This window comes from Urocitellus parryii, chromosome 4, assembly GCF_045843805.1.
Source record: "Urocitellus parryii isolate mUroPar1 chromosome 4, mUroPar1.hap1, whole genome shotgun sequence".
Taxonomy (NCBI): domain Eukaryota; kingdom Metazoa; phylum Chordata; class Mammalia; order Rodentia; family Sciuridae; genus Urocitellus; species Urocitellus parryii.
The window spans coordinates 13394914-13683271 of record NC_135534.1 but is presented as its reverse complement, the minus strand read 5'-3'; the positions used below and the strand labels follow the sequence as shown (position 1 = coordinate 13683271).

At 39.4% G+C, this 288358-nt stretch overlaps 13 protein-coding genes and 9 non-coding genes across 23 annotated transcripts in view; 12 read left to right on the top strand and 10 right to left on the bottom strand.

The window, feature by feature from the left end:
* Or5a2 (olfactory receptor family 5 subfamily A member 2) overlaps window positions 1-46 on the bottom strand; it is a 960-nt gene extending 914 nt beyond the window's left edge. The window contains exon 1 of the mRNA XM_026411644.2: window positions 1-46. This exon is cut by the window's left edge and continues 914 nt beyond it. Within this exon, the coding sequence (XP_026267429.1) occupies window positions 1-46 (46 nt within the window).
* Window positions 47-17422: 17376 nt separating this feature from the next.
* Window positions 17423-18370, top strand: Or5a1 (olfactory receptor family 5 subfamily A member 1). The gene has a single exon (XM_026411649.2). The coding sequence runs from the start codon at window positions 17423-17425 to the stop codon at window positions 18368-18370; it is 948 nt and encodes a 315-aa protein (XP_026267434.2).
* Window positions 18371-29827: 11457 nt separating this feature from the next.
* Or4d6 (olfactory receptor family 4 subfamily D member 6) lies at window positions 29828-30772 on the top strand. The gene has a single exon (XM_026411640.2). The coding sequence runs from the start codon at window positions 29828-29830 to the stop codon at window positions 30770-30772; it is 945 nt and encodes a 314-aa protein (XP_026267425.1).
* Window positions 30773-36641: 5869 nt separating this feature from the next.
* Window positions 36642-37589, top strand: LOC113198778 (olfactory receptor 4D11-like). Its single transcript, XM_026411626.2, has one exon. It carries the CDS (start codon window positions 36642-36644, stop codon window positions 37587-37589), a length of 948 nt encoding a protein of 315 aa, XP_026267411.2.
* An 8227-nt stretch (window positions 37590-45816) lies between these two features.
* Window positions 45817-46752, top strand: LOC144254427 (olfactory receptor 4D10). The gene has a single exon (XM_077797585.1). It carries the CDS (start codon window positions 45817-45819, stop codon window positions 46750-46752), a length of 936 nt encoding a protein of 311 aa, XP_077653711.1.
* A 23146-nt stretch (window positions 46753-69898) lies between these two features.
* On the top strand, window positions 69899-70834 carry LOC144254428 (olfactory receptor 4D10-like). Its single transcript, XM_077797586.1, has one exon. The coding sequence runs from the start codon at window positions 69899-69901 to the stop codon at window positions 70832-70834; it is 936 nt and encodes a 311-aa protein (XP_077653712.1).
* A 7269-nt stretch (window positions 70835-78103) lies between these two features.
* On the top strand, window positions 78104-79039 carry LOC113198779 (olfactory receptor 4D11). The gene has a single exon (XM_026411627.2). It carries the CDS (start codon window positions 78104-78106, stop codon window positions 79037-79039), a length of 936 nt encoding a protein of 311 aa, XP_026267412.2.
* An 8189-nt stretch (window positions 79040-87228) lies between these two features.
* LOC144254178 (olfactory receptor 4D9) lies at window positions 87229-88164 on the top strand. The gene has a single exon (XM_077797202.1). It carries the CDS (start codon window positions 87229-87231, stop codon window positions 88162-88164), a length of 936 nt encoding a protein of 311 aa, XP_077653328.1.
* Window positions 88165-99582: 11418 nt separating this feature from the next.
* On the top strand, window positions 99583-100518 carry LOC113198780 (olfactory receptor 4D9-like). Its single transcript, XM_026411628.2, has one exon. The coding sequence runs from the start codon at window positions 99583-99585 to the stop codon at window positions 100516-100518; it is 936 nt and encodes a 311-aa protein (XP_026267413.2).
* A 12189-nt stretch (window positions 100519-112707) lies between these two features.
* On the bottom strand, window positions 112708-112780 carry Trnav-uac (transfer RNA valine (anticodon UAC)). Its single transcript has one exon. It is a non-coding gene; the product is annotated as a tRNA-Val (tRNA).
* Window positions 112781-113079: 299 nt separating this feature from the next.
* Trnav-uac (transfer RNA valine (anticodon UAC)) lies at window positions 113080-113152 on the bottom strand. Its single transcript has one exon. It is a non-coding gene; the product is annotated as a tRNA-Val (tRNA).
* A 260-nt stretch (window positions 113153-113412) lies between these two features.
* On the top strand, window positions 113413-113498 carry Trnar-ucu (transfer RNA arginine (anticodon UCU)). The gene is given in 2 exon segments: window positions 113413-113449; window positions 113463-113498. It is a non-coding gene; the product is annotated as a tRNA-Arg (tRNA).
* A 418-nt stretch (window positions 113499-113916) lies between these two features.
* On the top strand, window positions 113917-113999 carry Trnal-uaa (transfer RNA leucine (anticodon UAA)). Its single transcript has one exon. It is a non-coding gene; the product is annotated as a tRNA-Leu (tRNA).
* A 3483-nt stretch (window positions 114000-117482) lies between these two features.
* On the top strand, window positions 117483-117555 carry Trnak-uuu (transfer RNA lysine (anticodon UUU)). Its single transcript has one exon. It is a non-coding gene; the product is annotated as a tRNA-Lys (tRNA).
* A 935-nt stretch (window positions 117556-118490) lies between these two features.
* On the bottom strand, window positions 118491-118563 carry Trnaf-gaa (transfer RNA phenylalanine (anticodon GAA)). Its single transcript has one exon. It is a non-coding gene; the product is annotated as a tRNA-Phe (tRNA).
* A 104-nt stretch (window positions 118564-118667) lies between these two features.
* On the bottom strand, window positions 118668-118740 carry Trnaf-gaa (transfer RNA phenylalanine (anticodon GAA)). The gene has a single exon. It is a non-coding gene; the product is annotated as a tRNA-Phe (tRNA).
* A 2084-nt stretch (window positions 118741-120824) lies between these two features.
* On the bottom strand, window positions 120825-120897 carry Trnak-uuu (transfer RNA lysine (anticodon UUU)). Its single transcript has one exon. It is a non-coding gene; the product is annotated as a tRNA-Lys (tRNA).
* A 5584-nt stretch (window positions 120898-126481) lies between these two features.
* On the bottom strand, window positions 126482-126554 carry Trnaf-gaa (transfer RNA phenylalanine (anticodon GAA)). Its single transcript has one exon. It is a non-coding gene; the product is annotated as a tRNA-Phe (tRNA).
* A 6758-nt stretch (window positions 126555-133312) lies between these two features.
* On the bottom strand, window positions 133313-166973 carry Osbp (oxysterol binding protein). Its single transcript, XM_026411634.2, has 14 exons — window positions 164215-166973; window positions 159378-159586; window positions 156300-156550; window positions 151402-151600; window positions 151049-151151; window positions 150654-150708; window positions 150328-150459; window positions 146369-146614; window positions 145988-146108; window positions 139658-139761; window positions 137686-137781; window positions 136674-136855; window positions 135685-135905; window positions 133313-135607 (listed from the first exon to the last, which is right to left on the bottom strand). Exons 1-14 carry the CDS (start codon window positions 164574-164576, stop codon window positions 135465-135467), a joined length of 2424 nt encoding a protein of 807 aa, XP_026267419.1. The 5' UTR covers window positions 164577-166973; the 3' UTR covers window positions 133313-135464.
* A 15982-nt stretch (window positions 166974-182955) lies between these two features.
* On the bottom strand, window positions 182956-210483 carry Patl1 (PAT1 homolog 1, processing body mRNA decay factor). Of its 2 annotated transcripts, none has more exons than XM_026411635.2 (19): window positions 210308-210483; window positions 208422-208533; window positions 201903-202120; window positions 201541-201621; window positions 200571-200765; window positions 199537-199638; window positions 199002-199091; window positions 198564-198781; window positions 197279-197368; window positions 195621-195801; window positions 194897-195020; window positions 194357-194454; window positions 193643-193702; window positions 192502-192650; window positions 190975-191146; window positions 187464-187619; window positions 185173-185264; window positions 184936-185085; window positions 182956-184624 (listed from the first exon to the last, which is right to left on the bottom strand). In XM_026411635.2, exons 1-19 carry the CDS (start codon window positions 210320-210322, stop codon window positions 184603-184605), a joined length of 2325 nt encoding a protein of 774 aa, XP_026267420.1. In that variant the 5' UTR covers window positions 210323-210483; the 3' UTR covers window positions 182956-184602. The 2 variants fall into 2 exon arrangements, with proteins under 2 accessions (XP_026267420.1, XP_026267421.1); XM_026411636.2 differs by having other exon boundaries at window positions 190987-191146; window positions 210308-210481.
* Window positions 210484-240648: 30165 nt separating this feature from the next.
* Window positions 240649-241587, top strand: LOC113198781 (olfactory receptor 10V1-like). The gene has a single exon (XM_026411629.1). It carries the CDS (start codon window positions 240649-240651, stop codon window positions 241585-241587), a length of 939 nt encoding a protein of 312 aa, XP_026267414.1.
* Window positions 241588-264303: 22716 nt separating this feature from the next.
* On the bottom strand, window positions 264304-265236 carry LOC113198806 (olfactory receptor 10V1). Its single transcript, XM_026411650.2, has one exon. The coding sequence runs from the start codon at window positions 265234-265236 to the stop codon at window positions 264304-264306; it is 933 nt and encodes a 310-aa protein (XP_026267435.2).
* Window positions 265237-288358: the final 23122 nt, after the last annotated feature.

The window sequence follows — 288358 nt, the reverse complement described above, 5'->3', positions numbered from 1 at the left end:
GAAGGATGAATTTTGTCACAACTGTGTTGTTTCTTTGTACCACCATAGGTGTCCTGCAGGAAGAAAAGAAGAAACCCTGTGTCAGATAAACTGTGTTCATGATTATAAGAACAGAAATGTCCTAGAAGATTGTACAGTCAATACCCAGTTTCAATTCCCACCAACTTCCAAGAAAAATCTTTCCAGAGCAAGCCAGAGTTAAATAATACCTTGGTGTTATTTTAAATTTTTATTTTATATGCCTTCTTGGGAAAAAAAAAGATTCTGGTGAATGGAGTAGAAACTGGCCAGGATCAGAAAGATGATTTTGTTTTCAGCTCCATTCCTACGTAGGTGAGGACTGCGGAAAGCCTCTCATCCCTTAAGAGCCTCACTTCTCAAGATGGCAGGGTTGAGTCAGAGGAGTTTCAAGGTCCTTTTAGAACTGGATTTCCTTGGGGCTCTCTTAGACTTTCTGACTTAAAAATGTAAACCAAATTAAGATTAAAAAATTTTATGCTTTATACATCTTCAATATCAGAACTCCAATGGCCTATAATCTTTAACATATTCCATTTGGGGAAAGGAAATCCAATCATCCAAATTATTCTTCTAGATTGCAAAATGAAAAGAAAAGGAAAATTATGTGTGTCTGTGTGTCTATGGTAAGGACTAGACAAATGTATGATAAAATTCACATAAAATTCATAGAAAGATAAAAACTTGGACTGGCCCAGTTGGCTTCCATCATGGAGTTAGAGATGGGGAGCCATCCCAGAGCTGATTCAAATGGGCTGACGATGGTGGTCAAGAACTTATATTTCCTTAACCAGAAAAGCTGGGGGAAGAGAGGGTTTGTTAGATAGTTAAGGACAATGATCAGCCGAAGACTAAGTTTGATGTTAGAAGGCCACATCAGATTATCACTTTGAAAACGTGAGGTGAACCCATTGCATTTGACAATTGAGAAAGACAAGGCGAGGCCTGATGTGAGATCAAAATGAGGAAATATAAATGGGTGTAAAAAGGCAGAAACACCCTGGGAGGACTCATTGGTGAAATGGAATTTGCTGATATTTCATTTGTATGGAATTTGGCCATCCGTGCTTGGTTGAGTGTAACTGTTTGATTGGGTTTCTCCATCACTCAACATATTAAAAACTGCTTCTCACTTTGTATTTTCTAAAACTTTTAAAGCTCTCTATAAATCACCGATTGAATGTCAAAGCTGAAAAAAGCCAAGACTGTTCTTCACCATGACATCTATCTATTGTGACCATCAAAAAAAAAAAAGAAAGAAAATGAGTTTAGTGTTTCTTATCTTAATGAAATCTTCTCTCAAGAATATAAGCCACTCAAAAACAGGCAGAAAGTTTTGTCTGTTCTGTTTATGGATCTATTTACCTGAACAGTGTCTTGGATGTACGGATCCAATAAATATTTATTGAATGAATTAATTCTTTTCATTGCTTCTTCTCAGAGTTTAGCAGAGTGGCTATGGATTATTATATTTAGTCTATTATAATAATAAAATATATAATACCAAAATAATAATATAATAATCATAATTAAATACGAACACTTATTTAGTACTTATGGTGTATCAGACACTGTTCTGACTCAATTTACACAAACCCATTTACCTCTCCACACAGCTTCAGGAAGTGGCAACTACTCTTCCCCTTTTACAAAATAAGAGGTGGAATAGACTGAGAATTTATAGTTGTCATTTGTTGGATGAATGAGGTAGGAGAAAATAAACTGGACTTACAGGATTATTTTAGGCAGAAGTGTCCTGAGATCTTGTGCTACAAGAGAAAAAAAAAATATTGGTTGCTTTGCAACCTTCACATCTTTTGAAAACTTCAGTTAATCTACATTTCTTTCTGATCTGTGCCTGCTTTCTGGTTCTGCCGATGTTTTATATACTGGCCTCTGTTTAAACACCTGCTTGTAGAATCCAGGATCCTTGTTACCAAGCCTTCCTAATGGCCTATGGGAGTTCATTATTTTAATGGGCAGAGGTCACCACACTCTTTCTCCAAGAGGCTACCCTCTGTCACTCACTCCAGGGTCCAATGCAAAAATCCCAGCAATCGTTAGAAGGCTAATTGTTCTCTAGAGCGATGGTGAAAGGGGCCAACCACCTCTCACCAGAACCTTCTTTCCAGTCCTCTGTCTTATTCTCTTTTGAGTTTTCACTGATTTTGGATTCAGGAAGATTCCCTTTCATGTAAGTGGGCAACCTTCTACTTTATGATCCCTTTTGTTGGAAGTTTTAAAAAAAAAACACACACAAACACACTGTACTAAAACAGTGGTTAATGACACCGATTTTTAACTGAGAAAGTTGCTATCTTATCAATATAAACGTGTGAAAGTTGCTATCTTATCAATATAAACGTGTGAAGTTGCTTCATCTTTCATATCAACTTCTTCATTTCAAAAACTGGTAGAATAATAATGCCCACCCCAGGAGGGTTGTTGTGACAATTAAATAAGATGTGGATAAGAATAACAAAATATATTTCATCCTTGTACCATTACGTCAGAATGGATTCTACTGTGGTGGGTAACTAAAAAGAACCAATAAAATTTTTTACAAATAAAACTTTTTTTTTTTTTTTTAAAGAAAGGCTTAACTCAGTGCCTGATGGAAAGAATGTAAACGTGTCATTAACTTCATCTGTTGGGTCTGGCCAAGAAGCATCTTTCTTGCAGTTCACGTTTTGTGGTGACTCATTGGCCATGTGATGACAATGATGCACTTTCTCCTGAAGGTTTGGGTGCTGCTCCGGACACTGTCACAACCTGCACCTGTCACTGTGGGAAAGTGAATCAGCTCCTCTGGGCCGAGCAGATTGCGCTCTTTCTCCAAGGACCTGTGAAGCTCTGAAAGTCTGATATTTTAAAACATCAGTTTTGTGTTTTGATAAGTATTTTCTTCAGGAATAACATTTGCCCCCCCCAAAAAAATAATTTATTGTTTCATGCAAATCAAATTAGCCATCCTTCGTCTGAAAGGATAAGAATAAATGACAAAAATACTCTCTACAAAGGAATACCATTCCTGAGACCTTTGATATACAAGATAATTCTGCTAACTTATGGAAAGAAATTGAGTAACTGAGATCATTAAAATAAAAAGAGGTCAATGACTTCCCAAATCAACTGTGAACATGAACATGCAACTTTGCCAAAATAAACTTTCTTATCCAGGATTAGAGATAAATTGCCCCAGGAGATCCCAAGGCTGAGAGGGTGAAGCCAACAATGAAAAGTTAATTAAGATCTGAGAAATTTAAAAGTGAACCCCATAATTTTTATTTGGACATTTTCTTAGGATTAGAAAAAGCTAATAAGAAAGAATAGTAATAGGTTTAATCTGTCATGGCAAAACAGATAAAAGTTGAAGACTCTAAGACGATAAAGCAATCTGTAAATATAACAATGTTCGCATTAGACATGTAAATGAAGAGTGGAAATGTGCAATGTATTTGTCAACCCATCCTATAAGAAATTTGAGAATGAGGAAGAAAGTCACCTTGTTAAATCTCCCTGAACAAAACTATAAACTCAGCATACTTTTATTTTTTTTAAAAAAAAATCCAATTTGATTAAAATAGCAGAAGTTTCAGCAAACATCAAAAAGTATCAAAGCAAATCTATTGCAAAACATCATGTATACTTAACATTATTCAGTGTGTCCTGAAAATGATTCAGATGGTGTCTTGGTAAATTTGGGGCGGCAACTTGACTGGGTTAAGAGATGCCCACATAAGTGGTAAAGCATTATTTCTGGGTTCATCTGTGAGGGTGTTCTGGAAAAGAGTCACATTGCAGTCATTAAACAAAATGAGGGGCATCTGCTCTCACCAATGTGAGTGGATATCATTCAACCAGCTGAGGATGAACCAAAAAAAAAGCAGAGGAAAGGTGAATTCTCTCTATATATCTCCTCTGGAGCTGAGACACCCTTGAACATCAGAACTCCAGGTTCTCCAGCCTGCAGACTCAGCAGTTTGCATTAGCAGCCCAACCCCAACCCTGGTTCTCAGGCTTTTGCCTCAGACTTAAGAGGTAACCATCAGTTTCCCTGGTTGTGGAGCTTCCAGGCTTGAAATAAACCACACTACTGCCTCCAGGTTCTCCAGTTTCCAGACAACCTGATGTGGGACTGTCTAACATCCCATAATCAAAAGTCAAATCCCCTAATAAATCCCATCATCTATCTATCTATCCATTCGTCCACACACAGCCAAGTTGTTCTTTCCAGAGAACTCTGACTAATCCTTGTGTTAATTTAATGTTATGTAGTTTTATCATAGGAAAATCAGCACCAAGACAAACAGCAAATGAAGGCAAATACACTCCCCATAGAATTATAAATGTTTAGAAGTTTAAAAAAAAAAACAGTGCTTCAAGATTGAGCTCAAAATTTATCTTGCTAAGATTCCATGTACTTTAGAATATGTTCTCTGGCAGATTCTCCCAAAAGATGATTTGCTTTTATGTTCATTTAACATTTTAGAGTAGTTGTTTTAATGGGTTTATTTGAATTGCTTTGAAGCAAAGATCAGAGAAAACTCCAGAGATGCTTAGCAGTAAAATGCTATCTTTGTTCTCAAATTGGAATTTGAAAAGTAATCTCAGTTTGTATTTCTTCTACTAGCAACTAGTAAAAACTTCAGATCAACGTAGATACAGAGTCTTTTACCAGGCAGCCCTATTAAGTCCAAGATAAAAGTACATTTACAAGTTTTAGAAATCTTTTAAATATATATGCAAAGAGGAAAACATTCACATCCTAGAAATCAGAGGATGTGAATTCTCTTCTCCTTTATACTGTAACTAATTGGGCTATTGATTTCTCTGGGCTTCTTTTTGACTCTGAAGAGGTAAAGCAGATGACCTCTAAAAATCCCAAACAGTATGATTATATCTAAGATAACTATATTAGCAAACTATTATCTGCACAAAGCCCTGCTGGTTTAGATCCCTGTGGAATGCTGCTGCCACCTATTGGAAGTGTTCCTAAATTGTAGTCAGTTTTAATTAAAACTTAAGATCCCAGCATCTCAAATAGGGATCAAACCATCTCCAAACCCATAATGTGCTCACTGTACTCCAAGAACTGTTCGGATGCTCCTTGAGCACTTGAACTCAATATGATCGTGCAATTAAATTTCAAGGAAGATACCAAACCAGGGAGATGGGCAACTTATTGAACATAATGAAAACGGTGCATTGCAATAATAAGAAAATATGTTTAGATAAAGGTGATGGTAATATATAATTGCTGTTCCAAGCTAATATATATGTTTTTATTAAATACCAGCTAACTCTATATTTTAATTAAAATGCCATCTAACTTGAATGAGGTTTTAAAAAGACTTTGAGGTTTAGTGAATCTTACTATTTTTATAACACTTTTGCTATACTTGTCATTTTTTATTATTCAAATACCTAATTATCTCATGAGAACTAGTTGTTTATGAATAATGTAAATGTTATGCTCCTGAAAAGCACTTAAAATATTAGATTCTTTTGGAATTGCCAGCTAAGACTTAAACTGAAAAGGAATCATTAGGGCATTTTAGGTGTTGATTCCTAAATCAAATGAAAACACCCTTAATCATTGCTATAGTAAACATTGCAATAAGGATTTAAGATAATTTTAGTGCAAAATTTTTCCTACAGATTGAGTCATTTGGAGACACATGTAAATCAACACACATATAAATCAATTCTTGAGTATGAATTTTCTGAGAAACCTTTGAACATTACTCCATCTACATGTCCCCAGATCTGAATTTCCCTTGGGAATGGTCAAAGGAAGCATTTCGAAAGAAACTCTTCTGGTTTCAAGATGATGGTCATGCTTCAAAGGAGAAGAGATTCTAGGAAGAGCCAGTTTTCTACCACTTCAATCACCTCCAGCCCAGCCCAGAGACACATCCCTGAGTCCTGATGCAAAGGGACTGGAAAAAGAATGGTAGAAAGAAGAGACTGAGGTGTGTTGGTTGATACTGAATTACTAATAGTGCTGATACTGGCCAATTGGACAGAACCAGGGGATGATGCTCTCAGATCAGATGCCTGTGTCTTCAATGCCAGCATCTCGGCCATGAAACTGAAGGTGTGTTAGTGATATGGTGGTTATCTGTGGAAATTCCAACCTGGTCCACACCAGGACAGAAGCAAAATGGTAGATAACTATACAAAGGCATGTGAGAGACCCCCAATGGTTCCTAGCACTAAAAGAAATTTAGAGGAATACAAGGTAATAAAAGAAATTCAAAGGAATCTGGAATTCAAATTTAAGATCCTGGGAAATGTCTTTTGTGACTACTATTATGGTCATGTTTTAGTCTTCCAGTTGTTGTGGGCAAGAACACTGATTAAGCATTGCATTATTAAATTCAATTCTGAGAAAAGAGGATATAGCCTAGATAAAATGTACAGAGGGTGGAAAATAGAGGACCAGAGACAACACTTTGAGAAATACTCGCTACATGTATGAGGGTGGAGAAAGGGAGAATCCATGAAGAATACAATTAATATATTTCATGCTCATTCTGTTTCCCTAACACACACACACACACACACACACACACACACACACACACAGAGTGAGAGAGAGAGAGAGAGGAATGTGAAGAAAAATGATACAACCACTCTGGAAAACCTTACCATATGACCCAGCAATCTCATTTCTAGATATTTACCCAAGAGAAATAAAAATCTGTATCTCAAGTAAACCTGTTTGAAAGTGTTTGTATAGTTTTGTTCATAATGGTCCCAAACTAAAAACCATCCATGTCCCTAAACTGCAGAATGATTAAACAAATTGTGTTATATTCATAAAATAGAATTTTATAAAACAATAAAAATGAGTGGACTCCTTCTTGCTAATGACACACAAGAACAGAATGAGAGAATTTCAAATGCGTGCTACTAAGTAAAAAAAAAAAATCAGACTCAGATTACTTTTTCTGCTTTGCAATGTTAATTTTGTCCACCCATCTCTGACACTTGTCTTCAGAAAAATCAGAAAACCTTCTAAATAACAGCATCTGTTACTGTCCTCCCACCACAGTGCTTCTCAAAAATGTGGGCTGTCAATCATGCTGAGTGAAATAAGCCAGACTCAGAAAAATCAAGGGTCCGGTGTTTTCTCTCATATGGGAAGCTAGAGCAACACAAGGGAAAGAAAGTGGGGATGGGATTGGATATAATAGAGATACAAGGAAGATCAGTGGAGTAGAAGAAGGAGAACAAGAGTAAGACAGGAGGAAATGGGAACAAATTTAACAAAACCACATTATATGCATATATAAAGGAACCAAAGGGAATTTCATCTTTATGTATATGTAAAAGAAAGGAAGTATAGTAAGCAGAGGAGGAAGAATAGGGGGAAGAGGAAGGGAGGGGGAAAAAGGAAATGGAGATTGAAATTAAATTCCCTCGATGTATAATTTTCTCAAAACAAATCCTAGCCAGGCTTGGAGGCACATGCCTGTAATCCCAGTGGCTTGGGAGGCTGAGGCAGGAGGATCACCAGCCTCAGCAAAAGCGAGGTGCTAAGCAACTCAGGGAGAACCTGTCTCTAAATAAAATACAAAATAGGGCTGGGGATGTGGCTCAGTAGCCATGTCTCCCTGAGTTCAATCCCTGGTTCCCAAATAAATAAATCCAAACACTGTCTAATTATAATGATCAAATTAAAAAAATCTTGCTTCTCCTTTCTCTCACTTTCCCCTCAATATCCTAACAAAGGGGCTTTCCTCTTAGCCCTGTAGGTAGACATGGTTTGGAGGGTAAATAGTATGGAGACCATGCATAATAAACTCAAATTAATATGCTTATTTCCCTAAAACTTTGGATTCTTTCCACTGACTTATACTAGGAAATATCAGCCATACTGATCTATTCAGTAGTGGTTACTATGTAATCCAGTAAATACCATGCTACAGCCACTCCCAGATGATCTAAGACCTTAAATACAAAATACAGAGTATGTAAATATATTGTACCCAAACTAATGTTATAGAATGTCCTTCTTGCTAACACTTTTATAGCCTGTTGGACATGTTCTCCCAAGATACTCCCCAAATAATTTAGCAATATCTTTCAAGCTTGGGAGAAATAATTCTCTTCTCAAAGGTCAATCTTGTCCTCCTGGAACATGCTGATATTTGAACCTAATTATGGTTCAGTGACAACCAGGGCTGGTTTAGTGGATCTTGAGATCAATAGGTGATCGCTTTGTAAAGAAATCGCTTCATATGAATTTAAGAAATAATCATCAAAGAAGGAATGGTTCCTCTTCTCCAACAGGTCAGGAGAGACTCTTTCCATGGCTAGGAAGGATCAGAGTCACTTGAGGGTTTAAGGTGATCAGCTTCCTTTGGGTCTACCCAAACATCCTCATTCCAAATCTCAGGATCTTAATATTTTCAAATATGTCATAAATTTAATGTAATAGGCTCTGTGACTTGTACCATAAAAATTTGAGCTTGTTTTATATCTTACCAACTCTGAACCTACAAAAAATAAAATATTCATTTTGGAGATTCAATAGAGGCTCTATAGTTGTGTAATTGGGAAGTGACTGAGTTTAAATTCCCTAAATTTTCACTTTATTTCTTTAAGTGCTCCAGTAGAGTCAGAAATATCCAGCCATCTAATAGTTATGGTATCATCATTACTACTATAATGGTCAGATGTAGCAGTTGCTTGATTTTCTAAGGATTGTCTTTAATGGGAATTTCATTCTAAGCAACTTAATTATCGTGTAAGCACCATACAAGCAAAATTATTTTTTATTGGTTCTTTTTAGTCATACATGGCAATAGGATTCATTTTGACATAATTACAAAAGCATGGAATATAATTTATTCTGATTCAGTCCTCAGTACTTCCCCTTCTCCTACCCTCCACTCTCCTCTTTTTCCCCTCCTTCTACTCTACTGATATTTCTGCTATTTGCTGTAGTTGTTTTTTTAAATTTTTGTCTTGTGGATGTACATGATGGTGAGAGTCACTGTGGTATATTCACATATGTACATTGGAAAGTTAGGTCAGATTCATTTCAGTGTCTTTCCCTATCCAATCCCTCTTCCTTTCCCTTCATTCCCACATGCAAAGTTCTTACATGTCTCTAGTGAATTACACAATACCTAGCCAAGAATAGTCATAAATAAATAATTACAGAACACTCAATGAAATAGTAGCAAAGTGAATTCAATAGTATTTTGGAAGAATCACTCACCACGGTCAAGTGGAATTATTCCTGGAATGTAAGGATGGTTCAACATAAACAAATCCATAAATGTGAAACACTCATAATAATGGAATGAAGGTCAAAAACTATATGATCATTTTAATAAATGTAGAAAGACATTTGACAAAATTTAATGTTCTTTCATAATAAAACTCTCATGCAGTTACATACAGAAGGAATATAACGAAATACAATAAAGTGCACATAACACAAGCCCATAGCCATACTCAATGGTGAAAAGAAAACATTCCTGCTACAATTAAGAATGAAACAATGATGCCCGCTCCTACTTCTAGTCAACATAGTACTTTAAATCCCAGTCACAGCAATTAAGCAAGGAAAAGAAATAAGACATTCAAGGCAGAAAGGAAGAAGTTACACTGTCCCTGTTTGCAGATGATATGATCTTATATTTAGAAAATTATAATTACTCCACCAAAAAAAAAAGCCATTAGAACTAACAAATTCAGGATTTTTAGGATACAAAATCAACACACAAAAAAATAGTACTATTTCTATACACTAAAAGTGAACTATCCAAACATGAAACTAGGAAAACAATCCCATTTATAGTTGAATACCAAAAAAAATTTAACAATAAGTTTAACAAAGTGAAAAATCTGTATACTGAAAACTATACAATGTTGATAAAATAAATTGAAGAAGATACAAATCAATGGAAATATGGATTAGAAGAATTAACATTGTAAAAATATCCATATTCCCCAAAGTTATAACCAGACTCAATACAATTCTTATAAAAATTCCAAAGGTATTTTTAATAGAAATAGAAAGAAAGCATTCTAAAAAACCACAAAATACCATAGATAGTCAATGCAATCTTGAATAAGAACAAAGTTGGAGGCATAATACAACCTGCTATAATATGAATGAAGTCACCCCCAAAATTATATGTTAAAAGGCTGGGCCCCACTATTGGAAAGGAAAATGTGTAAAATAGAACGTCAGGAGGTGGATCTAAAGAGAGGTCCTCAGGTTATTAGGAGATGATAAGTAGGGGAGATGAAAAATATGTTAACAGGTCTAATTTAAGTATTTTACTATGTGTATATGCATCAGAACATCACATTGTGTCCATAATATACACAGTTTGCCATTTGTGAATTAAAGAAAATAAATGAATGTGTTAATGAAAAAACCTAACTCCAATAGATAAATATATATGTACAGAGTGAAAGGATGAATGATTTCTCCTTTTCTATATTTTTATCTTTAATCCTATTCCTTCACTACCCTGATTGTCTCTTCCTCCATTTTTCTTTCCCTTAACTGGTCGTGGTATTAAGATTAATCAGCCACTATTTGTTGTGGCTATTTTTAAAAGACCTAAGTTCAGTATTCTCAGTTTAATAAATGAGTGAACCAAACCTTTTTCTTCTTCCTTTTCATCCCCAAGCATGTACATTAATGACTTGCCTTCTGTTGAATTATGAACTGATATTATTTTTTATTTGTATGTGGCCCTCTGTAGAAAAAAGTCTTATATCTTTACATTTCATCATGCCATATCAGAATAAGTTTTTTAAAACTTTTTTTTTAAGAAGGCCCCATGCTTAATATCTTTCTCCTGGAGGAAGATGGTAGGTTTCTTTTCTTGTCTTTTTTTTTAAGTGCACATTAACTACACAAAATAATGGGCTTCATAATGGGATATTTGTACATGAATGTCACATACTTGGATCATATCTACCCTCAATTGTCCTCCCTTACCTTACTCTCTCCCTCTCCCTCTCCCTGAATCCCTTCCTCTTATCAAATCATCTCCCTTCAAGATAGTAGGTTTCTGTGAAAAGAAATTAGATTTATAAATTGAGAGATATGATTGACCATATCAACAAAATTATATGCAATTGAGTTCCAAAATAAATATGAGTGCTATATATTCATATGCAGATTTTGGCGTCAAACTGTGATTAACTAACATATCTGACAGAGGAAATGTTTAAGCAAAATAAAGAGAGGCTGCAGGGTTATTTTTTTTTTAGATGGACACAATACCTTTATTTTATTTATTTATATGTGGAGCTGAGGATTGAACCCAGTGCCTCATGCATGCTAGGCAAGCCCTCTACCACTGAATGACAACCCCAGCTCTGTAGGGTTATTTTTAACCATGCTGAGATAATAGAACCAAGAAATGGACTCAATCTCTTATTAGTTGTAAAAGTTTGAACAACTTATTTAGTTTCTCTGAATTTCGGTTTTCTTCTCTGCAAGGGGGGATTTTGAGAATTTCATGAGTTAACACACACAAAAAAAGCATGAAGTACAGTGCTTAGCACACAGTAGGAGCTCAGTAAACTCCCATCAACTAGGCATATTTCAGGTTAAGCAGGTTCTAGGCAAAAACAGAAGAGGATTAGTAAATATAGACTTATGTATGGGCAATCTTGCTTCTTCAGCAGAGTAAGTGTTCATCCTGTTTTTACATTCCACTGTGCTCCTGGGCTTGGTGATGTACTACCAGAAGATATCTTGATTAGCCTTAGGGGATTGGAGGACCTGGCCAAAGAGACCAAGTTTAATAAGCATTGTCTTTGGAGCATTTTATGAGTTTATGTTATAGACAGCCCCAGAGAGCAATTAACCACAAAGCTGTGAAGTTTGGGAAATGCATTTCTTCCTCTTTTGTAAAGATCCTCCAGGGCAAATGCAATAAAACATCTCCAAGGAGAGAGGGGAAAAATTCCTCTTCAACATTCACCAGCTACCCCCAGTTTTGAAACAACTTTTCCAAAACGAACCCCAAACAGAAGTATTTGTGGATACCAAAGATGACAGCCCCCCTCCTTTCTTTACATATCTTTGCCCTCTGTTACTCTATCCACAAACATGCCTTCTATGCACCACGAAGATGTTTTGATTCTTGACAAACCATCCCCAAGTTCCCTCTTCAAACTTACTCCCTCCTTGGGAATTGGAAGCAGCAGCTGAAGTCTGATTAAACTCTCCAAAGCAGGACAACTCAAGACAGGTGTCAGCTAAAAGCAAGCAGAACAGGAGAAAGAAGGTAAGTGTAGTCTTTCATCTTCTATTTTTATTCTTTATGCCCAGATTAATGTCACTTATAGAGCACCCCAGATCTACAAATCCAAGCAGTACTTTGGCTTATAATTTTTCTCCTGGTACCTCTCAATTCTCTCTGCTTTTCCTCACATTTAAACTAATCTGTTTGAGGGGGGTACTACTATTTTAGGAATAGACTTTATTTTTTAGAGCAGTTTTAGTTCCCAGCAAAGCTGAGTAGAAGGTAGACATTTCCCATATACCTCATTCATTTCCTCCCTATTATTATCCCTCCCTCTAAGCTTTGGCGATCACTGATATTTTTAATGTTTTCATAGTTTTGTGATAGTAGGAGCAAATGTGACTCCATTTTGTTTTATGACTTCATCCTGTAAAACAACCAAGTTAAGTAGAAGAGTCATGACTGGAGCAAGATGTTCTTTTCCTTTTGCTATAGAAACCTTTAAGAACACAAAACTACCTAATGGGGTATTGTTTCTGTAACTAGGGTAACTAGGGCTCTGTTTCTATAACTGGGGTGACTGGGCTAACTGTGATTGGTTAGGCTTCCCTCCACTTGACTGCACTCTCCCGCTTCTGTAACCTGGCTTGCTTGCATTGGCTAGACCCCCTGAACATCCCTTTTGCGGTTTTCAGGCTTATAAGGAGTGCCCTTGCAATTGTTCGGGGCTGATCAGGGGAACAGCTTTATGTTCTGGTCAGCTGCCACCGGTGTGCTTCAATAAAGGCTTGATGCGATTATATGCGAGTGGTCTGGAAGTCAGTTTATGAAACCCTGGGACAAAGCTTTAACTATAACAGTTTTGCAGTTTTCAGAATGTCATAAATTTGGAATTACATATCACGTCATATTTTCATATAGGTCTCTTTCACTTAGCAAGGTCCCTTCATATTTTTTCATAGTTAGATAGTTATTTTCTTTTTAAGTGTCACTTTTCAAAATGTCTAATCTATATGTTTTTGTTTTCAAGGGTTCCCAAAAATCATTTGTGTTCTTAAGGACAATTTGGAAAAATTGAATTTATGGACTATTCTTGCAAAGCCTTAAAAAACTCATGCTATTTTTATTTTTATTTTTCTCACATTTGAGCTTTCTTTGATTCAATGCAATATTGAAATTCAGAATAAGATAAAGAAATTCATTGTGTAATTAAATTCTCTTCTCTATCTCAGGTAATTCTGAAATAATTCTCAAATAATTCAGTTAATGGTGGAATCGTTTTCCTATTAATTAATATGTGCATATAAGCTGAACACCATTCTATATCATGTCTTTACAGGCAAGGTGACTAAGAGAGCAAAAAGAAACACATTTTCTTCAACTGGCAATTCGTTGATTAATCAATATTCAGTAGCATTTTTAAAAGTTCAGAAAATCATGAGTTGAATCACTAATTTTATTAATGCACAAGTTGTTCATTAGAAATTCTATGAAAAACAGGGCTGGGTTTGTAACTCAGGCAAAGCGCTTGCCTCGCATATGTGAGGCACTGGGTTCAAGATTCAACCCTCAGCACCACATAAAAACAAACAAATTATTGTGTTCATCTATAATGAAAAAAAAGAAATTTTGTGATAAACAAATTGGCATGCTAACATGAAACAAATTATGAAAACAATCTTTCCAAAACCAAGTTTACTCCAAACAGAAAAATGTTCTCGTCACAAGAATCTGAGAAAGATGGCAGAGTTAACATTTAAGAGTCTGATTCTACAATCACAGCTCAATTTTGATTCTGCTTTACTGCTTCTTTGATAGGCTTCTGAAATCTATTTGAGCTCTTGCCATTAGAAAGAGGATTAAGAGGCAATGAAATTTCAGAAGGAACTTCTATGCCCTTGAACACAGCCTTGATTATTAAGAAGTAGTCTGAAAATTAATTTGGAAGGGCTACAATCCAGACTGAGGTCATACAGGAGATTTTCTAAACACTGCAGAAATCCCTACTCTCTTAAATCCTCCTTCTCTTTTCTGTGGGATGCTTTGAATTTGACCATCTGAGTCTTAATTCCTGGATTAAAGCCTTGGCCCCTTTTGAACAGTCTCCCCACATTGAGAGACTCCTTCTGTTTCATCAGTCATGTGTACATTTAGATGAAAGAAAGCCCTGCAAGAGCAAGCCCTTGAGGGACCCAGGAACCTGCAGAGTAGAGGAGGATGCATGATGAGAGAAGGGTGGAGCCCAGATCAGGACAGACAGGGAAATCGCAGAACACTGCCAACTCCACAATTTGACCGAGGTTGGCCTTGTCATTAATCCATGTCATCCTCCGTTGCCCGCTTGATCTAAGTTTAAACCAGGCAAATTTGATTATAAAGCTCAACGCCTTCTTGCAGATATTGATGGAACTGACTCTAAATGAACTCTATCAGTCTCCATCAATCACTGAGTATCTTCTATGGGCAGGATGCTGTGCTAGAGGCTTAATTTCACTGTATTCTTAAATTTTCACATTATTTGCAAAAGATGCAGTTCTGGCATCTGGGAATCCAGTGAGGTCACTGTGTCTCTCAGACTCTGCCTCTTCCATTGTGTAAAATTGGTTGATTTGCCTAAATCATGGGATTTGTCTTAGTTCATTTAATGTTGCTAAAACAGAATACCTGAGATCCAAATCATGTGAAACAAAAATAGGTTTACAAAATTCAGTTCACAGTTCCCGAGGCTTTAAATCCAAGACTGGGCACCTACATCTGGCAAGGGCCTCATGCTACTTCATAATGTGGAGGGGAAAGTGCAATGTGCCAGCCTGCATGAAAGGGAAGGGACAAAGGAGAGAGGTACTTTATAACAACCCACTTTTGCCGGAAGCGATCCAGTCCTGTGAGAACTAACTCAGTCTCCCAAGAAAGATATGAGTCCTCTTAAAAGTCCCACCTACCAGTTTAGCTATTGGGAATTGTGCTGCTATAAACACTGATGTGGCTGTGTCTCTATAGTATGCTGTTTTTAAGTCCTTTGGGTATAGTTACATTATAAGCAGCACAATTCCCAATAGCTAAACTGTGGAACCAACCTAGATGCCCCTCAACAGATGAATGGATAAAGAAATGTGGCTTATATACATAATGGAATATTACTCAGCAATAAAAGAGAATAAAATCATAGCATTGGCAGATAAATGGATGGAGTTAGAGAAGATAATGCTATGTGAAGTTAGCCAATCCCAAAAAAACAAATGTCGGATTTTTTGTTGTTGTTGTTGTTGTTGTTGTTGTTTTTTAATATAAGGAGGCTGGTTCATAGTGGGGTAGGGAGCAGGAGCATGGGAGGAATAGGTGAATTCTAGAAAGGGCAGAGGGTTTTGAGGGGAAGGGAGGAGGCATGGGGTTATTAATGATGGTGGAATATGATGATCATTATTATCCAAAGTACATGTATAAAGACACGAATTGGTGTGAATATACTGTGTATACAACCAGAGATGTGAAAAATTGTGCTCTCTATGTGTAATAAGAATTGTAATGCATTCTGCTGTCATATATAAATTTAAAAAAAAATTTTTTTTTAAAAAGTCCCACCTACCAACAGTGCTGCATTGGCCACCAAATTGCAACAAATTTTGGTGAGGGGAAAAAACACATTCAATCCATGACAAAACTTTAGGGAGTTCAGACTCAAACCAAACTGAGCCTCCCTGAGGTTACTTGCAAGAGGGAAGAGAATTTCCTTTCTCTCTTAAGGCAAGTAATGCCTCCACATGAGCAGGATTCAGCAACATAAAGTTTTCCATTCCCTTCCATTCCCTTCAGCTAACTCTCTTCACGTGCCTGTAATCTAATCCCACTGACTTGAAAGCTGATGAGGCAGGAGGATTACCAGTTCAAGGCCAGCCAGGGCAACATGCTGAGGCCTTCAGGAACTTCGTGAGACCCTGGCTCAAAATAAAAAAACAAAAAGTCCTGGGAATGTAGCCCCATAGCCAATTACCCCTGGACTTAATTCCCACTACCAAAAAAAAAAAAAAAAAAAAAAAAAAATTCCTGGCACCCTTTAAAACAGATTAAATTGATCCACTAATTCCCTGAATCATTAAATTCCTCAAGCATACTCCAAACGCTCCTTACAATCCTGTGGAGTGCATCAGGGAATTCTCATTTCCATAAGATAAGCACACTTCCACCTCCAGCACGGGGAGGAAGTGTTTCCAAAATAAGGGTCAGTTCTCTAAATAATTATTTAAGGAGTAATTGCTGCCCAAAAAAACAATCACAGTCCCAATTTTATTAAACCAACATTTTATCTCAACACCCAAGAGCATTTTACACACTGTCCTAAATAATCTCACACTCTGTTTAGTAGTCACTGTTACTGCTCTTTTACGAGTGGGGAAATGGAAGCTCAGGAAAGCTGAATGAGCTGCTAACATCCCCGTGTTGACTGGTGGTAGACAGCTCCAGGTGTTCTGGGTGAGCTACTGTGTGCCAGGCATTCTACATATGTTGCCTTATTCAGTTCTTAAAACAAATCTGTGAGGCAGTTACTAACATCCAGTTTAAAGGGGGAAAAATGAAGCAAGAGATGTTAGGTATTGATCAGGGACTGTAACTCAGTGGTAGAGCACTTGCCTAACATGTATGAGGCCCTGGGTTCAATCCTCAGTACTGCAAATAAATAAGTGAACTTTTAAATAAATGGATGTGGGTATCTCGTTCAAAGGGACACAAGTAGTGAATGTCAAAGGAAGGAGTTGATTCTAGAGAGTCTGAACTCAAGTCTAAAATCACAGCAGCTACACAATAGTTAATGCCCAAATATTTAAATGACTGCAATTGCCTTCAGAGAAAGAGAATCTTTGTGTAAGTCCTGTGTAAGTCTGCAGTTCTCTGCCCTCTCTCTCACACATTTGTGCTTGTTTTTTTTTTTTTTTTGTTTGTATGTTAGTTTGTTTTCTTGTATATTAATTTTTAGTTGTAGGTGGTGGACACAATATCTTTATTTCATTTTTATGTGGTGCTGAGGATTGAACCCAGTGCCTCGCGCATGCTAGGCGAGCACTCTATCACTGAGCCACAAGCCCAGCCCAGTGCTTGTTTTTTGACACCACTTGTGATGTGGATTATCCCCGGCCCAGGTCCGCATCTTGCCCTTCTGGTCCATGGGAAGCATGTTGGTGACCCAGGCCTGGAACAGCTCATCTGTGACCATGTTCATCCTTCTGGGATTCACAGACCATCCAGAACTCCAAGACTTCCTCTACGTGACTTTCCTGAGCATCTATCTCGTGACCCTGGCCTGGAACCTGGCCCTCATCTTTCTGATCAGAGGCGACGCTCATCTGCACACACCCATGTACTTCTTCCTCAGCAACCTGTCCTTCATTGACATCTGCTACTCTTCCACCGTGGCTCCCAAGATGCTCACTGACTTCTTCCAGGAGCAAAAGACCATATCGTTCCTGGGTTGTGCCGCTCAGTTTTTCTTCTTCGTTGGCATGGGTCTAACCGAGTGCTTCCTTCTGACAGCTATGGCGTATGACCGGTATGCAGCCATCTCCAGCCCCCTTCTCTACACCACCCTCATGTCCCAGGGCCTCTGTGCACGCATGGTGGTCGGGGCATATATGGGCGGCTTCCTGAGCTCCCTGATCCAGGCCTGCTCCATATTTCGGCTCCACTTCTGTGGATCAAATGTCATCAACCACTTCTTCTGTGACCTCCCACCAATTCTGGCACTCTCTTGCTCCAACACCTTCCTCACTCAGGTGGTGAATTTCCTCGTGGTGGTGGCAGTTGGAGGAACGTCGTTTCTCGTCCTCTTGGTCTCCTACAGCTATATAGTGTCTGCTGTCGTGAAGATCCGCTCGGTGGAAGGCCGGTGGAAAGCCTTCAACACGTGTGCCTCGCACCTGATAGTGGTCACGCTGTTGTTCGGGACGGCCCTGTTCATGTACCTGCGACCCAGTTCCAGCTACTCCCTTGGCAGGGACAAGGTGGTGTCTGTGTTTTACTCCCTGGTGATCCCCATGCTGAACCCCCTCATTTACAGTCTGAGGAACAGAGAGATCAAGGACGCCCTGTGGAAGGTGATGGGGAGGAAGAAAGTATTCTCTTAGGTCCCGAATGGAAACATATTTCCCCCCACACTGGAGACTTTCAGTATCCGTGGTATCACCTCCACCTGGGCCTTAGCCAAGGGAGACATTCCTATGCTCTTATTTGACAACGGAGGCTCCCCCCACCAGATGCCTCTCATTGTTCTTTCTGGTCAGTGGCCTATAGATGCCACTATTTGTAGCCAAAGATAAAAATGAATTTCTTCAGAAAAAATAATAATAATAATAACAGAATAGACTAATGTTATAAAAATCACAACTAGGCTTTATCAGACACTTGATATATACCAAGCAGAAAAACCATTAATCAAATATCCATGGCAATGCTACAATACCCATTGCACTACTTTATGTCACAAAATGAGGAAGCAAGGTGTCAGCAGGAAAACTGACTTGCTCAACATCATTCAGGGGACACAACTCTGATCCAGTCCAGGGTCTTCCTGACTCCAGAGACCACGCTCTGCCCAAATGCTGCAGCACTCCACATTCAACAGATAGCAGCCCTACATGTGTACTAGGGTATAATTCTTGTTACTAGCATTTGGTAACACTTGAAAAGATCCACTCTGTCTAGCTGAGGCAAAACTCGATGTCTATTCCATTAAACGGAATCTCCCTGCTGGATTCCCTTAATGGCAACTGAATAGTCTGCTAAGCAGATGCTGAAGGACAGTACCCTTTGCTGTGATTTCTCTTTATCTCAGCTCGGCAAGGGCCTGACAAATTTGAGTCTGGTGATATCACACCAGTATTTGTCTCTTTTCAATCTTGGTCACCTAATTAACAGGTATCTCCTTGATTTTAACCCTACTGTTTCTTCAGGGGTTTGGCACTGAGAAAAGGCTCCATTTCCCAGTCAGTGTCTGTTTTGATGACCACACCCTCAACTCCCTCTTACTCTCTTCTGTCTGAACCCATGGCTCCAATATATCCCTGTTTCTTCACCCGAATGGATTAACACTTGCAGCCCCACATCGGACACTACTTATTCACCTTCATCTCAGGAAGGCCCATCTTGGCCCTCACCTCCAGAAGATTACTCCTTCATGGTGGATTTGCAACACAGCTCTCTCTCCTGGTAAATCCTCCTGTCGATCCTTTGTACCTCTACTGCTCCCAACACACTCACTTTTCCATGAGAGTACATCTAGTGGATATGCAGAGATGTTATTTGACCTTTTGTTCATATAAAAAAATCAATTATTTCTGGAAGAGCATAAACTATGCATGAAGAGAGAGACCTCTGTCTCAGGTGTTCTGGATTCTTCAGTATCCTAAATTCATTCCCATCCAAGACCATGAAAACTTAGAATGAGATCTATAGTCATCCTGTGGTATCCATGAGGAATTGTTCCAGGACCAAAAACACCCCAATACAGATGTTTAAGTCCATAACATAAAATGGCATAGTATATGACTCTAACTTATACTCACCTCTCATATACTTCAAATGACTCCTAGACTACTTATAATACCTAATATAATGTAAGTGCCATGTAAATAATTGTTATACTGTATTGTCTAGGGAATAATGACAAGAGAAAAGTCTGAACGTGTTCAGTAAAGATGCAATTCTTTCTGAATATTTCAATTCCATGATTGGTTAAGTGCAAAGATGTGGAACCAATGGATAGCAAGGGACAACTGTCTGTGTGTATGAGAGTGTGGGTGTGTGCACACAGAGAAGAGCATTAACATTTGAGTGCTTACTGTGTTTCAAGCACTATTCTAAATACTTTTATATACATTAACCCTTTGATTCCCCAAATACACAGCCAGTGAGTAAAATATGACTTCAGATTCAAACAATATGACTCCATGACAAAAGTCCTTCAACACTTTGTTACCTTGCCTTCTAATGAGCCCTTGGTTAGGTTGATGGTTAATGTTTTCTGGTGGCAGCCAAATATACCATCCAAGGAAAATACAATAGAAACTCACCTCCTGGTTCCTCCTCTCCAATTACAGTCCTTCCCCCCTCCGTCTGTCCATGGCCACCTTCCCTAGTGCAGGCCCATGTGCAGTGGCCATAGTTAGTGCTGGCTTGGAGTTTGGGACTTGTAGTTAGGACTAGAACTAAAGAACAACTGCTATCAGACTGGTATATGAGACGGCAAAGAATGAAGTCCATGATGAGTCTGTAGACTGAGATAATTGCTTACAGAAATTTAAGTGATTTTATCCCAAACTTACAGGTGTTTTAACATCAGAGGGGAAATTTAAGAAAGAATACAGGAAGGGGGCTGAGGATATAGCTCAGTTGGTAGAGTGCTTACCTCGCATGCATAAAGCCCTGGGTTCAATCCTCAGTACCACCCCCCCCCCAAAAAAAAAGAATATAAGAAAGGAAAATTCTCTGAGATTCACTGCAACTTGGTTTTGAATTATTTCATTGGTTTATTCAGGCATCATTAGGAAGTACTTTGGAGTCAGAGCAGCATAAGTTCACACCTAGTCCCTTTGTTCCCTAGTCATGCAGAATTAGGAGCTCATCATGTCTAACAGGGCTACAATCAGAGTGTTAATCATAATGCTCAAAAATTATTATCACCATGTCAGCACATAAACACTCAAAAAATGGCAGCTAATAAAAATGGAGGTGAAGGAAAAGGAAGCAGCAGAGTAGTAATAGTAGCAATTCAATCAACAGCTATCAAGCACCTGATACATATCAGACAGTGCAAGAAAGAAGGAGATGCAGACAAGAGAGTGTCTGACCTGCAACATTTCACAATCTTGGCAGGTAAGGGCTTCAGGTTAAATTTTCAGCACAGTTTTAAAATACGCCACCCAGTGTGTTCCAACCTCTGTTTCCTTCTTTGTGTGTAGATTTACTATGGGTTTTCTGTGGGTCCTATGGGTTTTCTTTCTGAAGTTTTCTTGCCTCCATCTATCAGCAATGGGCAAATGGTACAGGAGAGACCTTGGGGAAGTAGAACCCAGACTCAGATGTTTGGATCCTTAGAGAGTAATAGTTTATTTTTGGTAGCCTTAATCATTTAGCAGTCAAATCTTGAAAGCATCATGAGGAAGTCAGAGTAAAAAGGAAGTCTTTAAATTACAAGATCAAATCTTTGTGAAATCTTCTCTTCTTAGAACTAAATTGCCCATGTCCTTGCATATTTTTTCAGTTTTCTTTTGATTGACATATAATATGTATTCATATGTATGAGGCACATTGTGATGTTTTGATTTATGTATACATTGGGTAGTGAGAACTCAGGAAAATTAACATAGCTATCACCCTAAACTTTTATCCTTTCTTTGTGGTGAATGCATTCAAATTCCTCTCTTCTAATTATGTTGAGATCTTTGATGTATTATTGCTAATTTCATTCACCCTGCTGTGACACAGAGCACCAGACCTTGCTCCTCCTAGCTTCCCACTGATGGGCTCCCCCTTCCCTATTCCTTCCTTCTCCTCAGTCTCTTTGGAACCACTATTCCTCTCTCAAGTTCTGTGAAAGTGTTTTTAAATTACACTTACCTAGAATATGTCTTTGCATTTTTTAACATCTCTTCTCAGTGCACCTATTTATTAAAAGGTTGACTAGTGTCACATCATTCCTTAGACTTTGCTGTCATACCTTACACTCATACCTGCCAAACCCCCACATCACTTCCCTGCTCAGTCCCCAACCATTAGAAAAAGGGGGAAGAGGAGGAGGAGAAGGAGAAAGAGGAGGAGGAGGAGGAGGAAGAGGAGGAGGAGGAGGAGAAGGAGGAGGAGGAGGAAGAAGAGGAGGAGGAGGAGGAGGAGGAGGAACAATCACACACTCTGAAGTGAGTGCAAGAATTGGTCCTTGAACTGACACATGAATATCTGGCTCTTCTAAGGTATCGAAAGAATCTCTTTATTTTGGGGTGTGTTTTTTTGGGGGGGTACCAGTATTGAACCCAGGGGTGCTTAAACTCTGAACCACATCTCCAGCCCTTTTCTATGTTTCATTTTAAGACAGGGTCTCACTGAGTCACTTAGGGTCTTGCTAAATTGCTGAGGCTGGCTTTGAAATTGTGATCCTCCTGCCTCAGCCTACAAAACCACTGGTATTACAGGCATGTGCCACAGCACCTGGCCAAAGACCCTCTTTATAATAGTATCTTTCCATACTCACCAAACACTAGAAGGAACCAAGATGTCCTTCAATGGGTGAATGGCTAAACAGTGTTCCATATGTACAATTCAATGTTATTCAAGGAAAGAAGCTATCAAGTAAAAAAAAAAAAAAAAGGAAACTTAAGTGTATATTGCTAAATGAAAACAGCCAGTCTGCCCAAGGCTATCCACTGCACAGTTCTGGCTACATGACATCCTGGAAACTATGGAGATAACGGAAAGATCGGGGCTTGTGGGGGTTGGGATAGAGGGGGCAGAATTTGGCCCTTTTCTTCTTTCAGTCATGTGTCCCTATGTTCCTCCGGCTTGTCTTTTCTGCCTCTGCCTCACAGAACAGCACTCTCCCTCCTCCCGATGTCTTGGAAACACACATTTATAAATGATATTAGCACTGAGGTGACATGGATACCTTACATTCCTGGGATATATTCAGGTAGCAGCAGTAAGTGACTATGGAGGCAAAAATTAATAATGTAGGAAAGGCTTAAATAGGTGCAGTTTAAATAGATACCTTGTGTTTCTGTTCTTATTTTACTTCAGAGAAGCAGTGGAGGAGGAAGAGAGGAGCTTTAGAAAATGCAAGAAATCACCAGTGTGCCTGAGAGCTCTCCTCACTTGGACCATGCACATCCACCTGGGTTCACTGAGGTCCACTAGGGCCATCAGTGAGAGGTGATTCCTGCCCTCTGAGGATTTGGTCTAGTGGAGATGACAAACACATTAAAAAACATATATCATCTGAAATGAGATCTTTGGAATGTAAGGAAACTCAGAGTTATCTTCTTGTACTCTAACAAATTTTAGAATAGCTTGAGACAAGCAAAGAAAATCAAAATATCAGCTTAGTTTTTGATAATGTTCTATTGAAAGACACAAATTTGATTTGGCCCAATGGCTACCCTATAATTCTATATCCCAAATTAGTCAGGCTAACCCAGTAGGAGCAGCGCTGCATTGCTGGGCTTATTAGGTGGCTGAGAATAAACATTTGACATGCTTTTGGAAGAGAGGCAGATCCCAAATAAATGGAAGAAAGATCAGGGGACCCAGCTACCTTGCCTGATTTTTTTCCCCAAGCTCAGCCATCCTCTGAGCCTTGCCTGCCTTCCTAGAAGAGGCTGAGTGGAGGAGGGAGCACAGAACAGGGGTGCCACTTCAGCCTAAGCTCCTCCTCTGAGAGCAGAAGGGCATGGGATCACACATGGGTGCTGAGTCTGGGATTCCTCCAGCCTCCTCCACCAAGGTCTGCACTGACATCTCACCCATGACCCCACAGGCCTCCAGGCCAAGGGTCCAATCTAGTGGAACCCAGTTTGCCATAGTCTCAGTTCAGGCTTCTGAATAATGAAGATGGTCATATTCAAACCTGGATCTTTTCAGGATTATTATGAGCCCAAAAAACAGAATGGATTCTTTAAAATCTCCCAGAAAAAAAATTAAAAACCTATAAATGTTAGGGATTCTTATTATCAAATGACATTTCCCCAAGGAAGCATTCTCAGGTGCCCAGGACTGTGCTAAACCCCTGTGTTCTCCCCATTCTCATGACACCCCAGTTACGATTACACATGACATAATCCCTGTTTCTCCACCAGATGACAAACTCCACAAGGGAGACCATATTTGTTCATTCGATGCACAGAAAGCACTAAAGAAATGTTTTGATTGATGATGATAATTGATCCTTTTGAAGGAAATCAATTATGTGATCCAATTGTGACCATTGTCACATTTGTCCTATGGAATTGACTTAAATATTGTTGCTAAAATTGGCTGTAATGGGTATGAATGATATGAGGACTTTGCATAAAGTTCATTGTTGAGGTAGCCTAGGGGAGCAGCCCTTGGGGATTCCTAAGGCTTCCTGTACAGTTTCATCACATCCTCATTAGATGACTTATCATAATGGGTGTGTGTGTGTGTGTGTGTGTGTGAGAGAGAGAGAGAGAGAGAGAGAGAGAGAGAGAGAAGAGAGAGAGAGCACATGTACGTGTTGCTTAGTAACTTTTTAATAACTCCCATTGCATCTGCAAATTTTGCCATTGAAAATTGCATTTCCTACAAATATCCATCCTAATTCCCTGTGATGACACTATATTAGACTCCTAATTCCATGTCTGTGGGAACATTAAGCTGGGCCTGTGTTCAGTGAAGATGGAGGAACTGGCAAGCTCATCCTTCTAATGCACAGGTAGGTGAGGGCATCCTGAAGAAGGTCTGTAGGCAACTTCAGCACACATCAAAAATTATGATCTTGATCGTTGTTTGGCTTTCAGTTCCTGAAATGTAAAATAGCCATGGGCAATTCTTTAAATGTATCCAATTTCAACTAACAGCTTTAGGATGATTATGTTCTTCTGCCTCTTATGTAAAATATTGGGCTTCTTAAGACATGTTTAAATTAAAAGGTAATTGTTATATTAAAACTTATCCCATAAATATTTACTAAGTACCTATGATGTATAGGCAAATAACTGACATGGGACCTTTCTGAAACAGAAATTGAAAGTGTGTTGGTATCAAGGAGAGAAACACAAGTATATAACAATGATAACATTGTAATGGTATTAATAGCCTATATTTATATAATGCTTTGAAGTCTACAATGGTGCTCATATGCATTAAAGCATTTAGGTGCTTTACACAACACCAATGAATAGTAGATGTAGCACAAGGTTGAAAATGGGGTAAAGCAAAGCAAACCCTTGTTGGGATCTACTGCAAATCAGACACCGACACCCATTCATTCAACCACATGTGCAAAAAGAATTATTGAATAACTGATATATGCCGGGTAGGAGCTACAGATTCAATAGTGACAAAACAAGTTCTGCCTTCAGGGAACTTACGTCTGGAGGAAAGGACAGAAACAGAGACATTAGGATAGCAGGAGGAAGAAAAAAACTAGATTATCACAAGCAAATCCCACTGCAAAGAAAGTCCAATGTTCCTCATTTCATGCAAAAAGATTCTGAAGAGTATAATGGTTAAGTAGACCCAGGTCATAGAGTCAAGTTTCAAACACCTGAACCTGACTTCAAAGGTTGAACTGTTTTGATCAAACTGCCTCTAGTTTTGATAGTGCAATTATAGAAATGTCACCATTTGATCCTGACCTGTTATTAAGTATAATAGTCTAGAACTTTCTAAGGTAATTGACCAGCAGAGCAAGTAGAATAATATTAATTCAAAAGAGAAGCCAATAATAATTAGTTTTAACCAGTTCTCAAAGACCAAAGTTGGCTGGTCCCAGGTCTCTACAGGAGGCCTCAAGCCAATGACTCATGGCTCCATAGCATATGAAGAGAAAAACTGGTATAGTTTCCCTCCCATAACTCTTTCCTTAATAAGTCAATCATCTTAGAATAATTTTACAGAGGGCTGGGATTATAGCTAAGTGATAGAGCGTTTGCCTAGTATGTTCAAGGCCCCGGGTTCAATGATTATTCTATGTGACTCATGATACATTTTTGTTTTCAAGTATCTGTCAGTTTCTTATTGGTTTATGAGAGCCCTTTTATATCAAAAACATTAAGCTTGTTTTATATTGTGTTTTTTTAACAGATATTTTCCCAAGTTTTTCATTTATATTGAGTGCATTTTTGTTTTGTAGCACCAGGGTTCAAATATATTTAGTTGTTAACTTATTTACAATGGTTTTGAAACATAGGTTTCATATTTTTACTTAAATATAATGATTTTTAGTGTAATGCTCTTTTACTCCAAAAATTATGAAAACATTTACTGAAATTTTTTCCTAATATTTTCTTTGCTTTGATTGTTTATATTTATATTTTTTTCCTGAAAAATTATCATTAGTTGATAATATTTATTGAATACATAATATAATGAAAATGGATAATCACATGAAATAAAATGGGGAGCCATAATAAATAAATCATAATTTTCTTATTTTACTGGTTATCTATACAGTTATTCTACATTGAAAGCCCATCTGTAACTCACAATGTTTTATGTCCTAATAAGGTAGGACCACTTTTCTTAACCTTTATCAATCCATCATTACGGAAGAATCTATTATTAAGTGACAAAACCCTTAGTTTCCCTTTCCTGTGAGAAATTTAAAAGTGTGTCAATTCATTTCAGTTCATAATATCTATAAAAAGAAATCAAGTAAACTCTATTAGAATTAGGCCCCTTATAGTATCTTAATCATCAGTTAAAATTAGAAAACTGACATAACATTTGACTTTGTAAGTCCATTTCTAGGAATTTTTCTTAAAGAAATCATAGATGAGCCAGGCATGGTGTCACATGCCTATAATCCCAGTGGCTCAGGAGGCTGAAGCAGGAGGATTATGAGTTCAAAGCCAGCCTCAGCAACTTAGCAAGGTGCTAAACAACTTAGTGAGACCCTGTCTCAAAATAAAATATCAAAAGGGCTGGGAATGTGGCTCAGTGGTTAAGTGCCCTGGGTTCAATCCCTGGTACAAAAAAAGAAAGAAAGAAAATCATAAATGCACACAAAAATGCATTTATAAAATGTTTAGTGCAACATTATTTTAAAACACTAATTAGGGCTCAACCAGGCACACTAAAGGGGTTAATACTAGTTTTGTGGCCCCCCCCACCTGCATATTCAGAAAGTCTGACTCCTGACCTCCCAGGACTGCTATTCTCCTGCTGGTGCTCATTCCACTCTAGCCTTCCCCACCTGGATCCCATATACCTATGAAAACCTGTCTCACCACAGTAACCCTCGTATTACCATTGCATCCCACAAAGGATTGGGAGACTTTATAGCAACAAGGACAAACACACAATAATATAATGTCAATGAGACACTGTAAAGAGGCCACCCACAGGATAAAAAAAAAAGAGAGAGAGAGAGAGAGAGAGTAGGAAATGAAGCCGCACATGCTCTTGAGTGCATGGAAGGCAAAGCAGAGACATGTAGTTAGTCAGAATATCCTCATTTTCTAAGAAAATGAATGTTATTGGTGTCCCAGGAGAGTCCCTAGTACATGGGTCAACAATAAAATGAAAAAATAGATGAAATTTCTTATGGAGAAAATTGAATAGATCCTGCCCTCAAAATAATCATAAGATGGGCGCTCACCCTTATAGATACCCTTGATAAATATGTTCCAAATTTATTCTCTCTGCTATTTGCTAGGTGGCAGTAAAAGAATGAAAAAGAAAGAAAGAATTGGGGGCAGGGGGAGGAAGAAAGGAAGGGAGGAAGGAGAAGAGAAAGAGGAAAGGGAAGGAGAGAAGAGAGGAGAGAGGGAGGGAAGATAAGAAAAGAAGGAAAACTCCAAAGAACCAGCTTTACGTAATGCATTACTGGGTGCTGGCATATTAAAGTAGAAGTGCATCGCATATCTTAAATATATACCAAAAATTGTCACGTTTTAAAATGAAAAGAAAAAGAAAGACAAAAGCAGCAGTTCATTTTTTACAGGAATGAACTCGTGTTCACGGAAAGAACATCAGGGACCTTGAGAGCTCACAAGGTTTTTATTATTTAAGAGGTTTTCTGTATGCCCTGCCTTTCAAATTAGACCATAAAATAGAACTGAGACAAATAAATACCTATGCAGTTATTAATAAGTTATTTATGGACTGCTATGCTCTGCTTTATTTCAGGGAAAGTGCTTTTTTTTTTTTTTCCTTCAATCTGGTAGAATCTCTTCATTAGGATTCTGCCTCTTTCAGACATGATCCCATTGCTTCAAACGCAGTTGTCTGCTTTCTACTGTTGAAGTGGATTTGGGCCATCTCAGTTATTTGAATTTTAAAAAATTATCTGGAATATGAGTTCTTAGACATAAAGATATTCTTAGTGAAAATGATTTTATCCTCTGATGGCTGGTTTCTGATTTGAAAAGGCTATTTTTGACATGATATAGCAATAGGAGAAAATCCTTGGAATACAAGTCAGTGAATCTTGCTAAAAGTATTTATCTTTTACTGACTCAAATTTGGTTCTGGACAAATCAGTATCCTCCTCTATTCACCCCTAAACTAAAAGTGTGGGTTGTCATCTCCAAAGTCTTGTGAGGTTTTAATGATCAATTTTTCTATGACATTTCAACATGCCCTGAACAATCATTGTAGGTAACAAATCTACCAAAAGCCCTCGTGCTGCCATGAGATCCAGGTTTCCCAAAGTGTCAAACAGTAGTTCTGACAAGAGCCTGGTTCTTCTCTTCCTCTATGGCAGGGGATGAGAAATAAATAATGAGGCCACTCAGTAAATGGTTAAGCCTTATCTGTGTTCAGATTAAACCAACATAAGACCCAGACTTTGGAAGAGGGGTATGGTGGGAAAACTACTAGAGCTTAATGGAAAACTATTCACTGGACCACTTATTAAGTACACAAAAGTAGACTTTATTCAAAACTATTGCAAAAGCTATCACAACTATTGCAACAAGAGAGATGGAGCTCAACTCCAATTATAACAAGGACAAGGGGAGATTTGTAGCCAGTAAGCAAGGTGAGAGAGTCAGTGGATAGGAAGTCACTAAGAGGAGACACCAAGAGTAAGATGTTGTTTATTAAACTGGCTTAAATGGACTCTTGCTAACAGTAGCCAGGGACTGGGATACAAGGGATTTTCTATCCATGATGGAGGGTGAAGAATTTGGCTAGATACCAAGGGTGGGGAATTCTCACTCAACTGACTTAGCAGGACTCTAGCGGAAACTGGGCTTGGCAAGGAAAGACGTGGAAGGCCAAGGTTGAGTTCACTTTGAGAAGTTCATAGGAACCTAACCAAAATTTGGACAAGGAGGAAGTCTTTGCCAAAATATGATTTAGATTTGAGTCCTTGAGTTGAGTCCTTGAGTTGCCATCTACCATGTAGACGGTATGCATCTGCGGTTATGCAGGTGTGTGAGTAAGTCTTTAACTGCTCTAAGCCTCAGCTTCCCTACACACAAAGTAGGTGAAATCATGACCATTCTGAAGACCGCACAGAGCCTTCATGAGAAGCAGTCAAGATAAGATTGCTTTTGTAGGTGAACGCGCTTGGTAAAGTATAAAGCTTAGCACATATGAAAAGACCCTTGCAGGCCAGAAGATAAACCACAGGCAAATGACCATAGTCCGTTCATCTCTCTCTGGCCAGTGAACAGGTAAGAGTCTGACGATTCTGCCTGTAAACCCAGAGTATTTTTAACAGGAAAGAAGGACCACAAGGATAAAGAATTTCCCGAGCACAGAGAGAAGATAATCCTGAGTAGTCAGGATTATCCGAATGCTTGAGGGAGACTTATATGTGATAAATGATGTTGCCACTTGATGATGCCACATTCCAAACCCTAACTCATCCTTTCCCTAGGTAGACTCGGAAGAGGGTCACCCCCACCATGGACCAGACCAACCACACCCATGTGAAGGAGTTTGTTTTCCTGGAACTCACTGATTTCCGGGAGCTTGAGTTCTTTTTGTTTGTGGTTTTCCTTCTTGTGTATCTAACAACGGTGCTGGGAAATGCCCTCATCGTGGTCACCATCACCTCTGAGCCCCGCCTCCACACTCCCATGTATTTTCTCCTGAGGAATAAATCAGTCCTGGATATTGTCTTTTCCTCGATCACGGTCCCCAAGTTCCTGGTGGATCTTTTATCACAGAGGAAAACCATCTCATACAATGGCTGCATGACACAGATCTTTTTCTTCCACTTTGCTGGTGGGGCAGATATTTTCTTCCTCTCTGTGATGGCCTATGACAGATACCTTGCTATCGCCAAGCCCCTGCATTATGTGGCCATCATGAGGAGAGAGGTATGGGTGGCCTTGGTGGTGGCTTCCTGGGTGGGTGGTGGTTTGCATTCAATTGTCCAGATAATTCTGCTGCTTCCTCTCCCTTTCTGTGGACCCAACATCTTGGATGCCTTCTACTGCGACGTGCCCCAGGTGGTGAAGCTGGCCTGCACCGACACCTTTGTGTTGGAGCTTCTCATGATCTCCAACAATGGACTGGTGACCCTGCTGTGGTTCTTCCTGCTCCTGGGTTCCTACACCATCATTCTGGTGATGCTAAGATCCCACTCTGGGGAGGGACGGAACAAGGCCCTCTCCACCTGCACCTCCCACATCCTGGTGGTGACCCTGCACTTTGTGCCTTGTGTTTACATTTACTGCCGGCCCTTCACTACCCTGCCCATGGACACAGCCATATCCATCAACAACACGGTCATCACTCCCATGCTGAACCCCATGATCTACACCCTGAGGAACCAAGAGATGAAGTCAGCCATGAGGAGACTGCAGAGGAGGCTTGTGCCTTCAGTGAACAGTAAACTGGGGTGAGCAGGTGTGTGGAGGCTGGAAGTCCAAGACTGGTTTAGTTTCCTCCAACTGATAGCCCAAGAGTAAGAGAGAGCTGTCTCTTTTCTCATCATCATTCCACTGCATACTTTTATAGCCACTCAGCTCTAAGGAAGAGATGAGACTGAACTATGTGGGCCATGTGGTCCGTGGCCTGGGAAGAAGATTGAAATCAATAACCTGGATATTATATTTGTGTTATCTATTGCTCTTTTGCTGACACCAACCTCCCTTTTACCACCTATTATAAATAAATAGCTACTCATAAAATGTCCTGAAAATGAAATATGATCATTACGAGACGATAGTTGTGGAGGTTACCGTTCCCCTCACTAATCAAGCATCCAATGAATGTTCCCAATTACCTTTCCCTCTACTCCCAAATATGCATGCACACAGCATACAGACATGGCCATTACACACATGCTTCTTCTGATGACTCTGTTATTTCCAGTCAATTATTAAAATCACTTTTTGGTTTTATATTTTGAGTACAGAATCTTAAACATATTTTGTCAACTAGTGGAAAGAGAAGGAATGTTTTAAGCTGTGCCAGGTCAGATACATGCATGAACAAATGTATACATGAACTAATGGTTTCCTATTCTCAGGTCCGTTCTATTGATCTGCCTCCTGAAATTAATCTCAAAGTTACTTGTATAAAATATCTGCATAAAATATCTGCATATCTGCATAAAATCCCCAATGACAATTTCTTTTATGTTAACCTGCACCTCCTTTTCCCACCTCTGTCTCCACTTCACATTTTATCCCCAGAGCTTTTATAACTGGAGTAAAACTACAGGTTTTGTCAATGTATGCATAGACAATCCAAGACAAGTAGTTGTAAATTAAAAAAAAAAAACCTACCAAAAAATATACCTTCTGCCCTTGAGGCCTATTTTTGGTATCAGGAGAGAAAAGAAGCACTTTGTATACAGAGTCATTGATGAATAACCACTGGGCCTGTGTTGGAATCCACCTCTCTCCCAGTGGAAAGGATTGCAGTGGAGTGGGGATGTAGAGAGATGACGGATCGCCCTTCTCCTCTGTGCTTGCCTCAGATCCCACCCCTCAATCTCCAATAGTCATTCAAATGTAAGCCAAGAGAAGTAAGGAAACTCAGAAAATTGCAACACGTTGAACAGTTATTTTGACTGTTATAATATACTTATATTTGGCCAAGAAGGTCCTGGTAGGTGACACACATCTGTGATCCTCCCTGAATACTAGAAGACAGACACATTGAGCCAAGAAGACTCAATCGCATGAGAGTCCTTCTCAGTCTTTCTTAGTCTATGACCCCTTCAAGGAGCTGTATTCAATATGTTTTCTGAATTGTCCCAAAATTTAATACCAATGATATAGCATGCATCTTTTTATGTACTGAGGCCCTTTTAAAGACCACACGTCATTGAAAAAGCCAAGATATTTTTGCTTTCACCAAGAACCGATTGTCCCTTTGGGCATACTGTCCCCACTGAGGATTAATAATAATGTGACATTGCATGTTTCTTAAACCAATGTTTCCTTAAAATCCAGAGAATCACAAGGTAGATTTGTGTCTTCTGGGGCCTTGTAAAAATTTGGAAATGTGAGCGTGTGTGTGTGTGTGTGTGTGTGTCTGCACTTGCTTGCAGTAACCATTTGGAAACTGTTAACCACCTCCCTCTGGAACTGACACTCAGAAGAATGTCCGCTCCATTTCCACACTCACTTCCAAATCCCCTTTGCTAATTCTGACATTAGGCTTAGACCTGAGAGAATAGAGCACGTGGCAGGGACAGGTGGGAGCAGGCAGAAGAGTCATGACGATGTGGCTCCCTGAGTCTGCCTTCCCAAGGTGAAGAGGTGCCACTGAAGTCTGCTAGAACTACTCTTCAGAAGTACTTCACCCTCAGACACACAGGCACTGGTTGGACACTGAAGAATGTGGGTAAGGAGACTGGACACTCAGGGTCTGAGATATTATTAGATATTATAGTATCTAATATTATAGATATTATACATGAGTATCATGAGCATGAGAATGTGCCAGATGCCTTAAGACTCTGCAGAAAGAGTGGAAAACTTTAACACAGGCTATAGAGAAGTAGATGTCAAATATTGGGTCAGCACAGTAAAAGAGAAGGCAGATTTTGATAGGAAAATTGAGACAGTGTTACTTTATGTATGTATATGACTGCATGACCAATGTGATTCTACAACACGGACACGCAGAAAAATGAGAAATTATATCCCATCTGTGAAAAAAAACAAACTGAGTTACATAAAAAGAAAAGATTTTGTTCCAGTTTAGAATTTGTCTGCAGGGATCATGAAGCCTCTGTCTACAAAATACATGTTTCTTTAAAAAAAAAAAAAATCCAAGTTCCCTTAAAACCCACGGAGGTTTCAAAGGCCGCTCTATAGGCATACATACTATGCCCAGGGCTCACCGGGTCACCTCTCCCTTTCATCTAGAGATAGCTCTATTCTCAAACCCACAGACCCAGTCCTGAAGCCTTGGTTTCATTTGGTCAAATTTACACAAATTCATTCAAACAAAAATAAGCAAGTTGGTTCAAAGAGAACCAACGGTTCTTTTATAGAGCAGTATCTTACATTTTGCAAAAGTCTTCATAATGCTCTGTGTTCGGCAAGGAAGATGTTTTTCAGAAAGGAAAAGGAACCAATTTAATTGAAAGTCTACTACATGTCAGGTACTTCACAAACATTGTCATATTTCCTCCTTATGTCACCTGGTAAAGTAAGGATTGTGCTTCCCAACTTATGGAGGAAAGTGAAGGATTTGTTCCAGGTAACAAAGGAGCAAGAGTCAGAATTCCAGCCCAGCTGCGCCCTTTCAAAGCTCTTCACATTGTCCAACACTCCCTCACACTAAATGGCTCCCGAGTGTCACAACTGAGGTTCTGAGGTACAGAGAGGCAAAGCAGATACCTCAAGGCCAACGAGCTATTTTATAGCCTGCATCAGGAAAAAGGAATAAAAATTAAAATTCCCTGGCATCCCTGAGACCCAACCAAAAATAGAAGCAGAATAGATTCCTCATCTGTGCTTGTTCTGATCTTTCTCATCCAGACTCCCATGTCAACGTTGAAAATTCATGAGATGCATTTATTACCCAGGTTTATTCATTAATTTGAAAAGCATGTATTGAACCCTCACACGTGCCTCAGACTAGGCAAACCTTTGACAACATTAGGATAGTCAACACTTTGAACAGACTGGAGGAATCTGGAGTGTATTAGGGAAATGACACTGAATTAAACAGTGCTCAGCATATAAGAAGTCAGTCACAGTAAATTGTCACAGGTACCAGAAGAGAAGTGGGTTCGGGGAATAAAAAAGGAATATCCAGACGGGATCTAGTTAAGGGGTGTCACGAAAATTTTCACAGAGGAAAACACCATGAACTTGAATATGAACATGGGTGTTTGCCAAGGCAGATCAAATGAGAGTCTGGAAGTGGGCAGGAGACGGTGGACAGAGGGAGCCAGAGGAACGCAGATCCAAAGGAGTAGACTGCAAAAAAAAATTGCATAAAGTTTGAGCCATTAAAACCGAAAATCAAAAGAAACAGGTCAAAGATGGAGGAAACTCAGGAATGCTCTTATAAAAGAAGCTAACCTGGGTTCAGCAGGCAACAGCGAACCATTGAAAATTCTCAAATAAAGGAATAAAGTGATCCATTTATGGCATCAAGGTATTTCTGGAAACAACAGAGAGAATGGATTAAAGATGTAGACCCAGGAAAAGGAGACCATTTAGGGAACTCCCACTCTAGTGTAAAGAGAGAATATAAGGGTTTAACTGAGGATAAAGAAGAAGGAACAAATCAAGACAAGTGTCACGCTCGGGAGCGCTAATTTTGCACGGGATCCTGGTTCTTTGCAACGTGAGTAGCTCAGAGCAAGTCTCTTGTATGAACTGTGCCACCTGTCAGTATAGACGGTGGGGACGACTGTGCCTCACATCTGAATGAACCGGAGAACAAGACGAGTAGCCGTGTTTATCTACTTGGTTTCTCAAGGTTATCATTCTCCAAATCTTACTTTGACACAGTCCACGCACCATGCCTCCCAGCTGGACACTGACCTGGGAGCTTTCCATCTGCCATGGTGACAGACGACTCAGTCAGATGCTCAGGCTGAGCGTGGCATTTTTCTCTGAGTTAACGTATGTGATGCTGCCACCCTCCTAAGTCTCCTCAAGAAATTCTTGAAGTGACATGCATAGAAAATGCCCTGGGCTGAAAGTCAAAGACTGATGTCACCATTGGTTTGCTATCTTGTTCTCTATATGTCATTGAAGCCACAAGAGATCTCTCCAAACTGACTCAAATGGAGGAATAAAAGGGATTTATGATTCTCTCTGCTGCATCTGCCCCTTCCTCCCCACCCAAGAGTTCATAATCCGTGAATCTACATGCTTCGTGGGCAGTTTGGGTGGTGCACTGTTTGTTTCCATGTTGAGCTGGAGTGAATGGGCAGATCTGCACTGGGCCAGGAAAGGCAAGTCCAAGGCTGAACAGACACTGCTTACCATACATAGGAGGGGAGCGGAAGGAAGCCTATCTTGACCTGATCGCCTACCTCACTGGTATTCTTGCATTTCATGTCATTTCTCCATATCTGCATGCAACTTTCTTCATGAATAGAGCTGTCTGCCTCTTCTCTCTAACCATCCACCTCATTTTCTTTGTGTTGAACCATTTATCTAAACAACTGAGTAGCCATGAAATGAAATAAAAAGCAAAGAGAAGAGACGTCATTTGCACGACATATTATGTGAAGGTCATAGAAGGGCACTGGCATAAACTTCTACTGTGATTGAGAAAGAAAATTGAAGGAGTGGTGAAATCCATCATTAAAATGTATTTAAGGGCTGGGATTGTGGCTCAGTGGTAGAGTGTTTGCCTAGCATGTGTGAGGCACTGAGTTTAATTCTCAGCACTGCATATAAATAAAAATAAATAATGGCCCATCAACGACTACAATTTTTTAAAAAAATTAAATTTTTTAAGGGCTAGGAATATAGTTCAGTTGGTAGAGTGCTTGCCTAGCATGCAGAAGGCCCTGGGTTCAATCCCCAGCACCACAAAAAAAAAAGTTATTTTAAGACTTTTTTGTAAAAATTATTCTTTGATTTATGCATCTGAAATTGGCTGGCAGTGTGGGATAGTAGAAAGATCCTAGAATGAAGAGTCAGGAAGAAATTTGTCTTATTTTTTTCTCCTTCACTGAGTTTTCTCTATGACCTTAGAAAATTGACTTACTCTTACTGTGTTCAGTTCTGGTATTACGGAAGTGGGAATAATAGTGTCTTTCCTCAGATCACAGGGGGATGCTACTGTATTTCAGAATGCAGTTACTTTTTAAAACTACCATGTGCTTTTCAAAAGGATCCCCATCATGTTGTTAGTGGGTGTTACTTCATTCCAATGACTTTTAAGCCATAGAAAGAAAATAGAAAGTGCATCAAATCAGAACTGCTCTGATTCAAAGATTCAGGAAACCCAGAGCCCCTTCCACAAGGCCTTTCTTCAGGTTCCTTCCTTAGTAAATTCCAGAAGTTGGTTTTAGCAGAACCATGGGCACCCTCCCTCCTAGTACAGCAAGAAAACAAGTGATCTGCTCCAAAACCATGACGTGCACTAACCACGGAGCTAAGGGGAGGGGAAGCTAGTGATTTTCCCAGGTGATACAGCCAGTTCCTGGAGGACATGGGGCAATGACAAACCAGATACATATGCATGCTCTGTTTCGTTGTAAGAGATAAACCATGCTTGATTTCACCATCTCATTAATATTTCCTTCAAAGGTGTCCATGGAGGAACAAGCATCATTCAATGGCTCTGAAAAATCACACCAGGGTGACTGAATTTATTTTTCAAGGATTGACCCAGTCCCGAGAGCTGAGCTTGCTCTTATTTTTCTTTTTATCTGTGGTTTACACAACAACTGTGTTAGCAAATGTAGCCATCATGGTCACTGTGACCTGGGAGTCCCGCCTTCACACCCCCATGTACTTCCTGCTCCGCAATCTCTCTGTCTTGGACATCTGCTTCTCCTCCATCACGGCTCCTAAGGTCTTGGTGGACCTTCTGTCAAGGAGAAAGGCCATCTCCTTCAATGGGTGCATCACCCAGATGTTCTTCTTCCACCTCCTGGGTGGGGCAGACATTTTCTCCCTCTCTGTCATGGCGTTTGACCGCTACATGGCCATCTCCAAGCCCCTGCAGTACGTGACCATCATGAGTCGTGGGAGATGCACCGCCCTCATCGTGGCCTCCTGGGTGGGGGGCTTCGTCCACTCCATCGTGCAGATCTCCCTCTTGCTCCCGCTGCCCTTCTGTGGACCCAATGTTGTTGATGGCTTCTACTGTGACGTCCCCCAGGTCCTCAAACTCGCCTGCACTGAGACTTTTGTTCTGGAGCTCCTGATGATTTCCAACAATGGCCTGGTCACTACCTTGTGGTTTGTCCTTCTCCTTGTGTCCTACACAGTCATCCTGACCATGCTGAGGTCACACACTGGAGAGGGCAGGAGGAAAGCCATCTCCACTTGCACGGCCCACATCACTGTGGTGACCCTGCATTTTGTGCCCTGCATCTACGTCTACGCCCGACCCTTCACCGCCCTCCCCATGGACAGAGCTGTCTCCATCACCTTCACTGTCATCATCCCTGTCCTGAACCCCATGATCTACACCCTGAGGAACCAGGAGATGAAGTCAGCCATGAGGAGACTGAAGAAAAGACTCTTGCTCTCTGGTTGCAGACCAAGGTGGGTGTAACATCATTGAATTCTTTTCTTTCTTTTTTATATGAATTCTTTTCTTAAAATAGTAGCTGTTGAAGGTTGAGACTTAGCCACACACAGACAATTAACTGTAACAGAGTAGCGCACACACACAAAGGATCGGTGACTTGGAACACTGGTTTTAAAAAGGAATATCAGCAGAAAGTTTAACAGGAAGAATGCAGCCCTTGAAGACCAACTGACAACAAGCAGGTCATAATCCTGAAATATAAGAGGAGTTCCTGGTGTTCAGGCAATGGGATAAAGGTTAATGTTGTGATGATGTTCAGGCAGTGCGACAACTGTCTCAAGGCTCCAGCAAGGCTCCAGCAGCTAAATCTCAGTTCTTCACTAGTAATTCTGTGGCTACTTATTAAGCACCTAATATGTAAACAACACTGATGGAAAGCATTCTTCTCTATCACTTGTGCTTTGTCAGTAATTTTGGAGTCTCTTTTAAAATTAACTCACCTACGACATGTACTAGCACAACCCCCAGAACCATTTGGTTAAACAATCCTTACTCTTAAGGATTTCCTATGGTCTTTCTCTCTCTGTGAACTTGTCAGAATTGAGTCTGACCTGGGACTTATAAAGACTGATTTTATAAATCCCCAATATATAACTACAGAAATGGCAAGAATCTGGGGCTATCTACCCCACTGTTCATACCAGCTCTACCTTAGCCATAAATGAGTTTAACTCATTGAAGAAATAAAACCTATCACCCAATAATGTTTTTATTTTTCATATATGTACTTCTTTGTCATTTCCCTTCCTGTGGTGTATTAAAATGCCAAGTTGGTAGCCTATTTCTCCTTTCTATTTCCAGTCTCTAGAATGACTCTTGATCCATAAGAAGCTTTAAGTCAATGTTGACTCTATGGAAAGAAACAAAATGAATGCATGTAGAAGATGATACCAAAACTATAGTTAGTCTTTAGCTTTTACTATTTAAAACTAAATTGATTTGGGGATGTTCAGTGGATAGAGCATACCTGTCATACAGGAGGCCCTGGGTTTGATCCCCCACATCAATACTTAGACACTTCTTCATGGAACCCAACTGAAATAGAAATAACTGAATCAGAGTGTACTGTGATATTTTATTCAAGAATTCAACATCCTTGTGTGTTTCTTCACAAGGCCACCAAATCAACGGTTACATTCAAAATCTTTGTTGGGACTATGTACACAATAGAAGAGGAATATCCTAGAACAAATGAGTGTGCACACAGATGCTCATGCATCCAGAGTTCCAACCAGCCTGCACTCCAAGAATATACAGACAGCCTCAGTACACCTGAACTAAAGGGAGTCATGTACAGGAATGGAATAGGTCACCTCTTTCTTCCTTCTAAAGCATCAAATCTAGCAAGATCCAGATAAGACATCCATTGAAATGTAATTAAAAACCACTTCTAATAATGATAATATTACAGAATCATATTCCCTATATAATTTAGTGGGACCAGATAGGTTTTGGAAGTTAAATTTCTTAGATTTTAGAAAGACAGAACAGTGCATTATTATATATGACAATTATTTCTCCAATAAGGAGCAGCTGATACCCATACTCATTAATATTTCCAAAGGAAAATGTGTACATACTCTGACCAAGTGCAATGAACAAAACATTAATTCAGACCGAATATTGACCCAAATTAGTTCAGATCAAATCCAGCTCTACTACTTCATGACTTCCTAAAAATCTTTCAACACTCAGCATCTGAAGATATCAGAATGACTGGCAACACAGGCAGAGACTGGAAAAGAGGGCGTAGTATGTGGTAGGCGGAACAATCCCCTGTAAGGGTACTCACATCCCAATCCCCAGTCTCTTCAAATGTGTTATATTGCATAGCAAAGGGAAATTAATGTTGCTAGTGGATAAAAATTAGGATGGTTATCTGGTGAAGGCGATCCCCCACTCACTGTCTTGACAGGGTCACAGTGAGAAAAAGTGTTGGCAAAGCCACTCTTCCACTGTCTTGACAGGGTCACAGTGAGGATGAATGCTGGCAAAGCCACGCTGGTTGGTGGGTAACCGAAACCATGAGACCCTTTTTTATGTAATTGGGACTTTGCATTTTCATGCTTATGTTTCTCACAGGAGGCATGAGTATGTTAAATGCCAAACAAATTAAATTTCAGATGGCTAGAACATAACAGGTAGTTCATGCCTTGGAGGCTGTTCTACTACCCCTCAGCATATCAAGGACAAAGTAGAAGGCTGTTCTTCTATCTCAGTACATTGTGGACAAACCTGATAATGGACAACAATGATCCTTTGAAAGGTCGCAAGAATTTTAGGCACCACATTGATTATATCAACTAGAACCCAAGCCCATATTTCCGGCCTCTTAGAAAACCTAATCAGTATGCTTATTTTACAAAGTTCACCACATGTAGTCTCATTTTTTACACTTAGGAAAGTTAAAACATATAAAGATATATTTTTCTCTTTTTATAAACCCTTTCTTACTTTACATAGGGATATATGATGAGCATAGTTAATACTGGTGGAAAGTGGATTGATGTTTAGAACTTACTTTCTATTGAGAAAGATTTATAAAGATATGAGAACTAGTGCACCTTGACTGAGAAACAAAGAAACTCTTTGAGAAAGCAGCTCAACCAGTTTTATGAGAATAAATTTAGGAATTAATTAAAACAGCTTTATAAGACACAGTTTTAGAATAATGTTAGAAATATTATTTTATTTAGATTCTTAAGTTTAGAAATTCTTAAGTTTGTAATTGTATAGGTTTCTGATATGTTTTAAGAATAATTTATAAACTTTAGGATATTTTAAATATAAGATTTAAAGGGACTTTTTTAAATGGGAATTTTAGATTAGAAATAAAGTACAACTGTACTTTAGGTTAATGATTGGTTAAGAGACTTAGAGTCTGGTCACATAGTTTGGCATTAGTTAATAAGAAAATAACATATCTTGGGAAAAATAGTAAATCTTGGGAAAATCTGAAAAATGTAAATTAGTGACTTATTTTATTAATGATTCCGTACTTTTAATAATTATATAACTGAAGGACATATCCTGGAAAAATGTAAATTAATGTTACATTGTTTGTACCCCCAATCATGGTTAAGGAAATGTCATGTCTTGGCAAAGTTTTAAATTATATAATCAATGACGTATTCTGAATCTATAATGATGAGAAAAATTGTAATAAAAGATGAACCAGAGAAAGCTGCATTAACTCTCTCTCTGGAGATTGCTCGAACAGAACGACTCCTGTCTCATCTTTTTGCCGACGCCACTCATCCTTCAGGACTCCCTGGACCCCGCTGGAGCAGGACTCCGGCAGTTATCCTAATGTGAACCCAAGATCAAAAGTGTCCTTAAGAGTGGTCAAATTAGAAGAAGACAATGTCCGATGTCAGGGTATTACAATGTGACAAGTACTTGACTTGCCATTGCTGACATTGACGAGGGACGGGAATATGAGTAAATTTCTAGAAGCTAGAAAAAGAAAGGAGATGGATTCCACCAGGAAAAAATAAAATTAAAAAAAAGAGCAGCCTGCTGACACCTTGATTTTAGCCCAGTAATACCTGTGTCAGGTTTCTGCAAGACAATAAATCATTACTGTTGTCTTAAGCCTCTCATTTTGTGATGATTTTGTTACAGAGGCAATAGAAAACTAACACCAGGATTGTGCATCAGCTGAAGGAGGAAAGTCAGTAGGAAGTGAGTAGGGGAAGGAAGAGAGATAGAGATGAAAGCAGAAGGGGCCAGGGGTGGGCAGGCGGCTCTCTGCCAACCCAGGGAGGTGGCCTGCGAGCCTAGGAATGTGCACTATTCCCAGGCACAAATCTCAAGTAGCAGTGCCATGGGCTAGAGCAGCCACTCTCATGTTGTCACTATTTTATGGACTCCACATGGGAAGGAATAGAGCACTTGAACATGACGTGTCAATCATACGCTCTTCATTTGTAATTGATTTATTTGATACCAAGCAAACCACTCCCAGACATTATGAAAGAGATACAGAAACAGCATTTCCAGTATTCACACAGCAAATTACCTTCTTATTTAAATAGAAAATGCCATTCACTGTAAGATGAATTTGTCACTTTTACTAAGACATGATAAAGATGAAACATTTTCATGAGATATATTACATGTACTCATTGACTTTTAAACACATCTTAATTTCAGGAACATTAAAATATGAAGGAAAGAAATACTCCATCTTAGAACTTAAGATACAAGGTAATTGGCCACTGTGACACACACACACACACACACACACACACACACACACGCATACACACACAACACACACACTTTCCAAAAAGAGATAAATGAAAACAAACAAGTTTTACTTTGTCATCTCTGTGTTCTAGGAATGTAGACCCACCTAAGACAACCGTTAACTCACTAGTAAGAAGCAGACCACTCATAGACAAGTTCTGGTCATCTACAACTCACACTACATTATTTATATGCAGTTCATCAGTTGCCTGATATTAAAAGAAAGATTGAAACTCAGATTTTGCTTCATTTTAAAAGAAAAAAAAATGTGCTGTCTCTAGTCCCTTACTTTGGAGGACATGGAGACACCATCCTCATATCTGTCTTCTACCAAATATCTGTCTTCCTGGCTGGGCATGGTATGGCATGCCCGTATTACAGCAACTCATGAGGCTGAGGCAGGAGGGTGGCAGGTTCAAAGCCAGCCTCAGCAACTTAGCAAGGCCCTAAACAACTCAGCAAGACCTTGTCTCGAAATAAAAAATAAGGACTGGGATGTGGCTCAAGCGGTAATGTGCTCGCCTGGCATGTGCGGGGCACTGGGTTTGATCCTCAGCACCACATAAAAATAAAATAAAAGATGTTGTGTCCACTGAAAACTGAAAAATAAATATTAAAAAATTCTCTCTCTTGGGCTGGGGATGTGGCTCAAGCGGTAGCGCGCTCGCCTGGCATGCGTGCAGCCCGGATTCGATCCTCAGCACCACATACCAACAAAGATGTTGTGTCTGCCGAAAACTAAGAAATAAATATTCTCTCTCTCTCTCTCTCTCTCTCTCTCTCTCTCTCTCTCTCTCTCTCTCTCCTCTCTCTTTAAAAAATTCTCTCTTCTCTATCTTTAAAAAAATAAAATAAAAAATAAGAAGGGCTGGGGATGAGGCTCTGTTGTTAAGTGCCTTTGGGTTCAATCCCTGGTACAAAGAAATAATTTTTTAAAAAATGAAAAAAAAATACATGCATATACACATACATCTTCCCACTAGGATATCAGTGCCATGAGGGCAAGAATGTGAACATTTTACTGTCTCACATTTCTGGTACCTACAGATGTTTGCCTGGTATATGGCAGCCACTCAGTAACATTATTTAGTGAGTATTAGCTTTTTTTAATTATTCTGTATGTTTAAAATATATTAAAGATGACAAAGTTCATTCATCTTTATGGCTAAGTAAATCCCCACTGTGTATATATAAAGCAAATGCAATATATAAATATACAGTGCAGTTCTCCCCAGCTATAAAGAAAAATGAAATGATGTCATTTGCTGGCATTCTTGTTCTGATTTAATTTTACCCTTTAAATTCTAGCTTCATTTAAAAAAAAAAAAAGTCCAATATAGATTCAGAAATCTCTTCAGCAAAACTCACGGCTCAGTTCAAAGACCCCACTTACTTCCTTTGCATATTTAATCTGTCAGTGTTGACAACCTGAGATTCTTCTCATACAATACATACTTGTCCCGTCCATTGTAGGTTCTATTCCTTTCTTTATGTCTGCTGCTTTTCATTTAAAGTGGTAAATAATGGCTGAGATGGAAAGAGTAGAACTAAGGATCCACTGAATTCTGGATCTCCTGGACCAGACTCCATGACCCTAGAAATACCAATAACCAAAAATTCCTATTCCAGGTGCAACGATGTTACTTCACACTCTTGCTGTTCCATGGATAATCGAGTTAATATAAAAAAATCAAATGGTACTGTGTAAGCAATTTACCAACTGATCTTTACCTAGCTATGTATTTACTTAACTCTCCCCACAGTAAAGGATTCTGTATGACATCATGTGAGAAGCAGTCAACGTGCGTACATTTCTAATTGTCACCTACGACATGCTGTGCAAAGGGACATCCAGGTAAGGAGCCACGACTCCTCTGCTGGTATGAGAAAACAAAGGGCAATGAAAGGGCTTGAGGTCCAGTTCTCTTTTTCAAGCTTATGCACAAATATATCTAGTTCGACCACATCATCTTTTATACTTTTCAAAACGTACCAATGGACTTTGGAAAGATTTTAGGTACATGGACCTGCTTTGACAAATAACTGATGGAGCTGAAGATAAGGGCATTGATTTTCCTCTCTTGCCATTGATAACATGGACATAGACCAAAAGGACTTCTTCCAGTAAATGGATCGTTTGCAAACGTATTAGTGACAGCTTAATAACTCCCACAGAAACCCATCACCACCAGAGGAGCTAGCCACTTTGCTTTCCACTCCCTTGTCCAAAAATATCCCTCTCCCTAGCTCTCCTAATAGGCCTGGGAGTAAGGGACTAGTACCGGAGGCAGGGACACAGTGGAACAAATTGAAGCCAAAAACCAGGTTGGTTTCTATTGTCTCTAAACAATTTGGACACCAACAAAAATGTATCCTTCTGTGTATACGCACGCGCAGGCGCACACACGTACATGTTTTGGTAACATTTTAATAAGTCCCACTGAAACCACACCAACAAACTGCCATCAGCCATGTGACTTGAACTTTTTTTTCCAATATATTCCCTTTACCATTCTCATACTGAGCCTGAGGCTGAAGGGCTTGAACATGACCCGGGGACATAGTGCAAAAAAAACTTAAAGATGTGATTCTTGGAGTCTGTCCTTTATTTCCTGAAAAAAGGAGCAAGGACAAGAAGATGTTTCATCCCCCCATTGAACTTTACATTTGGAAACAAATTTTTCAAGAATTAATGCTACTGTTTGTTACACACTGTACCTAACAGCATACAACTTTTAGTTGGAGTTGGATTGAAGGAAATAGGACTTCTAGTTGAGGCGGAGGCATCCATACTGAAATCAAGAAGCTATTATTGATTAGGTATCACTAATTTGACTTGAATATATTCCAGGTATAGCAAATGCTGCAGAGCCAAGATGATCATCTCACTGACAAGCAAAACGGTGGGTGTCAAACATTGGGAAGAGGGAGGGTGTGTTTAGAAGGATGCAGAATACAGTCTGGGTGTGAGCAAAGTCATCACGCATTTGCCAAGAACCCTTGAGTTGCTTCTTGGTGACGCTACCTCAGACTAATTTAATGGAAGAAGGGTTTCTGCCAAGTGCTTTTCTTCAGATGGACTCTTTCAAATGTCCTTGCAATGTGAGATCTTAACCTACGTGGATTGAAGTGGGGAAATGTGGAAGAAGACAGCATTGCCTTCCATCCTCTTTCTTTTCTTCCATTTTCTTTTTTTTTTAATATTTATTTTTTAGTTCTCGGCGGACACAACATCTTTGTTGGTATGTGGTGCTGAGGGTCGAACCCGGGTCGCACGCATACCAGGCGAGCGTGCTACCACTTGAGCCACATCCCCAGCCCAATTTTCTTCCATTTTCTACATCCTTCCTTGAATCCAAAAGATATCCCTGCTATGTCATGAAAAACAGGAATAACACTATTTCTGACCTAGTGGGTGAAGGTAAGAATTAAAGACATCAACATTCTATGCCACATTGGCATACAAAGCACTCAGAAAATAGTAGCTTTTATTGCTAAAAATGATTTTATCATCTACCCTCTCTCCTTGGCTATCCAAATCTCCCTTTACTTCTCTAAAAAAAAAAAATATCTCCCTTTTTATCATGCATTGTCTTTTTATTAAAGCAGAATAAACACAGAAAAGTTTTATGATATTGGAAGCTGGTACCCAAAGCATCAATTTCAACCTTGGGGATTTCATGTTTTACATGTGCTATGTAAATGTCACTACTTAACTTGCTTTCCCAAAATAGTTCTATAGGAAAAGGAACGAATGGTACTGTGTGTGAAATGTGATTTGCTCAACAATCTGATTGCAATGTTTAAAATATGGAAAGCTTAACAAATTGCATGCACTGCAGCCATGCAGGGAAGCTTGAGAGGACAGCAAAATAAATAGCCCTTTCTTCATACGACACACCTTGGAACCAAAGAGCAAAAGGAGGATGACTCCATAGAGATGGAGAACTGCACCAGGGTAAAAGAATTTGTTTTCCTTGGCCTCTCCCAGAATCAAGACGTGAGCTTTGTCTTGTTCCTTTTCCTACTTCTGGTGTATCTGACGACTCTGCTGGGAAACCTTCTCATCATGGTCACTGTGACCTGGGAGTCACGCCTTCACACCCCCATGTATTTTTTGCTCCGTAATTTGTCAATTGCCGACATCTGCTTTTCCTCCATCACAGCTCCCAAGGTGCTGGTGGACCTTCTCTCTGACAAGAAGACCATCTCCTTCAATGGCTGCCTCACTCAGATGTTCTTCTTCCACCTTATTGGGGGGGTGGATGTATTTTCTCTGTCAGTGATGGCTCTAGATCGATATGTGGCCATCTCCAAGCCCCTGCACTACGTGACCATCATGAACAGAAGCCGATGCATAGGGTTAATAGTGGGCTCCTGGCTGGGGGGCTTCGTCCACTCCATTGTGCAGATCGCCCTCTTGCTCCCACTGCCCTTCTGTGGACCCAATGTCCTTGACACTTTCTACTGTGACGTCCCCCAGGTCCTCAAACTCGCCTGTACTGACATTTTTGTACTTGAACTGCTCATGATTTCCAATAATGGGATGCTCACCACACTGTGGTTTCTCTTGCTCCTGGTGTCCTATTTGGTCATATTATTATTAATAAGGTCCCAGGCAGGAGAGGGCAGGAGGAAAGCCATCTCCACCTGCACCTCCCACATCACCGTGGTGACCCTGCACTTTGTGCCCTGCATCTATGTCTATGCCCGGCCCTTCGCTGCCCTCCCCACAGATAAGGCCATCTCTGTCACCTTCACTGTCATCTCCCCTCTGCTGAACCCCTTGATCTACACTCTGAGGAACCATGAGATGAAGTCAGCCATGGGGAGACTCAGGAAAAGACTTGGACCTTCTGACAGAATGGACCAGTAGTTCCCTCCTGTCCCCACCTTTGAGAATGTTGAACATCAGGTAGACTCTCTTTGCTACCTGATTTCTAACTGATTTTTCTCTTTCTACTAAGATAAGCATGACTTTCAAAGATTCTGATCAGCATGCCCCCAAAGTAAACAGATGTGCTTTGTGTCCCAGAAGAAAGGAAACAACTAAGGTCTAGAAATACAATCTAAATGGTGGATTAGAGGAAGGATGCTCAGCACCAGACTCAAACAGCAGAAACCAGGCAATCAGTGAGGTGGCTCACTAAGGGAATTCACTGAGATCCAATACTGGATGGCAAAAGAAACCACAGAGACACAGAAAGTCAGAAACTTTTACTATAAAAGAAATGATGCATCAGAGATGCACCAGCTTGACTGGCACCTGGGGGAGCCTCAGCTGCTGAGGGGAGGGGACCACAGGCAGAGAGACAGAAAAGCTGATGGAATTTAAAGTATTGGCTTGGCGGGGAGGAACCTGTGGCATAGAGACACATGTTGATCTTAACGGACCTAGAGCTGGTGGGACAAGTGGTTCCGTGAAAATCAACTGAAGTCACTCAGCCCACAGCAGACGGTCTGACAGGAACTATTTATAACTGCAGCACCGGAACGAGCAAAGTCAGGAAATGGGGAACTCATAAAGGAAGTTGCAGGTGCACCCAGCAGTTGCCTATTTGTGATTCCCAGAGTGTGCCTGAACCAGAGTGACTGAAATAGGCACATGGAAAATTATGCCTGGAGAATACACATTCCAGATACCAAGGAAAGAGAGTTCCCTTTGCTGCTGACACCCCATCAGAACTATTGGGAAGATACCTATAGCAGCCACACAGGAAAGGTTGCACTCCAGGGTGGGTACTGGGCAATTCACATCCATGGAGGTAAATGTGAAGCCTCTGGAGAGTTAGTCCTTAGGCCCTAAAACTGGATTTTACTGGAGGTCTCTGGCTTTCAAAGATCCATTAGAAACCAGCATCTCTCCAGCAATGGAGGACATGGGTCAAATTCGAAACAGCCACCCACAGAGTTCCAAAGATCCGCTAAAGCTAAACCCCAGCTACTGGAACTTCCAGTTCAAACTCTGCACCACTCACACTGTGGGATTACACCATCTGTCAGCACCCGGTGCTGAAAGACAGGAGACTGAGAGCTACCACATCCAGCTTTGCCTCCTAGCCACAGTGGCTGGCAGCTGGGTGAGGAACACAAAGACATCAGACTTTACAAACACCAGCCCTTGAGCCAGGGTGACAGAGTCAAGAATGAACAGAAAGAATGAAAATCCATCCCTGCCAACAATTTTGACCACCAATGGAAAAAAGCATTTTATTTCCCATTAAGATGTTTTCTTTTTCTCTCTCTCATTTCTTTTCTTTTTTATTTTTTCTTTTCTGTATCTCCTCTTTTTTACCTGTCTTATTTTAATTTTTTAAATACTTTTTCAACGATTATTATATTTTGGTTTTTTTGGTTCTATGAGATTTTTTTGGGGGGAGTGCTAATGCTTACTGCACAAATAGGTTTATAAGATAGATAGATATGGGTATGCAAATATTCATATAAATTTACTTAATTTTAATTTATTATTTTCTGCACCTGTTTACTATTTAATCATGGTTTGACTTGGGTGAGGTATAATTATATGTGGGTTTGAGTTGTTTTGATCCTGTTTCTTTGTTTGTTTAAACCTTGGTTTTTGTCCTCTTCCTCACTCTCTCCCACCACAAATAGCCAAATTTTCCTGTTCCTTCCTCCTTTCTTTCATTTTCTATCTTCTACTTCATTTTTATTCCCCTTTTTTACAGCCGTCATCTGCTACCTATATCCTTCCTCTCTTCTCTTCCCTTTTTTAAATATTTCAAAATTTTGTGCCTTCCTACCCCATAGTTGAGAAATTGTAATCCCAATATCTAATAGAATTATATGGTACATGTGATACCTACATCATTCATATTGTGATGATTAACACGGTGGATGACATAGTAGACACCTGCTGTTCAATGCCTACTCTAGTAACAGTTTTTGATTGTTGATGCTGATGTTGACTGTTATTCCAGTTAACACTATAACAATTAGTGTTACAGATGTCAAAGCAGACACTAGACATTTATCTTAAGGCTGTGCGCTAGTGCTATTCCTGGCTCCCTGCATTCTCTAAGAGGTGCTGGAAACTGATTGGGACATTTCAGATATTTCACGATCAAAGAGTAAAATTCCTGCTGCCACGCAATACTCACAACTCAGTCAATAACAGCAGATCTTACCCCACACACACTCTAGCCTTAACTGAGCCTCAACAAATACTAATATATTGAATTTAATATTATGTTCAATGAACTATGCCGCAGTCTGGCTGGGCACAATTCAGGAGCCACTTGTCAGAAGAAACGAACTTTATTTTTAGAACCACACACGCCAAACAAAACAGCTCAGGAAAAACCTTCAGAGCCCAACTGCCACCACCGGCTTCCCACAAGCCTCTCAACCTCCCCCACTCCTCCTGCTCTTGAGGTTGATTGGCTGGGTCGCGTGGGTGGAGCCAAAAAAGTCCCCCAATGAGCAGCTCCGTGGTCTGAAAGGGTGGGGACCAGCCCAATGAGCATCACCGCAGAGGAGCCAATCAGTTGGCAGCTAGAAGTTGCTGGGGCCGCTGTGAGCCAATCATCAGCTGGCAGCTGGAAGTTTGCTGGCAGCTGGAAGTTTGCTGGGGCCCCTTTGGCTGTGGTTCTCAACAAACTAAAAGAAGATCTAAGGAATTAAGAGCAAATGCAGGAGATGAGCGTCCACTTCAATAAAGAAATAGAGATAATGAAAGGAAACCAATCAGAATTCCTGGAAATTAAAGACATAATAAATCAAATTAAAAATTCACTTGAAAGCATCACCAAAAGATTACATTGCATTAAAAAAAAATAGAAGTTCAGGACTTGAAGGCAGTGTATGTGAACCTGAATACTCAGTATGCAATAAAGAGGGGCGGGCTGGGTGGAAAGACCATGATCAGAATATACAAGAACTCTGGGACAGCAGCAAGAGAACAAACCTGAGAGTCACTGGGATAGAAAAGAACATGGAGATACAAGCGAATGGCATTAAGAATATCTTCCATCTGATAGTAACAGATAATTTTCTGCATAGTAAAAGTGAGATAGACATCCACATACAGGAGTCATACAGAACCTCAATCTAGACAAAATAAGAATATAATCTCTTCAAGACACATCACAATTAAAATGCCTAACAGAAAAGATGGAAAGAATATTAAAAGTTACAAGAGAGGGGCTGGGGCTGGGGCTCAGTGGTAGAGTGCTTGCCTCGCATGTGTGAAGCACTGGGTTCGATCCCCAGCACCACATAAAAATAAATAAATAAATGTGTCTATCTACAACTAAGAATATATTTTTTTAAAAAAAATTGTGAGAGAGAAACATCAGCTCACATTTAGAGGCAAACAAATAAGTCTCACTTCTCTGACTTCTTGACTCAGATCCTAAAATCAAAGAGGGCCTAGAATGAGATATTCCAAGCTCTAAAAGAAAACAGTTGCCAGCCAAGGTCATTATATCCAGCAAAGCTGTCTTTCAAAATCAATGAAGAGATAAAAAAAAAAATTTCCACGACAAGAATAAACTCAAAGAATTCATGACCACCCAGTTAGCACTACAAAGAATATTCAAAGATAAACTACACACAGAGGAACCCCAAAACAAACCCCAATTGTCCCAAACAGATGGAGATCAATATAAGGCCAACTAACTAAATGAAAATTAAGACAGAAATAAATACAGGAAAAAACAAGATGAGAAACTACAAATACATATCCATAACAAGACTGCATATAAATGGTCTAAAATACTACTAATGACATTCTTCTCAGAACTAAAAAAAAAAAAAAAAAAAAAAAAAAAAGTCTTAAAGTTCATTTCGGAAAAATAAAGGACGCAGAACAGCCAAAGGAATTTTAAGCCAAAAAAATAATGCTGGAGGCATCACAACATCTGACTTCAACTTGTACTACAGAGCTACAGTAACAGAAACTTTCTAATACTGACATAAAAACACATAGGCCAATGGTACAGAAGAGAAGACAGAGACAAACCTACTCATCTAAAGTCAGGTAACCCTTGCCAAAAACATACATTCAAAATGTAGCCTCTTTAACAAGTAATCCTGGGAAAACTGGTTATTTTTATGTAGAAGAACGAAAATAGACCCTTATTTCTCACCCTGCACTAAAATCAACTCAAAAAGGATCAAAGAATTAGGAATTAAGCCAGAAACTGTGCAACTCCTGGAAGAAAATGTAGGATCAACACTTCAGCTTTTAGACCCAAGCAATGACTTTCTCAATAGGACACATATAGCTCAGGAAGTAATGCCAAGAGTTCATAAACGGGATGGCATCAAATTAAAAAGCTTCTGCACACCAAAAAAAATTTAGGAATGCAAAGAGACAACCTACAGAAGGAAGAAAAGTTTTGCTATCCTCTTCTGACAGAGGATAATATCTAGAATATCTCTAAAACACTTTACACCAAAATATCAAGTAACCCAATTAATAAATGGGCCAATGAATTAAACACACATACCTCAAAAGAAGAAATGAAAATGGCCAATAAATACATGGAAAAATGTTCAAAATTATTGGCAATTAGGGAAATGCAAATCAAAACTACCCTGAGATTTCATCCCTATGAACAGTATAGTACTATTTGTAATTGGTGATATGGAGGAGGTGGGAGATAAGCAACTGCAAAAGGTAATATAAGTGAGTTCATTACTGGACATCTTCTGATATCAGTTTTACATGTTTTATGCATTTTGTTTTCTTGTGTATATAGTGGATATAATGGGCAAATTAGTCCCAATTTTTCAATATCTAGTCTCTAGATGTTAAAGAAATTGCCACTGCGTGAGCAAATAGTTAGTAAATTTGGCACATTTTGTACGTTTTATGTTAAAATTCGTAGGAAAGTTTGTCCTCTGTAAATGACTTTTGGATATGAAAACCATATCTAAGCAGTACATGCCTATACTTGTCCCCTTAACTGAAAATAAAGAGAAGAAAGTGAGAAGGGAAAAGTTCAAGGACAAAATGGTCAAGTTAGGAGACACCTCAGATTATAACCATTGCTATGTGTGCCATTTTATTTACCAGTGCTGTGTGTATAGTGGACAGATTCTTACTTATGTGGGATATCTAGTCTTTCTATATAGTTAGTAGTGCTTGATATATTTAAAAGTAGAAGTAGCAGGATAAAAATTTTTGTAAATAGCTTTTAAAAACTGATGGGAAATACTGTATTTGGAATTATTAAACCACCTCTGAACAGAATATTGTCTGTACTTGTTCATTGGGTCAAGAGAGGTGGGAGGAAAGAATTTGCAAAAGGCATTTGGTTAGAGTGTGCTAGAAATTTTCAGCTTACTTATTGCCCTGTAATATTTGTTTCATTAACTTTACTGTGCTGTATATATTGTGTATCTGCTGGACAAAGGAGTCATAATTTTATAATATCTGGTCTCTAGATATTAAAAAGGTGGCCAATGTATGACAAAAGTAAAGTTAATAAACTAACACATTTTGTACACTTTGTGTTAAAATTCATGAAAAGGCCGTCTTCTGAGAAGGACTTTTGGAAGTGAAATTGTAACATCATATCTGAGTGACATATGTTCTTACATCATAAGAGACATAGGAGAAAGATGTGAAAGAAATGAAGGATTCTAGCCCAGAATGATCCTACTTAAAAGAGACTTTCAGATATAACCATTGTGACATGTGTATAGTTGATTCAACACTAATATGTACATGATCTTTCTAGATGTTTAGATGTGCATACAATATATTAAAGTAGAGGTAGTAAATAAAACATTTTGGAGATATCTTTTTGTTAAAATTCATAATGGAATAACTATCTTTTGGAAGTAGAATGATCAAAACACTCTCAGAGAAGTGCATGTTACAGTTTGCTGGTTCAGGGAGGAAGAAGGAAAAAAAGGCTTTTTTCTGTTTTCTGTGAAACAAGAATGACCATTGTCCTTCATGTCTGTGGGTTTTGTTTTACTATGCTGTGTAAATAATGTATATAAAGACAAATCGAGTCCTAATTGACACCTGGTCTAATTAGGTGTTAAAGAAGTTGCCAGTGTATGATGAAAGTAAAGTTAGTAAACTAACACATGGAGTACACCGTGTGCTAAAATTCACAGGAAAGACTGTTCTTTTTTTTTCCTTTTTTTTATTGGTTGTTCAAAACATTACAAAGCTCTTGACATATCACATTTCATACATTTGATTCAAGTGGGTTATGAACTCCCATTTTTACCCCGTATACAGATTGCAGAATCACATCAGTTACACATCCACATTTTTACATATTGCCATACTAATGACTGTTGTATTCTGCTATCTTTCCTATCCTCTACTATCCCCCCTCCCCTCCCCTCTCATCTTCTATCTCTACCCCATCTACTGTAATTCATTTCTCTCCCTTGATTTTTTTCCCTTTCCCCTTACATCCTCTTATATGTAATTTTGTATAACAATGAGGGTCACCTTCCATTTCCATGCAATTTCCCTTCTCTCTCCCTTTCCTTCCCACCTCTTGTCCCTGTTTAATGTTAATCTTTTTCTCATGCTCTTCCTCCCTGCTCTGTTTTTAGTTGCTCTCCTTATATCAAAGAGGACATTTGGCATTTGTTTTTTAGGGATTGGCTAGCTTCACTTAGCATAATCTGCTCTAATGCCATCCATTTCCCTGCAAATTTCATGATTTTGTCATTTTTTAGTGCTGAGTAATACTCCATGGTGTATAAATGCCACATTTTTTTATCCATTCATCTATTGAAGGGCATCTAAGTTGGTTCCACAGTCTAGCTATTGTGAATTGTGCTGCTATGAACATTGATGTAGCAGTATCCCTATAGTACACTCTTTTAAGGACTTCAGGGAATAGTCCGAGGAGGGCAATAGATGGGTCAAATGGTGGTTCCATTCCCAGCTTTCCCAGGAAAATCCATACTGCTTTCCAAATTGGCCACACCAATTTGCAGTCCCACCAGCAATGTACAAGAGTACCCTTTTCTCCACATCCTCACCAGCACTTGTTGTTGTTTGACTTCATAGTGGCTGCCAATCTTACTGGAGTGAGATGGTATCTTAGGGTGGTTTTGACTTGCATTTCTCTGACTGCTAGAGATGGTGACCATTTTTTCATGTACTTGTTGATTGATTGTATGTCGTCCTCTGAGAAGTGTCTGTTCAGGTCTTTGGCCCATTTGTTGGTTGGGTTATTTGTTATTGTCTAATTTTTTGAGTTATTTGTATACTCTGGATATTAGGGCTCTATCTGAAGTGTGAGGAGTAAAAATTTGTTCCCAGGATGTAGGCTCCCTATTTACCTCTCTTATTGTTTCTCTTGCTGAGAAAAAACTTTTTAGTTTAAGTAAGTCCCACTTGTTGATTCTTGTTATTAACTCTTGTGCTATGGGTGTCCTATTAAGGAATTGGGAGCCCGACCCCACAATATGTAGATCGGAGCCAACTTTTTCTTCTATCAGACGCAGAGTCTCTGATTTGATATCAAGCTCCTTGATCCATTTTGAGTTAACTTTTGTGCATGGCGAGAGGAGGGGATTCAGTTTCATTTTGTTGCATATGGATTTCCAGTTTTCCCAACACCATTTGTTGAAGATGCTATCCTTCCTCCATTGCATGCTTTTAGCCCCTTTATCAAATATAAGATAGTTGTAACTTTGTGGATTAGTCTCTGTGTCCTCTATAATGTACCATTGGTCTACCTGCCTGTTTTGGTACCAGTACCATGCTGTTTTTGTTACTATTGCTCTGTAATATAGTTTGAAATCTGGTATCGCTATACCGCCTGATTCACACTTCCTGCTTAGAATTGCTTTTGCTATTCTGGGTCTTTTATTTTTCCATATGAATTTCATGATTGCTTTACCTATTTCTACAAGAAATGCCGTTGGGATTTTGATTGGCACTGCATTAAACCTATAGAGAACTTTTGGTAATATCGCCATTTTGATGATGTTAGTTCTGCCTATTCATGAACAGGGTATATTTTTCCATCTTCTAAGATCTTCTTCTACTTCTCTCTTTAGGGTTCTGTAGTTTTTATTGTATAAATCTTTCACCTCTTCTGTTAGGTTGATTCCCAAGTATTTTTTTTTGAGGATATTGTGAATGGAGTGTTTTTCCTCATTTCCATTTCAGAAGTTTTGTTGCTGATATACAGAAATGCCTTTGATTTATGCTTGTTGATTTTATATCCTGCCACTTTGCTGAACTCATTTATTAGTTCTAGTAGTTTTTTTGTAGACCCTTTTTGGTCTTCTAGGCATAGAATCATGTCATCTGCAAATAGTGATAATTTAAGTTCTTCTTTTCCTATTTTTATGCCTTTAATTTCTTTCGTCTGTCTAATTGCACTGGCCAGTGTTTCGAGGACTATATTGAATAGAAGTGGTGATAGAGGGCATCCCTGTCTTGTTCCAGATTTTAGAGGGAATGCCTTCAATTTTTCTCCATTCAGAATGATGCTAGCCTGAGGCTTAGCATAGATAGCTTTTACAATGTCGAGGTAAGTTCCTGTTATCCCTAGTTTTTCTAATGTTTTGAACATAAAGGGATGCTGTACTTTGTCGAATGCTTTTTCTGCATCTATTGAGATGATCATATGGTTCTTATCTTTAAGTCTATTGATGTGGTGAATAACATTTATTGATTTCCGTATTTTGAACCAACCTTGCATCCCAGGGATGAATCCTACTTGATCATGGTGCACAATTTTTTTGATGTGCTTTTGTATCTGATTCACCAGAATTTATTGAGGATTTTTGCATCTAGGTTCATCAGAGATATTGGTCTCTAGTTTTCTTTCTTTGAGGTGTCTTTGTCTGGTTTCGGAATCAGGGTGATGTTGGCCTCATAGAATGAATTTGGAAGAGCTCCCTCTTTTTCTATTTCCTGAAATAACTTGAAAAGTATTGGTATTAATTCTTCTTTAAAGGTTTTGTAAAACTCCACTGTGTACCCATCCGGTCCTGGGCTTTTCTTGGTTGGTAGTCTTTTGATTGCTTCTTCAATTTCATCCATTGATATTGGTCTGTTCAAATTGTGTGTTTCCTCCTGACTCAGTCTGGGCAAATCATATGACTTAAGAAATTTATCGATGTCTTCACTATCTTCTATTTTATTGGAATATAGGTTTTCAAAATAATTTCTAATTGTCTTCTGTATTTCTGTAGCATCTGTTGTGATATTGCCTTTTTCATCCTGTATGTTAGTAATTTGAGTTCCCTCTCTTCTTCTCTTCATTAGCATGGCTAAGGGTCTGTCAATCTTATTTATTTTTTTGAAGAAACAACTTTTAGTTTTGTTAATTTTTTCAATAGTTTCTTTTGTTTCAATTCCGTTGATTTCCACTCTGATTTTAATTATTTCTTGCCTTCTGCTACATTTGCTGTTGTTTTGCTCTTCCTTTTCTAGGGCTTTGAGATGAAGTGTGAGCTCATTTATTTGTTGGTTTTTCCTTTTTTTAAGGAATGACCTCCAGGCGATGAATTTCCCTCTTAAAACTGCTTTCATTGTGTCTCATAGATTCCGATATGTTGTGTCTGTATTTTCATTTATCTCTAAGAATTTTTTGATTTCCTCCTTTATGTCTTCTGTAACCCATTGATCATTCAGTAACATACTGTTCATTTTCCATGTAATGTAGGATTTTTTCCTTCCTTCTTTTATCATTGATTTCCAGTTTCATTTCATTATGATCAGATAAAATGCATGGTATTATCTCCACCTCTTTATATTTACTGAGGGTTGCCCTATGGCATAATATATGGTCTATTTTTGAGAAGGATCCATGTGCTGCTGAGAAAAAATTATATCCACTTGATGATGGTTGATATATTCTATATATGTCAGTTAAGTCTAGGTTATTGATTGTGATATTGAGTTCTATAGTTTCTTTATTCAACTTTTGTTTGGAGGATCTGTCCAATGGTGAGAGAGCTGTGTTGAAGTCACCCATAATTATTGTGTTGTGGTCTATTTGATTCTTGAACTTGAGGAGAATTTGTTTTATGAACGTCTCAGCACCATTATTTGGTGCATAAATATTGAATATTGTTATGTCTTGTTGGTGATTGGTTCCTTTTCACAGTATATAATGTCCTTCCTTATCCCTTTTGATTAACTTAGTCTTGAAGTCAATTTTATTTGATATGAGGATGGCCACCCCTGCTTGCTTACGAGGACCGTGTGTGTGGTATATTTTTTCCCAACCTTTCACCTTCAGCCTGTGTATGTCTTTTCCAATCAGATGTGTCTCCTGGAGGCAGCATATTGTTGGATTTGTTTTTTTAATCCATGTTACCAGCCTATGTCACTTTATTGGAGAGTTTAAGCCATTAACGTTTAGAGTTACTATTGATATATGGTTTGTACTGCCAGCCATGTTTGATTATTTTTCTTTTTTTTAAATTTAATTTGTTTCTCCATGATTAGCTTTCCCCCTGCCCTCTGTCTTTACTGAGGCACTTCCCACTGATGGTTTTGGTTATTGTTTTTCATTTTTTCCTCGTGTAGTGTTTTGCTCAAGACGCAGTGCTGGTTTTCTGGCTGCGAATTCTTTTAGCTTTTTTTTATCATGAAAGATTTTTATTTCGTTGTCGTACCTGAAGCTTAATTTTGCTGGATACAGAATTCTTGGTTGGCATCCATTGTCTTTCAGTGTTTGAAATACATTGTTCCAGGATCTTCTCTCTTTCAGCGTCTCTGATGAAAAATCCGTTGTTAACCTTATTGGTTTACCCCTGAATGTAATCTTCCTTCTTTCTCTTGTAGCTTTTAATATTTTCTCTTTGTTCTGTATATTGGATATCTTCATAACAATGTGTCTTGGCGTTGGTCTACTGTGATTTTGTATGCTCGGTGTCCTGTATGCATCTACAATTTGTATATCCATTTCCTTTTTTATTTCTGGAAAGTTTTCTGTAATTATTTCATTAACAGCAGGTTACTCATTCCCTTTGTTTGAATCTCTATACCTTCCTCTATCCCAATGACTCTTAAATTTGTTTTTTTTTTTTATGTTCCCATATCTCTTAGATGTTTTTCTCATGATTTTTTACCAGCCTTTCTGTGTTGGCTAGACTCTTTTCAAGATGATATATTTTGTCTTCATTATCTGACATTCTGGCTTCTACTTGCTCCACTCTGTTGGTGATACTCTCATTTGAGTTTTTAATTTGGTTTATAATTTCCTTCATTTCTAGAATTATTGTTTGATTTTTTTATAATCTCTATCTCCTGATAAAGATGCTTAACTTCTTCTTTTATCTGTTTATGTAATTCATTTTCAATGTGTTCTTTCACTGTTTGAATTTGCTGTCTCATATCCTCTTTAAGGTTCCATTCCATCTGTCTAAGGTATTCCTTGAGTTCTTTATATGACCATTTTTCTGATGACTCGAAGTCCTCCTGAATATTTAGGCTGTCCTGCATTGTTTGTACTGCTTTTCTTCCTTGCTTTTTCATGCTGCTCATGTTACTTCTTGTTCTGTTTGACTGCTGAGTTACTGTTTACTCCTATAAATTTATTTGATGCTTGGGAGGAAAGGTATTAGAAGGGAAGGGAAGAAGTTACTAAAGAGAATGAGAGTAAGCAGGTAGAATTCAAGGAAGGAGGAATAAGAAAATTGAAAAGAGATGAAAAGACAAAAGAAAAAATAGAAAATAAAAAAGAGAAAAAAAATTTTAAAAAATAATAATAGTAATAAAAAATGAAAATTAAAATTTTTTAAAAAAATAAAATAAAATAATTTTAAAAATTTTTTTTTAAAAATTAATAAATGCAGTCTTAGAGTTTGATTAACTTCTCTTCCAGTAGGTGGAGCTGTGCCCACTGGGCCAAGCTTCTCCTCTCAATAGGCGGGAACCAATCACTGTGCAGCAGCTCTTCCTCCCAGACTGGGCAGGTCTCCAATCCTGAGTGCCTAGGGCCTTCTCTTGTGTCTAGTCACTTCCCCCACTTTTCCTCAAGCCAAGCCCCGCTCACTGGTGATGCTCACCACAATACTGGCTACACGCCAGGTCTGCTGCTCCTGGGAGCCCTATTTCCATGAACACCTGGGCACACTCTCCCTGTTTGCCATTCCCTCAGACCCTAAGTTTGTAGAGCTTGGAGCTGAGGACCCCCAGCGAATTTGCTTGCCCTCAGGTAGCCACGGCCCCAGTAGCTGGTGCAAGAGACCTCAGTTGTCAGCACTGGTGGGAGCGGTAGCAGGGAGTTCCGCACCTCGAGTCCCGCACCACTCCTGATTCGCTCGGTCTGGCTATCACACTCACGGGAGAGCTGGGAGGGGCCCTTAAGGTTTCCCCGCTGTGTGGAGAGGGATGGCTAGGGGATTACACACCTGTCGCCGCTGGTTTCAATGAAGTTATCTCCTCCGCTGCGTTCTGGTGACGTCAGTTCTCTGCCATGGTGGTATCCCATGCAAATGGTGACAGTTCGTTCCCTTTGCCGGGTGACCACTGCAACGGGTGGGTCCTGACTGTCTCTCCCAAGCCCGTTTCAATCCTGTGGCCACTGCCTATGAAGACTCGGTTGGCATTTACCTCCATAAGTTCAGAAGGGGTGACCAGTTGTTTCAGCGGGATTGTTAGTACTGAGTCACAGCAGTTTGGCTGTGAGAAGCAGGCGAACGGGAGCTTGAATTCAGCCTATCCGGGCTCAGTGTGTGTTCTGAGAGGCCCAGACTGTTCGCCCCAGATCCCCGTCAGCTCAGCATTGCCTAGTGATCCTGTCCCCTCGGGGTCCGAGTCCATACTGTGACGCCTCCATGCCGGCCGCTTCACCACCAGACCCCGAATTATCCAACTTGTAAGTAACGTTTTGTCATAGTTGATAGAAAAGATGCATCTTGGACATGGAATTGCTATATTGCTGGGCAGGACTTGTTCATTAGGCTGGCAGCAGAGAGCCAGAAGGAAGCATACAAGGTAAGATGGGAGTAAGTGCTCAAGGATTTACACTCGAGCCATTGATGTGTGTGCATCTTATGCCTTACCATAAGAATATTTTAATTCACTGGGAACATGCATTCTTGCTAATATTTTAGTTGAAGAAATCTGGTAATGAAACAGGTTTGGTGTATTCTGTTGCTTTGTCTCATTTTAGATTGAAAATTAAGGGAATGCATTATTTTTGTTGTAACTCTGTCATTATGTCTATCTAAAGTCTTGTTGCCATTTCCGTCTTCAATGAAATTTTTGTCCTGAAGAAAGGATTACAATTCTCTGTAACAGATTGAGTTGGTGTGATGTATAATTGGTTATCAAAAACATGTAGCTTTGGGATTCTGAATTAGTGAATATTACTGATGTATGGAAAAGCAAGATATACACTACAACACAAAATGGGATGCTGTGTATGAATGTATATGCACAATCTGGAGGGACACAGCCAACTAAGCTGCTTGGGACTGGATGACTTTGTTCTTTGCTTGTTTTTTCTTTTTTCTGTAATGCACACATTAACTTTTAAAAAAAAAGCTATTTTAAAAAATAAGAATACAGGGCTGGGGATGTGGCTCAAGCGGTAGCGCGCTCGCCTGGCATGTGTGGGGCCTGGGTTCGATCCTCAGCACCACATACAAACAAAGATGTTGTGTACACTGAAAAATAAATATTGAAATTCTCTCTCTCTTTAAAAAAATAAGAATACAAGTAATAAATCTTGGAGAGAATGTGGAGGGAAAAAAAGAACACTTTTACACTGCTGGTGGGCTTTTAAATTAGTATCAAGATGGAAGATTCTCAAAAGACTAGGCGTGGAACCATCATATGACTCAGCTATATCACTCCTGATATTTTCTGAAAGAATTCAAGTCACGATACTACATTAAACCCATGTTAATGGCAGCACAACTCACAATACATAAACTATGGAACCAGCCTAGGTGTCCATCAACAGATGAATAAATAGAGAAAATGCAGTACGTATATACACAATTGAATTCTATTCAACCATAATGAAAAATAAAATTTCATTTGCAAGAAAATGGATAGAACAAGAGACCATAGTGTTAAGGAAAATAAGTCAAACTCAGAAGGTCACAAGTTGAATATTTTCTGTCATATACAGAAGCTGCAAAGGAAAAAGGAAAACAAATGTGGGTAATGGATCTCCTAAAAATCAAAGGGAGATCAGCAAAAGGATTTCCTCTAGGAGGAAAGTACTGGGGAGCAATATTGGCTAAATTATAATGCTATATTGTGTTCGTGTATGAATATGCAATGACAAATCCCATCATTATGTGCAACTATCATGCATCAATTTTTAAAAAGTGATCTCAACTTCCCAATGAAAACATGTAGATTACCAAAATGGGTCAATAAAATAAGATCTAACTATATGCTATTTTAAGACACTCATAGGCACAGACACTCACTGAAAGAAAAAGAATGAGGGAAAAAAATCCCATGAAAAATGAGGTCCAAAACCAAAAATAGTAGCTAATCTTATATCTAACAAAGCATATTTCAAGCAAAAAATAATCATAGGAGACAAAGAAGACCACTACATCCTGGTTAAGGGAACAATCTTTCAAGAAGTTGTAACAATAGTAAAAATATGTGCCCCAAATTCAGTGCATCTTATTACCCAAAAAAGAAAAAAACTTGACATTCAATCCTAGATAGATCCCAATACAATAATAAAGATTTCAGCACTCACATGAGTGATTTCAACACTCAATTTTCTCAATATACAGGACATAAAAATTAGGATATACAAAAAAGGGGATATAATCCCATTCATCAGATCATAATGGAATGAAGCTAGAAGTCAACAGCAAGAAAAATAATGGAAACCACACAAGTGTATGAAGATTGAACTATACTCTTAAAGGAAGAGTGGATCATAGGAGAAATCAAGAAATTCTTAGAAAAAAATGAGAACAGAGATACAATATATACCTCTGGAGCGTCCCAAGAGGAAGACTATAGCATTGAGTGGCTACATTAAAAAATAATAATAATAATAAAGAGATTCCGAAGAAATAAACTGATACTCCACCTCAAAGCCTCAGAAAAGGAGAACAAATGAACAAATGAACTTCAAGATCCAGAGAATACTGAAAATAATTAAGATCAGAGCTGAAATTAATGAAATTGAGAATAAAAAAATACATAGGATTAATCCAACCAAGAGTTGGTTCTGAAAGATAAATAACATTGATAAATGCTTAGCCACCTTAATCAAAAGAGAGAGAAGAATCAAATAAACAAAATTAGAGATGAAAAAGGAGATATCATCACAGATGAAATTCAGAGAATCATTAGAAATGGTTTTGAAAATTTACACTCCAATAAACTGAAAAATCTAGATTACAAATTTCTAGCACATATGAGCTGCCCAAATTGAAAGAAGAAGAAATATAAAGCCTAAACAGACCAATATTAAGTAATGAATTTAAAACAGAAATTAAAACCCATCTAACAAAGAAAAGCCAAGGACTAGATGGATTCTCAGCTGAATTCTACCAGACCTTTAAAGAAGAACTAATACCAGTCTTTCTCAAATTATTCCATGAAATTGAAAAGGAGAGAGCCCTCCCACATACATTCTATGAAGTAAATATAACCCTGATACCAAAACTAGACAAAGATACATCAAGGAAAGAAAACTATAAACTAATATCTCTGATGAACATATTTGCAAAAATCCTCAACAAAATATTAGCAAACCATTCAAAAACACATCAAGAAGATAATACACCATGTTCAAGTGGGTTTTGTCCCAGAAATGCAAGGTTGGTTCAACAAATCTATAAATGTAATTTGCCACATAGGGTTAAGGATAAGAATCATATGATCATCTCAATAGATGCAGAAAAGACCTTTGACAAAATCCAGCACACATTCTTTTGAAAAACACTGGTGAGACTGACCTCAACATTGTAAAGGCTATATATGACAAACCCAAAGCCAACATCATCCTGAAAAGAAAAAAAAATAAAAGCATTTCCTCCAAAATTAGGAATAAGACAAGGGTGTCCACTCTCACCAATTCTTTTCAATACATTTCTTGAAACTCTAACCAGAGTAATCAGGCAGGAGAAGGAAATTAAAGAAGTACAAAAGGAAAAGAAGTCAAATTATTCATTTGCTGATGATATGACCCTTATTAGAAAATGCAACCAAAAAAAGTCCACCAGAAGACTTCTATAGCTGATAAATGAATTTGTCAAAGTAGCAGGATCAATATTTACATTCATAAATCAATAGCTTTATACCAAAAGTGATTTTGCTGAGAAAGAAATTGGAAAAATTATCCCATACACATTAACCTCAAAAGAAGAAAATTCAGGAATTAACCAAGGAGGTAGATGATCTGTACAATGAAAATTACAGAACCCTGAAGAAATCAAGGAAGACCTTAGAAGATGGAAAGACCTCTCATGTTCTTGGATAGGCAGAATTTATACTTTCAAAATGACCATACTACCAAAAGCAATGTGCAGATTCAATGCAGTACCCATCAATATACCAATGCCATTCTTCACAACACTAGAAAAAGTGATTCTGAAATTCATCTGAAAGAATAAGAGACCCACAATAGTCAAAGCAATCCTAAGCAAGAAAAACAATGCTGGAGGCATCACAACACCAGAACTCAAATTATACTACAGAGCTACAGTAACAAAAACAATGTAGTATTGGCACCAAAATGGGCATGAAGACAATGGAATAGAATAGAAGACCCAGAGACAAACCCACCTACTTACAATCATCTGATACTTCACAAAATGTGTTAGAGAAAAGACAGACTCCTTAACAAATTGTGCTGGGGAAACTGGTTATCTATATGCAGAACAATAAAATTTGATCCCTATTTCTTATCTTGCACAAAAGTTAACTCAATGTGGATCAAAGACTTAAGAATCAGACCAGAAATTCTGAAGCTGCTAGAAGAAATTGTAAGCCCAATAATACAACATATTGGCACAGGCACAGTATCCTTAACAAAACTCCTAAAGCATAAGAAGTAGATAAATCAAGAATCAAGAAGTGTAATGGCATCAAATTAACAAGTTTCTGCACAACAAAGGAGACAACAGTGTAAAAAGAGAGAGCCTACAGAATGGCAAAAGAAAAATGCCAGTTGCTTCTCTGACAGAAATAATATCCAGAATATATGAAGAACTGAAAAACCTAGCAACAGAACCACAATATGACCCAGCTATTCCACTCCTTGGTATATATCCAAAATATTTAGAATCAGCATTCTATAGGGAAGCAGCCACATCAATGTTTATAGCAGCACAATTCACAATAGCTAAACTGTGGAACCAACCTAAATGCCTTTCAGTGGATGAATGGATAAAAAAAATGTGGCATATATACACAATGGAATTTTACTCAGCAATAAAAGAGAATAAAATCATGGCATTTGCAGATAAATGGGTGGTATTGGAGAAGATAATGCTAAGTGAAGTTAGCTAATCCCAAAAAAAAACAAATGCTGAATGTTTTCTCTGATATAAGAAGGCTTATCATAGTGGGGTAGGGAGGGGAAGCATGGGCAGAGGGGTGGGAGGGGAAGGGAAGGGGCAGGGGGTTAGCAAGGATGGTGGAACGTGATGTATATCATTATCCAAAGTACATGTATGAAGACACAAATTGGTATGAACATACTTTATATACAACCAGAGATATGAAAAATTGTGCTGTATATGTGTAATAAGAATTGTAATGCATTCCATGTATTTTTTAAAAATCAATTTAAAAATTTAAAAAAAAAACAACAAAGTACATTATGAAGACACAAATTGGTGTGAATATACTTTATATTCAACCAGAGATATGAAAAATTTGTGCTCTAAATGTGTAATATGAATTGCAATGCATTCCACTGTCATATATAAGTAAAAATAATAATTTAAAAAATAATTCACCTTTAATTATAAAAATAGTAAAAGAATTCAACTACATTGTCACAAATAAAATTAATATAAAAATAATATAAATATTAATGATGTAAATATTAGTCTACTAATAATAGCTCATATATGGTAGGTATTCAATAAACAATAAAGTTTATTATAAATAGTGAAAGAATTCAACCAGTTGGTCACATATGAGAGTAATAATATAAGTATTAATTCAACATAAGTATAATAATATAAATATCCATCTACTAATAATAGCTCATAATAGTATTTAATAAGCAATAAAGATTTTTAAATCTTCATGAAAATTATACATCCAACTTTCAGATAAGGATTATCTCAGGAAAGGAAGGAGATTCACAGCGGAGTTCTACTGTCATAAAAAAGAATGAAATTATGACATTTGCTGGTATTCTTGTTCTGGTTTGATTGTACTCTTTAAATTCCATTTTCACTTAAAAAAAAATAGTCCAGTATAGATTCAGAATTCTCTTCAGCAAAATTTATTGCACAGTTCAAAGACCTCCCTCAGTTCCTTTGCATATTTAATATGTCTGTGTTGGCAGCCTGAGATTCTTTTTACATAGTACATACTTGTCATGCATAATTCAAAAATATAATTTTCTTATACTTTTCAAAATGTAAAAACGAACTCTGGAAAGATTTTAGGCATATTGACCTTCTTTGACAAAGACCTGATTAAGCTGAGGATAAGGGAGTTGATTTTTTCTCTTGCCATTGATTACCGGGACACAGACCAAAGGGGCTTTTTCCATTAATGGAACACTTGCATATGTATTAGCAACAACTTAATAACTCCCACAGAAACTCCATCACCACCAGAGGAACTAGCCTCTTGGTTTCCACTCCCATGTCCAAAAATGTTCCTCTGCCTATCTCTCATAATAGGCCTGAGACTTTGGGACTAGTACCAGAGGCAGGGACACAGTGGAATAAATTATAGACAGAAGTCAGATTTTTTTCTATTGTCTCTAAACAATTTGGACACCAATCAAAATGTGGCCTTCTGTGCATTTGTGCGCACACACACACACACACACACACACACACACACACCAGTGCATGTTATGGTAACATTTTAATTAGTCCCATTGAAACCACACCACCAAAACTGCCATCAGCCACACGACGTCCACTTTCTTGTCCAATAATATTCTCTTTGCCGTTCTTGTACTGTGCCTGAGGCTGAGTGGTTTGAACATAACACAGGGATACAGAGGAATAAACTTAAAAGATGTGATTCCTTGAGTCTGTCCTATATTTCCTGAAGAAAAAAAAAAGAGCAAGAATATTAAGATACTTAATCCTCCATCAGATGTTAGAAACAAAATCTTCAAGAATTAGTGTTGGAGCTGAAGGTATAAAGCTTAGTGGTAGAGCACTTTCCTGGAATGCCCAAGACCCTGGATTCAATTCTCAGCACTGCCAAAAAAAAGAAGAAAAAAAGAATTAGTGTTTCCCTTTATTATGCACTGTACCCAACAGCATAAAGCTTTTAGTTTAAATTTTAGGATTGAAAGAAGTAGGTAAAGACATTAGACTTCTACTTAAGACTGAGTCATGCACATTGAAATCAAGATGCTGTTATTTATTATGTATCACTAATTTGACTTGAATATATTCCAGGTATAGCAAATGTTACAGAGCCAAGATGACCATCTCACTGACAAGCAAAACGGTGGGTGTCAAACATTGGGAAGAGGGAGGGTGTGTTAAGAAGGATGCAGAATACAGTCTGGGTGTGAGCAAATTCATCATGCCCTTGAGTTGCTTCTTGGTGACGCTTCCTCAGACTAACTTTAATGGATGAAGGGTTTCTGCCAAGTGCTTTTCTTCAGATGGACTTTTTCAAATGCCCTTGCAATGTGAGATCTTAACCTACATGGATTGAATTGGGGAAATAGGAAAGAGAACAGCATTGTCTTTTATCCTCTTTCTTTCTCTCCATATTTTATTCCTTCCTTGTATCAAAAATAGACGCCTGCTATATCATGAAAAACAGGAGTAACACTACTTCTGTCCTAATGGGTGAAGGTAATAATTAAAGACATCAACATTCTATGCCACATTGCATAAAAAGCACTCAGAACATAGTAGTTTTATTATTGCTAGAAATGATTTTATCATCTACCTTCTCTCCTTTACTATCCAAATCTCTCTACTTCTTTCACAACATCTCCCTTTCTTATCATGCATTGCTTTTAACTTGCACAAATGATCCACATTTATTAGACTGCAAACACTTTAGCAGTGTGACCCAATCTATCTACATCCATTTTTTACTTAATATTTTTATTTAATATTATCTAAAATATTACTTATGCATATTAAAGAAGTTTCATGTGATATTTCCACATATGCATAGAACCAGCTTGCACTGACCAAATTTGACCTCCCTTTGTTCACCACCACCCCCAATACACACACCTCCTTCCAGTCTCTATGAATCACTATTCTACTTTCAGGTCAACTTTTATAGCTTCCACATATGAGACAGAGCATGCACTACTTGCATATCTGTGTCTGGCTTATGTCCTTTAACATAATGTCATTCAGTTCCATCCATTTATCCATGTACATAGCAAGATTGCAATAAATGTCTGCTGGCTATGCATGAGGTAGAGCAAGTCATAATAATCATAAAACTTCCTTATAAAAAAGCAGGCATTGTTCTGGTGACACAATGCCTCTCAATGCTTGTAGGATCCCCCCATTCTCTAAGCATGATTCAAAGAGGGAAAGAAGCACAGTGACTGGTACAGTGAAGTACCTCTGGAAGGAGGTCCCTGTTCTTTTCTCTCCCCCACACTCAAGCAAGAGCCACAACTTTCCATGACTGCTTTCCAGAATATTCCCTGACAGTACAATACTAGATAAACACATTGAAAACTGAAGGTGAAAAAGTCCAAGGGCATTGCTACCACCCATCTGAAAAAGAAAAAAAATTTAATTTAAAAATTTTGTAATCTTGAGGATGAGATCAAAGAGTCAGTGGACTTAGATCAATCATTCATCAACCAAAAAATACCTAGGTATTGTGCCTAAGTGTATCTAGTACACTGAATGTGACAACACACTCCTTCATGAGGTAAGACAGATTTCTCTTAGTGATAAAAACCTGCTTTCATTCTACACTCCTACAGTGTGCCAACTGCACTGTGTTCCCCAATGCTGCCTGTACAGTCCTGTTATTTTTACCACTTATTGAACTTTCGCGAGTTCTTTTCCTCTGTGTGATATATCCCTGCTTCTGATTCTTGGAAATTCATGAAGCCTGAGTGAAACCTTTGTCTCCTCTGGAAAACTTCCAACGCAGGTCCGCCATGCTCCCACAGTACTGATCAGGCCAGCATTGTGTCCCATGAGTGTTACACACTTAAATGTATGTGCTCTCCAGCACACAGAAAATTTCCCCAAAGGTAGGACTTTGCCAAACTGTGTGTGTATTGCTAGTACCAGCCCAATCCCCACCATACTGGGAGGGTCACAGGATGTGTGTGGAAGGACAAAAGGACTCCTTGGCTAGATGCAGCCTCAGTGATAAATAAAGGCATTGTCAGGAATGCAGTTGAATCTAACTTTACAAAATCGGGTTCCACTTTTTTAATAGTCTTTTTTTTTATTGTAGATGAATACAATACCTTTATTTATTTATTTATTTTATGTGGTGCTGAGGATCGAACCCAGTTCCTTACGCATGCAAGTCAAGGGCTCTACCACTGAGCTACAGCCCCAGCCCTCGGGTTCCATTTTTCTAACATCAATTTCTGTTGCACCATGTTATCGAGGGTGCTGCAGATGCCTGGGAGGTTAGGTTGAACCTATGCTAGGTCCTGATTTATCTGGAAACTTTATGACCTTTTTAAACATACAGCTCATCTGGGACTGTTTTTCTCTCACCTTTACCCTAAAATTGAGGTGAGGAAATAATTCTAACGAATTGAATGCTTAAACAACTATTGCATGTTCTCAGTAACAAATGGAATGTAAGTTTGGGAACTAAACAGAATCACATTCGTTCAACAACTTACTAGTGTTGTCAGTTTGGGGAAATGAGTTCACCTTTTTTGAACATTGTGTCTTTGTCTGTAGGAATGAAATAAAAACCACTTCTTCATAAGAGAGAACTATTCACAAGACACTTTATGTCTTGAGATGGGAAGCTTGCAGAGGGCATCCTGACTGACTCCCCAGATGGTTTTTCTCAACCCCTTAGAGATGGATCTACTGACATCTACAAGACAGGGGAAGGAGGAGCAGAGCAGGGAGAGAAGTAGCTTCCCAATTTGCTTCCGCCTTTTGGCAGAGCCTAAAACTGAGCTCCTGCATCAGAACTTTCTTCAATTTTGTAGCCTGTCAAGTGAATCTCCCCCTCAGTTCAGATTCCTCTTGCTCTCTGTGGGCTCCAACTGAGAGTGTCCACGCAGTTCAGAATTGAGGGTCACGGCCCCCATCATTCAATGGTCAGATCCAGAGTGTGGACAAGATGCAACCCGGGCTGCAGTCTCCCAGTCCAGAGCTCTCTGCACAATGTCCCAAGCCTTCACTCAGTCTTAATGAATTTACAAAAGCATCTTTCAGATTTCCAAAATATCCACAGGTTCTGGTAATGTGGAGAAATAACAGATAATAATCACAAATTAGGATCGGTTGAAACAAAAATAAGAACGTGCAGGTGGTCCTTTTATATCTTGCCTTTAAGGAAGCCAGAAACTTTCACTACCTCCCTTCAAAGAAGCACAATGGACAAGAGTTGAAACAATTTTATTAAAGCAGAATAAGACTCAGAAACGTTTTTAGGATATTGGAGGTTAATACCAAAGCATCAATTTCAACTTTGGTGGCTTTATCTCCTCAAATGTGCTATGTAGATGTCACTCCTTAATGGACTTTTTTACCCAAAATAGTTCTATAGGAAAAGGAACGAATGGTACTGTGTGTAAAATGTGATTTGATCACAAAACTTGATTGCCACTTTTAAAATGTGGACACCTTAACAAATTGCAAACACTGCAGCCGTGCAGGGAAGCTTGTGGTTGCATACTAGGACCTTGGAAAGACAACAAAATAAATAGCCCTTTCTTCATACGACATACCTTGGAACCAAAGAGCAAAGGGAGGATGACTCCATAGAGATGGAGAACTGCACCAGGGTAAAAGAATTTGTTTTCCTTGGCCTCTCCCAGAATCAAGACGTGAGCTTTGTCTTGTTCCTTTTCCTACTTCTGGTGTACCTGACGACTCTGCTGGGAAACCTTCTCATCATGGTCACTGTGACCTGGGAGTCACGCCTTCACACCCCCATGTATTTTTTGCTCCGTAATTTGTCGATGGCCGACATCTGCTTTTCCTCCATCACAGCTCCCAAGGTGCTGGTGGACCTTCTCTCTGACAAGAAGACCATCTCCTTCAATGGCTGCCTCACTCAGATGTTCTTCTTCCACCTTATTGGGGGGGTGGATGTAATTTCTCTGTCAGTGATGGCTCTAGATCGATATGTGGCCATCTCCAAGCCCTTGCACTATGTGACCATCATGAACAGAAACAGTTGCATAGGGTTAATAGTGGGCTCCTGGCTGGGGGGCTTCGTCCACTCCATTGTGCAGATCGCCCTCTTGCTCCCACTGCCCTTCTGTGGGCCCAATGTCCTTGACACTTTCTACTGTGACGTCCCCCAGGTCCTCAAACTCGCCTGTACTGACATTTTTGTACTTGAACTGCTCATGATTTCCAACAATGGGATGCTCACCACACTGTGGTTTCTCTTGCTCCTGGTGTCCTATTTGGTCATATTATTATTAATAAGGTCCCAGGCAGGAGAGGGCAGGAGGAAAGCCATCTCCACCTGCACCTCCCACATCACCGTGGTGACCCTGCACTTTGTGCCCTGCATCTATGTCTATGCCCGGCCCTTCGCTGCCCTCCCAACAGATAAGGCCATCTCTGTCACCTACACTGTCATCTCCCCTCTGCTGAACCCCTTGATCTACACTCTGAGGAACCATGAGATGAAGTCAGCCATGGGGAGACTCAGGAAAAGACTTGGACCTTCTGACAGAATGGACCAGTAGTTCCCTCCTGTCCCCACCTTTGAGAATGTTGAACATCAGGTAGACTCTCTTTGCTACCTGATTTCTAACTGATTTTTCTCTTTCTACTAAGATAAGCATGACTTTCAAAGATTCTGATCAGCATGCCCCCAAAGTAAACAGATGTGCTTTGTGTCTCAGAAAAGAAAAATAAAATTTTTAGCAGAGAGATGTATGTTGCTTTTGCTACACAGCCTCAGGAGAAATAAAGGAATCAGAATTAAAATCACTCAAGTCTTCCCACCAGATCTCTGCACCGTCAGCCGGAAGGGAGCTCAGGCCTTGGGGTTCTGCAAGGTGGGAATCACGTCCTAATGGGGTCATCACATCCAAGTTAAGTTCCTCTGCTACTTCTGTAATATGAATAAGCTAATGATGCCCACCTAAAAAGACTTTTTAATCTCAAGTCCACACTCCACTGGTTGAGAGCAGGTGCCTTGGAGTTGGCACTGCCTGAGTTACAACAGGCCCTACCAGCACTTGTCAGAAGTACTGGAGCTCCCAGGGGCCAGAGGTGAAATAACCCATGCTTCAACGTACAAGACGTAGCGTTGGATTATTAACCAAAGCATAAAATAAATACCCATGAGTTCATGCTGATGTAAATAAATGACTGAATAAATAAATCAGTGGAGGGGCTGAAGTTGTAGCTCAGTGGTGAGCACTTGCCTTACATGAGTGAGGCACTGGGTTCGTTCCTCAGCACCACATTAAAAATAAATAAATAAATAAAATAAAGATATTGTGTCCATCTACAACTAAAAAAATATTTTTAAAAAAATCGATGGAGGGTAATGAACAAGTATCACACGGTGTAGAATTCCAAATAACTTATGTGGATTCTCCACTCTCAAAGAGATCCCTGGAATACTTGGAGAATTGTTCTGCCTGGCTTAGAGGTCAGCAGGTCTGGATGTATTTCCATATCCATGCCTGAGGACCCACTTGTATTTTTCAGTTGGGGCTCAGGAATTCTTGCTCCCATGGAATGGAGACTGCCCAGTTTTGGTTCTTTAGTGAAGGTGATTTGGGGAACCTTTTAAATAAGACTTCTGAGGGATGGGGTTGTGGCTCAGGGGTAGAGCGCTTACCTAGCATGTGTGAGGCACCGGGTTTGATCCTTAGCACCACATAAAAATAAATAAATACAATAAAGTCATGTGTCCATCTACAACTAAAGAAAAATATAAATAATAAAAAATAAAACTTCTGAAGGCAAAAAAAAAAAAGAGGTGTAGCCTAACCCCCAACTCCTTGCATGGGAGTCCTGAATGCTGGTGTCCTCCCAAAGAGCACAATATGGAAGCAGAACAAAAAATCTGGAGAAACCTGAAAAATATTACTTTGTCCAGGTATTCAACACTAACAGCATTGGTGACAAGTCATTTTAACAGCATGTGCCCTTTGCCATGCTGGAATGAAGGGGCACTTTAGCTCTGTACCTTTTCTCCCAAAAACCTATGACCTCTGTCTAACCAAGGGAAAATCACTAGACCAAGCAAAATCGAGGGACCTTCTCTAAAATACATAACTCCTTAATACTGTCAAGGCCATCAAAAACAAGGAAAATCTGAGAAATTTTTCATATAGAGGAGCTTAAGGAGACAGGGCAAAGAAATGCAATGTGTTATCCTAGATGGGATCCTTTAACAAAAAAAAATAGGATATTAAGTTCAAGAGTAAGGAAATCTAAATAAAACATAGACTTTATCTAGTAATAATGTATCAACATGTGGTTTTTTAGTTGTGGCAAAATTACTGTAATACTGTTCACAGGGTAACAGTGTGTCAGGTATATGGAAACTTAATAATAATATTCTTGCAGTTTTGCTGTAAATCTGTCCTGAAGTTAAAATTTTACTTTGTTAAATGTACCTAGCCACCTGGCATGGCGGCACATGCCTGTAATCCTAGCAGCTTGGGAGGCTGAGGCAGGAAGATCATGAGTTCAAAGCCAGACTCGCAAAAGCGAGGCACTAAGAAACTCAGTGAGACCCTGCCTCTAAATGAGTATTTAAAAGTGGGGGCTAGGGATGTGGCTCTGTGGTTGAGTGTCCCTGGGCTCAATCCCTGGTATTAAAAAAGAAATACCTAGCACATAAGAAAACTTAATAAATACTTCTCTTATTTTTCTATAAAGATGATGCTCAAAAGGAAAGTACCGGGAACTAAATTAGAACAAATTATATTCCATGCTTTTATAATTATGTCAAAATAAATTTTATTATCATGTATAACTAAAAATAACCAATTAAAAATTTAAAAAATGATTTTCCAAAACATTTTTTCCTCAATTCAAAATGTTTTTCTTCCCCTAAAGCCTTTGGGAATGAGAAGAGGGAGGTGGTGGAGACTGTCGGTTAATACTACGAAGTAATATCCTGCCAAAGTGCCATTTGGGGAAACTGAGAAATTTCTGCTTCCTGCACTTTGTTATTAACTTATTCAGGCTGGATGCAGGGTTTGTCATTTTGAAGGGACACCTTGACTGAATCATGCAGATGTAAAGTAAATCCCTGCAAATTGCAACTGGGGAGGTCTTGAATCCAAAGAGTAACTCAGAATTAGCAGTGTAAGCATTCTGTTTGTTGATCTTCACTGGGAAAGAGCTGGATATACTAAACTTAATTCTGTTGCAACTAGAGAGAAGGAGTTGGGTTTGGACTTTAGGTGACATTCGGGAGACTTCTGCCCGTAGAATCCCTTCTGCCTGGAGGCTGCCTAGGGCCAAAGGAGGAAGAAGCCAGCAGGCTGCCCTTTGCTTCAAAAGCATTCCAGATAGGCAGAGGGAGCAACTCTTGAAAATATTCAGTTTTGAAGGCCTTAGAATTGTGGAGAGTAGATATGATCAAACAACATAGCTAGTTTATCAATTTTCTCTATTTCGACATTTCTCACCATGTGGACATCTTGGTGTCTTATTTCATTTTGCTCAGTTTTTCTTAATGTAAACAGCTAGCAATAGTGCTCTTTCCTGGGCCTGCTTCATCCTCTTCCCCAGAGAGGGGAATCCTTGTAAGCCAAGTGCTGGGATATGGGGTGAAATGGGACTTCCCCCAATCTTCCTGCCCCTGAAAATCCAGTATTCTTTGTATGAATTTTCAGATCCCGAAATAGAACACGAACCAATGCCCTCCCAGTTATAAGTCTATGTCAATCTCATGGATTCAAGGGCAAGGAGTCTCTCAGATGATCAAGAACAGTGCAATTTGGGTTTTGTAAGAAATACACGTTGACACATTTTAAGGTGACCTCTCCCCCTGTTGAAGCCAGAGCCTGAGGGGATTCTCTCTTTAGGCTGCCTCTACAAAAGTGTAGAGTCTAGACAGAATGCGTGTCCCTAAGCGAATGTGCCTAAGTAACTTCTTAATTACTCCCACTGAAACAACCTCGCCATCACCAGAATTCTTGCACACTATATCCACCGAAATCCCTCTGACAATTCTCACATTTGTTCTGGGATTAAGAAATTGGTAAATATGACAGCGCACTGGGTACCAGTGTTGAAGAACCCATACTCTTCCCTGAGCCTGCCCTTTGTCACATTGATGCAAAAAAGAAGCCACTGAAATCAATGGCTTCCGGAAGAGTGTTGAACAGAACGTTCTGAAACCAAATGCTTCCCAAGTTTCATGTGAACTTTAGTTAAGATGTCGGAGCTCTTGAAAGAAGGCTGGAGATCATAGGTAAGAGACAGTGCCACAAGATTGTGTGTGCCTGTGGTGCCTGGTCACCCGATGAGCAAACAATAGTAAGAACTATTAAAATCCAGGGCTAGGGGCTGGGGTTGTAGCTCAGTTGGTGGAGTGGTTCGCCTAGCACGTGTGAGGCACTGGATTCGATCCTCAGCACCACATAAATACAAATAAATAAAATAAAGGTATTGGGTCTATCTACAACTGAAAACACATTTTTTAAAAAAAAGAAATCCAGGTGTAATCGTTAAGATTAATAAAGGTTAAGAATATTAAGAATGATAATCATTGTGAAATGAGATCAGAATGGAATTGGGGGAAAAGCAGCTTTTGTTCTCTGGGGTTTCTTGAATTGTACAGAAAAGAGATTGTTGTCATGCATTTCTTCCCTCTATCCGGATGAATCTCCTCAGACTAGGAAATCTACAGAGATAATTCTTATCCCAAATTTAACCTAGAGAGAAAAATGAAGTATTTCAAATTCTCAGGAAAGTAGAAAGACATACAATTAACACCTACATGCATGAAGTTCACATGAAACTCAAGAAATTAGCTTTCTCACCGAGCATCCTGTTCATGAGCAACTTCCAGTGGTCCCCCAAGTCCATCACTTTCTTTCCATCCCCAAATGCCCAAAATGTAAGTGTCACCTCCTCTGTGCAATTTTCTGAGCCTCGTGGTGAGAAATCCTTTTCTCACACTCAGCTTTTCAACTGTCCTGAGACAGCCCCTGTCACTCCCCTATAACTCTAGATGTTGATGATTTTCCCACTGTTTGGATTGTATTCCTTTCTCTCAAGTAACCTGGAACTCGACCATGCTCTATCAGCATTTGCTAGATAGTTAGATGGATTTTAAAAAGCAGAAGGATGGAGAAGCTGAAGGAGCTTGTCTTTGAATTACCAAAGGTAGTTTTTAAACGTAGAATCTATTCCTTGATTTTCTACCCTTCTGTGTAGACCACGTTTGCTGTACAACTGGAGTCTCAGTGGAAGACTGTTATAACCAAGGTGGTTCCCCTGAGCATCTCCAACAACTAGACTGAGTTGGTGCTTTCTGGTGACCATTTGCTCTCTTTAAGCTACTCTGGATTGATTTTTTTAGGGTGGTATGACTAAAACACTTTGTGTTTCAAAGGAATTTTCCCCCCAGACTGGATAACCCATTTAAGTAGTTCTAAGGACCCTTCTCTTCCAAAGGATGCTCTTTGGATTAAATTCTGCAGAAGCATTCAGATACCATTTGGCTCAATATGCCCCATCTACCCATGAGCCTCCACCATTAAAGTTACCCAGCACAGTTGTAGACATAAGGAATATCCAGCCTGCACATGGAAACCTTTACATACACAATTCACCAACTCCTCACAACCTCTCCGTGGAGTGGGTGCTATTATTATCTCCATTCCACAGAGGAAGCACAGATTCAGTGAGGGCACACACTTGCCCAGATCCCACATATGCAAAGCCGGGACTTGAACCCAGATGGCTCTTGCTACCCAGCCCTTGCACTGCACCACTTCATGATGCCAGATGGAAGCCACACCAGGCAAGTGGTCTTCTCACCTCATACATGGTCACCAACTTCTGCCCTGCTTTTATTGCCACTGAAAGAAAAAAACCTCCTACTTTCTGTAAAACAGTATAATCTGATGATGTTTGAGTCTCTGAGGAAGCAATGTGTGTATGTGAGTTGTTAACCCAGAGTTTTTTTTCATCCTTACACACATATAATCACGCTTATGAATTAGGCAGTATTCTAAGTACTAATGCTTTATGTAGATTAATTCGTTTAGTTTCCACAAAAATCATATGAAGAAGCTGCTGCTGCCTCCAAATGACCTGTGCATAGCAAGTGCCCAGATGGACTTTGGACAGACAGGCATGTGGTGCCAGAGTTCACCAAGCAGCCACCTCTAAACCACCTCTCGGCAGCTGGTTTTAAGTCTTCGTAATTAAATAGATCTTGGACAAAGTTGCATATTGAGGAAAGACATTTTGAATGGAAAGTAAACTGTGTCAAAAGAAATGTCTTCATTTGGACTAACAAAGACATATAAAAAATGGGAAGAAAGTGACTTTCACTCTTTTTGTTTGTTTCTGATTACGGGATGAAAAGGGAGATAAACTGGGAAGAAATTAAGAAATTAAGGACCATTTCAAGGGTTTATGAAAAAATGAGAAAAGAACCCCAAAGTAACACAATTCTATGGTAAGTACATGTTTAACATATTAAGAAACCACCAGACTGTTTTTAAAGGAGGTTTTACCATTTTACATCCTCACCAGTATTCTAGTTTCTCTAAAGTTGTAACTTTACCCACTCTGGATAGATCCATTTTAATATTAGTCGCTCTAATAGGTGAATACCATTTTCAATTTACAATGTGGTTTTAATTTATACTTCCCCAGTAATAAACCATGTTGAATATCTTTTAATGTACTAATTTTCTATGACTGTACCTTCTTGTTGAAGTATCTGTTCAAACCATTTAACCTTTTTAAAAATTGTACTTGCTCCCTGGCCCAATGCTGGGGATGGAACTCAGGGCCTCACACATGCTAGGCAAGCTCTCTACCACTGAGCCACTTCCCCAGCCTAATGCTTACTTCCTTATTAATGAATGTTAAAATCTACAGCTATTCCACCCATAGTTATTTGCCCAAGAAAAATGGAGCCATATGTCCACACAACAACCTATAATAAATGTTCATTTTTTTCCCTTTCTTAACCATAATGATAGTGCCGTAGCTATTAACCTAGGTCATTCTTTATCAAAGCATACACTTCAAATATGTGCAGTCTATTGTAAGTCAATGGTCGCTCAATAAAAGAATGAATCTTTAAGAAATTTGAACAATGAAAAGAAAGGAAGTTTCGATTAAAACTTTCATTTCAGTAGCTGAAGATTTTTCACTTTGCAGGAGTGTTGGTATTCAAAGGAAAGGTAGAACCAATGAGTCCCCCTTAAGGAAAATTGAGTAATAGAAGAAATTTTTATGTTTTTTAAAACTTTCTAATTTTTCATGGAATGAAACTTGCAATTAAAAGGGAGGAAATGCTTCTGCAGAATTTAATCCAAAGATCATTATTTTGCAGATAGGGGTTCTTAGAACTACTTAAATGGGTTATCCAGTCTGGTTGGGGGGGGGGCGGAATTCCTGTGAAACCCAAAGTGTTTTAATTATACCACATTAAAAAATTAATAATAACTCCACTTTCTAATTCCCATGCCACAAATAGTCCATTTATCAATATCTAGCATCCACCTTTGATTATCTTGGCTACTTAGAACTTATATACTTAGAACATGATCTCTTAAACATTTCCTACAATAAATGCCATTTACAGGAGAAAAAGTAATCAAATTCATGCTTGTGTAATAAGATGTCATGTCATTTGGAAACACCAGCAAATACCCTAAGACAGCAATTCATGCGGCAACAATAATTCCTGACCCTATAAACCTGCATTTAGACTAAGGGAGAATAAACACCTTCTGAAATAACACACTCAATTTTTTCCAAGATGTACAAAGAAGAGGAAACACAATTCAATGGAGTTAGGAAATGACACCACAATAAAAGAATTTATATTTCTGGGACTTACTCAGTCCCAAGACCTGAGTGTGGTCTTATTTATCATTCTGTGTTTTGTGTACCTGACGACTCTGCTGGGAAACCTCCTAATCCTGGTCACTGTGACCTGTGAGTCCCGCCTTCACACCCCCATGTACTTGCTGCTCCGCAACCTAGCCATCCTTGACATCTGCTTCTCCTCCATCACGGCTCCTAAGGTCTTGGTGGACCTTCTGTCAGAGAAGAAGACCATTTCCTACGTAGGCTGCATGACACAGATGTTCTTCTTCCACCTCCTGGGTGGGGCAGACATTTTCTCCCTCTCTGTCATGGCTTTTGACCGCTACATGGCCATCTCCAAGCCCCTGCACTACGTGACCATCATGAGTCGGGGGAGATGCACCGCCCTCATCGTGGCTTCCTGGGTGGGGGGCTTCATCCACTCCATCGTGCAGATCTCCCTCTTGCTCCCGCTGCCCTTCTGTGGACCCAGTGTTCTTGACACCTTCTACTGTGACGTCCCCCAGGTCCTGAAACTCGCCTGCACCAACACATTCACTCTAGAGCTCCTGATGATTTCCAACAATGGCCTGGTCACTACCCTGTGGTTTCTCTTCCTGCTTGTGTCCTACACAGTCATCCTGATGATGCTGAGGTCCCAGGCAGGGGAGGGCAGTAGGAAAGCCATCTCCACCTGCACCTCCCACATCACCGTGGTGACCCTGCACTTTGTGCCCTGCATCTATGTCTATGCCCGGCCCTTCGCTGCCCTCCCCACAGATAAGGCCATCTCTGTCATCTTCACTGTCATCTCCCCTCTGCTGAACCCCTTGATCTACACTCTGAGGAACAAAGAAATGAAGTCAGCCATGAGGAGACTGAAGAGAAGACTCCTGCCTTCTGAAAGGGAGTAGAAAAAGAATCCCCACGCTTTATCACCAAGGAGTCCTTTCCTGTGTTTCCCATGGATTTGTGTACCCAAACGCATGCCAACTAACCAACTGCCATCCTAGGTCGCCATTTATAGGTAACAACTTAAACTTCTGTTTCACATGAAGTAATTACCGTGATAGGATTGAGCTGATGTCTATATTTCCAATCAAAATCAAAGTAAAAATATGCCAATCAAAAGGACTGCATGATCTAGTTCAACTCCTTTTTCAGAAGATAAAGTAATAAAATCCCAGAAAGAAAAGGTGATTTGTTCAAGATTTTCAATCAAATTATTCTAGAAATTCAACAATTCACACTTGCCACCTCATTAGCTACTGCCCTGTTCTTTCATACCACACGAATGTCATTTCTTACACTATTGGATCTGTCTGTACTAAGCTGTAACCATGTTCTAGCAGGACTTTTGATCAGCACCTCATATGTGGGTGTGGATGGCCTATCACAGATTGAGAAATTGTCCTCTGCTGAGTTAAACTCCTCAGAACATAATGGTTGCCTTCCTAGATCTCCATCAAGAATGAAGCAGCTGGGGCTGGAGATGTGGCTCAAGCGGTAGCGTGCTCGCCTGGCATGCGTGCGGCCTGGGTTCTATCCTCAGCACCACATACCAACAAAGATGTTGTGTCCGCCTAGAACTAAAAAATAAATATTAAAATTCTCTCTCTCTCTCTCTCTCTCTCTCTCTCTCTCTCTCTCTCTCTTAAAAAAAAGAATGAAGTAGCTTGGGAAGATTTATCACAATGGCATAAAGAGATTTGTCTCAACACAGAAGAGATGTGTCAGATGCACATTCTTGTGATGAGATTCAACAAAGGCAGAAACCCCAAAGGTCCCACCCATGATGCAGTCCATCTCTTCTAACCAAGGACTGATTTGCAGCCTTATTAGGGTCCATCTCAGTTCAGCTTCACCATTCATATTTCCTCCCACTGGAGAAAAAGTAGAAATGTTAAAGAAGATAATACTCTGACCAGTCTATTTTTCAAACTGTTGGTATCTGAAAAATGTCCCTTTTTAGGCTAGTGTTATTTGCTACTGAAAGTGGCAAAGCCTGGCATCTGAAAGCTCCACCTTCAGACCTGGATGCAAATCTCTGTCTGCCTCCCATCAGCTGTGTGATCTTGAGCAAATAAAATATCCATCTCATGGAGTGGTTAAGTTAAAATGACGTAGTGTGTATAAAACATGAGCTATCTGGAAGATAGTAAAGGCTAAGTGAAAGGCAAATGTCACTGTTAATATCACACTACTGCTTTGCCTAACAAGGTTTCTGTCCCCTCTTGTCCTGTTAATCTTCTCCTGTCTGGCCCGAACTCATCACTTTTTAAAAAGTGGGGGAGTAGAAAACACAGGCATGTGCAATGAATTCAAAACGTCTATCATCTTAAAATTTCTTGCTTCCTGGGCTGGGGTTGTGGCTCAGTGGTAGAGCGCTTGCCTAGCGTGTGTGAGGCACTAGGTTCAATCCTCACACCACATAAAAATAAATAAATAAATAAAATACAGTTATTGTGTCTATCTAAAACTAAAAACATTTTTTTAAAAAATTCTTGTTTCCTCGCATTAAAGCATGACAATAAGTTTCCTTGTTATTTTATTAAGGCTCAGAGCCACCCTGAAGCTGACACAAGCTGAGAGATACAGCACAGGACAGTTTCAGATGAAAAGGAAACAATGGATCAAATATAAATCCAGAAGACTGGACCAGTAGGATGGACAAAAGTTAGCAAATCACAGCATGTGGAGGGCAACTTCATTTGTGTCCCTTGTTGGCCCTGGCCCCAGAAGCATTCACGATGCCTCCAAACAACCATCTCAAATATTTGCCACTTCCTGTCCCCTGATCCACTCTAATTTTTACCATATCAACTTACCTCCCCACACATAGAAAGTCTAAGAACAATTCACACTTGCCACCTCATTAGCTACTGCCCTGACCCCAGGAGCTCTGGTCTCAAGACTCTAGGTTTTTCTTTATGAAACTGCCTGTAAGAAATGCGCACCGAGAATCACTGAATAGCCCATTTCATGCAAATGTGTTCTTTCTTCCAATCTCTTGTGATTCACTCCAATCATGTTTTTGATCTCTATGATAGAATCTGATGACACCAAAGATGTATCAGGTCTGAGTCACTGTATCTCCAAAGTGTAATTCTAAGGGGGACACGTACTGTGGAACCCTTGTTGTGTCATTGTCCCTGATGACCTCCTCAAACCATGTCCAAACACACACATGAAGGGGAAGGCAATTGCATCTGATCACACAAGCATTTTTCTGGATAACATAAAATCACTAGTTGGGCTGCATCTTTCCCCATTTAAATCAGGGGGCTTTTAAATATTTACTTTTTAGTTATAGTTGGACACAATGTCTTTATTTTATTTATTTTATTTTTATGTGGTGCTGAGGATCGAACTCAGGGCCTCACACGTGCTAGGTGAGTACTCTACCGCTGAGCCACAACCCCTGTCCAGGGTTGTTTGTTTCTTTTTTTTTTTAACCAGCTCTATTAAGGTGTAATTGACAAATAAAAATCATATATATTTACAGTGTACAACATGGTGTTTGGATACATGCATGCATAATGAAATGAGGTATGTTTTGGTTATTCTTTAAGCTCTGCTGCTAAGCACCATAGAATACTCAAGTGAATCTATGCTCACATGACTTCTAACAATCCTTTGTACATATATATGTCCCTGAGTCAATTGTTTTAATGATAAATATCTCTGAATACTCATGAAAAAAATAACAAGTTATTTATGAAGTCAGGAACTGATGAATATCAAGAGTTATCACCATGCTCCCTCTCTAGATTGTGAATAAATTGTAGTTACTAGAGATGTAAATGAAAATAATTGCATAAGGGCAGTGTACATGTGGCTTTAAAACGAAACTTAGTCCATCCTCTGAGAGTTGCCCTAACAGTAACCACAGAGCTTTCATTTTTCCACGGCTACCCTTTTATTCAGGTTTTATTTCCCAACTGATTTCAGGCCTTTAAAGTGACTTTGGTAAAGGGGAAGACAGCACGGTCCTCAGTGTCATCTAATACAACACTTTCTTCCTGAGTCAAAGAAGAAATGCACTTTGTGCTTCCTCTAGGGGAAAGGATGTGCCCTGAGTGTGCATGTATTCATGTCCCTCTTGCATGGACGGGAGAGAAGGGACAGAGAGGAGGTGAGTGGGGGGGAGCAGGGGAGGGAGAGGAAGAGAAAGAGAAAGATGAGAGGGACAGAGAGTCCTTGGTGACATTCTAATGGCTCCCCCAGGAACTCCACCATGTTGGCCACTCAGCGTCCACATTCATCCCCAACTGTACTCCCTTTGCTAATTCCTATATCGGGCTGTGGCTAAGGGACTAATACAGTGTCCAAGGCACTGTAAAGCAGAAGAGAAGAGTGAGAACAGTGATTCCCTGAGGTTGCTTTTTCCCATCTGAAGGAAGAAGATAACAAAACCACTGGCCTTGGGGTAGGCTTTACATTAAACCCAGAATTCCCCTGGCACGCACTTCTAAGATGCAGTGCCAGCATTATAAGCCGATCGATTTCCCACTTGGAGATTAAGCCAACAGCTCGTGTTGGTGTGTTTGAAGTTCTGAAACTGAGAAATTATTAGTGTTGATTTTTTTCAGCAATGCTGCGTGTGTAGAATACTCCTGTCAAAACCAAGGCTTTTAAGGAAGCAAAGAAAAGCAGTTGTTTTTCAGTAGTGGGAAGAAGAAAAGTGTAGCTTGCAAAACAGCGAGAAGGTCAGTGGTCTTACTGGGCAGGATATTAAGGTTTAAAGTGTTTTGAGGGTCACTGAGAAAGTGCTCAGCTCTGTCAGGAGGGTGATTCTTTGGTAAAACAGAATTTAGGATGGTGGTTCCTGAGCTCAGTCTATGCAGTATGATCATCTGGGCTCCTTGCCTGGGAAAGGAAGTTTGGGGCTTTGAGAAGATGTTTTAATGACAAGTTTATCTGTGCCTTCACATGCCCACTGAATATGAATAATGATTTTAAAACTTTTAGGGATTTCATCAAGAGTAGGGGACTTTCAAACTTGAAAAATTAAAAGCCACAATTGTCTAGGGGCATGAGGCAGGCTTGCTCTGTGGAATCCTGGGGCCGAGGGGAAACAGTCTTCAGATTCTGTCCAAAATAAGCTTGTTTTCAAAGTATGGTCTCCTATGCAGTGATTTTTAAGAAATTCTCAAGATCTTTATTTTGACCTTGCAAGACACTTAAATTTGTATTTCTTAATCCATTGCCTTGCCCCTCTTTCTATTGTGCTTGTGTTTTAATGCAACATGCATAATCCTATACTTTCAAAGAATCCTCTGCAAAAAGACACCATTCAAAGGAACCCACCAAATCCATTATTTGCATGTGAGGTGATATTACTCAGACCTCATCTCTGTGCCTTTCCTTTGGAATATTATATATTTGCTGCAGGTTATTTATAAAGGTCTCTGCAAACTGCAAAGTTTGATTTTCCAGAGTCTGCTTTTATTCACGCACTTCAGCATATAAAGTCACTCTGACATCCTCTCAGGCTAAGTCACTGTCAGCCATTCCTCTCACACACCACCTGCCACCTTCTAACACCACCATCTTACACAAAATATTACTTTAATTTGATTTGCAAAGGATTTTCCTGAGCTGCTTTTTTTACAGCATTTTCTGGGAATGGTTGATCACTGGAAAGAAGGATACTTGCAGAAGAATATTAGTCTTTGAAATAAGACAAATATTGGCTTGAAATAAAATTCTGCCAACTGTGAGACCTTGATTAAGTTACTTTTTCTCTTTCTGTGCCTCAGTTCCCTCATCTATAATACCAGGATAATAATATCTATTTCATATAGATATTATAGATTTAGAATGACCCAAAAAAAATGATTCAATGGGCTCGGCACACAAGAATCACTCCATAAGTATTTGCTAAAAGCAAGCAAAAATTTTGCAAAGTTGAATTCCTTTATACTGCCTACAGGTCTATGATGTTTGAAAATTGCATGAACCTTCTAGAACTTAATCTCCAAATGACAGCATTTCTTATTGAGGATAATGGTATATTTTCTTTCTGTAAAAGTTTATAATATAAATATCTACACTTATAACTGCATACAAAAATAATTTTTTTAATTTTTATTTTCTAGCTGTTGGTAGACCTTTATTTTATTTTATTTTATGTAGTGCTGAGCATTGAACCCAGTGCCTCACACATGCTAGGCAAGTATGCTACTGCTGAGCCACAGCCCCCAAAAATAAATTTTTTAAGTCACATTTATAAATAGACGTATGAGTACAAAAACTCTGATTTTCTTTTTATACATGTCTTAGTCCAAGTCCCTGAGCAAAACAGAAAATTATTTCAAGAAAAGAGATGGAATTTTCTCCTTACCCCAAAGTATTGGGAACCACAGGGTCAATAGTAAGATGAACCCCTATAGATGGACCTGGCCTATGTAAGGAAAGACTCACTCACCTGGGGCATGGGTGACTCACCTCCTCCTTAGAAGCACACTGTGTATGAGGAAGGTCTTTTATTATTATGTAGCAGATAAATTATAATACTGAATGTTCAAGAGGACTCTAAGCTATGTCTTGTGAACTCATGAGTTTGGTACAAGCTCATGGAGTAAATTCTCCATGGTCACACCAGATAGGAGGTGGTAGTACCTAAAGGCATAAACGTTCCAAATGACTACATGTATGTGTCCAAAATGCATGTGAGGGCCATGATATTGCTCAGCAGAGTTTCTGGATAACATGGGGTTTACAAATTGCATAGACTCAAATAACAGAACTGTCTTTGTCTATATCACCATCATTTGTACAGCCCCACCTTGTTTTCTGCCAGGTCCACAAGCTGCAACATTCTTACTGTCTTAACTGTAAACTTCTTAAGGAAGGACCTATATTTGAGTCCCCTTTCCTTGAAAAAAAAAAACAGTTCAGTGTCATGGAAATGATGAATAGAGAAAGGGGGGAGAACAAGAGATAATAGGTAAAAGAAGAGCTGGAGAGAGGGAGAAGGCATGCAATACAGGAAGCTCTTGGACTTGCTGCTGTGCCTTCTGAGCAGATTTGAAAACGGAAAGAAAGATTCTAGAGTGAGCTGCTGTCCTTAATGAAAAGAGGTCTGGACACTCCAGATAAACCAAGTTTCCTCTTGGGTGTTTCCTCCACTTCCCAGCTGTGGTAAGTACAGTGTGGGCAATTCTTCCTTTAAAGACCCTGTAAAACTGAAATCTCCTAGGATGGTCATTTAGAACCATCATTCTTGCCACTGTTGTTGTTGACATTGACACTCATGATGGGGAGACTGAGAAAAATCTGAACCAATGCCAATGCAATGAGAAAAGGGGGCTCTGATTTGTGTCAGTGAAAAGGAAGGTGCTGCTTGGGGAAATAGAGTATTTTCAGGACCTTTTTCCACCTTATCAGTGCATGCCTATAATCCTAGCAGAGTGGAGTCAGGAAGATTGCAAGTTCAAAGCTAGCCTCAGCGACTTAGTGAGACCCGGTCTCAAAATAAAATAAAAAGGGCTGTGGATGTGGCTCGTTGGTAAACCACCCTAGATGATTAGAAGAGCAAGGGGGTGTCGCTCAGTGGTAGAACATTTGCTTAGCACATGTGAAGCCCTGGTTTCCATCTCCAATACCACAAAGAAAAAAATAGAGGAGCAAAATGTAAAGGAATAGAGGAATTAAAATCAGAATCATAAAAAGAACTACATGTGGACAGCAGGTCAACTACTGAGGGTTTGGGAGGACCTAAAGGAAGTGAATAGAAAATACAAGAATACAAGGGTGACTGTCAGACTGTAGCTGGTGAAGACTGTAACTGTGTGACTATGAAAACAGCTGTTATGAAATTGGGTGGCCCATTCCATTTTGCTGTACATGAAACTGATTCTTTAGACATGATACTAAAATGTTGTGAAGGAATGACCACATATTTACTACTTGTAACTTCATCCTGAAATATACTGACATACAGAAAAAAATGCCTGTGAGCGTAGAGAACAATGAATTTTTACACAAGCTGAATACACCTTTGGAACAAGCCCCAGAATCTCATCAGCACCACAGAAGCCTCCTCAGGCTCCCTTCAATTCTGCCCATGTGAGCAAAGTGAGAGTGTGTTCCCTCTGGAGTGTGGGTTATCCAGCACAACATGGTGTTTGTGAGACTCACTTATATTCTTACGTATAGCATGAATCACTCTAACTGCTGCATAGTCTGTTGTGACTGTGACACTATTTATATTTTCTACTGTTAGTGGGGTTTTTAGGTCCTTTCCCAGTTTGAGGGAGTTAGGAACAGTGGTACTCTGAAAACTCTAGGATCTGTCTCTTGGTAGACATGTGTACATATTCCTTAGGAGAAGAAATATCCTTAGGAGAGATTCAGAGGCAGAAATAGACCTTTAGGAAATGTGCATCTATATCTAATTACATATACAGTTTTATCAGAAAACACAAGCTGCAAAGTGGTTGTGCCAGTTTGACACACCCACCATCCATGAGCAAGACTTGCAACTGCTCCATCCCTCACCATCCCTTCCGGGTTTTTTCATCTTTCCCAATTTAGCCTTTCTAATGTGTATATAGCACTTGATTCCTGTCATTTTAATTTGCATTTCCATGCTAACAAGAAAAGTGGAATTGGAATTTAGATATCCTGTTTTGCAAAATGTTGATTCCTACCTTTTACTATTTTGGGTTGGGTCATCTGGGGGGTTTTTTGAACTGATTTGCAACTCTTTACATATTCTGAACATGACTGTTTTATTGTTTAATGTAAATGTCTTCTCTTTTTTTCAGGAAACCTTTTAACTGTCTTAATGATGGCTTCTGATCAGAAATTGTTAAAGTGGTCAAATTTATGCTTGCGTTTTATTATTTTAGGTGTCAGATTTTGTAGTAAAATCTTTGGTGACTTCAGTGATAGATCTGTCCGCTTAGAAAACTGAGTCAAAATCCTGGGTAATTGTTCAACAACTAATGACAACATTCTGAATAGTAGGCACAGTGCATAAGTAGAAAAAATATTCCCCCCAAATCTAAAAGATGACACTAGACTTCAGACCATATTTTAATAACTCTACTGTGATTTCTTCCAGAGATGAACTTGAAAAAGTATCTGTGATGCAATGGATTCAGGAAATGACACAAGAGTGAAAGAATTTATCTTTCTGGGAATTACTCAGTCCAGAGAGCTGAGCTGGGTCTTATTCTTCTTCTTGCTCCTGGTGTACATGACCACTCTGATGGGCAATCTCCTCATCATGGTTACAGTCACCTGGGAATCTCATCTTCACACCCCCATGTACTTCCTGCTCCGCAACCTCTCTGTTCTTGACATCTGCTTTTCCTCCATCACAGCTCCTAAGGCTCTGATAGATCTTCTGTCAGAGAGAAAGACCATCTCCTTCAGTGGCTGTATCACCCAGATGTTCTTCTTCCACCTTCTAGGGGGAGCCGATGTGTTCTCCCTCTCTGTCATGGCGTTTGACCGCTACATGGCCATCTCCAAGCCCCTGCACTACATGACCATCATGAGTCGGGGGAGATGCACGGCCCTCATCGTGGCCTCCTGGGTGGGGGGCTTCGTCCACTCCATCGTGCAGATCTCCCTCTTGCTCCCGCTCCCCTTCTGTGGACCCAACGTCCTTAACACTTTCTATTGCGACGTCCCCCAGGTCCTCAAACTCGCCTGTACTGACACCTCCACTCTGGAGCTCCTGATGATTTCTAACAATGGATTAGTCAGCTGGCTCGTATTCTTCTTTCTTCTCATATCTTACACGGTCATCCTGATGATGCTCAGGTCTCATGTTGGAGAGGGCAGGAGGAAAGCCATCTCCACCTGCACCTCCCACATCACCGTGGTGACCCTGCACTTTGTGCCCTGCGTCTATGTCTATGCCCGGCCCTTCACCGCCCTCCCCACAGACACGGCCATCTCTGTCACCTTCACTGTCATCTCCCCTCTGCTCAATCCTGTGATCTACACTCTAAGGAACCAGGAGATGAAGTCAGCCATGAGGAGACTAAAGAAACAACTAAGGCCTTCAGATAGGACTTAAGTCCAATGGGGATGAATGAGAGAGGAGCAAATGTAAAGACAGACATTAAATTTCACCTCCTCAGAAGGGAAGAAATCACTATCATGCCAAAAATCAAAGGACCAATTCTATTATTCATGCAAAAAAAAAAAGAAAGAATATAAGTGTCTTCTTTGTTGGTTGAACTTTGCTATATCAATTTTATTTCCATCTCTCAAAAACGTTCTAAACAATTTTCCATTGCTAGACATACTGCCCCGAGCATTAAAATCTAATAAATACATACATTTGTGTTCGGTGGGATCCATCTGCAGACCCCAAATCACTGTGCACAGCATGGATCCACTCCTGCTGGTTCCCCACACCCTCTATACTTTCTGCAATGATTCCCTTTTTCTATCTCCCTATAGATTTTAGCTCAAGCAAGATCTCTAAGAGTGAGCAGATTTTTAAGTGGCCAAAGACCTACACAATCAGAGTGTGTGTTCCCAAGGGTAGGACCCCCAGTAATGGTGGCAACCCAGCAAAAGTTGCCCGCGCTGCTCTTCATAGAGACACATGCAAAACAACTACATCAGACACAGTGAAGGAAGGCTGGTGAATTCAGGAGAGCACCATCAGATTCACTTCTCTTTCAACATAAAATCAGATAATTATTTACATTCATCTATAGTTTTCTTCAGGTAGAAGCATTTTTCTTAGAGAACCATTAAAATAATATTAAACTGATTCTAGCTTAATTTTATATATATATAGTGATTAATATGAGTTTAATATGCATATGTATATGATTTCAAATTTCCACAGTATTTTTTGTAAGCAAATAAATTGATCTTTGTATGCAAACTGGCTGGGTTTATGGGTGGTCCTACCATTCTAAACTTCTGAAGAATTTGGAGATTCAAGTTGCTTCAGCTCAGATTCTTTAGCATGGTCAGCAGCCCAGTAACCATATTTAAGCATCCATGATATTACAGTCACAAAACACTACCCTGGAGGGATCTACCGAGTATCATTGTTGTCACTGCATTACTTATCTTTCAAGTCTGAAAGAAAATGCTGTCAACACAGCTTCTATCCAGTAAAATAGACTATTATCTCAGTACTGGATTAATAATCTATTGCTGCATAGTGTATTACCCCCAAACTAAGTGGTTTTTTAAAATGCACATTTTTCAAAGTTTCTGTCCATCATGCATGGCTTAGCTGGGTTGTCTACTTCAGGATCTCTCACAAGACTGTCATTCAGGTGTCAGCTGAAAGTTGCAACCTTATCTTAAGCTTGGAAAAATTCTTTTCCCTATTCATGCATGTGATTATTGGCCATGTGATGACATAAGCTTTTGGACTGAGGATTTTGGTTCCTTAATGGCTGTTGGCTGGAGACCAACAGTGTCTTGCCATGTGAGTCTCTCCAGCATGGCTGCTTACTTCACCAGAGCAGGCAAGCAAGAGGAAAAAGAGAAAGTGTCAGCAAGGTCAAAGTCACAACCATCACTGTTGCTGTATTCTGTTCACTAGACATGATTCCCTAGGTCCAACGCACACACAAGGGGAGGGAATTGCACAGGGGTGTGAACACGGGGCAAGGACTGAAAAGTTCTAGAAGGAAAAGACGAAAAGATCATTCCAAAAATAATCATTGCAAATGTGAACGAAGTTTAAAAGTAATTTATTCAGGAAGAGCTACAGAAAACCAAAAAAAAAAAAATTAGGGGAGGGGGAAGAGGCATGTTAGTCAATTCAGAGACATTGAGTCTTGACAAGAATAATAGTGGCAGCTACAGAAAAGCTGTGTTTGGTGCTTGGTAATAATGACCAGGGGACTCTCCATAGATCTATGGTGAGAGATGAGGTTTCAAAAATGACATTGACAGTGAGCTGAGTCTTAGAGATTTTTGAGAGGCAAAAATGAACTTCTTCACTCCTAGGATCTGTGGAAACATAGGGTCTGGAATGGTAGTGCTCAATAAATACTTCATGACTAAATATTTGTTGGACTGAACGAAGCCAATACGTTCTCATTTTTTGTCTGCACGTTTCTCCTCTGCATGTGAGAAATGTGGTGGAAAGCAGAGAGAAAATGTGTTTCCCAGTCTTTATGATGCTTCTGATTATGTACTTTAATAGGTCAACAAGCAAACCATTTTCCTAGGGAAAAAACTGAGTAGGGAGTTCTATTCATTTTCCCTGAGCTCCTGCAGCTTAAAGAGACAGACTTGTCTGTCCCCTATGAGCCCAGCAAGCAAAGATAATCTGGGCTCTAATCACAGGATCTATAAGGATCTATCTCCTCCCTTCAAAGTATATTTTGCACACATCTTCCAGGGCACGTTTGACTTCTTAATAATTCCCAGCAGAGCTTCATCCCAATAGGAAACTCTGGCCATGAAACTTCATCAAACGCATCCAAAAATATTCCCCTTGGTGATTCTTCTATTGGGTATGAGACTGAGGGAGGGACTGGTACTCGTGGCCAGGGGCACTGAGGGGCAGTGTTTTAGAACCATGCAAAGATGATTCTTGGAGCCTGCAGGAGAGAAGATACTGAACCATCCAAGCCTCAGATGCATGTCTGCCTTAAAGGAGAACAGCCCTCCATAAGCATTGGCTCCAAAGGTCAGTTAACACAATCAGATGGCCAACTCTGCTTCTTGGTAGAAATTAGAGTTTGGGGATTTAAACAAGATCTTTATGTTAAGTTAGAGCTTTGGGGAGTGTGTCTGTATATCTGACAGTATGTCTATGCGGGCATGTCCTTGCCTCATCAATTTTGCAATATTATTATAGATTTAGAAATGTTTTGATGTTGATGATGCTCTTGATATGTAGAAGATGATGTCCATTGAAGCTAAAAACTGGAGGAATGCAGAGAATAATCATTTGTTTTTCAACATGAGGAAGGTGTTCTTTCTATGAAGGACACAGAAATGTCTACTTGATTAAAAGAGATGGAGCAGCATGTACTCTCAGAAGAGTGGAGTTGGGAATTTCCCTCAGGCTGGGGACTCTCTGAGGTCAGAAGCCTGCTTCATTGGGGTGGATCTTCTTCCTCCTATTGCTGAGAAGTCCTTGAGATTTTCAGTTTTTTCTCACCAAAACAAAAGGGAAAGAAAACTTACAAATAATACTTCTGTGTTTTATTTTCTTCTGTTCCAAAGAGACACATACACACACAGGAATTCTTTCTTTATAACCTGGGCCAAATAAATTCTCCCAGCTTCAATTGCCTCATCTGTGAAACAAAAGATTTTCCTCACAGCTTTATTGTCAGTATTAAATAAACTATAATAAGTAAAAGACCCAGCAGAGCACTTCAATTCATGTTTGCTGTCCCCCTTCTCCAACGGCACTTGGGTGGCCCTAAATATGATAATTTATACACCATTTGGTTCTTGAATATGCTCTGGCTTTGAGTTTCACAGTGGCCCTAGAATTGCTTTTTTTCTATTATCTATGTTGGTCCTTCTTATAATAGCTTATAAACCTAACCATGTGAAGTATAAGAGACATCAAAGGAGATCTAAATATAACCTAGATTATTTTTTATAAGTCCGTGGTGGTTTGGATACTCCACAGGATTGTTAAAATAAATAACTGTTATGTATTCAACACAAGATATATGTACATACACACACACATATTTATAATAAGGCAATATCCTTCCATATTAATTTTTCTTAAAGATCACCATCGATTACCAGCTTTGAGACTTTTTATAAACAACTAACTTTTTCCTATAGATAAATCCTACTATAGATACTTCTCTGCAACCTGCCTCTTTTGCATAATACATCATGAACAACTTTTCTACCACCATACATAAAATTACTGAAACTTTTCAAAAGCTTCACGAAATCTAGTTGAAGAGACTTAACAAAAATGCATTTAACTAATACTTTATGATTGGGCATCTCCAACTGTGGTTATTATACACGACAGTGAAACAAACAACCATAAACATCATTAGAATAAGTCATACTCCATGTACGTGTAAGATGTCAAAATACACTCTACTGTCATGTATATCTAAAAAGAACAAATTCAAAAATTAAAATTTAAAAAGAAAAACCTGTAAACATGTTTGCAGGCTTCATTCTGTTCTCCTTGTCAGACCATGGACACCAGAAGGTCAGAAGCATGGTACCTGGCAGTAAAATCAGTTCTTAGGGCAGGAGAGCAGTGAACCCCAAACCTCTTGGGATGTGTTCCCAAGAAGGATTTCAGCCTAATCAATTCTGTTCAGGGAACACTCTGCACCTAAAGTCCAGGAAGAGGCTAGGGAGAGATCAGATCTTTGGCTTCAAGGCTAGAGCCGCAGTTTTTACAAAGACCTGAAGTTAAACAGTGGTCCCTGTACAAACCTGCCTGACGTAAGACACGGTATTTCCTGGAGGTGAGTCCCTGGCTCACCTCTATAAAACTGATTCTTTCGTTTATTTTGCTGTTTATTACCTCTTCTGATACCAATATTTAAGCTATTTCTGCACAGAACAGAGAGATGAAACAATTTTTCCTCTGGTTAATCAAAATGGGTTTTTTAGGGATTGGGGATTTAATTCAGTGATAGAACACTTCCCTAGCATATGTGAGGACCCAGGGTTCAATGCTCAATACTAAACAAATAAGGCTAAAATAATAATAATTATTATTATTATTATTATTACTTACGTATAAAAAGGGTCCCTTTGGCTTCACAAGTTGTTAGTTATTATATCATTTATATTTTTGAAATACTGTTAAATTGGGGAAAAAAAATCACTATCCATTTTGCCTTGTGTATGAGCTCTAAGAAGTTATGGCATTGCATATTTTCTCGGTAAGAAGTGATAAGGAGTCTTAAATACTCCATGAACTGATAATATTATCAACCACTAGGCATCAATTCTTCCCTATTGTGAGTTTCATCTCACCTTCATCGATGAATGAAGTATTTCAATTCAACTCAGTCAAAAAGAAATAAGGACCATTATAGAAGATTGGACAAGGCCATTTGGGGGCCCAGGAAGACCATGAGCACAGGCATGGTCCAGTGGTCAGCAAAGTCCAGTTTGGAAAGAACACACTGTCCAAGGGAGCAGCAAGAGGGGGAAAAAGTACTTTGGAGCCAGGTAGAAAAGGGGCACTGGGGTCAAATGCCAGAAGTTGGCTGGAAAGACATTTGTACCCTTTTAAGCAAAGGCATTCAAGGCCTCTTGATGAATCATGAAGCATATGAATATTTACTAATCTACGAAACATTTGCTATTAAAACCCAGAGTGACTGCAACTCGTTTAAATACCTACAGTAGACCCAAAAAGTATATGTCCTAATTCAACCTCGCCAAAGCAGGATCTCCAAAATGCCTGTGACCTCTACAAAGACACCCAGAATAAGAAATATGATGGAAAGGAAGCTGGAGTAGACACGAGTCTTAGCTGATTTGTGGCTATAATATTTTACTTTTGAAAACTATAAAAACATGTGGCCATCTGAGCACGTTGCCAGGGCTCATCCCAGAACCTTGGCAGAGGCTCAGGCAGGTGAGGGGCCCTACAGCTAGCTCAAGCCCAGTTCGTATCAAGAGAAATCCACATTAATCCTCCAGCGTAACCAGAGCTACTCCACTGGCACCCTGAGGCCTGAGTCAAATTTTTCAACTTTTTAGAGTTCCATAATATAGATACCAAAGAATCATTACATAAACCACCCTCAAAACAGAAGTGTTTCATTTCTAGACCATCCTGACCTGTAACTATAGTAAGGCCAGGTGATCTCTGTAGCAAATGAACCACATTTCCATTCAAAATGTTACCTGTAGAGATGAGATGGAATTTTCCACTTGAACCTAGAATGGCAAGAAGAGAACCCTGAGCTTCAGGGAAACTAAACAGGCTGCGTCCTACTCATAGAAGCCACTGGAGGTAAGAGCCCTGAGCTGTCATCTAAGGTGCCAAAAGCCGAGAGTGTTTCAACTTGCTGGCTCTTTCTTTACACGTGGAAATTTCTAATTCTTTGGATGCTATCGATACCCACAACCGACCAGAGACCTTCTTCTTTCCACACTCTGTTAAGAATCTTCCTTACATATATTATTTTACTTTTCTGCTTCAGTAAACATAATAAGTAACAATAATAATAGTATTTATTGAGAACTTTCTGCTCATCAGACAACTAGCATATGTGTTTTGCATACATTCTCTTATTTTATCCCCCAACCTCTCTGGAGGAAAAGTGTGATTATGATGATATCCACAAAAGAATAAAACTAAGACGTGACTAAATAATTTGCCCAAAGTTACACAGACAATAAGGAGTGACTGGGATTGAGATTTGAGATCTGAGTCAAGGCTTTTGGATATTAAGTACTTGGCTATTTTTAGCAGCAGGTCTCCAATGACTTCCCATTTTCTCGGTCACACCGTTATGTAGTAAATCAGATGCATCATTTAGAAGATGGAGTTATAAAGGATACTCAGGCTGCTGCCTTGGGTAATTTCTCACTATTTCAGATCATTTGTCCTTGGGGAAGTCAGTTATTAAGAGACTGATGGAGAGACCTACACAGGGAAGAACAGAGACCTGTTACCAAGATTCACACCAATGAGCACAGAAGTGGATCTTTCAGTGAGTCATGCTTCAAGATGACTGTAGACTTAGCAGACATTCTGACTGCAATCTCCTGAGAGATCCTGAACCAACGGAGCTGTTCCACTTTCCTAATCTTCAGAAACTGTGAGAGAAAAAAAAAAATTGTTGTTTTAAACCACCAAGTTTGGAGTCATTTGTTGAAACGCAGCCATAGATAATTTATACAAGATTCCTACATTGTCTCAGGACAATTGTTCTAAATATCAATACAGACATATATATATATAATACTGAAGGTATTTATGTCTGAATTCAGCCTACAATAAACATAGCTAAAATGTGTGGAAGAACATCAGATATGCTTCTAGACTTCCTGCATGAGTCATCTCCTTTAATGGTCTCTTTATTAGCTCAATTGTTCAGATGACTATCCAAAGATTAAACATCTAGAGAGCAACAGGCCCAAGATCTAAAAGTGGCCATTCTGGGTTGCAAAAGCCAGTCTCTCTCCCACTACCCTAAACTGATCTTAGAAATTCTTGATCTCTGAAATTTTTCTTGCCAGTGCCAATCAGCTTAAAGTTAAATGTCAAGAAACACACCTGGCTAGCTGAGGTTTGTAGTTACTTGAGGTTTCACTATGATCAAGCAATGGACAGAATGAAACTGTGCCTTGTCGCCAGATAACTGAGGACAACATTAGGGAGAAGAATTGAACGTTAAGGCTCCAAGAGCTGGAATGTGCGGGTTCCTTAGGCCATATTAGAGTTACATGCTGTGCAGACAACCCCCCTCGCCCCCACACCTTCAAAAGGACTTGAGATCACCAATGCTCCCATTTCACTGATGAAAGACAGCATCTAGGTGCCTTTAAAGACTCCACTATTGCTGGATGCACTGTCACACACATGTAGACCCAGCTATTAGAGAGGCTGAGAGGGGAGGATCACAAGTTAGAGGCCAGCCTGGGCAACTGAGTCAGACCCTATCTCAAAATAAAAAATAAAAATGGCTGGGGATGTCACTCGAGGGTAGAACTTGTGCCTAACATGAACAAGGCCCTGAATTTTAAAAATATATAAATAAAAGAGCCAGGCACAGTGGCTTGGGAGGCTGAGACAGGAGGATCATGAGTTCAAAGCCATACTCAGCAATTTAGTGAGGCCCTAAGCAACTTAGTGAATCCTGTCTCTAAATTAAATAAATAGGGGGGGTGAGGATGTGTCTCAGAGGTTAAGCGTCCCTAGTTAGTTCAATCCCCTGTAATAAATAAATAAAAGTGTACTATTTCTCCATCAATGTCTGAGGTTGGCATCAAAGCTCAAGTCTCCCAAATTAGGGTCTCTCTACCTTTCATAGTTCAAATACAAACAATAAAAGAGCCCTTTATGCATTATCTGAAAAACTGCATGGGTTCTGATTTTCTTTTTTTTTATTATTATTATTTTTCAAAATATTTACTCTGAAGAAACTACATAGCCACTTTTTTAAAACATTTGCCAGCAATTAAATCCTCTGAGTTATTGCTGGATTAATTAACAGATGGAAGTAAGACTGCAGAATTAGCTTTGTGTGGCTTAAACGTCAAAGGAAAGAATTTAGGAGGAAAGTGAGCTCACCACAAGTTCTATTCTGGAAAGAAAATAGGAGGAAAAGTCCTGGAGGGCCCAGAGAGCTCCGTGGTGAAGAGCAGGACCAGGGCTGGCCTCTGTGTGGGCAGGGGAGGGTACAAAGGCATGTCCTTAGAACCGTGAAACAGACTTGACTCAGTGACTCAACGGAAGGGGAAGCAGCCGAGCCCTGTTGTCATTGTGAAGCAGCGATGTGGGCATTCGAAGGGACAAAAGAAGGCCAGGGAGAATAGCAGGTCAGAGTCAGGAGGTAAAAAAAATTACAGAGGCCTGGTGAGCGCAAATGCGATTAGGCAGGCAGGTCTGGGGCAGCGGTTCTCAAAGCCAGGATTAGGCCCTCCTGCAGAGGCCCTGCAGAGACAGAGGCAGAGGATCCGGCCTTCCTAACAAAAGACCAAGAAATGGCTCGCAGGTCCAGGAGAAAGAAATTTCTGAGGCTTTCAGAGACACTTATGCACAACTGCGAGCTCTTTTTAGTAAATGCTTTAAGAAAGGGAGGCCAGGGCCCACGGTCAGGCTTTTCAGGAGAAGACACAGTAAATTCTCCTGGCCGCGTTGGCCTTCTTGGGCAGGCATTTTAATGAGGATCTGGGGCCATCCCAGGGACACGGCCTTATGACCTTACACAGCTGGAAGCCATGTGTCACGATTGGGTCTTAAATGTGCCCCAGAGGCCCAAGGACTGCAGGCTTGGTCACCAGCCTGTGGCACAGTAGGGAGGTGGTGGAACACTTAGGAGGAGGAGCAGAGCAGAAGGAGGCAGGTCCTGGGGGCATGTCCTGGAGGGGGATGTGGGGACCCCAGCCCTTTCCTCTCTCTTTTTGCCCCCTGGCTGCCATGAGGTGAGCAGTGGCCTCTGCCCCATGCTACCACCTTGAGGTAATGTCCCCGTGCTGCCACAGGCACAAGGCCACAGGCCCAACCACCACAGACTAAAACCTCTGAAACCAGCCAGAATAAGTGTTTCCTCTTTTTGAGTTGTGTAGACCCAGGATTTTGTCACAGCAATGAAAGCTGACTAACATACCATGCTAGATTTTGGTCTAGTACAATTGCTTTGGTCTGACAGTTCTGCAGTTCTCAGGAGCATGAGGAAATGTTGTGGGGTGATGAAAGTATTCATTATCCTAATTATGGTGGTTTCTCCGAGATTAGAGAGATGATAGATAGATAGATAGATAGATAGATAGATAGATAGATAGATAATGTATGCACGTATATATAAATACACACACACACACATATATTATGTATCTTGATGTTAAAACCCATCAAATTCTATCCTTTAAATGTGTGAAGTTTATTGTAGGTAAATTACACCTCAGCAAAGCTGATTTTAAAAAGCAAAAAGAAAGCTACAACAGGCAATTTCACTTTGAGCAATTAACAAAACCACTATATCCAGATGTGTATCAACAACCCAAAGCGTTGTACTTATTTTAAACTTATTTCACACTCTTTGAAACAGGGTGCAAAGCAAGGGAAAGAGTTGAATTGGGATTTGGAGGAAGTAAAGTTTGGTAATAAAAGTTTAAAAAGTGTGTACCTTTGCATTATGTTTTAGACCTTTTTATCCTTTGGCACATCTGTTCTTTAAAAAAATAAAAATAATAGATTTTACTTCTTAGAGCAGTTTTAGGTTCACAGAAAAACTGAACAGTAAGTGCAGAGAGTTCCCATATACCCGCTCTCTTCACCACCACCAGTTTCCCTAATCATTAATAAAATCTTTCATTAGTGTAGTACATTAGTTAACAATTGATGAACCAATATTGGAGTGTTATTATTAACTAAAGTCCATAACTTACATTAGGGATCACTCTGTTGTACACTTCAACAGGTTTTGACAAATGTGTAATGTCATATATCCATGATTATAGTATCATCCAGGATAGTGGTAGCATCGATTACAGTATCATAGGCAGCTTATTAGAGCATCAAACAGGGCAGTTTCTCTACCCTAAAAACCTCCTATGCTCCACCTATTCACCCTTCCTATCCCAGCCCCTGGTGAGCACTTACCACTTTATTGTCCCTACAGTTTTGTGTTTTTCTGAGCATGTCACATACTTGGAATCATACAGCTTGTACCTTTTCAGATTGGCTCCTTTCACTGAGCAATAGCATTTAAGTTTCCTCCAGGCCCACCCAGGCCTTGAGAGCTTTTTTCTTTTTACCAGTGAATGATATTCCATGGTTTAGAACCACATATCTTTTAAATGCCAGATTTGACCATATCGGCGATTATTTCAAAGAATTGTATTTTGCAGGAAATCTATAATAGTGCATTTTAGTCAGTATGACTCAAATAATGTCATTTGGAAGATTAGATTTGATCAATGTAAATAAGAGGGAGAGAGTGGTCTGCGGTGAACTTGGGTTAAATAAATTTAAACTAGCATCTTTACTTCTCAGAGAATTCACTAAATTTTTTTCAAGAGGACTATAGACTCTATAAAATTTTCCAACCATGAAATTTGTTAAGTAGAATTTTATGAACATACCAATAGATGACTGTCAATCAACGGACATCATTAGAAATCCACTCTTTATTCCACTCTGAGAGAACTGAAGAAACACCAATGGTTTGGATGTGAAGTCCCCCAAAAGCTCACATGTGAGACAATGAAAGACAGTTTGGAAGAGAAATGGTTGGGTTATAGCTCTTAACCTAATCAGTAAATTAATCCCTGATGGGATCAACTGAGTGGTACCTGGACACAGGTGGGCGTGGCTGGGGAAAGTGGTTCATTAGGGGCATGGCTATGGGTATATACTTTGTACCTGGCTAGGGGAGAGTCTCTCTCTCTCTCTCTCTCTCTCTCTCTCTCTCTCTCTCTCTCTCTCTCTCTCTCCCTCTCTCCTTCCTAATCACCATGTGAGCTGCTTCCCTCTGCCACACTCTTCCACCAGGATGCCTCACCTTGAGCCCTGAGGGATAGAGCTTGTTATCTATGGATGGACAGCTCTGAAATTGTGAGCCCCTACATATTTTTCCTCTTCTACAGTTGTTCTGGCCCAGTCCTTTAGTCACAGTAGCAAAAAAAGCTGACTAAAACACCAATTATCTACCAAGGACAGCTTACCTTAGGCATCCTTGCCCACGTAGAAAATGGCCCTAAAAAAGTAACATCCCAAGCACACAGACTTGACTTCTCTCTGTTTTCAGTGATGTACCTTCTATAACAAGAGTATTTTCTCCCCAGGTGGTTGAAGAAGTAGAAGAAACATGATCCAATGGAGCAGGGAAATTACACCAGGGTGAAAGAATTTATTCTTCAAGGATTGACCCAATCCCGAGAGCTGAGCTTGCTCTTATTTATTTTCTTGTTTTGTGTGTACACAGCAACTGTGATGGGGAACCTCCTCATCATGGTCACTGTGACCTGGGAGTCCCGCCTTCACACCCCCATGTACTTCCTGCTCCGCAATCTCTCTGTCTTGGACATCTGCTTCTCCTCCATCACGGCTCCTAAGGTCTTGGTGGACCTTCTGTCAAGGAGAAAGGCCATCTCCTTCAATGGGTGCATCACCCAGATGTTCTTCTTCCACCTCCTGGGTGGGGCAGACATTTTCTCCCTCTCTGTCATGGCGTTTGACCGCTACATGGCCATCTCCAAGCCCCTGCACTACGTGACCATCATGAGTCAGGGGAGATGCACGGCCCTCATCGTGGCCTCCTGGGTGGGGGGCTTCGTCCACTCCATCGTGCAGATCTCCCTCTTGCTCCCGCTGCCCTTCTGTGGACCCAATGTTGTTGATGGCTTCTACTGTGATGTCCCCCAGGTCCTCAAACTCGCCTGCACTGACACGTTCGCTCTGGAGGTCTTAATGATTTCCAACAACGGCTTGATCTCCACCCTGTGGTTTGTCCTTCTCCTTGTGTCCTACACAGTCATCCTGACCATGCTGAGGTCACACACTGGAGAGGGCAAGAGGAAAGCCATCTCCACCTGCACCTCCCACATCACTGTGGTGACCCTGCATTTTGTGCCCTGCATCTACGTCTACGCCCGACCCTTCACCGCCCTCCCCATGGACAGAGCTGTCTCCATCACCTTCACTGTCGTCATCCCTGTCCTGAACCCCATGATCTACACCCTGAGGAACCAGGAGATGAAGTCAGCCATGAGGAGACTGAAGAAAAGACTTGGGCCTTCCGAAAAGCAATAGATGCTATGAATTCCAGATTGGAAAATAAGAACTGAAAAAAATATTTCCTTATGACACAATAGAAAGTTCCCTTCAATATACCATCTTGAGACCGAATCTTATCCTTGCTCTACAGCGGAGTCCTCTACTAAGTCTTCCCTGAGACAATCACCTCTGTAAGTTTTTCTCTGGGTGAGACTGATGGCAAATTAGAGCTTCACATCTATAAACTGTCAGCTCTTAAAGGAACTCAGATGCTTACACCATCCAAACACCTCGTCTTCCAGGTGAGGGAATAGAGTCTAAACAGAAATCATCTCTTGACTTTGGAGTTGTGGTAGCCTCGTGGGTTGCCTAGGAGATAATTAGTAAAATGACTTCCAGGGACAGAAGTAAAGTCTATAACACTCACCTACTTCTCCTTAGGTAGAAGTTGGTTTTCCATCACTAACCTTGGAGACTTTGGTTTCAATTTTTCTAAGGAAGCCTCTGAATTTCCTTTGTATAAGATGAGGGAAGTTTCATGTTCTATCAAAGATTTCCTAGTTAATGAATAGGAGAGGCAAGACTCTCAACTCTCAACTGAGTGTTCCTGCTGCCTCAGACAGGATTTGTCAGAATCTGAAACTACCTCGCCTATAAAAATGTCTCCTCTGTGGTAGTATCCTGAGAGGCACTTGTTGGTCCTTGCTTCACAAAAGAGGACATATTGTAAGACTTGGGATTCCTGTGAGAATTTCAATGTCATTTTAGAGTCATTCATTCCTGATCAGACCTCCAGGAAGAAAGGAATCCTACCCCACCTGCATCTCTAGAACATGCCTGGCTCGCACATGCCCAAGAAACAAAACCTTAAGAAGAAAATCTACTTTCCATCATTCAGGGACTGATCGGCTAAAGATGACCAATCTGCCCATTCTCCTCATTCTTTATAGGATTCTCTTTAGCACCACCTCTTTAATAGAAGGAAGAAATATCATTTGATCCTAGTCATTGTCCGAGGAACCTATTTGTTAGGTGGAAATTGGAAATGAATTAAAATTTGGACTGGATATGTTGATTGGCCTGCCACAACTCAGTTTAATCTGCCAGGTGTCTAGTATAATGGAAGGGAAGTAAAGAAAGGTTTGTATGGTGTGATCTAGGAGGAAACTCAGGCAAAGGGAACCTGCTCTCAAACAAAGCCCTTCCCAACCATCTGTGTCACTGCTTACTGTTTCTCTCTCATTCTGACCTCAAATTTCTGTTCTTGGGGTATTTCAAACATTAAACATGGTTCACAGAGAACGTGCCACAACTTTTAAAAAGTATATACAGCTCCAGGTCACAGCAACCTCAGCTTCCAATTATAGTGTTGGTGGTCACAGCAGGGCACGGGAGGGGACGTGTCTCTAAATCCACTCTCAGCAGGACCTCTCGGGGGATTGGTTCTGGTGATCTTATGGGACGATTCATTTTAGGTGGACTTATGGAAGGCCCAGGTATCCTTCCAGAGTAGAGGAGAAGTAGCACAGGAATGCTTCAGTGGAGGGACCCAAAGGGGATCAATCCAAGCCCAGGATGTCAAAAGTAGCCTGAGGGACCCAAGCACAGAAAAACAGATCACTTCAGCAAGGTGGCCTAGGCAAAGCCAGGCAGGCACTATCAACAAAATCCACATTTTCTTATATTTGATCCTGGACATGTGGATGATTTACTAAAGTTGAAAGACTTTTTTAATATTTTTTTTAATTTTTTATTTGTAGTTGGACACAATACCTTTATTTTACTTATTTATTTTTATGTGGTGCTGAGAATTGAACCCAGGGCCTTGCACGTGCTAGGGAAGCACTCTACCAATGAGCCACAACTTCAGCCCAAAGGATTTTTTTTTTTAATCTGTGTTTGCTGCTTTCCAGCGGCTGCCAATTCCTGTCTAGAGCTAAAATTGTTCACCCTATTTCTGACTCTGTCCTTGAATTTTGTATCCACTTGCCCATGAACAAAAACTCCAAGAACACATCAAACTTCTCTTTGAACCAGAGTACAGAATCACATTCTGCCATGCCCAGGATGTGCCTTTGTCTATCACAATAGTAGGTACTTTCTTTCTTATAAATCATTTTATTTTTAAAAATCATACTTTTCATAAAAATTAAGCTTCCTTCTTTATACTTTTTGCTAAGTTTATTCTACATTCAGACTTCACTTTCCAGAGGAAAAAAAAACAAATTGAGAAGTAACAAAAGATGTTTATGTCATGTAAGTACAAATATATATATTATATAAACACATACTATATATATAGTATGTGTGTATGTTTTCTGTCTATATACATGTGTTTACTTTCAGCATATATTTAATTTTTTCTCCACATATTTTATTGGTGCATTATAGATTTACCTGAATGATGGGACTTGTGGTTACATATTCACACATGCACACAGTGTAACAGTATAATTTGGCCAATATCCCTCCCCAGCACTTGCCCCCTTCCTCCTCTCCTCCCTCCCTGGTCCCTTTCCTCTATGATCTCCCTTTGATTTTCATGAGCTATCACACACACACACACACACACACAACTTTCTTTTCCTTTTTCCTCTTTGGCTTCCACATAAGAGAGAAAACATAGGGCCCTTGACCTACTGAGTTTGGCTTGTTTGGCTTAACCTAATGGTCCCAAGTTTCATCCATTTTCCTACAAATTCCGTAAGTTCCTTTTTTCATATATTTATTTTTAAATATTTAATTTAATATATTTAATTTTAAAACGTATACATACACACACTCTATATTGAGATTATCTCAGGATACCCACAGTTTCCTAAGACTACCAAAAATCCATTCCCCATAAAAACGTGCTCTTTCTCCTTCAAGGTCACAAGAACATGTTCCTTGAGAACGTAATTTAACTTACATACTCTAACACGGGACCGTGTAAAGTTCTGCTTAGTTGTTCCACATCTCCCACACTGAGAAGCTGAAATTCTGAAGAACCTCGTCCTCTTGAATGGGAGAGCGTGCTTTGTAATACTTTCTCTTACCGCTAGGAGGAGCCGTTCCTTTTCCAATGTTTCTCCCTTTTGGCCAGACATTTAAGAACCTTAACACATTTTTATTTTGGGAGCTAAAGCTTCAAAACGACTGTCACCTCCATTTTCTCGCCCTAAAATTTCAAAGCTGTTTCTTAAGAGTGGAAACTACTTAACACTCCAGATAGAGAGGAGCAGCTCTGTGGATATTTCCCTGAGGTACTTCTGCTGCAGTCCTCCTGGGCCTGGGAGATCACGGTAGGAAATTATTTGTAGGGCATCCTGTACTCTCTGGGCCAGTGGTTCCCATACTTCAGTGGGCATAAGAATCACCTAGTAATTTCATAAAAACGTAAAATTCAAGCCCCTATATCAAGGGCTTCAATAGTTCTCTTGTGGAAACTGGAATCTACATTTAATCCAACACACCCCTCCTGTTGAATTACAGGCATCCCCTGTGACTATGATGCATATGGTCTGTAAATCACACATTGAAAGACCCGGCCCTGGGTACGTGTTTTTCAGATCAAAGATCCTGAGACTCTAAAAAAGCATTATGTCATTTTAGTAGGTCTGAAAATGCATTTTTAAAATGAAAGAACAGTCTAGGGTAGAATAGAAAAATCACAGAATGAGTATTTCAAAACTGGGTATCTGACTCAGGGTTAATATCCAAAATATATGAGGAACTCTAACAATTTAATAGCAGAAAATGAAACAGAAAACAACAACCAAAAAATAAATAAAATAACCAGATTTTAAAATGGGCAAAGGATCTGAATAGTCATTTCTCAAAAGAAGACATTCAAATGAACAATTTTCAACATTGCTCATGTTCAGAGAAATACAAATTAAAACCACCGTGTGATATCACCTCATACTTGCTAGAAGAGCTATTATCAACAGGACAAAAGATGACAAGTGTGGGCCAGGATGAGGGGAAAAAGGAACCCTGTGTCTTATTGGTAGGAATGCAGACTAGGACAGGCATTGTGGAAAAGAAGTATGGAGATTCCTCAAAAACTTAGATACAGAACCAAGTAGTCCAGCAATCCCACTACCGGGTTTATATCCAAAAGAAATAAAATCAGTATATCACAGAGTTATCTGTGGCCCCATGCTTATTGCAGCATTACTCATAATAGCCAAGATAAGGAATCAACATAAATGTCCATCAGCAGATGACTAGATTAAGAAAATGTGGTATATAAATACAATGGAATACTATTTGGCCATCAAAACGGAGGAGATACTGTCATCTACATCAACATCGGTGAACACAGAAGCATCATGTTAAGTGAAATAATGCAGGCACAGGAAGACACATATGTGTGATCTCACTTATTGTGAAATCTAAAAACAAATCAAACCCATAGAAGCAGAGAATGGTGGTTGCCAAAAGCTGAAGAGTAGAGATGTCTAAGGATGCACAGTTTCAGCTAAACAGGAAGACTAATTTCAAAAGATCTATTGTGTATATGGTGATTATACATCATATGCTTGAAGATTTCTAACAATGCAGACTTGAAGTCTTCTCACCACAAAAATATTCTAGGTGAGTTAATGCAAATAGGTATCTGGCCATTCCACAATATAAACATAACATCATGCTACAAACATATAATTTTTATCTATTAAAATCTAATTAAATTTTTCATATACTTTTCAGTATGCAACTTTCCAAAAAGGAAGACACATCTGAAGATCAAAGGTCAAGACACGGGTTAGTAAAGCCATGAGTTACTGACAGCACCCACCCAGGAATGACCCCTGCAGCAACTGCAAGTGACTCCTTGGCTTCTCTCGTCTCCTCTCCTCCTCCTCTCCTCTCTATACTTCTTACTCTTTCTCTCTCTTCCCTTATTCCCCCTCTTTTTTTATGTCTCTGATGTTTATTATACTGTCTGTCCTACCTGTTGTCACCCTGACTCGCCATCAACCCTCAACATGAATAAGAAATTAAGAGCTGGGCTGGGTTGCAGCTCAGTGGTCTCAGTGGTAGAGTGCTTGCCTAGCGTGAGAGTTCAATCCTCAGCACCACACAAAAATAAAAAGATAAAAGTACTGTGTCCATTTTCAACTAAAACTATAAAAGAAAAAATGAGGTAGGAGCCATTTCCAAACTCCACACCAGTTGAAGTTGAAACTGGGCACCTGCTAAGCCACCTTATAACTCTGAGTGGTTAGTCTGCTTTAGATCTAATTTAAGCATAGATATTTTGGAGAATGATGCAAGGTTTCTGATGGTTTGAATACATTTCTTCTCTCCTTGCCCCTCAAAGTCATTGTTTTTAATCCCTAAAAATTACGAATTTTTTTTTCTTTTTTTGTACTGGGAATTTGAGCCAGGGGTGCTTAACAACCCTAACCCTAACCCTAACCCTAACCCTAATCTGTCCTTTTTTTTTTTTTTTTTTTTTTAATTCAGGATCTCGCTAAATTACTTAGGGCCTTGCTAAATTGCTGAGCCTGGCCTCAATTTTGCAATCTTCCTTCCTCAACTTCCTGAGTCGCTGGGATTACAGGGACATACCACTGAACCTGGTTAAAGAGTTTTTTCTTCACCTTTAAGAATAATGAAAAAGAGACCTCTTCTCATGAGGAGGCATCTCAAGGTCCAATAGTTCTGTGACCTAGCATGATATATTGCCCAGATTAAGTTCTGTAATCCCCCAAGAAATGCAAAGGCCTACAAAAAAATTATATGAACACAAAATTTTGTTCATATGAAACTGATATTAATCTCAGTCTGGAATCCATTTCTTTTTTTCTTTTTTCTTTTTGTCAATGGACCTTTATTTTATTTATTTATTGCGGCTCTGAGAATCAAACCCAGTGCCTCACATGTGCTAGGCAAGTGCTTTACCACTGATCTACCACCCCAGCCCCATTTCCCATTTCATTTCATCATTCATTCAATGAGTCCTTATTTGCTTACACACTTACTTATTATGTTTTTAGAATGGAAAGCCTATAATGTGCCATAAAATTTGTTTATCACAAGTTATTTACAGGACAGTCTACCCTTTTAATATGCAGAGTTCCATGAAATTTGACAAATATATAAATTAAGTAGCCACGATGGTAATCAAAATACAGAATGCTTCCACCACCCCCAGATTTCTCCCATGCCACTGTGGAGTGAAGACTTTTCCCCCACACCACCCTCTTCACCTGCAGACAAGATGCATTCTGTGGGACATTGGCCATTCTCCATGTCACTTGACTGGTTAAGAGATACCTGGACAGCTGGTAAAACATTATTTCTGGGTGGTTCTGTCTGGAGGAGGTTAGTCTTTGAATCTGTGGACCTAGTAAAGCAGATTGTTTTTACTAGTGAGGGTGGGCATCATCCAGTCTATCAGGGGCCCAAACAGAAAAAAAAAAAAATTAGAAGGAGGGTGAACTTGCTCTCTGCCTGAGCTGGGCGTCCCGTCAGCTCCTGCACCCAGACATCAATGCCACTGGGTTTGGGGCCTCGAGACTCAGAGCAGGACTAATAACCATTGGCTGTCTGGGTCCCAGGCTTGGGGATTTGGACTGCAACCAGACCACTATTGCAATAGATTGGGTCTCTTTGTTCCCCCGACCCCAAATTCCCATGTTGAAACATACTCCCCAGTGTGATGGTGTTTGGAAGTAGAGCCTTTGGGAAGTGACGAAGTCCCAAGGGCACAGTCCTCATAGACTGCATTAGTGCCCTCCTAAAAGAGGCCCCAGAGAGCCCCTCTGCCCTTCCACTCTCTCTGACAGGATGCAAGCCTTTGCCAGACGCTCAAACTGCCAGGGCCTCACGTCTGGATCTCCCGGCCACCAGAACCGTGAAACACGAATTCCTGTTGTGCATCTCACAAAGCCTGGGGTGGTTTTTGTGGTGGTGGTTGTTTGTGTGTTTGTGTAGCTGCCCGCCGATCTCTCACCATCAACCCCGTTCTGTATCCATCTGTGATCTATTGGTTCTGTTTCTCTGGAGAACCCAGGTCCAAGCACACATCATGTCGAATCCTATGTGGACTTTCCGGAGGGAACCCTTGATGTATCTTCTGTCCCTGGAGTTTCCCCCTTTCCAGAAAGTCACATGAATACCACCATAGAGCACATAACACTTGGGGATGATTTATTTCCCTTAGCATAATGCTGCTGAAATTAATTCACGTCCTTGCATATGTCAGAAATTCGGTTTTTTTTTTTTCTCACTGTGATATGGCTAGTGCCACCATTGGCTTATCTATTCAGTGAAGAACATAGTTTGTTTCCAGTTTTTGAGATTAATAGAGTCACTATAAACATTCACATATAGGTTTCTGTGTGCTTCATTTCTCTCCAGTAAATGCCTAGAAGTAGAACTACCTAGTCATCTAGTGAGTGCTTTTACCTTCGAAAGAAACTTCTAGCCCAAAGTGGTAGTGCATGCCTGTAATTTTGTCTCTTCCGGAGGCTGAGGCAGGAGGATGACAAGTTGGAGGCCAGCCTGGGAAACTTAGACCCTACCTCAAAGAAAATTTTTAAAAGGATTTGGGGTGTTGCTCAGTGTAAAGGCACCCCTGGGCTCAATCCCCAGAATCAAAAAAATGAATGAATGAATGAATGAATGAATGAATGAATGAATGAATGAATGAATGAAAAAAGAATGAAATTTCAAAATTCTTCCTAAGTGGCTGGATGATTCCACATTCCCACAAGCAACATAGGACACTCTCAGCTGCTTCTCACCCTTACCAGTACTGGGTATTGTCAGTTGTATGATTTTGTTTTGTGTTTAGTTTTTCTACGAGGTAGGTAGTGATATTTTATTGAGATTTAGTGTGCATTTTCCTCATAGCTAATAATATTGAGAATTTTTTATGTTTTTATTTACCACACCTATGGATTCTCTTTGGTGAAACATCTGTTCTTGGATCTGTGCCCATTTGTTTAGTTGGGTTGTTTGTTTTCTTATTATTGAATTATAAGAATTTTTGGTTTTTTTGTTTTTTGAGGTTCCCCTCACCAACACCCAGGGATTTAATTTAAGGCACTTTACCACTGAGTCACATCCCCAGCCCTTTTTATTTTTCATTTTGAGATAGGGTCTCACTGAGTTACCTAGGGGTCTCAGTAAATTGCTGAAGCTGGCCTCCAACTTCAGATCCTCCTGCCTCAGCCTCCTGAACTGCTGGGATTACAGGCATGCGTCACTGTGCCCAGTGAATTAAAAGAATTTTTAAACAAATTCTGAATACAAGAATTTTATCAGGTAAACCTTTTATAATTTTTTTTTTCTCCCAGTTAGTGACTTCTCTTTTCCTTTAACAATGTCTTCCCTGCACTGCCTTATGTAACTCTTCATCTGGCTGGTTGGTTGTATCCTTTAAAATGTCCTTTACAATAAACTGATATAGTTTTTAAAATAGTGTCTTTAGAGGAATACAACTTTTTTATGTTGATGAAATTAAATGTCTTCATTTTTTTTTGGTTTCTGGATCATACTGTATGTGTCTTATTTAAGAAATATGGCCTGACCAATAATCACAAAGTTTTCCCTCCTCTCTCTGCTTCTAGAAGAAATCCCCCATAGCTTCAGGTTTCACATCTTGCTCCGTGAAAAGCCCTGCCTTTTTTAAACTTTCAGTGGAGTGATTTCCAATGAGACCTTGCCGTGGAACGTGTGTGTGCTGTGTTTGAAGACCTTCAAAGACCATCTCCCAAAAAGAGGGAATAAAATTTCTTGGATGGATAAAAATTTTGATTACAAAAGATCTTGAATTAAATTTACTTTCATAAGATCAAAATTTTTAAATACCTCTGTCAAAAAAAGTTCTGTTTTTTTTTTTTTTCTTTCTCAGAAACACCTTCAATTCCCCAAGCATGTATGAGTCACGGCCTACTACAGACTGGGAACCCAGAAGGGTACTGAGGAAACCTGTCTCCTTGACCCAACTTCAACCAGACTTCTCTGAACCCCCTCCCAACTATGCACAGATCCCAGCCACCCCCCATCCTTGCCCTGCACAAAGCCCAGTTTCAGCAAGAATCATGCAAGCTCAGTTTATGAAGCATGCACACACCCTGGATATCTAATCATCCTGCTTCAGCAAGAATCCAGCTAAGTTGGCTCACCAAGAATTCCCTCAGCCTGAGGTCTCCTCTTAGCAATTTTCTATCCACCAGCACCCTCCTCTGACTTTTCTCTGTGGCTATCAATCCCCAGCGGGCCTTACTGTACTTGTAGTTGAGTCAACAATCTTGACACCTATTGCAACAGTCCTGAATGAAGTTTTCCTTACCATTTTATCTAGCGTCAGAATTTTTTTTTTTAACTTAACAATAGTTGGGGGTCGGGAAAGAAAAATAAAAAATAAAAAGCAAAATGTCTTGAGCTCATGGATCTCGACACCACAAAATTAAATAAGGGCCAGAAGAAAGGAGTCACCAGGTCCTCTGATGCTGGGGTTGAAGTCAAGAATGAAGAAGAGGAAGTTGGATCCAAACTGCCATGAATGGGGAGCCGCGGGTCTTTAATGATGAAAGAGGAGAAGACTCAAGGACTGGGCAGCAGGTATCCTAGTTCATTTTAGGCTGCTATAACAGAATGCTACAGACTAACTTACAAGGAACAGAAACGAATTCTGTGTACTCTACTTATGTCCAGCACATTTGGCTCCTGGTTCTGGAGGCTGGCAAGTTCAAGAACAAGGGGTGCCACCTGGTACAGGCTTTCCTACCGCATCCTAACAGGCCAAAGGGCATCACACAGTGAAACAGAGCAAGAGGTTGGACTTGCAGCTTCCAGTCCTTTCGTAATCAGCACCAATACAGTCACGAGGGGGGATCCCCCGTGAGCCAAACAGCTCCCATTGGCTCCCACCTCCCAAACTGCTGCACTGGGGAGCAAGTGTGCAATACCAGGACTTAGTGAACACACAGCAACACAGCATGGAACTGTGGCAAGAAAGAGGCGGGAGAGGAAGACCACGGCTCAGAGGGCTCCGGGGTAAAGGAAATAGGGGACGTGGGAGAGTTACACTTTAGAGGAGCCATTCTGATTGCTTTGTGAAGCTTTGACTGGAGTAGTGTTAGACCAAAGATGGGGACGCTGTTGGGAGGTCGGAGAAGAGATGACAGAGACCCACTGAGCAGCAGAGTGGGGGAGAGGGGGTTGCAGATGACACAATCTGCAGGACCTGGTGACTGACTGCATGGTAGGAGAGCAGAATGAGGGGGAGTCAGAGTACCTGCGTGGTGTCTGACTGGGGTGATGGTGTATGGTGTAAAAAACTTTTCCTCCTCTAAAATTGTCCATCAGGTCTTTTGTCACAGCAGTGAAAAAGCCCACTAAAACACCACCTAAACATCCTGTCTTGAAGCCTCAACCCCCAGTGCCTCAGGTTAGGACCTATTTACAGATGGGGTCTTCAGAAAGGTGAGAAAATTAAAATGTGGTCATTAGGGTATGGCCAGATCCAAGTAACTGGTTTCCTTGGAAAAAAAAAGGGGGGGGGGGGAGTTTGGGCACAGAGATACACATAAACCAAAGACAGTGCGAAGAGACAGAGAGAGAAGACAAGCCGAGGAGAGAGACCTTGCCAATTAAGATCACATATTCTAACCCGGGCATTGCCTAAAAATGTCCCTAAGGGAGTGATATTGTTCTACTCAAACTGTACCCCACCTACCTGTCAAAACAGAATTAATGACATTGACTCCCTGTCTACTGTGTGTAGATAATCTGACATAATCAGATGTACTATTTCACCATATCCTCTCAAGAATCGTGTGAGATATTATCCCCATTATACAAAGAAGGAAGCTCACCCAGCAGTTAAGCAGCTAGGCCAAGGCCATGCAGCACAGACTGGTTAGTACTGTGCCCAGGATACACCACCAGGAAGAGATGACTAGAAACTGAACCTCAGTTTAGTTCTGGAGTCTCCACGTTGAACCTCTGGACTATGCCCTTTGTGACAGGGGCACACAGGAAAGCACAAGGAATGGGTTTGATGAGTCCAGGAAGAACAAGAAACCATACCTACTTTAGCAGAGCTTCTGGAAAGTTCTAAGGGGGTTAAGCAACATGCAAAGGCAGGACCATTTTAATTTCTGGAATCAGTGTGATTTTACCAAGCAGACCCGGTTGACACCCGTGACCTTCAGTCCCCAAAAGTCTTCCTAAAATCCATTTGTAAAAGCCCATCTTCCCTCCCTTACCCAGTTATGGAAATTTCATATGGACTAAAGATTTAAACATCACAAAACTTTTAATTATATAATCATTGAGAGACAATATAAGCATAATTTTTGAGATACAATCTCAAAATAAGGTAGTACTTTCTAACCAAGAAATTGTAAAAGTTCCTCCCTCCCCCAAATAAGGGGATGATGAATTAGTCCATATAAAAAATAGGTAACTTCTGCATAGCATAGAGTATCATAATAAAAAGACAAATGGCAAGTCTGGGGAATACATCTGCAAAATTAGTCAGCCGCAGGGCACACGCTGTGGTGGGGGTGGCGAGGAGGCGGTGGCCCTTTGCAGGTCAGAGGAAGGGTGCGCATGCGCAGGGCCCTGTTCACTCCCCAGCGTTAAATATATATATTTTTATATATATAAAATGTCCTGAATCTGAAGAAAATACAAAGAACAACTAGAAACCAGCAAGAAAACATTAACGATATAACAGAAAACCTAACAAGAGGTAAGTAGTTTAAGAGGAGGGACATGCGAAGGATTTTGAATTTTTACCCTGAGCACGACATTAATTTTTCAAAAAGTATTTTTAATTTCAGTAAATAAAATAAAAGTCAGTGGACTAGAGGTTAATCAACAAAGCAGGAGGTGGACTTCGGAATGCTCAACTCCGTGGTGGGGTTAGCGGCTTTTAAAGGTAGTGCGGGAGGAGCTTAGACGATGGCAGGTACAGAGCAGCAAGGCGAAGCTGGGGACTCCGCAGGGTCAGCCCAAGAGTCCTGAGCTGCAGGCAGCTCCACCAAGGGCGCAGGCGCAGGCTGCTGTGAAGAGCCACTTGCACTTCCCAGGACATGCCACATGGGGGCAGCCTCCGCAGCCCATTCGACTGAAGGCTCAGGAAAGGGGGGACAGGGCTGCAGGGCTGGAAACGCCGCCAGGACTCTGGCTAGACCGTTCCTCTCCACCTTCCTCAAGCAAAATGTGGCTCGAAAGGCAACACATAACTCAAAAAGAGCACCTCTTAGCACGAGCTGGTTCCACTGGGGCTCGAACCCAGGACCTTCTGCGTGTAAAGCAGACGTGATAACCGCTACACTATGGAACCACGTGCAAGAAATGGGCACCAAGATTACTTAATTCAAGATAATAAACTTTAATAAAGTACAAAGAAACTGAAACTGGACGTTCAGGGACTGCGGATGGAGGAAAAACTCCAAAAGAAATACAAACGTTTCAAAGCTCAAAGGAAAAAGGCCGTTCATTTAATACTGACCACGCTGCGGACACCGTGGAAGCGGCCGCGTCTGCAGCTTCCGGAAACAAAACCAAAATCCAAGGCTTAAAAATGGTTAAGGTGAAGGGGGGCTGGGGGCCGGGGGCCGGGAAAAAAGAAAAACGCCCTCGTGGTTCCACTGGGGCTCGAACCCAGGACCTTCTGCGTGTAAAGCAGACGTGATAACCGCTACACTATGGAACCCCACAGTCAGCAGGCGTGCCGGGATATAATAACTGTGCACAAAGACAATGTAACTGAAATGAGATCAGGTTGGGCGCTTGGCAAACGTGCTCGGAAAGAAATTTTCCAAAGCTTTTCAGATTTTCTGGCGCGGATCCCAAGCAAGGCTTTCCTCGGCCACACGGCTGCTGCGTGGTTACTCTAGGGAAGGCAGCGCTCGGCTCGGAGCCGCCAGCCGCTCCTGCTCTGATGTATAAAGCGCGAGAGGAGATAAGCTGTCTGGCTCTGTGGCGCAATGGATAGCGCATTGGACTTCTAGATAGATGGAGGAATTCAAAGGTTGTGGGTTCGAGTCCCACCAGAGTCGCTTTTTTTAAATAAACGGGACAGCAAGTAGGAATGAAAAGATCAAAACTGAAACCACCAGAGGGGTCACGAACTGAAAGGACTCAAGAGATTTCAGTCCCTTAACATGTCCCCTTACCAAATAAAGCAAGAATCAAACAAAGGAAAAACCGTTGCTTAGGCGTGCTGGGGTTCCTGCCACCCGAAATGATCCCGCTACTTTTTCCAATCACTGTCACGAGGCTCCAATTCCTGGCCACCAAATGAAGAGGTTAAAGAGATACGAGCAAAAGTTACTGAGGAGTCCCCGCCATCACCATCACCATCACTCCGGGTTATTTTTTTTATTCCAAGAATTTTTTTAATTTTAGAACTTTAAAAAAAAAAAAAAGCCCAAAATTACCGAAGTAATCAAAAACCAAATGGAGGGGTCTTCAGGTACCAGAATGGCCGAGTGGTTAAGGCGTTGGACTTAAGATCCAATGGATTTATATCCGCGTGGGTTCGAACCCCACTTCTGGTAGAGACTGGTTGCATTTTCCAAATCTTTGAGTTTGTTTCCAAGTAGATCTTAAACACAAGTTCTCAAGGGAGGGAGAGATCAATGTGGCAACGTGAAAAAGATACTTAATTTTTGCCAGATGTAAATAAAACTTGAAGGACACCTTTGGAGCTGATGCTTTGCCAAGTGGAAAGAAAACTTCTGGTTGAAATTTATAATTTTTTGAGGTTAAAGGTACAGAACAAGGACATTGTGTTGTAAACACATTCACTGGTAGCAGGGGTTTTGTTGTTTTTTCTTTCTTTTCTTTTCTTTTTTTTTTTTTTTTTCTTTTAGACCCTGTAAGTTCCATGTACTGTTCTAAATGATCCCAGTGACTCGGGAGGCTGGAGGCAGGAGGACTGCAAATTGCAAGTTAGAGGCCAGCCTGGACAAGTTGACAAGGCCCTATCTCAAAATAAAAATAAATAAATTAATTAATTAAAAGGGCTGAGGATGCAGTTCAGTGGTAGAGCGCCCCTGGGTCCAGTTCCCCGGTGTCACCACAGAGAGAGAGAAAAAAAGATGAAGCAAGGTGGCACAGTGTAGTGGCACAGAGTTGTCCTTTACTTGACGTTAATATTCCACCCTCCCAACTAAATAAGAATTCCCAAGGATCAATTCTGTCCCTCCTCCTCCACTCTAAGCCTTCCCTGATCAATGGCCTTCATTCAACTAGCCCTTCATTCAAGGAGTCTTTGAGAATTTGCCTTGCAGGAGGCACTGAGCCAGGCATGGGGGAACATAGAAATATCCTAAAAGGAAAAAACACAGCCATGTGGGAAGGCTCAGAGCCCCCCGGTTCCCAGCCCATCTGGAAAGGATCAAGCAGGGACCTCTGGACAACCCTGGCACTCTAAGATAGGCCAGAATCCCCCAATCCAAAAGGTGTTAGAGTGTGGGATGTGGTAATCTTTCAAGTTGGGCATGGAGGGGGAAAGAGCACTTAGGAAGTACTGAATGAAATGCAGGCAGCTGCCGTTACTACTGGACGCTGAACAGGACTGTCCCACACTGTGGACACTGGATGAGAAGCAGTTTGAGGCCTATGTTTGACCTGAACAGGTCTTCACACTCTTGTTCATTAGGATCCATCCTCAGCAGCCACTGTGAACTTGGTGCCTTGAAAGAAGCCAAGCTTCAGAGGTAGAGAGAGGAACAGGACAAAGGCTCATAACTTACCTGGGGTTGTGAGGCTTGGCAAGAGGGCTGCTTGGGGGAGGGGGTCTAGTTTTAATGTTCTCCTTTGAACCTAGATTTGCTATCCCATATTTAGAGATTGGCATCTTTCTCTTGTGAAAACTGAATCTAACACGTGTGTGATTTTCCAATACCAACAATCCCCTCCAAAACTAGGAGGCATTGAGGAGGAAGTTTGTGTTTTTAATCTTTCTCTGTGGAATCCTTAGAAAACAGCTTAAAGATACACAATGGAATTTTACTCAGCAATAAAAGAGATAAAATCATGGCATTCGCAGATAAATGAATGACACCGGAGAAGATAATGCTAAATGAAGTTAGCCATCCCCCAAAAAAACAAATGCTGAATGTTGTCTCTGATATAAGGAGGCTGACTCATAATGGGGTAGGGAGGGGGAACATGGGATGAATAGATGAATTCTAGATAGAGAAGAGGGGAGGGAGGGAAAGGGAGGAGGCAGAGGATTAGCAAGAACGGTGGAATATGATGGACATCATTATCCAAAGTACATATATGAAGATATATATGTCAACCTACTTTATATTCAAACAGAGATATGAAAAATTTTGGTATATATGTGTAATAAGAATTGTAATGCAAAAACAACACAAGAACATGTATAAGGACATGAATTGATGTGAACATACTTTATACAAAGATATGAAAAATTATGCTCTATATGTGTAATAAGAATTGTAATACATTCCACTGTCGTGTATTTAAAAAAATAAAATCAATTTTTAAAAAAGAAAGAAAATCACACATACACACACATACCAAAAAAAAAAAAAAAAGCTCAAAGAAGTTTGGATCTGAGAAGCCAAGTAGGAGATCCCAAAAGCTTGTAATAATGTAACAGATTACAGACTTTTCACTTATTTTACTACAAAAATAACACGTTTGTTTTTAAAATTCAAATAATACAGATATATGTGATAAAAGAAACACTGAGAGATTCATTGTCATTCCCCAAAAAAAGACATCTTTATTAGATTTTTTATATATATTTATATGCATATATATGGCATATATAACTAAGTATAATTCATATGTGCACATATACTTTCATTTTTCACCAATAAGTATATACACATCATATGGCACATTGCATCCTTTTTATTGAGCATAACCTGAATATCATATCTTTCCATAACTGGCCATTTTTATTTTTTATTTGTTTGTTTATTATTTGGCACTGGGGATTGAACCCAAGGACACTTTTCCACTACATCCCAGTCTTTTACCACTGAGCTACAACCCCAGCCCTCCGCTGATCCCTTCATACATAATTTTCTCATTGCTTCCTGATATGGTGGGTTGCCTCTGAACTCCAAGAGCTAAAATGCGGGCGAGGCTCCAACCTTATATGATTCCAAATGCTCCCCTTCAGGCAACCTTTTCCAATGCCTTTCGGAATGATATGGCAAAGAAGTTATGAAGAAGCAGGATAAGTTTTTTTAAAAAATGACTAATGACATGCATTCAGGAAACAGCTGCCAAGATAACAGGTCTCCCTTTAAAAAGATTAAAAAGTAGCCCTTAATTTGCATGTTCAGCATCTTGCTCCATGGAAGCAGACTCCCAGCGAAGTAAATAATGTCATTGCCAATTTGCCATTCCCTCTGGTCAGAATTCTTTTTCCAAGTCTTCAGGGGCCGATCCCAGTCACCACCCATAGCTCGGTTTAGGCCTAACCCTAGAGAGCGTGGCTGGGTGGTGCTGGCCCGACCCTCCCAGGTGCACCCAGGCTGGCTCCAGCACCTCAGCGCTCGCCTGAGGACTCGGGTTTGCTCGTGATCCAGCCCCACCGAGGATCGACACAGAGGCTTGGCAGCGCCACGAGCTTGCTGAGGTCCTGGAGTGCAGTGGGCATTCAGTGGGGGTCTGTCGGATGGGAGCCCAACGATTGGACACCTAAGCATGCATCTTCATCCTTAGACGTTCCAGGGGTCCTCTCCTACCAAGACGGGGATTAGCAACCGGTCCAGAGGTTCTGAATCTGGGGAATTCGACATGGAAGTGCCCCATAGGGCGCCTGAGATTGGGGCTGGCGGCTGGTCAGACAGGAAGCTGTGCTGTTAAACTTTATATTCTCCATGGGATGAGAGAAGGGCAGGCAGCATTTGTCCAGACGCCAGCTCTTCTCGATTTTGTAGGAACACTTTGTCATTCGAAATACCCGGGATTTTAATCCAGGAGGGAAAGAATGCTGGCACGTGGCCTGTTTTACTGCGGATAGACTAAGGGAACATCCTTCTTGCAGAGCCCGGATAGCTCAGTCGGTAGAGCATCAGACTTTTAATCTGAGGGTCCAGGGTTCAAGTCCCTGTTCGGGCGTCCCTCGTTTTAAGCCTCAAAACACTTGAGTCTGTAGCTGAGCAAGCAGCAGAGAAGACACCACCTGAAAGGTGGTTTGCTGAAGTCGGAAGGGGAAGGCAAACCAGGCGAGCGAATGTTGCTGCCTGCGCCACACCTGTAATTTGCTGAAAAAGTGAAAGTGTCCCACTTGGACATTTTTCCCCCTTAAGTCTGATATGTACTACTTTTATATTCAAAAACATTTTTCCCCTTAAGTCTGATATGTACCACTTTTATATTCAAAACATCAATAAATACATAAGTAATACAGTTGCACAACCAATAAAAATAAATAAAAAGTTGCACACCTGTCAGAATCACAATAGTAATACTTTGGGCAGGAATTCTACAGCTTTGGGCACCGAGGAATGTGTTCCGGCACTTTTTTATTAAAAGCTCAGTGAGGAAACTGAGATTTGAAGAAATATTTCAGTTAATGCATCATTTACAAGTCCCCAACGAGGCACTGTCCTTCACCAGATTCATGGGCTCCTTACTTTGTGAGTCTTGCAGTGGAAATAAATGTTTTTAGGGTCATCTTTATATCTGTCACTGTTAAGAAAATTTGCATCCCTAGTAAGGTAAGTACACTGAGGACAAACAACCCAACACCTTCCACCTGTGTGGTAGACATGCCGGCCTCCACAAAATTATGCTTTGTACCATATATTGCTACAAGTAGTACATGGATCGACTATGGACCTGGAAACAGATCATCCTGAGATTTAAGAGGCTTAAACTCTTTGGGGTCCTCATAATGCTAAACTACATAAAATTAACTCATTCTGTACCCCTTGAAGGGACACACATAAAGCTCTGTGTGTACGCATAGGGTGTGGGCTTGCAGTGTAGGTGTACTTGTACAAATGGGGTTGAGGAAGAACACTTGTTGCACTTCATTCAACAAAAGGATCTGCCGAAACCCGGGATCGAACCAGGGACCTTTAGATCTTCAGTCTAACGCTCTCCCAACTGAGCTATTTCGGCAAGGAGGAGAGCAGGTGCTACCCTACTGGGCTTGCAGTGTAGGTGTACTTGTGCAAATGGGGATGAGGAAGAACACTTGTTGCACTTCATTCAACAAAAAGACCTGCCGAAACCCGGGATCGAACCAGGGACCTTTAGATCTTCAGTCTAACGCTCTCCCAACTGAGCTATTTCGGCAAGGACAAGAGTATGTGCTACGGTGCTGGAGGGAAATTTAAAAGACAAAGAAAAAAATGTTCATTTCCCTTCACCTCCAAATTTTTTAGCCCCTAATTTCATGTTCAAAAGTATATTTTTTTTAAAGTGTATTATTTTTAGCCATGAAATTTTGAGAACAGTGACATAGAATATGAATTCCTGTCATATGGGGACACTTTTGTGTTCTGCATCGTCCCAGATTACCTTTCATTGTCTTCCTAATTCTTTCTCTACCTCTAAAGAGAATAACAACAGTCACTGAAAACCCTCTCTGTGCCCAACACTTGATCTACTTGGTTGCATTCAGTCTCTACACACCACATGTGTCATAACGTTGATATGATAATACAATAAATCTTGAAATAAATAATTTGTCCCCAGCCATCCAGAACTGAACCAGATCCGTCTGACTGTTCTGAAGACTGAAAGGGCATGGTTAAGATTTTAGTTTTTAGTCTGTCATTTTTCACCAAAGGGAAAGGAGATGAACTGGAAGAGGAAAGACCAGAAAGAACACTCTCCACCACCTGCCCTGTCTTGCCCAGCCTGGACTGTCCTAATTGAGTCAAAAAGATTGGAGCAGAGACTCCACTTTTAAAAGCTGCCAAAAGTGGATTTGATCAGGTTCCAAGGGATTCCCTCAGGGAGAAGGAGGAAAATTGGGGTGTTTGCCACAGCTCCTCATCTGTTTTTCTCCCTGGAATGCTTTCTGACAGTCTCACCCAACCAGTCCACTCTTTCTTGGATCAGTGACCACTGGTTCCTTTAGCACATACCTATCGAGCAAGTTACATGAATATGGGTTTATAATCTTTGGCAATATTTCTTTGAAATGGCTCCTTACCTGTTCCAATATGTATCTTTTGATTCAGTTCTAAATTGAAAATTCTTTAGTAATAATAATAATTAGCATCTATTGACTGCCTGCTTTCAGGCAAAGCCCCTGTTAAGTACTGCACAGGGTTTCCTATCTCATTTAACTAACACAAAAACTTTATGTGATGGAAGCTATTTTATTATTATTATTACAAATTATTATTCCCGAGGAAGCTGAGTTTTAGAGAGGAGGAGATGGTAACTGTGGAATCTGTGTGGATCCTGAGTGAAGGGTGAAGACCCTGCCTCAAATTCAAGTTCCACCTTCACCTTGACCTTTCCCTCTAATCATCACTGGCTGGGGACCAAAGTCCATCACCTGCTAAGAGGGTAGCTGACTCTTTCAGGCCACCTTCCCATACTGTCAATGAAATTAAGCTGGGCTTCTTTCTGTGGCCTGGCTGAACCAAGGAAGTCTCAATCTCTGGCTAGTCAAGAGCCACACCTGGACTCTCAACTGCCCAGGGAAAATTAGTTCACCTGGGTGACCTTGTGCCTGAGCTTTTTATGTTAACAAGCCAACTTCCTAAAGGCTTGCTGTAGGTTAAATTTCCCCTTATTTGGGTGGGTGCTTTTTATAATTTTGTCCCATTCCAGCCTTTTATGCATTCTCTCCCAGCGTGCGCCCTCCTTCCCCCACTAACAGAAGCTGGTATGTCAACCTCAACTTCTGTCTGTACTCTGGGTCACACTTTGGGACCAGCCGGGGTGGGGGTGATTTGATCTAGTTTAGAGAGGGGAGCTGCTCTGTTTGAGGCTTCAGATGATCTCTTCCTTTTCAGAAAAAAAAAAAAAAAAAAAAAAAAAAACAACCTCTAAGGGACGGGTTGAAACGTGCAGGGTCGCTGCCATATTCGCAGGCACCTAGCAGGAGCAAAACCCAAGATAGCCAGCAAAGGAACGAAGCGAGGTCGCAGAGGAGCTTGTTTCCCATCCTGGAATGCAACAGCAGTAGCTGGGATTCAGCAGAAGGGAGTTAGGCTGCAGGATAAAGGTGTCTGCATTTGCCACGAGGATAGGGTAGAAGTCTCTGGATGCCTTCGCACAAGGACCTACAAGTATTCATCCTCCAAAATGCCTTTGCTTCTTTGCAAGAACTGTTTGGGGTCGTTGGAGTAGACACTGCAGGAATTCAGCATTCCTCTCTCTAAAGGTGCTAGGGTGTTTGGTTAAAAAAAAAGAATCTGCGCCCGAACAGGGACTTGAACCCTGGACCCTCAGATTAAAAGTCTGATGCTCTACCGACTGAGCTATCCGGGCCCACAGTACAGTTCCCACTTTATTGAATGAAAACTGTAATCATTTTTGCTGCACAGTAATAACCATATCAATGGCGAGTTTCTGGGTTCCTCGTTAGCGCATGATTGAATCTCATCCCCAAGCACGGATCCCACGGAAGCGAGGAGAGGACGAAGTGAGGAAATCTGAAAAGCACGTGGCTCATGTATGCCTTGGCAGCTGGATACAGACTCTTTTTAAAATAAAATAAAACACGCTCCTCATTTATTTGGAGGCACCTGCACCCTGGCACACGTCGTGCACCCCGAGTTCTGCAAAACTGCTCGGAAAGGGGATCCTCCTCCTAACCGTCCCCACCCCTGCGCGGTGCCCCGTCCTAAACCCAAAGCGCACAGGCTCAGAGACCACAGTTCGGAGGTTAAAGGCATCAAGACGCCACTTCCAATTCCTTGTCCCCCCGCCGACATGCCTACTTCAAAAGACAGAGACCTGGGAAGCGAACGGCAGCGGCTGCAGCCCCGGCGGCCTCCGGGAAGCCGACCCCACGCCGCCGGCCCCACGCCCCGGGTCCCGGCGGGCAGGTCTCTGCGCACGCGCAGCTCAGCGCGGTTCGCTGGCGGAATCCACCGCGGGCCCCCTGCTGCTCACCTGTAAGCCGCGCTGTTTTCTCAGCGCAGATCCTGTCACACCACCTTCAGTTCTCCGAGCCTCTCTGTTCTATCGCTAGTTGGAATCACCTCCCTTTCAACGTCTGTCCCCTCGTTGCCCCCAAGCACCTGTCGAGAAAGAAGAATAATTTTACTTTCTACCCTTTGGAATTCTCAGCTGAGACCCTTGTGACAAAAGACAGAATCACGAGAAAAGCAATGCGAAGGGTATTAACATGTGCATTTCACATCTACATGGGAGGAGAGCCAGGGAATGAGTGATTCTTAAAAGGATGCTCTAGAATTCCAGTTTATATAATAGCATCTTCAAAGAACGTTAAATTTTTGGAGAAGTGATAAGAAATATAGGACCCTACCTCTCCAGGGACAATAAATTACAGGAGATAGATAGATGGGAAAATATTGGTCGATAAAGGTAGTTAGCAAAGTCATACAGAGAGATTCTTCCAGTGCCATCTCCACACTGATAAGGGAAGACTACATTCAGTGAGTAACCTTTGTCCTTCTTGGTAGATCAGAGAATAGGGACATCTTTGTAAATTTATGTCCTGCTTTTAGACAGTTGAGGGAAAGATAGAGAACTTCTTGGGGTATCTGCTCCTTAAATGCCTTTAACTCAAAATAATTCTTATGCCAAAATGGCATATTTCGAGGTAGCAGGTTTCAGTTATCTTTTCCAGATTTGAGAACATTGTTTAAATGCCATCCTCTCTAGGAAGCTCCCTATGACATGAGCAGCTGGCAGAGTAGCATGTGGCAGGGAAAACCAAAAAGCCTTAGGACTATACCTTGAAAAGTGAGTAGGAGTTTGCACACCTGCAGGAAGGTGACCCAGTCAGAACTCCACAGTCTTCTCTGAGCTTCTTGCTCAGATCCCAAGAGGACTCACGGATTCTCCTTTCCTCTTCAGTAAGAAAGCTGGATAGGGTTACAGGCCCAACTCTTCCTAGGAGTGTGACTCCCACCTTTACATCCCGGAGGTAGCTCTCCTAGGCTCAGAGTAGTAGAAACAGGCTTCCACTCTCCATTTCCTGTGCATAATGAAACACTTTTAAATGTGCTGTCAGGATTCTCTAGAAAACCAATAGGAAACACACAGACAAGGAGAGAGTTGTTTTAAGACCTTAGTTCAAACACTGGGGGTTGGCAAGTTCAAATCCTTTAGGGCAGATTGAAAGAAAATTCACATAAGAGTTGACGTCGGGGGGTCTTGAATTCAAATTCAGCAGGTCGTAAGCTGGAGACTCCAGCAGGTTTTTTGTATCAAAATTTTGAGAAGTATGTCTTCATCAGAAAAAAAAAAATCCTTTTTTGCTCTTGAAGATGTCTGATGATTGGATGAGGTACAATCACATTAGGGAGGGTAATTGACTTTACAATGGAATATTACTCAGCAATAAAAGAGAATAAAATCACGCATTTGCAGGCAAAGCCTACCGTAAATGTTGATTGTTTACTTATTTAGCATAAAAGAGTAGGGTTTATTCAAGTGAGAAAAGACAAACTCCTATAGGTTGAGGGGGCTGGAATAGGGATTGCCACTTAAATGTACTAGTCTAGGTGTTTATATAGCTACTGGGTAGGGGCATTGATCATTATCTATGCTAATCAGGTATTGGAAAAGTACCAGTACTGTTGGTCAAAATCTATGCTAAACAGCTATTGAAAGACTGTTAGGCTATTGGTTAGAACTTGAGTCTATAGCCTTCACTCAGGTCTGTCCCAAGATCATACTTTTTTTTTTTTTTAATACTAGGAATTGGACTCAGAGCTTTACTACTGATCCACGTCCCCAACCCTTTTATTTTTTATTTTGAGACAGGGTCTTGCTAAATTGCTGAGGCTGGCCACAGACTTGCCATCCTCCTACCTCAGCCTCCGTAGCTACTGGGATTACAGGCTTGTGCTACCACCAGCTCCATGATCACATCTTTAAAATAAATACATTCGCAATAACATCTAGACTGGTCCTAGACCAAACAACTGGACATCCTGGCCTAACCAAACTGACCCACGTGATAACCCTTAGGCCTGAGCTAATCAACTGCATTTTAAAGCTCCAGTTTGAAACCTGCAATCTCACGAGGCAGGCCTGTGGAGCCCTCCAGTATGGCCCTCAGCACAAACAAATAACCTCTCCCCACCCTGACAAACTCAGTGAAGTCTCTGGCATGTTGTCCTTGCCCCAATAAAGGGGGAACAGCGAGAAAATCAGTTTGGGGACCACCAGACCAGATGTTTTAACATCAGATAAATGACATAACTGAGAGACCCGATGGCCACTGATAGAGATTGAAAGTGGTGTCAAAAGCCCCCCAAATTTGGTATAAATAATGGAGCAAATGAACAGACATTCAGCCAGCTAATGCCGGAGAGCACTCACTCTCACCCTGGAGAGCCTGATGAGGACCTGTACTGACATCCCAACTCTTCTCATCCTTTCCTGATCCTCTGCATTTTCCTCACCTCTCTCAAACTCTACAGCCACATCTTGACCCTGGTGAGAGCTGCAACTTCTCCCTATGACCCAGGAGAAGCCTGCCTTGGTTCCTGATCTGATCACTACGGTCTGAATGAATGTGCATCTGCTGGACTTAAAGCCTAAGGCTTGAGACTTTTGATCTGACACTAGAACTTTGCATGCAGAGAGAATGTCTATCATGAACCTGTCATGATTAAGTGTGTTTGCAGTGCTTAGAATTAATCTAGAATTGTTTGCTGTGACTTAATTAATCTAGAATTGTTTGCTGTGAATTAATTATGTCTATTGCAGTGCCTAACATCCAGGATTGTCATTTTCTTGATTAAGAACTTATAGAGAAGACTGGAGATACAGCTCAGTTGGTAGCGTGCTTGCCTCAAATGCACAAAACTCTGGGTTTAATCCATAGCACCACCACCAAAAATAAACAAATAAATAAATAAATAAAACATTGAGTGATTTGAGCGAATAAAGCATTGACAAAGGCAGAAGTACATAGACATTCTTTATTTCTCCCATTCAACTACATAATTGAGAAACAGACCCATCACTCGCTCTGACAGGCATCATGCAAAGTTTGAACTGCCCAATTTATTAGACCACCGTTTTTGTTTCCTTTCTTTTGGTCATTGTTGGATTTTCAAGGGTCTCTTACTAAAAACCCAGCCATTTAGAAGATGAAGCCTAGCTGACATCTTGGCAGATTAACAGAAAGGAAAGGCTGTAAATAGGCCTGCAGAGTGTTTGTCTCCATTTTGCGTTTTGCCAGTGAGTTCTTAGAATGTGAGAACTAGACCTTGAACCCTCCACAGGGTTCAGCCTGACTCCTACCTTTAAAAAAAAAAAAAAAGTGTGTGTGTTTCAATAACTAAACTGTGGAGCCAACCTAGATGCCCTTCAATAGATGAATGGATTTAAAAATATGGCATATGTACACAATGGAATATTACTCAGCAATAAAAGAGAACAAAATCATAGCATTTGCAGGTAAATGGATGGCGCCGGAGAAGATAATGCTAAGTGAAGTTAGCCAATTCCAATAAAACAAATGCCAAATGTTTTCTCTGATTTAAGGAGGCTGACTCATAGAGGGAAAGGGAGAGAGAGCATGGGAGGAATAGATGAATTCTAGATAGGGCAGAGGGGTTGAAGGAGAAGGGAGGGGGTATGGGGTTAGAAATGATAGTGGAATGTAATGATCATTATTATCCAAAGTACATGTATAAAGACACGAATTGGTTTGAATATACTTTGTATACAACCAAAGATATGAAAAATGGTGCTCTATATGTGTAATAAGAATTGTAATGCATTCCGCTGTCATATATTTAAAAAAAAAAAAAAAAGTGTGTGTGTTTGTTAGGGAACCACTCCACTCCCTTGAGAGGAGTGATTCCCTAACAAGGATTTTTGGTTTGGGGTTTTGAGGGTTTTTGTTGCTTTTGTTTTTCAAATTAGGATTCAGTCCTGAGCCTCTAGATTCTTTTGTCCTTTAACCCAATCCTAAAGGAATGTGAACAACTCTGGAGACCTGGGGGCAGGTGAAGTAGCTCTGGGGTCTTTCCTGGTAATTTCTGCCACTGGTTGATGGGTGCAAATGCATTTGTAAACTTTGAAATATGGAGAACCAGAAATAGCACGGGTCTGTTTTGAAATTCAGTTCCTCCTAAGTAGAGTGTCTGAGAATTTTTGCTGGGTCTTAAGATGGGTGCTACATAGAGGGCAGAGAGGCCAGAGGATATGATGTACACTGATGGCTTGTGATTCACCAAGTAAAAATACAGGGTGCCCACTGAAATCCGAACTTTACAGAAACAAGGAATATGCACTTTGTTATGTCCCATGCAATATTTGAGACAACGCTTACACTAAAGGATATGTGTTGTCTCTCTGCAATTCGGATTTGAGTGGGCGTCCTAGATTTTTGTCTGGTTAAACCAGAAGGGTGTTCCGATGCCCCATCCAAGAGCTGGCTTGGGGTCCTTGTTATTGTTACACTAGCTGAACAAAGTCCGGGCGCCTGGTGCTCTCCAAGATTTCTTTGGCCAACAAGATGCACGAGCTGCAGCGGTTCCCCAGTCGTGCAGGTCCCAGGACCCAGCCACCCACAGGGCGGTGCAGGCCAGCGGCACGCATCTGGCCGCGGAACCGCTGCCCTTTGAGAAAGGCTGCAGATGCAGGACGGTCTTGGAAAACAAGAAAGAACGAGGGCTGGAGTACTTAGAAGTGAGCTGCGGTCTGCGCGTAGGGACAGTCAGTCAAATCAGGGGTCACTAACTTGATAACTTGACCGGGAGCCTTTTACAAGGGATTAAGGGGAACAAGTAGGTGAGTCTTCAAGCGCAAGTGCGAATAGTCACAGACCACCCATTTCGATCCCTTTAAAGGGGGTGAGATTAATCCAGGTCAATGGCTGAGAAACTAGCTAGTGGTGACAATATGACAATTGCAAAACTGCCGAAACCCGGGATCGAACCAGGGACCTTTAGATCTTCAGTCTAACGCTCTCCCAACTGAGCTATTTCGGCTGCCTCTGGCTAGACCTTTTTTTTCTTTCTGTAATTATTATGAAATAATGCTCCTTTCTGGGTAACAAAAGTGGTCATTTTGCAAGTTTGGTTGGGAATGGACGTGTTACAAATGTTGGAGATGATAATGAAAGGACCTTGTTCACAAGCTAGAAATAAAAACTATTTTTCTCAAGTTTTTTTTTTTAATTTTCTCTAATGGCTCTGCAATTTGTTTTCTAATTTTAAAATAATTCATGATGAACCTCGCGACCCTGTCTCAAAATTTGAGAGATGTTGGTTAAGGATCTGGGGGTGTAGCTCAGTGGTAAAGCTCCGCTTGGGTTCAATTGCCAGTACTTAGGGCACAGAGTGAAAGGGGCGTGGTGGGTCGGGATCATGAACTTTTTTCATGGCAGTCTAGGGGCCTATTTCATGCTGTTTAATCCATGCAAAACATTGGATTATATGGATATAACACAAACTATTCAATCAGACTTTTCCCCCTAAGTTTCATTGTTTTCTCCCAGATATAATTATTTAAAATACTGCCTTGTGTGTGTATGGGGGGGTGTTACATATTTGTTCTGTGTGAAGGCAGATCTTGCAAGGACAAAAGATATATTTAATTTTTTTTTTTTTTTTTTACAGATATCATCAGTTTGGACTTCAGAAATGTTTAGAAGAGTGCAAGAAGGCCTAGCATTTGTAAGGCACTGGATTTGATTGATCCTCAGGGCAACACACACGTGCCACAGGAAGACCATGTGTAAAGGCTTCACAAGTAGATTTCTACTGTTATATATAGTCACTGTATTTGTTAAAAGGATTGGTTTGCTAAGCTTAGTATTAAAAATACACTTCCATTTTTGTAATCCCGTCTTGACTTTTCTTTTTTTAAAAGTTTTAAATACATATTGTTGAGAAACAGAATTGGACCAGACCTCTTTCAAGCTCTATGAAACAAGCTGTGGTTTAATAATATCCCTCATATGCTGATTCTGTTCCACCTCCGCCTCCTGTTTCAAAAGTTTGCATCTCTTGCATTCATTCACTTAAAATGTGTTTTAAATAAACTCCATAAGACTGTTAATTCAGTGCTTCATATTCACTTGTTTCATAACTGGGGAAAGAACACAGGCTTATTATAGCTTGAAATGAAACTGACCTTAGTTTAGAATTTATAAAAAAAAAAAAAAAAAAAAACCGACTTAAAGTGGAGGTTGATTCCAGATTGCCCTTCTCAAGACAGTAAGGAGAGAATGTTTCTGAGGTGAGAAGTATGGAGCCTAAACTAGATAGCATCAAAGTTTTTTCAGACTCTAGGAGTCTATCATTTGTTTAGCTTAAATGTTACCTTTTTGCTTTCACTCATAATTCTACTAGAAAAAAAATCCTAAAATGTCCCCCCCAAGACACCCTCCCAGCCAACCAAGTGCCCTGGTTAATCCCTGGGACTGTTAATATGGATTTCACCCCTGACATTATGTTAGATTTTATAGCAAGGCTGAACTCTAAAATATGTGATTATCTAGGTGCACCTGAACTAATCACATGAGCCTTTAAAAGCAGATTTATTTTTCCCCCAGATGGTCACAGAGGGACTCAAAAATTCAAAATGCAAGGGGGGATTCAATGCTGCCATGCTGGTTTGAAGATGGAGACTGAAAGGCAAGGAATATGGGCAGGCTCTGGTTGCTGAGAGCAAATGCCAGCTGACAGCCAGAAAGAAAACTGCCCTCAGTTCTACCTCTGCAAGAAACTGAAGTCTGCCAAGAGTGAGCTTGGAAGTACATTCCCCCCGAGTGCCTGCAGATGAGAACTCAACCTGGTTGACACTAATTTCAGCCTTGTGATACTCTGAGAACCCAGTCCGTATCACGTGGGACTTCTCACCCTCAGAATCGTGAGCTAATACACAGTCACTAAGTTCATCTTAATTAGGTATGCAGCAATAGAAAACTAATATAGCAGTATAGATGACCTAGGCTTGGTTTCCCAAGTGTACTTTTTTTTTTTTTTTTTGTACCAGGGGTTGATTCCAGGGACCCTTAACCACTGATCCACATCCTCAGCCCTTTTTATTTTTTGAGACAGGGTCTCACTAAATTGCTTAGGCCCTTCTAAATTTCTGAGGCTGGGTTTGAATTTGCAATCCTCCTGCCTCAGCTTCCCAAACCACTGGGATTACAGATGTGCACCACCACACCTGGCCCAAATAGTACATTTAAAACCTAATCTGATCACTTACTTGTCTATGATTTTGGGCAAGTCGGTTCCTTTGTGTTCATATTATAGATATAGTTGTGTTAATAACCGAATAGTTCAATTAGCATATGTGTATAATTATACTAACCCTAGCCCTAATTTACTCACAATCTTTGCAAATGAGGTCCAGGTATTATATTTACATTTTAACTTGGGCAAGTGACTTTTAATCTGCACTTTCTCCCAGTCTCTCAGTGCTCACAAATATGGCTACCACTTGTAATATCCAATATTTTTTGTTATTATTTGACATCTATACAGGCACCTCCAACAAAGCATATCCAAAAATGAACCTACATTCCCCTTTCAACTTATTTATCTTACTATCAACTTCCATCTAAGTTTCCTAAGTTAGAAAATTACAAATTCCCTTCTCCTTCTTCTACTTTCCATTCATAATCACACCCAAGTGTTATTTATTCCATCTCACTATTTCTGGATTCTACTTCTTTTTCTCTTCCTATCCTCTCCTCCTCTAAATTGTTTTTCCTACCTATAACTCATTCTCGACACTGGAACCCAATATCCTGCTTAAAAATTCTCCCTTACTGGGCTGGAGTATAGCTTAGGTGGTAGGGAACCTGTCTAGCATGTGAGATGGGCCCTGGGTTTAATTCCTAGCACTGCAGGAAAAGGACAAGAGGAAAAACTCTTCACTGTCTCTCTGGTTAAAACCAAAAACTTAGGTTATGTAAGTTCTTCAACAGCTGTCCTCACCTTCTCTAGTTTCATATCTTCTTGACTCTAAATTATAGCTGTTCTGGCTGTCGTGATGCTTTTTGTGACCTTACTCTTCAGTTTTAGTCATGCAAGATTTTCCACCTTGTCTTTCCCCAAGCCCGTTTAACCCACAACCCTTAGCTCACATTTTCTATTTTCAAAAGCTCTGACCCTTTGGGCTAGGGTTGTAGCTTAGTGGTTGAGCACTTGCCTCGCAGGAGTGAGGCATTGAGTTCGATGCCCAGCAACACATAAAATAAATTAAAAAACAAAGATTTAAAAAAACAAAAAAAAAAAGCTCTGGTCAGTCTCTCCTCTCCCTCCAGGCTAGTTGCCCCTCTGTAGGACTTTTTATACCACTTACCAAAAATAGATTGCAACTGCCTGTTAGGTTACCTAAGTCTCTTCTTGCCATTTATATCTCCAGTCTATGTTATAGAACAGGCTGGAGTAAATGTGGAATGAATGAGTGAATGAAAAAATGAAAAAAAAATTCTAGTCAGATCCCAGGACCAACTGGGTGACTTCAAAAATCACCTGGTCAACCTCTGTAAAGTTATTTGTAGATTCTTAGCTCTTTAGTTTCTTTTGCAAATCAAAACTACTCTAAGATGTCATCTCATTCCAGTCAGAATGGCTGCTATTATAAAGACAAACAACAATAAGTATTGGCGAGAATGTGGGGGGAAAGATACATTCGTACATTGCTGGTGGGACTGCAAATTGGTGCAGCCAATATGGAAAGCAGTATGGAGATTCCTTGGAAAACTGGGAATGGAACCACCATTTGACCCAGCTATCCCTCTTCTTGGTCTATACCTCAAAGACTTAAAAACAGCATACTACAGGAACACAGCCACATCAATGTTTACAGCAGCACAATTCACAATAGCTAAACTGTGGAGCCAACCTAGATGCCCTTCAGTGGATGAATGGATAAAAAAAAAGTGTGGCAGAAATACACAATGGAATTTTACTCAGCAATTAAAGAGAATAAAATCATGGCATTTGCAGGTAAATGCATGGTGTTGGAGAAGATAATGTTAAGTGAAGTTAGCCAATCCCAAAAAACCAAATGCAGAATGTTTTCTCTAATATAAAGAGGCTGACTCATAATGGGGGGGGAAGGGGGAGATGGGAGGAACAGATGAATTCTAGATAGAGCAGAGGGGTGGGAGGGAAAAGGAGGGGGCAGAGGGTTAGCAAGGATGGTGGAATGTGATAGACGTATCCAAAATACATGTATGAAGGCACGAATTGGTGTCAACATACTTTACATACAGCCAGAGATATGAAAAATTGTACTGTATATGTGTAATAAGAATTGTAATGCATTTTGCTGTCATTTATTTTTTTAAAAAAATCAATAAAAAAATAAAGATAACACATCTGGCTATCCTGCTTTCTTCCCCTGAAGTATCAATACCAAGCAAAGAAAGGGTACTTGCAAAGACAATTGGGAGGTGTAAAAGTCAACTTGAATTGCCAATTTGATTGGATTAAGAAATTACAATGATTAAAAGGATTATGGGTGTGTCAATGGGGTGTGTCTAAAAATGATTGGCATGTGGGATAGCCAACTGAAATGGAGACTCTCCCTAAGCATGGGCAGCACTGACCAATAGGATGATGGCTTGGATGGAATAAAAATCAGAAGAATAAAGCAGCAGCAGCAGCAACAGATGCAAGCTAGATTCTTCTTGAATGGGTTCTTGAATACTGCTGTGGTGGTCTGAGGATATGGAATTCTCACTTCTTTACTCTTCCAAAGCAGACTCTGATAGTGATTCTCCAGAAGGCTTAGGTCTCAGGCTAGTGGTAGCATGGTTGATCCCTCTTTTTCTTGGGCTTCAGCCTCTTGGACTGTGCTACTGGTTCTCCCAGCTCTCCAGCCTGCAGACAGCCATTGTGGATTACCCAGTTCCTGGTCGTGTAAGCCAACCTACTAAGCCCCTTTTTATGATTATACTTCCTGTTCATTCTGTTTCTCTGGAGAACCCTAATACAGGAAGAAAGCCTGAGAATTTAACTACAGTTCAATTTATGAGCTTTGTAAGGGAAAGCTGTGTAAAACTTGGAATTCTTCCCACTGGTTAGGGTAGAGTATGGGGCAAAAGCTTTATAAAATTTTTAAGCTTTTAGAAGCAAGTTCTATATTTTGATAACAATCTTAAGAATTTCACAAAATATATACATCTATAGCAAACACAGTCCAGAGAGTTTTCTACACCTTTTAGGACTGTACTGTAGGTTGTTTCTAAATTATGTTGCTGAATGTAGAGCATATCTTTGAAATATACAGATTTAACATTTTTTTGTAGGGTTTCACAAGTACCTGATCAGTGTAATAATTTATAATTTTCATGACTCATAATTTTGAATCGTAACAAAGAAAGGAAGACCCCCAGGGTCCACATCACAACACATAATCAAATTAAAGTTCTCAAGGAGGGATCATTAAATGTTTTGTTTGCCTCGTGTGGAAAATTATATCTTACAGTGGTATTCAAGTTTGCAGGATGTAGTTCTCACAAGGTTAAGCATCTACTATAGTGGTTTTTAGCTTATGAGAAAACTTTACTGAAATTTAACATCCAGTCCTGCAATAAAAGTTAGGCAAATTGGGAAGGCAGGTAGCCTTTCCAAGAACCAGGCAAGAAAAAATATTTCCTAACATAGCTAATTTTGTGGACAGGAGAGCATTGAAAAACCCAGGGTCCTGAAGGCTAAATTCCAAGGATGCTCTTTTCTTCAGATGGAGCCTTAAAAGAAACCGTACTATCCTCATTATAAGTTTCTGAAAAGAGACGTGCATTTCAGCATGATGTGATGTCTATAATCTGGGAAGAAAGCTCTTAATTCTCTCAAGAGCACAGGGTTGTAAGGTCACAAACCTGCACTAAGCACACCCTCCTTTGAATTCTAACACTGCAACTAACCAATCAGCTATATGGCCTTGAAGAAATTTTCTTAAATTAGTGCCTTTCTACATCTTAAAACTATTTGTGGCCAGGCATAGTGGCGCATGCCTATAATCCCAACAGTTTGGAAGGCTGAAGCAGGAGTATCATGAGTTCAAAACCAGCCTCAGCAATTCAGCAAGCAAGGCCCTAAGCAACTTGGCAAGACCATGTCTCAAAATAAAATATAGAAAGGGCTGGTGATATAGTTCAGTGGTTAAGTGCCTCTGGGTTCAATCCCTGCCCCGCCCCCCCCCCAAAAAAGACAAAAAACTGTAATCCTGGGAATATTCAGGTCCCCATATAGGCAGATGCTCAGTGAGCATAGGTCTCCTTTCAAGCTCGCTCTCTAGGCCCCTAGGTTACTTTGCCCATCTCCCCATCTGAACATGAACTTTGGAGAGAATGTGAACATCATCATTTTTCTGAGATCTTCAAATCAAAACTCACAAAGCAGAAGTTGAATCCCTATATGAAATGGCTAAGAATCTGAGAATCTAACTGGGGAAGATAAATTAAATTCATCAGGAAATTTTTTATTTTTTGAGGCAAAATAGGTCCAGAATAAAAAACACTAGCAATGAATCCCTTCACCAAGTCAGGATGCTCCTAAATACATCACATTGGAGGGCTATTAAAACTGCTTTTCTGCCCTCCAAAGTAGTGCTTAATAGTTGAATTTTTTTTTTTTTTTTTTAAAACAAAGACCAGGGCTCCAGGGTTCCCAGGTTCCCAAGCAGGACAAATCACCATCAACCAGTTCTCCCACTGTCCACCTCCAATTCCTGACTCATAGGAGCAGAAGCAAATCAGACAAACAATATGGCTTTTAAAAAAATTATTTAATTTAGTACTTTTTTTTGGAAAAAAAGCAATAAGGCAAAAAAACTGAAAATATATATAGTTTTGTTTCATTTTCATGTGACTTTATTCCACCTGAAGGACTCTAAGCTGCTTCCATTAGCAGGAATCTGGGGATCAATTCAGAAATGTAGTGCAGATGGTAAAGGAGGAAAAGGGGGATAAAGCAGGAATTTAGCTGGGGAATTCACACTCTATCCAAAGCCCCAGATGAAGTTCCTGCTTCCATGGGCCTCCTTGGAAGAAGCCCTGGCATAACCTCTGGCTTGTGCTGGGAAAAGCATTCTTAGAAAGGAGGACACTCCTCCAGCGGTCAGTCACTCCTCTCTCATGTCTATCACAGCAAGGAGGGATGGTGGGGAAGGATTAAAGTACTAATTAATTTACCCATAAAATCCAATTTCCCGGAGGGATGGCTTCCTCTGGAATGATATTTCCCCCCAGGACCCACACTGGCTGAGGCTCAGCAGTTAAGGAACAAAAACAAAAAACACTAACAAAAAGCATACAAGGAAGGCACCTCAATTTGTGATCCTCAACCAAGGGTGGGTTCCCCAGGGGAGATTACTGAACAAGACAACTGAAACAAATATAGAACATACAATAAGAAGGAAGCCAGGTCCCAACAGGCTCAGTTCTCTGATCCACCCCACTTGACAGTGCTTTTAGCCCACATCCCTAGGAAGAAAGTTCTTTTGGGATTTAGCCTATGTGCTGGACAGAGGCAGGAGTAAATAGGAAATTACCCTCCTGATTTTCTACCCATACTCTTCCTAACAAAAGACAGAAAAGAGGCAGGAAAGAGATTAGGATTTCATTTTCAAGAGTCGGGTAATTAGGAGAGCAGAGTTCAGACTGCAGTGGGCACCCCAAGATACAAACCATGGTGAGAGTCCCTGTTCTGTAACTGCTAGTCGTGATCCTTCCTGCTCAGGTTTCAAATCTGCCTCTAGAAGATGGAAGTAAAGGAGTGCTAATACACACCAGCTCATGTCCAAGAGAGTCCCAGGGAGACAAGTGATATTAAAAACCAAGATTCTTAATGGGAAGGAGGAAAGTCAAACAAAAAATTAGATTTTCTCTACATATATATAATATACAGATATTTAACACATTATTCCAGAGGTGGCTCCAGTCCATGGGGCTTGAGAGATGGTGAAAACTTTTGTTCCAGATTAACTTCTCTCAAATTCTGAAGTTTATCAGAAGGGGACAGGCAATGTTTTGCTCCAGACTGGGGCACAGGCCCAAATTGGTATTATGCCAGGAGAGAGAAGCTAGAAAGGCAATGAAGGATGGGGGCGAGGAGGAACCGGGAAGGTAAAAGTGGCTAGCAGTCTTTTTCCATCCTGCCTGTGTTCTCAGAAGTTCTCTGCCTGAGGAAGTCCGTAAAACCCCTTTGTGAGGATAATGCGACTCTTAACAACCACCACATGGCCTCCAGTTGCTGCCAAAGAAGATGGAGAACAGCAGACGGGTGTTTCACGTGAGTGAAGATAGAAACTTCCAAGAATGTAACTGAATATTCCAGCCCTACAGAACAATCACTCTTGCAGGTGTTCTAATACCTCAGTGATCTATGCACGATGCCCCATTAAACCAACGCTGTATGAACACCTTTCACAATGTTAGACCTAAGCTCCACTGCAATCACTCTCGATGTCTCTGCTGGTTAAGTCTTATATGTGTTTCTTTTTAAAGGAACTTTAAAATCAGTTCTTGCCTGAACAGCACCAAAATGCTCATGAATCACAATTTTACGCAGATCTTGGCTGAGCAGGATACTACAAGGGGAGGGTGAATGACATCACCTTAAATGGGGCAGAGGGAGGAAGAAGAGCCAAGAATACTTGACTTTGTAGAAGTGGAATAACACTAACTTTCAGCCACTAAACCTCTCCCTTACAAAGTATCTAGTACATCGATTTCAGCATCAATCAGCTAAGGCAACCAGCCAATCACCACCACTGGTGTCTGCTTCTGGTGATTGATTTGGAAAAAATGATTGGTTAAGACAGACAAACTTGAGGAAAGCACTTGGTAAGAGTCACAACTGCCAGCTTTCCTGCACATCCTCTGTCCTCTTCTCCATTTGATCCGCTTCCTTTGTGTTACTGGTGCTTCAAAAAATGTCTGGGCATGAGTTCCAGTCCTGCTTTTCTTTGCACTCCCAATATTCACCCCTATAAATATGGGTCAACTCCTTGGTCACAGGGTCCTTCTTCCGCTCAAACCACAGTGCCTTATAAGGATCATATGGCGTGCCTAAAAGAAAGAAAACCACAAATTGAGCTGACACTCTCTATGCATCAAGAAATGTAAGTAGAAGGCAAGTTTGTTACCATCTTCTGTGGCTTTCATAGCTTCTGCTTCTCTCTTTTTTCTGGAAAGTCTTTGTTTTTCCTCCAGGCGCTGCTTTTCAGCATTGGCTTCATCCCAGCGCCCATTTTCCATCAGTCTCTGGTCAGGCCGTAACCGGCTGTCTGTGGGTGCAGTGCCGCCTTCCCAGGCATTGAGAGTCAGAGCCAGCTCTGAAAAGTAGTACATATTTTCTGCATTCTTCCTAAGGGTAAAGAATGAGAGAAAGGAAGGGTAATGCCAGAGCCCAGGACTTAGTGAAGGAGCAGAAAGACTGATCCACAAATGGAAAAAATCTAGCACCATGTCAGGAACCCCTAATGAAGAGAGCCAAACTGGATCATTCCTGTCCTCACCCCCCACCCCCAGCATCACTCAATTCAATAGTCATCTGGGACTACACTGCTCTCAGTTAAAATGATCTACATTTGTTAGGAAGAATGAAATATTCTACTTAATGAAATTCCTCATTTCTATTCCTCTGTTTCCCTTTTAACCTCTTTCTGGGATAATCTTGGCTGTTACTATAGACTGAATGGATTAGATGGTGATAGGAGACAAATGGTCTCCACCTTGTTCCCAAGTCCTGTGCACTGTCTTAGGGATTTTTATATTGCTCCTGCATTTTAGGCTAAATTGTTAATAGGTAGTAAGCACCTTTCTCCTCTAGCTGCTCTTACATTGTCTGCTCTAAATTGTAGAAAATATCCTTCTGAATTGCATTCCAATGGATCTTTGGGAAGGCCAAACATTTTTTCACAGATGTGATTTGGTTAGTTAGAATTTTCTTGGGACAAGGCATGCTGTAACTCAAATCACATAGTGACAACTTTCTGATAATCTCTCCAAGGCTCCAACTTCCCTGGCTGAATCCCTCACATATTGAGTTGTGAAGGCAGGTAGAAATACCTTCAGTACTGCTTCACAGTCAAGGCTAAAGTAGTACTTGGGCAGCTTGCACACTGATACTCACGGTAAAGGATTCCTTTTCCACAGCATGACTCTGCTTTCCTCTGCTTCATGGACTCTCTGGCGAGCATCACCCCCATTTTCCCCAACAGCCGGCTGTATTTTGAAACAATCCATTTTCTCATCCCAAGTCCCCACAAGGGCAAAATGAACTTTTCCCGATGGATCTGTCACTTCCCCTGTCACCTGCAAGGGTGGAGAGCAGGGCTTTGGAGCAGAGTATTCACTGTGAGGTAGCTTACTTGACTAATCCAGAAACCAAAGTCAGTGGGAAATACTGGTTAAGTCCTGGTATGACAAACATGATGGAGTCATCCAGATTACTTTGTTATATTATTTTTTGAAATAACTGAGCCATGGCTTAGGGGTTTCATTATCACTGTTATAGAGGGATTTCTGATGCAATCATAAATAGAAAAAGTATCTGACTAGTGGTCAGAATTATATTTTGGAGAAAATAGAGACAATCACAAATAAATCCCCAGCTACTGTTCACTCTCTCACAAAAACTCACAGCACAATTTCTCTATGGTGTTAACACAAAATTCCCCCTAAAACTCTCACAAGGGTCAAACTGTCCACACTCTCTTCCTATAATTCTTTTATTAGTCCCTCCTTTGTGTTTCCATTCTGAGTCTCTCTTCGATCTTGACTTTTACTTCCTCACTGGTCTGAGAAGAAATTGGTTCATCAATGAAACATAGTCCCTTTTCCTGCTTTATCCTTTATCTCTAGTTATTTATTTATTTATTTATTCATTCATTCATTTTTGTAGTTGTAGATGGACAGTATGCCTTTATTTTATTTATTTTTATTTGGTGCTAAGGTTTGAACCCAGTGCCTCACACATTAGCTAGGCAAGTGCTTGGCCACTGAGCTACAGCCCCAGCCCTACTTTTTTTGAATCACCATTTTTAACACACACACATAGACACACACACACACATAGACACCACACCAGCTCCACAGGAGTAGGCTCTCTAAGTAAAAAAAAATTGAATTCCACTTTCCCTTACCTTTCTTGCTACATCCCGAGAGAAGTAGCTATAAGGAACAAATTTAAGATTACACTTGTCTCCCGTCTTGTGATTTATAATGTCAATTTCACCAGACTATAAAATGAAAAGAATCATGGATTAGTTAAATAATGACTGGATAACTTGAATATCTGCCAAACCCCTTATCTCATAATTCTTTATTCTTTCTTTTGTGATATTGGGTTAAGATTAAACCCAGGGCCTCAGACATGCTAGACAAGTTCTCCACCACTGAGCTATATCCCTAGCCATAATTAGTTCATCAGCTAATTATTTTTGCAGTGCCAGGGATCAAACCCAGGGCCTCATGTCTGCCAGGCAAGCACTCTACCATTAAGCCACAACTCCAGCTCTCTTTATTCTTCAGTCTTAATTCTAGCACTTCTTTGCTTAAAATTCAGTTCTAAGCCAAACTTGGTGATGCTATGGAATCCCTCTGTAGCCTTGGTAATTCCAGATTGGGATCAAGACCAAGTGATCATTTGTTTTGTTTTGTGTGTTACATGTTAGGTATCATAATTTGACCTTCTGCACACACACAGAAATTCATATAAAATTTATCTTTCCAAATCAATTCTTCCTTCACTTCCTTCACTTTGCAAGCTTTTCAGCTTAAAGCAAAGCGCTCTAGGGGCTGGGGATGTAGCTCAAGCGGTAGCGCGCTCGCCTGGCATACGTGCGGCCCAGGTTCGATCCTCAGCACCACATACCAACAAAGATGTTGTGTCCGCCGAGAACTAAAAAATAAATATTAAAAATTCTCTCTCCTCTCTCTTAAAAAAAAAAAAAAAGTGCTCTACTTAGTTTTAAGGTTTTATATATATGGCAGGCCTTTCTACACTTTATTTCATTTTTCTCTTCTTTCTATCTTTTAGAAAGAGTCATTTTAATTCCTATATGTACAATGAAGCCCCTGCACCTTGTTTTTTTTTTTTTTTTTTTTGCTACTAGGGATTGAACTAAGGGCATTTAAACATTGAGCCACATCCCCAGCCTATTTTATTACTTTTTATTTTTAGACAGGTGTTGCTAAGTCACTTAGAGCCTCACTAAGTTGCTGAGGCTGGCTTTGAACTTGTAATCTTCCTGCCTCAGACTCCCAAGTAATTGGGTTTACAAGTGTGCAGTACCACACTCAGAAAGTGAAGCCCTTCTTGACTGCTCAGAAGATAGTATTTCTTCTTTTCTGATTTACTACAACCACTGTTCTAAGAACAAACTAACAATTAATTAAATATTATCTTAGTACACCTCTTGTACTAGTGTTTTGTTTTGTTTTGTTTTTACAGTGCCGAGAAGCATTCTACCCCTGAGTACATCCCCTTCACCTTTTTATATCTTATTTTGAGACAGCTCCTCACTAATTTGCCAAGGTCAGCCATAAACTTACAATCCTCCCACCTTAGCCTCTTGAGTAGCTGGGATTGCAGGCATGTACCCCAGAACCCGACTTGTACTTGTGTTATTCTGTTGCATATTTTTCAATCTATACTTTGTCACATATCTTCAATGATGCAGTAACTCCTAGAGGAACATCTCATCTGACTTTGTAACCCCAGTACCTAGCATACTGCTTGGCAATAAATATTTCATAAAAGTGTTTATTATGTTTATTATTTTCTTGTATCCTTCATAGTCCCCAACATAGTTCTAGTCATCATTGATGAGTATTAAAACACATGTAATCTCAGTCGCTTGAAGGCTAAGGCAGGAGGATTCAATGTTTGAGGCTAGCCTCAGCAACTTAGCAAGGCCCTAAACAACTTAGCGAACCCCTATCTCAAAATAAAAAACAAAAAGGGCTGATGATGTGGTGCAGAGGTTAAGCACCCCTTGATTCAATCCCCAGTACCAGGAGAGAAAAAGAAACAACAATAACTAAACACTGCAGAGATAAACCTAAATAAGTGTTCTCCTATACTTCAGAAGTATTCTGGGTACCTTTGCTCACCTGATCTATCCATAACTTGCCCACAATAATGTTGTGCACTGTTGTAGTAACTTTTTTCCAAGTGTAGTGATGCCCAGTTGCATGGAAAATACAGTGGATGGTACCTACAGGAAAAGAAGTACATAAATTAAGCCAAATATTAGAAAAACAACACCATGTAGAAATAATAATGGATGGATGTCTTTCTATTGATATGGCTTACTTTAAAAAGAGAACAATTAATCAAAAAAGGACTTATAACCTTCTTAAATGTTGGAAGCATTGATTGAAATGAACTTTTTCACTTGATTTTTAAATATATGATAAAATGTAAGTGATGACAAACACTGACAACAAATACATCTTAGTTAGGGAGCTACATTTTGCAGTACCAACAGCAAAATTTACAGGAACAAGTCAAATATGCCATAATGTGACCCAAAAAAAAAAAAAAGAAAGAAAGAAAAAAAAAAAAAAAGAGATTCCACTGTGGGAAAATTGCATTGGTTGTAAGTATTGGGGGCCAGGCTCTGATTCAAGTCTAGCTGTGGACCTTAAATGAACCATTTATCTAAGGGCCTGAATATTAAAAGTGGAGGAGTAGATACAGCAGGACTTTGGAATTAGAACTGAATTCAGTCCTGGCTCTACTACTCATTAGATGTGTAATTCTATGTTATACAGTAAAGAATTTGTCTGATCATTATTCCTGGGAAGGAATCTTTCAACCCCTGTAACTTCTTAAAGGATGGGAGTGAACATGATAGTTTATGCTAATGAGGTGATTCATGCTGGCCCCCACACAGCTAATGCTAATGAGATAACTCTGATGAGGGCAAGCCAGGCCAGGAAGATCAACCAAGTGATTAGGGAGTTGGGGTCTTAAGTCATCTGTTATCAACCCAACTTCCTGACCTCCCCCTATAACCACTAATGAAAACAACATGTTAACTGTGGTTTAGGCAAGCCCTTTTTTTGTACTAAAGATTCAAGTAGCCTTGGTAGTTGGCCAGTGAGGATGACAATAGCATCATGAGAATGAAACAGCAGCAACCCTGCTGACAGCATAGCCACTCTGTGCTATATTCTCCTCATACATTATCTCATTTAGCCTCCACCATATTGGCTTTACTTATATATGTCCAAAATCTCTTGATCATTCCCTCACTCTATGATGCCCCTATTATCCTGATACCAAAGTCAGACAAAGATATCACAAGAAAAGAAAAACAATGTCCCTTATGAAAAATGATGCAAAATCCTCAACAAAATACTAGGAAACCAAATTTAGCAGCATATTAAAATGATTACATGCCATGACCAAGGGGAATTTATTCCTGGAACGCAAGGATGGCTCAACACATGAAAATCAGTCAATAATAGCATCACATTAACAGAATGAAAGGAAAAGAACCTAGATGGTAATCTCAATTGATGCAGAAAAAGCATTTGACAAATTTCCAACACTTTCTATGATTAAAAACATTCAAAAAACTAGGAATGAAACAAAAGTACCTCAATATAACAAAAGCTAAATATGAAACCCCCAGGAAAAATATCATATCCAATGGAAAAACACTGAAAGATTTTCCTTTGATTAGGAACAAAGCAAAGACACCTGCTTTTACCACTTCTACTCAACATACTAGTTGTTCTAGCCAAAGCACTTACGTAGGAAAAAGAAATAAAAGGCAAAGTGGAAAGGAAGAGGTAAATTATCTCCTTTAACAAATGATATGATCTCATATATAGAAATAGTTACTAAGATTCCACAAACGCACACAAAATAACTGTTTGAAATAGTGAATAATTTAGCAAAGAAAAAGGTTACACAGTAAACACATGCAAATCAATTGTATTTCTTTTTTGTTTAAATATATACACACACACACATATATATATTTTAGTTATATATTTATATATTATATATTTAATATATATATTTAATATATATTATATATTTATATATTATAAATATATATATTATATATTTATATAATATATATATTTAATATATATATTTAGTTTTATATATATATATATATATATATATTTTAGTTATAGATGGACACAATAACTTTATTTATTTATATTTATGTGGTGCTGAGGAACAAACCCAGGGCCTCACACATGCTAGGTGAGCACTCTTACCACAGAGCCACAACCCTGGCCCATCAATTGCATTTCTATATACTAATAATGAATAATATCAAAGACTCTTATGGACTCAATTATAATAGCATCAAAAAATAAAATACTTAGGAATTAATCAATGAAGTAAAAACTACAAAACATTGCTCAAAAAAATTAAAGACGACAAACAAATGGAAGCACATTCCATAATCATAGATTGGAAGACTTTATATTGTTAAGATGTCAATACTATTCAATGTAATCTACAGATTCAATACAATCCCTATAAACATATATAATATATATTATATATATACATTTTTATATATATATATATATATGTGTGTGTATATGTGTATATGTGTGTGTGTGTGTGTGTGTGTGTGTGTGTGTATGTGTGTCCCCATCCTGGGGATTGAATTCAGTGGCACTTTACTACTGGTTACAACCCCAAACATTTTTATTTTTTATTTTTGAGACAGGGTCTTTCTAAATTGCCATGACTGGTCTAGAACAGTATCCTGAGTCACTGGGACAGGAATGCACCACCATGCCTAGTTCTAAAAACATATCCTAAACTTCACATGGAATCTCAAGGGATCCTGAATAGCTAAACTAATCTTACAAAGAGGAAAAAAAAAAAAGAAAAAAAACCTGGAAAACTCATATTTCCTGTCTTTGAACTTATTGCAAAGCTACCATAATCAAAACTGTGTGGTACTGGCATAATGAGAGACAAATAAACCTGTGGAACAGAATTAAAGAAAGCCCAGAAACAAACCTTTGTGTATTCACTCAAATAATTTTTGACTAGGATATCAACATCATTGAAAGGGGGAAAGAATAACCTTTTTAACAAATAGACCTGGGAAAAATCTAGATATCCAATGTGCTAAAGAATGAAGTTGAACTTTTTCTTAATAATAAATAAATACTTTAAATATATAGATAAATAAATATATATTTTACACACACACACACACACACACACACACACACACACACTTGAAATGGATCAAAAGCCTACATGTAAGACCTCAAACTATAAAACTCAGAATAAAACAGAGGGCAAAAGCTTCATGGCATTGGATAGGCAATAATTTCTTGAATGACACAAAAGACACAAGCAACAATAAAACACACAGACAAAAATGAACTTGCTAAATTTTTTCAAACAATGTGTGCTGGGGCTGGGGTTGTGGCTCAGCGGTAGAGCACTCGCCTAGCACGTGCAAGACCCTGGGTTCAATCCTCAGCACCACATAAAAATAAATAAGTGAAATAAAGGTATTTTGTACAACTACAACTAAAAAATATAAATAAAAAATGTTGTGCATCAGAGGATATCAACTAAAGAGAAGCCACAGTATGGAAGAAAATATTTACAAATCATATTTCTGATACATCATTTGTATTCAGAATAGAGAGAACTTCTAAACCCCCCCCCCAAAAAAATTAACAACTCAATTAAAAAAATGGGCAAAGAAAACAATTTTTTAAAAAATGGGCAAAAGACTTAAATAGACATTTCTCCAAAACACACAAATGGTTAGTCAGCACATGAAAAGGTACTCAACATCTCTATTAAACCAAACCAAAATACAACCAGAGAAATGAAAAGTTGTGCTGCAATTGTGTACAATGAATCAAAATGCATTATGATGTCATATAAACCTAATTAAAATTTAAAAAAATGAACTGCAGTTTACATAAAGTTTAATATTTCTATATCTTTTACTATGAACATATGCAATATATAGGCATGCTGGAGATACTGTTTTATTACTTACTGTTTCTCTTTTAAATTTGTATCAAAAGCATTTACATATTTGCCAGGCTAACAAGAATAAAAACAACCTGAAATCTATAGAGCGAAGAAAAAGAAAAAAACTAAACCACAGTGAGATACCACCTTACACCCATTAGGATGACTAATATGAAATAAATAACTGGTGGCAAGGTTATGGAGTAATTGGCATGAGTGTACAATATTGATGGGAATTTAAAATGGTATTGTCACTATAAAAATAGAATTGACATTTGATCCAGCAATTCTACTTTTAAGAATGTAATCCAAAGATTGAAAGCAGGATCTCAAAGTGATATTTGTGTACCTATGTTCATAGCAACATTATTTATTTATTTATTTTTAATTCTTTTTTAAAAAATATTTTTTATTTTTTAGTTTTAGGTGGACACAATATCTTATTTTATTTTTACGTGGTTCTGAGAATCGAACCCAGTGCCTCACACATGCTAGGCGAGCGCACTACCACTTGAGCCACATCCCCAGCCCAGCAGCATTATTTATAATAGCCAAAATCCAAGTAAGTGTTCACCTACAGATTCAAGTATAAGAAAAATGTGATCTATATGTATAATTGAATATTAAGCTTTAAAAAGGAAAGAAATTCTGCCATTTGCTATACTACAGATGTACCCTGAAGATATTATGCGAATAAATAAGTCAGTCACAAAAAGACAAATACTATATAATTCCATTTATATGAGATACTTAGAATGGTCAAAATCATAGAAATGGAAAGTATAACAGTGTTTTCCAGGGTGTAGGGGGAGGAAGAATGGGTAGTTACTGTCTAATGGGTATACAGTCTTACTATTTAATGGGTATACAGTCTTAGTTTTACAAAATGAAGAGTCCTGGAGTTGGATGGTAGTGATGGATAGACAACATTAAGAATATATTTAATGACACCGAACTGTACAGTTAAAATGGTTAAGATACCAAATTTTATTTAATGTGTATTACCCTGCAAGAAAAAAAACTGAGGAGTGGTAGGGGTGGGAGGAGAAACTACAGAGACCACAAGGCAGTGGAATGAAATATTCAAAGCTGAAAAGGAATTAATTCTATGTCTAGTTAAATTATCCTACATAGACAGAAGAGAACTTAAGAAGTTCCCAGATCAACAAAACGTGCAGGAGTTCATAACTAGCAGATCTGTCTTACAAGAAATAATATAAGAAGTCCTTTACACTAAAATGAAAGGATACTAACTTAAATCTACATTAAGAAATGAAAGACCAGGGCTGGGGTTGTAGCTCAGTGGTACAGCATTTTCTTTGCATGGGTGAGGCACTGGATTGATCCTCAGCACCACATAAAAATAAATAAATAAAATAAAGATATTGTATCCATCTACAACTAAGAAAAAGAAATAAAAGACCAGTAAAGGTAACTACAGTTAAACTATATAAAAGATAGTATAAGGGTAGTTTTTACTTGCAACTGCTTTTTTCTTTCTCCTATGAGATTTAAAGGCATAAAGAAACATAAAACTATTATAAAACTACTCTGATAAGATTAAAATGTATAAAAAATATTATCTGTATGAAAATAAGAGCACAAAGTTAAGGAAAGGTAATGGATCTCTATAGGTGAAAAGATTTTGCATATCATTCTAATAGTGTATATATACTAGGATTCCTATTCCTAGGACTTTTTCTTTTTTTTTTTTTTTGATTGGGGGAGGGATGAGGGATGGGGGTACTAGGGATTGAACTCGGGGCACTCTACTACTGAGGTATATCTCTAACACTTTAAAAATTTTATTTCAAGACAAAGTCTCAGTAAGTTTGGCCCAGAACTTGTGATCCTCCTTTCTCAGCCTCCTGAGTAGCTGGGCTTACAACTGTGTGCCACCAGGCCTGACCTGAACTTTTGGATCTTGACACAAAATTAACTTGTAATTCAGTAAGATTTTTTTAAAAAATAAAGTTTCACCTTACTTGGAATTTAGTGATTACATAACTGATACCTAATTCATCAGGTAGAGAAAGAGAGGGAGTGGAAGGAGAGAAGGAAGGAGAGAGGCTAGCCAAGAAACCTAACCTTGTGATCATAAGCGTCCTGATTTTTAGAGAGAACTGGATTGCTAGAGTAATCAGGGAAACAACACAGTTAAGCGATAGAATTTTTTTTTAAAGTCATGCTAGAATTTATGTTTTAAAATTGTGCTAAAGATGCGTTCAATATGGTTAAGAAGAGAATTTATGTAGAGCTGGGTCCTTAAAGAGACTCTGGCCTTCTCACTTATTTGATAGCAAAGAGCAAAGAAGGTAAATAACCTGACTAAAGCTAGTTAGTGAAATTTGGTGTCTGAATCAGAGATTCTTCTGTCTGCTGATGACCTCCTTCATCATGCCAGAAAATCTTTTATTCCTAAAGCATTAATTCTTATAAAGATGGGGCCTTACCGAGGGGCATAATGGAGAGGTATTTGCCTCGAAACTTGCTGGTGATTTTGATTTCCTGACGCAGTGTCCAGCCATTTTTGGACTCCGCATGGTGTGCAGCAGCTGGGGGATGATGACTCACCTTGAAGAAATGAGGTTCAAATTAGCAAGGCAGAAAGAAGGAAAAGATATGGCCTAGTAATTGGTGATAAACACACAAAATTCATCCTTGATATTTTTATACCCATAATAGTAAGTTAATCCCAGGCCTTCAGTGTTTAATTCTGAAGGAAAAGAAGAGTAAGATGACAGGGACTGACATTTCTACAAACAGCACCCAGGAGGTCAAAGAATCATCCTTTTCTTCAGAAGGAAATGTGTCAAGGTGCTGAGGCTCCTGACCTGTTCACAGAGGGATCGGTACCCATTTTCCTCTAGTCGGTCCAGCTCAAAGGTCTCCCCAAGGAGTGGGTTGAATGGCTTGCTGGTACGGAAGACAGTAGTGGAGTAGGAGGACACGGTAAAAGCTGCAACATAACAGAGCTGTTCTAGAGAGTTCTCACATTTTGCAGCTCGGTCTAACAGCTCATGGTATTCCAGATCTTCAGTAAGGCGCTGAAGCATGGACAAGGGCTCATTAAAGTTCACCTGTAAGGAAAAGAACACATATAAAAACCTTGTCCAGACATTTTTAAGAGAGTTACATTTTTTTGCAGGGGATAAACTGATCCTGAGATGTTGAGGTGATAAGACAAATAATGAAAAGAAAAAAGACTTAACCCAAAGGCAACCCATTTTCCTTGGTATCTGCTCATGTCAGAGAGCGGCAGAAATCATCATTTTCATCCATTTCACTAACAGTAAGCTTTTGGAGATGGAAACCTTGCCTCTTCTGTCCATTACTACCTAACCAAAAGCCATCAGTACATGGACATAGGAGACCAATAACAAATTTAAGTTTTGAATGAATGAATTTTTTTAAATATTTTTTTTTTAGTTGTTGATAGACCTTTATTTATACGTGGTACTGAGAATCAAACCCAGTGCTTCACACATGCCAGGCAAGTGTGCTACTGCTGGGCCACAGCCTAGCCCCTGAATGAATGAATTTTAAAATATACTAAATTGTAGCACAAATATACCCAAAGAGGAAGTCAGGTATTTAAAGTTCTTGAGGGAGAAAAGAAAAGGTATTCAAATGCAGGCACTTCCAGACTATTGAAAAGATCGAATTACAAAAGTTAGCTTCTACCCTGGACTAGACGATTGCTAAGTCTCAGTTCAATTCTACATCAGGCCAGGACAGACTACTTCTGAGGCCAGACAGCTGTATTTTTAGATGTAAAGTGCTTATGATGGTGGCTGATAAAGATGACTGATGAAGACTTAATCCTCAGAAATCTTTCAGAAAAATTCCATAGTTTAATAACCATGCCAACAAAATCTCTCAGTGGCAAAATTTCAGGCAACATGAAGCAACATTTCCATATTTTGGGGGAAAAGAGTGTACTCCTCTGGTGACTACTAGACACATCCACTGTGCTTGGGACTAGAATCAGTACATCCTAAGTCTATCACTGCTTTCCATGCACACATGACCCTGCTTTCCAACAACTATTCCAGGAACCACAGTTGCTCTAAAAGTACTAAATTTTTTATAATGATCATTTTATCACTCTGAGGTCAAATAGGAAAACTAATGAATCTGAGAGTTTGAAATGAAAGTAAGAAGGGAATTGATTATATAGCCAGCAGGCAGCTAGAGAAGACAATCCTGAGATGAGCAACACCAGGAAGCCATAATGGAGGAACAGAAAAAAGCAGTGTTATTACTAAAGTCAGAGGCCAAGGGGAACTGGCAGTGGCTAAAACCTTGAGGGGGGCTGAGGAGACCTGTCCAGATGCTGCCAGAAAACTGCCTAAAAGGAGAGAAATACCCTCTTCCAAGCTCTCATCTCCTGGTATCTTGCCCTAGTAGAGTCCAGCCAGACTCCAGCAGACACAAGACACAGAAGCTTGAAAAACAGCCTCAGATGATCAGCTTTCCTGTGACCCATCATAGGGCAGGGGAAGGGTGAGAACTTGATTTGCAGGCCAACAGGTAAAGAACTGCACATTCCTAGTGGCAAAGTCAATAAGGAACTAAGGGTAAAGGTGAACAGAGAGGTCACCTAGACCTAGAACTGTTTTTAAGCAGAAATGCACTTCTCAGACCATGACAAACTGTCTTTCCAGCCCACCTGCCCACTACTTCTAGACACGTAATGTTCCAGGCAAGTGGGGTTTCTTTTCAGGTCCCCAAAACACCCATTATCTCAGTTTCTCCAATGGGCCTGCTTACTCAGGACCTTTTCTTTTCTAAGCCTTTTCTTTTTTCCCCAATGCTGGAAATCAAACAAGGGCTTCACTCTACCTCTGAGTTATATATCCTCGACTGTAGTTGATAAATATATTTTTAAATCATACAGACTTACAAATAAACTATTTGCTTTTCAAGATTTGTTGATTAATTAGTTCAACAATTTGTTGAATGATCTGTATATGCCAGGCTCTGGAAAAAGCATCAAGGATATAGAGTTCAATTAGACATAGTTTCTCTCCATAGGAACATAGTATATGAAGAGACAGAAATCATACACTGTTCTCTGCACCCAGAGAGGTAGAGAGAATACTTTCTGTATTTCTGTCTGTCAAGTTTTTGGCCCTCTGAACACCCAAGTCTTCATTTCCAGCCTTTTCTATAGCTAACTATGGTCATATAGCTAAGTCCTGGCCACAGAGATTTAAGAGATTAATGGATTATGCAATTTCCAGGAAACAACCCTTAAAAGGGTTGACTGGAATGTGATCCCGATGGTTCAAACTGGAGAGGCCACTATGAACCTAAGAACTAAGACTACAGACACAGAGAAACAGGAGAGAAAGCAGTCTGGTCCTGACACCATGGAGTATGATACTAGAACTGGACCATTTGCTTCTGGACTTTAACACAAGAATGAGTGAGGCCAATATTTGTTTAAGACAGGAGTTGCCAGCTTTTTCTGTAAAGAGCTAGATAGTAAATAGTTAGGTTTTCCGGGATATGTGGTCTCTTGTCACAACTACTCAATGCTGCTTTGCAGCATGAAAGCAGCCACAGATAAGACATAAATGAATATCTTTGCGTTCCAGTAAAACTTTATGGATAATTAGTCTCCTTTTTATTTTTTTTCCAACCATTTAAAAATATAAAAGCTATGTTTGACTTGTGGACAACATAGATAGCAGCCAGATTTGGCCCACAGACCCTAGCTTGTTGACCCTCTAATTTAAACCAATATATTTGGATTTACTGCTTTAAATTGATTATTCCCAGCTGTTATACTAGCACAATACCAGGCAAATAGAAGACACTTAGTAAATGATTGTTGAATGAATAAGTAAAAGAAACACGTGGCCCAGACACAAACGTGGAACCTGTTGGGGCACAGGAGAAAAGACAGATCTCATCCTGACTGGATGCACTGGAGGTTTACTGAAAGAGATGTCATTATACTGAATTCCAAAGGAAAGAGTTTTAGCCACAGCAAGAGAAAACTACCAAGGGTTGGTGGAAAATTCAAAGTTCAGGCAGAAAGATCAGTGTGTATAAATGATCTGAGGAATAAACAAGATACCTCTGAGTATCTGAGGCTAATCTGATGACTATACCATCACACATATATGATGACCTTGCCCCTGGGGAAGAAGTCCTGAGTCCAATAAAGAATCTGAACTATGTCCAGAGCAATAAAGATCCAGGATTTTAAATTGAAGAGTAACACAACCATGCTTGCAGTTTTAAAAAAAATCACTTTGGCAATAGTGGACAGACTGGAAAAATGAATGATCACTGACAGGGAGGTCATTAAAAACCCCATCTTCACCATGGCAATCAATAATTTTCACCTTCCTGGTTGGAATGGTTTTTGCTTCTATGCTCCCTAAACCTTTGTATATATAGTATTTCCCATTACACTATGATAAAAAATAATAATAATATCATTTTTAACCTGTTTTCATGTCTCTTTTAAATTATGTGGTTCTTAAAAACAGAAATAAGGCTGTATTTATTTTTGCATGCTCCCAAGCACAGAGCATAGGAATTTGCTCATAAAAGTTACTGAACGTGTGCATCTGGTCCTAGGTGATCTGGGAACATACAAGATTCAGAGCCAAAACTCAGCCAGCTAATTTAAAGGAACAGTTTATGACTATAAGGGTAACAAAGGCTATGCTCAAAACTGCCACACGTATGGGAGGGGAGGGCTGTCACATCAGCATTCTTTTGCCTAAGGCTGAGAGGACCTACTGGCAGCAGTTAGGATGTGCAAGGACCTCACCGGCATGGGGATCTTGGAGAGTTCTTTTCCAATGCAGTTCTTCATGATGCTCCATAAGTTGAGGCTATAGTTTGGCTTGTATGGTATTCTAGTTCTCTTTTCCTTCTTCGTCTCTTCCAGCTGATGCTTGTACTGAGAGCAAGAACAAAGCCATTCAATCACCCACAAAGAACAGAAAATCTGCTATTGCTAATCTTCCCTTCCCCCATACTTAAAATAAAAAAAAAAAATCAGGATTTTTCTTTCTTTCTTAGCACTTTACAAACAAATCCATGGGACTCATAGCCCAAATCCTTCACCTTTGATGCCCTCCACATAGGAGTTACCTGTTCATCAAGGCTAATGTCACTGCTGGCCCCACTGATGTTGCTGCCAGTGCGTCTGCATAGAGGGGAACACAGGAGATTTAGAACAAAGAGCACAACTAGAGTTTGGGCCTTAATGTTTTTTTGTTTTGTTTTGTTTTGTTTTTTTACAAAGCAGAATGTCAAGTATGCTGCACAAACTTATTGATGGCTAATCAAAAGGTGTAAATAGATATGACTGTAAATGCCTCTGGAGAACTCATCATGTAAAAAGCTGACAGTTTTCCACTTACTTAAGGAAAAGAACCCAGATTTTACTAAATGTCGACAACTATAACATTCCCACATTGAACAATGTTTCTAACCTCTTGATGATCAGGTATGTTCCTTTTCTTTAACAGTAAAGGATAACTTACTTGTGGCCCAAATTCTCAGGCATGGTAATGATCTCTGGTGCATCAAAAAATTCATTCTCATCATCTTCATCACTCATGTCTCCTTTCCCAGAGCAGCACTGATCTACGAGGAGAAAGGCCTTCTTTGTTTTCTCTGGTTATATTTATCAAATGCCTGGTACCACAGTTCTTCTCAGTACCAACCACAAACATAGCAATAAATGGTAAAGTAGTGGAAAAGCCAGAAGAAATGAACAGCTCCAAAGCCACTTCAGATAAGTCATTAATTGTGGAGAATTTGGAGCTCTTCTATCAACTGCAGAAAATCACCTGGCTCAAATCTGAATAGGCTATGCAAGAAAAAAGGGTCTTACCTTTACCAGATCCTGCGCTGCCAGGAGTGTTTGCAGGCAGCACTGTGGCTCCCCGGAAGGCCCTCTCCAGGTGGTTGTGCTGCTTTGCCAGCTGCTCAAGGGTTTCTTCCAGTCGGATACGCTGGTCTCTTTCATACTGCAGTGACTTCTGCCACTTTTTACTGTGGGTCTGGGCTAACATGAGGAAATCTCTGCAGGCCTGTGCGGAGAAAGAACTAGATTGTGTCACCTCAACTAGTCATGTTCCCCTCCGGCCTCTGTAGGCCCATTAAGAAACCTCATTCTGGGAACTTCAGCAGAAAAATGAGAAAGACTTTCCCTGTATTCCACAGTATCAGGGACAGCTAGCTCATGCTGCAATCAAGGTCAAACTCAGAAAAGAGTGAAAACGGTTGTCATAGTTCTCTTACATTTTCCTGGTCATTAGGTCTAAACAAATGCCAAGTGAGCAGTAAACCTAAACAAAGTATTTGTGGCAATATCACAAAGGGCAGGTATGTGAACTATACCAAAAGAGAACTATAGACTGAGCAAGAAGAGAAAATACACAGAATAACTACTTTCAGTAATTTTTTTTGGGGGGGGGGCCTTTCTTGGATTGAACCCAGTAGGGCTTAATTAGTGAGCCACATCCCTAGCACTTTTTATTTTTTGAGAGAGGGTCTTGCTAAGTTGCTAAGGCTGGCCTCAAACTTGCAAACCTCTTGCCTCGGCCTCCTGAGTTGCAGGAATTACAGGCATGTACCACCATTCCCAGCCCAGTTCAATAAATTATTGACTAAACTCAAGTAACCTAAAGCAGAGGAAGTTAGACACTGAGAACCAAAAATCTGCACTGAATTAGACTAAATACCAGGCAACATAATTTGCTTTTATTTTGGTCACTGAGAGAAACAACTGACATTAAAAATTATAGACCTACTTGAGGAATCAAAGAAGGATTCTAAAGAAAAAATAGAAATATGCTCATATCAGTCCCTCCACTGGCTGACCACTATGAGTGAAACCAGATACCAATTAGTGGTTATAAATACTAGGCATCCTTCACAGGACGGCCCCCACCTGCCTTGTCGCCTTCTCTCAGGTAGATATGCTACACTCCATAATACAGCCATGCTGAGCTGCTTATCATTTCTTGGACAGAGTTCTTTCAGGCCTGCCTGCCTAGCATATGCTACCCACCCTGCCTAAAATGCTCTTTCCTAGCCCCTCTCTAAGATAGGAGAAATCCTGATTTCTCAAAACCTGGGACAAATGTTAATTCTGTGACAGCTTCCCCCCTAGTCTCAAAGGTAGTCGGTCTCTTTTCTACATTTGCTTAGTGCTTTGCACATACTTCTATTTTACACATTCATGGCAGAATCGTGACTGATTTTCCCTCTCCAGATGGATCAGGAGAAACTTAAAGACACATTTTATAGCTTATTCATATACAGATCTTTAGCTCATAACTTAGTTGTTTTGTACATAGTGGGAGCCTGATAAAGTCTGCTTAATAAGTCAATGAAAGAATACAGATAAGTAAAGGAAGGAAGGAAGCAAAAGTAAGCTTAAGAGTCAGAGAAACTAAAAGTAAACAGAATGTCTACTCCCATGGTTTCAACTATTGCCTGCAGGTCAATGGTTACTAAGTCAGTGAAGCCAAATCCCACACTCACTGAGTTTTAGAGAAGAATCCAGATGTTTATTCAATGGCTCAAAGTAACCTCAGAATCAGTGGATCCCAAACTGAACTCACTGCACTCCTCTGCTGACTCTGTTTCTCCCTTTGATGTTCTCCATCCCAAGAACAATTCCAGGGCCCTCCCAGCTGTCCAAGCCAGGAACCTAAGGGGAACCTCTTTTAGTTTTGCTTCCTTCCCCATATCTAATTATCAAGTATTATTGATTATTCTTTAATATTTTGAATCCATACTTCTTTCTATTGTCTATACCAGAAGCAGTAAAGAGTATACTTCTGGAGTTGGGCTGTTGGGGCTCAAATCACTATTTGGCTGTGTAATTTGAGGCACACTTCTCTGCCCCTTATCTTCCTTATCTTAAACAAAGAATTAAAAATATTAAAATATTAACTACTTCAAAGAGTTGGTGCTTTACATGTAAAGCATTTAGATTTAGAACTACATGGGGCTCACAGTAAACACTCAAAAAGGTGCCAGCTATTAATTATGTCTACATCAAAATTCCTCTCATTCTCTTCTTACCCAATCTACCAAGCCCACTTAGCAGGATCTGAATCTCCTCTTACCTCCTCTCCCCTCTCACCTCCAGCTCCTTCCTTGCCAGCAGTTCCCAGACCGTGGAGAAGGAGGGCTCCACACATGCCATACCACTACCCCAATCAACTCTTCTTTGTTCCCTTTTAATAATACTGATCATGATTAAAATTTAGCAGAGACATATTTCAGTACTTTGCTGAGCATTTCACATTAATTACATAATAAAAGCCTTTCAACAACCCTGTGAAGGGTCTACTAGCATCAAAGCCATTTAAGGATAAAGAATTGAAGTCTCAGAGAATGAGGTTGCCCAGGGTTATACAGAAGGTAGAGGAGGTGGTTGAAACCCAGGCCAAGCTCTATTGCCCTTCTTCCCAGAAAGACAGTCACTGCTCCTTCAGAATTTAGCTGAGATGCTATCTTCTATAATCCTCTGGTCTGAGCTAAATGCCATAGCAGTCTAGACATGCTCATTCTATCATATCATGATCCACTCAAATCTCTGTCCTCTCACTAAAGAGTAATCTCTTTGAGGGTAGAGACCACATGTGTCCCAGGGATATCCCCTAGCACAGTGTATGGATCATAGCAGGTACTCATTTAGCAAATGGATATATTAACAGTGTCTTCTGTTAGATTCACTTTGGTGGTAAGAAAGGCAATATCCTAAGCTGTCAAGAAATTGAGTAAAATGTACTCTTCCTTCGATATAACTGTTCATTTAGAGCTGTCATGCATTAGCATATTAATTTTTAATATGCCTATTACACCTAAGACCTTGCTATTATATTAGCACCAGAAAGGTACAAAGAAAATAACATAGGGAGAAAATGTGCACCTCAAGCAATAATCAGTCATAAAAGGGGCACAGGTAATGAACTGAGGGAGAATAGACTAAGAAAACAGCTTACCTCTGATTTCTAAGGGATTGTTCCCTTTAACACAAACCTCTGGACACTTATAACTCGGTGACGACTTTCCCCAAGGGAAAAAAAAAAAAAAAAGAGTTTGTTTTCAAGAGAAAAATCCAAGCTAAATTTTCAGTTTCATGAAGGAGTGCTTTATTTAGAAAATTTTTCATATTAGAATAGAAAAAAAAAAAAGAAAAAGAAAAAACCCTAATACAAAATGGTGTAGTCACCTGACATTGATAAAAAGTAGCTTTCACTCTCTGGAGTGTCATGACCAGAAGAATAAACACACAGTCACTAGGAAGTCAACAGTTTGGAAAAAGAGCAAACTGGACATCAGAAGCACAAGCAACAGTTCTAGCTTGCTGAGTGGTCCTAGGAGAAGGGTAATCTTCCTGCAACCCCTAACTGAAAAAAAAAAAAAAAAAAGAATTTGGGTTCTTTGTACCTTATGTGAATCAAAACACTGAAGAGTGTTCAATACTTCAGAGCATTCAACACTTCAGAGCATGATGCTAAAGTAACTTGGTGGTTACTTTCCACCAACTAAATTTTCCCTTGTTCATAGGAAAAGGACTTTGATCTTTTAAGAGTCTTCAGTGAACTAAACTAGCTTTAAGCAAATGTCTTACTATCATCACCTAAATAAGAGAAAGTCTGGCACTAGTGAGGTAATTTCATCCCGTTTAATTAGGGTGAAAAAAAAAAAGCCAGCAAAAAACCCTTTCTCACAGAATAGTCTTCTCATGTATAAAATGTCTCCCAGTGTTTTTATGTGGAAGGGAACTAAAATAACCTGCCAGGTGAGAATCAGTGACCAGTAGAGGAAAAACAGCATTGTTGTAAGCCATGTATTCATTTCATAACTATCAATTCATCAGTAAGGCCACTGGTGTTCTGTTCACCTACAGCCTTGAACCCAAGCAGCTAAAATATCCCGTAAACTAACAGCTACCCAAAATAGGAGTCCTAAGGAAGGAAAAGGGCTACCCCTTCATTATAAAAGAAAGGTTGCAGATTTTTTTTTTTAAGAGAGAGAGAGAGACAGAGAGAGAGAGAGAGAGAGAGAGAGAAAGAGAATTTTTTAATATTTATTTTTCAGTACTTGGCGGACACAACATCTTTGTATGTGGTGCTGAGGATCGAACCCGGGCCGCATGCATGCCAGGCGAGCGTGCTACTGCTTGAGCCACATCCCCAGCCCCAAGGTTGCAGATTTTGTCCCATCAACAGAATTACCCCTGAAATCAAGGACTAACCAGTATTATAAGGTCCTCACTAGTATTTGATCCAGTCCCCGTTACTATCCTGTATGCCAGAATGCATTAGCCAAGTAGGGCTAGGACTCTAGTGTAAAGCTAAAGAAAATATTGTGGAAAGAACCCATGGAGATCTTTTAGATCCAACAGATGAAATTAGATAAAAATAAACATATAAATAAAACTACAATTCAGAGAGATTAAGGGACTGAACTAATATCACCATCAGATGTCCTGCTAGTTGCAAAAGCAAGACTGCAACTCTGGACTCCTAACTAATTCTCAGGCTGAAGCAATGTCCTGACCGCTTGAGCAGAGCATGAAAGTCACTCCATATGGTGCAACATGTTCTATTTCATGTAAGAAACAATGTAACTTAAAGCCCTTGAGCAGTGAAGCAGGGTCTAAGGCTTTGTGCTTTACTAATTACAATTTTCTGACAGTGGGGAAGCATAATGTTTCAAAGAGGAAAAGAATCAAAAAGCAACAGAGATACCATCTGCACTCACATTGATCATGGCATTGGATGTTATCCTAAAAAGTGTGGCTCGCTCGTTGACCTGTTTGATCTTTTCATTGCTCTCAGCAGGCAACTTTAGGGACTCTAGCTCACTGAGGGAACGCTGCAGGGCTGTGCCATGCTTGGCTATCAAGTCATTGCATGTGCTCAGGTCCTCTACTTTGCTGGAGAGGGTTCGGAGAGTGTTTTGCAGTTCAGTCTTGTCAGTTTGTGAGACAGACTCTTCATCTCCTGATTCATCTGTAGGGATGCAAAAGTAAGTTATATGACTCCAGAACCAAACCAAGAGTTGAAACCCTACCTACTTTGCCCACAACCAAACCAACACTCATCATGCTGTGTTTTCTCTCTGGAGGCTTGCCAATTAGCAGATGATTTCTCTACAGTGTAGTATACACTCAACTGGTGCCAGAAACACGTGAGGCTCTTTTTTTTTTTTTTTTTTTTTGGTACCAAGGATTGAACTCAGGGGCACTTGACTACTGAGCCACATCCCCAGCCCTTTTTTGTATTTTATTTAGAGACAGGGTCTCACTGAATTGCTTAATACCTTTCTTTTTGCTGAGGCTGGCTTTGAACTCATGATCCTCCTGCCTCAGCCTCCCAAGCCACTGGAATTACAGGTGTGCACCACCGTGCCAGATCTGAGGCACTTTTTAAAGGCGCAGAGTCTCTGGCCTTAGGCCCAGAAACTTTGATTCAGCTGGTGTGAAACATGGACCAGGAAGCTGCAATTCTAATAAGTTACCCAAATATTTCTGATATACATTGAAGTTGGAGAGCCACTGACACACAGGATGCCATAGAGAAGCTGAATAGCTCTTGGAATCAGGAATGTATTATTGAGTCTTTAAATTTTAGCTTGGAATACCAATCCAGTCCTAACCAATTATTATTAAAAATTCACCATTATCTGTTGGGTAAGAGGTGAAATGGGTTGAGAAAAAAAGTCATTCATTATGACAAAGTCTATGTCATTAAAAGTGTCATTAAGAATTTCATTAAGGGGGGCTGGGGATGTGGCTCAAGCGGTAGCGCGTTCGCCTGGCATGCGTGCCACCCGGGTTCGATCCTCAGCACCACATACAAACAAAGATGTTATGTCCGCCAAGAACTAAAAATAAATAAATAAATATTAAAAATTCTCTCTCTCTCTCTTAAAAAAAAAAAGAATTTCATTAAGGGACTAAGGGTGTGGATCAGTGGTAGAGCACTTGCCTACCATGTGGTGAGGCACTGGGTTTGATTCTCAGCACCATATATAAATAAATGAATAAAATACAGGCACAGTGGGGCATGCCTGTAATCCCAGCGGCTTGGGAAGCTGAGGGGGGAGGATGGCAAGTTCAAAGCCAGCCTCAGCAAAAACACGAAGCACTATGCAACTCAGTGAAACTCTGTCTCTGAATAAAACACAAATAGGCTGAGGATGTGGCTCAGTGGCCAAGTACCCCTGAGTTCAATCCCTGGTACCAAAAAAAAAAAAAAAAAAAGTTTTATTAATTCATCTTTTCTGAAGGAGAGCTCCGGAATCTCATGATGAACTCATTTGATACTAAAACTACTATAAAAGTAATGCAAAGTCTTCTCTGATAATAAGTCAAGGAAAGAAGCTCTGTTGTACCTCTCACTATCAGTTTTGTACTTAACACTTTTTAACTGCAAAATGCCTTTCTAGCAGTGTCACTTCCTTTGGGGGAACTACCATCATCACTAAAACTAAAAGAAATAAGACAAGACTTGCCTGTCAGACAGAGAAGCAAGACCAAGATCAAAATACAAAATAAATAAATAAATAAAATTAGAAAACAGTGAATTTTCCTTTCACTGCTTAATAGATATTAAATACAGTAGGGAAAATGACAGACAATAAGATAAATAACAGACAAAACTCTTAGTGAACAAGCTCATTATCAACATCTCAGCCAGATGCAGTGGCACATGCCTGTAATCCCAGCGGCTTGAAAGGCTGAGGCAGGAGGATTGTGAGTTAGAAGCCAGCCTCAGCAACTTAGCAAGGCCCTAAGCAACTCAGTTTTGAGATTCTGTCTCAAAATAAATAGAAAAAAGGAGGGGAGGGTGGCTGGGGATATGGTTCAGTGGTTAAGCACCCCTAGATTCAATTTCCAGTACTATCCCCCACCCCACCCCCAAAAAGCTATCAACATCTCATTGGCAAATTCTACCACTTTCCTTGAAGAAAAATAAAAAATACAACTAGGTTATTCCTTTTAGTTTAACGTTGCAAAATGAAGTCTTTTTCATAGAACATATATGGTTTTTCATCATCTATAAAAATTGTTTCAACTTAACAAGTAAGACTTTAGGAGAAAAAAGTAGGGATCGATCCAAATTACAAATTGTAATACTCCTAAGACTGACCTCATAATAAAGTTATTATGTCTCAAAAAGTCAAGGTGGTCAACTGGCATTCTTCTTAGGAGGCTGAGGCACAAAGATCACAAGTTGAAGGCCAGCTTTGGCAACATAATTAAGACTCTGTCTCAAAATAAAAAATAAAAATAAAGAACTGGGGGTATATAGTTCAGTGGTAAAGTGCCCCTGGGTTTAATCCCCAGGACCAAAAAGAAAAAAAAGTTTTAAATGTGTGGGTGGAGCCCTGGGGATGTAGCTCAGTAGTAGAGCATTTACCTAGATTATTCATGGCCTGGGATCAATTCCCAGTAGCCCCTGTGCCCTCCTCTCCCCCACACAGAATAAAAGCACAAGAATGATGTCTAGTTTTTCAATCTTAGCCAGATTAATTTTTGTTGTGAAGGACAGTTATGTGCATCGTAGGGAGTTTAGCAGTATCCCTAGCCTCTTCTCTCTAGGTGACAGTAGCATCTCCTTCAGTTGTGACAACTAAAAATATCTCCAGAAATTGCTTGGAGGAGACAGAATTGACCCCAATTGAGAACCACCACTCCTGGAGAAATACTGTATGATGAAAAGTAGCTAGGGACATTTAAGAGAGGTGATAATCAAAGGACAAAACACAATGAGGAACAAAAGATAATGGGGACATATGGAAAGCTTTCCAGGCAAGGTCTTCTTTGCTTCCTACCAGATTCTGCTAGCATCTTCACAGCCTTGGCTTTGGCCAGTTCTAGGGCTGTCACCCAGCGCTGTCGCTCCACTTCTGAGCTAGCCTTCAGATGGTAGGTCTGAGCGCCCCCATTGGAAATGATAAAGTTGCAGGAGTCCTCCACAGTGATGTTGGCTGTGGCGAGGTTAATGGTACCACGGCAGGTATGTCTCATTTCTGCCTTTGACCTGCAAAAGTGAGACAAAAACAAGCTCAGGAAAAAGGTAATGGGTGGATTATCCTTTAACACATTTCATTTCTTTACATAATTCTGAGTCCTTGAAAATATGGTAATCTTAGAAACCCCCTAAAATTCAAGAAACAATATATTGAGAATTTATTTCAGAGTCTTTAAGAATTGTTTCTTAAACAAATTTTATTCTTCCACTGTTCCTCTTGCTGTTAACCTTTTAAAATTAGACATTATTGAGGTATAACTATTTGCAATAGTAATTCAGTAGTCTCAAGTATACAACTGAGTGAGTTTTGACAAGTGTATACAACTGTATGACCACCACAATCAAAATGTAGAACACTTCCCTCACCTCAAAAAATTCTCTCCTGCCCTTCCACAGTCAGGAGTTACTTTCTACTTAGCAAGTTATAAAGGTTTATATTCCTTGCAACAAAATTTTGTATGACAATCTCATTCCCTAAGAATAGTTCTGTCTTCTATAAACTGAACCATCCCCCTCACTGTAAATCAGCCCAAATCAGAACTGTCACACCATGCTTAGAATTATACTGCAGAAGTGTAAAAAGGCATCTTTAAATGTTTCAATGATTAAATGCTGGCTATAACTCAAATGATATGAAATAAGAATAATTGCCCATTTGAGAGAGCAAAGAAAGAATTATTAAACAATCTTTTTGGAATATGTTCTTTTCTAAGGTCCACAGACTTCTATTGGTAGGAACTCCTAAGCCATCCTATTAATAGCTAGGAAAGATTCAGCAGATCTGCACTGAGGACTGGGTGTAAAAATTTTCCCAGTCTCTACTGACTGACAGTTCTATTAATAGGCTAACTTTTGAACTTTACAGCACTACTTGGTGACAACAAGCCACAAGGCACTTCACATAAAATAACAAGCTTCTCGCACAATTGTGTATACAGAGAAAACAGTGCTAATTTCTTCACCATGCCGGTTATGCCCAGGGACCTGCATGTTTAGACTGCATGCAGTTTTTTTCCCTGTCTAACCGGGAACATAAAGAGGTCAAAGTCCTTTGCCAAATGCCACAGTACAAAGCAGAATCATTTCCTCTTCAGTGAAGCCAAGTGGCCAAACACACCTGGCACATCCAGAATTCCTACATGCCAGAGGTGGCATACGCCCCATTCTCCAGAAACTAAGATTTGGAATGTTGGGAAAAGTGTGTTTACTATGCTTAGGAAGACAGATCTGCTGTCATTTGGTTTTTCACAAGAAACAATTTTTTTTTTTTCTCCTCCAATGCACAACTGAGCTGTATGGGATCGCCAGGGGGGTCTCAATGGACTGGGCCATTTTCCATCCTCTGCACCTGCCACACTGTAATGTGAATCCCTGTGTTTTCTATTCTTACCTCCCCACCCCCAAGCTTCAGTTACATTATGCATAATGCAGACTGAATTACAGACACACAGCTGACAGGCTGGCTCACCCTTGCTTTCTCTTCCAAGGGTGCCACTTGGACCTTCTATCACATTCCTCCTTATTGGCACTTTTCACTAACTACTTCCTAGGAATCTCTTTTTGCATGGGTCATCTTCACACACTAAAGAAGTTTCTCAAACAGCATAAAGTATACAACAACTTAAGAGATTGCAAGGAACCTGGAAATAAGGCAAGCTTGACCTCAAAGCTCTTGAAGTTTAGGTAGATACACCTATGGTTATAAACGACTAGTGAGAATCTAGAAAGATTCTTTTCTCTTGCAAGAAAAGTTTTTAAGGCTGGGGATGTAGCTCAAGTGGAGGCATGCTTGCCTGGCATGTGTGGGGCGCTGGATTCGATTCTCAACACCACATAAAAATAAAAAAATATTGTGTCCACCTAAAACTAAAAAATAAATATTGAAAAAAAAAGTTTTTAAGACACTAAAGTACTGGGTGGTATTTTCTGGCTAGAAACCTCTGCCTAAAAAGGTCAGCTGAAATAGTAATTTAATCTCTTAGAGATAGTCATGAAAATTAATAGTATAGCCTGTCATGATGCTTCTGGGAGAGCCTGGATTCTATATAAGGTTTTAAGTAATGGATCATCTATGTAACCAGGTATGGAAGGAAGCACAGGATAGGTAAAAAGTGATGGGTCTAGGAAGGACATAATTTCATTTAAAAGGGAAATAATATTTTGCAAAGAGGATACACAAGAAATTGCAGGTTTAAGAGGCATGAAAACAGGAGGAACGACAATTTGGCTAAAATAATCCAAAAGGGAGACAGGGACCAGAAGTACCCTGTTGTGAAGAATAAACAGCCAATAGTTGGAAAGAAGTACTTCACAGCAAGTTTGAGGGTACTGAAGAGATTTGATAATCTAGATCCTGTTGCTTGGTTGGTTTATGGGTGGGGAACATACTAGCTGTTAAGGACAGGCCAATCACATGTTTCTCAATAAGTGAATGAGTATGTCTTAAGAGAAGTTTTATTTGCAATTAGGCAGGTACCACTAGCTATCATAGGAGAAATGTTAAAAGTAGTTACAAATACTTAAACAGAGTGATCAACACTGATCAAGACTGGTACTGAACAAAGGATCCAGTGACCTAGAAAGCAGATAACATAACTTGGATGAAAAGGAAAGACCATATATTAAGGCCCTTACCTGATGTACAATTTTTAAAAATGGGCAAACAATATTAATAGTGTTTGATGAATCAAGTCAGGAACATTGAACATTAGAGTAACAGTCACAGTAACCAGAAAACATGAACTTGAGTAGGGGAAAAAACTGGGGCAGAGTAAAATTTTAGACTAAACTGATTATCCTAGATGAGAAGTTAGCAATGGTTATATTAAGATCAATTCTAAATACAATAATGTAGATGATATATACAACTTCACAATTAATGTTTAAGCAGTGAGGAGGAGTTAAACGAGACATCTTACAGATAAGAATGTGTTCTGGCTGGACATGGTGGCACATACCTATAATCCCAGAAAGTCAGGAGACTAAGGCAGGAGGACTGTGAGTTCAAAGCCAGCCTCAGCAACTTAGCGAGGCCCTAAGCAACTTAGTGTGACCCCATCTCTAACTAAAAAATAAAAAGGGCTGGGGATGTTGCTCAGTGGTTAAGCACCTGTGGGTTCAATCCTGATACCAAAAAAAAAAAAAAAAAAAAGATGTGTTCTCACTAACAACCTCCAGCTCCCACCTTTAATCTCTCTTTGAAATTCTCAAAAATAAATCGTATGGTTAAAAAAAAAAAGAAATTCTCTAAAAGCCAATGTAGTGGAGTGTGGAGTTGATGGAAAAGAGATTTGTTCAACCTAACTCTCCTGGTAGCAGAATGATTACAGTCAAGGAAAAGGAACAAAAAGTGAGTCACTCTTCAACAGCAGTGTTTTGGGTCCCAAACAGAATGGTCTTTAGAAAATGTTCACTGAGAAATGCCAGTTTATTGAACAAAGTCTCCTGTAAAATACACTTTTTGTATGAAGTATATACAGTAACCATAATCCATAAACTTACTTGCTTTAGATAAGTAATTTATCTCTGTATCTGACTGATTTGTGTAACACTAACCTGGGTTTTAGGTTATGTTGGTGCAAACAGAATTAGTTTCAAATCCTGACTCCTCCAAGACCTTGGGAAAATTGCCCATGCTGAATCTCAGTTTTCTCATCAGAAAGATGGGAATATCGTCTAACTCCCACAGGTTTTTTTGCTGGGAGTCAATCACATACTATACCTAAAACACCCAGCCACAATGTCCAGCCTTTGGGGAATATTTGTATCCTGTCCCCAAATCACCTATCAACACCTTTATACATAGTAATATGAGAAGCCCAATAGCATGTTATGACCATGTTCTGAGTCACTGAGGATAAGTATATATTAACTATTCCAAAATAAATAATGTTGAACAGAAATAACCATACCAAAGACATGTATTCTTATTTTAATAAAACATAATTCTAACTAACCAAAAAGATCACAGAAGTGTTGGATACAACATTTCCACGGGAGGGGGTGGGGCAAACGAAAATAAGAGCAAAGCAAGAGGGCACATCTCCAGTCTGGGCTGTCCAGAAGGTGAAAGTATGCATAAGTCTTGGAGAGATAAGAAAAGCAAGGGGCAGAATACACCTTGTGTATGGTGTCTTGGTGCCTGACTGTGGAGAGATTAAGGTCGGGTACATCAAGGGCTACGAATAACCTTGAATTTTAGAGACTGAGCATAAATAACTAAGACTTTGGGACTTTCACTGTTAAGTTCTTTGAGAGCAGTGCTTAGGCTTTGCTCTTCTATGTGTCCCTTAGCGCCTACAACAGTGCCTTGCTGGCACAATTAATAATCCCACCCATGTGGTGGTGGAAACACAATGGAAGAACAGATGCTCTCCAAACAATTGATGATTGCAAGGCCAGGGAAGCAGAGATATGGCACCAACGGTGGGTAACAGGGGACGGGTGCGGATACAAGTCCTGGGGCTTTCAATTTCGTGGAAGTGGACTCCTGTCACCGGCTGTCAATTTGCGCAAGTGACAGAAAAGGGCCTGGGGCGACCTTGGCTGCCGAGCCTGCTGGTGAGGGCGCCGGGCGCCAGGGCTGTGGGCTGTGGTGGGGGAGGCAAGGTGAGTGTCGGCGCCCCGGAAGCAGTTACCTGTAGTAGCTCAAAAGCCCGTTGCTCAACACGAACCACCGCCGCTGGTAGCCTTTGATATAATTGGTCCATTTGAAGAGCCAGCCCTCTCGAGCCGAGCCCGAACCCCCAGCGCCCGAGCCGCCCGAGCCCCCAGCCGGCGGCGTAGGGGTTGGGCCAGCCGTCGCCACTCCCCCGGCCCCCGGGCCCGGGCCGCCCGCAGCTGCCGTGGCCACCGTCCCTGACGCGACCCCGGAGCCGGGCCCCGCGTCTCCGCGGCCGCCGCCTCCTCCCACCACTGGGGGACCTGCGCCGCCGCCGCCAGGAGCTGCAATGGCTGCCGGGCCCGGTCCCACCACTCCTCTCAGCTCGGTCGCCGCCATGAGCCGCCGCCGCCCCGAGATACAAGACCGGAACCTCCTACGAGAGCCGCCGCCGCCGCCGCCGCCGCTGCCGCCGCCGCCCCGAGCGCCCCACACGGCTAGCGCATCAGCCGCCGCCGCGCAGCGTCCCCGCCCCGCCAGGCCCGCCGGAGGAAGGAGGGCTCGGTGACCGGGGTGGAGGACGTCGATTGGTGCCGCGGAGTGTCACTTGTGGAAGACCCCGCGGACATTGGCATTTCTCTCGGGCCTGTCATTCTACTCCGCCCAGTGAGAGCCCAGGGTGGGACGCGTCCACACGCTCTGCCTTTGATTGGTTCAGATGAAGGCCAATCAGATGCATGTACAACCTCATTGGCGCTTTTCTGAAGTCTTTAGCGCTCTGGGAGGACAGGGGAATGCAGAGTGCCGGCCAGTTTGGTTGCCGATTGGCTAGTGTTTCCGCCGCTCATTTCAGTTTATGCTTCTGTCACCGCCACGTCACCACCTCCCATCACTCTTCTCATCGTCCTCTTCCGCTCTTGCGGATTGGTGGTTGGTATCAGCCCCTCAACCCTTTCTACCATTTACTGATCGCTTGAGCCTGGGAGGAGGAGCCTTTCGTCACATTCTTAATTTCATTTCTTATTGGTTAGCGTCTATGTCACTCACGTGTCGACGGAGAGGCGGGGGAATTCGTGGAGATGATTGGTTCCGGGAATTGTCTGTGAAAGCAGGAGCTTGGGAATACTGACCAATGAAAGAGATTTTCATGAGAGAGGGGCAGACTGGGACAACCAATAAAATCCTGGAAGAGTGATTTGGGGGCGTGCCTGCCTGCTTCCAGCTTTATGGAAGTTGGTGGAGACGACAGCTAGTTGGTTCTTCTTGTTGTTTGATGTGGGCGCGATGTCGAATTTCTTCTTTATGAATTAAGTCCTCCATAATGTCTTCTTAGGAAGAGGTGATCCGACAGATAGTGACTCTTGGCGATCAGGCCCCTCCTGAGTCCTCCTAAAGAGCCCGCTTCGCTCTCAGAGCTGGAAACCCAGCTTCGGGGTGGGGGTGGGGGAGCAGAAATAATTTCCACAGGCCCCTGCTGGATCTATGATCCCTTTAATTTCCTTCCCTGGTTCGCTCAGCATCGCACCATACTCCTTATCATTTGATTCGAGACTGTCACATGCCTCTACTAACTCTGCCCTCACGAGTTGCTGACCTAGCTTTGGGGGCAAATAGATTTGCAGGATCTAACTTTATGTCTCTTTCAGGACTAAAGATCCTTGATGTTAGCATCACAAATACGCACGTATGTGCTTAACTTTAGACAGAAATTCGTTACTTTTGATCAATTGACTTTGTTTATAGGTTACAAAAATACAAATTAAGCAACTAGTGTATCATTTAAATATTCTGAACTATTGTTACGAATGTTGTCAAAAGCGTGATATTTTGGGGAATCTAGCACCTGTTACACTTTGCCAGTTGAGTGGGCAATAGAAATAGCTTTGAGAGCCTGTAAAAACAAATTTCAAGAAAGTAAAGAAAAACTTCCTTTTTTAGAAAATGGCTTCAAAAGGAGAGACATACTTGAAGTATGGAGAAATAATACTCTAAAAATATTCAGCATAGACTATTGGAGATTATTATGAAGATGATGATGATTATTTGTTGTGCTGGGGTTTTGTGGTGCATGCAAGGCAAGCACTCTACCAATTGAGCTATACCCCTAGCCCCAGAGATTAAGTTTTTAAGTGAACTAAAGTTAACTTATTTATGCTTGAGTCCTTTCTTTGCTATTTATTAACTCTAAAACCTTGGAAGAATCATTTAAGCATTCTAAGGCTAAATTTTTACTTCTAAAAGAAATGAAACCTGAGAGAGATGCTATTGTGATTAAATGCACTTGAATGGGTTGATAAATTGCAAACAACTACAAAAATATGAATTATGTTGCCAAGCATCCCTCAGGTCACTTAGTGATCACAAAGAAGAAACATGTACTTTTACATCAGGTGGATTGGGCTGTCCCCTCCTTAAACCAGGTATCCAAATTAGCATCACTAACACACCAACTGTTTTAGGTGGTCCCTGGTGTGCTCCAGCATGAAATATACATCACAAATTAATGAAGTTTCCTTGCCAGAAACGTTGAAGTTGAATCTAATCAGACCTTTAGATCTAACCTCCAATTTACAGGGGTTGAAAAACCAGTTAGACATACCTCCAAGGAGACAATCAGTTAAATCAAGAATGAAAAGCATTCTATAAGACAACTGTTTTATAGAAGATAAGACATAAAGACTATGGATAATCAATATCAAACAAAAGAGTCAGGAGTCATTGTTCTGAATTACAAAACAAGAACACCATCAAATGCTTCATTGGATTCTGGTTCTGCAAAAAATTACCTTTCTGATCCTGATGGGATATGGGAAAATTTGAAAATATATTTGTATTAGATGTTGCTAGGCAGTTCTTAAATTTGCTCAGCATAATGGTACAGTATATAGGAAAGCAAACATCAAAAATTTGGAAAAAATTGCTAAATATTTAGGAGTGAAGAATTATAGTGTCTGCAATTTCCTTTGAAACGATTCAACAAAAATAAAAGAAAAAGGAAGTCACCCAAAACTAGTAATATGTATATATTTTAAAAGTATATATATACATATATATGTATATGAGTATATACATATATTTAAAATGCATATACATGTACACATACACACACACACACACACACACACACACACACACACACCCCTCTATCTATGGATCAAGCAACATGTAGATTCACCAATGCTAACAAATATGCTGCTCTAGATAACAAACGTGCCAACATGGTAAAATGTTAAATCTAGGTGGCAAATATATGAATGTTTATTGTACTATTATTTCAACTTTTATTGTGTATTTGAAAATATTTTTAAAAGGTTTTAAAAGGCTAGTCATTACCCAACACTGCCTCTAGAACAGGGTCCAGAATTCTTAGCCTGGCCAATGAACTCTTTGACAATCTAGTGCTACCTCTGCTTACCAATCTTTTTGTTGTGGTCTTGATGTACTCCATGTTCCAGTTCAATCGATCCACCCACCTTTGTCCACATCTGCCCTATGCTTCCTTAGACTGGTGCCTTTGTATAGGCTTTCCCTCCATTCAGCACCTAGCATAAGGTTATCTGTCAACAGAGTCTCTTGTGATTCACATGGCTATAAGACATGTCCCTTCCTCAGGACTGATAGTGTTTCCTGTGATGTTAATTGCCTTAAATGTTTATGTTTCAGTCAGATCTCCTCTATTGGAGGGTGAATTCCTCCAGCATGTGATCTGTATCCATTTCATGTTTGGTTCACCCACCACAGTTAGGACACAGTCTGGTATATTCACACATTTAACAATATTTATTGCATTTGTATTACCATTCTTAGGCCTAAGCCACGTGCTGGGAACATAGTAGTAGATGTACTAATGGACTTTGCTTCCTCATAAGAAAAGGATTTTAGGGATCTTCTCCCTGGCCTCCTCTTCTGCTCTGCTTCCCGGCTGCCATGAGCTGAGCAGCTTTCCTCCACCATGCCCTTCCACCATAACATTCTGCCTTGTCTCAGGCCCAGAGCAATGGAGCTCATTGAACATGGACTTAAACCTCTGAAATAAATGAGCCAAAATAAATCTTTCCTCCTGTAAGTTGTTCTTGTCAGATATTTTGGTCAAATTGATGAAAAGCTGATTAACATATCCATCAACAAATATTGTTTCCCCCCACACACACATTAATGGACCTTGACAACAGTGACCATACTTGCATGCCAGAAATGCAGTTCAAATACACATGCCAGGGCTGGGGATGTGGCTCAAGTGGTAGCGCGCTCGCCTGGCATGTGCGGGGCGCTGAGTTTGATCCTCAGCACCACATAAAAATAAAAAGATGTGTCCACCAAAAACTAAAAAATATTAAAAAATTCTCTGAAAAAAAAATCCCCCCAAAAATACACATGCCAGGGGCTGGGATTGTAGCTCAGTCATGAGTCCTTGGGTTTGATGCCCAGCACCACTAAATAAAGAAAGAAAGGGCTTTTAGAGACAGGTATTAAATAGAAGCATGAATGAATATGCACAGTATTTGAAGGAAGAAAAAATATGTTCAGTAATTACATACATATATACATATATATTTTATGTTTATATACATAAAATTGAGGGTAACCAAGAATAGAATAACGTGTAACCCATCTCTTTAAAAAGACAGTCTCTTTAAACTGTTATCTGGGGGCTGAGGAGGAGTTATCCAAGGACAGAATGGAGATAGGCCCAGAGTGAAGGCCCAGGGGGGTGAAAGAGAGGCAGTCCACTGAGGTGGGACATCAGGCAAAAATCCTCCTAAGAAGTTTGGTTTTTATTCTCAGTGCAATGGGGAGCAATTGGAGATTTAGGCAAGTGACCCCAATTTTTGTATAAAGTGATCACTGGTGGTTGCATGGAGTCACCAGAGTGGAGAGGAGGCTATAATTAAGAAGCTTCAGCCATCTTTCAGAAGAGAAGTACTGGTAACTAGATTGAATGTGAGATCTACAGAAATGGGAGATAAGCACATTCTGGATTAATATTGGAGATGGAACTGATAGAACTGAGTACATGATATTCAGTCAATGTTTAGTGAATGAAATAATGAAAAATTTAAAAAAATGATGTGTGATTTTTCTCATGGAATCATTTTCTTCATCCTGTATCCAGTTAATAACCAAAACCTGCATGATCTTTTGTGTACCCTTTTCTTTATTGGTCCAGGCACTTGTGTTTTATTCCTGTTTTTAAGCAAGTCTGTCTACAGTCCATCTTCCACAATTCTCCTCACAGAACAGCTGCCAGAGGGATCTTCCTAAAATAGTCTGTTTTTTACCCAAGTTCCTTGCTCAGTAATCCTCAACGGCACCCTTTTGTCTATAGGACAAAGTCCCAGTAACTCACTTTGCCATCTTAGGCTCTTCGCTAAAGGTCATAACCTTCCTTCCTGTTCCATTTTTACCATTCTATTTAGTCCAGAATGGTTTACCTGCCAAATTCCAGTGCTTTGGACATTTCTGCTTTTCTGATTTTTTTTTTGACATACCCATTTTTTTAAGAGCAGTTTTAGAGTCACAGAAATATCGAGCCCAAATTATCAAGTTTCCATGCATGGTCCCCAAACCCCTGCTATTTATAGCAGCACAGTTTGTTAACATTGATGAACTTACAGTGAAACACAATTATCTAAAGCCCATAGTTTGCATTAGGGTTCATCCTATGGGTTTTGACAATGTACAATAATATGTATGAACCATTATAATATCATTCGGAATAGTTTTATGGCTCTGCATTTTCACTCTTCTTCCCCCTTACCCTTAGCAACTACCAATCCTTTTTTTTCACCATAGTTTTTGCCTTTTTCATGAATGTCACATAGTTGGAATCACACAACATCTAACCTTTTCAGATTGACTTCTTTAACTTAGTAATATGTATTTATGTTTCTACCATGTCTTTTCATGACTTGATAGTTCATTTCTTTTTAGTGCTGAATAACATTCCATAATTTGGATGTACCACAGTTTATTCATTAACCAACTGAAGTATATTTTGGCTGCTTCTGGGTTTTAGGAATTATGAATAAAGCTATAAATATCTGTGTGCAGATTTTGGAAACATGTGGACCCTTTCCAACTCATTTGGGTAAACTTTCAACCCTACTTGTCATGTTCTCCATGTTGCTACTGAGCCCATGATCCAACATTTGTGTTTGCTGAGTGTGTGAAGATTTGTTAATAGTGCAGATCGTACCAAGGTAACATTGGTAGACATTCAGCTGTCTTGTTTTACCCTTACTTCATTTGTATAAGCAATAAAAACATCCTTGCTGGAAAAGATAATTTGTTGTTTTGAGGGATAGCAGGAATCTCTCAACTGAATAGGAAGAAATTTGAGTTTGTCTTTGGTCAGAACTTTCCTGGTGAGTGCTCTCAGGAGCAACGTTCCTGTGTCAGCAAAGGAAAGAGGATGGGTCAAGAGAAGTAGGACTGAGATGCACTAGCAAGAGGTCTAGGGAGGCCTGGGGAGGTCTGGAGTTGGATAAGCTGATCCAGGTGTCCAGTCTTGAGGGAAGAGAGGGTTTAGCACTTAGCCTGTGGTTTTTCCTGAGAAGGCAATTCCCAGAGGGAGAGGCTCAGCTGTGAGTCATCAGCCAACACTTTCAGCAGCTGAGGTTTGAGCACCTGGTTCTAAAGGGATCTTGGTGACAGAGTATTCACTGTAGCATAAACCATTTTTTTCTCGTAGGTCAGGACTCCTGTGGTTCCTGTAACCTAAGAGAAAGCAGCAGCAGGCTGAACATCTGGTACATACTATGTACATCTTCTGGTGTATACCACTATACTTGGTGGTGAGCCTGTCATCACGTTTCCCAGAGATCACTGAAGCTAGTGTCATTCATTGCTTTCCCTAAATGATTCTTTTTAAAGAAGGGTACGGGGATTAAACCCAGTCCTTTTTATTTTGAGACAGGGTCTCCACTAAATGGCTGATGCTGGTTTGGAACTTACAATTCTCCTATTTCAGTCTCCTCAGTCACTGGGATTACAGGCATGTGCCATGCGTCTGTCCCCTAAACAATTCTTAAAGCCTGCTATTTATAGATACTGTATTAAAGAATGGAAAAGAGCTTGAAAGATGAAATTATCTTTGTGGTCATCAAACAGTGGTCTTCCTGGTTTCCTTTGCTTGCTAAGCTTTTTCTGGAACAAGGGCTAAATCCCAGCCCTTTGATCTTCCTCTTTTGTTTGTGCAACAGAATGATGAAATTCACTGAATCGAGAAGATACAAAAGTGAGTGTATCAGAACTGGTTCTTTAACAAAGTCTCAAAAGAGGTCATTTAAACCTCTCTTTTAGGATTTTTAGGGGAACAGTCACTCTTAGAGAACAAGTGCCATAGTCTATGTAGATTTTGCGTACAGTCCCACAGGGAGTCATTATTAACTTTAAAAGGGAGTGCTTCATACTGACCAGGAAAATCACCTCTCTGACTCCCTGGCAGAAAAAGCTATTAACCTATTTCTGCAGTATAGTAATCAATTATACCATCTCGGGATCTCTACCACCTGGGGTCAGATACTGGTTTTTTTTTTTTTTTTTTTTTGCCAAGTGAATGCAACCTTGGGCCATTTACTTAATTTCTCACTGACTTCCTTATAATTATATTAATAGCAACTATTTTTCAAGGTTTTGGGGAAAAATAAACAAAAATGCATAACATGTGCCTGGCATGTAGTACTGAATGCCAACTGTAATTATTATTTATGCAAGACTATCCTCATAGCCCACTATGAAGTTATATAATAGCTAATATAAGTGGGGCCCACATGTGCTCCTTGATGAGATTAGACATGCCATAGAAAAACCTGGAAACACTTGGACTTTATATGAGGTAGAAATAGATTGATAAAGTAAAGGGACGCTAGCTTTTACTGAGTGTTAAACACTTTCAAATGTCATATCATTTTGCTTATTTTTTTGTCACAGTCCCAGTTGTTCTCTTTCACAGAAGGGACGGCTGACACTCCAATGTGTAAAGGCAGAGCCACCATTCAAACACAGATATAACCAGGCTATCACCATACTCCCTCATGTCTTGAAATCTTTTTTCTTTTAATAACAGAAATTATTCAAATAGTTAAATGAGGTGTCAAGATGTCAATAACCAAAAACAAAGGTAACCTTTTGTAAAGTGTCCATCTACTCAAAATTTAAATATAAAAATACATTTTTTTTTGAAAATTTTGAAAAAATTCATTTTAAAAATTGAAATATTTGGTTTTAATTTTAATAACAAAATGATTTATTTTTTATATATTTTAAAAAGTATCTCTAGCCTACCCCTGTTTCATTACCCCCCCAGGTTGATCCTGATACTTTGCCACCCTCAGGCGACACAAACCCTCATTTCACATCATAAAATCCTGCTTTGCACTTCAGAGAAAATGGAGGGCCATGGGAAAGGAAGTCTTTAAAATTTGTAATGGTTAAAAAAGTATATTGAGGGCTCATGTTGTAGCTCAGTGGCAGAGCGTTTGCCTAGCATGTATGAGGCACTGGGTTCAATCCTCAGCACCACATTAAAATTATTAAGTAAAATAAAGGCATGATGTCCATATACAACTACAAAAAAATTTTTTTAAAAGCATATTGAAAATTGTTTTTCCAAGTACCATTTGATGAATTCTACCACAAACTGACTGGAAAAATCCTTTGTAATAATTATCCTTAGGCTTATTTGCAAGCAACCAAGGCCCAATTTACATTGGCATAATCTTACATTGAGTTTATCCTCACACATAAGAAAGACAGGGGTAGGCAGCTCAGGGTTGGCATGGCGCTCCCTGAAGCCTTCAGACACAGGCTTCTTTTGTAGTGTGTATTCTTTTTGTTGTTGGGGTTATTTTTTTGCCTCAAGGTGACTGCAAGAGCCTAAGTTACTACAGCTGCATTCTAGGCAGCAAGAAAAAAGGGACCAATACCATGCTGTTTTTGTTACTATTGCTCTGTAATATAGTTTGAAATCTGGTATCGCTATACCACCTGATTCACACTTCCTGCTTATAATTCCTTTTGCTATTCTGGGTCTTTTATTTTTCCATATGAATTTCATGATTGCTTTATCTATTTCTACAAGGAATGCCATTGGGATTTTGATTGGCATTGCATTAAACCTATAGAGAACTTTTGGTAATATCGCCATTTTGATGATGTTAGTTCTGCCTATCCATGAACAGGGTATATTTTTCCATCTTCTAAGCTCTTCGACCTACATACTGTGGGGTCGAGCTCCAAATTCCTCAATAGGACACCCATAGCACAAGAGTTAATATCTAGAATCAACAAATGGGACTTACTCAAACTAAAAAGTTTTTTCTCAGCAAAAGAAACAATAAGAGAGGTAAATAGGGAGCCTACATCATGGGAACAAATTTTTACTCCTCACACTTCAGATAGAGCCCTAATATCCAGAGTATACAATGAACTCAAAAAATTAGACAATAAGAAAACAAATAACCCAATCAACAAATGGGCCAAGGACATGAACAAACACTTCACAGAGGAGGACATACAATCAATCAACAAGTACATGAAAAAATGCTCACCATCTCTAGCAGTCAAGGAAATGCAAATCAAAACCACCCTAAGATACCACCTCACCCCAGTAAGATTGGCAGCCATGACGAAGTCAAACAACAACAAGTGCTGGCGAGGATGTGGGGAAAAGGGTACTCTTGTACATTGCTGGTGGGACTGCAAACGGGTGTGGCCAATTTGGAAAGCAGTATGGAGATTCCTGGGAAAGCTCGGAATGGAACCACCATTTGACCCAGCGATTGCCCTTCTCGGACTATTCCCTGAAGACCTTAAAAGAGCGCACTACAGGGATACTGCCACATCGATCGATGTTCATAGCAGCACAATTCACAATTGCTAGACTGTGGAATCAACCCAGATGCCCTTCAATAGATGAATGGATAAAAAAAAATGTGGCATTTATACAGCATGGAGTATTACACAGCACTAAAAAATGACAAAATCATGGAATTTGCAGGGAAATGGATGGCACTAGAGCAGATTATGGTTAGTGAAGCTAGCCAATCCCTAAAAAACAAATACCAAATGTCTTCTTTGATATAATGAGAGCAACTAAGAACAGAGCAGGGAGGAAGAGCAGGAAGAAAAGATTAACATTAAACAGAGACATGAGGTGGGAGGGAAAGGGAGAAAAAAGGGAAATTGCATGGAAATGGAGGGAGACCCTCATTGTTATACAAAATTACATATAAGAGGTTGTGAGGGGAATGGGATAATAAACATGGAGGGAAATGAATTACAGTAGATGGGGTAGAGAGAGAAGATGGGAGGGGAGGGGAGGGGAGGGGGGATGGTAGAGGATAGGAAAGGTAGCAGAATACAACAGTCACTAATATGGCAGTATGTAAAAATGTGGATGTGTAACCGATGTGATTCTGCAATCTGTATTTGGGGTAAAAATGGGAGTTCATAACCCACTTGATTCTAATATATGAAATATGATATGTCAAGAGCTTTGTAATGTTGTGAACAACCAATAAAAAAAATGAAAAAAAATAAAATAAACCATACGGCTGGTAGATAACTTAAAAAAAAAAAGAAAGAAAAAAGGGAGAAGACAAAGGTAGTGGCTCCCTGTTAAGGAGCATTTTTGAAAGTCTCACAGTCTTCTTGAAGGTCTTCTTGCTGTTAGATGGAGAAGTAATGGAAAATAATTGTGATTCAGGTTTTCTTTTTCTGCCACTTACTTGGAGAAATAATGTCCATGTTCTCTTCTCCTCCTTCCTTTGAATAGAAACCTATTATATATTCATTTAAAAAGAGTTAAAAGTACTCAAAAACGTAAATATATAAAATAAAAATTCTTCATAATTTTATCTTCCAGCAGTAACCATTGTTAACAGTTTGGTACATATTATTCTACTACTTTGCAGATTTTTAGGAATCATTAAAAATATTTGGTGATGTAATATTTGAAATAGTTAATATGCTAGAGCTGCTATAAAAACCACAGACTGGGTGGAATTTTTTTTTTCTTACAATTCTGGAGACTAGAAGTCCAAGATCAGGCATAGGCTGGGTTAATTTCTTCTGAAGTCTCTCTCCTTGGCTTTCAGACAATCATCGGAGTCTTCATGTGGTTTTCTACCCCTTGCTCTGTGTTTGTCTATGTCCTAATCTTTTATTATAAGGGTAAGTCCTTGGACTAGGGCCCACCGTACTGACATTATTTTAAAGACTCCATCTTCAAATAGTCATATTCTGGAATACTGGGGGTTAGAACTGCAGTATGAGTTTGGGGGCGATACAATTCAATCCATAGCATACACAGAATAAAAATTAAAAAAAAACTAGTACTAATCCACAATTCAGCATTTTGTAAGAAATACAAAATGTTGGGTTTCTTCCTAAACATTGCAAAGATAACTGCTGTCCCACATCTATTTTCAAAAAACTATTCCCTCACTCACTTTGCTTTTTTTTTTTTTTTTTTTTTTTTGGTACTGGAGATTGAACCCAGAGGTGATTTACCACAGAGCCACATTCAGCTTTTTAAAATTTTGAGACAGGGTCTCATTGACTTGCTTAGGGGCTCACTAAATTGTTGAGGCTGGCCTCAAACTTGTGATTCTCCTGCCTCAGCCTCCTGAATCGCTGGGATTACAGGCCTATGCCACTGTTCCTAGCTTTACTTTGCCTTTTGAAGTCCAGGTGTCCACTTTCTGCAGACAAAAGGTTAGTGTCAGGTTCTCTGGTAAGTGCCCCTGCTCTGGTTTGGATGTATGTGATTGTTCCCACCAAAACATGTGTTGACATTTAATTGCCAATGTAATAGTATTGAGAGGCAGTGGGAATTTTATTAGGTCATGGGGGCTCCACCTTCATGAAAGAATTAAAGTACCTGTGAAAGTGGGTTAGATATCATGAGAGTGTGTTATTATAAAGTGGGTCAGTTCCTTTGTCCCCTTTCTTCTGCATGTCCCCACTTCCTCTAACACGCTTCCTCCATGCATGAATCAGCACGTGGCTCTTGCCAGAAGCTAAGCAGATGCTGATGCCACACTCTTGTGCTTCTAGAACTGTGGACTAAGTGAAATCTCTTTTCTTTAGAGATCACCCAGCCTCTGGCATTGTTACAGCAACAGAAAGTGGACAAAGCCCCCTTCTCTTGTCTAGTTCCACTTCATACAGCATTGTAATTCTTGGGGGTACCAGGGATTGAATTCAGGGGCACTCGAACACTGAGCCACATCCCCGGCCCTATTTTGTATTTTAATTAGAGACAGGGTCTCACTGACTTGCTCAGTGCCTCACTTTTGCTGAGGCTGGGTTTGAAATCTCCATCTTCCTGCCTCAGCCTTCTGAGCCACTGGGATTACAGGTGTGAGCCACCATGCCCAGCAGCAGCATTGTAAATTTTTTAATTTATTTTTTTTAACATTTAAAAAATGTTATATATGACCAGCATTGTAATTTTCAAAGGCATAAATGATTATGTTTTATATTATTTTTTTCATACCAATTCTGCAAAGGCTTCCCTTTGCAATGAGAACAAATCCTTCCCAGGCTCTGTGTGGCCAGTCTCTGCTAACTTTCTGATTCCCATCAGTCCCGGTCCCACTCCCTTTACTCCAGTGACACTGACCTTGGGTGATTCCTTGAATTCCTCAGACTCACTCTCCTCCTTTCATGTGGCTATCTTCTCATTATTCTACTTGAATGTCACCCACTTGTTCAGGCACCCCTGGCTACTCTGTCTAAAGTGCAAATCCTCCCCATACTCTTGATTTCATTACCCTCTTTTGTTCTCCTTTTAACACTTATCACTCTAAGTATCATATTCAGGACACAAGCTACACCATAACAGGAGTTTAATTTCTGTTTGTCACCACTGTTCCTAGTGTAATGTGGGACTTACAAGAGCTTGTCTGACTTATGCTATCAAATTGTTTCTAACCTAGGGGTGATGTGATAAAATGAATAACAATGTATTTTGAAATTGGCCTTATGTAACAATGGGTCTTAATTATATCAAGGTCTGATTTGAGTAAGCATTTTAAATTCTGTTTCTTAATAGCACAACTGCCAGACATTGTTGGTTGTCAGCTAGGTGTTGATACTATACTGGGTTTGGGCAAAGAGCTATGAACAAGATAGTTTCTGCATTTGTGAGCTCACATATTAATACAGTAAATTAATGGATGAGCCAATCAACTGTGACTGAATATGTCGAATAAAAAATGCATTTCAAAACAATGGGAAAGAGGAAGAATTGAAGTGCGGAGTGCCAAGTTTCTTCTTTCAGAATGTTTAAACCAAAAAAAAAAAAAAAAAAAAAACTATACAGATGTTTGACAGCTGCATCCTTGTGATTCTGATGCTTCCATACTGCAGTTGGTCCCAATAATTACAATCTGAATTATCCCTTTCTGACATTCCCAAGAGGCAATTGCTTAATTTGCTTACTGAAAGTCAAGACATTAAAATCCAATCAGGAATGATTACAGATGTGACCTTAAAGCCTTGTAACTTTTTAGCTACTCCAATACAAAGCATGAGTCTAGGACAGGAGCCTTCTTAGCGTAAGGACACTAGATAAGGAGCTTAAAATTCAGAGTTTAAATCCCAGTTTTAGCTCTCACTGACTGGGAGGTCTGGCTGATCCATTTTGGTACAGTGGGCATCACAGATGCCTATTTCAAAAAGATTATGAGCCGGGTGTGGTGGCTCACGCCTGTAATCCCAGCAGTTCAGGAGGCTGAGGCAGGAGAATTTTGAGTTCATAGCCAGGCTCAGCGAAAGAGAGGTGCTAAGCAACTCAGTGAGACCCTGTTTCTACATAAAATACACAATAGGGCTGGGGATGTGGCTTATTGGTCTAGTGCCCCTTGAGTTCAATGCCCCATTACCTCTGCCTCCCCCAAAAAAAGGTTACAGAGAGGATCAAAGTAGAAAATGAACATGTGTTCTTTGTACGTTATAACTATGTAGAAATGTAAGGTGATTTTTGTGGCTTCATTTTTCTTCAGTGTTGGATGAACAATGATAATTGACTATTGAAGACTGAATCCTATTAACTGATGATCAGGTAAATAAATTATGGCACAATGGAACACAGCAGAACACTATACAACCGTCAAAAGAACAGGATAGCTCACTAATTCTGGACACAAAGATGCATGATGTATTAAGGAAAAAAAAGGTAAAAATATAGTTCTATCTTCATATACATACAAAGAAATCACTTGGAGACACTAAACTGTTGGCAGTGTTTTTTTTTTTTTTAAGGGGATGGAATTTGAGATACTTAGTTGGTTATATGCAGATTTCTTTCTTATGCTTTAGGTTGGTACAATCTAAGCAATTTAAGAGATTTTATATTCACAACTGGCAAAGTAAACCTAGCTCCCCTCTAGATAATTTTCAGATCTCAAGTCTGACTTTGGTTAATATTGCTTTGGAGAATGAGCTTAGCTAAATTGGGAGCCTGAAGAGGAACAATGAATAATTAGGAGTTCTCAGAACAGCCTAAAACATTTGCAAAGTAAAAACCAGAGGATGCCATAAGACCTGTGCCTCTAGTGCAAGAGATGGTCAGAATAATACTATATAGTGATTTTAAGATACTGAATCTGTAAAGGCTTATTTCCTAAAAACCCACATTCTTAGGGATCACAAAATTAATCTATTTAAGCATATCTGGGAGAAAAGCACAAGACACTCCTGCCCTCCCCTCCCCCGCCCCAAGGCTATTCAATTTACAAGTCATGTCTTGCCTTTCCTAATACTTAGCACGGCAAGTTGGGTGATTCAGCACCTACAGTTTGGGAAAAAAATGTACAACTTAGTGTAAATATGGTATCATACTGGGAAAAATAACTTGGATTTATAAAAATGATGTATCCTTTTAAATATTTGCAATGAAATAACTGCCTACATCTCAGGATAAGCTAACTGTTGTGCTTTCAGATGACTTCTCCAGACTCTTAGCTTCAACAGTTAGAGTCAAATGCAATGTCTCTGAACTTAAGCACATCTAGACACTTCTGCCTTGCTAAATTTTTCTCACTAGAAATAGATGACTATTATTTATAGCAGTTTTGAGAATAATCCCCTTTTATGGTTATAATACAATACTTGCTCAACTGAAGGCAAATTTGGAAAATATGGAAAAGCCTTAACAATCACCTAACCAGGAAACCCTCCACAGCCCCTCCCTTTATGAGCAATCATTGCTATTGGTCATCTTTGATAGTATTTTTTTCCTACATATTTTTTTTCTCCAGATTGTCATGTACACACATAGAACCTATTTTTTACTTAACATGATATTCTTAGTATATTTCTCAAAATTCTTTGAAAACAATTTTTCCTTAAAAATACGTTTTCTAAGATAAACAATGCATTTTCTTGGTAGAAAATTTGGAAATTACTGTAAAGCAAATTCCTATTAATGCCACCCTCTGGAGATAGACATCAGCTAACTGCTAGGAACATATTTTTATTCATATATACATTTTTATTTACAAAAATGGATTCAAAGCATATATACCATGATTTTTTCTCACATCATAAACACTTTCCATAACTAAATATTCTGCCTTTCAAATTGTCAATGTCACATGGAATCCAACATTTACTTACCATTATTGTGATGTTGAACACTTAGGTTATTTCAAATTTTTCTATTATAAATAAAGCTGTAGTAAGTATCTTCACTTTGTAACACTTCCTGTAGATTTCTAAAACTAAATTAATTGGCCAAAGGCTTTTGAAATTTTTCACATTGCCACAGGATTTTATCAGAAATGCAAATTTATTATTACCAGGGAATGGTAGCTCCAAATTTCTGCTAGTATTGCTTTATAAGTTTTTTTTTAATTTGATAGGTTAAAAAAATGATTTTTTGACTTCCTTGATGACAGTGAGGGAGGACATATTCATTTGCATTTTGCTTTGGGAACTATTATGCACAATTCTGTTACCTATTACGTATGAAGACCCATCTATTACTAAGGCTTTGTTTCTCTCAAAGATTACACACATGGTATCAGTTCTTAACTATGCCAGACTGCAGACTGTTGCCAAATTATTTTACTGCAATAACTAATGTGATTTTTTTTTTTTTTTTTGAGACAGGGTCTTGCTAAATTGTCCAGGCTAGGCTCAAACTTGTGATCCTTTTGGCCTCCTGAGTCACTGGAATTACAGAAGTGTGCAACTATGCTCAGGTATAATGTGATAATTTCAGAATATATTTAGTAGCAATACTAATATTGCCCTCATTTGTTATTCTGAGTAAGGCTTAAAAATGACTTTTAGAGCACCTAGAACAGTATCTGGTACATACTATATGACTCAAAGCTGATTAATATTGTATAAACTATTATAATCACATAGAGTATAAACACTTGCCTCAAGTGCAAGTGCTGTCCATCCTGCTCCCTGAGATCTTCCTCACTCTGACATTGTTAGTCTCATTTCCTGGGAACACAAGGACATCCTCCCTGCTAGCCCACTTTCAAAAAACAGGGCTACTAGAGACCTTAGGTTTGTTCATTGTTAAGAATATTTTTAATCAGAAGATAATTTTATTCCTTCACAGCAATAATATCCTGAGTCCCCTGCTCTGCAGCTCACTTGCTGTGTTACCTCAGGCAAGACATTTTAATTTTAACCTTAGGGAGACTGAGAAAGCATTATACAAGCAGGTACCCAATGTTAAATGATCCTCCTTCCTAGTTTTCTGCCTTTCTTCAGTTGTTTGCTGAATCTTTTACCTTGAGCAATTTTAAAGTGGTTTTTTTTTTTTTTTTTTTTTTTTGTATTGAACATTACAAGAATTTAGTCAAAAAGATCATGTCATCTTCAGACTCCTCGGATTCTCTTTCTTTGCTTCTACTTTCTTCTCCTCAGCTGGGGCACCTGTGGTGGAGGGATCAGGACATCCTATTGGTGCCACACCAGCTGCTGGAGCAGGCCCACCAGTCCTTACATTGCAAACGAGGCTTCTAAATGTTGACCTGGCCAGGACCTTTGCAAACAAATCAGGCTAAAAAGTTATGATACTAAGTTTGAAACTAAACTTACTATAAAGAACAACTAACCTTTTCCCATCATCTCCTTTAAAGAGATTAATTTCAGGATATAATATGGTGAGTGTTAAGGGAATACCAACCAAGAGGGCAGCTAAATGCCAAACTGCAGTCTCCAAAAAGTTAAGCAAGATGCTGTTTAGAGATAGATGGTCTGGAGAAGATTAACTACAGTGAACCTACTAAGTCATGATTCTGTTATGTAGTTAAAATAGATGGGCAGCATTTTGACTGCAAGCATCCTAAGTTTTTTTTTTTTTTTTTTTTTTTGTTCTACCAACCTGTCTTCTTTATTTCTTTTTTTTTTTTTTTTTTTTTTATTGGTCGTTCATAACATTACATAGTTCTTAATACATCATATTACACGGTTTGATTCAAGTGGATTATGAACTCCCGCTTTTACCCCGTATACAAATTGCTGTATCACATCAGTTACCCTTCCATTGATTGACATATTGCCTTTCTAGTGTCTGATGTATTCTGCTGTCTGTCCTATTGTCTACTATCCCCCCTCCCCTCCCCTCCCCTCCCCTCCCCTTTTCTCTCTCTACCCCTTCTACTGTAAATCATGTCTTCCATTTGTATTCTCTTGACTTACCCCTCCTTACCTCTTATATGACATTTTGTATAACCCTGAGGATCGCCTTCCATTTCCATGCAATTTCCCTTCTCACTCCCTTTCCCTCCCACCTCTCATCCCTGTTTACTGTAAATATTCTTCTCAAGCTCTTTGTCCCTACCCTGTCCTTGTTTACACCCCTTATATCAAAGGAGTCATTTGGTATTTGTTTTTTAAAGATTGACTAGCTTCACTTAGCATAATCTGCTCTAATGCCATCCATTTCCCTCCAAATTCTATAATTTTGTCATTTTTTAATGCAGAGTAATACTCCATAGTGTATAAATGCCACATTTTTTTTATCCATTCATCTATTGAAGGGCATCTAGGCTGGTTCCACAGTCTTGCTATCGTGAATTGAGCTGCTATGAACATCGATGTAGCAGTGTCCCTGTAGCATGCTCTTGTTAGGGCTTTAGGGAATAGACCGAGAAGGGGAATAGCTGGGTCAAATGGTGGTTCCATTCCCAGCTTTCCGAGAAATCTCCATACTGCTTTCCAAATTGGCTGCACAGCATCCTAAGTTTTTGAAGGAAAGTTATCATATGCTTGGGAGGCTGAGGTAGGACTGCAAGTTCAAAGCCAGCCTCAGCAACTTAGCAAGGCCCTAAGCAACTCAACAAGACCCTGTCTCTAAATAACACAAAATTGAGCTGGGGATGTGACTCAGTGGTTAAAAGCCTCTGGGTTTAATCCTTAGTGCCAAAATCAAACAAAAAAGATATTTAAAGCAGTGTGCAGAGGCATGTATCTCTAATCCCAGTGATTTGGGAGGCTGAGGAAGGAGGATAGTAAGTTTGAGGCCAGGCTTGGAAACTTAGACACTGTCTCAAAACAAAACAAAAAATAAAAAGGTCTGGGGATGTAGTTCAGTGGTAGAGCCCCATGGGTTCAGTATCTAGTACTGGGAGTGGGGGAAATCTGTTTCCCTTACAACAAAAGAGACAAAAACACTACGTAATAATATTTTTACAATTCCCCCACATCAAGCAATTTGCCAGTGTATCTATATATGCTAGAAACACATCTAAAATCCATTCAGAAATAACAAAAGTACAAATTTAGGCACACAGTTTTTTGAAGTATACAATTTGTTTTTATTTACAATACCCTATAAAAATGTAAATTTAGAAACTTTTATTTTCATTAATTAGAACCAAACAAAAATAAAGCACAGTAAGGAAGAAATAATAATCAAGTATTCACTTGATCAGTTGTGAAGGGAAGGTAGGAAAGGCGCATAGTGGAAATAGTCAGTAGGTGATGGTGGAGGGAAGCTAGGTAATGTCACTGGGGAACAGCTGGTGAAGCCTGGGTTACAGAATGGGAAGAAACGGAGATGAAGAACAAGGACAGCTGGTTATAACAGGATCTTACTGTTGTACAATACATGTATGTGCAAAATGTTTATTCTCTTTAAATGTCACAGCCTGTCCCCCCACTACATTCGAAAAGGTGAGAATGGCATAAAGTAGACTGGAAGGGCATGTACAATTGATTCAGATTTAATCTTCTTCAGAACTGAAATCTCTAGGGACCAAAACCCTTTATCCTGGTTGATTGCTGAAAGGAAGAAGGGTAAGTGACAAAAGATCATGGCAGGCTGTACCTGCTAAGATTTAAACCCAGGTCCCTGGCTGCCTGGGAACGAGGCTCAGGTGAGATGGACGAGCCAGGACGGCAGTTCTGCCCATGTTGGAGGATAGTGAAGAGCAGAGCAGGCCAAGCTTAGCTTCTGTGGTTACATTTGAAGGTTTCTACCCATGACACCAGATGAAAATGAGGAAAAGAGATGGACAAGCATGGCTTACTGAAGTCACCTCAGGAAGACAGAGTGTGCAAAAAGCTACACTGCTCAAGCAGGCTGTAAGTGAGGATCACCTTGGGTGCTCCTGAATGCACTTGAGGGGACAGGCTCAAGCACACTGTGGTTGTAGCTGGAAAAAGGCTTAACCGTGTGCTGTTTCCATTAGGGAGGACAAAACAAAGAAAATACAGGTGGGGAAGAGGAAAATAACTTCTCAACCTAGAGCTGGGCACCAGCCAATTAAGAAATATGATCTTATTAAATGTGCCATATACCCTGTATTTATATTAAAACAAATAAGTATTTCCACCAAATTAATTATAAGACAAAATAGAAACAGATTAAAAATATATCAGTTGGTTTGTTTAGAGATGGTATGTGTCAACTAAATATTTTTCAATTTAAAATTCATTCTTTAAGGACCCTCTGGAGATCATATAAATATATGTATGGGGTATGTGTGTTTCTAGAACTTGATTTCTATTTAGTTGGCTCTCCTACAGTCATATTAATATGGGATAATGAAAAAAGACTTCAATAAGATGAGGGGAAGAATCTTTTGGCAGGCTACAATCTACTTTGAACTGCAGTAGTGGTAGTGGGATCAAGGGAGATATAATTTTTTGTCGCTAGGGCAAAGAAAATGCAAAATTGAGAAGAATTGAGTAAAAGTAGGACATGCAGAATTGTAACACAGAAAGTAAAGAAGAAACCAGCATAAGTATCACCCAGCCAAATTTCACAGAGCAATGGGGAAAATACCTGGCATTTAGAGACAACCCCTGTAAACAGGAATCAATCCCACAAGACTTTGCTTTGGGGAATAAGCTACCTTCCCTCCCTCATTAAAAACACTCCATTGGTGATGGCAGCAGTGCAGGTGGCAGCCCAAAGGAGGTACAGGACACATTTGGAGATCTTTTATCGTATCCCCTGAACTAGCCTAAGGGTATAAAAAAAGAGAAAAAAAACTTGTTTATATAAATAAGTTAAAATAGAAAGCAAACTTTTGTATTAAAATTTCTACCTTTTAAAGATTCTCAATAACAAAACACCCAAGACATTGTTTTACTCTTAGTCAACTTCAGTGAGGGTACTGCTGCACCCAGTATAGCATTTTATATCAGTAGATACGTGAATATTTATTTAAAGTCTTTACTCTTTTCCACCAAATTCAGTTTTATCCTCCCCTCTATCATAACTTCTAAAAAGCTAACTTTGTTGACATGTGCAATTATCCTTTTTAAAACTTACTGCAGTTTTGTCTCCAGCAAGTTCAATTTCTGCCGGTCGACATAGCGAGAAAAAAGGGACACTAGGTTTGTGGGTATAGAGATTGGTTTGGCCAGGGCTGCTTGGGGAATCCGCAGAAGTTCTCGGGTTGCCATGAACATCACCTCCGTCCTGACAGGGAAAACCAAACAACAAGATGAGGGAAAAAAGAAAAGATCACCTCAAAAAATTTAAAATAGAGAAATAGTCTGTACTGACCATTGGTTATTTTGCGTTGATTCTGTAGCAGGGTCTGAACTCTGTAAGTCTTCCCCACGGCTCAGGAGGACAAGGAGCAGTGACAGGCCAAACTATGAGAGAAGACAGGGTGTCAAACAAAGCATCCAAACCTTCTCTACAACAATTGATGGGATCCTGGCATTAAATGGGAATAGCACTAAGCCACAATGACCCCACTGCTGTGCTTTTCTGTGAAACCAGGCAGAAAATGGACAACCTTGTGCCAGAAGCCTATGTCCTTTCTCCCCGTTTTGCTTTTGGCACAGCCACGACCAAGCACAGCCTTTGGAAACAGAACATCATGGTGTCAAACATTCTTATCTGTGCCCCACCCTGGGGTGAAAGGATGATCCCCCCACTCGCCCATCATGGTTAACATGGGAATTGGCTTTTTTCCTATTTACAAGAACTGAAATGGATTAAAAAGAAAAGTCAAAGTTCATGGAAAATGAAAAAAACATTTAAGATTTTTATATAAGGATGTTGGAAAATATGGGGAAATGTACAGAAAAAGTAGATGAGAAAATTTCCTCAGTAAAGGACACTCCTATTGGAAATAGAAAGGCTTACATAGGATGTTCATAGGAATTTAAAAAATAAAGAAGGGGGCTGGGGATGTGGCTCAAGTGGTAGCGTGCTCGCCTGGCATGCACGGGGCACTGGGTTCAATCCTCAGTACCTCATAAATAAAGATGTTGTGTCCACCGAAAACTAAAAAATAAATATTAAAAAATTCTCTCTCTTAAGAAAATAAAAAAATAAAGAAGGGATAAACAGATGCATTCATCTTGTTTAGAATTAAAATCCAGCAACATAAGGTTTAGAAACTGAAACATAAAAAAAAGTCTTATTTAGTGGCAGTAAAAGGAGGAAACGTAGGTTAAAGGGGCATGAAATAAAAATACAAACAGGGACAAGAAACAGGTTAAATGTGGACAAGAAACAGATTAAATGTAAGAATCACATGATCTATAATGAAACATAAAGGGAAGGATAATCTTGCCTTTCCACAAAATTTCCCTTCATGTTATGGGGGTGGACACTGGGCTATATAATCTTATCTGATCTCAGTTTCCTACTGCCTTTACCAAAATTAAAACCAAGAGATCAAATCATATCCCTGATTACTTCAGAAGCCCATCTACATCCCTAAGGCGGTTACTTCTCCTGCTGATGTTTGCCCTTCAGAGTCATGCTTTGGTAGGATTGTAAGCGGAAGGCAGAAAAGAGGCCTTGAGACTATTTTTCACCTCTACTGTACAGAGTGCCTGAATGAGTGCCTATTATGTATGGGGCACTACATGAAGTACTCAAAACCATCATCTCAATGAAGTACAAGGACAACTCTGTGAAGTCTACATCATCACTTCTACTTTACAGATCAGGAGGAAGCTGCCCTAGGAAAGTGAGAAAAATCTGTCCAGAATTCTAAGGCTAATATGTCAGGAAAGGACTAAAACCTGGTCTGTTTTAAAACTCACATTTGTTCCTTCCTTTTATGCTTCCACTAGGAGTTGCTGGATCTTTAATCTGACATAAATAAAATGGGAAATTCTACTTATAATCATATAACAGAGACCACCAATTGTAACTTAATGATACTTTCCTTCTCATTATTAGGAACTCTGATTTTACTTGTGGCACCAATGATGTGCACTAAAAGCTATTTCTCAGACTTTTTTGCAGTTAGGTTTATCTAAATCCTGGCCATTGATATTAAATAGAAGTTGGTTTGAAGTCCTGGAAAAGGTCCCAATGAAGAACACAGATCATTAAGCCACATCTTCCATAACCACCCTCCTTCCTAATGTAAACTCCACACCATCTTAGATCATGAGGGATCATGTTCCTTCTGTATTGTTTCATTTAATCCAAAAATATTTATTTCTCTAACAAAAGTTCAGTCTTGCTACTAAAGATGACAGCCAAAAAAAAAAAAAAAAAAGATGGAGCCTGGATCTCTTGAGTCCACTGTGAGCTGACTATACCAGATTTGTTTCTTCAGGAGATACATAAAATCCTACTGTGTTTCAAAAAAGGAAACAAAAAAAGCAGCAAAAAATAACAACACTGTTTATCTCTAGCTTAAAAAGTTTAAAACTAACAACACTATTCTTTCTAGATTTTGTTAGTAGGATCAACGCAACTTCTGACTAAAGAAAAGAAACCCTTTTGAACAAGTTATCACAGCCATGGTAGCCATTGCTTTTAAATCTGTAACTCAAATTTAGATGTTTCACAAAATCTAGGGACACAAAAGGCAAGACCACCTTGTTCTGGAGCACAGCTGCAAGGTGAGGGTTGGAGGGTGCTGGTGCAGCTGCACTTTGAGGTAGGTTCATTAGCTGTTGCAGAAGGCTGGTGACAGTCACTGAAGGAAGATGATAAAGGAGGAGAGAGAAGGGGCTCAATAAACATGGCAGCACCTACAAAAAAATAAACAAAAGTATTACATCTTGTCAACTGTTCTTTAATTACTGGCCATCAGTTGCCATGGACAGAAAGATGCTCAGCAGTATACTCAACCACTCATGGCAAGATTTAAGAAAAAAGAGGTAGCAAGCCCAGTGGATACGACTGAAGTCTCAACAATGGATTCTAAGGTATCTATTGAGAATGTTTTCAATTCAATCTTCACTGGAAATGCCATGACCTGTAACCAAGGGGGCTAAAATTACTTTTCAAATACAAAATTCATATTAATACACCATACTATTATTTTAGTATGAATGTTGAGCTCATTTCACAAACGTCTAAAAGCCTACAATGTGCCAAACACAATGCCCAGCCCACCTACCCCCAAAAAAGATGGTAAACAGGTCACACAAGGACCTTAGACATCTGAAGCATAGTGGGGAAGACTGGCAATTTTGATATACTGTAAGAAGCACTCTAAAGTTTAGACTGCTACACAATTACTAGCACTTTCAGACTTAATTTTATCTTATTTATAAAAGCTCAATGAAGAAGTGAACAAATAGTTAACTAATAATTATTAGAGAAACTAAGTGATCAGAAACTCAAGTTTCAGAGATACATAGTAGTTAGAACCACAAACCAATGATGTTGGATTGTAACCTATTCATTTATTCCTTTTTGCCATGTGGCCTAGACTGGAAAAAGTTAAAATACAGCTGGTTTTACAACAAAAAAGGAAATCAAGAGCTGAATGTGGTGGCACATGCCTATCATCCTGACTGAGGATCTTAAGTTTGAGGCCAGCCTCAGCAACTTAAGCAAGACTGTTGTAAAAGTGCTCGCCTAGCACACGTGAGGCACTGGGTTCGATCCTCAGCACCACATTTGTCCACTTGTAACTAAAAAAAAAAATAAAAATATTAAAAAACAAAAAAAAAAAAACAACAAAAAAAACAAAACGGTGATATATTATTTTAAATGGCACCTAAGGACAGAGACTGGGTCACTTTTTGTCATTTAATACTCTATACAAACAAAGCTTTTTAATCATAGATATTTAAATACATACGTGAAAGTACAAATAACAGTAATTGTTCATGTATCCACTACCCAACTTCAATAGCCAAATTACAGTATTATCAGTAATAAAATAAACAGATTTTATTAGATCTGTTCCTTCCATATGGTATCATTTCATCTAAAAATACTTATTTCTCTAACAAAATCTCATTATATCAAACAAAATTAAAAATAATTTTAGTATCAGTTAACAGCTACTCAAAATTCCTATTTTTCCATTTGTGTCAACAGTATCTTTTAGCAGCTGATTTATTTTAATTACGATTCAAACAAGATCCATATATTGCATTTTATTGATAAGGTTTAAAAAATAACAGGTCCTTTGCCACAGTCTTTATGTCCTCTTCTCATGCTATTTATTGAAAAAAAAAAAACATGTGTGGGGCTGGGGTTGTGGCTCAGTGTGTAATTTGTCCCATTGTTTGAATCTGGCGACTGCATCTCTGTGATGCCACTTAATTGGTTCTGTCATCCAGTATGTCCCCATTAACTGATGGGGATTACAAGTTTGATTAGATTCAGGTTTAATGGTGGGAGGTGGGGCAGAAGAGGGAGGCAGGAAGACTGCAGGCATTATGTCAAGAAGCACAGCGCTTATGTCCCATTCTTGGTGGTGTTTGCAGTGCATCGCCAGGTTCAGCTGTCAGTATGCTCCAAACAAGTCAAGGCTTACAAAATGATTATTTTCTGAAGTTCTTCTATAAAGAATTTTATTACCAACTCTGGTAACCATGACTTTTGGTTATAATAAAAAAGCAGGATAAATGCTTGAGTCTTTCCTTTATTTATCTATTTTTAGGATGAACTGATGGTGTGGCAGTTTCCAAAGAGGACTGGTTTATTTGGTGTCATTATGAATTCATTAAATGAAACACATTTACTACATTCATTCAGTCCACTGTTAATTTTTCTTTCTGATATAAATGATCCCATTTTTAGCCAACAAGAGCCCTTTCAAAGTTAATCTGTGCATCCACAGGACCCTAGTAATCCATTAACTTCTTCGCATTCACGCACACAATATTTTAGGATTGCCTTAAATTTTCAAGCCCCATACCTAAAACTAGCTATACCTTCATGAAAATAGTTTTGAGAGATGTGGTCTACTGCTTTTCAACACACATACGTAAAAACAAGTCTTCCTCACTAGGAGGTAAGCTCCATGAGGACAGTTTTGTATTTCTAGCTCCTAGGACTGGGTGCTGTTATTTCTAAGAAATAAAATAGTGTCTAGTATGTATCTGTCAACTGAGTAAGGCTCTCTCAAACTTGCTCTGTGTAATTATGGCAAGAGCGCCTGCTTACAGTGTACATGGTCTAAAATAGCAGTAACTTTTTTAGTTTAGTCAACTTATTAAGATAAACCTCAAATCTTTAAATTTTCTTCCAACCATTTTTCATTCTTAAAATCTTTTAAAAATAAACTTTCTTACCCACTTCACTTTCTTAATGATCAGACCTAAACTGCTCATTCACTTCTATAGATGCTAAAATTTTAAGAGTCCACAGAAGGAACAATTTCCAACTGTCAAAGCATACCATTTCTAGTGTATCCTGTCACCATTTGTTTTCTGTGGACTAATTACCCAGACAGGTCTCACTCAGCTTGTGGCTGACTGTGACAGGCTCACCCGAATACCTTTTATTATTCTGAATCTCATACTCATTAATACCAGTCCTTTGTCCTATCTTTCTCAATTTCTTGTTTTGACCTCCTACACCATACTAAATTTTGCTAATCTCTTAGATACAGAAGTCCTGATTTATCTTCTATAAATTCTTTTTCCCGGTGGCACTGGTAATTGAATCCAGGGGCACCTTACCACTAGATCACATCCCCAGTCCTTTTTATTTTGACACAGGGTCTTGCTAAGTCACTGAGGCTAGCTTCAAACTTGCAATCTTCCTACCTCAGCCTCCTGAGTTGCTGACATTACAGACATTCAACACTGTACCCAGCCATCCTCTATAAATTCTGATTCAGCATTTGGGGTACAGAGCCAACTTATTTGCTTCCCAATTAGTTCTGACATACACCACGTCTTTACAACTGTGTTGTGAATTAAGAAGGAACTACTGATTTCCTCATGTTTTGAGAGATGGTCTGTTCCACTAACTATGGGATTCAAAAAAATACACCTGAATTACTTAAGGTTGTTTTAAACAATCAAATCCTAATGCCAAAGTTTAGACAAAACAACATAAAAAGGAGAAGAGACAAAGAAATTAGATTCCAGAAATCTTATCAACTATGAAAAAAAACTGCAAGGAAAGATGTCCCACATGGTGGATCACCTCATCTTGTGCATCCTTCTTGATAAGAAAAGGGAGGTTCCTGGCAGTTGTCATGAGAATGTCAGCTGCTTGCTCTGTGGAGAGGAACGGGAGAATACGGGCAACCATTCTCTTCCCTTTTCGGATACACATGATCTGTACAAAGTGGTCATCGCTTGGCCTACAAGGGAAGAAAAATGACAATTTTCATTAACAAGAGCAACACAGGAAATCCTCATGTTTTCTCTTCTTAGGTCTTTTTAAAATTAATATGCTGCATTCATTTTCACTCTACAATGACCTGTACTACAAAATAGTGAGAATTACTTCTCCAACTTTAACAAAATAATAAAAAGCAAAATTTCAATTTCACTAATTACATTTTAGAAAAACTTGGTCAAATTATACAAGCATTATTACATTAACCCTTAAGTATCGACACAAATATCACATGGCTAATAGAGCAACATGTGAAAATGTATACATAAAAAATAAAACATAATCTGAGTTAATTTTACAAGTGTTAACAGTTTGCTGACACTTTTCCATGTAAATATACATCAGCCACATACATTTTAAGGCCATGTAACATGAAATTTATGGACAAACCACAACTATTCAACCAGTTTCTTGTCAGCCCTAAAAACACCAGAAAAGGTGTGTTGAAAACAAAGTGCTTGTTTTTTAAAAATAATTTTAATGTATATATTTTTAGTTATTGATGGACGTTTTATTTATTGATTTATTTATATGTGGTGCTAGGAATTGAACCCTGTGTCTCACACATGCTAGGCAAGTGTTCTACCACTGAGCCACAACCCCAACCCAAGGTGCTTGTCCTTATGTTCTGTTTGTGTATCTCCTGGCTTAGAAGAATCCACAACTCTACTGACTGAACAAAGGGAAAGAGAATTACTAGCCAATGTAGTCCTCTTACATTCATCATATTAAGTATTTGGGATTTATTGAACATTTACCAACAGCAGGATTCTATTCCAGATAATAAATGGAAGAGAGATGACACAGAAAAACAATAAAAGTTACAGAATTTAAGACTCCACTGGAAGATTTACTGGTTTCTACACCAAACACATATTCTGTGGAAATTCCAAGGAAATATAAATGTTTACAATCCCCATCTTAGTAGAAAATCAAACAAATGAAAATTACATGCTAGTAAAACATGCTAGTAATCATAAACCACATTAGTCCGTAAGCTCAAAACCAAAAATCCAATAGGCCCACCCCACCATTTATCTGTAGTACCTAGCATAATTCCTAGTAGATACTGAATACATATTTGTTGAATAAATGAACTCAGGATAAGAAGACTCCCCATGCTGACCAGCCACCAGCTGTGAAAGATTATGAAATGGCTAATATGAAATCACCTTTTGAGTTTGGACAATAGGTAGATTCTGAGTTTACAGAGATAGCAGGGGAGGGTCCTGAAAAGGCAGAAATGTGTAAAACTCAGTCTGACAGAGAAAGAAGTCCAGGTAGTCGCATATTTTCCTCAAAGTGCATAAAGCTTACCTCTCTTGCCCGGGCAATTTACCCCTCAAGTTGTCATACATGCTACAGATTTTGTGCTTTCTCTCTTCCATCAGGGCAGGCCGATCTTCTTCTAAACTTAGGAGATAACGCCTTTCATAATCCTCCACATCAAGAAGTAAACTATAAGTCTAAGGGAGAGATAAAGCAGGCCACAGCATGCTGTGTCAAGATGATAAACAACTTTACAGTTTTGGACCACCTGACCTGATAAGATCACCATAAACTTCAGATAAAACAAAAGGTGGTTTTTAAAATACAGGAAAACAGGGTGAAATACCTTAATTCTTCATGTATCATTTTTTATTTCTCCCTGACTTTTAATCTAGCAGATAAAGATAGTGTAATGTCATTACACTTTCCAAATTTTCCATATATACAGTGCAGCAACAATAGCACTATATATATGACATTCTGTTTTACTGCCACAGTGACACTTTGTATTTATAAAAATATTAATAAGAAGTGATTTTACCACTGGGTGCCAGCCTCTGTTCTAAATATTTCATGCTCATGCTCATTCACTGAACACTCACCACAAGAAAACTATCATAATCATCTTCATTTTTATAGACAAAGAAACTGATGACAGCACAGAAATATTAAATCACTCACTTTCATATCATAGCCTCAGAAATGGAAGATATAATTTATAGCCTAGAAAATATACTCCAAGGCCATCTTCTATGGCTTTGCCACATGATATTTATGCTTTACACACCAACTATATAATATATTTTCCTTAGCACCCAATGAGTGCCCAATAATTATCTATAAATTGACTTAATTAATCCATAGGAGAAACAATATAAATTTTATTCCAATTTTTACCAGGCTTAGAAAGGTGATCTGCCCAGAAATACTCAGCTCTTAATTGAACAAATCTGAACAAAAATCCAGTACTTCTAATTTTAACTGCAGGATTCTTTCCATGATGCCATAGGGAAGGTATACCACAATTCTTTCTGTAGTGCTCTGGCACACAATAAGTACTTAATAAGAGTATATTTTTAATTAAATCAAAGAACACTGAGTCACTGCTCACTTCTCTGCTTCTTGGGTACACACATACTTGATAGTTCCTTATTTGAAACTAATTATAGCAACAAATTCTAAAACTTACTTTCTCAATTATGACAAGGGTTTTTCTTCTCTTGTCCCGAACCTGCTTTTCTTTTGTCTCCTAAAAAAGACAAGAATATTCAGTGTCTAAGAACTCTGCTAAGAACAATTTTCCAAGTATGCATCTGTAGTTCAATTGTGAAAATATTTTAAGAAAATTTTGATTCTGTGAAAGTTAATAATCTAAAATGACACTAGCACAAAGTTCAGAGTTGATGGACTCAACCAACACACAAACTGAATTTATAGATAGACAAATGGTAATTATAGAATTTTACGGAGGATTAAAATTTCACAGCAAATTTTGAAAACACACAGAAATAGTACTTAATTTTTTTTTAATTTTTTGTGGTGCTGGAGATTAAACCCAGGGCCTTGTGCGTGGAATGTAAGCACTCTACCAACTGAGCTATATCCCCATCCAGAAAATAGTAATTTTTTAAAAATAGCGAACTGGAGTAAACAGATGCTGTTTGCAGACAAACATGCCTAGTCTAGATTCCTGCCTCTTCTGGCCTTCACCAGCTACATGAGAAATGAAGGTGTTATTATTTCAGCATGTCTGTTGAAAACCAGAAGGCCATAATGTGCCAGGTTGTAAGCTCTGGGTTAGACTACAAACAACTCCGTCATGCCTGATCTCATTACACAATGACTCCAAAGGAACTGGTGACCACCAAGACATTCTTAAATATATAATTCTACAGACACTTACATCATCCTCACTCCGAGATGTCACAACAGCATCGATCATTTTTCGAGGGTTATTCACACTAGAGACAGTAAGTTTCCCCAAAGAACCCTCAAACTGCACTGTAAGGACAAAATAAAAATTAAAATTCCAACAAAATAAAAACTCAGCAATGTAGGCAGGAAGCATTCAAAAATTTTTACTTTTCTGTTCTTTACTCATGGTGTAACAACTTACTACAAAAAAACCTACGTATCCTTTAAAACAACTCCTTATTACAATCTATCCTTTCTCATTCCTCATCTATTTTAGAAATATCAAAAGCACCCAAGAGGTTATCTGTCAAGCCATACACTTTATGCTCAAATAAAGGCTGATCTTTGCATATATTAAAGGCAATAGTACTTTATAAATTATTCCCAAACCATCCACATGCATAGAACAGCAGGAATGCCCTCTCCTCCCTGCCCCCAAAAGAGGACAAAATAGACAAGGTATCACCTATATTTTATCAAATCAGTGGCATCTCAAATTTCTCTTATCATATAAGGGCCTGCATCTTACCTGGCTTATACGCATGCTCCAGTTTGGCCACCTGAGGGGTGATGAGCTTGGTGCGTTCCTTTTTAGGGCCATCACCTTGCATTTCTTCAGCAGCTGACAGTTTCTCCAGTTTTTCAAAGTAATTCTACCACAAAATGATTTCAGTTGCAACACAAGCACAGACTATGATTGTTCTTTACCATCAAATAATTATTTTACAATAGTGGCAGTAACACAATTTGAACCATAGAAATGTACTTATCTCTAATTTTTGCTAGATTCAAGCTAACATTTACTATATTAAAATTCACAGCATTTGGGCTCGGGGTGTAGCTCAGTGGTGGAATATATTCTTAGCATGCTTGAGGCCCAGGGTTCAATCCCAAACTGCCCCCTCACCTCTACCATGAAAAAATCCTTAGCCTTCAAAAACTTTAATCAAAGGAAATGTCTTTAGACTGCCAATATACTTAATTGATAGAACCAGATTACTGAAGCCAAAGAAACTGAAAACACTGGTCTCAGAGCAAACAGCTCAAGAATCTCTTGCTTGAAGTGAGGACAGAATTTGTTTAGTAAATTATCAACTACTTGAGGACTACCTCAAAAGAAAATTCTACCTCGAACATGTTCCACCACTGAGCTACACCCTCAGCCCAAAGGCTACGACTTTTAATTTAAGTCAATACCCTTTCTAGCCTAAGGGGCCAAAATGCTATTTTCAAAACTAGCACCGAGTATTTACCTGGTAATAAAAATCATCCAGGTAGGGATCAGTGCTTTGCAGCTGCATCATTTGGATTTTAGAGACCCAATCTTTTTCCCGCTGCAACATGAGATTGGCATATGGATCTTTTCGAAGATGATCTTGATGACTGCTCCTGTGACTTCCTCTATCTCCAGCCCCATTGATATTCCGATGCTGACTGAAAAACACATGCCACATTCACTCTAAGTAGGCATATTAATTATTAATTAATTAAAGGTTATAACATTACAGGAATCAAACAGGCCAATTAAAAATCAAGTCTTCAAAGGAAAGAGCTATGCAGTACATCCTCAAGGAAATAAAACTATATGAGTAACAAAAGATCCGAGTATCTTACCACATACTAAATACTTTCACTTATGGACTTCTGTATAAACCCTAAAAACCCTATGAAGCAGGTAGTTTTCTTTTCTCCACTTAAGACAACAAACTTACATCTTTGCCAAAAGTGACACTTCATAAGTTTTGCCTGTCTGATCATGTTAAGTGGTTATCTAATTTTAATCTGCATTTTTTTTATGAGTGAGTTTGACCATGTTTTCATTTCTATAAGCCACTTGTGTTTCTTCTATTTGGAGTTTGTATGTTTCTGCATGGCTTTTGTTATATTAAGGTCTGATATTTTTAATAGTCAAATGTATTAATCTTTCCCTATATAATTTGTACTTTGGAATATTATTTAATAATCCACACTTGTTTCTTTCTTTTGAACCTGCAAAAATATTCTGGAACATTTCTGAAACTGAGAAGGAATCACACACACTCAAAAAACAATAAAATTGTTGAAGAAACTTCAGAGTTTATTTTTTTCTTTTCTTTCTTGCTTTGCTCATGTTATTCAAGTACTCTACAACTGAGTCACACTCCAAGTCCTTTTTTTATATTTGAGGCAGGTTGTGCTTGAAACTATGATCCTCCTGTCTTAAGTCTCCTGAGTAGCTAGGCATGTACCACCATGCCTGGTTTATTCTCCTCATTTTATTTAGATGCCTAATTATGGAATTACTTTATATGAAACTACAAAGGCAAAGGCTTTATCTGTCTTGTGTGCTTTTTAAAAAAATCTTCAAAACCTACCACAGTCCACAATACACAGATGGAAGATATATGTAAATGTATACATTTATATTTGCTGAATAAAAATTAAATAATTTATATAGAAATAAAGAATGACCACTGGGTTCACATTAAGACCCAAATGTGAGGCTGGTCACTACATTTTTTTTTTCCTCTTTTTAAAATCTTTTATTGATTTGATTTTTAAAATTTTTTTACATACACGACAGCAATGGAATGCATTACATGGTCACTACATTTTTAAGATTTAATTCTGAACTGAAAGTCAAAGAAAATGTAGTTAAAGAGAATGCTAAGAACTTGGTAAGGAGTATAAAATACTGGTTTTAAAAAAATTCAGAGCTCAACTTATGATCAACAGAGTTAGAACAGTTTGGAAATTTGTTGATAAAATCTTAGTAAAGCTAGTGTATCAAAAACATAAAAATGACAGCATTTTTGATATAACTTTACCAGCAAAATCAGCTTCATACTAAGTAAACTAAGAAAGTAAACTAAATTAATAACATTTTGTTACACTGTCCAATAAACCACCAAGGAATACAGTGAGTACTTACTTCCTGTTCTGCTGTTGTCTCTGATGCAAGAGCCGCCGGTGCTGTGGATGAAGGTGAGTTGTGTCTGGTCTAAACATTGGGGCCTGAGATCTAAGAAAAAAATTTTTAAAAAAGGCCTTTAATTCTGTCATCCTGATGATCTGAAGTTTTCACAAATGCTATCAGAACAGGATAACTTCACATAGGTTCAGTAGGGACTGCCAAGTGTATTCTAAAGAGACTCTAAGTTAAAAAGTCATTTTTTAAAAACCTATCTTCCACAAAGACCAGTTCTCAACTACTAAGAGGATGATCATGAAATCTCAGGAAATTTATTAGTAAAAGCATGTAATTTTCTTTTTGCTCCTGTTAATAGTGTTCTCTCAAGAGGTTTATTTGCCTTAAAAACAAAAACAGAAGTCTCCAAAGAAATTCTGCATCAAGACTGGAACACAGAAGTCTTGCCTGAATCTCCAGCCTGCCAACATATAACATTTCAAACTCAAGAATGCAACTTCAATTCTTAGGTGATTTCTGGCCTGCCCTATAAATTTTTAACTTGACAGCTTCCCCTATCACATTTGTTAATTCCTTAAAATAAAATTAACCCTTTCTCTATTTTTTTTTTCCTACTGGTTCTATTTTTCTTGAGAACCCTGATAATACAATGTATGTAATAAAAAACCATTTTATCAAAGCAGGAACTTGAACTCCTCTTGTTATAAAATCAGAAGGTAGAAGTAAAAAATGTAGCAGATACCAAGACTTGCCAACTTATCATTATTATTTTTTTAAACTTCTCATTATTCACATCTCTCATCCTTACTTATGATTCTTAAGTGATCAACACCATGTGTGCATATCTTTGTGTTTGTAAAGTGGACATGAAATGAGAAGTAAAAAACTTTAGAAGAAATAAAAGGTGAGTAACTTGTAACGTATAAATGTGCACAGGATGCATGATTCTTGATGATGACATAAGAAAGCCTAAACTGTCAATCCCTGACTTGAGGATCTCAAAATATTTCACTTACAAGATACATACATATATGTATGTGTGTGTGTGTATGTATATGTGTGTGTGTGTGTATTTTTGGTGGGACCTAGTGATAAAAATCTTTATTTATTTATGTGGTGCTGAGGACTGAACCCAGTGCCTCACAAGTGCAAGGCAGGAGCTCTACCATTGAGCTAAAGCCCCAGTCCTTACTTAAAAAATATTAAGAGACTTTTACATTAAAAAACTAAATTGGAATGATCAAGAGACTTAGCTAGCAATGGGTAAACACTGGCATGTTTTATATACCTTAGGTTTTGCAGATGAGGTCCTGGGCCGGGAGGGTGCTGCTGTGGAGGTGGTGTTGCAGGGGGTGGAGCACCAAAGAAGGCACGGAAGCCTGGTGCTGGGGGAAGCATCTGCCCAACTCGCCCTTGCAGCAACTTGGGATTCATGGCAGCAAGAGGACTACCAACAAAACCAGGGACCCGTGCAAACTGGCTGGGAGACATCCGACCAGGCTGTAGCTAAAAAGAGGGACAAGATCTTAAGATTGAGTTAACCTTATATCAGAAGCAAGCTCACCTGCTTGCTGAAAATTGAATACTGTTTCCATCAATAACTTTGTTTTAAAAACTAAAGGCAAAAATAAGAGACAGTGGTGTTTACTAACAAAAACATCTATGTCCTAATGAACCTTAACACAGTAAGCGGGTTCTTTATGGATAGAGCTAATCACAGGCTTACCTGTGCTCCTCCAAGAAGCTGTGCTCTCTGGAGGGGACTGAGAACCGGAGGAACAGTAGGAGGAAAAGGGTGACCCAGGAGGGAAGAGTTCTAAGGAAAAAAATAAAGTAAGGAAACACTTATATCATGAAACAGGTAAATCAATGTAATAAGGGAACTCAGTAGAAATGCAATATAAACTTAGATTGTAAAATTCTCAAATTGTAGCACACGCTACTGAAGAAATAAAAAGAATAATGCTAGAAATTATGAAACATTATGGCCACATAAAACAAAAAAAAGAAATTAGAATGAGAGTTGAAGTTAACATGAAACCGGATGACGAGAAAGAGCTTAGATTTTTAAAGAGTAGTGCTAAGAAACACATAAACTATGTCTTCTGACCAGGGAACCATAAGACCCAGAAATTCAAGGATGGAGATTATAAAATTTAAGTGTTCCATAGGAGACGTTAGCACTTCTACATATTGAATCACACAGGCAGTGACCATAAAGTACATACTTCACATTTTTGTTAGACTGTAAAGAGACATACCGGGACACTGCAGAGCTGGTTTGGAGACATCCTCTCACCATAGGGAGCAGGATAACGTGGTGGCATCGGGGGCCGAACATGGACAGGCTTCGGACACAGAATCTATTAGGACAAACATATATACAACTACACTCAATGAAATCAGTTTTTCTTCCACCTACACTCCCTCCCCTCAAGTACTGGTAGAGACACAGAATTCAATGCAAAGCCCTACTTCTAAGCAGACTGCTATAACTATGGATTCAAACCCAAAACCTTTGTTCACTTCCTCTCACAAGTCAAGCAAAATCTGAGGAAGATTTAGCTAATTCTCCAGTTATCCCCACCCTTCCATGCTATCTGAGGGAGATATCAGCAGATATTCTGACTTGCAAATTCTCTCCAAGAGGATGTATTTTGGTAGCAGTGAGGGAGAAGGAATGATAAGAAAGCTGGAGGATTAACTAAGTCCTATTCTGAAGCCTCTGTGATATGGCCGCCATGCTCAGCAATTTCATGATACATTGTGACTCCACCATTTATTTCATAGATAATTGAGCCTAACTAGGCCATACCAACACCACCCTCCCCCCATACCTTCCAAATTGGCCTTCCTTTTCAGCTGCTGGTTTCAGGTGGAGGAAAGTCTATGGAACAGGACTGCACAGGCTCTAGGGAAAGCAGGGATATCTTAAAGGTAAAAAGGGATGTGGACAATGCTGAGTGTTCCCATCCCCCCCAGCTTTCAGTTATCTCTCTGCCAAAGTGTTGGGCAGCCAGTAAAACACTTTAAAAAGTACATAAGCCCTAAATGTGCTTAACTACCCTTTTCCTCCCCCAATTAAAAGACAGCAGCAACAACAGCAGCAAAGGCTATTCGGGAATGTGTCTCTTATTTGTACTAACTTCTCTGCTAATTGACTATAATTGGCTATTTTGCTTTCTAATCTAAATCCTACCCAAAATCTCCACCCTCCTCCCAGTACACCCATTTCCCCAATAATTTTGCCCAGATGCCCAATATCCTGGGCTGAGTGCCTGTTAATGAGAGGTACCTGTTGGTTGAAGCTGGGTACAGCCATCTGCTTAGGTGGGGTGCCTATGGGCACAGCTCTAACTGGAGGACTCCCAATGATAGGTGAAGTTGAACGCCTTGGTAATGCTCGCTCAGAAAGATCCCGATCATCTTCTGGGCCCTGTGGGGGCCTCTGAGGCAAGGCATACTCTAATACAGACACTGTAGGCATTTCCTAATGAGGAAGTAGTTAAAAAAAAACCCCAAACAAACAGAAATTAGCTAACTTGAAATAACCTCTACAGATGTCAAAAATACTTTTTAAAAAAAATTTATATTTATCTATTTATTTACTTTTGGTACCAGGGATTGAACCCAGGGGTGCTTAACCACTGAGCCACATCCCTAGCCCTTTTTATTTTTTTGAGTCAGGGTCTCACTAAGTTGCTTAGGGCCTCATAAGTTGCTGAGGTTGGCTTTGAACTCAAGATCCTCCTGCCTCAGCCTCCTATATCACTGAGATTACATGAATGCATCACTGCACCAGCTTTTTTTTTTTTTTAATTCACATATAGAAAAATTTAGTCTTTGGTATACATTTTTTTTGAGTTTTGATAAATACATAGAAGAGGTGTTGCCTCCAGAGAACAATTTTATCACTCTGTAAAATCCCCTTCTTTTGTCCCTTTACAGTTAATGCCTTGTGCCATATCTAACCACTGGCAAACCCTGATCTCTTCTCTCTCCCTGTAGTTTTGCCTAGACTTTTAAAATAATTTAAATCATATATTGACAACATGAGTTCCAATGGCTCCCTCTCAATTTTTACCCTGGGGGCTGATAAAGGGCACATCAACAGAGAGAGCCGTCTAAGTACTGGATGCAGTAGTTGACATAATACTGGCAAATGATAAATATCGACATGTTCACAGTAAGGAAAAATGACAACAAGAGCCAACTTAACATTTTATAATACTAGTAATTTTATATAATGAGAAACTTTTTAATACCTGAGCAAGAAGTGGTCCTCGGATTCGCCTCAGAACTTCGGATCCATCCCAGATGCTGGAATTCAGACTTCCTGGTTGAGGCTACCAAACAAACAAACAAAAAACATATATACAAATTCTGCAATACTGTGAGCTCTCTGGGTGACTCATCTGCTATTAGGGAACAAGGGTCCAAGGTTTTTACTGGCAAGTAGTTGACAAGAAATTATAGTGCTCCAGAATACACATTATTCCCCAATTTTATTTCCAGAATTATTATCATCAGTAATTATATTATGAATTTTCTATGGCATAAGTGAAAATGGCAAAGCTCAATACTTTAATAGTCGACTATAGTTCTCAAATAAGACTGAAATACTCACTTGCAAAATTGGCCTGGTCTGCACTGCCTGCATAATAGCTGGATCTTCTAGTTCATTTTCAATCACCATCTTAGTGAGCCTTTCTGCCAAATTCTCCTCATGGTCACCCAACAAGTCCATCTCATCCCTTTCTCCATTGCCTGTTTGTTCATTAACTGCCACTGGTAGCTTCTCTTCCAACTCAGCCAGGCGTTCATGTGCTTCCTGCCAATCATCATCTATAAGACAATAGCATGGTATAAGAAATATAGTTCATATCAAAACAAAGGTTTTATATATAAAATTCTTCCTTTAACCAAATGAATAACCCAGCTCCAGAAGATAGACAGAAAATAAAGCTTCCATTTATTTAAAGACATGAAATAAGGTTGAAACAAGGAACACATAAAGTGGGCTTTTCACTATTAAGAACAAAAAATACCATGCCAAGAACAAAATTTGGCTTAATGACTTAAAACATTATCAGGTGTCCAAATTATAGTCTGAAATTGATTTCTAAAATGGTGATACAAAGCCAGATACAGTTGCATATGCCTGTATTCCCAGCTACAGGAGCGAGGCTGGGACAGGAGGATTTTAAGTTCGAAGCCAGCCTCATCAACTGAGACTCGCCTCAAAATAAAAATAAAAAGGGATGGGGATGTAGCACAATGGTAAAGTACCATTAAATTCAATCCCTAGTACTATAATAAAAAAACAAACTAGGGACACATAAGTATAAGACCACCTGTTGGTTTTGAGATTTTACAATACTCCACACGAAAACTTCAAAGGAAAGTAAAATCTGTAGTACTAGCATAACTGTCTCTTAAATTGTAACTGCTATTTTTCTTTACCTGATTTTTTAAAAATTTATTTTTTGTATAGATGGACAGAATGCAGGGACCCTCTCTCATATAGCTTTTTCATTAAAGCAGGGGAGAGATAGATAATAAACAATAAAACTAATGAGGAAGTAAATTAGACATTGTATTAGAAGATGCAAAATGCTACAGGAATATGGAAGAAAGGCAAATCGAAAAAAATAGATGTTCAGAAGAAGGCTGCACTGAGATGACATTTGAGCAGAGACTCAACGAATATGACAATAAGAGGGTAAACAGTCAAATGGAACGGAATGAGCAAGAGGGAAGAGTAGAACAAAATAAAGTCAGAGTCTGGAGGAGGGAGGTTATTCAGGGTCTTCGACTCCACTCCAAAATGGGGCAGAGCTGATGGGTTAACTTTTGAAAGAATCACTAAGGCTACTGAATTAAAAGCAGATTAGAGGAGAAGTGTTGGGGGGAATGCTGGAAGTCAGGTGGCTACTGCAAAGGAGTATCCAGTAGCCAAGGGAGAGGGGATAAAACTTTGACCAAAGCCAATTCCTCTTCTATTTTAATTATGTCTTTGCTATTCCTGCACATTGCTATTTGGTCTGCAGCACTAACATTGTTTTCTTATTTATTATGCTGATATAGCATTGACATTACTCCCATTACCACAGACTAAAATCTTGTGAACCCTTCATCAAATTCTCTAGAATGAAAACTCTCACTCCAGTTCTCTTGGATCTAATCATTCTATTCTATTTCTATCATAAAAGCACAACTCACAATTCTGCTTCTTTTAGCATTCAAATGCAGAAACCTCTTTCTCCTCATTAAGCTTTCCAAAATATTTAAATTTTCATTTTAGTTTCATCTCACCTAAACGTGCTACTTTAATGCACATAAATGTACTCTTCTGTATAAGCTATGTACTCTATTCTTACTTTAGTTATATGTCTTGCATGTTCTATAAAATTCCACATTCAGGGATAACAGGTAATCCCCTTTGTAGCTAACACAGAAATCTATACTGTCTTCTTTCTGTTTACAAATAAAATACAGATTAAAAAAATTCAAACATCACAATATATGACTTAGAATGTGAAAGTTCTTCATAAAAATTCCATAGCTCTGTTCAGATTTTAAGAATGCAATCTGTAGTTTAACTTGATTCTTCTTGGATATACTTTCAAGCATGCATACGTGTATACACATATAACTGCTGAAAATATTATCTCATTCTTTTAAACATATATGTAAGATTGCATTCTATTGATGAACTGAATTGTAATTTATTCCCTACTGAAAAACCATCTGGATGATTTGCAACTTTTTACTATAACAATCAATACCATAAATAACCTTATTCATACCACAGCATCTCAAATGAATATTTAAGTAGGCTAATTCCTTTCAGGGCAGACTAAGCATTTAAAATTTGCTATTTTTATAATATAATAATATATCACATAACCCTAGTGATCCAAAAAGCAAGGGAAGTGGGATTTCAAATTTACAATTGTGTTATCCCAGGATCCACTGTCTGCTCTTTGGCCAATGTGATATACAATATAGGAGCTATGGTAAGGGGTTCCTTAAATAGGGATCACTTTGCCATTTCTGTGATAAAGGCTGTGGGCAAGAGTCACAAAATATTCCTATCTAAGCCTCTAAGACATGTGTTTTCATTCTTATGTGGAATTTTCTTTCCCACCCAAAAGCTTCCTCTTACAAAGTGCTTAGTCAGGTGGCACTCTTCCTCTGAAATTTCCTCTTACAGAAAAGAACTTGAAGTAACCACTTTATTATAATGGTCTCAATAAACATACCTAGATGTGCTTAAAAAAGGAAAAAATCCATTTTAGATGAAAATTATAGTACTAATTTAAATGACCAGTCATCTGAAACGTTCTTAAGGAATAGTGTAATAAATAACTGATTGTGACTTTAATATTGGTGTCATCCTTGCTTAAAAAAAAAAAAAAAGCTGAAAAAGGATAAATTTTTTTTTGAAATGTAACAGCTATGCCAAGAAGAGTGGGGAGTCTATAATCCTGAATTCAGGATTAAAACAATATATATTTTTAAGTTTCCCAAATTTAAAACATTAATTTGTTAATGGATTAGTTTTAATGTAGTAGAGTTCTAAATTATGTTTGGTAGCTACTCCCCATATTCATATTTGCTAACTTTACCAGATTCTACCAAATAATTTATTTGCACTTAAAAATAACATTTTAAAAACAGTCTAAATAGTCATGTTCTGTAAGAATGAACATATTGTGAACTGACTACTGCTTTTTTTTTGGTACTGGGGATTGAACTCAGGGGCACTCAACCACTCAGCCACATCCCCAACTCTATTTTTTTTTGGGGGGGGAGGGGGTACCAGGGATGGAACTCAGGGGCGCTCAACCACTCTGCCACATCCCCAGCCCAAGTTTTACATTTTATTAGAGACAGGGTCTCACCGAAATTACTTAGCTCCTTGCTGTTGCTGAGGTTGGCTTTGAACTAGTGATCCCTCTGTCTCAGCCTCCTGAGCTGCTGGGATTACAGGAGTGTACCACCATGCCTGGTGACTGTTGGCATTTTAAACATGGATGCAAAGGAATCTATGCTATAAAACATTGCCAACATATTTTTGGTTTTTCTTTTTCTTATGAAAAAAATCAGGAGAGGACTCATGCCCTTAGTGTGAAAGAATATATCACTGTTACTTCTGCAAATAACCTAAAAATACAGTTACTTAGATGTGCCAACACTTGACCTTATTGCATCATTGGTTAAAAGGCTAAAGCGTAGGCAAAAGAATAGCAGAGAAATGAAGGAAAAGGAGTATCTGTATTCTTGCAACTAATGATCCTGTATTGTGATGTGGGCTACTGAACTCCACGCTGCTTTTTCAAACACTTATACTTTAATGCCCCCCAGGCCTGTCTGGGATATTTCTGAATGAAAAGAAAATAAAAAGGAAACAGAAGTGATTTAATTTTAAGGCAATCTCAGTCCCCAAAGATTACAGCAGCTATCAAGAAAAGGGAAGGAGAAAGAATGAGAAGCCCATCCAAGCGAAGACAAGAGATTTCCAAAGACTCCCCAAAGACTGTTTTAACATAACTGGTAATTTATACTGACTGTATTTATTACTTAATCTCTCAGTAACTCTGCTTCCTCATTTGTGAAAATGAGGATAATATTGATAACTACCTCAGAAGGTTACTGTGAGAATTAATAACATATATGAAACATTTAAAACGGTACCAAGCACATAATAAGAACCATGTAAGGTGTAAACTTTTATTTTCAGAAAATGAGTTTGGGTTCACTCTAACACCATTTATTGCTTCGAGATGATGCAAACTTTTTTAAAGGGAGTAGACCAATGATTAGTGTCCTATGGAAATGTGATATCAGAGCTTTTGTAGCCAGTGACCTAAAATATCCACAGTATAAACAGGTGTTGTTCAAGATGTCAGTTCAAAATTATCAATCAAAACCTATGTCAAAGATCTAACATTTCATCTACTGGCTTAAACTTCCTCTACCAGCTAAATCTGTAAGAAGTGTGCTAAACACATCACAGGTAGACTTAGCAATTTTCTTTTTAAAATATTTATATAAAGATGTTTTGAAGAATTAAGATTTTCACCTTACAATTCAAGAATACTACACTCTCAATGAAAAGCACTCACCTATGACATCTTTTCTCTATTATAACCTTGGTTGACCAAGAAGTCCTTCTTAATACCCTTCTACCCTATGGTACAAAGCAAACTAACCATATGCTATTTCACTGCCTTTAATTTTACTACCTGTTCTTTCACTGTGCACCCAAGAGCACTGTGGACTTATACTTCTTTCCTATCATATAAAATACAGTTCTGCACATTCTAATATTCTTTTAAAGGCAATATTCTTGTCTTGAAGGAAAAACAGAAACTCCTGGGGTGGGGGGAACTGCCCTTTGCACTCTGGAAGTCTATGAGAAGGCAGGACCCATTTCTCTCTGTCCAAGTTCAAAACTAAGGAAGGACACATTACTATGTTGCTTCATCTTAATACAGTAGCTATGAATCAATTTCTTTTTTTTTTTTTTTAAATCTTTATTTTATTTGTATGTGGTGCTGAGGATCGAACCCAGCGCCCCGTGCATGCCAGGCAAGCGCGTTACCACTTGAGCCACATCCCCAGCCCTATGAATCAATTTCAATTGACCAATTTCATCAACTGAAGAATGTGCTGAAAAATGATTTAATACCCACCCAGTACAGGTTTCAAAAGAAAAAATTCAGAACCAAGAATACAATGTTATCACTTTTATTGTCTAGGTTATTATGCAATTTGCAACTCACATCAGTTCCCTCCATTTGTAATTTTATTCTACATAGCTTTCCCTGCCATCTTCGTGGAGAGAGACAATGGTCATACTCCTGGGCAATCTCATCTCGTAAACTATGACCACAATCCAAAGGATCTTTACTTCCTTTCTGTAATGAGTATAGTTTATACTTTTAACATTCTTCTTGCTGCTCTAGATCATGACAAAGTCACAGTTTCTATTGAATTTTATAAATGGAAGACTGGTAGTAAACTTTTTCATTTTTGCCAGTTCATTCAACTCTGTGCAAGCTTTCACAAACCTAAGCTATAAAGTCATCACAAAACACGATCCACTATAACTTTTATAAAACCTTTGTTTTTGATACTAACACATTGGTATCACCCACTGTGCTACATTTCCTCTTCTTCCTTGTTTAGTTTTGAATATTTGTTGCTGCAATTCTAAAGAAATTACAAATATTGACACACCACAATATAAACACTGCTATTGCTGCTTTCCAACACTAAGTCAAAACAACAATATCTACATTGACTCTGATCTATTCATTTCTTTAAAAGGTACAAATTTCTAATACTTAGTTAACTTGCTCTAAACTTGTTCTAAGTAAATTTTGTTCTCAAATGTAATCATATAGCCTTGCTTCTTAATTGTTTTATCCCAGCATTTACAACTCTGTAGCTTTAAGTCTACTTCAGCTCTTTTAACCTTTTTCAGCTCTTACAATATTTACCTATATCTGGGGATGGATAAAATTTCATTTGTTTACAATACTTTTTAAACTTATGAAGATTTCCTATCTCTAAAATTCTTGCAATTAAAAGCTTTTTATTTTATTAAATACAACCATGTACTGGTGTTGGGCTGAATGTAGAACATGCAGAATACTAGAATCTGAATTCTCTATTAGTCCATGAGTTTTCCCTAGGTTACATGTTCTCCAAATAAAAATTCTTTTATTTAGAATTATTTAAAATCTCTTTCAAATATCTATTGATCTAAACATCTGAATTCCTTATAGTGGCAACTGAGAATCAAAAACCAGATAGCTGGAAGACATAGGGCTTAGAAAATACCTGGCTTTATTGATAAGGACAAAAGATGACCAACCAGAAGAGCACAGTAGGAGGATGAACTATTCTAAGTAAAGGACATACTATTCTCACTGAGATCAAGAAGATTAACTTGCCAAATTAGTGAATGAGGTTACTCCTTCTAAGACAAAGTATCTGAGCAAGAGATGAAGATGAAACTATAAAAGAAGCCGCTTGGGCTGGAGTTATAGCTCAGTTGGTATAGTGCTTGCCTGGCATGCGCAAGGCCCTGGGTTCAATCTCAACACATACATACACAAAAGATGTCACTTACCAACTGCACCTGACCCAAATGTATCATCATTGAACTGATCAATCTCCTCATCTTCTTCTCCCAGGCCCTGAAATGCATCTTCATCTTCATCTAGAGGACAATCCTCCAAAGACTAAAAAAAATGAAAAGAAGTTTTCATGAAATTCACATTCTCATTTATAATGTTCTAAAAATGTTCACCTTACCTTCTCAGTGAATATAATAGTTTTATTATGACCCTTTTGTAAAGATGGCATTTTATACTCCTCAATTATCCTGACATTGGACGCTTTCAGTAGCTTGTTTCTGTTTCTATTCTTTATTCCTTACTTGAATTTTTCCCAAGCATCTTTTTTCTTTATCAAGAATCTAATGATAGCATTTTCTCATGCATACAAGAAATTAGGCCCACAGTATCCTTTATATCACCGGGTGGAACAGAGATGACAATTTTCAAATTGCCAAAATGAGTACTTTTATGTATCTTTTTTAACTAAGTTCACATCTTTCTCATTATATTCATGCTGGGTTTTCAACTATTTCAGTGTTCTCTTTTAAAACAGAAATGAACTCTAGAAAAGCCATGATAAACACAGGCAACTCACTTTTCTGATTAATCCATTAACTATAGTGTGTGTGTTTAATGAAGTGCTGAGGATGGAACCCAAAGAAGTAGGTAGGTGCTCTAGCATCATTTGAGAACGTTTTTGTCTCAGGTTCTGTGCTAGGCCATAGGTCCTGTATTCTTAAGTGGCACCGCAGAGACAAATACCACTTACCTCAAATAGTTTGTTGTGAGGATCAAACAAGGCAAAGACTGTATATTACTAAATAAAACCTAGATATTACCATAACACTTTCGGTACATTCTGTTTGGACCTGCCACCCCCCCCCCCATCTTCAGGTTTACTCAGCTTAATCTCCAAGTTTCCTTTTGGCAACTTCTGCTCATTGTATCTCATCATCCTCTCCATGTTTATACAAAGTCAGTTAACACTTTTATCAAGTATCTGTCCTTACTGGCCTTTCTACCCATCCTAGGGCCCACAAACTCCCACAAAGCAGTCTGCCACCACATCAGAGGCAACTTCCAGCGCACTCCCTTCCAAATCATCAAGATCGACTTAACCAAAACATCAAGATCGACTTCACCAAATCGCTTTTTAAAATTGAAATGACTCTCAGGAATCACCTAGATCAGTCCTTTCACTTTATAAAACCAGAAACCTTGTGTCCAGCGATTAGGAGTGGCTCAAGGTCACTAAGGGAGTGGGCGATACGGTCTAGACTCCACATTCTGGAGCTGCTGCATTCCCCTCCGACGTCGTAACCAAACCCACAGCTCACTTCACTCGTCCAGAAAGAACTTCGGCTGGACACGCCCCCTCCCAGCTCGGAGCGCTCTCCTAGTAAACAGTCCGGGGCCCCTGCCAAAGGGCAAGTCCAGGCGCCCTGACCGAAGGCTGCCGGGGTGTACAGCATGTACCCGTGGGTAACCCGGGAGAAGGGGGCTGGTTCTGGGTAGGCGGGAAAGTCGTCTCCAGGCATCCCCGGGTGGTTCTTCCTAAGAACAGCCACCCGGTGGATGCAATGCTCTTCCCTCCACCGCCCCTCCCCGAGTGGGGGCGAGGGGCGCTCAGGTTACCGCACTAACGGGCCCTCCCCACCCCAAAGCAGAAGCCAACTCTCCCCAGCGGCAACGGATGGGACAGTCCCGCCCCCCAAACCTCAAAGCTGGTTCCCAGCCCTCGGACTAAATCCGCGACCCCAGGTCGGGGGCGCTGCGCTAGATCGCGCGACTCCCACGGCTCGCCCCCTCCCCCCTGGAGCACGGGACCGGCGCGCGGAGGGTGAGAGGAAAGGGGCGCGCGAGGAAGGGGGGGCCACTTCCGGTCGCAAGAGCTTACCTCGTAGCGGAACATTCTTGGGGAAGGGGGGAGGGAGCGGGGAGGGGAGTGGGGGAGGGAGGGAAAAAGCGCTGACTCCCCGGGCTCCTCCGCGCGCGGGTCCTCCACCGGCTCGCGACCCCTGGCCGCCGCCGTACGCCGGAACGTGCGTGGGAACGTGCGCAGGCGCGCCTCGGGCAGGGCAGCCGCCCCGCTCGGCGCCCGGCGGCGGCGGCTGCGCGGGGACGGATTTGGCGTCCCGCTTCCTAGTCTCAGCGGCGGGAAGGAGGTCCCGTGGTGAGAGACTGCGCACGCGCCGTCCGTCGGGGGCTTCATAGCTAGCCGGACTGGCGGCTCCGCCTCTGATTTCTCGGCTTTCTGCTCGGAGCGGAGAAGCCAGTCACGAGTTTCCCGTCACCGACGGGGCGGAGAAAGTCCTTGTGATTGTCACAGGATGTGGTTCTGCGGAGTCCTGGCCTTAGGTCGGGTGCGAGGAATGGAGGCTCCTGGGTTAGTTTTGCAAAGGCCAAGGCACGCTCTTCGGGGTTCCCGGGGGTCTTCACGGCACGACCCTCGCCCGTGGAGGGAGAAACGGAGGCCAAGTTTGTGGTCCACGGAAGGAACGCTGAATCTGCAGCCGGTCGAGGCTGTGATTTATGCGGCTCAAAGTGATGACAGCGCCCGGCTTTTAAAAAGCCGAAGTCAATCAAGTTCCGAGAGGTTTAACTAGGGTGATGGTTTCAGGCGTTTTAACTAGGGTGATGGTTTTAGACGTTTTAACTAGGGTGATGGTTTTAGGCGGTTTAACTAGGGTGATGGTTTTAGGCTCCTGGAACTTCAGGCTCGCGGAGCGGGAGATCCTTTGAAGGTCAGCACAGCGGGTCTCAGCCGGCGGCAAGGTCAGGGGCCCTGAGTGCACCTATGGGTGACACCACTCCCTCTGGATTAAGCCCAGGAAAGGGCGGGTCCAGCTTCTAAACCTTGACAGCCTGGTTCCAGAAATGTGGTGGTTTGTTACCTATATAAGTTCTTCACGCCCTTTCAAGCCTACTCAAATCTCCTCTATTCCTGGAGGGACCAAACTTGTACCATGAAGAATTTATTCTTGTGGGTTTCACAACCCCTTTCTCCTGTTGTCTTTAAAACGCCGCCTCGCCCAAGAGTGGCATACTGTGAATTCCTTCCACGTTGGTGTGACGCGCCTTAGTCAGAGGTGGAGCACTGGAAACATTGGATTTGGAAATTACAAGTTCTGGGTGGGAATTGGGGCTTTGCCACTGGCGATGAGACTTTGGGCAAGTTTTCTAAACATCTGTGAAACTTTTTTTTTTTTTTAAATAAAATGGGTTTAATTATATCTGCCTCACCCAGTAGTGAGTCAACCACATGGACTGGCTCTGCTAAGTAAGTGCTTTATGTGGATTATTTTGTTGAATCATTTCACCCCATGAGGTAGGTACTATTACTTTCTCCACTTTATAATTGAGGAACCTGAGGCTTAGAGACATTAAATAATTTGTTTTCAAATCACCTGATGGCAAGTGTCAAACTTGGTGGTTGAGATATTTCTGATTCCCCAACCCAGTCTCTTAATCACTGTACCAAAATAACAAAGGCAAACATTTACATGAGTCAGGCCTGAATCCTAAAGACTAGAGCAGGCCAAGGATAAGAAAATTGATTATCAAGCATGAACATAACATAACATAACATAACATACTAGGTGCAGTGGGTCTTAATTACTGAAATTTTGATGCTGTGTAGAGGACAAAACTATGGTTCAAAATTGAATATGTTCAGCCAAGTGTTTTTGTAAGAAAAATTTGAATTGGAATATAGCCGTATTAATTTATTTAAAAATTGTCTTTGGTTGCTTTACTCCCATAAAGGCAGAGTTGGGTAGTTACAATGGAGACCATGTGGCCTGTAAGTTATGAAAATATTTACTATCTGGCCCATTACAGAAAGAGTTCACTGATCCCTGACCATGTTTTCTTATCATTGCATTAAAAATTAATAGTAAAAATAGATAAGAACAAAATTCCATATTTTTCCATATTCAGAAATAGTTCATTTTCATATTTAGAAGTTTAAAAATCCCTCCCATTGATGGACTAATTAAGAAAATAATGGATCACTGAGTGATAAACACTTTTTTAAAGTTTTTTAGTTTTAGATGGACACAAAAACTTTATTTTTTATGTGGTGCTGAGGATTGAACCTAGTGCCTCATGCATACTAGGCAAGTACTCTACCACTAAGCCTCATCCTCAGCCCCTGAATGATAAACATTTTAATGTATCAAAACTTATGGGGTACAGCTAAAGCAGTTTACATTAGAGAACAGGAAAGCCTGAATGTAAATTAACTACAGAATACACTAAAAAAAAAAAAAAAGTACAGGGAATAGCCTGTGGGGTAGTGCATGCCTATGATCCCAGCAGTTTGGGAGGCTGAGGCAGGAGGATTTCAAGTTCAAAGCCAGCCTCAGCAGTTTGGCAAGGTCCTGAGCAACTTATTTTGAGACCCTGTCTCAAGATAAAATATAAAAAGAGAAAGGGCTGGGGATGTGGCTTAGTGGTTAAGTGCTCCTGGTTTCAATATCTGGTATCCAAATAAAAACGTAAAAGGAAAGAAAGAATGCAAAGAAACCATTGAATGAACAGAAAATGGTATCAGGGTTAACAAAATTTCACATTTTTTCTCATGCAACACTTGTGTGAGGGAGATTAAGAGCCCCTTTGAGAGAATAATGTATTTTTTTGAGCTGTATAGTAGGCCCTATTTTAAGGTAGAGTACAAGTTCTTTTTACAGGTGATTCTTTAGACACCTCTGGGGAGATTGTAGGTGGAAGAAGAGAAGACTCCTGCAGGTCAAGTACATGAAGGAGATTTTTTTTTAAGCCAAGAAAGAACATCAAATAATGAAAGTCACTATGCCACACTAGCTTGCTTTGGTGTTATCTGTGCTTTCTCTAGGTATTGTAAATAATCTATTTGTTGTATTAAAAACTTTACATTTTTTTTTTAAGTTGGAAAAAACACATACAACAAAATCTACTTTTTTTTTTTCTTTAAGTACTGGGATTTGAACCCAAGGGTACTCTATCACTGAACTACATTGTCAGCCCTATTTATTTATTTTCTTGTATTTTAAATTTTCTGGTACCAGATATTGAACTCAGGAGCAGTTTAACACTAAGCTACATTCCTCCTCCTTTGTTTTGAGATAGGATTTGGCTAAGTTGCTTAGGGACTTGCAAAATTGCTGAGGCCAGCCTCTGATTTGTGATTATCCTGTGTCAGCCTCCCAGTGGCTGAGATTCCAGGCATGATCACCACACCCAGCATGCCTTTTTATTTTGAGAAAGGGTCCTGCTAAATTACCATGTAAGACCTCAAAGTTGTAGTCCTTTCTCAGCCCGTAGGCATGGATCACTGTGCCTGACCAAAATTTACTTTCTTGTGAGACTTAGTTTTAAATGATGTTTTCATCAAGTAACATCTCTATAAGTGATTTCAAAATTTTAGTATCTATCAAAATCACCAAGGGAGTTTGTTGAAATATAGGCCTCATTCCAAGTTTCTGATTCAATAAGTCTGAAGTTGGGCCTGAGAATTTGCATTTATAACATATAATAGGTGATGCTGAAGTTGATGTTGCTAGTTCTGGGACTGCACTTTGAAGAATCCTGTTGTCCATGAGTGCCTTAGGAATTAGAGGGAGAAAAAGCTGTGGATTGCACATAGGGTAATTTTTAAAGATATTTTTTAGTTATAGTTGGACGAAAGGATTATGGGAGAGAAGATGCTATGTCTCCTCTGGGTTTGATCTTTAAGGAGATTGAGGCCCAGCATGGTGGAGCATGCTTGGGCCTGCTCTGGAGGCTAAGGCAAGAGGATCTCAAGTTCAAAGCCAATCTCAGCAACTTAGACCCTGTCTCAAAAAGCAATGGGGAGGTATATCAGTGGTAGAGCACCCCTAGATTTAAAAAAAAAAAAGATTTTTGCTGGTAAAATGAGAAAATGTTTTAAAGTTTAAGTATTTCTTTATGTACTAAAGATGAAAAATAGAGATAAACTATGGAGAGCAACAATGTGAATGAGAAAAATATATAGGCCCTGGCCTCTTCTCTTGGATCCACAAAGGTGGCAACTTAGGTCTTGACAGTAAGAAACGATTGTAGGAACATCTCCTATGTAAGTATCTTCTTGACTGCCATTTAGAGGTAAGGAATATGGGATGGTTTTCTGGGTAAATAATGACACTGGAAAATAAAAACAAAAAGCCACTTGTACATTTTTAAGTTAGTCAACTGTCAAGAAAGGGGAGCTTTTCGTACCATTGCTTCCATTATTTCCTCTGACTTTGGGAAGTACATGGCAAGGATAGGGGTATAAGAACTAATCCCCGTATTATTTGTACAAATCCTAGGAAAGCATGATGCTTCACTCCTCCCTGGACCCCTCTCAGTGAGGATAAGTATATTTCTTAATCAACATTTTATTCTCATCACAACATCTACTTTTACTCTTTTTTTTAGAAAGGTAAGAAAGAAATACTATTTTATTTTTTTTAAAGAGAGAGAGAATTTTTTAATATTTATTTTTTAGTTTTCGGCGGACACAACATCTTTATTTGTATATGGTACTGAGGATCGAACCCGGGCCATACGCATGCCAGGCGAGTGCTCTACCGCTTGAGCCACATCCTCAGCCCTTTTAATAGTAATTGTTCAAACATTTTTGAGTTCTTGTAATGATAAGCCAATATATGGAACTGAAATGGCAAAATAAAAACACAATTCTACCTACCTGTTCATAGGCAATACCATTTTATTCACTATACCTTGTTGGTTCAGGCCCTCTTCAGGTAACCTTTAACATCTCCTTACTTTGATTTTGTTTGTTTGTTTGTTTATTTGTTTTTTGGTGTGTGTATTCTGTAGAATTACCACAATAGTTTGAGTGGCAGCATCCTCTATAAAATATATGCTTGCCCATTCAATTAACAGCAGTGGCTGCCTAGCAAATGGGGTAGAGTTGAGAACTGGGAAACTAAGAGGCATGAGTAAGGGAGTCCTAAACAGCCCCTGCTGCCTATTTCTGCTGGCTCCCTTGGTCTAAAGATTACTGGAATGTTTTCTGTGGCATTGGCTGGACTCCTGTACTCACCTATAGGAGAGGATAGTTTAGCTTTAGATTAAGCAAAAATTCAGACCCCTCCCTGGGACTCCTGTGCAGAACCTTAGCTGTATCTCGTGTTTAGGACAACCCTTGCCAAACTTGTCAAAATTACTGAACACTGTTAAAAAGTCCTGAGGCATTCTGTTAACACAGAAGGCGGGTGGAAACTACAAGGATATTTAAGAATGAACTCTTAAATACTGTTGTTTCCTTCATCTAGTAGCTGACATTTAAGATAGGAAAATTTTGACTAATAAGGTTTTCTTTTGTTTATCCCTGTTAATTAAATTAGCATACCTATAATGTAAATTACAACCCAGAATTTTGATGTTTAAATTTGAGGGTGTTGCAGCTATCCACTATGTACAACAAACCATCCTGGGTTTGCTGAATAAAACCAACCATGATGATTTATTTCACTAAAGAATCTGCACCTTAATCTTTTGATGCCATGGGAACAACAACTCATCTCCTCTTCAGTGTCATCAGCGGGTACTGCTTGGAGGCTGAGGGTTATTTGGTGTTTGGAATCGGGAATCATCTGAAGTTTCACTGTCTGGCAGTTGGTGTTAGCCATCAGCTGGGACTTAGGTGGGCTGTTCAGCCACAGCACTCACCTATGGATTTACGGTTGCTAACTTTCTCCCCAATGTGATGTTCCAAAATGTCCCTAAAAGGCCAGTTGGAAGGTGTATCTACGTTTAGGACCTATCCCCGAAAGTGAAAGAATGAGTACTCTGTCCATGATCTGGGGATTGAACAAAGCCAGAGAGACAACAGGGGAAGACTAAAAGATCTCCAGAACTGCCAGGTTGCCCAGAAAGAATTACATAGGAACGTGGAGCAAACACGCAGCCGGGACAGCAAGAGAGACGTTGGCGTTACCTGAGAGATGGTCCGTATGTATTAGCAGGGAAACCATAAAAACAAACCCCTGCACCTCCACGATGGGGCAAATGGAACTGGATCCCTCCAGTTTGGTTTTCTCCCCCCATAAGAGGGGCACACTGGGTTTTCTACGACAAAAGAGAGCAGATACTTGAGGAAAGAGTACTGTGGAGCGTGAAGTTTTCTCACCTGTGGTTTTAATAATTCTAAGATGAGTTTATTTGTGCTATGCAGGCCACTCTTGCTGGTGTTTGTCACTTCACATTTTCAAGAGATTTGGCTGAAGGGAACTAGAAGGTCTATCACCAGGAAAAGGAGCCAAGTTAATTTGCCCTATAAGGCATTTTGTGGGGGAGGGGGGTACTGGGGATTGAACCCAGGGATGCTTTGTCACTGAATTACACCCCCAGCCTTTTCTTTTTTATTTTGAGATACAGTCTCCTTAAGTTGCTTAGAGTCTTGGTAATTTTCTGAGACTGGCCTTGTACTTGCAATCCTCCTATCTCAGCCTCCCAAGTCACTGGGATATCAGGTGTGGGCCACGATGCCTGGCCCTGAGTGGCATTTAAACTTAGGACTTGACTTTATTTTTGTTTTTGTAAGAATGAGCTGAGATAATAAGCCCTGAGATTCTGAATTTATAAATTTTCCAGAAATAATCTACTGGGTTTCAAGTGTTAAATCATAGAGGTCTTGCTTCCATGACCCATAATATACACTGGGGTCATATTGCATATTGTCTTGTATAAGGGTGCTGTGTGTGTATGTGTATGTGTTTTGGAGAGGTTTCTTCCTAGAGAGAGAAAGAGGGCAGCAGTTGCAGTTCAGCAGCCGTAAGCATAATGATCCATTGCTGGTTGTGCTCTAGTCAACTCTGAGTCTTATAGTACACTGGCCACGATATTCCTGTACCTCTTATAAACGGTTATGCTTCTAACAGTCAAAAAATGTATAGTAATTATATACAAAGCAGCAATGTACACATAGCAACATTTGCATTTGGACAGTTGATAGTTCTAGTCATGATGACCTGAGTATAAGCCACAGAGAGACCAGATGCCCAGCAGCTCAAGGACAAATTGTTACAGGCCATTTCATGCTTTTGTGATGTGCTGATGATCATAATTAGAAAGTGAATATATGTTGGAATATCAAGTACAGTAGCCTGTACAACTTTGTAAAATGTTTAGTTTTATGATAATTTTATTATTTATTTTTAAAGTTTCATTTAGTTTTAGTTTTTTCCCTATCTTAATTGGCACATTATATTTATACATAATGGTAGGATTCATATTACATATTCATACATGCACATGATACAATATAACATGGCCAATATCATTTCTCAGTATTTTTATACAATAGAGCATCAAGTAGAATATCCTGTGCAGCCTTCTAAAACAAACTTTATTTATTTATTTATTTATTTATTATTTGGTACTGGGGGTTGAACTTAGAGGCGCTCACTGAGCTACATCCTCAGCCCTTTTTATTTTTTGTTTTGAAAAACAACACTAGGTTGCTGAGGCTGGCTTTGAACTTGTGATCCTCTACCTTCAGCCTCCCTAGTTGCTGGGATTATAGGCATGTGCCTGTGCACCTGGCTAAACATTAAATTTCATGGTAATTTGCTTTATATCTTTATTCCTCAAAGATGTATAATCTTTTGCAGGATAGGATGAAGATAATTATCTTCTGATCTTCTAGTGTGATAATGAATAAATGTTTGTCAAATGAATAAGTAAATGACCAAGTCTCTTTAAAAACAAGGAAAGGATTTCATTAGGTGGAATAGATGACCTGAGTATAAGCCGTGGAGAGAGACCAGATGCCCGGCAGCTCAAGGACAAGTTGTTGTAAGCATTTCATGCTTCTGCAATGCGCTGATGATCATTACTCATTTGATTTTCCAAAGATTTCCGCAAGTAACAAGATAGATAAGAATGTCTCCATTCATGACCAAAGTACAGAGAGAGTAATTGAGCCATTATCTCACAGCTATTCAGAGGTGGAAGAGGCTAGCACAATTCTTGGCTTCATTTTTGAAGCCTTCATTTTTTAAAAAAACATTTTTTTAGTTATATATGGACACAATATCTTTATTTTGTTTATTTACTTTTATGTGGTGCTGAGGATTAAATCTAGCGCATGGAGACAAGTGCTCTGCCACTGGTCTCATCAGTGACATTCTTGGTGAACTCAGGACCAAGCAGCAAATCCTTCCCCAGTTGAAGGTCTCGTGTGTGTGTGTGTGTGTGTGTGTGTGTGTGTGTGTGTGTATGTGTGTGTGGTGTGTGTGTGTGTGTGTAAGAATGACCTGAGTGATCGAGAGGACAGGACACAGACCTACACCAGAACTCCTAGCTAATCCCCAGGGTTTACAAGGTTTCTAAGGGGTTGGAACTACTCTAAAATACTCCTGATGTAGGAGGGGTGTGGTGAAGCACTGTGTAGCATGTGTAAGATGTTCAACTTGGTCCTCAGCATCACACACAGACACTAAAATAATACTGAGTCAAATCAAAATTTCATTGGTGAGACTTGGCTTGATCTGTAAGGACCTCGGGTATGCTCATAATTAAAGCTGAATTTTATTTGCCGATCAGTGACAAGCTGTGGTCCCTGAAAACACAGTTGCACTGATTGTCTTTGCATTCATAAATTGGCCATAATGTGTGTAGGGTTAAAAACTTGAATACTGGGAACCAACAGACCTGGGACTGTCATGTGGCTCCACTACTTACCAGCTGTGTGACATTGGCAAACTTAATCTCTATGAGCTCTGATTTCCTTATCTTCATAATGTAAATATTATTAACAACTATCCTGTAAAGTTGTGCGTATTAAGTGAGATTATGATCATTAAATGAGTTGTACTGTGTCTGATGTTGGTAAGTGTTCATTAAAGTCTAGCTGTTACTATAATTGATTTCTTAAAAGAACTGTACTCATGGCCCTATGTGTTCTTATTCTGATATAAGCATGTGTAATATCCCTGATGATCATTTTTTCTATTTTCAGGTATCTTTTAACCACAATGTATTTTGATACATCTGATTATCCCCATTGGGCAAAGTGTGTTACATCTTTACAGCAGTCTTGTGAGGTTGAAATTATCATTTCTGTTTTGCCCATCAGTCAGTGGAAGTCCACCCAGGCTAAGCACATGCTCAGCATCCAAGTGCTTCAGTGCCAGCTAAAATCCATATTTTTTACTTGAAATTCTCTTTTTCTGTCACATTAAACTCCCATTAGTCTGTATTTTTGTGGCTTGAATAATTTTGCTTCGTGTTATTGGTGCTGAGTTATAGAATAACATTTTTCTACGATTGTCTTTTTCATTCCATGTATATCCTATAGAATGAGTATTTCCAAGGTCAGCTGACTCCTAACGCATCTTTGAATTAGTGAAAGATGCTTCTTTGTCAAGTTAAAAATAAATTTAACAAATTATTTCTCAAAAACAATTAGAGCAACCATGAATTCTTTTTGTGTCAAATATACTGATCAAATTTTGAATGTAAGTAATGGAAAAATTGAATGTTCAATCAAAATATTAACTGAAAGCTAACAAACAATATAAATTTGTTATAAATATTTATGCATCTTTTATGAAAAATAATTTTATGATCATTTCAGTGCTTACTAGTTCTAATATCTCAATTTCTATAGGCATCATCACTAGTTTTCACTATCATCTTTCTTATGCCATTGCAGGCTTTAAGTTTTTTTTTGTTTTTTACATTTTTAATGCTAGGGTTTGAACTCAGGACCTCAATACATGCTAGGAAAGTGCTGTATCATTGAGCCACATCCCCTGTTCTTTTAATTTTTTTGTCTTGAGACAGGGACTTGCCAAGTTACCCAGCTTGCCCTCAAACTTGGGATCCTTCTGCCTAAGCCTCCCAAGTTACTGGGATAATAGGCATGTGACATTATGTGTGGCAAGTTTTTTAGTAAATATTGAATTAGAAAAGCCATATGGTGCCTCAGTGATTGACATCAGCAAAGTTAAAAATGAGAACTAAAAATTCTGAGAGATCAATAGTATTTGAAAATGTATATAGTAAATTATGGCTATAAATATATTTCCTTATTTCAACAGGGTCCTCATACTACAGTATAGAGAACTAAGGGTATGCATTCCTCATACACTGAGTTTACATTAACATTAAATTCTTTGAGTGGTGGGTAGCGGGGTTAAACTCAGGGGTACTCCACCACTGAGCCACATCCCCAGCCCTATTTTGTATTTTATTTAGAGACAAGGTCTCACTGAGTTTCTTAGCACCCTGCTGTTGCTGAGGCTGGCTTTGAACTTGTGATTCTCCTGCCTCAGCCTCCTGTGCTGCTGGGATTACAGGTAGGTGCCACTACACCCAGCACATCATATTCTTTATTGTGTTCATCACTTGCTATCAATTATATATTTTTATGATGGCTGCAGTGCATTTTCTTCATGATTCTGTAAATTACACCTGCCAACTAGAATACACATTTTACTATGTCCTAAAAAAAACAACAGACCATTTAAATTTTTTTTGACTTTTTAAAAATAACAGTTTTGTGTCTGTATTCATCTGGGGTATTGTCCTGTACCATTCTCTCCTGGTCAGGTCCTTGTCTAGTTTTAGCATCAGGTTAGTCTTGGCACATGGCAAAATGTTTTGGAAAGTGTTCATTTTTTTTAAGAGTTTGAGAAGAATTGCTATTCCCTTAAATGATTGGGAGAATTTAGCAATGAACCATCTGGTCTGGGACCTTTTTTAGTTGGGAGATTGATGACTGGCTCAATCTACTTACAGTTATAAGCCCATTCATATTTTCTACTTTCTCATGATTCATTCTTGGTAGGTTATGTTTCTAGGAATTGATCCATTTCTCCTAGGTTATCCAGTTTGAGGTATATAACACTTCATAGTAGTCTCTTGTGATCCTTTTTTTATTTTTTTAAATTTTATTTATTGATTCATTTTAGTTATTGATGGACCTTGATTTTTTATTGATATATGGTGCTGAGAATCGAACCTAGTGCCTCACACATTGGAGGCAAGTGCTTTACCACTGAGCCGCAACCCCAGACCTCTTGTGATCCTTTTTATTCCTGTTGTATGAGTTGTGATGTGCCCTCTTCATTTGTGATTTTGAGTCATCTCTGTTTTTCTTTGTTACTGTAGCTAAAGGTCTGTCAGTTGTTTTCATATCTTCAGAACACCAACTCTTAGTTTTGTTGACCTTATCAATTGTTTTTCTAATCTCTATTTCATTTATTTCAGGTCTGATCATTGTTATTTTCCTTCTTCTTCGATCTTTGGGCTTAGTCTTAGTTTGTTCTTTGTCTAATTCCTTGAGGTATAAATGTAAGTAGTGGAAAAACTGAATTTTCAATCATAATGTGAACTTTTTATCAGTCAGCTGACATTCCATTGCTCAGAGAGAATCTTGACCAAGGCCTAAACCAATGAAGGTGGCCAATATACTTGGCAGGTTTACATGGCGGAGGTAGAGGGTCAAGAATGGAGCACAACATGTTAAATCTGTGACACATTTTTGCAGTTAAATGATGGAATGTTTGTCTTTTTCAAAAAATTTTTATCTTAGATGATATCAAAATACCTGAGTAGCAAGGAAAATGAACTGTATGCATCCAGCATTCGACTTCAACCTTTGGCAGTTGTTAACTCTTGGCTGCCTTTTTTCATTTATACTCCTACTTAACTCTTTTTAGTTAGATTCCACTATGTAAAGATCTATCTCTAAGAGAAAAATTTTAAAAAGTATTGTCACAACTCCCTTGAACAACTTCTTAAGAACATGTAGAGTCTTAATCAGTTATGGAAAATTATATCAACAATAAGCTTGTAATGATGTAGGAAATGAACATAAATTAAAATGAAAGAGGAGACCATGTAACAGCAAGTATGTTAAAAATACAGTATAGCAGAATGTGGTTGTACTTCAGAGTTGCCAAATGAGGATGAAATAATACCACTTACCATCATTTTTATTTTGAGGATCAAACACATGTGAAAACATTTGAGAATAAAATCTTTCTATACAATTTTAAGATATGATTTCTGAGACCAAATCCCTATCTAGAACCTGAGCATTGACAACCACAGTGGCAAGGTCCAGACAGCAGGCTGTGGAAAGTGGACTTAACAGTTAGTTTCATATGGTCATTTGAAAAGAGCACAGGGCTGATGGCTTTGCTTGGGTTTGGGGTCTGGTGTCAACAAAACTAGACTTGTGACTTTCTCAGAGTTCCCCTACACAAGGTTGATCTCTTTACTGTCTCCCTGGGTTGATAGTCATACTCTGGGTTCAGATCTATAAAGGAGATGGACCAATTAAGATATGGGATCTGATCATCTCAATAGTTATAGAAAAAACATTTGACAAAATACAGCACTCCTTCATATTCAAAACACTAGAAAAACCAGGGATGGTAGGAACATACCTCAACACATTGTAAAAGCTATATATGCCAAATATCATTCTAAGTGGAGAAAAATTGAAAGCATTCCCTCTAAAAACTGGAACAAGACAAGGTTGCCCCCTTTCACCATTTCTATTCAACATTGTCCTTGAAACTCTAGCCAGAGCAACTAGACAGGAGAAAGAAGTTAAAGGGATATGAGTAGGAAAAGAAGAATCAGATTATCACTATTTGCTGATGACATGATGCTATATTTAGATGTAAAAAAATTCCACCAAAAAACTTCTAGAATGAATACATGAATTCAGCAAAGTAGTAGGAGATAAAATTAACACCCATAAATCAAATGCATTTCAATACATCAATGATGAATCTACTGAAAGAGAAATTAGGAAAACTACCCCATTCACAATAGCCTAAAAAAATACTTTGGGAATCAATCTAACGGAAAAGTGAAAGACTATCATGAAAACTACAGAACACTAAAGGAAGAAATTGATGAAGACCTTAAAAATTGGAAAGATCTCCTATGCTCTTTGGTAGGCATATTTAATATTGTCAAAATGGCCATATTACAAAAAGCATTATACAGATTTAATGCAATTCCTATTAAAATCTCAATGACATTCTTTATAGAACTAGAAAAAGCAATCATGAAATTCATTTGGAATTTCTTCACAGAAGAAGAAATACAATTAGTCAACAAATATATGAAAAAATGTTCAACATCTACAGCAATTAGAGAAATGCAAATCAAAACTAAGATTTCATCTCACTCCAGTCAGAATGGCAATTATCAAGAATATAAGCAACAATAAATGTTGGTGAGGATGCCGAGGAGAAGGTTCACTCATACATTGCTGGTGGGTCTGCAAGTTGATGCAATTATTATGGAAAGCAGTATGGCAATTCCTTAGAAAACTTGGAATGGGACCTCTATTTGACCCAGCTATCCCATTCCTTGGTTTATATACAAAGGACATAAAATCAGCATACTACAGTGATGCAGACACATCAATGTTTATAGCAGCTCAACTCAATAACTAAACTATGGTGTCTTTCAGCAGATGAATAGATAAAGAAAATGTGATATATACGCAATGGAGTATTACTCAGCCTTAAAGAAGAATGAAATGAAGGCATTTGCCCGTAAATGAATGGAGCTGGAGACTATCATGCTAAGCTAAACAAGCCAATCCCAAGAAGCCAAAGGCCAAATGTTTTCTTTGATATATGGATGCTAATTCACAATAAGCAAGGGTGGGGCTAGGGAAGAATAGAGTTAATTTAGGTAGAGGGGAATGAAGAGAGGGGCAGGGGTATAGAGGTAGGAAGGATAGTAGAATGAATAAGACATTATTACACTATGTACATATATGACTTCATGACCAGTGTGATTCTACATCATATACAACCAGAAGAATGAGAAATTCTACTCCATTTATGTAGATACGTCAAAGTTCATTCTGCTATCATGTATAACTAATTAGAAACAATGTAAAAAAAGATAGGATCTGAGTTTTCATTAAAGCAGATGGAAGATTAGAACATACGATTTCATATTTGCAATCATTTAATGTACAAAACCAGATTACTTTGGGAACTTGTTTGTTTCCTTCAGTGTGAGCTGGACTTAAGAACATTTAAGGTTAGTTTCTACCTCCTTGTGTTGCTGGGTGTATGGCACTGGACTAATCTTTTAACCATGTTGATGTGCCAGTTTTTCAATCTATCAAATGTGTTTTATAATTTCAGCTTCATGGGGGTGCTATTAAAAGGATAGAGGTAATAACATTGTTGGACAAGCTTTGTATATGCAAACTACTCTACGTTTGTGAATTGACGTTACTTCAGTGTTCAAAGGGATGTGTTGTCTGGAGGTATGCATTGCCTGTTTCATCTTAATGAATGGAGCTGATTAAGGGAAAATCAAAGGCCATGGGTATTTTTTTTAAGAAACAAAAGAAATAGTTAGCTTCAAAACTTGGACACAAACCAGAAATGGAACTGGAGTTTCAAATGTTGACATTGGAGCAAGAGATTTGTCAAGAGACCAAGGCATAAGTGTAGTAATTATCCATCGCCCAGATTCATTACCCTGGGTCTTATTACATGAAGTAAGGAACTTTAGGGACATATATGTGGGCATGATATAATAATTCTCAGATGACGGTGTGTGGCCTTCAGGCATAATTATCAGAGTCAAGAATTAAATCTGTCCTAGAACTCAGATAATAACTGGAGACAAAGACTTGGCACACATCTACATGTAAGATGCCAGTTTCCAAACGTTGGGGTGAATAGTTCAGAGGTATTTTTTGTTGTTGTTCAATGTACAAGCATAGATTACTCTTTTAAAATTTTTCTTTAAAGAATGTTTGTGTTCTTAATGAATTAAAGTCAGCATACTATAGCCATTCATGCATACCCATGTTTAAAGCAGCACAATTTACAATCACTAAACTATGGAACCAGCCTAGGTGTCCACCAATGGATGAATGGTTAAAGAAATTATGGTATGGGCTGGGGATGTGGCTCAAGCGGTAATGCGCTCCCCTGGCATGCGTGTGGCCCGGGTTCGATCCTCAGCACCACATACAAACAAAGATGTTGTGTCTGCCGAGAACTGAAAAATAAACATTGAAAAATTCATTCTCTCTTTCTCTCTCTCTCTCTCTCTCTCTCTCTCTCTCTCTAAAAAAAAAGAAATTATGGTATTTGTTCAAAATGGTGTTTTATTTAGCCATAAAGAAAAATGAAATTATGTCATTTGCAGGGAAATGGGTGGAACTTAAGAACATTAGGTTAAATGAAATTAGTCAAACTTGGAAGGCCAAGGGTCATATATTTCCTCTCCTATGTGGAAGCTAGAAGGGAAAAAGCAAAAGAAATGTATGTGTTGGGGGATCTCATGAAAGTTGAAGGGAGATTAGTAGAGTAGAGGAAAGGGACCAGGGGAAATTATGTTGGCTAAATTTCATTATAATATCATGTGCATGTATAAATTTGTAACAATGAATTCCACCGTTAGGTATAATTATAATGCACCAATAAAAATATAGAAAAAAATTGTGTTCAATTATTTCTCTTAAAATTAAAAAAAAATTGCGGTGTAGAGATCTAGCTGAACCATACTGCAGCCATCTAGAGTCATAACTGCTATCATTGCCCCTGAGTAACCCTGGACTGTTTTGCCTCATAGTTTTCCAGAATACTGCAAATCAACAAAAACTTTATCATGCTATGTGAAACTTATGACTGGACCCTGCTATCATCAGAGCCAAGGAGGTGCCTGACATCCTTGATCCTTGCTGTTACCTTGAAATAAACCAGGCCCATTCTTGTTTGGATGAAAGTCACTTTTGTTCTGACCACTATGTAAGCTTCCTTTCTCTGGCTCTAATTGCAGGAACCACTGGTCTTGATGCCACTCTTGACCATGACTCTATAATAAAGTCCCTAATAACTGTGTGCAATCCTGTGTCTGTGTCCTTTCTTCTCTCTCCTGGCACCTTTCACCTATGACAATTAGTTCTTTCACAATGGATTTTCCTGGATCATTGTGAGAACATTTAACCTGAGATCTATCCTCTTAACATAGTTTTTTATGTGTATAACAAAATATCATTAACTGTAGACAAAATGTAGCACATCAGATCTCTGGAACTTATTCATCTGACATTCCTAAAACTTTATACCCATTGATTAGTAACTTCCTATTTCTCCCTTCTTCCTTATTCCCTGGAAACAATGATTTTACTCTTTTCTTCTTGGACTATTTTGATAACTGAGAAAGGTAGAATCATGAATTATTTATTCTGTGACTGGTTTCTTTCACTAAGCACAATATCTTCAAGATTCTTCCATTTTGTTGTATATTGCAGAAATTTCTTCCCTTTTAAAAATCAATGTTATTCATAGCTATAAACATATATGGGCTTATATATAAAAGTTTTGATATATGCATACAATGTGGAAAGATTAAATAAACCTAATTAACACCTTCATCCCATCAGTTTCCCAAAACTTTTTACAGTGATACATTTGAAATTTACTTTCTTAGTTATTTTGAAATATACAGGGGCTGGGGTTATGGCTCAGCAGTACAGTGCTCACCTTGCATGTGCAAGGCCCTGGGTTCAATCCTCAGCACCACATATAAATAAATAAATAAATAAATAAATAAATAAATAAATAAATAAATAAATAAATAAAATAGTTAAACCCCCAGACAACTCAATGTAGCCCATTAAAAAAAAAAAAGAAATATACATTGTATTATTGTTGACTATAGTCAGTACTGTGCAGTGTATCTCAAAACCTATTCCTCCTATCTACCTGAAACCTCATACCTTTTTTAAAATTTTTCTTTTAGTTTGTAGACGGACACAATAACTTTAATCTATTTATTTATTTTTATGTGGTGCTGAGGATCGAATCCAGTGCCTCACATGAGCCAGGCAAGCACTCTACCACTGAGCTACAGTCCTAGCTCCTGGGATTTCATACCCTTTGATCAGCAACTCCCCATTCATTCCATCCCTACTTCCCCAGCATATGATAACCATCTTTCCCCTCTCTACTAATATGAGTTCAACTATTTTAGACCCTATATATAGTAGACATGCACTGTCTTTTTGTACCTGGCTAATGTCAAAATAATGTTTTTCATATTGATCCTTGCTGAATATGACAGGTCCTCTCCCACTCCTATTAATATTGAATAGCATTCCATTACCTATAAACCACATTTTCTTTGTCCATTCATCCTTTGATGACCACTTGGGTTGATTCTATTCTTGCCTATTGTGAATAATGTTGCATTGAACATGGGAATTCAGATATTACTTAGCCTTACAGATTCCAATTCCTTTGGATAGGTACCCAGAAGAGAAAGTACCGGATCATACGGTAGTTCTATTTTTGATTTTTTGAGCAACCTCTGTACTGATTTCCATAATGGATGTACTAATTTATGTTTCCACCAACAGTGTATCATGGTTCCCTTTTCTTCATATCATCACCAACACTTGTTATCTTTCATCTTTTTAATTATTGCCAATCTAACAGTTGAGAGCTTTTATCTCATTGTGGTTTTAATTTGCATTTCCTAACTGATTAGTGAAAATGAACACTTTTTTCATGAATCTATTGGCTATTGATATCTCTTTTTGAGAAATGTCTGTTCAGGTTCTTTGCCTACCTTTAAACTGAGTTGTTCTCTTGCTATTGAGTTGTTTAAGTTTACCATGCATTTTGTATATTAACTCCTTACTAGACATATAATGTACAAATATTTTTTCCCTTTATGTGGGTTTTCTCTTCACTTTATTTCCTTTGTCATGCAGAAGCATTTTAGTGTGATGTAGTCATATTTGTTTATTTTTGTTTTTGTTGCCTGTGCTTTTGAGGTCATATTAAAAACAAATCACCACCTACAGCAACATCAGGGAGCTTGCTCTTCATTTCTCTTCAGGTCTTAAATGTAAGTCTTTAATCTCTTTTGAGTTGTTTTTTGTATATGGTATGGGACAAGGGTCCACTTTCCTCCTTCTGCATGCAGAAAATTAGTTTTTTCAGCACCATTTATTGAAAAGACTGCCCTTTCCTACTTATGCGTTTTTTAGCACCTTTGTGGAAAATCAATTGACTGTAATTGCATGATTTTATTTCTTGGCTCTCTATTTTATGCATACAAAGAATTCCATATAGACTCCACCAAAAATAGTGAGAACTAATAAATTTAGTAGAGAGCCAGGATACAAAAATCAACAAATGAAAATTGATAGTGGTTTCTTTATACCAACAAGAAACTATTCAAAAAAGAAATAAAACTAGCTTCCTAACCAATCCTCCCCCCTTCAATACTGGGGACTGAACCCAGGGCTTCACACGTGCTAGTTGAACATTCTACCTCTGAGATACACCTCCAGTCCTTTTTAAAAATTTTGTTTTCATAGTAATGTCTCAATAAATACCTGTAGAATTTTTGTAAAAAAATAATAATTTTGTTTTGATACAGGGTCTTGATATATTTCCCAAGCTGGCCTTAAATTTATGATCCTCCTGCCTCAGCCTTCTGAGTAGCTTGGGATTATAAGCATTCACCATCGCACCTGGCCCAACAATCCCCCACCCTTTTTTAGATACCTGGAATTGAACCTAGAGGCACTTAACCATTGAGTCACAACACTAGCCCTTTTTTGTATTTTATTTTGAGACAGTGTATTGCCGAATTGCTTAGGGCCTCCCTAAATTGCTGAGGCTGGCTTTGAACTCATGATCCTCCTGCTTCAGCCTCCCGAGCCACTGGGATTATAGGCGTGCTTGCCACCACACTCTGCTACAATCCCATTTTTAATAGTTAGGAAAAGTAAAATACTTAGGTATAAATCTAACCAAAGAATAAAACTTTCTATATACTGAAAAGTATAAACATCAATGATAGAAGTTAAAGAAAACACAAATAAATGGAAAGATACTATATTCATTGATTGGAAGAACTAATGAAAGGGTAAAGTTTCTAAGCTGGAAAGCATGAATGTAAAAGATTAGGTATTATTAAGTTCCTCTGTTACACCCAGATTCCTGAGATAGTTAAAACAACGCCCTACTGGCCATTTAGCCTAGGGCCCTGTGCAGTTTGTCACAGGGCCCGAACCAATCAGTTTGAATGTGTACCCCGCTTAGGAATGACCAATCACCCCCGCCCGACCTGTTCCCGCCAATGAATGTGCCAATCACGTCTCAGAGTTGTTGTTCAATTTTCCCGCGCCTCATGATGATTTGTTCTGATGTATGCAAAGCCCACCGCCCTCTCCAAAAAGTGTACTTAAGCTCTGCTTGACCTTTGCTCTGGGCTCTGAGCTGCTCTCCCTTCTTGAGTGGGCACAGAGTCCCAGCGCGCTGGAACGGATCCCCAATAAATTCCCCTCTGCGATTGCATGAAGTGAGTCTCTTGTGTGGTCTCTCCCTCCGACGCTCCGCTGCACCCCAACACTAATATTGTCAAAATGTCCATACTACCCATCATCCAGATTCAACACAATCCCTATCAAAATTTCTACAGTAATCTTCACAGTAATAAAACAAAATGATGAAATTTGGATACAGCCATTAAAAGAATGATGAGAAAGATGAAAAACGTTGGAGGTATAATGCTTCCTAATATTGAACAATTACAAAGCTCTACTAATTCATATAATATAGTACTGCTATGAAAATAGACACATAGACCAACAGAAAAGAGAGCCCACAAATATGGTTCACTCATCTTTGAGAAAGGTGCCAGTAATACACAACAGGAAAGGATGTTTCTTCAAAAAATATTGTTGGAAAAAACTAGGCATATGTATTTTAAAAAGAATTTTTTTAGTTGAAGATGGACACTATTTATTTATTTATTTATTTATATGTGGTGCTGAGGACAGAATCCAGGCCTGACACATGCTCGGCAAGCATTCTACCTCTGAGCTACAACCCCAGTACCAGGCATCCATATTTTTAAAAATAGAACGAAACTGAAATACTGTTACACATTATACATAAAGTTAGCTTGCAATGAATGGATTCAAGACTTAAAGATAAGACTTGTATCTTTAAAACTCCTAGAAGATATTGGGAAAAAAATCTCGACACTGGTCTTGCCAATAATGCATGGATATGTCACTAAACCATAAGAAAAAAAGGGGGGGGATAAAAAATAGGATTTCATCCAACTAAGAAGCTTCTGTTCACAAAGGACACAATCAACAAAATGAAAGTTCACATGTGGAATGAGAGAAAATATTTAAAAGCCATTATATGGTGATTCATTAATATCTATAGTATATGAGGAACTCTATCAAATAACTAGCAAAACTCCCAAATAATCTAATTTAAAAATGGAAAATGAGCTCAAAGGACATTTTTCAAAAGAAGGCATAGAAATGGCCATTAGTTACTTGACAAGCTCGATATTGCTAGTCATCAAGGAAAAGTCCCTATAACCACAATGTGATGTTACTTCAACCTGTTATGATGGCTATGATCATAGGACAATAGATAAGAAACACTGAAGAGTGTTGACACTGTGGTGGGAATGTAAACTGGTACAGGTGTTAGAGAAAACAGAATGGTGGTTCATCCAAAAGTTGAAAATAGGGCTGGGGATGTGGCTCAAGCGGTAGCGCGCTCACCTGGCATGCGTGCGACCTGGGTTCGATCCTCAGCACCACATACCAACAAAGATGTTGTGTCCGCCGAGAACTAAAAAGTAAATATTAAAAATTCTCTTTCTCTCTCCTCTCTCACTCTCTCTTAAAAAAAAAAAAAAAACAAATAAACAAAAGTTGAAAATAGAACTGATACATGATCCAGCCCTTTCACTAGAGGGTGTGTGTCTGAAGGGGACTAAAGCAGTAACTTGAGGACATACCTGCACTACCATATTCACTGCGCTGTTATTCCCAACAGCAAAGATATAGGAAGAGCCTGTCAAAAGATTAATTGATAAGAAGTGGCATATAAATATACAATGGAATATTATCCAATCCTAAAACAGAAGCAAATTCTGCCATTTGCAATAACATGAATGAACCCCAAGGGCGTTTATTCTAAGTGAAATACACAAGAAAGAGAAAGACAAGTCCTATATGGTATCACTGATTTGTGGACTCTTAGAAAAGATATCCATAGGAATAGAAAGTAGAATGGTGACTGTCAGGGGATCAGGGAGTGGAGGAAATGGGGAGAGGTGGGTCTAATGGTACGAGCTCTCAATTAAGAGATGAGTAAATTCTGGGATTGAGTGTAGAGCATGGTGATTATAGTTAATGTATTGTGTACTTGAAATTTGTGAAGAAATTAGAATATTAGTACTTTCACCAAAAGAAAAGCAAAACAAACAAAATAATAACAACAAAAAACCCCAAAATATTGTTGTTATGGTTTAGGTAATAGGTGTCCCCCAAAGATCATATGTGAGTCAATGAAAAAGGTTTAGAGGTAAAATGAGTGAGTTATGAGAGCCTTAACCTAATAAGTGTGTTAATTCATTGTTAGGGATTAACTGGGTGGTAACTGGAGGAGGTGGGGCACTGGGGGCCTGTCTTTGGGGTTTATGTTTTGTCCTTGTTGAGCAGAGCAGAAACATTCAGCATTTGGTTTTTTGGGGATTAGCTTACTTCGTTTAGCATGATATTCTGTAACTCCATCCATTTGCCTTCAAATGCCATAATTTTATTCTCTTTTATTGCTGAGTAATATTCCGTGTGTATATATACCACAGTATCTTTATCCATTCATCTACTGAAGGGCATCTAGCTTGGTTCCACAGTTTGGCTATTATGAATTGTTTTTTTTTTTTAAGATTTTAATTACTTGATTTTATTTTACACTAAGTGGTGGGCACAAAGCAATCCTCCTTAATAAAGTTGACAATTAGCTCACTCAGAACATTTTTAATAATGCACATTAAAAAAAAGTATTCATCTTACAAATTGTTCTGCAATCCAAATATACAATAGCTTGGAAAACAACGTTTAGAAAACAAAAGCCAATGTAAAAAGACAGATTAAAACAACCAGAACAGTACAGGATTTATATGGCTCAGATTTTACAGTTTTCTTACTGCATCATCAATGTCAGAAATCTGTTCCTTCAGCTGGCTCCATTGCTCAGGCTATTATGAATTGTGCTGCTATAAACACTGATGTGGCTGTGTCACTGTAGTATGCTTTTTAAAAGTCCTTTGGGTATAGATCAAGGAGTGGGATAGCTGGGTCAAAAGGTGGTTCCATTCCAAGTTTTTAAAGGAATCTCTATTCTACTTTCCAGATTGGTTGCACCAATTTGCAGAGACCAGCAATTTATGAGTGCATCCCCCACCCCCATCCTTCCCAATACTTGTTTCTTGTATTGTTGAGAACTGTCATTTTGACTGGAGTGAGATAAAATCTTAGTTTTTATTTGCATTTCTCCAATTACACTATCAGACCTTGAACTATACTACAGAGCCATAATAACAAAATGGCATGGTTTTGGCACCAAAACAGACATGTAGACCAATGGCACAGAATAGAAGACAGAGACAAACCCACATAAATACAGTTATCTCATACTAGACAAAGGTGCCTCCAAAAAAAACACATTGGAGAAAAGATAGCCTTTCAACAAATGGTGCTGGTAAAACTGGAAATCCATATGAAGCAAAATGAAATTAAACCCCTATCTCTCACCATGCACAACACTCAACTCAAAGTAGATTAAAGACCTAGGAATTAGATCAGAGACCCTCTGCCTAATAGAATAAAAAGTAGGTCCACAGCCGAGTTGGGATGTTGGATGGCATTCTGCCAGAAGGGAGTGGTTGAGAGGTGATGCCAGCGAGCCATTGAGATGATGATAGTTATGTTAAGCTGTGTATTCAGTTGTATATGGACCCCTGCTGTCCGGCAATAGGGTGGCTCCTGGAATAGGGTGGTTCCTGCTGCCTTGGGCACCACTACTTTGGAGTTCTCGGTTGAGTTCTTGTGGGGTCCAAGTGGGGTAGGCAAGTAGCCGGTGTGTGTGTGGGGGGGAGTTCCTGGGAAGTGTGCGTGGAGTGCTGGTGGAGTTCCGGCAATAAAGTTTCCTGTTTGAACATACAAGTGCTTTGTGGAGGCTGGTGATTTGTGCCCAGCCAGATTGCGGCACATGACGTTGGATTAGGCCCTAACTTCCTTAACAAAACTCATAAAGCACAAGAAATAAAATTAAGAATCACTAAATGTGATGGATTGAAACTAAAAACCTTCTTCTCAGCAAAGGAAACAATCAATGAGGTGAGGAGAGAGCCAATAGTATGGGAGCAAATTTTTTACCACACACACATCAAATAGAGCAGTAATCTCCAGGATATATAAAGAACTCAAAAAACTTAGCACCAAAAAAGCCAAACAACCCACTTAATAAATGGGCTAAGGAACTGAACAGACACTTCTCAGAAGAAGATATACGATTGATCAACAAATATATGAAAAAAATTCATTTTTTCTATTATTTATGTTCAAAATTTTCTCCATAGAAGGAATGGTTGTTATAATTTTAACCAAGAAGCAAATACTTTGCTAAATTTAATTTTAACTTGAAGAGAAAGCCTCTTTAACTAATTGAGAAAAAGATGCTTTATAATGATTCTGCTCTAGGAGTTATATGATCAAGAGCTGGATGGAGCGAAAAAGGCAAAGGTAGAGAAGAAAATGTACCTAGAAAGAAGGTCTAATAACATTACTGTAAAGTAAACAGCAGTTTTTAAAGCCCAAAGATACAGATTATCAGCTTAATATGATGGAAGAAAAAGGATTTCAAATCATATATCTGATTTCACCCAGGGCTCGGGCACTGTGGATGCTGAGTACACACTTATCCTGGGTGAGTTTCTGTTTTCTGATCTACAAAATGAAAATAATAATAATCTCAACCTCTCATGTAAGGATCTGGCGAATCGTTGGAAAAAGAGACCATAAGAGACCAGCTTCATGCAATGGGCAGGAGGGAGTTTATTGAAGAGGATCCTAATTCAGCGCGCTGAGGCTCAAGGCTCACTCAAGAAGGGAGAGCGGCCCAGAGCCCCTAGCAGGGGTTAAGCAGTGCTTAAGTACACTTTTTGGGGAGGGCGGGAGGCTTTGCATACATCAGAACAAATCATCATGAGGCACGGGAAAATTGAACAACAACTCTGAGACGTGATTGGCACATTCATTGGCGGGAACAGATCGAGCGGGGGTGATTGGTCATTCCTAAGCGGGGTACACATTCAAACTGATTGGTTCGGGCCCTGTGACAAACTGCACAGGGCCCTAGGCTAAATGGCCAGTAGGGCGTTGTCTTAACTGTCTCAGGAATTTGGGTGTAACAGAGGAATTTAATAATACCTAATCTTTTACATTTTAATTCAAGCTTTCCAGCTTAGAAACTTTACCTTTTCACTCATGACTGGTGTTAGGATAAAAGAGGTAGGAGAAAACTAAGTAGGAAACTATACATATTCTGATATATGCACATCCTACGTATATTTTAGATTATTTTCCAATATACATTTTTATATTCACAATAATTTATGAAGCATTTTATCCAGCTTCCCTTTTCTGAAAACAGAAGTAGCATCTCCCAATGGTAGTACTGATATTTAAGTAAATTTTTGAGAGAAGAAATAATAATGCACTTCAGAATGTTAAATTCATACTCTAAAGTCAGATCTGAACAAGCTGGGTGTGGTGGGACACGCCTGTAATCCCAGCAGCTCAGGAGGCTGAGGCAGGAGGATCACGAGTTCAAAGCCAACCTCAGCAATTTAGCAAGACCCTAAGCAATTCAGCGAGACCCTTCCTCTAAATAAAATACAAAAAAGGGATGGGGGCTGTGGCTCAGTGGTTAAGTGCTCCTGAGTTCAATCCCTGGTAAAGAATATCTGAACAAATATTGTGTTCATCTAAAAATCTTGCTTTCATCCTATAAAATTTGAAAGGGTTTATATTAAAACAATCAAGTGTTTGACTCTCCTGATATCTAGGTAAGTAGATATCAGGATACTAAAATGCTTTTTCTTTGTGGTAATGATACTAGAGATCTTATTCCTGAAGAAAAGACTGTTTTGGTGATGGTTTTCTGATGTAATATTTCCATTACAGAAAAGAGCATCCTAAGAACCGCCTTAATGACAACAGAAAGAAGATGACATCATCAGGGCAAAGTGCCAAGGAAAAGAAAGTCTGCTCTTTAAAAGCGACTGAGTAAGGTTGAAGGTTGGTAAGGATTTTTTTGGGGGGGATGTCATATTTTGGATTGCTAAAGTTCCTAAGCCACTGTTGGAGATGGAACTTCACTCGTGGACTGTGAAAATCTTCCTAGTGACCAGCTTCTAAGGGACAAATGCCTCACCTCAGCTAAAACAGAGCAGGATGCAAAATGGTTGGAAGATGCTTTGACTTGTCTAAGGGCAAGTCTGACTTGTGAGGGCAGCGGCCACGATGAGGTTAAGACCTCAGCCTCACCCCCATGTGTGCAGAGATCTAGAGACATGAGGGAGGTTGGTCCCAGAGGTTCATGCAGGAGTTGTAAAGGCTTGGGGACTGATGGAAGTCTTTCATAACAATACCTGGACTAGAAGGCAGATTCATCCTTTTAGAGGAAGGTAAGTTCCCTGGAAACGTCAGCATCTCTTAGCTGCCTTTTAGAGCCTAAGAATCTCTACTTTTGTGCTTAAGAGCTGTAAAGTGTGTGCACCATCAGAGGTCTTGATGACTAGAAAATGATCCTGAGTGTACCTTTGAGTATTACAAACTACTGTTCTCGACTTTGTCTTTTGTAACATCTGTAAGAATCTGTGAGATCTGGCAGCACCATGGAATTCTGAACTAAACTTGGTCCTGGTTCCAACTGGAATGGTTCACAATGCCATGCCAACATATTTATACTTAGCTCTACGGAGATATTCAAGGGCATCAAGATGTGTTATTGTACACAGAGCCCTGAAAACAGGAAAACATGATCATCAAGCGTATTACACACTGTTAGAATAAGAACACACTGGGCCAGGAGTTCAGCTTTTAAGAAGTCAGTTATGGTAACAGCTAGTCTTTAATGAACACTTACTAACATCAGAAATAGTTTTGTAATCATGGTCTCATTTAATCTTTACAACAACTTTGGGGCATAGATGTCAATGATATTTGTACTCCAAAGACGAGAAAACCAGAGTTCACATAGAGATTAAATTGTCAGCATCACATGGCTGGTAAGTAGTGGGGACAGATGATGGTCTGTTGGCCCCCAGTATTCAGGTCCTTAACCCCACTGACTTTATGGCAGTTATTATGAACCGAAAGACAACCAGTGTGACTGATGATGTTTTCAGCATCCAGAGGTTGGTGCTTTGGCACCTGGAAGCACAGCTTTAATATGCACATTTCTGAGCTCCTTACCGTTTAAGCCAAACCCTACCCATATGATTTTGATATGAATAAGTAGTATTTCAGAGTAGCTCCAACCCCACAGAAACCTTGTAGACCCAGGGGATTAGCTAGGAGTTCTGGTGGAGATCTGTGTCCTGTCCTCCAGATCACTCAGGTCATTCTTCCACACACACGAAAACTTCACCTGGGGAATGATTTGTCGCTTGGTCCTGAGTTCACTGGGAATGTCACCAATGAGACCACAGCTGCTTCATGGTCCTATGACAACAATAAAGCCAAGACCTTGTGTGAGCACTGACATATAAGGAGATCCAACTGCTGGCCTCTTCTACCTGTAAATAACTGTGAGATCATGGCTCAATCACTTTCTCTGTGTCTTGGCCAGGAATGGAGACATTCATATCTGTCTTCTTACTTGCAGAAATCTTAGGAAAACGAAATGAGATAATGGATCCTCAGCACATTGCAAAAGTATGAAATGGCCCATGACGTTCTGTCCTTGAGCTGCTGGCATCTAACTGCCTCTCTTAACTTACACTCCTAACCCACACCCATCTTAGCACACATGTCAGCTGGGGGCATTTTCACTTTATTAGAAAAATATTAATTTTAGGAATGAGGGTCTTTGAAGAATCTTCAAATTCTACTTTTAAGGCAAAAATCTTACCTTCCTTTGTGTGAGGATGAGCCTAATCCAAGTACAAACGGTGATTAGCAAAACACATGTGACTTTGAGTGACTGCCTCCATGGAGCTGTTGGGTGGAGGGAACGTTTGTCCATGGACATGAAAGAGACAAAGCTCTGAAACAAGACCCTGGCTGTGTTCAGTTCTCTAGTTTCCCTGTGAGGGTCTAGTTTAGCCAGTGTCCCTTCCACAACCCAGAAAAGCTCCACAGTTGGTGTCTGGTGTCCGTTAGTGGCCGGATCCTGGGAAGGTCAGTGCCCACATCAGAAAGGTACACGGAGATCAGTTATGATGAGGAAGGAATGTCCATGCACATTCCAAAGCTCAAAGTATATATTGTTCATGCTTTATACAACTATCATATTTTTTCTTTTTTAAAAATTAGTAATTTAATTTCTTTGGTGATTGGATATCTAACTAATGAATCGTGAGTTTCCAGTTATAGCACATTTTAAAAATAGTGTTGGCTATTATACAATATGTTATACTCTCATTGACTCTTGATTAGATGCTTGGAGAAAGTTTATCAAAGGGTCTACAGTATGAATGTGTTACCCTAAAATCTCACCCTGGGAACTTCATCTCCAGTGCAACCATGTTGAGGTGGGGGAACTTTAAGAGGAGTTTAGCTCGTGCAGCTGTGCCCTCGGGGATGGACTGAAGCCATCATTGCAGTGGGTACATCATTAGTGTCATGAATGTGGGTTTGTCAGAGAATTGAATTTTGCTCTCTCTTGCTCTGTCTCTCATGCCCTCCTTCATTCTCTCATCTTCTACCACGGGATGATGCCACAAGAAGACTCTCACTAGGTGCTGGGCACCTTGAAATTGGATTCCCCAGCCTCCATAAATGTAAGAAATAAATCCCTTTATGAATTACCCAAGTTTTGCTCTTTTATTATAGTAACACAAAGTCAGAAAATTGGTACTGAAAGGTGAGGTTGTTTCTATAACAAACAACCTCACCTTTCAGTACCAATTTGTGAAAATGTGGATTGGGCTTTGGAACTGCCTGTTGGGTAGAGGCTGGATGAACTTGGAGAATCAGACTAGAAAATGCCTTGATGGTCATGAGTGGGGATTTTCATTTGGGGATCAGAAGAAAGAACTTAGGGAAGATCTGGAACTTCTTAGGGATTGCTGAAATGATTTTCATCAGAAGGGTTGTAGGAATATGGCAAGGAAAGGCCATTCTGATGAGTTGTCAAGTGGAACCGAGGAATAAGCTGTTGGAGGCTGAAGTAAAGACAGATCCTTTTTATACAGTTGCAGAGAACTTGGTGGAATGGTCTGTGCCCTAGAGCTTTGTGCAGGGCAGAATTTAAGAGCCATGAGCTGGAAAATCTGGCAAAAGAAGGATTTGGACTTGCTGTTATTCTTTTCTTCTTGTCCCTTTCTCCCTTTTCGAGTGGGGATTTCTATCCTGTGCCTGTTCCACCACTGTGTTCTGGAGGCATATAACTGGTTTTGATTTCACAGTTTTAGAGCTGGTAGGGAATTTGTCTTAGTAGAAAATTTGCCTTGAGCTCTCACCCATACCTGAGTTAGATGAGATTCTGGACATTTCTTCTTGATGTTGTTCTAATTTGTTATACATGACAGCAGAGTGCATTTCAATTCATAATACATAAATGAAGCACAATTTTTCATTTCTCTGATTGTACACAGAGTTACACCATTTGTGTCTTCATATGTATACCTAGGATAATAATGTCCATCTCATTCCACCATCTTTCCTACCCCCATGTCTCCTCCCTTCCCCTCCCTCCCCTTTGCCCTATCTAAAGTTCCTCCATTCCTACCATGCTCCACCCACCCTCATTATGGATTAGCATCCACTTATCAGAGAAAACATTTGGCCTTTGTTTTTGGGGATTGGCTAACTTCACTTAGCATGATATTCTCCAACTCCATTCATTACCCTTCAAATGCCATTATTTTATTCTCTTTTAATGCTGAGTAATGTTCCATTGTGTATATTTATCCATTCATCTATGAAGGGCATCGAGGTTGGTTCCAAACTTTAGCTATTGTGAATTGTGCTGCTAAAACATTAATGTGGCCGCATCACTGTACCATGCTGTTTTTAAGTCCTTTGGGTGTAAACCTGGGATACCTGGGTCAAATGGTCGTTCCATTCTAAGTTTTCTAAGGAATTTCCATACTGCTTTACAGAGATTCTGGACTTTTGATGCTGAAATGAGTTAAAACTTGTGGGGCTATTAGGATTAAGTAAATATATTCTGCATGTTAGACAGCTGTGAATTTTGGGATCTAGGATAAGAATGCTATGGTTTGAATTATATCCCCCCAAATTTAAGCATTTGAAACTTAGTCCCCAGTGCAATGGAATTGAGAGGTATTTAAGTCATGAGGGCTCTTTCCTTACAAATGGATTATTGTCGTTGTGAGAGTGGGTTTATTATTGCATGAGTAGTTTGTTTAAAATGTCTCTCTCTCTCTTTCTCACCCTCACATCTTCTCACCTATCACTTTGGGATGATGCAGCAGAAAGGTCCTTGTTAGGGTCCAGCACCATGATATTGGACTGACCAGCCTTCAGAACTGTGAGAAATGAAGTTATTATTTTTTTACAGGTTATCCAATGTGTGATAGTATGTTATAGTAGCATGAAAATTATGAGAAGATTGGGGTGACATTTATGGGCCAATGGACTAAAAGACCCCTAGATAATTCTGAAAACCCAAAAGCCAGTAAGGGAGTCATTATCCTTGGTCCTGAAGAACTGGCATAGCTGACCTTTTCTGTCTAGGAAGATAATTCTTCAGGACGAAATGTAGCACTCTGTGAGTATGACCCTAATATGTACTATATGTCATTGAATCAAGAGCACTCTGAATCAATACCCACTGGAGTATTGCAGCTCAATTTGTAAGTTCAGAAGCTGAGAGGCAGCTGTTTTTTTTTTTTTTTTTTTTTGCAAAACAACAATGTCCTGAGCTTGGATACCACATGGGACAGATTACCATGGCTCCTTTTCACGGTGACAACTTTTATATTTAACTTCAGCCAAATGTCTTGAAAATATGAAATGACAAACACCAATAAGAAGAAAGTGGCCTGCAGAGCTTGAATAAGCTCATGTTCAGAATTATTGGAACCACAGGTGGGGAAACAGTATCCTCAGTCTCATCCTAAAGATACATCACTTTCTTTCCTAAAATCACTTGTCTTCTCTTGTCCTGGAAAATACAATGGACCACTTTTATGGGGCATGAAAACCAAACTAGAGAGATCCAGTTCCATTTCCACCCCTTTTCGCCCATCCTGGAGGTCCAGATGTTTATTTTTGTGCTGTTCCTGCTGTTGTACATTGGCAGTCTCCTTGGTAATGCCACAATCTCTCTCACTGTCTGGGCTGAGCGCTCTCTCCACATTCCCATGTACTTCTTTCTGGCCAACCTGGCAGTGCTGGAGATCTTTTACTCTTCCACGGTGGCCCCTCTGGCTTTGGTCAACCTCGTGACCATGGGGAGGATTCCCATCTCCTTCGCTGGTTGTGGCACGCAGATGTTCTTCTTTGTTTTTCTGGGTAGTGCTGACTGTATCCTCTTGGGGATCATGGCTTACGATCGGTTTGTAGCAATCCGGGAGCCCTTGCGTTACACCCTCATCATGAGACGGCAGCTGTGTGCCCAGTTGGCTTTGGGAGCTCTGGTCCTTGGTTTCATTCTAGCTTTACAACTGACAGTTCTGATCTTCCATCTGCCATTCTGTGGCCACAACAGAATCACCCACTTCTACTGCGATGTGCTGCCCATCCTGAGGTTGGCGTGCGGGGACACTCGGATGCAGGAAGCCATGATCTTCATCGTCAGCGTCATCATCCTCACCATCCCCTTTTCTCTGATCTCCATCTCCTACGTCTTCATCATTGCTGCCATTTTGAAGATCCGCTCGGTCGAGGGACGGAACAAGGCCTTCTCCACTTGCTCTTCTCACCTGACTGTGGTTCTTCTGCAGTATGGTTGCTGCAGCCTCATCTATTTACGCCCCAGCTCCAGCTACAACCCAGAAATGGGCCGAGTGGTGTCTGTTGTCTACACCTTTGTCACCCCTGTCTTGAATCCCTTGATTTACAGCATGAGAAACAAGGAGCTGAAAGATGCTCTGAACAAAGTAGTGAGAAGACATTTATTGCAGTAGGAAATGGGCTTCTGGACTCGTGCAAATGGCAGGAAACGGCACAATGAAGTATTAGATGACTTAAATATTTACTACTTCCTCCTGCTCCCTCTTCTCTCTTTTTTTTTTTTTTTTTAGAATTTTTTATTTATTTTTTAGTTCTCGGCGGACACAACATCTTTGTTGGTATGTGGTGCTGAGGATCGAACCCGGGTCGCACGCATGCCAGGCGAGCGCGCTACCGCTTGAGCCACATCCCCAGCCCCTCCCTCTTCTCTTTGTTGCTCCCAAAGATAGAGCAAGTTCCTGAAGGAAAGATTTCACCACTTAGAGGAAGCTCTCAATGGGCAGGTATTTGTGTGTTTGTGCGCTAATCCATCCCTAGTACTTAGCTATTGACACTGAGTACTTATTTATTCAACTAATGAATTCATTAAGATGATATCAAATAACTTTACTGGGTTTTCTTGTTTGTTTGTTTGTTATATTCCCCAGAATCGTATATAGAGCTTTGCCATAATAGGCAATTTAACTAATATTTGGAGGATAACTGAAAGTCATCTAAGAACCCTAATGATTTTTCAAGTTTCCATTTCATAATCTCTTTTCCTCTCCTCTGTTGAGTGACCCTTGGGAATGTTTACTGTAATGTTTCCAAAATTCACAGTTAGAAAACAACATTTTCACTCCTTCTCGTTTGAATGAGAAATACATTTCTCATTCTTTTTCTTTATTTTCTCCTTGCTTCCTTCTCTCTCCTTCCCTTCTTCCTATTCTCCCTCTCTCTCCCTTTCATCAATTTGAAGGTTTTACAATGACAACTATTTGTCTCATTTGCATTTATTTATTAATTAAACTGATCTTCTCATGTATTTTCTAGCCATTGTAATTTTTGGTGTATTTTTCTAAGGCATTTTAAAATTTTAGGATCAACCTTTAAGTCTTTGTATTGTATGTCAATAATTCCTATAATATTTGTAGAGTATATTTTGAGAATCCATTAATGATTTTATAGACTTATTCATATACATGTATCATATGGAATTATGTATTCAAATTTTTGGCTTGTGGTATTCCATTTTTATAATAAATAAATTCTGAAATGTTATCCTGAAATCATGAACATATTCATTCATTTTGTCTTTGCTGCTTAATCTTTGCAATTTTACATGGGACTTATTGATCACTCTGGAATTTACCCTGTAGTACTTTGCTATGAGAGTTTAACCTTTTCCCATTGGTGGTGATACTGGCATCTGATGTACATGTGCCTGTGGAGAGTGGCTCTAGAGTTGGGGGTCTGTGGGTGAACACAGAATAGCCAAGGTATGTGTCCAAGGCATGGGTGCAAGGCTTGTGTAGGGTTGAAGGGAAGGTGGTCACCTTCTTCCCTCCCTGAGCAACAGCACCTCCTTTGGCATGGGATGAGTAGTATCTCCATCCCTAGGTGGTCAGTGCTGCCAATGGCTGTTCTTTGCCTTAGTGGTGAAAGCTGCAGGTGTCCTCTATGGAGCAGGACACTGGAGTTGGTGCCAATTCACACCATAAGGTCCTCCAGTGACCTTGAAATGTGCAGTGAATCTGCGGCTGTCACAAGGCTATTGTGTTTCTTGGTGGCAAATGCTAAATGGGTCTTCTAGAGAGGAGGCCATGGGGTACTCTGGTGGCATGCCTCATGGCCCATACAGATAGCCTGCTTCTTTGATTCTAGTCATTTACAGATGTCTCTAGTTAGCTGAGCTCCCAAGCAATCTTTCCCATACTATATTTTTTCCCCATTCTCTTTGTCTAGATCCATTGTGTTGTAGTAGGTTCCTAATTGGCACCTTGAGCCCTCCCAGGGCTACTTGTATTTGTAGATAGCTAATTGTATTTTGTTGGGGTGATGAAGGCTGCTTAGGTTAAGTTATGACTGGCTTAAATCATACTGTTTATGTAAATCCTTAATTAACCACATACCAATAGAAATTATTCAAAAGAGCAAAAGAAACAACAACAACAACAAAAAACCCACAATGAAACAGAAAGGAAGGCAGCAAGAGAAAAAAAGAGGGACAGAAGGACTCTAAGAAATTCAAAAGCAGCTAACAGATGGCAGTAGTACACCTTTCCCTATTAGTAATTAATTTAAATGTTAATGACTAAAGTCCCCAATAAAATAACACAGAGTGTCCAAAAAAGATCCAGCCCTGGCCAATTACAAGAAACTCATTTTATATCCAAAGGCAAATATTCTGAAAATGAGGAATAAAAATAGCTATTTCATGCAAATGAAAACCCAAAGAAAGCAGGGATGGTTACACTTACATCAGACAAAGTGAATTTGAGTAAAAAACTGTCGGTAGAGACAAAGAAGGTCATTACATAATGTCAAAAGGGCCAAATCAACAGAGCAACATAAGCACCCAACATCAGTGCACCTAGTATATGAAACCGATATTGACAGATTGGGAAAGAAAAATTGGCGACCTTGCACCAATAAGGAAAGACTTTAATACCCCACTTTCCATAACGGATAGAACATCTAGACACAAAATCAATATTAAAAAAGAGGACATGAACAACATCATAGGCCCGATGGACATCCTAGACAGGTATAGAACATGAAAGCAGAAAAATGCACATTCTCCAGTATGCACAGAACATTTCCCGAGACCTCACGCTGGGTCCCCAAACAAGTGTTAACAAACTTAAGAAGACCAAATATCTTTTCTGACAACAATAAAAATACAACTAGAAATCAACACCAGCCAGAAAATGTGAAAATTCAAAAATATGTGGAAGTTAAATAACAAGCTCTTGAACGCAAGTCAAAGACAGAAAAAATGAGAAGAGAATTTTAAAAAATATGGAGGCTAATGAAAACGAAGACACAACTTTTCAAAAAGTATCTTAAGACTAAAATGAAAATGCAATGTATCAAAATTTATGGGATGTGCCAGAAGGAAGCCCTATGAAGGGACAGTTTATCATGATAAACATCTGAATGAAGAAAAAAGAAAAATCTCAATGGAAGATTGAGCTTTATGCCTCAAGGAACCAGAAAAAGAACAAACTAAGCCCCGAATTAACAGAGAGAGGAAGTATTAAAGATCAGGCAGAAATAAATCATATAGAGAATAGAAAAATTATAGAAAAGAAATCAACAAGACCAAGAATTGATTTTCAAAAATAAACAACATTGACAAATCCATAGCTAGATTAAGAAAAAGGGAATTTAGACTCATATAAATGGAAACATAAAGAGGAGATATTAAAACACATGCTTTAAAAAACAATCACAAGAGATTGTTATAAACACTTTTACCAAACTTTTAAAGAATTAGTACCAATCTTTCTTTCTTTTTTTTAAAGAGAGAGTGAGAGAGAATTTTTAATATTTATTTTTTAGTTCTCTGGACACAACATCTTTGTTGGTATGTGGTGCTGAGGATCAAACCCGGGCCGCACGCATACCAGGCAAGTGCGCTACCGCTTGAGCCACATCCCCACCCCCCAATTTTTCTTAAACCTCTCCAAAATTAAACTATCAGAGACACTTGAAAACTGATTTTTAGGAGACCACAACCAATCGGATACCAAAGCTAGACAAAAATAACAAATAAAAACTGTAGGCCAATATCTCTGAAGAATGCAAAAAATCCTCACTAAAATACTAGCAAAGTGAATATAAGAAAAGATTATACATCACCAAATGGGATTATCACCGGTATGCAATGCTGGTTTCACATATGCAAATTAATCAGTTTCACATATGCAAGCAAATTCATATACAGAGTGAATGATAAAAATCAAGGATAGTTTCAATATATTTCTATAGATTAAAACAGATGGGGCAAAGTTTAACATTCATTTATTATAAATTGCTCAAAAAATAAGTATAGAAGGAAATTTTCTCAACAGACTAAATACTATTTTTGAAAAGTTCACAACTGACATCATCATTAATGGGGAAAAATGATGTGCTTTGCCTCTGAGATCCAGTATAAGTCAAGGACATCTATCTCACCACTTGCATTCAGTGGAGATTGGGAAGTATTAGCAAGAGCAATTAGGAAAAGGAATAAAAGACATCCAATCAAAAGGAAGGAGGTAAAATATTCTTTGCAAATGGCATCATTCTATATGTAGAAAACCCTAAAGACTATTAAAAACAGAATAAAGCAATGAAGTTGTAGGCTACAAAGTCACCACATGAAAACCAGTTACATTTCTTCTCACCACTGATGATCAATCTGAAAATGAAATACAGAAAACAACCGTATTTATCATAGCATTAAAAAAATAACAAAATACTTAGGAATAAATTTAACCAAGAGTGTGGAAAGATCTATACCCTGAAAATGATAAGACATAGAAAAAAGTAACTGAAGATCATATAAATGTGCAGGAAAATGTCCTGTGTTCATACCCAATGCAATATGCAGATTCAATGCAACCCCTATCAAAATTTCTGTGCCATTTTCAGTGATAGAGAAAACAAATCTAGTAGACACCCTCCCTGCTCCAAACCTTAAATATCCATAGTAATCATGAGAAAGAACAAAGCAGGAGGCGTCACACTTCCTGATTTCTAAGCATGTCTGCACAAAGCTAGAGTAACCAAAGTAATACAGTGTTGGCATAAAGACAGACACAGACCAATGGAATGGAATGGTGAGCCTGGAAACAACCTGAGCATGTATGGACAACTTTTTTTTTTTTTTTTTTTTTGTAATGGGGATTGAACCCAGGAGTGCTTTACCACTGAGCTACATCCCTAGTCCTTTTTATTTTTTATTTTGAGTCAGGGACTTGCTAAATTGTTGAGCCTGGCTTTGAACTTGTGATCCTCCTGCTTCAGCCTCTCGAGCCACTGGGATTACAGCATGGGCCACTGCACCTGGGTTGGCCATGTCTTGACCATGGTCATCAACTCAATATGTATGACAATCCATCAATCACATAAAACTGTAATTTTTATTAAAAAACAAACAAAATCTCCACTTGCATTTCAAAACCCTTTATGAATTATTTTCTTTTTAACTTTCCAATTCATCTCCTGATAGAATCCAGTTTTACTCTACATTCTAATCAAGCAAGCCATTTTCCAAAAGGAAAGTGGACACAATAAACAGGAACCTCTAGGAACTGTTCCTTTGAAGAGGCAAAAGTTTTGAAACAGAAAAATCTTGGGGTCTGCTTTTGGTGAGATACTTTTAAAACCACTTTATTGTGGCATATCGGCATATAAAAAGCTATGCATATCAAGTATATAAGTCTTAATGAGTTTGGTGATAAGTTAAACGCTAGTTAAACCATCACCATCATCAAGACTATAAACATACAAGAGGATATTTTTAAAGTGTCTTTTTAGTACATAATAGTTATACATGATATTGGCATTCTTTTTTTTTTTTTCTTTCAGTGCTAGGGTTGTGCATGCTAGGCAAGCACTCCACCACTGAGTCACATCCCCAGCCCTTGGAGTTCATTTTGACATATTCATAAATATATAACATCATTTGCTCCATTTTAATTCCCAGTATCTCCACTTTCCCTATTCTTCTCCCTTCCCCTGATCTCCTTCCTCATACTGGTTGGTCTTCCTTATTTATTGTGTTTTTTAAATAGCTGCATGATCCTTATGGATAATGGTGGAATCCACTGTGATATATGCATATGTGCACATAACATAATTTGGTCAATTTCATTCTGTGTTCCCTCTCCTTTCCTTTTCCCTTCAATCCCCTTCCTCTACTCCACAGTTCTTAGAGGAGATTTTAAGTAGTGAACTTCAGGGAGAAAATGACACCAGTTAATGAGAACACGAGAGACAGGAGGAGAGTCTAGGGAGACCAGGTGTAGATCCTCTGAAAGAACCAAAGATGAGCATACCAAATTAACAGATGGATCAGAACAACAAGTAACCAGCTAGTAAATGTTTTAGGCAACCTGAACAAATTAGGGCTAGAGTCCACGAAGCTTCCAGTAGTGATTTAAGTCAGTGTAATGTCTTTATATACACCTACAACCATGAAGAATACAGACTGTCTGTCTTTCCAAGAGAGCAGCACCCAGGAACTGGAGTTGCTGCTGACCTTACTTAGAGTCTGACAGTGGATGATTGTGGGATCCATCTCTAAGCCAAGATAAGAAGAGGGATTTTGGAGGATCTAAGGTTAAGCTCCAAATGCAGGAGTCCTGCCAACTCTGATATATTTCATGATAGAAACGCAACTTTGGCAATGTCTACTTTTTGACTTCAAAAGGTGGTCAGAAAAGCAACTGGATTTGGTTACTGCATAAACTGTACCTGCCAAGTCAACCTGTGTTTGGATGACAGTCACACACTGTAAGAAAACTAAGCTTGATAAAACCTCCACACCTCTGATTGCAGGGACATTAAGGAAGAATAAAAAGCAGCTTTATTTTGTGAGCCCTAGACCGTAAAACAGAAGGAGAAAAATTATAGTGAGTAAAAACTCCGTTCAATTTGAAGGATTATCTAGATTGATTCTGATTCCAAGTAAAATGATGTAGGCATAATCCCTCCATCTCTCCCCCTGAATGAAGCCATAAACACTGGATCCAAAGCTTGGAGCATTTATTTGAGGGATCTGAAAGGTAATATTATTACCCCTCTTCTACCCCCTCTGTTTTTGCAAGGCCTGAACTGAATTCTAAAATATATACAAATGACTTTGAAAATGGTATTAAAAGATAAATCACTTTTTAGCTTTCCAGATGACAAACTGGCCCTTGGTGGACCACATGTGGGATATATCTGAATATCACAGCAAAGGTGTTAGATACTGAAAACACAACACAGCACTCCCCACCCCCAACAATTTGGCCCTAACCTCCAGGAACAACTGTTTCTTTCACTTGCTCTTCTGTTTTTTCATCTGGTCTTGTAACCTCCTTTTACTCCTTTCTCATTCATATTTTATCTAGCCATTAATATATTAAATATTGAAAAAAGATCATTTCCTGGCCTCTAGGAAAAACAACTCTTCTTTCTCCCTCTCTGTCTTTCCCTTGTTTCTCTTCCATTTTTCCCTTTCCCTTCCCCCTACATGGTACCTCCTCCTTTTCTGAGATGTGATAGTAACAAAATGCAGTTGGAATTTTCATCAAAACAATTATAATTCTCATCAGAATGATGACTCAGATCACAGAATTAGTCTTCTGTTAGTCATGAGCCGTTGCAAGACTGGACACCCATTGCACATACTTTAGTGTATTTTTCCATATTAGGCAGTTGGCCACATCTTCCTGAATTTTCCAGGTGAACAATGAACCTATGTATGGGACTCAGTAATAAATTTTCAGTATTTGCATATGAACATTCAACATATATTTGCAGAGGTTCTAATTTCTGGGAAATTAAACCTCAACTCTCTGGATGTCCCTAGTATACCATCAGGATTTGTGGAGAAAGAGAGAGATAAAGATAACAGTGATATTGTAATTTATTTATTTATAAATAAATATATAAGAAAATATATATTTGGTCTTTCAGTACTCGGCATATGCCTCCTAAAACCCTGGAATTTTCCAAAGTGGAAAGCAAATCTTTGTGTGCTCATGAGATGAGTGGTTATTTGGGGCTCCTGGGAAGCCTCAGAATGGGAGTTGGTTGCCAGCAGAACTAACCGTGTGATTAGAGATTTGGAACACTCAGATCCTCGCCCACCTCTGGGGAAAGGTGGGTGAAACTTGAAGGGCTGAAACTTGAGGTGACGGTCAGCGTCCAGTGATTAATCAAGCATACCTACATAATTTGAGTTCCAACCCCGCTCCCTCCAAAGGTCAGGATTCAGAGAGGTTCCAGGTTGCTGAACACACACAGGAATTGGAAATTTTCCAAAAATGAGACAGACGCTCCTTGCATCTTTCCCCATACCTTACCACATGCTTCTTTTCATTCAGAGGTTGTTCCTTTAAATATACAGGTAACTGTAAAAGTGTTTCCCCAGCTCTGGGAGCCATTCTAGCAAATAATTGAAGCAGAGAAGGAGCAGGAGGCCCTGAGATCCTTTGATTTTTTCATAGTTTGTGATTTGCATCTGAAGTGGGGGATGAAGAGGCATCTGATACTAACTCCAGGTAGATAGTGTCACAGTTGAATTAAATTGTAGGACATTCAGTTGGTGTCCACTAAAAATAGGAAAATTACTGGTGGAAAAAAAAAACATGCCTACATATTTGGTGGCCAGAAGTGTTGAATGAGAGTATAGAGATAAATCATTGTTATTTTCTCCCTGATGCATTCCAATAACAGGAGTCTTCATTTACCAAACCCTATGTGAAACAGGAAAGAATCTTTCTGAGTGTCAAGATGGAAAACAAAACCTACATTCATAATCTTTCTGACATTGAGAAATTTTAAGAGTTTGTTCTAATTAATTTCAGCATTTTCCTTTTTAGAAGAATACACATGCAAAAACCTTTTATAAGCTACATAAAATAAATAGCATCATAACTTTGTCTCTGAATTTAATGACCAGAAATAGTGGAGAGGCTTTCTGGACAAAAATGTTGGACAGTATTGTCCACTTGTGAATTGTCATTACTTCACTGCTCAAGGGTGGTGTCACCCACACGTACATCATTTGTTTGATTCATATATATAACACCACTAAGCCACATCCCCAGTCCTTTCTATATTTTTAAATTTTGAGACAGGGTCTTGTGAAGTTGCTGAGTCTGGCCTCCAAACTTGCAATCCTCCTGCTTTGGCCTCACAAATTCCTGGGATTACAGGCATGCACCAATCCAGCTTTCCACTCATCTTAATGAGTGAAGCTTGTGAAGGGAATAATCAAAGGCCAGGGGTATTTTTTTTTCCTTTAAGGGAACAAAAGAAATAATTAGATTCAAAACTTGGACACTAACCAGAAATGGGAGCTAGAGTTTTGAATGTTGACATTAGAGCAAGAGATTTGTCAAGAGACCAAGGCTGAAGCACAATATTAAGCACTTTTCAAATTCATTACACAAAGTCAAGACCTTTAGGGACATCTATGTGGGCATGATAGAGGAATTCTCAAATGACAGTGTGTGGCCTTCAGGCATAATTGTGAGACTCAAGAATAAAGTTGGATTTCTATTAAATTAACTCTAATGAGTAGAATTCATACAATTATTAGAAACAGAGATGGTGCTAATTTGGGTTAGGCATGTGGCTCAGTGGTAGAGTGCTTGCTTAGCATATGCAAGGTCTTGGGTTGAATCCCTAGCACTGGGGTGGGGGGGAGATGCTAATGCTCAAGTATTGGAGTAATGGTTCAAGAGATAATTTTTGTTTTATGTATAAACATGACATTTTTAGTTTGTTCCTTAACAATTTTTTTTGGCCAACTACTCCTCTTTAAATACTTTTAAATTTTTATTCTGATAAGGACATTTAATATGAGATTTAACATCTTAACAGACTTTTAGGTGTATAATACAATATCATTAACTATAGGCAAAATGTTGAGCAGCAGGCATCTGGAGATAATTCATCTTGGCATTATGAATCTGCATATTTATTGATTAGCATTTCCCTCCCTCTCCTGTTTTGGCAATCCTGGTTCTGTTCTTTGCTTCTGTGAGTTTGCCTATTTGAGTATCTCCTATAAGGAATCATGCGGTATTTGTCATTCTGTGACTGCCTTATTTTACTTAGCATGATGTCTCCCAAATTCATGCATATTGTTGCTATTGAAAGATTTCCTTCTTCTTAATGGCCGAATGATATTCCATCATATGCATAAACCTCATTTTCTTTAGGAATTCATCCTTGATGGTCATTTGGGTTATTTCCCCATCTTGGCTGTTGTGAACAGTGCTGCAAGGAGTGTGAGGATCCTTTAGAAACTGATTTCAATTCTTTTGAATAAATACCAAGAAATAGGATCGTTAGGTCATATGGTAGCTTTAGTTTTAATTTTTTTTGGGGGAGAAATCTTCTTATTGTTTTCAACAGTGGTTGCACTACAGTGCATTTCCATCAACAATATAAAAGGGTGTCCTGGTCTCCCTATCTTTGACAACACTGTTGTCTTTGATTTTTGATAATGACCATCCGTACATGCAGTCAGCGAGCGATGCCTCATTGTGCTTTTGGTTTGCATTTCCCTGATGATTAGTGACATTGAGCATCTTTTCATGTATCTATTGGCTATTTCTATGTCTTCTATGGAGAAATGTCTAATGAGGTTCTTAGCTCATTTTTAAATTGTTGTTTTATGTTTTTTTTTTGTTTTTGTTCAGCTATTAAGCTGTAAGAGTCCCATGTATGTTTGGAAACTAATCCCTTAACTGATACATGATTTTCAAATACATTCTCCCATTCTAAAGGTTGAGTTTTCACTCTGTTAACTATTTGCTTTTCTGTGAAGACGTTTTTAGTTTGAGGTAGTCCCACTTATCTATTTTTGTTGTTGTTGTTGCCCATGATTTGGGTATTATATCCTTGAAATAATTTCCCTGGCCAATATTTTCTTTTATGTTTTATTCTAGGCATCTAATAGTTTGGGGGCTTATGTTTAAGACTTTAAACAATTTTTAATTGATTTCTGTATATGGTATAAGATCTTTATCAATTTCATAGTTTTGCATGTGGATACCCACTTTTCTCAACACCATTTGTTGAAAAGTGAATCTTTCCCTTTTGTGTATTCTTGGTGCCATTTTAAAAAATTAGCTGATTGGATATGTTTTGGTTTCTTTCTGAATTCTCTGTTCTGATACTTTGGACTTTATTAATGACCTGTATTTAGTTTTTTAAGAGAATTTTATTTATTATTATTATGAAGAGGACCAATTTGGAGCACAGTATGGAGATTTCTCAGAAACCTTGGAATGGAACCACGATGTGACCCTGCCATCCCACTCCTAGGTTTATACCCAAAGGATTTAAAATCAGCATGCTGTAGCAATGCGGCACATCAGTGTTCATAGCAGTTCATTTTGCAATAGCTAAGCTAGGAACCAACCTATGTGCCCTTCAACAGATGAATGGATGAAGACAATGTGGTACATATACACAATGGAATATTACTCAGCCACAAGAAGAATGAAATTATAGCATTTTTCGGTAAATGGATAGAACTGGAGAATATCATGCTAAGTGAAATAAGCCAATCCTCAAAACCAAAGGCCAAATGTTCTCTCTAATATGTGGATGCTAACATACAATGAGGGGGTGGCTAGAAGCTCAATGGATTAGACCAAGGGGGATGAAGGGAAGTAAGTGGGGAGGGAATGGGAAAGCCAGTAGAATTAATTAGATATAACTTTCCTATGTTCATATATGAACACACAAAAAGTGTAATTCCACATCATGCATAACCACAAGCATGGGAAGTTATATTCCATGTATGTATAATATGTCAAAATACATTGTACTGTCATGTATATTAAAAAAAACTACAAAAGACAAATTGTGAAAATGATGAAGTTTGTCAAATGTTATTCCTGCATCTATTGAGATGATCATTTTTTTTTTGTCTTTCATTCTATCTGTTTATTTAGCCATTTTAGCATCCTGGAGATGAATCCCACTTGGTCATGAAGTGTGGTCCTTTTCATATGCTGTTGATTCGGTTTGCTAGTGTTTTGTTGAAGATTTTGCACTGTTTCCATCCAGGACATTGGCCTGCAGTGCTCTGGTGGTGTCTTTGCCTAGCATTGGTGTCAGGGTATTGCTGGCTTAATAAAGTGAGTTTGGAGTGTCTTTTCTGTTCAGTTCTTTGGAAGAGATTGAAGAGGAATTGCTGTTAATTTTCTTCAAATCTTTGATAGCATTCACCAGAGAAACCATCATCCTGAGCTTTTGTTTGCTGGGAGGTTTTTGGCTATGAATTCCATCTCTCCACTGGTGGCAGGTCTGCTCAGGTATCCTGTTTGTTCACAATCCAGTCTTGGAGGTTGTATATTTCCAGGAACTTGTCCATTTCTTCTAGGTTGGTTGGTGTATTGGTAGATAACTGTTCATAGAAGTCTCATAGGATCCTTTTTACATCTGTGGCATTAGTGATAATGTCTGCTCTTTAATTTTGGATAATTATTTCTTTGAGTCTTCTTTTTCTTTTACTCTATTTAAATCTTTATCATTTTTGTTTACTTGTTCAAAAAACCAACTCTTAGTTTCATTGTTTTTTTTCCTGTTCTCTATTTCTGCTCTAATCTTTATTATTTCTTCCTTTTTGCCAACTTTGAGCTTAGTGTCAATACTGGTTAACCAGCTGTGGCATATGTACGTACAGTAGTTTTAACAATGTGGAAAATCAAACACCTAGGGTATACTATCATTCTTATCTAAAGCACACATTATTCACTCAATTACTTTCTGTTGAGTTATCACATTTGTTGACTTCACAGCCATTATCACAGTGCATAGTTATATTTTTTATTTGTTGACTACATTTCTCCCACTAGATGGTAAAGTCCAGGAGGGTAAGAATCTCCCCTGTCTCATTCCTGCTGCATTCCCAGTATGGTTTACGTTACCAAACACAGATACCCAGTCATAACCACTGAACTGTGAACGAAAGAAGGAATTATCAATGGTTGTTACCAAGACATGTAGGATCATTATAACTAGAGCAGAATGAATTCTTTGTATTATTATTTTATAATAATATAAAGTTTCTTGCTTTCTCTAAAGAGAAAGTGCCTTTAACCTGGGCTACATTTATTTCTATTCCTTTCCTCTCTCCTTTCTTTTATTTTTTTCTTCCCTTTCCCTTTTTTTCCCTCCCTACCCCCCCCTCTTCTTCTCTCTGAGCTACATTCCCAGCCCACTTTATTTTTTATTTCAAGACAGGGCCTCGCTAAGTAGCTTAGGGCCTCTCTAAGTTGCCAAGGCTGGTCTCAAACTTTTTTTTTGTTTTTGGTACTAGGGATTGAACTCAGGGACACTTGACCACTGAGTCACATCCCTAGCCCTATTTTGTATTTTATTTAGAGACAGGAACTCACTGAGTTGCTTAGTGCCTTGCTTTTGCTGAGGCTGGCTTTGAACTTGCAATCCTCCTGCCTCAGCTTCCTGAGCGGCCGGGATTATCGGTGTTTACCACTGTGCCAGGCTTGTTTCTGTGTTTTGACTGGTGCGTCCTGTTTTTTTTTCTCACTGGTTCATTTACCTGTCCTTCTTCAGACAATGTTGTTTTGAGTATCAACCATTCCTTGTGGCAAGTTTCATGAGATAGTCAAACACACATTGTGCAAGGTCCCTGAAACAATGAACTCAGCATTTGATTTGGGAGATAAAACACAGGGGCATGAAATGTTTCCCTAAAATTAAGCCACAATGGGAGACTCTCTCTTGAAAGGGATGTTATCAGAGTTAGGCAGGCTTCATGGTGGCAGCAAACAATGAGCTGTCCCTGCAAGGATAACTATGAATTGATGATTAAATGAATTAATGGAATATTTTTGAAATCTCTAGGCAACATACTAACAAGTAGTTTCTCTCTCCAAGGAGGTCACAGAGTACTTGAAACTTAAAGAGTACTTAAAGTGTTTCAGATGCTATCTTGGAGAGACGCAGAAGGTACAAAGGAACATAGGAGACAGTGTGAACTCTTGTCTTGGAATGAGGATAGTGATCAAAAAAGCCTTTTAAGAAAAAGTTTTATTTATAATAAAATAAAAAAAATTTTGAGCCAAACAGTTCAATAAAAATGTTTCCTTTAAAAATATCTGTCATAGGAAAGAATGGTGATGTATTGATTAGGTTTTTTTTCATTCTTATTTTAAACAGAAATAATTTAATGCAGGTAAGTAGGTACTCACCAAATCCTTGAAAGGGATGGAGAAGCAGATCTATTTAGGCTGCTCTTGGGGAATGGCTCCTACAAGAACAGCATTGAACTGTCCACCCAGAGGAATCGCTACGTTGACCTGAAAGAGTCTGGGGAATCAAGGAATCTTTGATGTGGTTTTGGGCTCCAGAACCACACTTTATCTGCCAGAGTCCCAGCAATAAATGGATGTCTCGCACTCATGCCACCTCTCTCTCGGTTTACTCTTCTAATTTATGTCTTAAGGGAATATGCACAATTGGTAGAAAATAAATGCCATCCTACATTGCTTGGTAATTGGAAATTTGAGGGGTTTTAAATCAGATTTTGGGTCCATGAATATGCAAAGATTCACATATTTTGGAACAGTTGTGATTGAGAAATTTATGTATGCACCAGGTTTTCTACGGCCTGCATAAATTGCATAATGACCTCAAAGGACAAAGACTGTTGAATATCAGACCCTAAATTAGACTGTTGGTCTAATGGTCCAGAAAATTACAGATCAGAAAATCACAGTAACCCAGTCAAATACATGCAGAATACAGTCAGCCCTCCATATCCATGGGATCTGCATTTATGGATTTAACCAACCACAGATCAAATGTATTTGGAGAAAGATTGTGTATGTACAGACTTTTTTTCTTGTAGTTTTCCACAAATCAGTACAATATGAACTATTTACATAGCATTAATATTGTATTAGGCATAAGTCCTCTAGAGATGGCTTAAAGTATTTAGGAGGATGGATATAAGTTCTGTGCAAATACTATACCATTTTCTATAAGGGACTTGAGATCTGCGGCTTTTGGTGTCTGCAGGGGGTCCTGGAATCAGTTCCCCTCAGACCCCCCCCCCCCACACACACCCTGGCCATCTTTCTGTTGTCACCTCAGGATGGACCCACTTTGGGAGGGATTGTCTTTGCAAGTCAGATGCCTAAGCCATTACTTATGAGAAGGGAAGGGTTACTGCTGCCCCTTCTGTTCATACCCAAGTTGTTCTGTTTTGTGTTTTGCTTGCTGATTAAGAAGGAGCTAAGGAGCTATTGCATCAGAGTTGGTGACACCATAGAAGCCTCCTTAGCACTGGCCAACACCTGGACAAAAGTAAATAAAAAAGTGGGAGTTAAGTTAATAAATCAATGTCAGTGCTGGGAGATAAGCTTAAGTATTAGCAAACACAACCCTCTGGTTTCCTAGTTACTGAGACTGAGGCTTTGTTATGGGCTGAACAGTGACCCCCGATGCATAGGCTGAGGTCCTAACCCTCACTATCTGAGAAGGTGTTTTGAGATAGGGCCTTTAAAGAGGTAATAAAGATTACATGAGATCATTGGGTGAGCCCTCATCCAGTAAGACCCATCTTATAAAAAGAGGAGAGTAGGGCACAGAAGTACAGAAGAAAGGCTGCATGAAGACAGAGCGGGGACACAGCTGAAGGACAAGTGAAGGACAGAGACATCAGGAGGAACCAACCCTGCCAGCACCTTGATCTTGGACTTATAGCCTCCAGGACTGTGGAAAATAAATTTTTGTTGTTTAAGCCACTCAGTCTGGGGCACCCTGTTATGATTTGGATATGGTTTGAGTGTGTTCCCAGAGGTTCTTGGGTCAGAAGGTTGGTCCCCAGTGTGGTCACGTGGAGCGATCCTATGTGGCATGGACCCTTGCTCAGAGTAATTAGGACATGAGGGCATCACCTTTGGAAGAGATTAATGCAGTTCCTATGGGATCCCCAAGACTGGGCTATTACAAAACAGCAAGACTGGTCCCTTCTTGGTCTTTGGCTTCTTGCCTTGCTGTGTAATCTGCCCATCTTCCATGCATTCCCTCAATGATGCCACCTGCCATGTTGTGATGTAGCAAGGAGGAGCTGCATAGGTAGCCAAATAGATGGGGTTACCCTATCTTGACCCTATCATGAGTTAAATAAACCTCTTTTCTTTATAAAGTACCTAGACTCAGGTATTTTTGATAGCAAAAGAAAACAGACCAATATACAAAACAGACCTAGCAACCATAAAGAATAAAAGTGACTTTCTCAGCATTATAGTTCCTACAAACCATTTCTCCTGTATCTTAGTCCTATATTGTCCCATCCAGAGAAGCAATGGTAGATGAATCAGATGCTGTAGTGTCCAATAAAATCCAAGCTGAACTAAAAAATAATAAAATCATGGCATTTGCAGGCAAATGGATGGCATTAGAGCAGATTATGCTAAGTGAAGTTAGCCAATCCCTAAAAATCCAATGCCGAATGTCTTCTCTGATATAAGGGAGGTGACTCAAAATGGGAGGAAGAACATGAGAAGAAGACTACCACTAAATAGGGAAGAGAGGTGGGAGGGAAAAAGAGGGAGAAGGGGAGTTGCACGGAAGATGGAAGGAGAACCTCATTGTTATACAGAATACATATATGATGTTGTAATGAGAAAAAGAAAAAAAAGTGTCACATTAGATTGGATAGAGAGAAAGGATGGGAGAGGAGGGGAAGAGTAGGGAGGATAGGAAGGGCAGCAGAATAGAATAGACAATATGATTGATGTATGTATATTCCATGTATGTATTATATATCAAAATGCCTTCTACTGTCATGTATGACTAAAAAAAAATAAAAATTAAAAAAGAATAAATATGGTCTCCTGTAAAAAAAATAATAAAATAAAATCCAAGCTGACTCTTGGAATAACCCATAACTCCTTTCATTTTGTCATGTCTCATCCATTTCCACTGCTATAACAAAATACCTGAGACTGGGTATTTATAAAAGTAGAAATTTTTTTTGTACTGTACTGGAGTCTGGAAAGTTCATGACCAAGACACCAGCAGACTGGTGTCTGGCAAGAGCCTGGTCTTCCCTTCCAAGATGATGTCTCACATGGTAGAAGGGATGGGAGGGCAAGGATTCAAGCTAGTTCCCTCCAGTTTTTTTTTTTTTAAATATAGCTCTAATCCATTCCTGAGAATCCTCATGATTAATCATTTCCCCCAAAGACACCCACTTGGGGTGGGGGGACACACACATTTAAACCATAGCAGTTAAGTATCAGAGATTCCCCAAACATCTGCTTTCCTCTATCACCCTATATCCATCTCTTTACCAAATTTATTCTTTCGAGTATCTTTTGACTCATCTCTTTACCATTGTTCCTTCCCATCCTGCTTAGTAGAATTTCTGTTTCCTCTCTTCTCCCTCCAAATACTTCAGTACCAGGAAGGAGAGGATGTCTGTTTCAGACGTTTTTCTTGGCGGTGACAGCATAGCGTGCGTGTCTACCCGGTTTTCTAGAATTTTAGTGGAATAGAGTTGGCATACATATGACAGTAGCTCCAAAGCAACCTTAAATTACAAATTCTCAAAACTTTCTGAGTGACTGAAGTTTTAAAAATCCTGCTAAAATTGGGTCAAAGGTGTAACAGGGGTTCACTTGATGCTTTCACTGTATACCTTGTGGCTTTGAATTTTATATATTTTTTTTCTTTTTCCCAATCTTGTTTTCCCTAAACTTCTCCTTGATCTTCTTTCCCTAATTTATCCTCCCTGATCTTTTCCCTAAACAACTTCTTCCTGATCTCCTCTCTGATATTCTCCTTCTTTTTTTTTTTTTTTTCAAAAAGCATCTAGGCACTTTATTTTTCAGAAACCTAGTTTATAAATAGATAACAAGCTGCTTTATTTCAGAATCAAGGAAGATGCTCCAAAATATCTGATACATTAATTTCACTATTTAGTGACTATGCACCATGTAATTAAGAGCCAAAGCTCTGAAGTCAAAGACAAATCTTTGTTTAGATCCTGGCTCTTGCTCTTCACCCACTGTATACCTTGGGATATTATTTAATTTCCCCACAAATGAGTTTCCTGATAATAAAATGATAAAATGAGATAAGATAAAATGTTACAAAGATAAAAAATAGTTGGAAAAAGACCTGACACACAAGAGGTGCTCACTAAATATTAGAGTTTTTCCTTTCCCTTTTATATGTAAATATCTCCTGTACTCACGGATAAGCCTTATTCTTAAAGTAGGCTTGCCTCATACCTACCTAAAATTAACAAAGAACAAGAATTTTGTTGGGAAATGGAGATAAGGGGGTAACTTCGGAATATGAGATAATTCAGGCAGAGCATCAGAAATATCTGGAATCTGTTCACTTGCCTCTTGAAACTCTTTGCATGCATCAGGGAATACATCATAAATAATGAGCGGATAACCATGTTTCATGAGGTTTTTTGCCATTGGATTCCCCATGTTGCCCAGTCCAATGAATCCAACTGGAGTCTTAGAAGCCATTGACCTAGAACACACCGCTGCAAGGCTGGCTGCTGCCCGCCGCTGCCTGTGGCTCCAGTACTGGAGGCCGGAGGTGGCTCCTCGGAGCTGCAAGGAAGCTGCCATGCTGCCCCCGCCCGCCTCCCCGCGGTGACCTCCACCGCCTCCCAGCTAGCCCACAGACTGCGAGAATGCGCAACCCCGCAGGCGGGCTGGCGCGATCTCCCTGATCTTCTCCTTCTTGATCTCTCCTCCCTGATCTCATTTTCTCTGATCAGCTCTATAAAAGCCCCCTGTTCCTGCAGATAGGCAGAATCACAGCCTTTGGGACAGGAGTGCCTTGTGTTTCTCCTTTGCTAGCAAAGCAACAAACCTTCTTTTTCCCTTTTTTAACCTCATCTTCATTATTAGACTGGTATCGAGGACAAGGACTGAGCTTTTGATTACAAAGGTAGCAGCAAGCATGATCTTCCTTTAATATGTGATAATGATATTAACGTGCTATATGATATATAAGACCCAATCCTCTCAAATAGTTTATTGTTCCTCTTTGTGTTTTCCACTGTCTATATTTCTTTTCTTTTTTTTTTTAATTTTAATGTTTATTTATTTATTTTTAGTTTTCGGCGGACACAACATCTTTGTTTGTACGTGGTGCTGAGGATCAAACCCCGGCCGTACGCATGCCAGGCGAGCGTGCTACCGCTTGAGCCACATCCCCAGCCCATTGTCTATATTTCTTAGGGCACAAAACATTTATAGGTACTAGACTCAAATAACAAATTAAAAATTAGTGTTAAAATATTTGTTTATTTATTTTTTTGTTTATTTTTATGTGGTGTTGAGGATCGAACCCAGTGCCTTACATGTGTGAGGCAAGTGCTTTGCCACTGAGCCACAACACAAGCCCCTAAAATGGTTATTTTTAATGAAAAAATATTTTTTTTATGAAAAAGAAGTTTATTGCTTTGCTAGCAAAGGAGAAACACAGGGTACTCCTGTCCCAAAGGCTGATTCTGTCCATCAGGGGATACAGGGGGTTTTTAAAGAGGTGATTCAGAGGCTACACTCCCTGGTTCTCTGTTCAGAGTTGTAAATTGGGGTTCTGAGATCTTCTAGTGCCATTCCCAAATCTGAATTACTTTATTCCTGTGGTGGGTGTGCATACAGAGAGAACTCTGCCTAGGATGGGGAAAAACGGTAGCCCTGTTTTCCCTGAGATTAGGGAGGAGCAGGGAAAGAGGAAGAGAAAGAAACATATCTGTTTGGGGGGCCATGGTTACAACAATCTATTACAGGTGGCAGGGAGCAGATGTCTAACTGAAGGATTCCCAAAGAGGTGGACAACCAGGTACTCTACCTTCATCCTGTCCCACTCTACAATTTTTTTTCCTCTATGATTTGGACCAAGGAAATAAAATACCATTGCTATTTTTACAGAGCTAGGGCGAATAAAATCCATCATAAAGATAACTTTGGCAATTTGCATGACTTCACCCAAACCATAGAAGATCCAATTTATCAATGTTAAATAACAAGTTCTAAATTTATGCTACTAAAAAGCAAATTATGGTCAGGCAGAACAGAAAGTTATTAAAAAACACTGCATGGAATTTCACTTGAGACCAAATTTATGAGTCTAAAGTGATCAAAATGAATTAACAAAAATTAACTTTAAGATCATGAACAGTGAAGTTTCCCCAGAACAAAATATTCTGCGCATTATGGCTATTTCCTGGTGAAAACTTGTAGAAGAGTATGAAACTAGAGAATCTAGAAGCTGACTACAATAGTAAAGAGGGCTCAAATATGAGTTGGAGTACTTGCTCTGGAGAAGAGGATGAAGACTTGTAGAAAATACAAAATCTGTTCTAATACATTTGGAAAGATTTTCCATAGAAGAGAATTCTGGAGGGTAAATAGGACCAGTGGAAGAAAGTTGTAACTGTAGATAGATTTTGGCTCAAGGTAAAGCAGAGTACTTTAACAACTTGAATGGGCTAGCAAGGAATGGACATCTTATGAGTTAATGACCTCTCCCCCTGAAAGTCCAAGAGGATTCTGGGTGACTATTCAAGAAGCCGAAGAAGAGATTCTTGAAAAATATGCAATTGAATGATACCAACTTTCATCTTTTCCTATATCTTCACTTATTAAATGACATTTTCCTTTGTTATCATCTTTTTATGACTGCAGCACTCTTTAAAAGCTATGAATACTGTCATGAGTTTTTATTTTGGTTATTGAAACAAAATGTGTAAAGAATAGTTCCCCTTCCTGTAGCTGACTCTAAAGCCTCTTTTGAAATTATACAGTTATCACGTATTAATTGTACAAATCGGTGGGATTCACTGTGGTGTGTCTATACATATATGTTGAGGATAGTGAGGGTTAATCACGTCCAACCACTCTACTCTTCTACTCTCAAACCCCTCTTCCCCAGCAGCCTTTCCAGGGCTTGAGTCCTTCTTAATTTCCTTCTGTCCCCCTTCACTCTTCCCCATCTCTAGTGACCACTGTTTCATTCCACACTTCTACCAGGTTGGCTTTTTGGTTTCCTTAGATGAATGATGCTATGTGTTGCATTTCTCTTTCAGCCTCTGGCTTGTTTCACTCAACATTGTGTTTCCCAGTTGCATACACGTTACTGTAGACGACAGGATTTCATTCATATTTATGGCTGAGTAGTATTCCATTGTGTAAATCATACCATTCACCTGTTAAAGGGCATTTTGGCTATTGTGAATAGTGCTGCAATAAAGATGGAGGTGCAAGTGTCTTTTTGGTATAAAGATTTCAATTCCTTTGATTATATATCCAGTAGTGAAATTTCTGTTATGTGATAGTTCTGTTTTAAGTGTTTTGAGAAATCTCCATAATTTTTAATAATGCTGTACTTGTGTTTACTTTCCTACTAGTGGTGTGTAAAAGTTCACTTTTATTTGCATCCTGGCCAGCATTTATTTTATTATTTATTCTCTCTCTCTCTCTCTCTCTCTCTCTCTCTCTCTCGGGAATAAACCCAGGGTACACTGAGCTACATCTCCAGACCTTTTTATTTTTTGTTTTGACACAGGGTCTTGCCAACTTGAGGTTGGTCTGGAACTTGTGATCCACTGGGATGACATGATATATTTGACTATCTCTAATGATTAGTGAAATTTTGTATTTTTTTTTTGTGTGTATGTGATTATTGGCCATTTTTATGTCTTCTTTTGAGAGGTGTCTGTTTAGGGACAGTCTCTTCAATATACGGTGCTGGTAATGTTGGATAGACATATGCAGAGGAATGAAACTAGACTCCCCTTTTTCTCACCACACACAAAAATCAACCCCAAATGGATCAAAGACCTGAACCTTAAACCAGAAACTCTGCCAGATTTCTACAAGAAAGGAGGTGGAACACTTCAAGACGTTGGTGTTGGCAATGATTGTTTAGACAGAACTCCAAAAGTACAGGCAACAAAAATAAAAACAGACAAATGGGATTACATCATGCCAAGAAGCTTTTGCACAGCAAAGGGAATAATCAACAGGATTCCGACAACCTACTGAGTGGGAGAAAATATTTGCAAATGGTACTTCTGACAATGGCTTGACATCTAGAATGTATAAGGAATTCAAAAAGATGAACACTCAAAAAAAAAATCAAACAACTTAATTTAAAAATGGGCTAAAAACTCTTCTTTGCCACCTATGACCTTGAAAGGAACCCTTGGAATCTTCTAGTTCAGCCTCTGCTTCAGATACAAGGGAGCTGGAGCCTAGAGCCATAGAGAGACTTGCCTGAGGGTCGGTGCACTCCCACAGGTGGACAAGCCCGAGCAAGGAGAACAGGATGATGCCGGGAGAGCTCAGCCTTGAGATTGCCAAATGCTCATGTTCTTACCCTTGAAGTAGCTTTCGTTAGCCACTTCAGTTTCCTTTTCTCAAAAACAACGATGATGCTTGTTTCAGTTAGCTTTCTATCTCTGTGACCAAAATAACTGACAAGAACAACTTAGAGGAGCGAAAGTTGATTGGGGGCTCATGGTTTCAGAGGTTCAGTCCACAGACAGTGGGCTCCATTGCTCTGGGCCTATGGGGAGGCAGGATTCATGGAAGAAGGGCTCACTGCAGGAAAGGTGCTCACTGCATGAGATTCAGGAAGCAGAGAAAGGGGAGAAGGAGCCGTGAGGAAGATGCACCCTTCTAGGTTACACTCCCCAACTCCTCCAGCCACACCCACCTGCTTACAGTTACCACCCAATACATTCAAACTAGGATGAGCTGATTAGGTTACCACTCTCCTAATCTAGTAATTTGGCCTCTGAATAACCCTGAATTAGTAGAAGTGTTGGGGGGACACCTCATATCCAAACCATAATACTTACTATGGATTATGTTGAGATTAGCACTATAAAGTGCCAGGTATGCACTAGCTTTCAAATAAATGTGGGACATCATGTTGGACATCTTGGACATCATGTTGGCTTTGTTTTCAGTAAGACAGTGGTATTAGTTTTTTTTTTTTTTTTTTTTTTTTTTCTGAATGTCCCAGCATAACAGGTCATAAGTCTCAAGAGGACATTGCTGGCTTACACACATCATTCCAGCATAATTATTGATAACATCCCATTTCACTCTCAAAAGTATCTCTATTTTAAGTGAATCCTAGGGTTTGCCTAAGAATGAAAGTTCTACCTAGAACTTTCTCAGTGTCTTCCTTAGGGCATCCTTCAGTTCCTTGTTCCTCATACTGTAGATCAACGGGTTTAGAATGGGGGTGATAAAGGTATAGACCACAGACACCACCCGGCCCATCTCAGGAGAGTAACTGGAACTGGGGGACAAATAGATAAAGCTGGTGCAGCCGTACTGCAGGAGGACCACGGCGATGTGAGAGGAGCAGGTGGAGAAGGCTCGGTGGCGCCCTTCGGTGGACCTGATTCGTAGAATAGCTGCCACGATGAAGACGTAGGAGACGGAGATCAGGGACAGTGGGAGGCTTAGGACCATGAAGCTGATGACGTACAGGGCCATCTGGTGAACACGGGTGTCGGCACAAGCCAGGCGCATGACTGCGGGCATGTCACAGTAGAAGTGGTAGACCTCATTTTTGTGGCAGAATGGGAGATGGAAGATCAAGATTTGGGTTAGTGGCAGTGACAGCAGGAATCCCAGCACCAGGGACCCCACCATCAGCTGCACACTCAAGGACCAGCTCATGATGAGGGTGTATCTCAGCGGGTAGCAGATTGCTATAAACCGATCATAAGCCATGACGGCCAGTAGGACACAATCAGCTCCTCCCAAGAAGACAAAGAAAAACATCTGCGAGCCGCAGCCAGTGACCGAAACCGGGGTTTTGCCCATTGAAAGCAGGTTGGCCAACGCCAGGGGGGCAATGGAAGACGTGTAGAGGATTTCCAGGAGCGCCAGGTTCGCCAGGAAGAAGTACATGGGGGTGTGGAGGGAGGGGTTGATCCGGACAGTGAGAGCAATGGTGGCATTTCCACCTAGGCTGGTCAGGTACATCGCTAAGAAAGCCACAAAAATCACCCTCTGCACTTTGGGGTCAGGTGAGAAGGGGCGGAAGAAGAACTCTATTCCTGCTGTTTTATTTATCCCTTCCATGGGTAGTGTGTGGGACCTACCAAAGGGAGGATGGCACGAGTGTCATGGTTTTCTCAGCTGTTCCGTGTCAGAGCACTTGCTGAAGGGACCCTGGCAACGACAGGCAAACCTTCGTGTGAGAGGAGGTCATTTCACCTGATGATCCACACATTTGTCATTTCCTCCTCTTTCCTCTCCATTCCCCGCCCCAAGTCCCACAGATTGAAAAATCCTTCCTTATCTGTCCCGAGAGTGAAAAAAATTATTTTCCTACACTACCTCATACATCAGAATCCCTCTAGATTTCCTCTTTAAGTCGGGTGAAGTGTGGCGACTCTTTCATCTCCTTTGTAAGCTAGTTGTGATTGTTAAAAGATGGTTCATGAAAAACATCTTGACTACAGATGCATCTGCACGGCCTGATGGACCTATGTGGTATAACTGTTTGGCTTACCTGAAGAGCAGAATAAAATCTTAATTTGGGGATTTTGATGGTGGGATAAACAGAGAAAGAAGAACAGTGTTACACTCATCATTCACAGGCAGAGGCTCTGCCTGGAGCATAGGTATCTGTGATTTCTGGACACGTTCACACTGGTTGTAGCAGAACCAGGGAGTATCTGTTGATACCTAGTCAAAGAACAGACTCCAATATCAGATGCATTCAAACAAAAACCATTTTTCCTTACAAGTCATTCTTTAAAAAAAAATTGTTTTTCAGTTGTAGATGAACACAGTACCTTTATTCTCTTTATTTATTTATTTTTTATCTGGTGTTGAGGATCGAATCCAGTGCTTCACACATGCTAGGTGAGTGCTCTACCACTGAATCACAACCCCAGCCCCACAAGTCATTCTTGAATAACTTTTTATATATGTGTAAAGTGACTCTCCTGGGTACTTTTTGGAAGAAACTCCTGTGAACATTTTTGGACAATGGCATCCAGAAAAAAAACAAGAGCCAAAGCTGGATCCCTTTACTGTCAATATGTTAAATCATCAGGAGTTTCTTTTTTTTCCAAAGGTCAACAATGGGGCTGGGGATGTGGCTCAAGCGGTAGCACGCTCGCCTGGCATGCGTGCGGCCCGGGTTCGATCCTCAGCACCACATACAAACAAAGATGTTGTGTCCGCCAAGAAATGGAAAGTAAATATTAAAAAATTCAAATAAATAAATAAATAAATAAATAAATAAATAAATAAAACCTCAGCAAAACTGAGTGGTCTCCCTACTGTAGAATGATTTCAATATGTTTAAAAAAAAAAAAACAAACAAACAAAGGTCAACAATGGCAACACACAAGGGATTTCGCATGGTTCAACAGGAGACTTCTACAAGTGAACTCTGAGCGTATCATGTGAAACATTCAGATGTTCAAAAAAGTTACCACACTCCTACAGCAATAATAATGGTCATTTTTATTGTGCACTCACTAGCATTGGTACAATGTGCCAATCATTTACAGGCAAAATCTCCCTTAAGGTGGTTTTTCAGTTCTACAAAACAGGTACCTCTTTACTCATATTTTTTTTTGGATGAAGTTTTAGTGTTTAAAGACAGAGAAGGAGTTAATTTCTAAGTCAGTCTGAAATCAAGTCTGTTTCTTTTTAGAATTAATTTCTAAAGCAGTGCATTATAGTCATACATAATAATGGGATTAAATGTGACGCATTTACACGTGCGTACAACATATTCTTGTCCCTGTCTTTCCTCCCCTCTGCCTCCCCTTCCTCTACTCTCATGGTCTCCCTCATATTGTTACGACATCCAACTTGCTCTTTTCTCCAATTTTTTCTCTCTGGTCAAGTCTTTCGATCACTAAAATAAACGGTCTCACTAAGCAACGCACCAGGTACAAGACTGAATGACACATGTCTGAGGGAGAGAAAATTCTTTAATTGCAATTGTCCTTTATGGACAAACTGTCACTACAAATGGGGTGTGCCACCAACAGCCCCTGAGTCACTATGAAGTCACTCCAATTTGTAATATCTTCTTTTTTGTTCCTTTTTCTTCCTTTCTCACCACATATGCAATCAATGACATTTATTTTAATAGATACCTTTGACAAAGCTTTATGAAGGCCCTACTCTATACAAAGCATAGCCTTTGTTTCTGGGAAAAGAGGGAGAAATGTGGAAAATCAGAAGGCTTCGACTTGAATGAGAGATACGGTAATAAAGTTGAATTCAGTTAAGTGCTGCCATAAAACAAAGATGTACTAGGAGAACACGGGCAATAATGCCTTTTGAAAAATCACATAACATTACAATTATTTTTTACCTTTATTTATTTTTATGTGGTGCTGAGGATCAAACCCAGTGCCTCATACCTGCCAGGCAAGTGCTCTACCACTAATAACCATCACCCCAGCCCTACAATTATCATTATTATTATTATCTTTTAGTTGCCAATGGACCTTTATTTTATTTATTTATATGAAGTGCTGAGGATTGAACCCAGTACCTTACACATGCTAGACAAGCGCTCTACCACTGAGCCACAACCCCAGCACTATGATTATTTTTAACGCATCGAGTTTCCCACATGAAGGAAACTTCTGGTCCTTCCTTTTATAACAGAAATAGATAGTTTTTTTTTTATTTTCAACATCTACAAAGTTGAAATTTGGAATGATGGTTGCATTTTAAAAAGTTGAAGAGTCCTTGAAATCACATCTCTGTATCAGAGCTGATTAGTATTGAGCTCTGGTTATCTGATTTAGAATGTGATTCTTCTGACCTTTCTGAACAGACTTTTCTCTGCCTCACATCAGTTTGAAGATCAGGTTGGAAGAGGGTTTCACAGTGTGTATTCTTGAATTTACCTTGAGCTCTCTGGATCAAACACTGGTCCTAAGTAGGAGCTGTACTTTGACTCTTACTACAGAAAATTCCAGCTTAGCCTCCTGCTATCTTCCTACCCCAAACCTTGGCCTAATTACAGAGGATTTTTCTAATATGATCTGAGGTCTAGGAGTAAATTCTTACCTTTTGGATGGGCCCACAGGAACTTCAAGCCATTGCAGATTTACATTGATCCTTTGCTGAATGCAGGACTCCAGGGACCTGCCTCAAGGTCCTACTGTCCTTAGGAGATGTCCAGGTTGGGCATGTTGATTACTGTTAGATCTCACATCGATGATTCAGGGTACTATGTTGAAATGCTTCTTAAGCTAGATCTGATTCCTACTAGATCACTTCTACCCTTTTCTTCTTTGTACAAATTGACAGGCAGGTTTTACTTATCATCTCTCTGTAGTTTGGAACTTAACCTTTCAAGTTGCACTGCTATTCAGACTTAAAATTATCATCAAATAATGACATTTGTAACTAACCTGAATAATGAGTCATCTTGGTCCCCTGAGATGACTGAGCTCTGTTCGGGAAGGGTAAATCAACAAGATTAAATACAGTGTACCTAAGAGTTAAAAATTGCATCAGGATTATTCCATTGGTACATCTTCCCTAGGGGCTGTATTTTAGTAAGTTCTTCTTGTTTTCAGTGATGAGGTCAGTTGGGGGAAAGAAAAAATATTGTTTTCATTTGACTTATCTAGAAATAATTTTAAAAAGGGAAATTTCCACACATAGCCTTATTTCATTTTATTTATTTATTTTGTCACAACCACAGTATCTCCTACACTCTTTGCCTCTGGGAAATAATTTCCTCCTAATTTTACTCCTGTCCCTCTGATATTATTTCTTAGTTTGCTTTGCTGGCTTGTCCCACTTCCCTAATTTCCACCCAAGCTGGGGCTTGGTCCCAGGTCTTTCTTTCTACTTGCATATCTTTGTAGGTGATTCAACTTTAGTTTTTTGGCTTAAAATATAACGAATACGTGTTTCTTCTGCCAATCTAACCTCATCCATGAACTCCAGCTTGTATATGAGCTTGTCCATATGACATCCCTACTTGGGTTACTAACCAGTATCTCCCATTTAACAGACTGAAGTAGAATTTTAAATCCATTATTCCCTTGTGAGTTAGGTATTGGGCCATTCAAATCCTGACAGTCATCTCCAAATAAATTTGTTAGTTGAAATCAATGAATACTAATGCTTCATTCAATTTCATGGAAAAGATTTGTAGAGGCAGTTTTTCTTTCAGTATTTCTTTTTTTAAATTATTATTATTTGTTTTAAATAGTTATACATGACAGTAGAATGCATTTATATACTTTGATGTATCATACATAGATGGGATATAATTTCTCATTTTTTCTGAGCATACATATTTACATGATCATACAGTCACATACGTACATACAGTATCAGTATTTCTTGGAGAAATGATAGATCATCTTGGTCTCCACCCCCTTTCCTAAGTCACTCATGAAATAATAGAATTACAAGGAATTTTAGAAGTCATCTAGTGATTGCCACGTTGGGTCTCCAAATTTTTATAAGATCTTTAATATTATTAAGAATTCATTAGGCTCTTCAAGGTAATTTTAATATTCAAAAACTACTAACAAAGTTATACATTTTCCTGATAACGATAAACATACTATTATTATTATTTATTTATTTTTTTGTTTAATTTAAAATATTCTATTAGAGCTGGGTATGGTGATGCACATCTGTAATTCCAGTGGCTTGGGAGTCTGAGGCAGGAAGATCATGATTTCAAAGGCAGCCTCAGCAAAATCGAGGCACAAAGCAATTCAGTGAGACCCTGTCTCTAAATAAAATACAAAATAGGGCTGGGGATGTGGCTCAGTGATCGACCGACCCCTGAGTTCAAACCCTGGTATTCCCTCTGACCAAAAAAAGATTGTATTAGGAAGACCAATTTTCAAGAACACAGAGGTTTGAAGCAATACAGAAGAATGGCAAAAATCCCTGGTCTGAATTCAGGTTGACTTAAATTCAGACCTTGTCTCAGTCATTCAGTGGATGTATGCTTTTAAGTTAATTAACCTCAGTACCCTGATCTGCAAAATGAGAGTAACAGTACTGTTTTTCACTCATGGGGCAGTTGTGGAGGTTGAGTGAGATGATACATGTGCAGTGTTTATCACAGTATCTCACAGTTTCTTAGCTGGATCACTATTAATGTGGGGTTCACAGAGAAGCTACCGTCAAGTCTGAATGGTGCAGAGAATGCTGACAGATGCTGATCTAGTTTAACATCAGTAACAATAAGTCTCTTCATTCCCAATATTTTTGACAGGTAGAAATCAACTACACTAGATCATTAAACCACAGAGAAAGAACTAGGAGGAAGCAAAGACTTCATCCTATGGAAGTAAAAATACAACTTCTGGTATACATTTAATTGTCTCTGACACATTAGGTTTAATTTATCAATATGCAAGTTTGTTTGAATCAGGAAATCAATCCATCAAAATGTATTATATCAACAAACTCTCAGAATAAAATATTGAAGAGATGTGGAAAAATATATTTCAGTGAAGATTCTTTACAAAAGCTCTGAATAAAATAGAAATAGAAAATAAACCAATTAAGTATATAATGGTTGACTTATAGTCAGTTCTGTAAATTATTTATCCAGTGCTTATTATATGCCCCAAACTGGAAATGCAATGGTGAGTACTTACCAAAAGATTTCTGCTCTTGTGTTGTTGTTGTTGTTGTTATTATTATTATTTGTATTGGAGATTGAATCTAGGGGCACTTGACCACTGAGCCACATCCCTAGCCCTTTGAAATATTTTATTTAGAGACATGGTCTAGTTAAGTTGCTTAGGTTATTTCTAAGTTGCTTAGGGCCTTGCTAAGTTTCTGAGACGGGTTTTGAACTGGAGATCCTCCTGCCTCAGCCTCCTGAGCCACTGGGATTAAAGGCCTACATTACCACACCTGGCTTGTGTTTATGTTATTGATGGCTTCTTCTGAACAAGGACTCATCTCAGGACTTCATTTATCATCCAGTATTCATGATTACATTGTGAAGTAGATACTTACCCTCATCCTCCTGATGAGGGAGTTGAGGATGCCAAGGTTAACTTGTCCAGAGTCACACAACTAACAAATAGTGGCACCAAAATTCAAAGCTACACCATCCACTCTGAAGCAGGAGTGAGCTACCTACAGCCCCCAGGCCAGATCTGCAGACTGCTTACATGTTAGGTAAGGTTTAACATAGCCTCAGTCGTTCCTGGACCTGTTGTCTGGGGCTGCTTTCATTTACAACAGAGATGAGTACCTGTGACGGAGACAGTATTGCCTATGAAGCTTAAAATCTTTATTCTCAGGGCTGGGGATGTGTCTCAAGCAGTAGCACGCTCGCCTGGCAAGCGTGGGGTACTGGGTTCGATCCTCAGCACCACATAAAAATAAAGATGTTGTGTCCACCAAAAACTAAAAAATAAATATTAAAAAAATTCTCTCTTTAAAAAAAATATTTATTCTCTGGGACTTTGCAGAAAAGTTTGCTGACCTCTGCTGTAGAGTCAACCCTCTGTTATGAGTGGACTCTTCATCCTGGAAAGACTGTGTTAAAAATCTCAGGATAGGCTTTCAATGGTGAAATAACCAAACCATGCTTGTAATACATCAGGTACTAGACAGGACACCCTCCATTACCACAATTAGTCCACATTTTTTAGAGAATCTAAACAATAGAATAAGTCAAGAAAAGGGAATCACTGGTCTCAGAGATATGGTTTTATACTTAGAAAAGAATAAGGAATTTTAATTAAGAATCATTGTATTAATTAGGTAGGTTTTGGGTGAAGACTGAGATTTGCATCTGTATCAAGCTCCCAGCTGATGACAATACTGCTGGTCTCTGTACCATACTTTGAATAGAGAGTGTGTCTATTGCAAAAAGGTAGTCTAAAGTGTAGCTTTGAATTTCATCAGATTGAATTCTCTATTGCTTTTTTTTTTAACCTTACTATTTTTGATCAAGTAGTTTGACTCTGGAAGCCCCAGTTTCATAAGTGATAATAAGTGCATGAAATTAATAATGAATAATACAGGTGGCATGTTACACAGATCTGCCTATAATAAATAGCACCCAGTAGCTGTCAGCTCTGTTAATACCTCTGACAGGTCAAATTTCCTTTGGATTTCTATGTTGGCAATCAGAGGAAATGAAAAAGGCAGTAGAAAACCCCCAAACTACCTGCATTATTTATAACCCTAGTCAGTCACAGCAATCTGTTACAGAGGAGCATCATATATATTTTTTCTTGTCTGTATGCAGACCTCCATATAACTGAGCTTCGATGGGGAGGTGGAAGGGTGGGTGTAAGGAGCAGGGCAAGTCTGATTCTGGGGCCACCAATCTTCCCTAGGGTGTCAGGCCTCCTGTTTCCCTGCCTCGATTCTGTTCTGCTCTCTTCTCTGCACCATAGTTGAGTGACCTCCTTACCCCACAGGCGCTCATGTATTGCTCTTCCTAAAACTTCTGGTGGTTTGCATAACACTTAACAATGGATTCCTGGATTCTAATTATGGCCTTCAGTGTCCTGCACAACCTCTGCTGCCTTCCTCTCTTTCATCTCTCCCCATTGCCTGCTCTCTTCCATCTACCTTGCTCTTCCCCTGGTTCGTGAAACTGCCAACCAATGACTGATTGCCTCAAGACCATTACATAGGCTGGTCCCTCTCCAGCTCTCTTTTGGTTCATTTATTTTGTATTTTTCATGTCTCTGTTCAAGGTCATGCTCCTCCACAGGTATCCCCCAACTCCTTTTTCTAAGGTGGCCCCCACTCCATCCCATCACGGTCCATTCTATTGCTCTGCTTTATTTTCTGCACCATCCTTATTGCCTAGAATTATGTTATTAATTTATTTTTCTTACGTATTATCGGTTCTCTCTCACTGGGATGTAAATTGGCTTCATCAGGCCCAGGACTTTTTATGTCCTGTTTACTTCTTTATCTCCATTCCCAAGATCACTACCATGAACATGAAGTCTCAATGAATTAATGTTAAGTAAATGAACGCAGTGGAGATTCCTGTGAAGGGAAAATAAGATGTGGCTAATATGAGGCTGCAGTAGCCCTCAGCAAGGATATGTTTCAGGAGACTCCAGGACCCCTGCATAGTTGTAATGTGCTAAGCTCTGAGGGAAATAAATGTGTAAAAAAAACCACCTGGCAACTTAACCTCCTTGTGATGCTCAACCAGCCTGAGGCAAGGTTCAGTTTCTGTTTGGAAAAAGCCTCTCTGATGATAGGCACCCATTTTTTTTTAATTAGGCTATCCAACAAATTTACAAAAAATTACTAAAATACATGCAAAGAATTAGTACAACCACTCTGGAAAGCAGGGTGGAGATTACTCAAAAAACTAGACATGTAACCACCTATGACTTAGCTATCTCACTCCTTGGTGTTTATGCAAAAGATCTAAAATCAGCACACTACAGCGATACAGCCACCACAGTGTTGATAGCACAATTCATAATAACTGAGTTATGGAATCAACCTTGATGCCCATCAACAGAAGAATGGATCTAGAAAATGTGGTATACATACACATAAACTTTTACTCAGTCATCAAGAAGAATGAAATAATGGCATTTGCTGGTAAATGGATAGAAATGGAGAACATCATGCTAAGTGAAATAAGTCACACTCAAACTCAAAGGTCGAATGTTTTCTCTTATATGTGGAAGCTGGAGCAAAGTAAGGGAAAGAAGCCAGTGGGGGAGGGGTTGGATATCATAAAGATATCGGGAAGATCAATGGAGTAGAAGTAGGAGAAGGAGAGGGCGGAAGGAAGGGAAAGGAGAAGAAAGATGCAATGAATTTAGCAAGATCATGTGAGATTCTATATAAAGGTACCCAAGGGAGTTCCACCTTTATGTATATATAGAAGAAAGGGCATCTAGGCTGATTCCACAATCTTGCTATCGTGAATTGTGCTGCTATGAACATCGATATAGCAGTGTCCCTGTAGCATGCTCTTATTAGGTCTTTAGGGAATAGACCGAGAAGGGGAATAGCTGGGTCAAATGGTGGTTCCATTCCCAGCTTTCCAAGAAATCTCCATACTGCTTTCCAAATTGGCTGCACCAATTTGCAGTCCCACCAGCAATGAACAAGAGTGCCCTTTTCCCCGCATCCTCTCCAGCACTTATTGTTGTTTGACTTCCTAATGGCTGCCAGTCTTACTGGAGTGAGATGGTATCTTAGGGTAGTTTTGATTTGCATTTCTCTGACTGCTAGAGATGGTGAGCATTTTTTCATGTACTTATTGATTGATTGCATGTCCTCCTCTGAGAAGTGTCTGTTCAGGTCCTTGGCCCATTTATTGATTGGGTTATTTGTAATCTTATTGTCTAATTTTTTGAGTTCTTTGTATATTCTGGTTATTAGGGCTCTATCTGAAGTGTGTGGAGTAAAGATTTGTTCCCAGGATGTAGGCTCCCTGTTTATCTCTCTTATTGTTTCTTTTGCTGAGAAAAAACTTTTTAGTTTGAGTAAGGAAGTTCAGTAGAGCAAAGGAAGGAAAATAGGGGTAAGGAAGTGGGGACTGAAATAAAATTCCTCGCAATTATGAGTTTGTCCAAATGAACCCAATTACTATATATAATTATGATGCAAAGGTAAGTACATGCATAGGTACTTACTTCTCTTAACAACACATACTCATAACTGTCTGTGGCCTCTTACATCCTTGACTTAGTTACAAAGATGTTTCATATCATTACGACTGTGGTTAGTATTCAGCTTTCTTGGCTTGTTCCTAAACTGAAATTCCTTCACTTACACTTCCCATGTCTCATTCTGTCTTCTTTTTTCTTTTCTTTGTGATTGCCTTTTCATTCACTGAATTAAGGCACCATGTATATTTAATTTTTCCTTAGCATTTGGATATTTTAGTTTTTTTCTGTGTCATACGACTTGCTTCTTTCTTTTAGATATAGAATTGCTGCTAGAAATAGCCTTATATAAATACTTTTTTCATTCTGTTCACTTGCTTTTTTAGAATTGATTCCCAGCCATAGGCACATTCAATGCACTTTTTTTTTTTTAGATTTCTTGTTCCCAGTTGGTAGGTGACGTGTTTCTCCTGTAGACAAAATGTGCTAAGTCAGTCATTGCTCTTCTATAAGTCCATGTGCATGAGGCTGAACCTTGCCTAGGTGACAGTTGTGGGGACGTGATTATGTCAAAACAACGTGGAGTAGTCACAATCTGCAGTCTTTGGCTGGAGTGAGAATCTGTGACTTGGTTTTCTCACCTGTAAAATGAGGGTAATAATAACACCTACCTCATGAGTTCATTATGAGAAGTGAATGAGTTAAGTGGCAGAAATGGTGTCTGACATCCATAAACATTAGCAGTAAATTTGTAATGCATGAAACATCAGCAGACACTCAATATGTAGGTCAGTAGAATTTTTCACATTTTTTTCCCCTACTGGTTTTTGTTGAGTTGACATAACTATTGAAAGAAAATTGAGTTGCACTTAGTATATGCAAACAGCGTGTGATCGTGTATAAAGGCAAAATACATAAGCATTTCTTAAGAAATGTAAAAGTGTCAAATATAGCTGGGGAGATGTAGACGTATACAATGACTCAAGCATGCATGAGTGACAGGGAGAGTGACAGGGACATGCTGACCATGTGCCGAGTGTCAAATAGCCAGTTTCAAGTTTCCATGTCAGTATTCTCATATGAGGTGCACCGTGCTTTTGGCCATGGTGGCTTTGGTGAGGCAGTTTCCCTGAAAGAGTTGGCATGTAAGGGTTATTGCTCTGTCGTGGTTATTCAGGGAAAGTAGACTGTCTCGAAAATAAACTTCAATTCCATTTCAGCTATAATTGGTGATAAACTACTTGAATGAAGAACCAGCTGTACATTCCAACAGTGACACTTCTCTCACTGAAAATAGAGTGGTTAATTGTGGAGGAGAAGAATGCTCTTTAAAATAGATTCTGCATATTCACAATAGCCAAGCTAAGGAACAAACCTAGGTGCCCTTCAATGGATGAATGGGATAGCAAATGTGGTACATAGGCACAACAGAGTATTACTCAGCCATAAACTTGGTAGACTATCAAGCTAAGTGAAATAAGCCAGTCCCCAAAAGTCAGAAATCAAATATTTTCTCTGATATATGGAATCTAATCTAAAATAAGGGGAGGGAGATAAAAAAAAATAAAGAAAGGGGCTGTAGCTCAGGGGCAGAGCACTTGCCTAGCATGTGTGAGGCCCTGGCTTTGATCCTTAACACCACATATCAATAAACAAATAAAATAAAGGCATTCTGTTCAACTACAACTGCATTTTTTAAAAAAATTTAAAGATTAAAAAAATAGAAGAAAGATCAGTGGAGTAAGGGATAAGGAAAGAACAGTGGAATGAATCTGACTTAACTTTCCTATGTAAATATACGAGTATACCACACTGAATCGCACCATCATGTTCATCCACAAGGCACGAATTATTAAAAAAAAAACTAAGTAAACAGCAGCAAGATCAGCAGAGTAGAGGGAAGAGAACAAGGGGAGGAAGGGGAAGGGGAGGCACTGGGACTGAATTAGAACAAACTGTATTTCATGCTTTTATAATTTTGTCAAAATGAATCCTAATGTTAAATTAATCCTAAATAATAAAAAGGATTCTGTGTAATTTGTTTACTTTGTTCTAAAAGTTTGCAAAATGCCATACTTTATAGTTTGAGGATAACACTTCTTATCTTTTTATCATATGTTTGCTGTGAATTAAAATTATAAAATATTGATATTTATTAAAGAATATTGAAAAATACCAAACAGGGAAATGTCTCTCAGGCTTATCATTCGAACTCTGCAGTCTTGTGACAGTGTGATTATAATCTCACTTTTTGCTTCCTATCATGTCCCACATTTTCATGTTTTGTGTTGTCAAAAATTTTAAGTATAATTTTAAACAATTACACAGTATTTAATCAACTTATTCCAGTATATTGGTTTGTTTTCATTATTCCCTACTAAAGTTATGCTGTGCTTTTTACCTTGGGTGTAATGCTTTTGTTGTCTTGTCATCATTGTTATATTTTGGATTCAGATCTAAGCTTAGACTTCTGACTTGTAATGGCCAAATTTAAAGTCAAAATGCTAACTTCTTATTTGGGAAGATCTCAAACCTACATGAACAAAAGCTCAACATTTGTTAAAGGGTGGTATACTGAATGCAATCATTTCCTAACTTAAAATCGCCAGTCTATTGACAAAATAGGAGTGTTTAACAAAGTAATTTTCCTAAAGCCTTGATCCTTCCCCCTCTACCAGTGAGCTTATGAATGCTTGTTTCTCCTCAGCTTCACCAGCACTGAGGATCTTTATTTCTAAAGGTGCACAGAATTAAAACTTTTGGTCAATAAACAAAAATGGTGCTTATATGCTTTAATTTGCATTTTATAGCTGCTACAAATCATGTCCCTCTACTTCAGCACAATAAAGTTTTTGGTCTGGCCTGGTCTCAGCATCCTCTGAAAATACCAATACAAAGACCACTGTGGATACACCTTTGTCCATTTGTCCCTAACAGAGAAGGTGACCCATAAACATAGGAGAGTGTTTGCATTCACAGACAAGTCTATCTTGCCTCAGATTAAAGCTCAATCACATTTAAAGATCAACAGAGGTGTGGCTGGTGACCTGAGGCCGTGAAGCATGTCCACTGAGTCACTTCCTGAAGTCATACCGCCAGCAGGTTGTGCTACTTTCACTTATAACATTGTTTTGTGAATCAGACTATAATCGTTGAAGGTGATGCTGGCGGAATAAGAGACTCCTTTGCTTCTTAAGCTTTTGGTCAGTGTGGAGTCATGTGACTTAAGGAGCATCCAAGGGAGATTAAGAGATGGTAAGTCTGGTTGGTGAGAGGGGAGCCATGCATGAGGGGGATGAAAATCCTAAATTGGACACTATGATTGCACAAATGAAGGGAAGGTGTACATACAAAGAAGGTGAAATAAGGTAGGGTTCATATCTGACATAACAGTAGAAAACAAAGCAAAACTGGATTATTGAGGTTTAACAAAAAAATGAAGCTGGTCATTGTGGCGCATGTCTGTAATCCCAGCAGTTGGGGAGCCTGGGGGAGGCTCACGAGCTCAAAAGCTAGGCACTAAGCAACTCAGTGAGACCCTGTCTCTAAATAAAATACAAAATAGGGCTGGGGATGCAGCTCAGTGGTTGGGTGCCCCTGAGTTCAATCCTTAGTATCAAAAACAAACACACAAAATAAAAAATGCAAAAAATACAAACAAACAAACACACACACACAAAAAAAAAAAAAACCCAGAAAAAACACCAAAAACACTGAATTCTGAGTTTGAAGAGTGCGGAGGACAACAGTGGGAGGTATGCAACTTCTCGGGGTTTTCTGCTTCCACATTTGTAACGTGGGGAAAGAAGACGTGTGGGCTGTTTCTAGGCTCGCCATGAGAATCACATGACTTTTGCAGAAATGCCTCAACTGTTTTTAGCGTCAGTGGGGTAATCATAATAGGAGATACAGGGTGATCAGGGGAATTTGCTATTAAAAAAGGGAATGAAGATCCAGGAAAGAATGGAAGTAGGAAGGAAACATGGGAAGCTACAGTGTTCCTGACACTGGGCTTGCTGCTTTCAGACATGGGTTCTCCTGTGGTTCTAATCACCACTCTGAGGCGGGGGCTACCCTCTTCCCACATTCACAGGGAGAATGCTGAAGTCCCTAAGTTTTCCAAGGTCACATGGCTAGTAGATGAAGCAGGGTGGGTAACAAAGTAACATTGACTGAACTCCCACAGAAGCCTGAGGAGAAGACCTCAGTGACTACGGACTGTGTTTTAACACAGTGGACCTGTTCCAGGGTCAGACACAGGAGGGGGACTTTGCCCAGGACCTCGTTCCTTGCACCAGGTCTACTGGAAGAAGAAAACTAGATGGGGGTGCTACACTTCCTCTTCTTGCCCTTTCCAACAGATCTGACAGCGGAATCCCTTGTATTTGTGGCATTCTTGCTGTGGCCTAGGAAGCCCCATTGGAAACCTCACCACTGGGCTCACAGTTTGGCAAGACCCCTCCCTCCATACCTCAATGCACTTCTTCCTTTTTGCATGGGCCGGGTTGGCAATTGGCTACTTCGTCAACATGGCTTCACTGACTCTGGCTTTTTGTGGGGAAGATGTTTGTTTCTCTCTCTGGCTCTGGGGCCCAGATGATCTTCTTCATCCTTCTGGGGAGAGTTACCTGTGTCTGGCTTGCTCTCATGGCCACTGAAAGGTAATGTGGCATTACAACCTCATCGCGAGTTGGCTGGGATTCCTGTTGTCATTGCCTATGACCGTTCTAATTGGCCGCCTTCCATCCTGCGGCCACAACAGAATTGATCACCTCCGTGTCATACCCATGGTCATGTGACTGGCCTTTGCAGACACCCCACATGCACGAGGCAGTTCTCTTTGCCATCTGTGTGGCCACTGTGGCCAACTCTATCTCCTTACCTGCCTCTTATGGTTGGTTATACTGTGGCCAACTTCCTGAGGATGAATTCTGAAGATGGAAAGTGCTAGAACTATTCCACCTGTTCCTCTCACCTCCTTGCAGTTCTCCTTCAGTAAGAATACAATTCAGGAGCCACTTGTCAAAAGAAACTAACTTTATTTTTAGAACTACAAACGCCAAACAAAACAGCTCCTCAGGAAAAAAACCCTCAGAGCCCAACTGCCACCACCGGCTTCCACAAGCCTCTCACTCACACCAAACTCACCACCTCCCACAATCCTCCTGCTCTTGAGGCCGATTGGCTGGGTTGCATGGGCGGAGCCAAAGAAGTCCCCCAATGAGCAGCTCCGTGGTCTGAAAGGGCAGGGAAACAGCCCAATGAGCAGCTCTGTGGAGGAGCCAATCAGCTAGATGTTGCTGGGGCCGCTGTGAGCCAATCATCAGCCGGCAGCTGGAAGTTTGCTGGGGCCCCTTTGGCTGTGGCTCTCAACACATGAGGCAGTTCTCTTTGCCATCTGTGTGGCCACTGTGGCCAACTCTTTCTCCTTACCTGCCTCTCATGGTTGGTTGTACTGTGGCCAACTTCCTGAGGATGAATTCTGAAGATGGAAAGTGCTAGAACTTTTCCACCTGTTCCTCTCACCTCCTTGCAGTTCTCCTTCAGTAAGGATATTGCACCCTCATCTATATTTTCCCCATCTATAGCCACTCCCCAGAAGACTCCCCAGCTTCTGTTGTCTCCTTTTCTTCCCAGTGCAGAACCCCTTGATCTACAGCCTAAGGAACCAAGAGGTGACTAACACAGTAGAGACTTGTGGCAAAAATTTTCTGGGGGGCTGGGGATGTGGCTCAAGTGATAACATGCTTGCTTGGCATGTGCGGGCCACTGAGTTCGATCCTCGGCACCACATAAAAAATAAAATAAAGATGTTGTGTCCACCGAAAACTGAAAAATAAATATTAAAAACTTCTCTCCCCCTCTCTTCTCTCTCTCTCTCTCTTTAAAAAAAAAATTTTTTTTCTGGGTCAGGATCCAGAAATGTCACTTCCTTGAAAAAATAATCTTCGAACCAGGAGGAGGGACATGATCAAATGGAGAGGAAACTCAAAAGATAAAGGAAGGAGCGGAGCAGTGACCATCTTCATGTCTACCTCCACTGGTGGAATGCTCATTAGTGCTAACTCCTCCATTTTTAATGAGATTCTAGTGATGAAGACCTGAGTTGATTACTTCCACCTTAACCAGCCTCTTTTGCTCCCTTTGGGCTTAGAATAAGGAGTGGGTGAGGGAAAATCAGCGAAGAAAAGAAGGGACAAGTGTGTGATGGTGATGGCAGGTAAGGCACGTAGACCCAATGGACTCACCTTTCTCTTTGTCATGTAAGGCCAGCTCAAGTCCAGCCATCTTTGTAAAATCCGTCTGACCACTCTGCCTGTCAGTGATCTTTTTCTTTTCAGTGAAATCATTCTTCTTTTTTATGCAACAGAGTTTCATATGTTTTGGTATTACCTCTCTAGTAACTCTACAAGGTCCCTTGGGCAGAAGAAATGGTTCAATCTTTTGTTTTGCATCTTCTAACACAATGCTAGGCAAAGAGTAAGTGCTTAGCCTGAGGATCCAGGGCACGAACATGAGCCTTAATGTTTTCTTTGTGTTGAAAGGGGATGATAATGATATTGACAGATCTCCAAATTCAAGGGATTGGAATGACAGTCAAATGAGATAAAGGATATGCAAAACTATAATAGGAAAGTACATAAAAAGCCATAATACATTTCTGCAAATGTGTAAATGTATATATATGTTTCTTTGGAACCAGGAAAAATGCACATGCTTGCAGTCCCAGCTACTTGGGAGGCTGAGGCAGAAGCATTGCTTGAGCCTAGGAGTTTGAGGCCAGCCTGGGTATAGTGAGACCCTGTCTCAAAACACACACACACACACACACACACACACACACACACACACACACACACACACATTTCTTGGAGGTCCTCAGTCATTGCAACAGAGCAGCTCTCACTGAGTTTTTCAGGTCCGATTTCTTTAATAGTCATATCAGCTGTTCCCCCCAAAAGATAGTTGAGTCAGCTGCTTCTCATTGCAAGACCTCGGGTCCTGTGATCCTTGCAGGGGAGTCCCCAGATCACAAGATGCAATGAGCGGTACTATTGGGAGTTGGTGGAGAGGACTGAATGGAGGATTGTAAGCAGGGAAAGGTATTTCCAAGATATTTTTCTTAAAAAGATAAAAGTGAAGAATCTCATTCTCTTTTAGATGTTGCAAATGCAATGGTATAGTAGGTACCAAAAGACACTCTGTCACTTATTGGACATAAGAAAGTGGAAGAATGAAGAACAATATGGAAACTCAATGGGAATAACTTTTGGGGTCTTTGGCCAGGCAGTAACATTAAGAATTACAGGACCATACAACTATTTTCATTAGTGTTACTATGCAGTAAATATTTTATTGGTAGCAATGGTATTTGATGAAGTTAATAAATTATTTGTTTTAATTTACTCTAACCCCAGATCCTTACACAGAAGATTTGAAGCAACTTAAAAATACATCTAGTACAAAAGTTAAAAACACAGAGTCAAGAAGATTGGGGTAAATAAAAAATTCAGACAGGAACTATAAAGATATAATAATAAGATTGCTATGCAAAAAATGCTTCTCGGGATGGGGTTGTAGCTCAGTAGTACAGCGCTTGCTTCCTATATGTGAGGCAGTGGATTCAATCCTCAGCACCAACTAAAAATAAATAAAAAAGGTATTATGCCCATCTACAACTAAAAATAATGATTAAAAAATCTTCTCTGCAGTTTTGTAGAAATCACCTGTCTGCTGGTGTCTGAGCTTCCTAGTAGTCAAGGGCAATATAATTAAATTTTCATAGTACAGAGTTCATGTAACCATACACAACCACATGGAGAAATCTAACATTTTTCTTGGCTAGGGCTTATATTTAAGAGGATTTTTTCCTATAATTTTCAAAAGAGGATACAGCATATGTATTGACACACTGACAATTATAATGACACTAGATATCATTTGTTAAGCATTAAATTATGTACCAGACATTGTTTTAGCTGCTTAGTATATGGTATCTCACTTGCTAATCTTATGGGGTTGGTGCCATCATTATCATCAATTTAGACACAAAGAACTGAAGCTCAGAGTGGTTAAATAATTTTGCGACATTACCTGTCTATTGAAGTGCTGGTGCAGACATTGCACCCTAGAGCCTGTGACCTTAATCACCAAAAAGCACAGTAAATATGAGAGGAATTTTTTGGGGGCGAATTCAATCTAGGCTGATGGTGTGACATTGATATGCGAGCCAGTTCAAGCAGTTCTCATGGCCCATCACAATCAACAAAAGGATAAAATTCTTTGATATTCTAAAGAGATATTAAGTAATACATCTAAACAATGAGCACCTAATTAGACAGCATGTCTTTCAGAATTGCTCAACAAACATTATTTTACCCAAGAGGCATTTCATAGGAATCAAAGTAGAGAAAGTTCCTGATTATAGTTTCCATCTGAGAATTGGAATACAAATATTTTGTAAAAATAATTAGTCATGTTATTTTACACTTACTGTAAAAGATTTGGACAGGATTGGTTTTTATTATTCCATTACACATCCATTAGCATGCTCCAACTCATAATGGAATCATAATAGAATTATACTTGAACAATGCAAAATAATGTCATTATGTACTGATTCAATTTATTCATAAATAAAATTATCATTTGAGCCTGATGGAATGACTCTCAGTGGCATTAGCTATGTGAAGGAAATAACATACTGGCTATCTAGTTTATAGGAGGTAGATATTTATCAAAACTGTTTAAACAAAAGGCATCAGGCAGGCTGTAACTCAGCATTAGGTAGGCCCTGGTTGACACCCAAAGTCTCTTCTTGCTGGTCATCCATATTGGTGGAGAAGGATGAAATATAAAGCCAAAGGCTTGGTTTCAAATTCCAGATTAGCTACCCACCAGCTGTGCAAACATGGACAAACTGATTTACTTCTGTGAATTGTGGTTTTGTCATCTGAAGAATTATTAATTATTAATATCAATTATCAATCACTGCCCAATGTATTCATTACAGTATTATAAAATTAACATGAAATATAAATGGAACTTTGTAAGCATTAAGTTGTCAAGCAAATTATATGATCAGTGTCACCACTGTCACCATCTCTTCCTGCTCGTCACTTGGTCCTGTGTCTTCATCGTGGCTGCCCTCCTGAAGATCCACTCTATAGAGGGAGACACAAGACCTGCACCCGTTCCTCCTGCCTGACTCTGCTCCTCCTCCAGTTTGGAGGTACAAGTCGTATCAGCTTTTGCCCCGGTTCTAGCTACTCTCCTGAGAGGGGTCTGTAGTGTCTGGTTTACACATTCATCACCCCAGGCTGAACCCCTTGATCTACAGCATGTGGAATAGAGAGCTTAAGGATGCTCTTAGAAAAAGAAGAAATCGCAAGATTCTTGCTGCTCAGAACACAAGGGCTGTTTCTGGAGAGTGTTGATCAAGTAGCTACTTTTCCACCGAAAAGAAAAATGGGTGGATTGTACAAAAGTCTAGAAGCCAAGGGGTAAAAGCCAAGGAGTTGTTGCAAATTCTGTCGCTCCTCTTTTTTCTGCTGTGGTTGTGTTTTCTGGCTGTGCAAACTCAGTCCTTCATTGCTAAAAGTGGCTGCTTGTGGGGTTTGTTTAAAGGATCATGAAGTGAGATGGTGATGCAGTTGACATCAGGTACTATGTCAACTGCAGCATTTGATCTCTGATAATCTGGATCTCCTTTTGATAATATTTCTCCCTAGAAACCAAATCTGTTTCTTGCTTTTCCTAAAATTTATTTACATTCTTTAGATGGCTACAAGCTAAGATAACCAGTGTGCCAAGTTCCAATGACACAAAGATTGCAGAGTTCTCAAAGGCTGGTCACGTGAGATGGTGTCATCTCTTCTACAACAGCAGATACCAGCATTTCCTAAAATAATGGCTGATTTCCAAAGACTGACTTCGTGTGGATGTCATGAAAAAACGAATTCCACGGTTAAGAGTTGAACAGGCGACGGCTCCACTGTGCTCTTGAAGACGTGCAGGTGCACTACCTTGGAGGTTCTGAAGTGGAACAATCTTAGGAAGGCGTCTGATCATGTGGAAGTTTTCTTTCTTTAATACTTACTGTCTTAACCCAGTGAAGACAACCTTCTGGAAACACTCACAGGAAGGCCAACAGAGAAGACCTGTGGGGTGACACTAGGTTGAAGGATCTGTCAGATGAGTTGTGTCCCAACTAATTTTGACCTAGAAACTAAAAACACATGCAAAAAGCATAGCAAAATTCCAATGATGTAATCATTTCTGTAGTGAAATTCAGGGCTCATTATTCCTGATTTTTGTTTTTAGGAAGGGGACCAAAGAGCTTCGGGGAACATGGCATTCTATGGAGCATCTCAGCCTACAGAGGCAGGTGCTCAAGGCCTCAAGGAGCAACAGAAACATTGGCCAGCCTCCTTGGGTCATAGAGATACAGCACACACCTATCTACTCTGCCCACTGTGCCAAGCGTGGTTTGCAGTTTGCATGTGAGAGAACCAGATTGAAATACTGAGATTGGCCAGAAGCACACAGTGAACCAGTGGGCAATGTGTAGACTGCATTCTGGGGGAGGATGCATTGGTTATAGGAAGAGCCTCATGGCCTCCTAGGACACTGTCACTGTCTCTTGCAAATCCTTTGGAGTCTGATTCTAGAAGATCCACCAAAAGATAGCTATAGGCTGCTACTACCTGCTAGGGAGTCAGCAGATTTTTCTCCCCAAAGCTTTAAAAAATGAATATTTACTCAGCATCAATAAGGTATGAGGTAAACAACCTAGCTGCACTCAATAGATGAATGGATAAAGAAACTCTGTTACATATACACAATGGAATATTACTCAGCAATAAAAGAGAATAAAATCATGACATTTGCAGGTAAGTGAATGGAGGTGGAGAAGATAATGCTAAGTGAAGTTAGCTAGTCTGAAAAAACCAAAGACCGAATGTTCACTCTGATAAGTGGATGCTTATCCATAATTCATATCCATAATGAGGGTGGGGAAGGAGCATGGGAAGAATGGAGGAGCTTTGGATAGGGCAAATGGGAGGGAGGGTATGGGAGGGGGTTATGGGGGTAGGAAAGATGGTGGAATGAGATGGACATCGTTACCCTAGGTACATGTATGCAGACAGGAATGGTGTGACTCTACTTTATGTACAGCTAGAGACATGAAAAGTTGTGCTCCGTTTGTGTTCTGTGAACTGAAATGCATTCTGCTGTCATGTAGAACGAATTAGGACAAATAAAAAAATTAATTGAAAAAAAGAAGGTATGAGGCAATTAAGTTCAACAAATGTAAAACCATACTTGGTGGTATGAGAACTAGGAAAGAAAAACAAAAGAAATGGGAGGGGGAGAGAGATAGCATTCCTGGGAGAGAAAAAAATGAAGGACTTAAAGAAGAGAAAGCACACCCCCCCACACACACACACCCACACACTTGTGTTGGAATAAATAAAGTACTGTCAATATTCATTCACCAACAACTGTTACTATCTTGCCAAACGACCTTAAATTTAGAAAATAAAAATGTGAGCAATGATTAAAGTACAGCTAAGGCTAGTAGCAATTAAAACAGCTTAGACTATCACGTCCCCAAACAATTCCTGTTTGTGTTCAAAGTCCTACTGGGGATGGTCCAGTTGAAAGCCAAGTCAGCCTCCTGGGGCTTGGTGGAGTCGGAGTGGGCAGGGAATTCACAGCAAGGAGATGCAGGGTGAGGCCCAGAGTTCCCAGCCTGCAGGTCCCCAGGTCTGGCCCTCTTCCCTTGTGCAGAGGCAGCAGGGAAGGGGTGACTGTGTCTAAACGTGAGCTGTTCCCAGGGAAGGGGGTTCTCAGAGAGTCAGCTCCAGGGTTCCCTAGGTGGTAAGAAGATGATCACAGCTCGGGCTTTGCTCAGTCTCAGGTAAGATGTGGCTGCAGCCCCTGTGGGCAGGAGGGAGGAAAGGCATGAGGAAGACCTGCCCATGGAGTGCTGTGTGCTCTGGAGCCTGGGGCCTGGCCTGGGATGCTACCACCTGGGGATTCCTGAGCCTGGGAGGGGCTCCTGGCACTGAGTTCCACAGGGAGTGGGGCAGCAGGTTAGCTCCTGGAGCCACTGAGGTGTCACTACTTATGCCAATGATACTCACACTGGCAGACGGAAGTTCCCCCTGCTGAAGATGAGGACAGCTCTGTCTCTCCCTGGAAAGGTGACCAGTTTTCTAGATTGCCTGTGGGTAGTGAGACAGGGGTGTGTACCATCTCTTGCAGGGGTTAGGACACCCAGCAAATATCCTGTAAGATAATCAGTTTCTAAGTTAGACACCTCAGCACTTTCTGGGTTGGGAAGGGATCCCTGCACAGATGTTGACCAAGTCTTTGGAGGTAATCCGGAACCACAAAAGTGACCTATCAGAGGATGTCACCTTCCTGAGGCCTGCCATTTGCTGGGTAAGAAGAGACCTGGAGTTGACCCACCCAATCTTGAAGTAGCAAGCAATTGCACAGCAGCAGAGGCAGCCTAGGTGCCCAGGGAAAGGACTGCTGGCTGCATCAGAAGCTCTCAGCGTTGGCACTTTATCCCACTGAGAAGAACTCAGAGGAGGAGCACGCTTGAGACTGGAGAGTGGGGAGAGTTCTCACTCACTCTTCAATGCCTTGGATGAAGACCAAAAAGGCAAGAAGAAGTACAATATCTTATAATAAAACCCTCAGAGCCAAATCAACTACATAGAATAAAAGGGACAAATTAAATACAAATGGTGACATCTATTTAATTTTTAAATTGAGGATGAGGATTATTCATTAATTAAGTATCAAGCTTAGTGTTGGGCTTCCTAGCAGCTAAGGCATAAAGGGAAACATGTAGCGTTCATGGTTAAGAAGGATGATATCCATGTCTCCATTCAGAGACAGGAACATATATGTGTGTGGGGGATGAAGTTGGAGGAAGTTTGTTAAGAACTCAGGATCACATCCCTTCTGTAAACAATGCACTGGTTTAAACAAATGGAATTCACTGAGGTTTTCAAGCATTTCAGACATATTCTACACAGAATTTTTTTTTTAAACATACTTGAAGACTTGTCGATGTTCTAAAGAAAATCTGGTTGACTCTCTAGAGAAGTACGTGTAAGGAATGTGGCTTCCTGGGGCAATGGTCCAATGTGCACAGTGAGCTTTGAGACACAGGTTCATTGTATTTGCAGATGACCATGGAGAGACACTGATATTTTTGGAGTGAGGAATTAGAATTCTTCACAAGATCTCAAAAGGCTGGAGTGGTGAATCAAACCTCAAAACAGTTCATTTAAAGAAGAGGTAAGGCTAGAGAAAAAAGAGAGAGGGAAAGAAGGAAGGGAGGGGGGAGGGAGGGACATTATAAGCAGCAGCTTGGATGGCATCATTTTCTCATCATCATCCAGGTTGTGTGGCCATATCCCCATGTTAATTCTGGTTCTGACAATTAATGGTTCTGCAATTACCGGGACGTTTGTGTCCCTTGCTCTGTACCCTCTCAAATGGGAGTTTACAATGTCAATAACAATTTTATGACTTAAAAAAAATAAACAAGTGTTCTTTACAGAAAATTTGAACAATAGAGAAAAGTATAAAGA

What these genes read in the sequence shown, in the direction of transcription:
- Or5a1 (XM_026411649.2), top strand. Translation starts at nt 17,423, where the DNA reads ATGTTGGTGACCCAGGCCTGGAACAGCTCATCTGTGACCATGTTCATC.
- Or4d6 (XM_026411640.2), top strand. Translation starts at nt 29,828, where the DNA reads ATGGACCAGACCAACCACACCCATGTGAAGGAGTTTGTTTTCCTGGAA.
- LOC113198778 (XM_026411626.2), top strand. Translation starts at nt 36,642, where the DNA reads ATGGCTCTGAAAAATCACACCAGGGTGACTGAATTTATTTTTCAAGGA.
- LOC144254427 (XM_077797585.1), top strand. Translation starts at nt 45,817, where the DNA reads ATGGAGAACTGCACCAGGGTAAAAGAATTTGTTTTCCTTGGCCTCTCC.
- LOC144254428 (XM_077797586.1), top strand. Translation starts at nt 69,899, where the DNA reads ATGGAGAACTGCACCAGGGTAAAAGAATTTGTTTTCCTTGGCCTCTCC.
- LOC113198779 (XM_026411627.2), top strand. Translation starts at nt 78,104, where the DNA reads ATGGAGTTAGGAAATGACACCACAATAAAAGAATTTATATTTCTGGGA.
- LOC144254178 (XM_077797202.1), top strand. Translation starts at nt 87,229, where the DNA reads ATGGATTCAGGAAATGACACAAGAGTGAAAGAATTTATCTTTCTGGGA.
- LOC113198780 (XM_026411628.2), top strand. Translation starts at nt 99,583, where the DNA reads ATGGAGCAGGGAAATTACACCAGGGTGAAAGAATTTATTCTTCAAGGA.
- Osbp (XM_026411634.2), bottom strand. Translation starts at nt 164,576, where the DNA reads ATGGCGGCGACCGAGCTGAGAGGAGTGGTGGGACCGGGCCCGGCAGCC. An exon ending in GAAGATGCTAGCAGAATCTG is followed by an intron (nt 156,551 to 159,377) that starts GTAGGAAGCAAA and finishes GCATCCCTACAG; the next exon opens with ATGAATCAGGAGATGAAGAG. An exon ending in GCAAGTTATGGATAGATCAG is followed by an intron (nt 137,782 to 139,657) that starts GTGAGCAAAGGT and finishes TTCATTTTATAG; the next exon opens with TCTGGTGAAATTGACATTAT.
- Patl1 (XM_026411635.2), bottom strand. An exon ending in CCTCATCTGCAAAACCTAAG is followed by an intron (nt 197,369 to 198,563) that starts GTATATAAAACA and finishes TTTTTTTCTTAG; the next exon opens with ATCTCAGGCCCCAATGTTTA. An exon ending in TCAACGCAAAATAACCAATG is followed by an intron (nt 185,086 to 185,172) that starts GTCAGTACAGAC and finishes TTTCCCTGTCAG; the next exon opens with GACGGAGGTGATGTTCATGG.
- LOC113198781 (XM_026411629.1), top strand. Translation starts at nt 240,649, where the DNA reads ATGGGGCATGAAAACCAAACTAGAGAGATCCAGTTCCATTTCCACCCC.
- LOC113198806 (XM_026411650.2), bottom strand. Translation starts at nt 265,236, where the DNA reads ATGGAAGGGATAAATAAAACAGCAGGAATAGAGTTCTTCTTCCGCCCC.